This window comes from Mustela lutreola, chromosome 14 (assembly GCF_030435805.1).
Source record: "Mustela lutreola isolate mMusLut2 chromosome 14, mMusLut2.pri, whole genome shotgun sequence".
In the NCBI taxonomy this organism is placed as follows: Eukaryota; Metazoa; Chordata; class Mammalia; order Carnivora; family Mustelidae; genus Mustela; species Mustela lutreola.
This window is the reverse complement of record NC_081303.1, coordinates 15,559,635-15,847,992: the sequence shown is the minus strand read 5'-3', so window position 1 is coordinate 15,847,992 and position 288,358 is coordinate 15,559,635. Positions and strand designations below refer to the sequence as shown.

General features: G+C 39.1%; 1 protein-coding gene and 1 pseudogene across 5 annotated transcripts; one reads left to right on the top strand and one right to left on the bottom strand.

Annotated features, from left to right (window-relative positions):
* Positions 1-51,674: 51,674 nt before the first annotated feature.
* Positions 51,675-282,915, bottom strand: KCNK2 (potassium two pore domain channel subfamily K member 2). 5 transcript variants are annotated; one of them, XM_059146356.1, is made up of 8 exons: positions 204,830-204,964; positions 201,371-201,681; positions 162,155-162,272; positions 123,667-123,827; positions 121,380-121,566; positions 102,235-102,374; positions 53,562-53,913; positions 51,675-53,059 (listed from the first exon to the last, which is right to left on the bottom strand). In XM_059146356.1, the coding sequence occupies exons 1-7, from the start codon at positions 204,873-204,875 to the stop codon at positions 53,596-53,598; spliced, it is 1,281 nt and encodes a 426-aa protein (XP_059002339.1). In that variant the 5' UTR covers positions 204,876-204,964; the 3' UTR covers positions 51,675-53,059; positions 53,562-53,595. The 5 variants fall into 5 exon arrangements, with proteins under 5 accessions (XP_059002339.1, XP_059002340.1, XP_059002342.1 ...); XM_059146357.1 differs by lacking the exon at positions 204,830-204,964 and adding an exon at positions 282,239-282,915 and having other exon boundaries at positions 51,675-53,913; XM_059146359.1 differs by lacking the exon at positions 204,830-204,964 and adding an exon at positions 280,901-281,002 and having other exon boundaries at positions 51,675-53,913.
* LOC131815185 (large ribosomal subunit protein eL36-like) lies at positions 127,885-131,066 on the top strand (annotated as a pseudogene).
* Positions 282,916-288,358: the final 5,443 nt, after the last annotated feature.

Sequence of the window (288,358 nt, the reverse complement as noted above, 5' to 3'; positions counted from 1 at the left end):
GGGTTCATACCAATCACTTAGATGCTTTTCTTAGCCTCATGTGGGAAGGGAATGATAGACCTTCAGGAGCAATGCCCCTTACGCTGTCCTTTAACACTGAGCATTTCATTTTAATCTCCATTACTCTGCAGGTTAGTTTTGTTTTGCCAAACAATTTCTCAGTTTTTTTTTATTTGTTTCTTTGCCTTTTGCTGTTGTTTTGTTTTGGCAATGCAGAGCAGAGAGAATGGACCAAAGAAAATGAGCCATAGTGGAGCTTATCCTTGTTTGCTTGCTGGATCAGATCTAAAGCTTGCTTCGTTTTGTATGTATGGAAAGGTTGGAAAGAAGGACACCAGGCAAAGTTGTGGGTAGTCTAAAGAGCTGGAGAGAATTTGGGGGCATTTGTGCATGTTGAAAGGATGCAAAGTACTTCTGTGAGAAACTTGCTTGGCAGAGGGTTCAGGAATTAAGGGGAGAACAAAGTATTTTTTGAAAAGTGTCATTGTGTTTTATAAGTTGGATATTTTTAAAATTTCTTTGGGAGATGCGAGGACATTTGGGATTCCTTTTTATTTACATGAAATTGTGTCTCTTTGAAAATTACTTTACACAGTGACTGAGATACCCAATATAATAAGGGTAGTTTTCAAGACGTAACAAATAGGAAGTGACTTTAATTCTTTCTTCACAACAACTATTTTTAACCTATTTCTGCTGATTTTCATGTTACCATATTAATGACCCTTTAGGCTGATTCCGTAGATTCCTACTCACTTTAAGTTATTAAAACGTCTAGGCCAATTTTAGTCATGTTTAACATTGCCAATCTTATATCTGCTTTAGGGTTAATTTCTCCCTTTTCTTTTGACATTTAGCTCCCAAAGAAAAGGAAGATTAATGAGGAGGAAAAAAGAGTTGCATCAGATTCCAGCAGGAAACAGATACCATACACAAAGTAGGATAACTAAAAGAGAGTTTATTCAGAAGCAATATTTACAAAGGTGGATTTAGGGAAACCCAAAAGGTTAATGTAGTAGCTTAGGTCTTTGTGTTACCTAAGCCCTCACTATACCTAGAGGGACAAAGGTCGGGTTTAGGTATTATGGTATGGAAGGAAAGGGTCATATAAAGTTGGCCAGTTTAAGAGTAATGACCTGTGTAGCAATGACCTATGTGAATAAACAGCTTGTTGAGCCTTAAAGAAAGGAAGGCCTGACCTTACTTTTCTGTTTTCCTCTGATCTCCTGCTAAAGTGCCCAACTGATCAAACCCACTGGAAGTCAGGTGCAACTGATGACTACATCAACTGACTATTGATGTAGTTCATTCAGTCAAGTATCCTAGTCAGAAAAAAGAATGAAAATGGTTTTGAAAAAAGGATCTTGACAAGCAAAATACACACACACACACACACACACACACACACACACACACAGATAAATAGATAAAGATATCTATCTATCTATCACCCATCAACATCTGCTTTTATCCTTCATCTAAGTGAAAAAGTCATGTCTCCAGCACAGAAAAAGCAAAAGGTTCTCAAGCTACCCAAACTGCCATTAACAAAGTCTTAATCCCAGCTGAAAGCATCTTTCATAAAAGGAAGCATGAGGGGGGGAAAAAAAAAGAAGAGAAAGAAAACAGTCAAGTAATGCAACAGGTGTGAAGTCTATGTACCTGGTCATGAAGTCTAAGATGATAATTGTTGTTGCCAACTTCCGCCACCCATTCTATGTTCCTCTTGTCTTCTACAAGCCCTTCACCTAGTGGGTGGTTCATTCATTGTTAGTGCTTGGTCATCTTGTTTTTATTGAATTTCTGAGTTTTTTTCATTGAACAGGTAAGGGAGTAATAAGAGGAAGCCAGTTAAATTCTTTGAGTCCTAAACATAGCCGTTCTTGCCTTCATTACGGACTGGTACCCTGATTTCTCTCAGTTAATGAGATCAAACTCTAGCCATTAACCGATCATTCACCTTCATAAAGAGCCCCAGATGGCCAGATGTTCTCAGTTGTAAATATTTTTGGAATATGACTGTTTTCTGCTAATAGCCCCTTGGGTACTAGCAGCTCCAAGTCTACCAAACCTCTGTGGATTAAGACACTTTGGTTACAACTTTTTTCTTATAGTTCATTGCAGTAGTTTACCTACTTTACCTTGCCAAGCACCTTCACTAATTTTAGAGGTCATTATTCTCATCAATATCCGTGAACCTAATGCATGGTAGCATCTTTCTCTGCCACTTCTAGTCTTCAGAGGATAGCTACCACAGTGTGCTTCAAAGATATGGACGCGTCTCACAAATATGTTTCTTAATGCTTAATCTCGTTTCTGGGCTCACCTAGATGTTACGGTTGGGAGTAGCTGAACAAGTTGCACGTAGAAGGGGTCCTTTCTCACCAGTGGTCTTATAGTGGTATCAGAGACTTGACAAGGTGATGCTATAACTTTATACATTGCAATCAGACCTGACTTTGCTCTCAGTCATATCTGCGCTTTGACTGCCAGGGATGATGAACTCTTAAAGTCATCACAGAAGCCTTCTGGTTCTCCTCATATATTCTTGATTGTGTGTTAATAGTTTTTAATTTCTCCTTATACCTGCTAAACACACTCAGTGGGGCCTTAAGTGGAAGATAGGTGACCCTATAATCTGTTGCCACAGAGGGCACATGCCACAGCCATTAGTTTTTCTTATACTCTTTCATCTCTTTGCATTTAATCTCATGTTGCATTAGTAATAATTGAATAATTGGGAAGCTTCCCTGGCAATCAAGATCTTGGGTATGTTACTGTAATAATTGTTTAATCCCGCTATGTTCTGAGGTGTCAACTTGGTCAGTGACATTTTCATATATCTGGGGGGGTGGCTAAATTGCTAAAATCAGATTTCTATTTTTAAATAATTTAATAAAAAACAAAAAGTGAAAAATTGACCTGATTGCAAGATCTTTTTCTTTATTTACTCTGAGTTAGTTGATTGCAGCAAAGGGACCAAATAACTTTAGAATTAACATTATAAATTATCTGGAAATTTTGAAGAGGTTGGTCCTATAAAAATAAGTTAAATGCCAGGACAGAAGCACTCTTACATGTTAAGAGTCACTCACAGCTCACTTCCAAAGCAGACATGAATCACAAGACAATGCAGCCAATGTCTTAGATGTGACTTCCATAGACAAATATGGGGCTCCTTTTAAGGACTCTTACAATAAGGTCACCTGGAGGTGAATGTCAGGAGGAAGCTTATTGCTTTCCAGAGTAATGAAAATAGAAACTCAAATTCCAGATGTTTCTGGAAAGCCAGATAATGATCACAGATTTTTTTGCATCCCAAAGTGTTGTTCAGCCTCTGGTTTTGTGCTTTGCTTGTAAAAAAGACATCCATGTGTTCAAACATACAACTTTAGCAATTGGTCCCAGATCAAAAGGAAATGTTTCCAATAGCATGTGTTCTCATTGAAGGCAAAGATTTGGCTATCACCTTCATGCTATGAGAGTTCTCAAGGCGCCTAGAATTTCATCAGGAATATAATGGGTTTTCAATAAATAATTATAGTTGATAAGGATGGCAGGCTGAACAGAAAGATAGTTTTGGATTTGCACTTGAGGACCCCTGGATCATCTAAGCAGCTGCGCTGACTCCTTGTGTCTTCTGTATTATGTGCTCCTGGTGCTCAGGTTGCTGGGAGGATCTCAGCTGAAAAGCAACTGCTTTCAAGTCACTTTCAAGTCCTCAGCACCAATTTAGTTCATAATTATGTCTGTAATCCCATGAAAGCCTAACAATGCCCACCCATCCTTCTATCTACTTCCGTCCTATTAAATCTTATTGAATTCACATACCTCTACTGTTCCTACTGCCTATGGCTCATCCTCATAGTCAAGCATTTCCATTTTCTTGCCCACTTAGCATTTTCAGTTTCATCTTATACTTCCCGTTATAAATCCTCTAACCCATTAGATGGGCCATAGTGGAGATAGTTTACAACCTTGGCCTTTATATCCTGCTACAGCTTTTATTACCCATTTGATTTCAATTTATCAACATGTTTGTTGAATTCCTTGGTCACGTCTTGACTTCTCTTAGATTTGGGTCTGTGACTCTTCACTCCTCCTCTACTTTCTTTATCTTGACATCTCTCAGACTACCATTTACTAGCCATATATCTTGGGAAAGGAAACTGTTCTGTATAGCCTCATCAGTAAAATGGGACAATGATACCATCTATTTCATAGAGTTGTTTTGAGGATTAAATAAGTCAATATATGTAAAAATCATAGGAAGTTGCTTGTTACAGAGTGTTATATATCAACTATATGTAAAAATATTCAAAACATAAATTAACATATGCCTATATATACTAGTATGTATATATATACACACACATGTAAACATACACACACACACGTATGTATGTTTGTGTGTTTATCTGTCTATCCATCTCTTAATTAGCTCCCTCCTTGAATATGCAATTTTTTCCCATTCTTTTTCTTCTTTGTGTTTTAGTTTGAGAAGTTTCTCCTAACACATCTTCAAGCTAACTGATTCTTTTCTTGGACATAAATATTCTAGAGATGAGCCCATTAAAGGTATTTTTCATTTTAGTTACAGTGTTTTCAATTTCTAGCATTTACTTTTGGTTCTTTCTTTGATTTACCATCTCTCTACTTACTTTACCCATCTGGTCTTGCATGATGTTTAATTCTTCCATTAAAACCTTTGACATATTAATTATGGTCATCTTAAATTCCCTTCCTGTCTGATAACAACACAATTTTTATCATATCTGAGTCTGTATCTCATACTTCCTTTGTGTCTTTAAATTGTGTTTTTATTTGCCATTTATCTCTTTTGCAATTTTTTACTGGAAGTGGGACATGATTTATCAGAGAGCAGAAATTGAGGTCAATAGTTCTTTTTTTTTAATATTTTATTTATTTATTTGACAGAGATCACAAGTAGGCAGAGAGTCAGGCAGAGAGAGAGAGAGAGTGGAGAAAGCAGGCTCCCTGCTAAGCAGAGAGCCTGATGTGGGGCTCGCATGACCTGAGCTGAAGGCAGGGGCTTTAACCCACTGAGCCACCCAGGCATCTCGAGGTCAATAGTTTTTTAATGTGAGCTTTGATGTTGATCTAGCTAGATCTAGTCTGTTTAATTTTGTTGTAGCTATAGGTGTCCAAGTCTTCAAATTACTTTGGTACCCTGGTTTTTTATTTTTCCTGTTGTCTTTGGGCTTCTCTAATGACTCCTTCTTGACAGGAGGTGATGTCTTGCTGCTCTTTTAGCCATAAGTCCATTGTTATTACACTGGAGCCCCAATGATGTGGTGTAAAATATTGGAGGGTACGGAAGTACTCTGGTTTTTAATCTTGAGATTCAGTCTTAGCCTTTCAGTGGGCCTGTGTCCCTGTGCTATGACATTCAGAAGAGACAGGAAGGCTAGTGGGGGCTGAAATTGACTTACTGTACTTCCCTCAAGTGGGATAAGGCTCTGGTAGAGTTTTCCCCCCCCTGCATCATAGTTTCTGGTTATGGAGAATGCTGTGGAGCTTTTTCAAATATGGGATTACTTTTCTCCTCCTCCTGCTAGAAACATAGGGAATTTTTTTTGGCTCTTCACTATGAGACCCTGGTGGGATTCTTAGATATAAAACCCATGAAAATGTGGGGGGTCCCCTAAGACTGTGGCCTCCAAGAGTCTCTCATTCTCACACTAGCTTCTCATTCTCAGTCTCTAATTATTTGGCAAAATTACCATTAAGAGGTTCCTACCAGTTTTATGGCTCCTACAACTTTAGCTCCAGGTAAGCAGATCTTGGGGACATTATTCTATATCCTCTTGTCTCTCCAGATTTCAGGGTGGCAGTTTGCCCTGTGACCCCAATTATCTGATGGGTCCATTGATTTTTGGATTGTTAATTTCTTCTAATTGTAAGGATGGGAGTGACTACTACTTAGATTTTTATGTATCAGAGGCTGATAAGTGAGAATCCCATGTCAACAGAACTTTGAAGGCTCACTCCCTTCCCTTGACCTCAGCTTTGTGTTTCAGTACTTTGGGATCCCTCTTCAATGGTAATATCATAGTCAGTTCAACATAGGTCTACTTGTGTTTTTTTCACAGTAAATATTTACTGAATGTCTACTGCGTGCCAGGCACTGTTCTCGGCTATGGAGACAGTGTGAACAACAAGCCAGGGAAATCATCTATTTTTATCTTTAACCAGAATTAATTCCTATGTAGTTCTGTTCTTACTAGCTGCTTCAGGGTAAGATCATGCCACACTATCATGAGAATATATCATTTGTTCCTACCATCTCCCTCCACCATGAGATTTCCTTTCTTGTGTTCTGTACATCATACCCAGACTTTGTGGCTCAATTCAAAGCCTACATTCTCCAAAGAGCCATAAATTTTATATTTATAGTGACTTTTTTCTCCTTTGGATTCATACCATTTTGTATTTATTTATAGCATATCAGTGAAGGTAAGAGAGGGATGTCTGTTGAGGACTTAATAATATAAAACTTTTTATTGGGAGTTACCTCTAAATATATCTATACTGGTGTTCACATAATTTTATTTTTTTAGTTTTCATTTTTTAAAAATTTATTTATTTTTTAGAGAGAGAGAGAAAGAGAATGGGTGCAACTAGGGATAGTATAAGAGGGAGAGAGAGAGGGTGGGAGAGAGAATCCTGACCAGACTCCTTGCTGAGCATGGAGCCCAAATCAGGGCTCAGTCCCACAACCCTGAGATCAAGACCTGACCTGAAACCAAGAGTCAGATGCTCAACTGACTAGGCCACCTAGGTGACCCTGGCTTTCACATAAATCATTAGGAAGCAAAATCCTGGTTGGCTTGTTCTTGTTCATTTATCAGTTGAGGTCTTTCATTAGTGCAGAGGACACAGAGGAGTGCACTGAAGAATTCAGTCACATCCATTACTATAACCTGTAAAGACCAAAGGCAAGAGCAAGGAGTTGGTCTAGTAGGTCCTATGCTGTATGTTGATGGCCATAAAATGGGTGTGGCCAATTTCTCAGGTACATTTGATTCCTCCACAAGCATGAGACTTTCAGTTTTCTTTGAGGGCATGCACTTCTTCAGAAATTGAGAGCTGTACTTATTAAATCTTTTCATACATTCCCAGTCGTTCGCCATATATAATAAACACTTGATGGTAAAGCTATCACAGGCTATCTGAAAGTATGGATTGTGTTGCAGTCAATCATTTCATTTGTAAGACAATTTATGCATCTGCACTAAACTCTCCCTTGTTAAAAATAACTGCATGTTTCACAGGCATTTCTATAAATATATCCAATTTTATAATGCTTCCTGTAAATAACCAATGTGTTTTCTGCACTATCAACCATGGAGACACATATGTGTCCTATACCATTGGCTTGAATTTGCCAAGAAATGTTCTTCATGAATGTGTGGAATGCTTTTTCCAGAGTCAAACATCTGGTTTTGGCACCAGTTTTTAGGCCAGCCTCATGTTCAGCACAAAAATGGAATGTACTGGATTTGCTTGGGTAGAAGTTGCTCACGCAACCCACATTTCCAAATGCCAAGGCTATTGCAAAATTCATTGAAGTTGATTTTAGGTGTGACAGGGAATCAAGAATAATACTTCTTGCTTGCCCTAGATTTTTGCTAGTGTCACCATCCCCTATTCATTATATTATAAGTTTCTATGATACGAGGGAAGACCTGACTTACCAGCGCTATTAAATAAGGGGCAACCAGCAGTTTCCACATCAACAACCAGGAGAACACCTGCAGATTTCAACAATTGTAGCAGCAATAAAGCTTTTGTTATTATTAACCTATGTTCAGATACGAAAATAGAAAAGACAGCCATTTGGGGTTTAGGCTTAACTGTACTATATAATAGACAACTGTTCAGTTAAATCCTAACATTGTAAACCCTTTGGCATTTACTATATTATAGTGCTGATCTGTGAGTCTTTGGAGGAGACTCTAGCATTTCCTAGAGCTCCTGTCATGTGCATCGGTGTCACCTTTATTTTTTTCAACAAATATTTATTGAGGGTCATGTGTCAGTCACTATGGTAGATGCTAAGGATAGAGCCATGAACAGAATAAAGTCCTACAAAAATTGAGCAGGAGCAGGTAGAGACAATAAAAAATAAATGAACAGATAAATATGTAATAAGTAATGTGAATTGAAATACAGTGAGAGGATAGTGACAGATGGGGTGACATCTGAGCACACACCTGAATCAAGGGAGGGAGGGAGCCAGTTGTGTAAATGAGGAAGTGTGGTCTTCTGGAGACCTGGGAGAAGCATGGTCTGGCTGGAGAAAGGAGGAGTCCAGGGCAAATACTCTGAGGCACAAGCTTGTCCCACCTGTTCCACCAGCCTTCTCCACCTGGAGAGCAGTGTGGCTAAAGCAGAGTGGGAAGAGGCAAAGGTGGTAGTAAGTGGTGCTGAGACCCTTGTAGATCAAAGTAAGGACTTGGATTGTTCTTACATCTGATGGGACAATATTGGGGGCTACATCCCCAGAGCCTAGCAATGGTAGGCTGGTACATGTTAGTTGAATGATAATAATCAGAAAAAGATGGAAACACAATTACACCTTGTGTTTGATTCAGCAATCAATAAGGAGTTTAGCAGGACAAAGTCAATGGACCGTGCTATCTCATTTTTTGCCCTACATCCTCTGCATCTATTTTTAAATATGTTTTTGATTTTCCCTGCTTTCAGTGATGTTCACAGTATGAATAGTCACATTAAATTCTTTCATCAGCTGCAACAGTGGGACAAGGATTCATTTGCATCACTCTGGCTGACTTGCTATGGAAGGGCATGGACGGTGTTGCCATGTGTGCCTTGACGCTGGCTTGTGGATTGAGCTCATTATTCCTTGTCATTCTCTAGGGCACAGCAGAAGCTTTCCAGAGTCAAAGAGGGAACAGGTGTTGTGATTTCCCCTTGCCCAAATCAGAGTGTCTGCCTGTGCCATTCATGTAAAAAAAGTGTTCTTAAGTTTTCATTCCATCCTGGGTCTCTAAGACCGAGCAGGCAGCCAAAATATATCCTGACCTTCCTACCCAACATTGAGGGGAAACAACACTGGCTTAGAAGTTAGGCCGATGGGGCTGTATTTCTGAGTGTTGGTTCTAGTGTGTGGGGAGAGAGTAAGTGTGGGGCTCTGTAGTTAAAAAACGCCACTTACCACTTCTGTGATTTTGGGACACTGGCTTACACTTTGTGGGCTCAGTTTCCCCATTGGTGGAACAATGGAAGATAAAAGTTTTTCTTTATAGAGTTGATGTAATGATTAATGAGTTAATGCTACATATATAAAGTGCTTATAGTAAGCACAAAATAATGGTTATGGCTATAATTATATTCACTGTGTACCTATAATTCACTGTGACCCTCATTTGATAATTACAAATTATTGATCCCTACCTTACAGTATTAATAACAGAAACTAAGGAGATAAGATATGTGAAACACCTAGCATAGTACCTGACAAATAATGGTGATGGTACTACAGAAATTGTTATTATTTGATGTGGTTTCCAAGAGATTAATATAATATTCAGGACCAAGGTTCTTGTGGTTCCTTCATATACACTAGGAAAGTTTTTCTGATTTCTGATGTCTGCTTTTGAATGATTACTGAATTCTATAACCCACACCATACTCAAGTGTCTCCTTTCAATAACATTGAAATGGAAGACCCCAAAATAGTTAAAATGTATTTTTTGCAATTTAAAAATATCAGATCCAGTAAATAAGAACCGAAGGTATTACCTCCCAGAGTTGGTCATCCAGAGGGTTGGAGGGGTTCAGCATTTTTGGACTCTCCAGCTCAAGGAAGTTGTCAGGGATGCAGGATTCTTTTGCCCTTGACTCTCATATTTGCTAGATTTGCCCTCAGATTGGCTATCCCATGGTTGGAAGAGGTGTCACCTCTAAGGCCTAGCAGTGGCCAGAAGGGAGCTGGGAATATATCTCAGAAGTCTCCACAGACTTCCTTTTACAATTCATTGGCAGGAATAAGGTCATATACCCTCTTACAAACTCATAAATAGCAAGAAGAAAGAACCCATCTTGATTAATTTATACCAGCTAGGATTTACCTCTAGAGTTGGGATAGGGTCATTTTTAACTTGTCCTAGAGGGAAGTGGTAGACCCCAGAACAAAATCAGGGCTCTGCCCTCAAAGAAGAAAGAATAGAATGCAGAATAGAATGCAGTGTTGACATAGTCATCTGCTATAAATGATTAACTAACATTGTAACACTATGTGCCCTATCCTCTAAAATGAACTCATGATAAGATCTATTTTTATGAGTTCAAAACACTGACTGACTGCTTAGACAGTAGCAATACTCATGTTTCTCACCCCACACTATTACATAAGAGATGTTCCATAGCTCTGGACATTTTCAAAGCAACCCTGTCTTTTTACATACCCAGAGATAACCAGAATTTGCAAAGTCTCTCCCATGAACATTTCAAGAGTTCAGGGTCAGAGACTTTTCTATTGTCAGTTGAGTTGGATTGTGTCCTCAAACCAAGTTTCCATTTTCCAGAATGCCAATGGAATGTGGGATGGCCAATGTAGAAGGGAGAATTTGTTCTCAATCCTGTCCTTTTTGCATTTATAGTTATACTGTTAGTACTTTAAGAGGACAGGGAAATGCTAGCTTTGCTCCTTTTTTTATTGAATACAGCTTGCCATAAACTCATTTTATTTCCTTCATAGCTGTATTTGATTTTCATCTGTATTGGTGCCTCAAATAAATGTCTGGTAGGACCAGCTGGGGAGGATTCAATATCAACAGGAATCACTTTCTAAACAAGTAATTGAATGTGAAGATCAATGAGAAAAGGTTAAAAACTAAATAGGGAACTCTTTTTTGCTAAGTTCAAGTTGTACTGTCAGCACTAACCCTGTACGGGTTACAAGGACATATTTAGCAAGGGAGTGACCAGGAAAAGAGCAAGCGAGAGAGAGCACCTCTAGTTGAAATGTACACTGTAGAATCTTTTATAAATGTTCTTAAGATACTGAGGAAAGCCTTACATAAGTGGGCTTTAATACTTAACACTTAAGTGGAAGTTATTAATACCTAATACTTGCTTACGTGGACTTAATTTCTGTAAATGGAAGAACTCATTTTTCCTTATCTAATATAATCTTCCTTCTGCTATCAACATTTTAGTGCCTTTTAAATATCCATTATTCATTACCAGATGCAATTACCCTTTCTCTCTTATCTCCAATCTTACAGTTTTGGATTTATTTATTCCCTTCTTGAACTTTTCTCCCCCTCTTGGGATCTGTCCTAAGTATGTTCAAACTAAAAATGTCAGTTCTGCATTCTAAATGGGGTGCTGGAGCCATTGGCCACTGGAAGTCAGTAGAGGGTTAAAAATAAAGGGTAATTTCTGATTTACGTATGTGCATAGTAATGTCAGTCTACCATTATGTCCATGGTCCTAAGGGACAGACTTTCAGAGATGTAGGCAGGTAGACTGGGGTTTCGTTGGGCTTAGTTCAAAGAGAAACAGCTGGGTCATATCACCAGGCTAAAGACACAAGAAGGATAAAGAAGAGAGTAGATGATCCAAAGGGACTAGGGGGTAATCAGTACAGTAGAGAACTCTCCCCATGCAACACAAATCAGAGCTAGAAAAACACATGGGAGAGCTATGGTCATAGTCCAGTTGTCAAAATAATTACTTGTAAGAGCCAAAGCTAGTCTGGTGTTTGGGAGAAAGAAATTATTTTATCCTAGTCCAGGGGTGTTCTTTCTCTTTACAAAACTGGCAGCTCAGATGAGTAGGAAAGTTTTGAAGGAAAGTCCTTTGCCTGGGAAACAGAAAGGGAGAGGGAACCAGGCATAGGGACTGTGTCACTTGGCTCCCGTGAAACTGGTCTCTCTTATTTTACTCCTCCTATCTTTCTTGAGGATTATTCTTTTTCTGTCCCCTGATTTGTCTCATGTTCCCTCTCCCATGAGGAAGGCCTTCCATTATCCTTTCTCTTTATTAAGTTCATTCACTTTTCTGATTTCAAATCTATATATCTTGTCCTAGCCACACACCTAAGTTCCAGTTCTTCCTTCTAAACCACTAGTCAAATATCTTCATTTGAGCTATAATGTCACCAGCATCACCACCAAGATGAACTCTCCTTTTTCATCAAAGCCAAACTTTCTGATTCCCTATTTTGTTGTTGTTTTGTTATTGTGTTATTGTTACCATCTTCTCAGTCACCGTGTCTTGAAACCTTGCTAATCTTGGAATATACCTTTATCCTCACTCTTCATGCAAGATTCTGCTGATCCTAGACATTGTTTCTCACCTCTCTCCTATCCATTTCCTCCTCCAGTCCCATAGCTGTTACCCTTGCTCAGACCCTTACTTCTCACATAGTCTAGTTGGCTTTCCTTTCCATTTGGTCCTATATAAATCTGCCATATTAAATCTCCTGAACTATATTTTTGATCCTTTCCACTACTGCACAGAAATCTTCACGGTTTCTCCATCACTACTGTTGATACTCTAGTCCAGGCCATCATCAATTCCTCACTTGGATTACTGCAGGAGACCTTTTATAGGTTATTTCATCTCCAGTTACTCTGACTCTAGTCAAGTTGGTGACATGTGACCAGAGTGATTATTTCTAGAATCAAGTGTGAACTCATTATTTCCTCATTATGAGTCTCTCTTTCTTTAAAATAGTCTCTCAAGTCCCTATTTTTATCTCTGATCTCACCTCTTGCTATCAGTTGCGAATCCTTCCAACTGTAACTCCTCCAGCCCTCTTAGGTTACAGAACAAAGAAGTAACTAATAGCAGATGTTTCCTCTTATCAGACAGGGCAGCTCTTATAAGTAGGCACCAGTTTACTCTTTAGCAATTGGCTTGAAGCCACTGTGTAAACAAAGCCTGATGCTTTGTTTCCATGATGGCAGAAATCATGTTGGTTAAAAATGAATAATTCAGTCAATCATTTGGAGGTATCTCAAATATCCAGATGTTTGGCCTCTTGTAGACAAAAGAGCCAGATGATTTGAAGAGAAATTTTCACTTTTCCAGTTAGAATATGTTACCGTGTCTCGAAGTTATCTAAGGGGAAAACATGCCCAAGTGACTTTCTTGAGAAAAGGAGTTCCAGGTGGAATTAAAAACACCAGCATGCTAAGGAAGAGTGAGGACAGTGCTTATTGTACTTGTAAGACTCTAAGGACAATAAAACCATCTGAATTGTTATCAACTGTTGTTAACAACAATCTGCCTTCTTATTGGTTGATGCTCCTAGTCCTACCTGTGGCAATGGTTTCCATGTTGAGAGCCTCCCCAGATATTCTGGCATGTTTTAGGCATGAGCCCACATATATTGCTCTACAATGATCTGAGTGTCTTTGGGTAAAAGCAATTTAGTTACCTGGAGGGATTTGCATTACATTAGGGCTATTGTGACTGAGGCTCACATTTTTGGTTCTGTACCTCGTGGGCAAGACAACCCAAAGAGTTGAAGACTGACCCGATGGCAAAATTAATAATATTGGTTTTGAGTTACCTGAAGAAGAAAAATAAACAATGATTTAACTTACCTGTCAAATTAATAGTAAAGCAAAAAAAAAAAATTAATAGTAAAGCAGGAAGATGTGGTTCAACTACCCTGAGTGCTACAGGGAAGAGGTTTAAGAATTGTAGCAAGAGCATTCATTCAGCAAGAAACACCAAGAAGTTAAATGTGAACAACCCCAAGAAGAACCAATGAAAATAGTTTAGAATTTGGGTCTGAGTCTGTTAAAGATGACGTTTATTTAAAATTAAAATGTTCAGTCTATTAACTGAAACCCTTTCACATACTACAAATACTTGTTAATTATTTAACTTTAGGCAAATATACCCTATTTTTAAGATTTTGTTTGTTTGTTTGTTTATGAGAGAGAGAGAGCACACACACAAGCAGGGGGAGGGAGGGGACAAGCAGACTCTGTGCTGAGCAGGGATCCTAACATGGGGCTCAGTCTCATGACCCCGAGGTCATGACCTGAGCCAAAATCAAGAGTCAGAGCTTAATGAACTGAGCCACCTAGGAAAACTGGTTGAGCGAAATTATCTTGTGTCTTCCTTGCACCAGTTGCATTTGTAATAACGTAAGTCGTATGTGTTCTGGCTTTCCCCTGGCCAGTAACAGGTGTCTGACTCCAAGGACCTTCTGATATTCCTTCAGCTCCACAGTGTCTGATGATGGTGGAGAATTGGCAGATCTGTCTGATCTATGTTTAGGAAAGAGCTAGGCATCGTGGAAACAGAACCCTTGTTTTTAAAAACTTCACAGACCTAGGTCTTGAATAATTTTATAAGTTCTAAGAAACAATATGTGGCTCTGTTTCTATGAGGCAGATGAGCATCTCTTTATTATTATAGAGGGAAGGCAAAAGTTGATGACTTCCTGTGGGTATAAGTTATTCCTCAGGAATCAGGATGTAACTCCGAGCCATGTTAATTTCCATAGATATATACATCCTGTCCACTCACGCACATGCATCGGAGTAATTAAGGTTTTGAGTGGAAAACTCTTTACCACATGGGATGCAAATATGCTGAGACTAACTATATGGAATACACACTCCAACATTTGGTTGTGATTAGCCCCAACTAGTATACAATAAAAATATATTCAAAAGAACGAGGGTGCGTGCTGAGCAGAAGGCTGATAGTTCTTTAAAGTTCTGTTCTATTATTAAATTTCTTCTGCTTTCATATTAAACTTCTATTAAATAGTCTCATTGGTTCATTGGAGTAGATTTCCATTCAAAATGAACATTTGTCAACAGATGCATTTATAAACAGCTGTGGTTTTCTTTGGGTATATACAGCATCATTATCCAGACCATCTGGCCATTCTCCTGATGGTGTTTCTTATTTGAGCTTTCACTCTGACATAATAATTTATTGTCTTTAATCTGCTCAGTTTCTTCAGAGAGAACTCTTCCTTCTCTCACACCTCACATGGAACAACCACCAAAAAAGTAAACTGACAAATAAAAGGTTACAGGAGGTGAATAAACCTTTCTAAAGGTCACTGCACGACATAGCTCTTCTTTTCTTCTCTTTTTTTGTTATAAAGCAGCCTGATTAGAGAGAGAGGTCAATTTAAAAACAGAGCAATGCTACATTAATATTTTTAAGAGAAATTGTTTCCAAATATAAACATTTTCTGGGATTTCTTTGGTTGATTTATTTTTTCTTTAACTTTGGAAACTTTGGCACTTCTCAAATGATTGAGAAACAACAGCTTTATTTTTCCAGGACTTTTACTAACCCTTGCTTTTCATTTCTTTCTTTCTTCTATTTTTTTTTTTTAATTTTTAAGTTTGAGTACAGTTGAAAAATAACGGTACATTAGTTTCAGGTGTACAACACAATGATGTGAAGTTTATGTGTTAGGCTGTGCTCCCCACAAACATAGCTGCCATCTGTCAGCATAACAAACTATTACAGCATCATTGACTATATTTATTATGCCGTGTCTTTTATTCCCATGATGTATTCATTCCATTACTGGAAGCTTGTATCTCCCTCTCCCCTTCACCTGTTTTGCCCCTGCCCTGACCCATTTCCACTCTGGCAACCATCAGTTTGTCCTGTGTATTTATAGGTCTCATTCCACATTTTATTTTTCTCACCACCGTGTTTTGGTCAGACTGGTATAATGATGGAAAAAAAGGAGAAAAAAATGTGTTTGCTTTAAAAGCCCCATCCATGCACAGCACAGAAAACAAAAAGTAGGTACCTTTTACATATTCAAATATAAGAAGTAAATTTTTAAAAAACAGGAGAGTTGAAGGAAGAGGTATTTTATATTAATGTGAGTCAATATATAACAAACATACTTGGAGTCAAAGAAAAATGTGGAAAAATTTTTACATCCTTAATAATTCTCTTATTATGGACATATAAATTATTAAATTTTATTAAAGTTATAGATAAACATTTTATGCAAATTATATTGGAAAACAAGCTGTTGAATAGGAGATAAAAACTCATTCTTTTCAAAGTGAGGTCTTTGTCTATCAATGACCTAGAAAACACAAGATGTCTTGACTATTGTAAAATGCAAATAAGAACATTTGTCCTCTATGTCAGTGAAAAAGGTTTTGAATTAGAAAAAAATGACAAAAGCTTATTTAAAAGGATAAGTTAATTTTTAAATTGATAATATGGAAGAAATAGAAAAAACAGAACATATTTAAAGATAAATAAACTTTGTGTTTATGATATATGCATTCAAATAACCAAATGCTTTTTTGGTTGTTATTCCTAGGTTACTTAAATGTGTGTGTTCTTAAGTTAGTTATTAAATAAATACTTTAGGAGGCAAAGATAATGTCATCAGAAATAAATAGGGGAGTGCTGAACTTCTTGGTAGCTCTTTCAGAGCTTCCTGAGAGTAATTTAAATGTTGGTAAATTCGAGCAGTTTCTTGTGAATAATATGTTGTATAAGAGATCACCAATGGCTGCTAAAATCACAAAAAGAGAGACAACCAGACATTACATATGTCATGATGGAGCACATCACCACCTATGAAGTAGTCTTGCCTCAAAGGAAATTACACCTGAGGGGTGCCTTAAAGCCTGTGCCTTCGGCTCAGGTCATGATCCCAGGGTCCTGGGATCAAGCTCCGAATTGAGCTCCGCATTGGGCTTTCTGCTCAGCAGCGAGGCTGATTCCCTTTCTCTCTCTCTCCCTGCCTCTCTGTTTGCTTGTAAATAAAATCTTTAAAAAAAAAAAAAAAGAAATTACACCTGACACTGATGAAACCACTTCATCTTACATTTTACAGCAAGTAGAGGAAAGAGACACATGTAAAATGATACCCATGAGGATGCAATCAGCAAAATGTAGACAATGGGAAATTACAGGACAAAATTTAGCCTCTCCAACAAAAAGTTGAAAGGGAAAAAAAAAAAGATTGAAGAAGTACCCATAGATTAAATGTGACTTAGGGGAGCTCTCAGTCAATCATGATATATGGACTTTATTTGGATCCAGAAGCCAAAAGAAACTATAATAAAATGATAAGATAATTTGGGTATATAAGACTATTAGGGAATTTTAATTTTATTAAATGCAATAATGATAATTGTGATTATATTTTTTATAAGAGTCCATATCTTTTAGAGATGTATACTGAATTATTTAAATATAAAATAATATAGTGTCTAGAATATTCTTTAAAATTATTTGAGGTGGGGGCTAAGTGAATAGGGAGGAAATAAAAACAAGACTGGTCAAAAGCTGATAATTGGTGAAGGCAGAAAATGGGTTCAGTATATACCATTCTGTCTTTTTACATATGGAAGATATTTTTCTTCACAATAAAATATTTTATGCAAGAGAACAACTTGTCATATAAGTGAAATACTATTACATAAAATAATATAATAATATACAGCTATCCAAACAACATTACAGTGTGATTTGAAAGAACTTATAGGAACAGAATTGGGTCCTTCCCTTAGAAAACCTGTGCATGACTTGCTGGAATGAAACTACTTTGAATTAATGACAAATTCAAAAAATAAAATTGTTTTGTTGTTATTGATATACAAGAATCAATCGAAAGTTAACAAAAGATAAAGTGATACAGAGCCAGTAGTAATTTAATTATCAGATAGTAGATTTTGAATGGAAGAACAATTTTTTCACTCCCGAGGGATATAACTCCACACATCACTGAATTATTCTCTTCAAGTCTCGTGATATAAAAGGAAATGATGAGCTAAAAAAATGACCTGAAATCTTTTTAGGTCTCCGGAATGTTTCCATCTAGACTGTGATATTGTGGTTTCTAGTAAGAAATATATATGAGGTCTTGTTCCTGTTTCTGGCATAGGAGCTCCTCAAACCCTTGACATCATTTTCTCCGTGGTGAGTTTTGGGAAGCACCTGAGGATTGGGGCAGGTTGAGAGGAGAAACAACCAAATGATCAGATGGTTGGAACTCTTAGTCTTACCCCAACCTCCCTCCTGGGTGGAAAGAAAGGCTGGAGGGTTGAGTTGTCACCAATGGTAGATGATTGAAACAAACATGCCTATGTCATGGTGCCTCCATAAAAACCTAAAAGGACTAGGTTCAGAGAGCTTCTGGGTTAGTGAACCTGTGGAGATTTGGGAAGAGTTGGTTCGCCTGAAGGGGACATGCACTCTCCTTGCCCTTTCCCCATCCTTGCTCTGTGCATGTCTTTCATCTGGCTGTTCCTCACTTATGGCCTTTTATAATCAACCAGTAATCTAGTGAGTAATCTGGTTTCCTGAGTTCTGTCAGCCACTCTAGTGAATTAACTGAACTCAAAGAAGAACCTCTGATTTATATCCAGTCAGTCAGAGGTACAAGTGAGAGCCTGGGCTTGTGATTGGCATCTGAAGGGGAGAGCAGTCTTGTGGGACTATCTCTAAGAAGAGAGTATTAGAATTGAGTTGAACTGTAGGACACTCAGCTGGTGCTGGAGAATTTCTTGGTGGTGCAGGAAACCTCTCCCCTCCCCAGAATTGGAGCCAGAAACATTACTCCTTAAGTTTCTTTCCTAACTCCTCTGTTCTATGGGCATCACAATTCTCTTAGTACCTCACACTTGAAAGAGTGCTGTAATTTTGGATCCTTTCTTTCTTTCCGTTGCAATCAGTTCACCAGTCCTGATGAATCCTCTGTGTCATTGTGTCATGTCTTGCCCTTTCCCAGTCTTACTACCCAAACCTCACACCTGAGTTCTGCTTAATAGCTGAATTCTCCTTATGCTACTGACAATATAGTCTTCCTAAAATGTTAATTTCACCATATCGTCCTACAATCCAGAACTTCCAACAGCCCATTGTTGTTTGATGTCACGCTTTGTATTTTTGCCTGGAAGTCCACAACCTCCTAGATTTGTCCCCTAATAATGCATAGATATTGCTGCTTTCACCCTCCAGTGAAGGTTTGCTCTATTTCAGCTTTACTGTTTAACCCTCTTCACTTCATTCTTGAAGCCTACCTTATATAATCACTTGTTTGCTAACTGTTGGCTTTGGTCACTGGGGACACTGTCATGGGATTTATGGGTTAAATAAAACCTAAGGAACATTAAAAGAAATTTATCTTTAAGATAAAGCAGAAGAAATTCGAAACAAAGTTATTTTCCTTATGTACTAACCAGAATCTAGGAAAATTATATAGAATCTCATAGTCAAAAGAGAACATAAATTCTGCATACCCCAACCCTCTTTCAAAGCCAGAGTGTTCTTTAAAGGAGACTCCTGGCTTATGTTTTCTCTTTTCAAAAAAAAAAAAAAAAATTCCTTCCAGCCTTTAGCAGCTTTCACTTCTAGAAAATTCTACCTTATATCAAGCTTTCTATCTCTTCAGTTACATCCATTGATTCTATTTAAAGCTCTGGACCTTTAAAGATAAAACCAGTCTCCCTCCTTATGTTAGCACTTCAAATGTTGTATGATAGTATTACTTTGTGTACTCTTTCCTAAGTTGTAAATTTCCAATTTAAAAAACTGTGTCTGAAAGAAAATTTTTTTTAAAAAGATTTTATTTCTTTGACAGAGAGAGACACAGCGAGATAGAGGGAACACAAACAGGGGGAGTGAGAGAGGGAGAAGCAGGCTTCCTGCTGAGGCAGCAGCTTAACCCACTGAGCCACCCAGGCAGCCCTGAAAGAACATTTTTTTTAAGCCCCACAGAGGCCACTGATGAAGTCTTCCTTCTGTTGCTCACTACCTATGAGAGCTCTCTTTTGGCCGGTGCCTGTGTTACCGGGAGATGCCTGCTTCTTCTGTTACATGTGCATTCCTTAGAATCAGGGGCTGTGTCCTCTGCACCCTTGTATTGCTAGTACCTTGCCCCAGTAATTAGGACTAACATTTTGTTTATTTTTGAACCAATAAATATGTTAATGAGTTCCTTAGGGTGGGGCCTTTACGATGAGATTAATCTTATAAAAAAAGACACGAGAGAGCTTGTGTGCACACGCGCTCGCTCCCCCCACCCCGCCAACAACATGATGATTCAGCAAGAGGGTCGCTTCTACTAGCCAGGAAGAGCAGCCTCACTAGAAATCAACTATGTTGACATCTCGCTGTTGGGTTTTTAGGCTAGTGAGGAAATAAATTTCTGTTGCTTGAGCCACTAAAAGTCTGTGATATTTTACAGTGGAAGCCTGAGATGACCAAGACCTGAGATGATGTTTTAAATGAAATTTTTGGATGAATTAGGCCATTTCAGAATTGTCCTGTAAAGGAAACAGACCGAGTTTGACTTTTTAAAGACTAATTGTACTGGGTCTTTGGACATCACAAAGCCATAGCCTGATTCATAGGTTTTATTGGATATCATTGCAGGTACAGCCGGGTTAGAACATAACAAAGTGCCACTAAATGGCTTTTGATGCATTGTGTAAACTCATCAACAGGGAGAAAATAGTGGGAAAATATACAACTCTTCTCCTTTATTCTGTGAGAAAATCAATCATATTCAGAACTGTGCCCAGAATCATAACTAATTGAATTGGACACGCCATTCTTGGGAGTATATAATTTGAAATGCCACATACGCTCCTCTGAACTGTGGCTGTATCTTGATAGGACCTGATAGGAAACTAAGTTGTGTAGAAGATTCTGAGGCCTTATGAGGATCCTGATTGGCAGAGAACCAAGCAAAGCCATTCTCTGAGTCAGTCACATGTTCAGATTTCCAGTAAAGGTCCCACAAACAACGAACTCATGGGCACTGACAGATGCCAAAACAGCACCTTCTCTGTTTTCCAAAGCAGTCCTGTGTGTAGTCTATTAACAAACTGTCAAAGACTTTGTACATCTGGATGACACAGTTGCAGAGTTAATTTTGGTGAGAGAAAACCACCCACCCTCCCAGTTTTAATTTGGGTGGAATTTTGATCAGAGCAAGAATCCTGTTGTGGGAATTTCCAGTGTTTCTATGGGCCGCCAAACATGGATGATTTTTGTAGGTAAAATTCACACATTGAGCGAAGTCTAGGCGAGGGTGGAGGCTTTATCTTACGAGGTGTTCAGCTCTGTGGACCAGCAGCCTGGGACAGTCACTATCTCATCCCAGGCTTGGGATTGCAAGATTCACATTGCAGAAATAACTCTCTTCTTTAGGCTGGTACCAAGTGGATGGTGCTTGAATCGGTGAAGACCACAGAGCCATTTCTCTGCTGTATAGCACGATGCTGTTTCTCACTCTTTGAAAAGAGCAACCATCACGGTCCATGTAGTTAAAGGCCTCTAGCACCTTCACTCAGAGCATTTGAGCATTAAACCTGTCTACTTAATCCTTCTCTCGTTTCTGATGTCACTGAGGTCCATGTTAACCCAATGTCTCCAGACAGATCAGAGAACCGAAGATCTCTTCCCATCCCAGGCCTTTTTTAAGCTAAAAATACACAGACTTTAATGACAGGACTCATTGGAAAATATTTGTAAGTATGGAGAAAGAAGAAAGTGAAAAATGTTCATGATGTTGCATAAGCGAACCAGTACAAGAGTCAGATTCTTTCTACCACGCTCATAAGCTTTCCTACTTTTCCCCTGAGTAGACTCTGGTCAACTGCATAACACAGCTGCCTTCTGTTCTGTTCTTGCGCTGGACCCTTGATAATTTCCATCTGCAGTTAGGACCACCTCTGAAGCCTATTCGGTTCAGATTACCACCTGCAGAAGAGTCCAAGGAACCTTCAACACTCAGCTGTCAGGGGTCACCCCGAACACCTATCTTAGCAGTTTTCCTCACCATTCTGGCAGAGGTGGCTTTTCACTTCATGTAGATAGGCTCAGATGTTTTCATAACTTGGACTCAAGATGTTGGCTTTTTAAATTTGAGTAAAGCCAACATAGAAAATTCAAAGTTATAAATAGATGCATTTGAGAAGCTATTTCTTTTTGCAAGAGTTGAAAATTTGGCCAAAGAATTAACCACAATTAGCACAAATAATGATGGATCCTGGTATTAAATGTATATAGAACTCATTCAATAAAATTTTACCTGCAACTAGATGGAAACACGACAGTCACCCTGTATGTCAATGTTTCATACTCTTCAAGTGTATGAATTCAGATGATCTTAATAGCAATTTTATAAAACCTATAGAACAAGAGTGGTGCCAATTTTGTAGTGATAGAATCTGAGAGAAATTGAATGACCTGTATATGAGGTCTCATTGATTGGAGGATTAAAAAGAAAACCCAGATTGCAGTTTCAAGACCTATGTGCTTTTTTCTATATAGTGTCTACCTCTGAATCTTGGTTCCTAATGATTCAGCTGGGTTGACACGTGGCACCCATTGCTATTTAAAGACTAAGGATCAGGAATCCTCTGTATTAAGGATGACAGATATGAACTCATTATAATAATGGTGCATCTATGACACATTTTTTTCAGTGTCATCATAACTGTTTTTTGATCTCTGTGTGTCTTAACTATACTGTAAGCAGAAGGTCTGGCTCCATGCGCATTAGGAATATGCAGGCCTACAATATTTAGAATGAGTCAGAAGGCAAAATCTGTTCATCTCTTATTACCCGGTGACTCTTTTCTAATAAGGGGGTTGCTGAATAAGTCAAACTCATGTAACTACCCGTGTTCCGAATCTCTTTCCTCTTGTTCTAGATTCTTGTCTTCTTCAGTGTCAGGCACTTTATTTAGTTCCTTCTGTTTGTGGATATTTTCTTGTCCCGATTGGCCCTATATCTTTAAACAGGACTCATCACGCATGTCCAGGTGCTTCTACTCTGGAGGCAGCACGTCCCTGATGCCTACATTCATCTGCCTGCTGGGATCAGGAGGACTGCCTGGGGGATGTCATGGACTTTGGAGTTTGATCATGATGGGTTTGAATCGCTTTTCTTTTACCATTAGCTTCAACCTCTACATCTCCCATGAGGTATGTATTCCATTTCCATTTGATAAATCGTAAAGCCAAGGCAAGTTCCTCACTTCCTGAAGTGTCAGTTTCATAGTTGACAAAATGCAACTGTTACTGTTACTTAACGAGGTCCTCTCCGGTGTTGACCAGAGACTTAACTGCCCTCCATCACTGCTTTTCAGGCCTTAGGGATTCTCTGCAGATTCTGGAGAATATATCAAGGCTCCAGGCCTCTGTTTAAGTGGTCAGCTCTACTTTATGACAATCTGGGCTTCCAAATATCCCAGGGACAAATACAAAGTGACAAAGTAAAGTACAGCAGTTTAGATGAGCTCTTTCTAGCCATCAGACTAAAGCAGTAAGCATATGTTACATGCTGTGAAACCTAAAACAGTGATCTACTGTGGTTCAGATTTCCATATTTTATTGTCCCTCTTTACACCTGCTACAGTCACATGTTTGCTTTATCTTGCCTTATTTTCCTCGCTAGTACTTATCAGTCCTTGCTGTCTGGCATCATGGTGTAGTTCTGTTTGCTTATTGTCAGGCTCCCCCTCAGGAAAGGAGGGTTGCCTCTTTTTCCTTGGCATATAGAGGGGTGCTTGGCACACAGCGGTTCCTCAATAATATTTGTTAATGAAGAAGAAAGGAAGGAAAGAAGGAAGGAGGATGCTTGTGGGAAGGTCTGAAAAATAAGAACTGTAACAATTTTGATGATAGTGATATCTAAGATTTACTCAGTGCTTACTCTGTCTTAATCTTCTTTTAAGAAACTGATAGGTGTTCATCAACCTCATGATACAAATACATATTAAGAGATAGGTAAAATACATCTTAATACATATTAAGAGATATTCAGTTTTCTTTTTTTAAAGATTTTATTTATTTATTTGACGGAGATCACAAGCAGGCAGAGAGGCAGGCAGATGGGGGGGCAAAGCAGGCTCCCCACTGAGCAGAGAGCCTGATGTGGGGCTCGAACCTAGGACCCTGGGATCATGACCTGAGCTGAAGGCAGAGGCCCTCTGAGCCACCCAGGTGCCCCAATATTAAGTTTTCTTAACAGAGAAACCGAGGCAAAGGAGTTCAGGTCATCTGTCCAGGGTAACACAACTCATAATAAATCTTCAGACCCAGGCAGTTTACCTCCAGATTTCATGCTCTTGATCTCCTTGATCTGTTGCCTCTTTTTTGTAGTATATAATTGATTCATGGAATAAAAATAAATAGACTGATCATTTATTGTGTTAAAGCAATGACTTAAGAGACTCAAAGAAGGCTCTCAGTAATTGTTATTGAATTCTATAAACCCAAAAAATACTTCTTATTTGGATGAACTTACAATGAACACTTAAGAGGACTTGGAGAGAGACAAGGATCAGGCTGGATCACACATTTCTTGTTCCGACCCACTGTAGATTAATGCATTATAAACAATTCAAAGGACATCCTCATGCAACTCTGAGGGTATTTCAAGGAACCTTCCCATCTGGAATCTGTGCTGATTTCTTTTCATATTGTATTTCCCTAAGGATGACTCAGAGGAAATTGAGGTTTCAGAAATATGTTGTGTTTTTTTTATGGCATTTCTCTACCTTCACTGCAGACATTTTAAAGATAAGTGTTTTTGTGGTTGTGCTTTTTCCCATTAAACCAAAGGAAAGAAACTCACTTTGTCCATTATTTTCCACAGCTTTAATCCTAATAACATTTACACTTATGTCATAATGATGGTGGTGATAGTCCCGTTGACCTTGGTATAAATATTCTAGTAAATGAAGACAAAAAGAGAGTGAGGAAAAAAAGCCCAGGATAACAGCATTATAGGTGAAAACAGTTGTTGGATAACCATTTTGTGTATTGAACTATACTACATATTGTGAGGGGCATGAAGAAACATGTTGTCACCCCAGCCTCAAAGAGTACATAGTCTCTTGGGTGAGCTGGAGGTAGACCAGCTGTCTCCAGCAGGGGTTGGGGGAAGGGGTCACGGGAAGGGATAGGTAGGAAACAGACACAAAGTGCAACGATCACACATCCACTGGGAAATGATGAATTTCAACTGGAAGATCATTTAGTGCCCTATGGAAAGGTGGAATTTGAAATAGGTCTTGAAAGATGGCATAGACTTTCTTTAAAAACACCATGAAGAGCAAAGAAGAAACTTGTAAATGTGGAGATGTAGGGGGAGGACGTAGGAGAATTCAGCCATCTCAGGAGGCTTTTCCTTTTTTCCTCCTTCTCTCACTGTTTCCCTCCCTCTATTCCTTCTTTTCCTTTCTTCTCTCCCCTTTCTTCTTTCCTCCCTTGCATCTAATGTGTAATGGGCCAGAGGAGAAATCCACAAACCTCTTCCCGGTACCTACGGTCATGCCCGATGCATGCGATTCTCAGTATATGTCCCTGGAAAGTAAATGGGTGTACTGTGTGCGAATGGGAGCTCAGAGAGGCTAACAGTTCTAATTTGTAGATTAAGGAAATACTTTTGTGCTAGATCACCTCACAAAAGTCAATTAAAAAAAATTATGAGTATCTACATGTCATGTATCTACATCCCATGGTATGACTGCAAGAGAGAGAAACACATGAACAGAAATTCACAGAGTTGGGTTGGTTGTCTGACTCTCTCTCCTAATAGACTCTAAGAAGTCTAGAACAGGAACCGTGTCTTTCTCATTCAATAGGTATTTGATTTAGTACCTATGATGTGTCAACCACTGTGTTAAGTATAATGGTAGAAAAATGAAAGAGATGGTTCTTGCCAATGCTGTGCTTGAAATTGATGGGGGAAGAAAGATGATGTGAGTGTATGCTACTGCTGATTGTTAGAGAGTATCCACTGCCAGGCAGCCGTGCCAGGCAGAGCAAGCACATTATTTATTTGATGTACGCTGGGGTGAGTATTATCTCTGTTTTAGAGATGAGGATTCAAAGCTTAGGCTAAAGCAACTTGCCCAAGGCCACATAGCAGTGTTAGGGGGTAGAGCTGAGATGAAAACTTTCTGACTCCAAAGGCTCTGCTAAGAGCTTGTTCATTTTACTGCTTTAGGGGCTGAGTCTTAAGGGGTTGAGTCCTTTCTTATGTTGAGGGTTAAATAATGGATCTGGAATTTATAAGGAGGAGAAGGAATGGAGAGGACATTTGAGGCAATAGAGCAAGTGGTTTATTAAGGCTCGGTGTGTTGAGACAGAGGGATGGAAGATACGGGTAGCGAGATAGAAATGCACTTCAAAGCAGCCCCCCCCCCCCGTGCTTGGGCTCATGCTGAATGAGCCCCCCTGGCTGAATGTTAGAATCACCTGCAGGCTATTTAAAGAATATAAAAGCCTGGAGACCTGTCCAGACCAGTTCAAACGAAGCCTCTAGTGGTAGGGCCAGGCATCTGTATTTTTATTTATTTATTTGAGAGAAAGAGAGAGCATGAGAAGTGGGAGAGTCAGAGGGAGAAGCAGACTCCCTGCCGAGCAGGGAGCCCAAGGCAGGACTCGATCCCAGGACTCCAGGATCATGACCTGAGCTGAAGGCAGTCACTTAGCCAACTGAGCCACCTAGGCGTCCCTAGGCATCTATATTTTTTAATGTTCCTCTGCTGTCCCTGGCCCAGGGCTGGGGGTATCCCTGGGCTGCAGTGGTAGGAACCACTGAGGGAGGTCTAGCACAGTGGTGTGCTGACGGATTAGAGGCCTAGAGCAGAGGCAGGAAGATCCTTTAGGAGCGGGCTAGTGAGTAATGACGAAGGCCTAAATAAAGTTGGGCGAAATGGAAGGAAGCAAGGAAAGATACATGAAAGGTTATCAGGGAGCAAGCCCGACACCCAGGTTCCCGCCTCCCTCGGTGGGCTGGATGAAAGTGGGGCGTGACTCTTCAATATCTCTCTGCGGTGACTGTGCGGAAGTTAATGCCACCTGGCGAGTACAGGGGGAAGGACAGGCATGGGGGGATGTGGTGAAGCCCAAGGCTCAGGACTGGGACTGAGATGGAAGAGTTAGAGAAGTGGTAGAAGAGCCGGGGGAGGGGAAGAGAATGTTGTGAGTCTTGCCACAAGCTCCTGGAATAAGGGAACAACAGGCTTTTAGTGAATTCGTTGAAAACAGAATGTGAGATTGACACGGGTTTTTCTCCCTTTGTCTGCCTTCCAAACAGAGCCCTGCTTTGGATTTATAAGCCTAAAGAGCAGAACTAGAAGAGGCTTCTGCCAGTTATTAAGTCCTTGTCCTAGGTTCCAGACTCCCCCTCAGCTTTGTGGTCTGGGGGCTGCCAGTTGGTACCTGTGAGGCTCTGCCAGTGAGGGGCGCTAGAGGGATCCCACCAGGCTGCAGGAGGGACCAGCGGCTCTGTCTTTATTCTTCCCCAGGGTGGTAACCGGAGCATCACTTTAGAGTTGTTTCTTCCCTCTGCAGAACAGTTTCTTTGCTTCCCATAGCCACGGCTGAAACCATGGAGTTCTTCCTACACTTGCCGAACCAGCTTCCTCATGGCTCCCCGCCAGAGACTCCAGCAAGGATGGTCTGATGTCCCCTCTCCAGAGACTTGGGTCCCAAGCCCGCAGAGCCCTTTCTCTGAGCTTAGATACATGGGCACTAGCCGAGCAGTGTCTTTCCCTCAAATATATGTGTTTCGGCTCCACAGAACCCCATCTTGGTTCTATTTTAATAATTTTAACTGCTTCCCGTTGTTGCCTCAGCTGAGGGGTGGTAGCTGTTTTCCGCCGTTGATATCCTTAATACCTTCAAGTTCTTTTGTTATGCTTCCCATTACCTAGTTAGGAGCCTTATAACTAGTTAAAGTTTTTTATATTAAATTTTCACGGTTCAAATAGGTACTGTTATGTCTGTCTCCTGAATGAGCCCTTACTTACAGAGAAATTGGTTTCCAGGGGTCATTTCAGGACGCAGATCCTCAGAATTATTTGGGGATTAGTTTAGTCATGTTCTTGAGCTTAAATGCAATATTGATCTCCTTTCCAATGGGAAATGGGATTCTAAAGCCCATGGCAGGTAGCCTTGTTACAATCAATCAAGTTACTGCCTGTGATTGATTTTGATGAAGTATTTACTGAAGAAGTGCTTTGAGGACTCAAGTGGCTACTGCACTCAACAATGGTGGGAATAAAGTTGCCAATAAGGATGGTAGGGTGGCATGGATTTTGATGAGAGCACTGAGTGCTTACGGAACAGAAACAATGAACAAGTTTTTATAATTTTAGCTCAGTTCATGGAACCACGAAGCTTCCATGGTAACCCTAAATCAATCTATTTTTTTTTTTTTTAGCCACAGGGCCAGTATTTCTTTCTTTCTTTCTTTTTTTTTTTTTTTTTTACAGATTATTTATTTATTTATTTGACAGAGAGAGAAATCACAAGTAGGCAGAAGTTGGTGGGGGGTGGGGCGGGGAAGCAGGCTCTCGCTGAGCAGAGAGCCCGATGCAGGGCTTAATCCTAGGACCCTAGAATCATGAGCTGAAGGCAGAGGCTTAACCCACTCAGCCACCCAGGTGCCCCCTGATTATTTATTCTTGAGGTGCCCTCCTTACTTCCACGTCCTCCGTATACAGACATCCCATTGTGATTTTTGTAATGGGGTGGGAGTCTTCCACAGGGCCAGTATTTCAAACATCAAACTCAAAATACTATGTTTGCAGAGTTATGGTATGTATTGAATTCATAGTTTCACCAAGTCTCTCATGAGAAAGTTGGGGGCCTTGATACAAACTTGAAATGGACACATCAAGCTGCAATCAGGGTAAGCTAAGAATCTTAGACCAAAGTCACTCTGAGCTTTGTCAGTAGATGCTGACTGCCTCTGTCTGAAAAGACTAGCCTTCCCTTGCTTGAAAACCTTGCAAAGATTAGCTAGCAGTTGTGGCCTTGCAAGTGGACCTCATTTTACTCAAGATTAACCTCCATCATCTCTTGTTGCCACTAGACTTTGCCAACAGAGGGCGCCAGAAGTAGGTTATAAAATTGGATAGAAAGTCGGAAGACACTTGGTCTTCCCTGTTCCTTGTGGGCTGTCCGCTCGTCATCCCTGTGTGATTCACCCTTGCAAGGCTTCATCCCAGGGTGGAAGTTCCTTCCTAAATAGTAGCTGAATTCAGTTTATAGTTCTCTCAAGACTTTGCAGTTTTCTTCAAGATCATACCTTCCCTCAGATATACTGGCCCCCGCCAAGCAGCACCTGTTCCTTAAAGGTGAGAGTTTCAGCTACATGGGTTCCTTCTTTAAGTCTCTAAGTTTTAATAATCCCACCATCAACCCTTTTCTGTGTCCATGCCAGGAATAGTATTGACTTCTTGTGGTTGCTGTCTCTATGATCTTATAAAATTCTCTTTTTATCCTTTCATTGTTTTGAGTTATCAACTTGATTCCTAGTTAGCAATTTATGTTAAATTCTCTCTGTTCTTCTTGCTTTTTCCTTGGCTGGACCTCTACTAAGATGAAACCATAGAATGTCTATGTTGAATTCTATTAGGAAGGGCAGGGGATCCTTGAAAGGAGAAGAAAAAAATTAAGAGAAGCAGAAAAAGGGAAAGATACATATTAGGAGAAATAGGAAGAGTTGGAAGAGAGAAGGAATTGGGGAGGGGGTGGATGTCATACTCTGAAAAAAGGTATTTGTGAAAGGTACTGTGAAAAAAGTAGGTGGATATATAGTGTTGCTGCAGGGTATGACCTGAAATCCCTCAATTTATCCTTTCACATAAGGCTGCAGTAAAGACTAGACATTCCAATATGTACTTCTGAACGTAGCACTTGGCTGAGACTAAACACAGATAATAATGGTTATCATTTGGAGCTACGAGGTGGCTGTTGGACCCCAAGTGTAGTATTCTCAGCATCCCAGACACAACAATGATTCCAGAACTGAGCCAAGAGAGGACTCTCACTATTGCCCTTTGGCTCCTGGACTTGTGGTGCAGGGGAGCAGAAGTGACTCAGCTTGAAACGGGATGGTCCCCTGAATGCTAGCGGCACATTGCAAAGGCTAAATTATTGCAAGTCAGGGGGTATGTGACCTGCTAACAGTGAACAGAGAATTCAGTCTATCTAGTGCGAATTCAGTAAATTGAGCATATCTTGAAAGTCTGATGTAGATTTTCTGGTTAGTTTTCCACCCAGGTTCAACTGATTTATCAGTTTCTTGAAAAATTAATCCTCCCTGGAGGGGAAGAAAAGGTTTGTGGCCAACATGTTTCAACTAGGTATTTTCAAGATTTTTCCCTGTTCCACCATCTGAAAAGAGAGCTCCTTGATCTGTACAGGTAGACTGATTCACCGGTGGAGGATGCGTGTTCATACAATCTGCCAAATGTGGGACAAATCACAACACAGGAGGAGGTAAATAAAAGAGTGACCAGTTACATGAGGTAATTAGAAAAATGCCAGAGCTTCAGTAGAGTGTTTGGGTGTCCAATGCTAGGAATTATTTGCATCTTCAAAGCCATAAAAAAAAATAAATCTCTATTTCAGTGGTGGCTGGTCTGACCATCTTTGGAAGAGCCTATGACTGTATGGAGAGTCCTAATTACAAATCAAATAAGACAGAAATGGTGTGCATGTTTTTTTCTGGCATAAAGGAATTTTGGAGAGAGACACGTAATAGGAAGCTGGTCACTGTGGCCAGTGCTGTGGAATGTACCCAGCAGGATGAGCGATTCCAACTGGAGTTACTGACAGAGTTACATGGGATGGGAGAGGAGTATTTCTCCAAGGAAAGTTGGAATGCTAACATCAGAAGCCGAGTGGAAAATGTTGAGGACACAGAAAAGTAATGGATAGCCATTGCAAAATGTCATTAAAATAATTAACGAAGTCTCCCCGTTGTCTTGCAGCTGACTTTTTTATACAGGCAACAAGGAGAAGTATTATGTTGTAAGATTTGCCAACTTTAAAAAATTTATTTAATAATTATATTAAAGAAATTTCCAGAATGTTTAATTCAGTTAGTACTATGTATTAAGAAAATACCTTTATTGTCCTGTATTCTCAATTCTGACACTTTTGAATGAATAGTATACTCCTGGAAGTAATTTCAGATCAAACAGAACCTAGCCTAGAGTTAACTTTAAGTAGTTAGGAGTTTTAAGTGTTAACTTTGGAATAAACTAGAAGGAATATAATTATTAGAATTGTTTTTATACTTTGAATTAAAGTAGTACTTTTACTACCCAAAGCAGTCTACTGATTCAGTGCAATTCCTATCAAAATACCCACAGCATTTTCCTAAGAAATAGAACAAATAATACTAAAGTCTTTGTGGGATCATAAGAGAACCCAAATAGCCAAAGCAATGTTGAGAAAGAAGAATAAAGCTGGAGGTACCAATTTCAGATTTCAAGATATGTTACAAAGCTTTAGTAAAAAGAACAGAATGGCACTGTTACACAAATGGACACAGAGGTCAATGGAACAGAGTAGAGAACTCAGAAATGAACCTATGGCATATTGTCAGTTAGTCTAGGACAGAGGAGGCAAAGATATGCAATGCGGTGAAAGACAGACTCTTCAATAAATGGTACTAGGAAAACTGGACAGCTCAATGTAAAAGAATGGAACTAGACTAATTTCTTGTACCATACACAAAAGTAAACTCAGAATGGACCAAAGATCTACATGTGAGACCTGAAACCATAAAATCCTAGAGGAGAGCTCAGGCAGTAATTTCTTTGAAACTGGCCATAACAACATTTTTGTAGGTATTTCTCCTAAGGCAAGGAAAAAAAAGCAAAATTAAACCATTGGGACTACATCAAAATAAAAAGCCTCTGCACAGCAAAGAAAACCATCAACAAAATAGCAAGGCAAACTTCTGAACGGAGAAGATATTTGCAAATGATGTATCCAATAAGGGGTTAATATCCAAAATATGTGAAGAATGTACACAACTTCAACACCAAAAAAACCAAGCAACCCAATTAAAAAAATGGACAGAGGACCCATAGATGTTTTTCCAAAGAAGACAATACAGATGGCCAAAAGACACATGAAAAGATGCTCAGCGTCACTGATCATTAGGGAAATGCAAATCAAAAACTGCTGAGGTGGTGAGATACCACCTCACACCTGTCAGCATGGTTAAAATAAAAAAGACAAGAAATGGCAAGTGTTGGCGAGGATGTGGAGAGAAAGGAAGGATCATGCACTGTTGGCAAGGACGTAAACTGGTGCGGCCACTCTGAAAAACAGTATGGAGTTCTCCAAAAAATTAAAAATAGAAATACCATATGATTCTATAATGCCACTACTGGGTGTTTACCCAAAGAAAATGATAATGCTAATTCAAAAAGATATAAGCACCTCTATGTTTATTGTGGCATTATTTACACTAGCCAACATGGAAGCACTGATGAACAAATGGATAGTATCTGCTGATAAATGAATGGGTAAGGAAGTGTGGAGTGTTTGTGTGTGTGTGTGTGTGTGTGTGTGTGTGTGTGTGTGTTACACAGCCATTAAAAAAAAAAAAAGATGAAGTCTTGCCATTTCAGACAACATAGATGGACCCAGAAGGTATTATGCTAAGTCAGAGAAGTTAGAGAAAGACAGATGCCATATGATTTCACTTGTATATGGAATCTAAAAATCAAAACAAATGAATAAATGAACAAAATGCTGGATCAGACCTAAAAATACAGAGAACAATTTGATGGCTGCCAGAGAGGAAAGAGCCCAGGGGAGAGAGAAAATGGGTGAAGGAAAATGGGAGATACAGGCTTCCACCTATGGAATGAATAAGTCATAGAAATACAAGGAAGGAATAAAAGATACAGTATAGGAAATATAGTTAATGGTATTGTAATAGCACCGTATGGGGCCAAATGGTGGCTATACTTGTGGTGAGCACAGGATACTGTATAGAGAAGTTGAATCATTATGTCATACACCTGAAACTAATGTAACAATTCTATGTCAACTTCAAAAAATTTAAAAAAATAAGTAGAAAAATAATACCTTAAAAAATTCATATGCCTCCAGACATTACAAGAAAAACTCATCAACAGTTGTCCAAAATCTCTCAAAATCAAGCAATTTCTGTGATGAGGCACTGCAGCTAAATTACATGACACCTGGCAGGGCAGAAAATACCCAGCAGCTAGTGCCAGTCTGTAAGGATTTGGACACCTTTGGAAAGAGTAAATATGAAACAAATTAGAGAGGAAACCAAGGGAACAGTAGCTTGCTCACTTTCCAGACTCAGACCTCAAGCTAAATATAATTTGGAAAAGAGAATTTGTCCGGAAATCTGGGCTGAGAACATGCTAACCAAAGCCTGTTGAGGTCTTCCAAAATGCTGAAAATGAGTGGTTATTTATAAATACAATGAATTTACAGAAGACTGTAATACTAATATCATAGTTTCATATACTAATATCAGAGTTTCAGTCTATATTTAGTGTGTAACTTTGAATCATCTTAGATTAAGTTATAAGCATATATTCAAATAGTTGATGCAGGTAACAATTCATTTACTTTCATTTTGAAGTGATATATTATAAGAATGATGGCCAAAATACCGCTATATTTCTTTTTTTTTTTTTTAAAGATTTTTATTTATTTATTTGACAGACAGAGATCACAAGTAGGCAGAGAGGCAGGCAGAGAGAGAGGGGAAAGTAGGTTCCCTGCTGAGCAGAGAGCCTGATGCAGGGCTCAATCCCAGGTTCCTGAGATCATGACCTGAGCCGAAGGCAAAGGCTTTAACCCACTGAGCCACCCAGGCGCCCCAATACTGCTATATTTCTAACATTGTCTACTGAGTCCAAACTTTGGTCTCTACACCAGGAAGAGATCCCCTTATAGTTCTTCAGAAACCTCTTTTCTATGCAGGGATTCCAAGATGATCACCATTTATTCTTCATTCTGCTCTTTGATATAAAGAGTTTGCAGTAAATTCTTTCCTAACAGAATGCCTTATGTGTAAGGAGCAAAAAGAATTGTGAGAAATGGACATCCTTCTTCTCTATCCTTTGCATATATTCCTGTGCCCCAAACACACCACCTATAACTTATCCTACAACTGGCACTTCACCGCCGCCAGCAGTGGTCACTGAGTACAATCCCTAGGGTGACAATGATGACGGCGTCTCATCTACTCCTGCAGAAGCTGACATGCGCGCCCCCGAGGAATTCCATGTACCCAGCAGCCCCAGCATGGAGTGCTTGGGAATATCTCCAACTCTGTCTCCCCAAAAGTCACATCTAGTTCGGTTCACATGATATGCTTAGCCTCTGGGTTAGTTAATATTTGGTTATACAAAAACAGATTGGCTTCAGGGTGGTCTGAAGGGCGAGTTTGCAGTCACACACATCATTATAATGGGAGAAACTGGGGACCACATATGGCAGGATCAATTATAGAAAACTGGAAATCCTGGCATCTTACTAGAACCAGGGAAGGACCAGACCTTTAAAAAACCCATCTCATTAGGCTTCCTCTTCCATCTCTTCTTCAAGATTGTAACACTAAAAAGGTCTAAGTTTTAGATAAATCCATAGTATATGCATACAGAATTAATGAGGAATAAAAACTGAGAAATAAAATTCTTACTAGTTTATGAGTAGTTAGCCTGTACAGAGTGGATTCTTACCTGAACAGATGCTCAAATTCTGTATTTTGTTTGGAAAACACGTAGTGGTGAAAGGGGTGTATTCTATAGTTCAAAGACACTTGGGATAGAATCTCAGTTTTCTCAGTTATTATGTATATTATCTGAAGTAAACTATGTGGTATATTTAAGGGACATTTCCTTACATGTAAAACGGTGACTAATAAAACCTACTTTCTTGGATTCTTGGGATGGTTAAATGCCAATATTTGTAAAGCCCTGATGATCTGTGTGGGTTTAAAAAAAAAAATTTTTTTTTAAGTAAAGTCTACACCCAACATGAGGCTCGAACTCACAACCTTGAGATCAAGAGTTACAGGGTCCACGAACTGAGCCAGCCATGCACCGTCCTCCGCAACCCGATGATGTCTTATACATATTAAGTGCCCAATAAAATTTACTGCCTTTCTCGGGTACAGAGGGAAACAAATAAATGCAACCCAATGTCCCCAGGCAGCCGATTTACAAAGTTTTACAACTGGTCAAGGGGGTAAGATTTTATATGACTGCAATTTAGTATAAAAACTCTTTGTGTATGAATTTGAGTCTTGGTTATACTCTTTTTTTTTTTCTTAACTGCATGTGTCTTTTACTGTGAAATTTCTCAATATTTTTTGGAATAGAATTTAGATTTGGAATATAAAACCTAAGGGAAATGACAATCAGAACACATTTTCTACAAAGTTGTTAACCCACCTCAGTATACTTACTAACCTAGTCTCTGCGGAAACAGAGTTTCCAAATTCATGGACCTTTCATATAATAATCACCGTAAGCAAAGCAAACCCCTCACAGCAGTGATTAAATAACATGTACTACGTATATGAGGAAAATACTATGTTTTGTTAATTCAGAGCTAACTAGTTGTTCCACCTCCGTTCAGGAGTGGTCAGCGCCTCTCGTCTGTTTTTGTTCTTGCTCACGTTTGCGCCTTGATGGCCAGCTGATTACTTGGGTCTAGTAGTCTTTCGTGACTCTAAATTTGTAATCTGCTTCTGAGATGTTGCATTTAGAATTGCCCTGGAGACAGATAAATAATTACTCTATGGGAAATTAGAGAAACAGCCTTCCCACTTGGCAGTGTGCTAGCGTGCTTTCTGAAGCTCTTCTGTAGGGAAGTGACAACTCAACGTGTGCCAGGCATGTTTACAATTTCTACTGAATGGAATGCCACTCAAAAGAAAACAACTATCATGGCACCTTTTGTCCCAAATGTTAATGACCAGAGTGGCCTGGATTTTTCTCTCACAGCCTGAATGGAAAGATCTTGCTGCCCTGAAATGAGGTTGGAAATGAAAATAATTGAGTTCTTCTCTTTTGATACTCATTCTTTCCACTGGCGACATGAGTCCCAGCGACTGTTCATCTCTGGATGGCTGAATGGATTCGTCTGCCCTTGGGTCCTTTCTCATTTCCACTCCTTGTTCTCGGCATGGTAGATGGATTTTAATGGCTTGGGAGTTCACAAAAGAAGGCATAATAGTATCGGAATTTTTTTTCCTTATAGGGATTATTTGGATGCTGCCCTTTATTTGCAAGATAAGAAATGTGAGGTTCCTTCCTTGCCCTCCTCATAGTCAGGCAGGAGCAGGATTAGGACTGGAACCCAGACTAGGATGCCATTACCATTCCACCGTGAATTATTCTCAAGTTTAATCTAAGGATCCATTTTTTGGTGCCAATATCCAATGGGACAACATTCAGGCAATATTATGAGACAGATTTCCTAGATTAAAAGAAACAGTAATTTCCCAAAGGGCCCCTAATTAATGCAATTCAATGAACCCTGTTTAAAGGCCAGTATTTCAGTCATGATATATATTTTCTGGTTCAGGAAATGATTACCTGGATTACCTTTTCACTAGATCCACATAATAGATCATCTTCAGCCAATTACAAGGTCTGGGGGTTGGTTTATTGTGTGCAGAGGGCCCGAATATGTTTTCACTTCCATTCTGTGTCCTGAAATTGTGATGATGCGCTGTTCCATTTGAATCCCTCAAGCAGTCAAAATACTTTCTGGGGAAGAAGCCTTTTCCAACTGTTTGGTGTGCAGAAGTACTCATCAGTCAAAGGCGGTGTAAGGTGTCAGCTCACCGAGCCACTCATGAATGTGCCTCTACTTGCATGACATAAAATGTTTGGACCACACAGTAGCAAAGAAGAAACTGCTGCATAATTTAGACGTTAACTTCAATAGCCTTTTCATTTGCAGAAAATGCTCAGTCATATTTTTTCAGAAATTCAAGGATCTACCTACTCTGGCCTCCAGTATATTTGGATGGAGTCTACAAGAGATTCTGTCTCTTCCCCATGGACCATTGCCAGAGTGTGTTTCTACGGGGGGTAGGGAGGGGAGGCAGTTGGGTTAAAGGTGACAGTGATTTTGTGGGAGGAAAGAGATCACACTCAGCTGCTCCCCAAACACACATCCTACCAACTACTCTGTGTGGCTGCTCTGGTAACCCCCATGCTGGTAACCAGTGATGAGAGAGACATGGCGAAGGATGGTCTTCAAGTTAAAGGCTGAGGTTGAAAATCGGGCGCCTTCTTGACCCAGGGCAGGAAGAAGGAAGTGAAGTTACGTGTCACCATGGTCTGTGTTGAGTGGTTCTTCTGGGTTCTAGAAGGGCTAGCCTCCAACATCAGGTCTGTGAAAAGAATAGGAATCCTTCCTCAGGAAGGAGCTGATGTTTTCCTCGCTGATGGTTCTCCTAAGGCATTTCTGTAGGGAGTGTTGCTGGCACCCGCTGAGCCAGTAACTTACTATGGGAACCCTGTGACACTAGGCAGTAGGTATCTCTGGGGTGCGGATTAGCATAGCAGGAAAGATACCTGCTGTGGAATCTGAAAGATGTAACTTTGGTAACTTTGGTTCTACTAGTGCATGTGGAACATTAAAGGATCATTACTATAGGCATTTAAGGACAACTTCCCTTTGTGCAGACCTCTTCTATAACAAGATCCCTTTAACGATTTTTATTTATTTATTTGACAGAGATCACAAGTAGGCAGAGAGGCAGGCAGAGAGAGAGGGGGAGGCAGGCCCCCTGCTGAGCAGAGAGCCCGATGCCCAGGACCCTGGGATCATGACCTGAGCCAAAGGCAGAGGATTTAATCCACTGAGCCACCCAGGTGCCCCAACAAGACCCCTTTAATAAGAAAAATTAAAGACACATGTCACAACATTGACCTCCACACCATTTTTAGACTCTTCTAGATCAGCTTCTCTCTCCCTCGTCTACTTCCTTCACCTGCCTGCCTCCCTCTCCTCCCCCCTGCACAAACATACATTTCATATGTAAACAGCAGAAGTCACTGTGCATTCTGAATAGGCAAAGTAAAACAAAAGCAAAGTATCTGTCTTCAGAGAACTATGATTCAACCAAGACTGTAAGAAAAATTATATATGGGGCGCCTGGGTGGCTCAGTCAGTGAAGCGTCTGCCTTCGGCTCAGGTCATGATCTAAGGGTCCTGGGATCAAGTCCTGCATAAGGCTCCCTGCTCTGCAGGGATCCTGCTTCTCCCTCTGCCTCTCTTTTTCTGTATCTCATGAATGAATAAGCAAAGGTTTAAAAAACTTATATAGGAATTCCCAAGTAGAGAAAAATATGTTCTCTGTGAGAAGATAAGAAGATACTCCTATCTCGGGCCATCACAGCTAGGTATCAGTAGACTGATACTGTCTACGTCTTTTTCCTTCCATCTTTGTGTACAAACATCTTTTATTCCCAATGATCAATGGCTAAAATCCAATCAGCCTTGACTCTATTCTTTAGACAAGTTTTGAGGGCCACGAGTATGTATACTTTGTTCCTAAGAACCCTCCAGAACATACTGATTGGCCTCCTTTCGCTTTAAGATGGAGTCGCTAACATTTAATGACTATGCCTATTGTTAGCCTGCCAGCTTTTCCATTCAGTAGCCTTGGATCAACCTTAGGTTTTCCCCTAAGATTTCGGAAAGATTTAAGAAAGCCTCATAACTCTAGGACTCAGCAAGCAAAGATGAGTTGTTCCAATTAATCAAATGTACTGTTGGATTTACCTCTTACTCTTATTTCAACATGGATTAGAGTGTGACCTAAGCCAGACTTTCGTAGTTGCTCTAATGTCATTTATTAAATATAATTACATAATTGCAATGTGTTGTACAGCTGTAATGAACATACAGATATTGAAAGAGGAGAAGAGTTAAAGCACGGAGAAGTGCTGAGAGTTTGAATGAGTTCAGGGCAAGGACAAAAATCGATGTTATTTTAAAAGTTTGTTTTAGCCTCTGAATAAGGCCCCTGGCCATTTTGTTATGACACTCCATGAGGAAACAAATATTGAAGTCTGGGTTAGCCTAAAGCAAAATCAAAAGGCATCCGATGAACCCTTGGCACTCTCCTTCCATGATCAAATTACTGATCCCCTGTTGTTTTCCCCCGTAAGTCAAGATTCCTGCTGCTCCAGGGCCATCCCCTAGTGTGGTATCCCACCCTGGCTAAACCCCATTCTTTGGACCTGAATTACCTTCTAGGCTTTGGCAGAATTTCCACCTGCTCTCTCTTTCCCTTGGGATCTTACTGGGTTCTTTAATGAACATTTAAAATGTTAGTAGGTTACTATATATATTTCTTTCTGCTCTACCCAGTAAGGTAAAAGTATATAATTCTTCATATATATATATGTAAAATTATCTATATGTATATTTAAAGTACAGTATACAATATATGTTTACATGGTTTGTTTTTACATGCTTATTGCCCTAATCTCTGGGTATGTGAAATATGATTGCTAAATAATGTTTTCTTGTTTTTAATAACAGAAATATAGCAAAGATTTAACTTGGAGCCTCCCCTGAAATTTAGATGTATATAGGCTGATAGATCTAGTCCCGCTAACTGATGTTCTGTGCCCAACAGAAGCCTGTCTGGATGGGGACCTAGAAGGGAGGTGTAGGGTATGATGAGTTTAGTCTAGCAATAAAATGTCAAGATCAGAAAGGAATACTGATCAGGAGATCAGCATGGTGGCTGCCATCATAATCTATATACACGGTTCAGCCGAGAATACATTTCCATATATAGGAAGCAAAGGGCTATAAGTAAAAAGTAACATAAGTTTTAAAAAATTCAATTTCTCAGTAACCATTGGAAATCACTAAACCAAATTGCTTTGGGTTATAGTCCTTGTTGTCCCCAGTAATGGCATGGCTTAAGCAATGGGAAAGTCACAGATACTGGAGAATTACCTGAGAGCAGGAGTGGTGATAGTGATATCCACGGGAGATGACAGTGTCTGGTGAGAAGCATAAAGCAAGAGTGATACCCACCAGAGACTGGTCTGTGGCTACCTGGGGACACGTCTGGGGACTTCTGGAAATGCCCGGGGAAAGAGCATCTGCCAGAACCTAAGGAAATGATGCCCCAAGAATTCCAAGTTCTTAATAATGATATGAGCCTGATAGTTCTTGTGATCTAATGATGATTGGGGAATTTGGTTACATAATCAACACTTCTACAACATCTTTGTATTTACACATTTTCTTCCTCCTCTCTAAAATTATTTCCTTGGGATAGTATCCCAGAAGTAAGAAGAATTTAAAAGTACTGGGGTAATATTTATGTTTCTTTTGAAAATATCTTTTATTTCAAATGGGGTTTCAGACACTGTTCCTTTAGGAGAGCATTTGGGGGCAAATGAGACTCCTGAAACCAATAATATTCCAGGCTTTGTATCAGTATTCATATTCTGCATTCCCAAAGGGCTCACACTAATTAAAGTCTCCCCTTATTAATTTTAATTGATGAAGGAAAGAAATATGGTTTCTGAATAGATAGAATTGGATATGCTGTAGTTATACCAACTTATCTGAGATGATTATATCTAATCTAGTTTCAGAGTCAGATATATATATATATATATATTATATGTTTAAAAGGTAGAGGAAGATTCCTAGGTATAAATAATTTATGGTCAGCATCAACCTCTGGGCTATTCTAGAAACTTCCCTGCCTCTGGATTAGTCCTGTCATGTTCAGTTTTTTTCTTCTCTGATAATCTAGTCTCTTGGGATCTGAATGGTAAACAATCATTTTTTTTGTAACTGGGTAACAAGATTGAGTAGAATTATGTTTATCTACAGAAATGATTCTTGGCAGAAGAAGCAGAACTATAGAGAGTCACACAGAGATTTCCACCCAGGTGTCCTCAAAAAACAGTAAGTAATGAAAAGATGCATATTTTCTTTGATACTTAATGTTCTTTAAAAATAGGACATCGTTTCTACTCTTATTTCCACAGTGAGGTACAGGTATGATTTCTTGCCTTTGCCACAGTGATTCTGTTTCACTAAAACCATAATTACTATTCCAAGGAAATTTGTCAATAGAATGAAAGTCACTTGTGAAGAACCAATGTAACCTGTACTCCTAATAACCAGTTTCCCTTTTCTTTTTTTTTTTTTTGAGATTTACACTTTTAAAGTATGCAGAATGGATTATGAATTATCTGAGAAGTAATGATCTATCCCCAAGTTATTAGCTCACATAGTCAAAAAGCTTAAACTCCAATCTGAAACCCAGAATGATTTTTTAAAATATGCAATCCAGTTCGGTTGGTTTAATTGATGGTATCCTTATCTAACAGATATGTATAAATGTACCTTCTACTTCCATTTTGTAGGTTCCTATTCTCAAAAGTTCTCAACAGCTGTCCAGGGAAATGCCTCCAGGCCATCATTATCACTTTATCCTTCCTGCAATGGTTATCATTTTATATTGAAGCTGGGGAAATCCTTTTTATCTAGACTAAGTGTCTCCAAGCATAACAAACTGAACACAGAATGAGCATAGTGTTATGCAATGAGTAAAATTTTCTAAAGCATTTGTATAACTTATTTCAGGACTATTAGTTAATTAACTTCTCTCTAAAAGTATCCAAGATCTATTTGCCAAGTTAGAAAAGAAGAAAGCAAGGATGATACTTTGTTGACTTACCAGTGTACATACATAACCTCTGTATGTTTTCATTGTTTACATTTCCTTGAATGAAAACCAAGAGTGTACCTCAGCATTTCCCCAATTATCTTCCATTTTACAGGGTTATTAACCATAGCAATAAGCATTATGGTCAGAGACATTTCCGTGGTGAAATAAAGAAAATGACAGGCTAAACCCTACGTGGTGATTTGAAGTATGTCCACATGACGTTTGGTACTCCCTTCAAAGGGCAGAGCCTAGTGGCCCTCCCGATGTTGCCCAACTTAGTGATTCACTTCCATCAAGGAGAATAAAAGTGGAAGTGACTAGTGAGGCTTCGCAAGCTAGATTATAAGAAGTATTGCAGCTTCCTGCTTGCTTTCACCTTCTCAGATCACTCAGTGTATAGGAAGCCCCCTGCTCTGTCATAAGGACAGCTGGAAGGGCTGTGAAGGGGTATCTGTGGCAAGGCACGGAGGCCTCCCACCAACAAGCATTTGAGTGAACCATCTTTGACATAGATCCCCCTGCCCCAGTCAAGCCTTCAGATGATTGCAGCTCTGGCCAGCAGCTTGACGGTAACCTCAGGAGAGACCCTGAGCTGGGCCACCCAGCTAATCATTCCCAGATTCCCGATCTTTAGAAACTCTGCGAGAAAACAAATGTCTGTTTCAAGTTGCTAAATTTAGGGCAATTAACTAATACAGATTCTTTATGCTAAGACTGCTCAAAGCCTTTAGCTTGCTGGTGGTAGTTGTGGATCTGCAAATTTTTTGACCACAAAGCATTCTTTTTTCCCCCCAAAGAATACCAATGGGTAGTGCTTGACTAATTATTTTTGAGTAATGCTGACCTAGAGCTTTGTGTCCTTGTAGTCACATTAACAAGAGATGAGATCCACCTAGTTAAGTGGCAATTTCAGGCAGTCAACTTAAAAAAATTTAAAAAAAGCCCTGTGACACTTGGTTAAGTAGGGGGTAGAAGTCCAAACCCTTCCCAGTCTTTGATCTCCAGTGCATTTCCTATAGGGTGCGGAGGGGACTGCTATGCTTATGTGGCAGAAAATGACCAAATTCTGATGAAGTATATTTCTGCTGAGAGCCACTGCCAAAGTAATTCATGAAAATTGGAATAACTCGTTGTAATGTTGGTCACGTTCCATAGCTGATTGTAAGAAATTATCAAACTGAAAATGTTAAACAGCCTTTAAAATTCAGCCTTGTCATGGGAACAGCATTCACAAATTAATAGGAAATGTATTTTTTAATTCCTACACTGAAACACCAAGAGCCTTATTTTGGTGAAGGAAATTGGTACTTGGATTCAGATGAGATAAGACCTTTTCAAGGGAGACTGTACCACTGCAGCAGGCTTCCTCAGAGAACACACTGGGAAAAGCTTAGAGAGGATTTATATGACTCAAACGGTAAAGGGGTTTTGAGAAAGTCTTATTCCTTAGGCCACTAGCCTCCAAAATACAGACGTAATTAATGCATGGCAGATGGAACTGCTTCCTCTCTGACCACTACCTTGGTTACAATGGCTGCCCATAGATGATCAGTCTAAGAATTTTGGACCACAATGTCAAAAATGGCTTTAATTATCCAAATCTAAATTTAATCATGGGAGGTCTCTGTTTAGCACCGAATCAGGTCAAGTTAACTCAGGAGAAATTGCAGGCAATGTCCCTCTTCTCATTCATCGGTTTCATTCCTTTGATTTGAAGACAAGCTCCATCTGTTGCCATTCTCTCACAACATTCCCTAGCTTGTGAGAATTTCTCGATTGTCTATATTTAATGAAGTGTTCACCTGTTCCTTTTCTTGGAGTATGTGATTTCCTCTTGGTTGGCATTACAATGTCAACCTACAACATATACGTATACATTGTGGTACATATACAATGTGGGTAGAGGTCACTTATGCTGCCCAACATCTCACAATGTGTAGAACATGCCCCACAACAAAGAATTAGCTAGTCCAAAAATCAGGAGCACAGAGGCTGAGAAACTGATCTAGTTAGAAGCCATATTGTTATATTTTCCCAAGGGGTGTATTGTATTTGGCTGCTGATCGCTCTCCCTCAACCACAGTTCGTATGTCTTTGAACTTCCCTAATTCAGCTATTTTGTGACGGGTTTACCCAGCTCGCTTCACTTTGCAACATGTAGAAGCCAAAGAAAAAGCTTTAAATCTCTCCAGCCTGTACTGCAGCTGTATCATTTCAAGGCATACAGTATTTCTGGTGTGTCTTCTGTGGCCATTTCAAATCTTACACCATTTTCAGAATTCTACCTGAAAAAGAAATGTCCCCAGTGGAATGCAGAATAGTGATCAAATATGAAGGTGGAGCTGGCCCTAGGAAAAGTTCGTTTTTAAACAAAAACTATCAGTGAGATTGATTCCATAAACTCCTACATGGTCTGTGAATAGATTCCTTTCTTGTTCTTAACCTGCCTCTACAGAGGATCATGTCATAGCCAACCTCCTTGTGAGCCACGTCAAACTTGGCTGACCTCAGCGTGCACCCAAAATTCCAGACCTATCATCTGCATATTCAGTCTATAAAGTTGACTAATCTGTACTCAATTTACAATACACATGCCAGTAGTTTGGTCAAGTATCAGAGGATAAGACCACAAAATTTCTCTCTCCAATTCTTTTTTTTTTTTTTAATATTTTATTTATTTGACAGACAGAGATCACAAGTAGGCAGAGAGGCAGGCAGAGAGAGAGGGGAAGCAGGCTCCCTGCTGAGCAGAGAGCCTGTTGCGGGGCTTGATCCCAGGACACTGGGATCATGACCTAAGCCGAAGCCAGCGGCTTAACCCACTGAGCCACCCAGGCGCCCCATGCGCTCCAATTCTTATTGAAAACTGTGTTGCTATAAATGAAAAACTTTGAGAAATCATTTCTACCTTGTGTTCTATGTTAGTTTCTCAAAATATAAATCTTTTTAAAAAAGATTTTATTTATTTATTTGACAGATATAGATCATGACCCGAGCCGAAGGCAGAGGCTTTAAACCACTGAGCCATCCAGGCACCCCTCAAAATGTAAATCTTGAGAGAACTGGCAGATGGGGGTTCATTTTCTGGGCTTTACTCTGTACCTAGTACAGGAGCTTCTGTAGTCGTGGGACCCAGAAATTTGCCTTTTAAAATGCAATTTTCAGATACCTGGGTGGCTCAGTGGGTTAAAGTGACCCTTATGTTCAGTTCATGACCCTTCAGTTCAGGTCATGATCTCAGGGTCCTGGGATCAAGCCCTGCATCGGGCTCTCTGCTCAGCGGGAGCCTGCTTCCTCCTCTCTGTCTGCCTCTCTGCCTACTTGTGATCTCTGTCAAATAAATTAAAAAAAATCTTAAAAAAAATAAAATCCAATTTTCTAGTTATTCTTAGAGATAACTGAAGTTTGTAAAAGCATTTCTGCTCTGGAAATTTAAAACATTACTAAAGCAGATACCCAAAAGATGGGCCCATGGGTCATATTATTTTGACCTATGCTGAAGAGATGCTTCCGCTAAACTAAAATTGGGGCTCGCCCATGATCTTATATCTAGAACTGATACCAAAAACAGTCATGGAATCCACTGTAACATTTTTGTAGGGATATTGTATTCTCTCTTCTGCATCTCTCTCTGCTACCTATATGAAACCCCAAATCAAACTTTTACTTTAGAACTCAGCTTTAGAGAGGCTTTGTTTTCATGAGACGTGGATATACTTTCTCATCGTGGACAATGAGAACCAAGTCATGAATGAGGGTTTCACTTTCCACTTGGGCTTCCTAGAAACTGCGAGCCATGTAAGTGGCTCTGAGTCATCACTTCTGTATTAAGATTTCTGTGTTTTATTTATTACCCTGGATCTGACCTTCTATTCTAGGTAACTTCAATAGTTGTCATGAAAGCAGAGTCTGAGACAGGGATTCGGATGCACATGGCATTTAGGAATGTGCCCTCCGGAGAAAGGGAAGGAGGGAAGCTGGAGTGGGCAGGGGAAGGTGTTAAGCAAGAATGTGGTTTCAGCTGGTGTCTAGCCTCCGCGTGGTCCAACAGAGAGCTCTGGAGTGTAAGTCGCAGCACAGACTTGGTCCTACTTTAGGGAAGGATGGCTGCATTATGCTAGGCACATGTTAGTTATTGGCTGGGTGTTACCCACATTGGGTTAACGTTTCGAAGGGGGTCTTTTATTTAACTGGGTGCTGGCTAATCTCCCAGTGGTGGCTTCTGATGTGCAGGTTACTCTCCAGAAAAGGGGGCGGCGGTGGGCTGTTAGCATCTAAAACTCAGAGCACCCAGATATGGGGCCACCAGCCCATATACTGGGAATCTGGCCCAAGCGCCAACAGGTGCCATGTCCATTTTCGCTTGTATTTTTCTATTTTTAATCCACATCTTAGTTTTATTTCTCCTTTTCAAGATTAGAGGGTAGCCTGGGAACATAGGTTAAAATTAGCAGAACCAATGAAGTTGTGGAGGCCTGGCTAAAATAAAGTACAAACATGAATATGCTTTGCTGATGAAAACCATTTACCATAAAGAAAAAGGTAGTGTGATTACTGTAGTACCAACCTGAAAGCAATGCTTGATTCATGTTTAGGTTGGAAAGGTCCTAAGACCTTATGTAATTCATATGAGAGGGTCTTCTGACTTGCAGTGAAATACGTCTAAACAACCTATATCATTCCAGACTGGGTTAACGTTTCGAAGGGGGTCTTTTATTTAACGCTGTTGACGATGGTAAGTAACTATGAATATGCAGCACCTCTCACATGAGCGATTCCCACATTCATTTCTCTACCTGGGATGCCTGACCAGAGAGCATTTGAGTATCCTAATTGCCCACTGTGGGTTTTCACTTTGATGACCCCACGGATCCTTTAAATTCAAAACATTATTCTCCCGTCGAATCTTCTCCCACTTTCTCCTGGCCCCATGTTCCTGATCCTAGGGAAAGGGGTGGAGGCACCAGCATCTCCCAGTGCCTCTCATATGGTTTGGACCCGAATCCCTTCCCCAGGGGCCACTGCAGAGTCCTCTGCCCCCCTGCCATGAGCCCGGCTCTTTCGGCTCAGCCTCTACCTCATTACCATTGGCAGAGCCATCAGCAACCTCAAAGTAGAAATTGATTCACATCACTCCCTATCTTAAAGCCCGAAATGTCTTTCCAGTGCCAAATCCAAAATTCTCAGCTAGGTATCACCATTGCTTCTGAGGAGTCTGGCTCCAGGCTAAAATCCTGTGTGTGGTCTTTTAGGCCCAACCACGGGCAGTTTCAAGCCTTTGCCTGGCAGGCAGCGTGGGAGGGAATGGCCCTTCCCAGAGCCAGGCCACCGTGGTTTTTCAGGGAAGTAGCAGGCAAGGACTCAGAAGCTGGCACGTCCAATTGCAGGCCTCCTTCCTGAAGCCCCAGTTGAGACCTTCCTCTGCCATGTCTGTAGATTTCCACTGTTAGCCCTTCCCTCTTCCTAAGCCTCAGCCTCCCAAGGCCATACAAAGGCAAAAGCCTTTTCATCAGGGCTCCTCGGCACTGAGAAGCTTCCCTCTCTCTGTGTTGCGTGTCACTCTCTGATGCGTGGACTGCTGTCTCCCAGAAAGTGGACATTTATTTGGCTTAGTATTTCCAGTAATTGGCACAATAAAGGCTCTTGAAAAATGCTGACTTGGTAAACCATGAACAGGGTAATATTTTGTTTGTACATACAACATAATCGTTGAAGAGATTTTACACTTGGCTAGTCTACTGGTATGTATCTAGAACTGGCAATATTAAACTTTCTCAGTGCATGTGTAAACTCTGATTTTCTGCACCTGATTGAGAAAAAGGATGGGTTAATTAGATGTATTGACTGTATCTTGATTCTTTATCTTTCCAACTCTGACATACTTGGGCAATGATAAAATTTGAATCGGGACCAGACATGGCCACTGATGCTTATTTTAAAAAAGTTTTTTTTTTTTTTTTTTTTTTTTTAAGATTTTATTTATTTATCGGAGAGAAGAGAGAGAGAGAGCACAAGCAGGCAGAGAGGCAGCAGAGGCAGAGAGAGATGCAGGCTCCACGCTGAGCAGGGAGCCTGATGTGGGACTCGATCCTAGGACTCTGGGATCATGACCTGAGCCAAAGGCAGCAGCTTAACAGACTGAGCCACCCAGGCGTCCCTCATTTAAAAAATCTTAAGAAAAAAAAAAAAAAAAAAAAAGAAAAATCATGAAACGTAGAGCCTGATGTCAATAATAATTAAATGTATAAAATATTTTTAAATTGAGAAGGATAAAAATCAATATGCTTCTCCCTATGAATTGTACAGTGTAAGAAGAAATACCGACTACAAAAGTCAAGCATCAACTACATGGAAACCAATGTTTATTCTGTGAGTTAATTTCAAAATTATACCATGTAAGTGACTAATATTCTCTGTTGGATACAGTTCAAAATGTGCCCCAAAATGGATTTCTTCCCAGACTGCTTATAAATTTAAGCATGAGAAAGCTGAATTTCATTTGGCAAGGAGAAATAAATGTGTATTTAGCTCTCTACTAATAAGAGGCATCCGCTTACTAGTATCGACAAACATATTTTACAATTAATTTCTAAACAAATTTTCAAGATTATAATTGAAAAAGTTTAGATGGCATCTATTGTGAGCCAAAATTTGGAAATGAGAATAATGAAACCCTGGTTTATAAGGAGTAAGTGTATGACAAACTGATCGTCTCTCTGAAGAACTGGCTTTGATTTTTCTATAGAATGAGTAACCGGTACCAGCTTGTAAGTAAATAGAAGAAACAACTGCTCTCTGTTCCCCATTTGCTACTAACCCAGTAGATGAGGACTGATGTTTGTGGAGCAGGGAAAACTTAGGATACTTACACAGAAGTGTACATCAGACTGTTACAACTAATCCCTGTTGTTGTTGTTGTTGTTTTTTAATTTTATTTATTTATTTGACAGAGATCACAAGTAGGCAGAGAGGCAGGCAGAGAGAGAGAGGAGGAAGCAGGCTCCCCGCTTGAGCAGAGAGCCTGATGCGGGGCTCAATCCCAGGACCCCGGGATCATGACCTGAGTTGAAGGCAGAGGCTTTAACCCACTGAGCCACCCAGGTGCCCCCTAACCCATTTTTATGTGATTTGTTCACCATGAACTTTTGGAGCACCTGCTATATGTACTTGGCTAGGATCTGGAAATAAAAATAGCAAGCCAGGGTGCCTGGGTGGCTCCATGGGTTAAAGCCTCTGCTTTCAGCTCAGGTCATGGTCCCAGGGTTCTGGGATCGAGTCCCACATCAGGCGCTCTGCTCAGCAGGGAGCCTGCTTCCTCCTCTCTCTCTGCCTGCCTCTCTGCCTCTCTGTGATCTCTGTCAAATAAATAAATAAAATCTTTAAAAAATATAACAAGCCAACACAAATGTATTCTAGTGGGGAAGGAATATAAATAAGAATCATGGTGACTACTTAATCATAAATCGAGGGACAATAATGGGATTTCATACAGTATATTAGGAAGGTACCGGAACTGGTGTCAGGGAAGGCTTATCAGAGGAAGTGACACTTGAGTTGGTTTCTGAGGAAGAGTAAAAGTTTGTTGGGTGAGAAAGGAGAGCAAGCATTCCAGGCAAAAGGGACGACAGCAGCGCAACGTGATCGGAGAAATGCAGTGGGGCTGGGGTACAGAGGAATAGGGAGTGATACAAGATGAATCTGAAGATGATGGCGTAAAGTGGACCCAAAGAAAGCCTTGTAGGCCATTTGAGGGATTCTGGTCTTTTATAAAATTGAAAGACAATTAGTGGATTCAGACAGGAGAGCAACACAATCAGATATGCGTATTAAGAAAGTCCACTCTACCATCAATGACAGGAGCAGAGAATGATGCAAAAACGTCCAAGGGGAGTTACATGGCGATGGCTTGGATAAAGGTAGTGGCTGTGTACAAATCCCAGGCATTCAGGATGCAAGTGTGTAGGGCTTTGGTGAAAGGCGGGTGTGGAGTGGAAGGGGAGAAGACATCAAGGATAATGCCCAACAAGATGGAGAAGTAGTGCCAACTGTTGAAGTAGGTGGCACCAGGACGGCCGCGTCTGGGGAAGATCAGGAGAGTCTTGGATATGCTGAAATGCCTTTGAGAAGTGGAGATATCCAATGGGAACTGGCTAGATGGCTAGATGGATGGCTTGGAGAGAAACAAGCCCAAGAGTCCAAGAGAGAAAGGATACAGACAAGGCAATAAGAAATATTTTGGAAAGGAATGACTGATAAAAAGAAAAAAATAGTTGTAAATTGAGACAAGCACGACACAGTGCAAATACTTTATAGTGCTAATAATAATAGGGAAAAGCAATGATTTTATGAATATTAGAAAGAGTAACAACTGAGGATTAAAGAGCAGAGTCAAAACTCCTCGTCCTTGGAACTAATCCCTATCTTTTGGGAAGGCGTCATTGAGATCTGGGTGGGGAAGTGTCATGTATGAAACCAAAACTAGATAAACCTTTGTGGTGGGGTGGAATGAAGGAAGCACAGGAGCTTATGAAGATTTCCCCTTATTAAGAAAACCAGAGTAAGTGAGTTACCCTCAGAAGTCCCCATTAAAAGGAACCAGGTTCCATCTTGGAACTAACACATGAGCAAGGCTTGTGTTACTGGCCTGTGCAAGGCCAGTAAGTTTCCCTATAAAAGGACATTTAAGTAAACTCATGCTGGAGCAAAATCATATATTAACTTTAATGGAATTATGAGTATTCAAATAGAGACATCTTTTACTTTATACAAAAGCATATTTATACTCATACTTTAATAAGGAATGCAAACCACAAATAAGTTATGATTTTACTAGAACAACAAATTTTTTTTTTAAAAAATGGAAAACAATATAAGTTGATCTAGGTCTGTAGTTCTTAGGCATAAATAACTATCTCTAGTCTTCACAATGGCTGAATTTGTCTTTGTTTTTGGTATTTCATCTAAAGTTTCCTTTAGTCTGCTTGAAACTCTAGCCTTTAAGATTCAAAGACTTCTACACATTTTTTTAATACAAAGCGAGGTGGGGTTTAGTCTTTCTTACACATCACATGGTCCTTAGAATTTGAGAAAGAAACCAAGCTCTACATACAGACTGCTCCCACTTTATTGACCACTAAGAAATTATTCAGTTCTCTCTTGGCCTTAGAAGTTTTACTTCTTCCTGCATTACAAAAGTGAAATATTATTGAAAAGAGGGTGGATGATATTAACTAGGTAGCAAAATATATAGATTTGTATAAGAAATTCAAAGAACTGCAAAATAATCACTTTTACATTTAATAGCTATAAGGTAGAGGATTCTTGTCAAGAATCCACATCTAAGATTTCATATCAAAGGGTTCCTGATCCTTGTTCATTCTAGTATTTTTTTTTTTTTTTGGATATTCTTCAGGGCAAAACTATTCAGGCTTAAAACTGATCTGATGAAAAAATAAGTTCACTAGAAAATTCTAGACCATGTCAAAAATCTGTATCCACTTTCTCTTCACAGAAAGTAGACACATTAAAGTTTGAGGAAATAAAATGGTATATAATACATAGTTTTTCTTAGATTTTCCCCAATTTTGAGGATAAGATTGACAACCAGGTTTAGTATATATACTGAGCCATCAGGGTGCTTAGGGATGAATAAATACATTTATGCAAGATACTGATAAGGTATGTTGTTCAAACATCTGGGGTATGAGGTCTAGAAGATTAGTTGGCAACTGACTTCTCTGGGCTTTGACATTGCCAGGATTTGGGACTGTTTTTTCCCTTACAAAAAGTATTCAGATGCCTGCGTCTGGCATTCAGACTACTTCATTGTCAAGACAAGGTCTAACAATGATAAAATAAGACATTAATATGTCTTAATGTAATAGAAACAATCTTGGAATTTACATGCTATTTAAAATATCATATTGCAAAAGGGAAAGGTCCAGATATTTACTTTTGATTAACAGTCACCAAGAAGAACATTCTGCACATATTTAACAAGGGTAGTAATACTGCTTCAAAAATAGTTCTCGAATATTGTGAACGAAGGCGCCACAGAAAACTCAGCATGAAAAGTGACATCCTGGAGTTCTCCTCGGCTAGAATCCCATCTCCATTCTCAGCAGCAAGCAGGAGACTCAGAAAATGCTGACTTTAATTACAAACTTTATTTGTCAATACAATTCACAGTTTATACATGGTGCATTTCACCATATGAACTTTAACAGTTATCGAAGAAATGGGTGTTGCTTTCTTTCTAAAAGAGCCTCACTTTCTAAAATTTTGGTTAGAATTTTTTTGTTTATAAAAGTACCTTCAACAAGTTAACTGAATATTTACATTTCTAGCTTAAATTTAAATTTTGGAAAATAAGCATCTATTTAGATGATTTTTGTTTTTGTTTTAAAGATCCTCAGTTTATTTTTTAAGTCCCTAATCTGAATGCCACTTATTCAGATATTTCTACCACCCTCGCCCCCCCGGATAAAAGAAATGTTTGCAGTTCTATTTGGGGAAGTTGTCTTCTTTCTGCATTTGAAAAATTATATATACAAAGTACAGCAGATCTAAGTATGAAAATAAAAGAGAGTAGCAATCTACTAGGTGCCTTTAATGACTTTCTTCTGAATCTTGGAAACATCCAAAGAGTTACAGGATATAAAACTCAACTAAAAAGGGTTATCAGCCTTTTCTATCTAAAAAAACCAAAAAACAAAACCCAAAAAACTCTCAAGATTTAAATTGTGCTAGAATAGCTTTTTCTCTAATGTCAAAATGAATTATGCCTGCAGTCTGCGTTTTTTCCCATGTGCAATATCACAGTGATCCCAGTTTTAACTTCTGCTCTCATGCTCAGTCACAGCTCCAGGGGGACACCCACACAAGGCGAGGCTGTGCCCAACTCCAACTATAGCATCACCTCCCGTCTGGCAAAAGTCACCCAGGGAAAGGAACATCGGGTAAGTCTTCCACATCACAAAAGCAAATAGGTGCTGGCAGTATAATGTTTATTAGCAAATGGTTTAACACATTATTGTGCTATCTTCTTTTCTTCAGAATGGTAATTCACACCAGTTGTCTTAAATCACCTCCAGTAAGATCCGTGTTTAACAGCTTTTCTTCTGTCAGAGCGTGTGTGTGTGTGTATATATATATATATATATATATATATATAGCATTATATATATATGTATATATATTTTTTCCCCTTCTGCTTCTGCCTTTTAAGGTGTAGTGATGAATGAATGATAACATCCAAATACTGCCAGGAAAAAAAAAGGGACTCTTTGGAGCAGCCAATTTTACCACGTTGGAAATAATTACACTGTGTATATGGGACTGTCTGTGCACCTCATTTCTTTGCAGTGCCTTTAACGCTAGAATTTCTGAGTGTTGCTTCAATGTCCATCTAATTTGGCATCTATTCCTTCTTCGGGCATCATCATTTCAGTGTACACACTGTTCCCAGCAAGGTATGGTGTTCGAACGGGAGTTGTGGGATAAAGGGTTGCAGAGGTGAGCCTAGGGGTGGGGCTGGGAAGGAGAAACCACACATTAGCTAGAGAGGTTCTGTTTCTTCGGAAGATAAGGCACTGACAGAAAATTTCTTAGGTAAAAGGCTGCATAAGAATCTCTTGCCATTTACAAAAAGAAACGTCGTCATCCATAAATGGTCCGTATCTAGGCTCAGTTAGTTAGACCCTGAAAAGTTAAGGACTGATCCCTCGAAGCTACATGATTACCAGAAACAATTAGAATTCATTCTGAGGCCTTATGGCACGTTACGAAAAGAGGGAGGAAAACAGTCTGGGCACAAAAAGGCATCAGACATTGCTTGTTTCATTCCACTTGCCGAGGAAAGTGGACCGCTCAACAAGCATCATCGAAAAGATAGTGCTGGCTCAGAATTCCAAATTCTCTCGATGGTAGATGGCCGTGATGGGTGTTATCTATTATTTTCCCCCCCTTTGGAGCTCATGCACAATTTAAAAAATGCTACCAGCAACAGTCATAAAGAGCATATAAAAGTCCTCACCTATGGCTATGCCTAAGGTTCTTCAAAGAGAGGGTTATTTAATGTTCTCGATAACAGCAATTTCCTCGCCTGCACAGTGTGGCGTCAGTCCGTTCAAATAGATACTCTCAGTTTTCAGTAAGGGAGGCAAGACATCCCTCTCGCTGGCGAGGTGATTCACAGACAGGGTCCTCCTGCAAGGGGTCAGCTCTTGGTTGTGGTTGCCTGCAAGCTCCGCGGACAGCTTCCGCTTGATGGAGGTGGCGCGCTGGAACTTGTCATAGATCTCCACACTCAGGCGCCTCCTGGTCTCCTTGAACTCGGCCGTGACGTTGGCCGTCCACTCAGCGGCATGGGCTCTGAACTCTCCCACCTGGGGCATCACGCAGAGAAAACACAAAGAGACACCCACACAACAGTCAGCATTTTGTGTGCTTTATCGTTGGATCATTTTACTGTCGTGTTTTAAACAAGAAGGTAGTAGCCCTTTGTGATCCGGGAGGTCTGAGAATTGGAGTAATTAGGCACGCGGGCCGGGGTGACACTCCGCTTTCTGTCCACGGGGCTCTAAAAATTAACCTGTGAACTCCCCACTCTCTGACCCGGATTATATTACAGGTACTAGGTGGGCTTGTTATTTTGTACTCAGGTCGCGCCATTGAAACTTCTGCAGCTGCACAATGGCAATCTCTAACTTTTTATAATGTTCTGCGTTACCTTTTTCATCCATAATTTCAAGAACCATTTGAATGTAGAAAAGGCAGTGAGACACAGTAGGGGAGCACAAGCCTGAGTCGAAGCCTGGAGTGTGAGCCCAGGTGACCAAGCTAGTTCTGGAAGCCACGCCGCGTGCTCGGGGCGCAAACACAGGTTTGAGCGAGCGGAAGTGGTGTGTGCAAGGGCTCTGTGTCCAAGCCCACACTGGTCAGTGGGGAATTCTCTGTCTACTAAATAAGCAGTAAAATACTTTGTTTCTGCTTTCAGGGAAAGCAAAGGAATGAGAACTGGCAAGCCCACTTGGAGGCCCATTTGGAGAGTAAGTCCAAGGAATAGTTTCTCCATGAATGTTTGTGGAATCAGTGAAGTTACTCAACCTGTCGCGGCCGCCACTTCCTTGGGCGTAGCACAGGCATCTTAGGGCACACACGTCTTCTCTGTATACAAACTGTACTTTCTGCCTCCTCCGTTTTGATTATCACTAATATCTTTAAAAAAATGGTCTTCTAGTAAACATGGTTTTGCAAATGGCTTTCCCTCTTAGCCAATTTTAGTCATTTTTCCCTATTAGTATCCATTATTCTGCCTCCTAATCTATAACAGCTGATAAAAACAGAGGCATGTGGGATGACAGCCTCCAGGTCCAGCTCTCTCTCTCTCACATTCTGTGTGCCCGCTGGCAAGCAATTTTATCTTATTTTGAGCTTCCAATTCCTTATCTATAACATAAGGATAGTAGTAATCAATTTCACAGGAGAAACAAGTGGTGTGTGTGTGTGTGTGTGTGTCTGTGTGTCCTTAAAATATAAAGGACTCCACAGCGACTACTTACGACAATGAGCCTGGTGATGGTATAGCTTGCTAAGGGTGCTTTGAGAGCTTAATGGAGATTTCCAGATATAGACTAAGTGATAGAGAACTGAAAAAATGGGACATTTCCCCCTGCAATGGAATTCACAGGTTCTAAGCACCCAGTGAAACCATGGTCTGAGGTCTGTCTGCAACTCTCCCCAAAAAGGCAATGGATTCCTTAACTCCTGAGTTATACAGATCTTTAAGTCGTGAGGTGCTTTGGGTGTGTTGAAGGCATGCATAAAAGATACAGCTGAACGAGGGCGCCTGGGTTTATTGAGTTCAGTGTCTGTGTTTGGTTTGGGTCATGATCATAGGGTCCTGGGATCAAGCTCTGGGTCAGGCTCCCTGCTCAGCAGGGAGTCTGCTTCTCCATCTGCCCCTCCCCAACCTGTGTGAATATGTGTACGCTTTCTTCTCTCAAATCTTTTATTTTTTTTTTTTTCTTTTTAAAGGTACAGCTGAATAATTCTCCTGTGAGCAGCTACACTGGGAGATGTATTTCATCAGTTAAAGGAAGGCCAAGGCAAGAGAGTGTTTATGTTTACCTACTCATTATTATAGCTGGAAGAATATTTTAATATATAATGATGCATTCAGTGTAGAGCTCAGTAAACATTTACTCCTATTAGAGAGGACTCTCGTTATTACCAAGGTCTGTGTCATGGGATTGTGTACAATTCTGTCTGGGTATTCAGTGCCTCTGGTGCTAGGTGTTTAATCAACTTAATGAGGATGATTCTATTACTTCTCCCATTTCACTGAGGCTAGGAGGTTAAAAAAACTTAAGACAGAGTAAATATGTGGTGAAGCCAGAATTCAAACATGGAAGTCTAGCCTACCCTCTTCTGCCTGGCCAGTACAATCTTATGAATTCTAAGGGCTAAACATGTTTTGGAGGAGCCCAAGGCAAATTCACATCGTATGGAAATCCATCGTATAGCAGCTTACACTAGGGTGAGGACAGATTGCCATGATTTCCTAAAGATACTGGGAGAATAGATGTTTTTCCGGTATTTTCACTAGGGCTTCTTCTCTCCATCAGCAGTGATTATCTGTTCCCTCTCTCGTGCCCTGAACTTTCTATTCTTCATGATACTGGATTTAAGGAATGCAGCCACTCAAACTCAAAGCTTGAAAATAAGGGGGGAGAAACAAAAGAAAAATAAAAGTCCCTCAAAAATGAAATCAAGGCCAAAAAAAAAAAAAAAATGAAATCAAGGCCATCAAAATAAAGAATTACTTATTCCTGTTCCTTCGGAAAAATTCTGACCTTCTAGAATTGTCCAGAGCAACGTATTCATTGCTGATCAAATTTTAACAATGTCCTAAAGTACAGACCCATTTCTGTTAATGAGGATAAAATTGTATACTCAGACTCAGAAGGGGCTTTCTTATTTTCAAAGCAATTAGAACGTAACATTATATAAGTCAGACTTTCCTTGATTGAAATGTTAATGCATGTTGTGCTCTGGATAATTACAAGTTAATGCACTAAAACATTTTTATTTCATTGGATTTTTAGGAAAAAAAAAAAACAACCTTTCATTGACTTGAAGAGTATGTCATCTCCCTAAAACTAAGAAGTTTACACCACTTAGTAACAAAGCAGAGGACCAAAAATGAGCAAAAGTAGTGCCTAAAGAATCATAAGGAATGTTCCTGCAGCTCATACACTTGACTCAGAGAAGAGGTCTTCCCCAGGAGTCCAAAAATTCTGGACTTTTACTCCATGCCCTCAGGCCATGTGATCTGATTTACAAGAAGAGGAAGAAAATGGAGTGCTCCCAGCACTCGCCCTCTACCTGGAAGGGGACGGCTCTCATCCTTGTCACAAATCCAGGGGGACCATGCACTGTCCCTGTTTGGCCCTATCTTCACGGCTGCTGAGTTCCTCCCTCCCTCCCCATCAGTTAATCTCTGGCCCTAGTTACCAAATCAGCCCCCTCTCAAGGTACTGCTTTACCATTCAGGCTATTTCTCAGCTTGGGGTGCTTTCTCTTAGCCTTTCCTTGACTAGCTCTGCTCCACAGGGTTCTCTGGTTCTCAGGGCATTCCAATGGATGACTCCCAAATCCGTACTTCTAGGTCTAATCTCCCTGCTGAACTCTATGTCTGTGTAACTAACTGCTGATAAACGCCTTCACTTTGGATGACTTGCGGGCATCTCAAACTCAGCCTCTCTCCAAACAATTTAACTCCACAAACCGGTTCTTACCTAATTTCTTTACAGTGAATAGCACCATGAGCCACTGCGTCTTCCAAGCTGAACTTTAATCATCCTCTGTTCTCCCTCTCATTCAATCTTACATCACATCAGCCCAGAGTCTTGCTGATTTACACCTCCTTTTCTCTCAATTCCTTTTACTTCTCTCCATTCCTGTTGTCAAAACTGTGGTCCTGTCCTGAGCCTCCTAACCAGTCTTTCTGATTTAATCCACCTCCCTCCACATGCATTATCCATGCAGCAGCCTGCGTGTCCTTTAATAAACACACATCGATCAGGTACTTTCCCTTGCATAAAACCAGTCAATTGATTCCCTTTTAATTTGGATCAAGTCCAGACTTTCTAAAGTGGCTTAAAGTCTAGGATCTACCTGCTTTAGCCTTAATCCTAAACACAATCATTCTCAAAGTCTACTGTTGGGGGGCCATCCTGAACATTTATTTCCTCAAACATGCCACTGTATTCTTCTGCCTTTCTTCATTCATTGCTTATTATTTTCTCTGCTCAGAATACTGTTCCCCAGTCCTTCTCTAGCGCCTACTGCATTTCCTACCTGTCCTCAACTAGACCTCTTCATGAAGCCATTCCCTGCCCCAGCCCGCCCCGCCCCTGCTCCCCCAGATGACGACAGGGTCATCCCGGCAGCCTGTACTTCCCTAGCATTCCCCATCACCGTGTATTCCAACTACAAGTGTAACTGCTCTCCTGGCTTCACGGCAATAGAGAGGATAAGTCTGCCATGTCTCGTTCAGCTTTCCCAGAACTTCCAGTGTACATAGTTGGAGTTCAGTAAGTGTTTGTTGGACAAATGAGTGAATGAATGAATGTCAGAAAAATCAGTCATGTTTGGGAAACATGTTCCAATAAGAAGAGTGTGCTGTGCCTTTTGGTCGACTCTGATGGGAGAATCCTGTTCCTTTCAGGAGAGAGACGCAGCCAGGTCTATTCATAGTAAAGGTTCAAAGTACGTTTCCTTAAACTTTTTAGTCTTTGTAAAATCTCCTCACCATTTTAAAAAGTCTTGATGTTACCAATGTCTCATCTTCAGCATGAAGAAAATCATGCCCATCGTAAAGATCATTTAAGTCAAATTCCCTTCTCACTAGTCCCCTAACCTTTACCATCATTCTCACCACTTTGCCCGACAATACCTGACTCGGCCACCCCACAGCCTAGGCTTCACCGTCCTTGTGGAATGTAACCTTTAAATAATACTTTTACTTTAGAAGAATCACCGACATCTTTGTCAGCAACTGTGAATACTTTTTAAGCATCTAGAGCCGACTGAGGTAGCAAAGTCTCATGATTATAGAGGTATTTGCCTCCTTGGTAGTGGTTCCAAGCCCTACAGTTCAGGTCCTCTAAAACATCTCAAATAATAACAAAGAAGGTCCTTGGAATGGTAGCAACATAATTTAAAACCAAGCTTTTGTCACATATTTCAATGTTTTTAGAGCAAATTTTCCTAAATCACTTAAGGTTGATAGGATGGCTTAAGAAAGATGGAAGGTCACTCTTCTAGAAACTGGTAATTTATGAAGTTCATAGGAGGCGTATTTGTAACCATAAAGAATATTTATCACTCCATTTACTCCAGGCAACAATCAACAAGGCAGATTCTTTGAGGGTAAAGATCACTGGCTAACGTCGTATCAACGTTTGGGACGTTGCTTTGGATAGAGTGACTGAATAAAGTTTGGTTTCCCCAACTAGATGGTAAGCTTAATGAAAGAGAATATGCATCCTATTTTCTTTTCATAAAAGTACCCAACATAATAATCTGAACAAACTAGACTCTTGCATACTTTGGCTAGGGAGAAATCTGTGACCGTTGACTGACACAGCTCTCTTCCTGCGTACACATCCTCTCCGGGGCTCTCAAGGAAAGCTGATATTTGCAGAAGTTCTATATCAGTGTGTGTTGGTACAGTCTGAAGAGAAGGCAATTTATAAATTGATTTTACTAATCACTAAAATGTTCATAGCTGTTGATCAAAGTCGGTTAATCCAAAGAAATTTATTCCGGGCAAGAATTTTCACCAAAGGAAAAAATATGTATGAAGATATTCTTTAAACTATATATACATTTTTAAAGTTTTAAAAATTTAATCTCTCTACCCAACCTGGAATTTGAACCCATGGCCCTGAGATCAAGAGTTGCAGCTCTTCTGACAACCAGCCAGATGCCTCCAAACCATATATTTAATAGCATAATATGGAGATGAGTAAACGTCATTTAGGAAATCAGTGCTTCCGAGAATTCCTCAGCTATAGAAACTCTTTTCTCCTATTATGTGTTAAATAAAGTGATGAAATTGTCTTTATTTTTATTAAAACTATGCAAAAGAATGAATGTATATAGGCAGGGGTAGTAAAAGTAACAGTATGTAAAAACAGAAACTGTAGGTTTCAACAGTTACATATAGAATAGCTATTATGGACCAGGTCCTAGGCTTACTGATGACTTTCCTGAGTTGCAGAAATTTTTGAATAGTTTTCTTCCTTTTAAATCTCCCCTTGATGATGTTATAGTACTATCTGTGCACATTCAGGGTCTAGATACCCAGCCCTGAATCAAGCTTGTGAGGGCAGAGTTCTCTATGGAATGCTCTTTATTTGCTCAACCCATGCATCAGAATCGGATTTTAGGTGCCACTGGGAATTTTTCTTATTGAGATATCAAAGTGAAGAAAAAAGAGATTCCTTTCCGTATTCTTGAAGGAATCTTTAATGTTGCAAAGAAATAAAAAACGAGAATCCATAAGATGAATCCAACCTACAGAATGGGAGAAAATATTTGCCAATCCTATTGTCTGATAAGGGGGTCAGATCCAAAGTACATAAAAAACTCATACAAGTCAATAGCAAAAGACTACTCCAATTAAAATAATAGAGGATCAAAACTAAGGTTGTATGCCAATTATACCTCAAAAAAGAAGTTAAATTCTAAAAAAAAAGACAATGTTTGAGTCATTATTTCTGAATCTTAACTCTACCATGTTTACTAAAGTATAATTCTTTATACTTGTCTTATTTGTTAATGATTTCATTCTGAAAACTTCATTGTCTCCACTCCATGTCAATTTTCACCAGAGTGGTCATTCCTTGTAACAGAAAATGTAATGACCTAAAAGAGAATTTTCAGTATTCTCTGTGTGAAAAAATTCTTTTTTAAAATTACAGGTCTTTTAAATAGTCTTTATCACTGCGTTTCTAAGGTTATTTTCCTTCAAGCAGTTCTGTAAAATTCTAACCACACTTTCTTTTCCTCAAGAGAGTAAAGCTGATTTGTGAAGAGCAGTAATTCCTTCTACTTTCCCTTCTGATCTGTTCCTGAGCCATGCTTTTGGGACAGGAAGACATAATCCTCACCTGACCTTTGATAAGAGAATGGATTCTAGCGTGCATGTCATCTAAGTGTCCTCTCAACATGGCAAAAGTCAGTGTCTCCCCACCAGCTGAAGTTACCTGAAAAACTGCCATTGAATTTTAGCTAATATGCAAGGGCTCTACAATTTTCAACCATCCTGTTGCAGGAGTACTTTTTTTTCTTGTTGTTGTTGATCTGTAGAATTCAAGAAACAATCACCAAGAGGTTAAATATTATTTCATTTAACTCTGCTGCTTAATTTATCAAATGAACTTATGAACTTCCTCAAATTTAGGATAATTCTAACCTGAATTACTTATTTACCTTAACTCTCGGTTTCACTTTCACCAAGCAAATCTTTTGCCCTTCCATACATTTCTATTACATCAGAAAACCCAGTGTTTTCTGCTTCAGTTTTTCACCTAGAATCATAGCTACCCTACTTCCACCTACCCATGAGCTTTGAAATTCTACATTTACAGAGTTTTGGTTTTCAGATCATTTTTTTTTTCAAAGATTTTATTTATTTGACAGAGATCACAAGTAGGCAGAGAGAGAGAGAGGAGGAAGCAGGCTCCCCGCTGAGCAGAGAGCCCGATGTGGGGTTCGATCCCAGGACCCTGAGATCATGACCTGAGCTGAAGGCAGAGGCTTAACCCACTGAGCCACCCAGGCAACCCTCTAACCTTTGTTTTCTTCTAAGGTTTTTACTTAAATACCAGTTAGTTAACCTAACAGTGTAACATTAGTTTCAGGGGTACAATAGAGAGATTCAATACTAACATACAACACGTGGTACTTCTGCCAAGTGCCCTCCTTAATCCCTATTCCCTATTTTACCCATCCCCCCACCTACCTCCCCTCTGGTAATGGTGAGTTTGTACTCTATAGTTAAGAGTCTGTTTCTTGGGGTGCCTGGGTGGCTCAGTGGGTTAAAGCCTCTGCCTTTGGCTCAGGTCATGGTCCCAGGGTGCTGGGATCGAGGCCCACATCAAGCTCTCCGCTCAGCGGGGAGCCTGCTTCCTCTTCTCTCTCTCTCTCTGCCTCTCCGCCTACTTGTGATCTGTCTGTCAAATAAATAAATCAAATCTTAAAAAAAAATTGCCTGCATACTTATCAGAGCTTAAGATGGGTAATTAAAAAAAATTCCACATATGAGAATTTTTCTTAAAATTTTGTTTTGTTTTTGTTTCTTAAATTCCACATATGAATGAAATCATACGGTATTTGTCTTTCCTCTTATTTCACTTAGCACTATACTCTCTAGATCCACCCATCTTGTTGCAAATGGCAAGATTTCATTCTTTTTTATGACTGAGTAATGTTCCATTGTAGCATTTTGACGTGGCCAGAATCACTTGGATAGAGAATCTTCTCCCTAAGGGATTTTTTAAAATTAACCTATAATTTATTATTAGCCCAAGGGGTACAGTCTATGAATCGTCAGGCTAACACACTTCACAGCCCTCACCAACTCCAGAGGTTTTTTGTTTTTTAATAGTTACATCATGTTTTGTTTTTTGTTTTCTGTTTTTAAATTTTCAGCATAACACTATTCATTATTTTTGCACCAGACCAATATCTAGTAACGAGATTGAAGCAGTGATCAAAATCCTCCCAAAAAACAGGAGCCCAAGACCTGATGAATTCCCTGGGGAATTCTACCAAACTTTCAAAGAAGAAATAACACCTATTCTCCTGAAGCTGTTTCAAAAAATTGAAGCAGAAGGAAAACTTCCTGACTCTTTCTATGAAGCCAGCATTACCCTGATCCCCAAACCAGGCAAAGACCCTACCAAAAAGGAGAATTTCAGACCAATATCACTGATGAATATGGATGCTAAGATTCTCAACAAGATTCTAGCCAACAGGATCCAACAGCACATTAAAGATTATCCACCATGACCAGGTGGGATTCATCCCTGGGCTACAAGGATGGTTCAACATTCGCAAATCAATCAATGTGATAGAACAAATTAATATGAGAAGAGAGAAGAACCACATGGTCCTCTCAATTGATCAGAAAAAGCATTTGACAAAATCTAGCATCCGTTCCTAATTAAAACGCTTCAAAGTATAGGGATAGAGGGAACATTCCTGAACTTCATCAAATCTATCTATGAAAGACCCACAGAAAATATCATCCTCCATGGGAAAAATCTTGCAGCCTTCCCGTTGAGATCAGGAACACGACAAGGATGCCCACTCTCACCACTCTTGTTCAACATAGTATTAGAAGTCCTAGCGACAGCAATCAGACAACAGAGAGAAATAAAATGTATCCAAACTGGCAATGAAGAAGTCAAACTCTCTCTCTTCGCAGATGACGTGATTCTTTATATGAAAAACCCAAAAGACTCCACCCCCAAACTACTAGAACTCATACAGCAATTCAGCAACGTGGCAGGATACAAAGTCAATGTACAGAAATCAGTGGCTTTCTTATACCCTAAGAGATTTTTTTAAGAAAAGGTTTTTATTCTTTCTTTTCTTTGAGTGAGGCAAGTGCAAATTGGGGAGGAGCAGAGGGAGAGGGACAGGCAGACTCTGCACTGAGTGACGAGCCTGCGGGGCTTGATTTCGGGACCCTGAGATTGTTTTTTGTTTGTTTTTTGGTTTGTTTTAATATTTTATTTATTTATTTGATGGACAGAGATCACAAGTTGGCAGAGAGGCAGGCAGAGAGAGAGGAGGAAGCAGGCTCCCTGCTGAGCAGAGAGCCCAATGTGGGGCTCAATCCCAGGACCCTGGGATCATGACCTGAGCCGAAAGCAGAGGCCTTAACCCACTGAGCCACCCAGGCACCCCGGGACCCTGAGATCTTGATCTGAGCCAAAAATCAAGAGGCAGATGCTTAACTGTGCTGCCCAGGCACTCCAGTCCTCCCCGCAAGGGACGCTTTCAAAAGAATCTAAAGCAAAGCTGACCACTTAGGATTGAATAGCCATTAAGTAATTTTCTTCACCAGGAATAAAACTAAAGAGGTTTTTCTTGTCTTTGTCCAATGCTTTATCCTGTCCCTTTGGCAGTGGGATGTTAATTTCTTGTTCTTGGTACTCAAATACTTAACAGACCTTAATGACGTAAGGAAGGTTAAATATGAAAAGCAGGTAGCCAAGCTGAAAGCATACCTCTGGTTAAATGTGTAAAAATAATTTGAAACCTACTTTGCATTCCAACTTCAGAGGTTGCCTAGACTATAATTCCTGACAATTATTATTCATTTTCTGAAGTACTGACATTTCGTTGTTATTGTTGAACAGCACTGTTAAAAAGAACAATTCAAAGTATTCTCTTCACCGACCAGGTTAAAAAAAACAAAAAACAACCCAGCTAAAAGGATTACTAAGTGTCACGTTATCTTGACAGAATAGGACATGATGTTTTTCTCTGGTTTTCAGGAAAGTATATGTAATATTCATAAGGTCTCTTTAAACTACTTTTTTTAGTTAGTAATTTCTCCATTTCTTAATACCACACATATTAACATAATTGTGCAAAAATTAAGTACAATAGTTTTAATAAAACAATGACAAAGAAAATAACAATACTAATATTAATCCTGTGAGTTTAAATATCTTTCCCATAAAAATTTCCAAGTATTATACATAATATTAACTGCTTTAATGATAAGGTAGGGCTGTAAAATCAGACATCACTTGTATAGTAGACTTAAGTTTTATATAGGTGTGTTGTATTGTCAGTGTACCACTGAACATTCTTTTTTTTTTTTTTTAACGTTTTATGTATTTATTTGAGAGAGAGAGAACAAGAGGGGAGAGAGCCAGAGGGAGAGGGAGAAGCAGGCTCCCCCCTGAGTAGGGAGCCTGATGTGGGACATGATGTGGGACATGATGCCAGAATCTTGGGATCATGACAGTGGCCAAAAGCAGATGCCCAGCAGACTGAGCCACCAAGGTGCACCTATCGGGGAACATTCTTGAAACTCTCCCCTCAGGTCTAGTATTAGAGATACTTTAACAATCTGTATTATGGAGCTCATCCAATTTACAGAACATTTTATTGTATGTAAAGCTAAGGACACGAAAATTCACAAAAATATAAAATTATGTACTTCTATAAAATTTCACATACTCGTGATTATCATGAGTTATAGTAGTTAGATTATTTGTCTCACAGTACAAGGTGGAAACTCTGTGACGGGGTGATGGGGGGGTAATGCAGTGTTTGTTGTTTTTCTTAAAGGTATATAGCTATGTGACAAATACCAGTCAATAGTAATAACAGAATGAAGGGCTGATGAAACTTTATAAGCATTCTCCACAAAACATATCCATTATATATTCAATAAAATCAAAACAGGGGTGCCCAGGTGGCTCAGTCAAAGCCTCTGACTCGGTTTTGGCTCAGGTCATGATCTCACTGTCATGGGATTGAGCCCTGTGTCAGGTACCACGCTCAGTGTGGAGTCTGCTTTGGATTCTCTCTCTCTCCCCTGCTGCCCTGCCTCCCCCACTTGATCTCTCTCTCAAATAAAAAAATCTTTAAAAAGATAAAATCAAAACATGCGATGTTGTTTCAAAACTCTTTCAAGAAACCTGGATTTAGTAATAGCTTACTTATAACAAAAGGGCATTTAATGTTCATATGGGGCTATGAGATCTGTGCACTTAAAAAATGCTTTTCCTTCCTTTCGTCTTCTGCTCTCCTTCTGAAACAACTCAGCCCTAAAGTAATTAGATGAAGCAAAACTAGGGAGACATCAGTGTGACAGGTTTGGTGAGGGGGCTGTGGTACCAGCGTGGCACATCAGAGTTATATCAGAGCACCTCATAATGGGGTAGCAGCCCAATGTGCGGTCTCAGAGCACAAAAGGGATGAGGGGGGCAGTCCACACAAGGGAAGCCCAGCACACAGTGCTGGTGACCAAGCAGGGTGGGGAGGGCATCCCCGAAGGGTAGGGGGTGGGACAGCAATGGTGACCTACAAGGACACTGATCAAATAATATACTGAAAATAATGAGAATCGGATATTTCACTGTAGAAAAGGAATTACAAATATAAAAAAGCAGAAAATTAGGGGCACCTGGGTGGCTTAGTCAGTTAAGTGTCCAACTTTTGATTTTGGCTCAGGTCATGATCTCAGGGTTGTAAGATCGAGCCGCATGTCAGGTTCCATACTCAGTGTGGAGTCTGCTTAAGGTCTGTTCTCCTCTCCTCCCTCTGCCCCTTGCCCCTCCCTCTCTAAAAAAGGGCAGAAAATTAGAATGAACTCTTATGTCAGACTGAAACTGGGGATATCATTTTTTCCCTGTCATTAGGTATAATTGACATCATTATATTAATTTCACATTACAGTGTAATGATTTGACATTCATATATATTGCAAAATGCTCACCAAAGTCCAGTTAACATCCTCATGGTTTTTAAGATACACAGATAGATGTCAAATAGATAGAAATATGCGTATGTATGAATATAAAATATCTTCTCTAGCTTTGCTACTGAGAGTGTCCGGGAAGAGTAACAACACCATTAGCAGTGAGCATCCAAATCTCTTTCTAAATAGCATTATCTGCTAAAAGAAACCACGGCTCCTTCGAGAAATGAATGATTCTGAGGCCAGCAGAAAAATTTTAAGTTGACCTGGGAACACTTTATTGTGGCAGAAAGTAAAGAATTGCTCAGAGAATAATGGGAATACACCGAAAGGCATAGAAGACAACTTGCAGGGGCTCCCGCTGGCCAACTGTGGGACGACTCGTGGATCAAAATAAGTGATGTCTGTGGGGCGCCTGGGTGGCTCAGTGGGTTAAGCCTCTGCCTTCGGCTTGGGTCATGACCTCAGGGTCTTGGGATCGAGCCCTGCATCGGGCTTTCTGCTCAGCGGGGAGCCTGCTTCCCTCTCTCTCTCTGCCTACTTGTGATCGCTCTCTGTCAAATAAATAAAATTTTTAAAAAAATGTAAAAAAATAAGTAATGTTTGTAACAGATAATAGCTCATCGATTATAGCAGACTGACATATATACATACAAACATATATGCATACATAAATGTGTATATATTTGTATATGTGTATATGTATAAGTTTGAGGATGAAAGGGATAACCATAACATCTCAAAGAACTTCCCCACAAAACTTGTATTAATTACATAGGGAAGGGGCACCTGGATGGCTCCATTGGTTAAGCATCTGCCTTTGGCTTAGGTCATGATCTCAGGGTCCTGAAATCGAGCCCCATGTCAGGCTCTTTGTTCAGTGGGAAGTCTGCTCTCTCTCCCTCTCCCCACTCTCAACTCATGCTCTCTCTTTCTCTCAAATAAATAAGAAAAATCTTGAAAAAAAAAATACGTGGGGAAAGGAGGAACTTTATAGTGGAGAAGCCAGGCAGACCCCACTTTTCGTGGTATAGTTAACATCCAAACAATGGGACAAATTAAAGCTGTGTGCCATCTAAGAGGAGGGAAAGAGAAGAGCTTTTTCAGTGTTATTTAGACTTATATGTGGTATCAATTACTGTGATAGCTGTATTTCACTGGTAGGTACACTGAAAAAGACAAATCATAGTTGTAGTTGAGTGTCACTGTCTAAATTCACTGAAAATTATATCCTTTAAAACTATTTAACCTAAAATGAAGAATTTTAGATTTCAACATAAAATATGCATGGACAGACTTCATTTTTCAAAATGCTTTCAGGGAGTTCACACGCAAAAAAAGTGTGAAGACCCTTGTTTTGAACTGGTGTTTCATAGCTATGCTGACATAGCCATGTCACTCCCTTCACCTCCTCCAGAGACACACGCTGTAGCTCAATCCTTTATTCTCCACTTCACCTTTTCCTCTCTATCTATCCCAGACTTTGGCAAACAGAATGTACATATTTTGGTGCTCTTGAGCATTTAGGATGTGTCACCTAACCATGAGCTTCAGAGACTGTGTGGAACTCTTGCAGTTGTATATACACTATGAGGATTTGTGCATTTAAAAAAAATTATATTCAATTAGCCAACATATAGTAGGACATCATTAGTTTTTGATGGATTTGCATGGTTTTTTTGTGGGGAAGGGGATCAGAACTCTTCCCATATTCTCAAAGAGCATGTGACCCAGAAAAGGTTATGAACCCCTGCTATATGAAATAAATTCAGCATTGATGTTAATTACAGTGGAAGAAGACTCCTACGTTTCCTAAGTTTCATTTTGTGTACTGTTTTATCTCAACTGCTGAGCCCGGTAGAGGCAGGTTGTAGGCACTTAACAGAGCTTTGTCAAGTAAGTGTCCTATGAGCCACTGGAATCCGGGGATGTCATACGGAGGTTGGCAGATGACAGACAAGAGGATGGTAGAGAGTATTACAGGAGAATGCCATCAATTTCAGACATTGAGCATCACAAGGCAAAAGCCCACTGAAATATGTTAGGAGACAAGCTATTGCCCTCATAGAGCTTACTGGGGGAGACGGACAAGGAATTTCACAAGTAAATATGTAATGACAAATCATGATAAAGTGCAGTGAAGTCAAAAGGAATGGCAGGATCACCACTTCCTCATATCAGGGAGATCATATGATAGTTGTCTTTCTCTGCTTGACTTATTTCGCTAAGCATGATACGCTCTAGTTCCATCCACGTTGTTGCAACATGGAGGCTTAAATGGGTAGAAGAATAAATGAAACAAGATGGGATTGGGAGGGAGACAAACCATAAGTGACTCTTAATCTCACAAAGCAAACTGAGGGTTGCCGGGGGGAGGGGGTTGGGTCGAAGGGGGTGGGATTATGGACATTGGGGAGGGTATGTGATTTGGTGAGTGCTGTGAAGTGTGTAAACCTGGTGATTCACAGACCTGGGGATAAAAATATATGTTTATAAAAAATATATGTTTATAAAAAATAAAAAATTAAAAAAAAAAAAAAAGGAATGGCAGGAGAGCATATGAGGAGGAGGAAGAATTAAATGGGTGGGGTCAGAGGACATCTGGAGGAATATGACATTTGATCTCAGATCATAATGATCTCTGTAGTCAGCAAGGTGATGAGCCTGGGGAAGAGCAGTCAAGGCCAGGACAGAGCACAGAACCTGGGAAGGGAAAGGAAGGGACGGTAGGGGACACATGTGGAAAAGAGCTTTGTGAAAGGATTGAAAAAAACCCATATGGTTTAATTCTAATGAAGCCTCAAGATGGCAGGACCCAAGTTGTGCATGACCACAGAAGTCATGTTAATTCTAGGATCTTGAATTTATTCTCAGAGCAATGCAAGACAACTGAAGAATCGGAAGCAGAGAGTAACGACATCAGTTTGGGGTCTTCGGTTTCTGTGCCTGCACCACATATGTTGACAAAAAACTCCTGAGACTGCAGAGACAAGAATAGGACTTCAACTTTTATTTATTTTCGTTAGGCTGTTACTAATATTTAATATATGGAAAGACACTGGTACCCTTGCTTGGTCCCTGTGGACTTTGGAGGAATGACAAGGAAAGGGCTGGGTATTCATGACAGGCAGGTTGGCAGGGGCCCCCTCACTTCATTGCTGTCTGTGTATTCTGGTATATTAAAATTTACAGGCTATGGACTCTCAGCAATGTGGTTACTTTTATAAAATTGCAATCTTTACACAGAATTTCTGTAATACTAAGTAATAAGATGGGGTGTAGCCATGAAAATCTTAGGCACTGACATACAGCTGCCTCATGGTAAACCACTTAAAGATCACCTATGCACTCTTATAATTTGTCTGGGGTGACTAATGTTTTTTATTGGAGGCCACAGGGCAGATATTTTGAAATAAATCCATGTACTCTAACCCTTTAAGGGATACAAGATAAATATAAAATATAAAAATTTAAAAAATTTAAATATGTACCATGAATGGAAGAAGATTTTTTAAAAAGATTTAATATATTTTAATTTATTTAGACAAGAGGTCCTAAGGCAGCTAGGGGGAAGAGGTTCCTTATGTACAGAGGAAGGCCCATCAGAATAACATCAGAACTGTCCACAGAAACCTGGCGAGCCAGAAAGGGCTGGCAAGACATATTCAGGGCACTAAATGAAAAGAACATGCAGCTAAGAGTACATTATCCAGCAAGGTGGACATTCAAAATGGATGGAGAGATAAAGAGCTTCCAAGACCAGCAAGGTTTTAAAGAGTAGGCAACCATCAAGCCAGCACTACAAGAAATATTAAGGGCAGATATTTGAAGAAAGAAGAAAGAAGAAAGAAGAAAGAACCAAGAGTATCATAGAACAGAAATTTACAGAGACAATCTATAGAAACAAGGACATCACAGGCAACATGATGCCAATAAAAATGTATCTTTCAATAATCACTCTCAACATGAATGGCCTAAATGTTCCCATAAAATGGCACAGGATTGCAGATTGGATAAAATGACAGGACCCATCCATATGCTGTCTACAAGAGACCCATTTGAAACCTAAGGATACATCCAGACTGAACGTGAAGGGATGGAGAAGCATCTTTCATGCCAGTGGGCCTCAAAAGAAAGCTAGGGTAGCAATTCTATCAGATAAATTAGATTTTAAGTCAAAGACTGTAGTCAGAGATACAGAAGGGCACTACATCATTCTTAAAGGGTATACCCACTAAGAAGACCTAACAATTATATTTATGCCCCCAATATGGGAGCAGCCAACTACATAAGCCAACTGTCAAACAAAATAGTCATATTGATATGAATACATTAATTGTAAGGGATCTTAACAAGCCACTCTCAGTCAGATTATCCAAGCAGAAAATCAATAAAACAACAGCATTGAATGACACATTGGACCAGATGGACCTCATAGATATATACAGAACATTCCACCCTAAAACAACAGAATAATCATTCTTCTCAAGTGCACGTGGAACTTACTCCAGAATAGACCACATACTGGGTCCCAAATCAGGGCTCAACTGATACCAAAAGATTGAGATTATTCCCTGCGTATTCTCAGACCACAATGTTTTAAACTGGAACTCAACCACAAGAAAAAATTTGGAAGGAATCCTGTTTGAATTGGAAGCTAAAGACCATCCTGCTCAAGAATGTTTGGATCAACCAGGAAATCAAAGAAGAACTTAAAGAATTCATGGAAACTGATGAGAATGAAGACACATCAGTCCAAAACCTATGGGATATGGCAAAAGTGGTCCAAAGGGGGAAATACATAGCCATCCAAACCTCACTCACAAAAATCGAAAAATCCTGAATACATCAGCTCTCTTTACACCTTAAAGAACTGGAAAATCAACAACAAATTAAGACAACCCCAGGCACAAGAAGGGAAATAATCAAGATTAGAGCAAAGACCAATGAGTTAGAAACTAGAGATACAGTAGAACACATCAACAAAACTGGAAGCTGGCTCTTTGAAAGAATCAATAAGATGGATAAAACACTGGTCAAACTAATCCAAAAGAAAAGAGAGAGGGCCCAGATTAATAAAATTATGAATGAAAAGGGAGAGATCATGACTAAAACCAGAGAAATAGAAACAATCATCAGCAATTATTATTGACTATTATATGCCAATAAGTTACTCAACCTACAAGAAATGGATGCATTCCTGGAAACCTATAAACGTCCAAGACTGAAACAGGAATAAATTGAAAACCTGAATAGACGAATATCTGGTAATGAGATTGAAGAAGTGATCAAAAACCTCCCAAAAAACAGGAGTCCAGGACCTGACAGATTCCCTGGGGAATTCTACCAAACATTCAAAGAAGAAATAATACCTATTTTCCTGAAGCTGTTTCAAAGAGTAGAAACAGAAGGAAAACTTCCAGACTCCTTTTATTGAAGCCAGCAAACCAGGCAAAGAACCCACCAAAAAGGAGAATTTCAGACCAATATCCCTGATGAATATGGATGCCAAGTTTCTCAACAAGATCCAAGCTAATAGGATCCAACAGTGCATTAAAAATATTATGCACAATGACCAGGCGGGATTTATCTCTGGGATGCAAGGGCAGTTCAACATTTGCAAATCAATCAATGTGATAGAGCAAATTAATAAGAGAAGAGAGAGCAACCACATGGTTCTCTCATTTGATGCAGAAAAAGCATTAGACAAAATACAGCATCCATTCCTGATTAAAACTCTTCAAAGTATAGAGATAGAGGGAACATTCCTCAACTTCATAAAATCTATCTATGAAAAACGCACAATGAATATCAATTCTCAATCGAGAAAAGTTGACAGCCTTCCCTTTGAGATCAGGAAGATGACAAGGATGCCCACTCTCACCACTGTTATTCATAGTACTAGAAGTCCTTGCAACAGCAATCAGAAAACAAAAAGAAACAAAAGGTATTCAAATTGGCAAAGAAGTCAAACTCTCTCTTCACAGATGACATGATACTTTACATGGAAAACCAAAAAGACTCCACCCCCAAACTACTAGAACTCATACAGCAATTCAGTAATGTGGCGGGATACAAAATCAATGCATGGAAATCAATTGCTTTCTTATACATTAACAATGAAAAAACAGGAAATTAGAGAATCGATTCCATTTACTATAGCACCAAGAACCATAAGATACCTGGGAATAAACCTAATCAAAGAGGTAAAGGATCTGTACTCGAGGAACTACAGAACACTCATGAAAGTAACTGAAGAAGACACCAAAAGATGGAAGAGCATTCCATACTCATGGATCAGAAGAATAAACAGTTAAAATGTCTATACTGCCCAGACCAATCTATACTTTAAGTGACATCCTGATCAAAATTCAACCAGCATTTTTCAAAGCACTGGAACAAACAATCCTAAAATTTGTATGGAACCAGAAGAGATCCTGAATTGCTAAGGAATGTTGGGGGCTCCTGACGGGCTCAGTGGGTTAAGCCTCTGCCTTTAGCTCAGGTCATGATCTCAGGGTCCTGGGATCGAGCCCCGCATCGAGCTCTCTGTTCAGCAGGGAGCCTGCTTCCCCCTCTCTCTCTGCCTGCTGCTCCACCTACTTTTGATCTCTCTCTCTCTCTCTCTGTCAAATAAATAAATAAGTCTTAAAAAAAAAAAAAAGAAATGTTGAAAAAAAAAAAAGCCCCAAACAGGGGGCATCATGTTGCCTGATTTCAAGCTTTACTACAAAGCTGTGATCACCAAGAAAGCATGGTACTGGCACAAAACAGACATATAGACCAGTGGAATAGAGTAGAGAGCCCAGATATGGACCCACAACTCTATGGTCAAATAATCTTCGACAAAGCAGGAAAAAATATCCTGTGGAAAAGAGATGGTCTCTTCAACAGATGGTGCTAGGAAAATTGGACAGCTATGTATAGAAGAAGAATGAAACTTGACCATTGTCTTATACCATACACAAAGATAAACTCGAAATAGATAAAAGACCTCAATGTGAGGCAGGAATTTATCAAAATCCTAGAGAAGAACACAGGCAGTAACCTGTTTGACATTGGCCACAGCAACTTCTTTCTAGACATGTCTCCAAAGGCAAAGGAAACAAAAGCGAAAATGAACTTTTGGGACATTGTCAAGATCAAAAACTTCTGCACAGCAAAGGAAACAGTCAACAAAACAAAGAGGCAACCCACAGAATGGGAGAAGATATTTGCAAATGACACTACAGACAACAGGCTGATATCCAAGATCTATAAAGAACTCCTCAAATGCAGCACTCAAAAAAAAAAAAAAAAAAAAAAAAAAAAACAAAAAAAAAAAAAAAACCCACCCCAGCTAATCATGTCAAAAAATGGTCAGAAGACAAGAACAGACACTTCTCCAAAGAAGACATACAAATGGCTAACAGACACATGAAAAAATATTCATCATCATAGTCATCAGGGAAATTCAAGTCAAAACAACATTGAGATACCACTTTACACCAGTTAGAGTGGCCAAAATTAATAAGACAGTAAACAACGTGTGTTGGAGAGGATGTGGAGAAAGGGGAACCCTCTTACACTGTTGGTGGGAATGCAAGCTGGTGCCGACACTTTGGAAAACAGTGTGGAGATTCCTTAAGAGATTAAAAATAGAGCTACCCTGTGACCCTGCAATTGCACTACTGGGTATTTACCCCAAAGATACAGATGTAGTGAAAAGAAGAGCCATCTGTACCCCAATGTTCATAGCAGCAATGGCCACAATCACCAAACACTGGAAAGAGCCAAGATGCCCTTCAACAGATGAATGGATAAAGAAGATATGGTCCATCGGGATGCCTGGGTGGCTCAGTTGGTTAAGCCTCTGCCTTCGGCTCAGGTCACGATCCCAGACTCCTGGGATCGAGTCCCACATCGGGCTCCTTGCTCAGCAGGGAGCCTGCTTCTCCCTCTGCCTCTGCCTGCCATTCTATCTGCCTGTGCTCGCTCTCCCTCTCTCTGACAAATAAATAAAATCTTAAAAAAAAAAAAAAGAAGATATGGTCCATATATACGATGGAATATTACACCTCCATCAGAAAGGATGAATACCGAACTTTTCTATCAATGTGGATGGAACTGGAGGAGATTATGCTGAGTGATATAAGAGAGAGTCAATTATCATATGGTTTCACTTACTTGTGAAGCATAAGGAATAACATGGAGGACATTAGGAGAAGGAAAGGAAAAGTAAAGTGGGGGAAGTTAAAGGGGGAGATGAACCATGAGAGACTGTGGACTCTGGGAAACACACTGAGGGTTTTGGAGGGGAGTAGGGGTGGGGAGTTAGGTGAGCCTGGTGGTGGGTATTAAGGAGTGCATGTATTGTATGGAGCACTGGGTGTGGTGCATAAACAATGAATCTTGGAGCACTGAAAAAAATAAATTCTAAAAATTTATTTATTTGAGAGAGAGAGAGAAAGAGAGGGCACACAAGCAGGGAGAGGGGCAGAAGAGAAGGGAGAGGGAAAGGGAAAGAATCCCAGACAGACTCTCCACTGAGCGCGAGCCCCATATGGGCTCAGAGTTCGATCTCACAAGCCTGAGATCATGACCTGAGCAGAAACTAAGAGCTGGACATTTAACTGACTGGACCAAGTCACCTAGGTGGCCCCAGAAGAATTTTTTAAAATAGGTGTTTAGAAATGTTGTCATTGCTATATGGCATGCCACTTATCAAATCACGTGTCTTAAAACTAGTAAACTTGGAAGATTTTTACAAACTGTTGAAAAGTCTCCCAAACAAATATTCAATGTGGACTAGCTATAAAATAACCATTTGACATCAGTAAAGATGGCTATTTCCTAGCTCAAGAAAACCATCTGCACAATTTGTGAAATGATACTGAAAAATGAGCACAGTGTTCAACAGGCAAAATAAAAATATGTCCTCCTTCCATTTGGCTCTGAATTAGCTTTTCCAGACACAACAGCCATTAAATCAAGAATCAAAATAAACTGCACCATGAAGTAGAACTGGGAGTTACTATAATGTGGAACATCAAATCCAAGATCTCAAAAAGTGATGGAACATTCAAATTGTAATGTCCTTACTATTAATATTTTTAATGAAAGCAAAAATTTTTTTATTTTCAATGAACACAAAACACTTTTTTAAATGACTTCATTTTCATCTTTTAACATTTCTACCTTTGCATGTATCTTAAATATATATCTAATAAATTGGTACAGGAACATGGTAGTACATGTATGTAACTTATAAGTAAACATGCATATGGTAGAGGCACACTCTCAGTTTTTTTTTTTTTTTTTGTTGCAGATAATGACTCATAGTAAAACTTTTGGACAACACTGGAGAAAGGAAAGAGATCACTGGGAGATGGAGAGGGAAGGCAGACATCTAGATAAGATGCTGCAGTGAGGGGTCAGGCAGGCTAATATGGTAGCTTTGGAACTAGAGAGACACAGAGCAGAGGGGAGTACTGCTGTGCTTTGATGATACTAACCCTAGAACTTGTGATGTATGAGCCATGGAGATGGGGAATAATAAAGTATCCAGAGGACTGAAAAGATTTTGGCATGAGCAAAAGAATGGGTTTAAGTGAGATTTAGTGAGAACTGGAACATGAGAGAAGAAGGATATTTTGGGGTTGGGGGCTATCACAATCCCATGTGGGTCATGTTAAATTTTAGATGGTAAAATAGGTAGTTAAGTAGCTATAAAATATCCCTTGCACTGCAGCTCCTTCCACCATATTGGGGGAATTCCAACCTCCATGAATGACTCACTGAGAACAAGAGCCTCACCAACATCTACATCTATTCTCAATTCTTTAACATTTGCTGCGGGTGGGCACCCATTCACCCGTTCTCTATCCTGAACCTTATCTCTGACCATAATTCCAACCTCTCTAGATATTTACTCTCTGACCATCATTATTCTAAAGATTTTATTTATTTATTTGACAGAGATCATAAGTAGGCAGAGAGGCAAGCAGAGAGAGAGGGGTAGCAGGCTCCCTGCTGAGCAGAGAGCCTGATGTGGGGCTTGATCCCAGCACCCTGAGATCATGACCTGAGCCTGAAGGCAGAGGCTTTAAACCCACTGATAAGGAAGATGTGGTCCATATACACTATGGAGTATTATGCCTCCATCAGAAAGGATGAATATCCAACTTTTTTATCAACACGGATGGGACTGGAAGAGATTGTGCTGAGTGAAATAAGTCAAGCAGAGAGAGTCAACTATCATATGGTTTTGCTTATTTGTGGAGCATAAGGAATAACACGGAAGACGGGGAGATGGAGAGGAGAAGGGAGTTAGGGAAATTGAAGGGGGAGACAAACCATGAGAGAATATGGACTCTTAAGAAACAAACTGAGGGTTTTGGAGGGGCAGCGGGTGGGAGGTTGGGTGAGCCTTGTGGTGGGTATTATGGAGGACACGTATTACATGGAGCACTGGGTGTGGTGCATAAACAATGAATTCTGGAACACTGAAAAGAAATTTTAAAAATTAATAAAAATTAAAAAAAAGAATTGTCAAATCACTATATTGTACACCTGAAACTAATATAACACTGTATGTGAGCTATACTGGAATTATAACAAAAAACTTAAAAAAATTTAAAAAAATTAAACCCATTAATTTTGAATGTAAGAAAATTTACTCCAAGCACTGCCAGATATGATTTTTTTCCTATTATACTCAAAGGAAAATTTTATTTAGGTTTGTAGGGCTAAACCAGTCTCTAATCGGGTGTATTACCAGAATCACTGTCCATTTGAGTTATAGGTGAGTGGCTGTAGAGTTAATAGAGTGTGAAAAAGAAGATGAGACCTCAGCATCGTGAAGGCCATACATGAAAGACCCAGAGCTAACATCATCCTCAATGGGGAAAAACACTTTCCCTTTACGGTCAGGAACAAGAAAGGGATGCCCTCCATCACCACTGTTATTCAGCACAGTACTGGAAGTTCCAGCCTCAGCAATCAGCAAACAAAAAGAAATAAAAGGCATCCACACCAGTAAGGAAGAAGTCAAACTTTCCCTGTTCATAGATGACATGATATTCTATGTAGAAAACTTGCAAGACTCCACCAAAAAGCTGCTAGGATTGATACACAAGTTCAATAAAGTTGCAGGATAGAAAATCAACATACAGAAATCCGTTGAATTTCTATATACCAACAATGAACCAGCAGAAAGAGCAAACAAGGAATCGATCCCATTTTTATAACTGTATCCCAAACCATAAGATACCTAGGAATAAACCTAACTAAAGATGTAAAAGATCTGTGCTCTGAAAATTAAAGAACACTTATGAAAGAAATTGAAGATGATATAAAGAAATGGAAAAACATTCCATGCTCATGGATTGGAAGAACAAATACTATTTAAAATGTCTACACTCCCCAAAGCAATCTACACATTTAATGTAATCCCTATCAAAATACCAACAGCATTTTTCAGAAAGTTAGAACAAACAATGCTAAAATTTGTATAGAACCAAAAAATACTCTGAATAGCCAAAGCAATCTTGAAAAAGCAAAGCAAAGCTGGAGACATCGCAATTCTGAACATCAAGTTATAAGGCTGTAGTAATCAAAACAATATGGTACTGGCACAGAAACAGATACACAGATCAATGGAACAAAGAGAAGACCCAGAAATGGATGCACAGCTATATGATCAACTAAGTTTCAACAAAGCAGGAAAGAATATCTAATGGAAGAAAGACTAACTCTTCAACAAATGGTGTTGGGAAAAGTGGACAGCAACATGCAGAAGAATGAAACTAGACCACTTTCTTACACCACACACAAAAATAATTCAAAATGGATGAAAGACCTAAATGTGAAACAGGAAGCCATCAAAATCCTAGAGGAGAACACAGGCAGCAACCTCTTTGACATGGGTCATAGCAACTTCTTACTAGACATATTTCTGGAAGCATGGGAAACAAAAGCAAAACTGAACTACTGGGGCTTCATTAAGATAAACAGCAAAGGAAACAGGTAAAAAGTTAGTATCCAAAATTTATAAAGAACTTATCAAACTCAATACCCAAAACCCCCCCAAAATCCAGTTAAGATATGAGAGAAATCAGAGAGGGAGATGAGTCATCAGAGACTATGGACTCCAGGAAACAAACTAAGGGGTTGGGAGAAGGGGCTAACAGGGTGATGATGAGTATTAAGGAGGGCACCTGATGTGATGAGCACGTGATCTGATGAGCACATGATTTGATACGTAACTAATGAATCACTGAACAGTACGTCAAAAACTAATGATGTACTACTATATAGTGGCTAACTAAAAAGAATAAAAATAAATAAAAAGCAAAAAAAATTTATGAAAGAGACATGAACGTTTTTTCAAAGACACGCAGATGGCTAACAGACACATGAAAAGATGCTCAACATCACTCATCATGAGGGAAATACAAATCAAAACTATAATGAGATATTACCTCACACCTGTCAGAATGGCTGAAATTAACAACGCAGAAAACAACACTAAATGCTGGTGAGGATGTGAAGCAACAGGAATGCTCATTCAATGCTGCTGGGAATGGCAAATGGCACAGCCACACTGGAAGACCATTTGGTGGTTTCTTAAAAACCTAAATATACCCCCTATGTGATTCAGCAGCCTTGCTTCCTGGTATTTATTCAAAGACATTGAGAACTTATGCCCACACAAAAACCTGCACATGGATGTTTACAGCAGCTTTATTCATAACTGCCAGAACTGGGAAACAACCAAGATATCCTTCAGTAGGTGAATTAATACATAAACTGGTACATCCAGAAACGGAATATTATTCAGTGCTAAAAGGAAATGAGCTTTTGAGTCATGAAAAGACAAGGAAGAACCTTAAAAGCATATTATATTTTTAAATCAAACTCAACACCCCAAAATAAAAAATCAAATATCAAAAATCAAAAATCAAATAATCTTGTCAAGAAATGAGCAAAAGACATGAACAGACATTTCTCCAAAAACATACAAATGGCCAAAGGAAACAAGAAAAAATGCTTAATATCACTGATCATCATGGCAATACAATCAAAATCACAGTGAGATACCACCTCACACCAGTCAGAAGGGCTAAAATTAACAACTCAGGAAATGACAGATGTTGGTGAGGATGCAGAGAAAGGGGAACCCTCTTATACTGCTGGTGGGAATGTAAATTGGTGCAGCCATTCTAGAAAGCAGTATGGAAATTCTGCAAAAAATTAAAAATAGAACTACACTATGACCCTGCAATTGCACTTTCAGATATTTACCCAAAGGTTACAAAAATAGATTCAAAGAGGCACATGGAACTTGATGTTTATAGTAGCATTATCAGTAATAGCCAAGTTACAGAAAGAGCCCAAATGTCCATCAACTGATGAATGAAGAAGATGTCGTGTTAATATAAAAAATATATAAATATATAAAGAATATAAAAAATATAAAAATATAAGAATATAAAATATAAATATAAAATATGATTTACATAATATATTAAATTCAATTTCATAGAAAATATAAAAGAATATAAAATATAAAAGAATATAAAAAGTATTAAAAAGAATGAAATATTGCCATTTGCAATGACATGGATGAAGAGCATATTATGCTAAATGAAATAAGTCAGTAAGTCAATCAGAAATAACTCAATCAGAAAGGCAAATACCATATGATCTCACTCATATGTGGAATTTAAGAAACAAAGCAGATGAACATAGGGGAAGGGAAATAAAAGCAGAGAGGGAGACAAATCCTAAGAAACTCTTAACTAAAGAGAACAAACAGGGTTGCTGGAGGGCAGGTGGGTGGGGGGGATGGGCTGAATGGGTGTTGGGCTTTAAGGAGAGCACGTGTGATATACAATGTGTGTTGTATGTAAGTGATGAATCACTAAATGTTACTACTGAAACCAATATTACACTCTGTTAATTAAGCAGAATTTAAATAAAAACTTGAAACACATGTAAAAGAAGGTAAGAAGTCAGTAACAGGGAAGTGAGAAAAGAACAAGTCTTTATGTTGTTCTTTGTTGGTATTATTTTTAGAGGTTAATACATTTTTCTCTGAGGATATGTTCTCTCAATTAAAAATCTTTATCATATTTAAGCAATGCAATATGGAATGTAAGAGAAAATATTCAATATGGTCTAAGTGGTACCAGGAAAATTTTATTTCCAAATTGTTTTCCAAAGGAGATACTGCTTCCAGAAATTTCCCTCATAGAGTAAACTCTCTTATGGAGAATTGCATGGGTGTGGGTGGTTGATATTTATGGAAATCATCTGAAATAATTGATGATCCATGTAGAGCTTTTCACTTTGACACAACAGATGAAAGGCAGAGGTATCAAGAGAACTATAAAAATCAAAGATATTCTCCAAGAATTGCTTCAGACAAGAGAAAGAGTATGTAATTTACACATTTGTGTAATGTGTAATAAACACTGTGAATTTACATATTTACTTCATTGCCTTGCAATTTGCCTTTTACTCTTCTCCATTCTAACTCCTTGAAATGATATTAAGGACACCACATTTTTAGAAGGAAAACCACAATCTATACCATTAGCACGGAAGAAGCAGCTTTGTTTTAAAACAGATCACTGCCAGAGATTCTGAGTCTACATTCTGTAATATAGTCTATAATCCATATTCTGATCTTAATCTACAGCTGTGCCGTCCACTCCACTGACCGCCACCATTCTGACTACTGGACACTTCAAACATGGCCAATCTGATTTGAGATATGCTCTAAATGTTAAATACATATTGGATATTGAAATTTTATTGAAGAAAATGTAAATTATCTCATTTATAGATCAAAATGATACAAGTTTGATTATACTGGTCAAAGAAAATATGTTATTAAAAATCATTTCATCTTTTGCTTTTTACTTTTTTAGTGAACCTATTAGAAAATTTATAGTTGAAAGGACAAGATGGTGTGGAAGTAGGAGGAGGCGCCTTTTAAACCTGTACCCTAAAGTGAGCTGACTACCAAACAAAGAACTCCGATCACCCATGAAATCAGCCTGAGATCAGAATTATACACATCTGGATCTCTACAGGGGCAGAAGACACCAGTGAGCAGGTAAAGCAGAGTGGGAATGGCAAACTGATATCAGAAGATAAACAAAAGGGGGAGGGAGCCACCAGAGACCACCGGTTGGAAAGTAATACCCCAATCCGAGAGTGCCCTGCGTCTGGGGACCAGCATTAACTTGGACACTGGTTGAAAGCACTCCAAAAAAGCAAAGGATTGCAGGGGGGCGGGCAGGATTGTGGGAATCGGGGCGGCTAGGGACAGGGGCTTCAGTCCCCGGTCCCAGGACAGCCTCCCCTGGCGCTGAGCCAGAGAGAGTGTGGTGGAGAAACCAGGTCTTGGTCCCTAAGCCACCAGCGTGCCCAAGAACCCTTGGGGTCGGGCTCCTATGAGGGGATGGGAGCCTCATCAGAGAACAGAACGTGCGAGCCCTGCTATACAGCCTGAGATGCGTACGCCCCTCATTCTCTCCTGAAAGAGGTACACAAAGGCCTGGCCAGTGCTCTTTGACCCGTGCCACTGTTTCAGAGCCTAAGACGCGCACCCCAAACTCTCCCCTGAAAGAGGTGCGCGAAGGCCCAGCCTGGTGCTTTTGGACCTGCGCCCCGTTCTCAGAGCCTGAAACGTTTGCATGACCCACAGCCTCCCTTGAAAGATGTGTGCGCAAGCTTTTAGACCCAGAAAGATCAGGCACACCCAGCCCGAGCCAGCGGGAAAATCTCAGTGTGCGACTGCTGCTTGGAACCTCTCTGGTGGTCTGGAGGTGCCCAGACAGCCGCAACTGCTGTGGTTTTGGGTACAAGCAAAAGATCCTGCATCCCCAGGGACCGCGACTCAGAACCTGCTCTGCCAGTGTCCAAGGGGGAACTTATTTGGGCTCTGCAGCCAGACTGAGGCTTCTCTCTGAGAGGGAGGTCAGGATGCAGTTTGTTTTCCTCTAAAACTACAAAAACCATCAAGAACGGTCAAGGTGAGGAAAAAAAAAGCGAACAAACATAAAAACCACCAGAGAACAAAAGCCAGAAAAAACCAGTTTCCTCAGAGCCCACCCCCTTGAGGGGAGCAGGGGGACTTAACTCAGGGAACATCATTGACTGAAAACCCACGTGGCAAGCCCCTCCCCCAGAAAACCAACCAAGAAAGGGGAAAAAAAAAGACTACAAGAGAACAACCAGCACTACTTCATAGGACAACTTTGATTTTTAACTCATTCCCACTATTCTGGTTCATTTTTTTCATATAGATAATTTTTTAACTTATTTACCATCACAGTGAGATGTCCAGTACACCAAATTCCATGATAACCTTCTAACCTGAACTTGTTGATACATACACCTGTGTTTTTCTTTTGGATTTCTATTTTTTTGAATTTTTTTTTTTTAAATTTTAGTTTAGTTTAGTCTAGTTTATTCCTTCTTATTTTTATTTTCTAATACTCATATAGAGTTAAACTTCCTCTTTCCCCAATCAATACTACCCCTATAGGTAAACCTATTTTTAATCCCCCTTTATCTTAGGAAAGTTGAGTCATTTAACAAAGATATCAAGATACATCCAGGAAGAATCAAAACAAACTTCCTCGCCCACACTGAGAATTTATAACCACTCTCCCATCTTTTTCTTCCACCATTGTTTCTGTGTTTTTGTGTTTGTCCTGATAGTACAGAATTATTACACTTGGGGTTCTTTTTGATGAGGTTCTTTCTTTATTTGCATATATATATATTTTTTTCTCTTGTCATATACCTTTATCAGTCTTTGTGTTTGTCTGTTTTTGTTTGTATACTTCATAAATCTTACCTTGGGGCCCATTTGGGCTGAACCTTCTCTTTCAATCTTCCCTTTCTTTCCTGTCTCTCTTTCTCTCTCTTTTTTTCTTTTTCTTTTCTTTTGTCTCTCATATGGGTGGGGAATCCTGATTACTCAGAAGTATTCCAGGGTGCACCTTGACTGCACCATGGTTGATACATCCAGCTACATCTGTTCAGTCATCTCTCACCAAAATGACTAGGAGGAGAAATGCCCAACAGAAGAAAAATACAGAGGATGGACCTTCAGCAACAGAGCTAACGGCTATCAACACAGACAATATGTCAGAAAGAGAATTCAGGCTAACAATTATCCAGGCAATAGCTAGGTTAGAGAAAGCCATGGATGACCAAACGGAATTGATTAGGGATGAGCTGAAAGCGGCCAGAGATGATATTCACAATGTTAGGGTGGAGTTAAAAGCTACCAGGGCTGAGGTTCACAATGCTCTCAATGAGTTCCAATCTAATCTAAATTCTCTCAAAGCTAGGGTAACCGAGACAGAAGATAGAATTAGTGATCTGGAAGACAAACAGATAGAAAGGATCAGGAGGAAGCCTGGAACAAACAGCTTGGAAACCACGAAAACAGAATCAGGGAAATAAATGATGCCATGAAACGTTCCAATGTCAGAATTATTGGAATCCCTGAAGGGGAGGAGAAAGAAAGAAGTTTAGAAGATATAGTGGAACAAGTTCTTCATGAAAATTTTCCCAATCTCATGAATGGAACCAGCGTTCATGTACTAGAGGCTGAAAGGTCTCCACCCAAGATTATACATTCCAAAAAAACATCAAGGCACCTGATAGTCAAATTGAGGCTTCATAATTGTAGGTATAATCTCTTGAAAGCCGCTAGGACAAAGAGGCTCCTTACCTACAGAGGAAAGCCCATCAGAATAACGTCAGACCTGTCCACAGAGACCTGGCAAACCAGAAAGGGCTGGCAAGATATATTCAGGGCACTAAATGAGAAGAACATGCAGCCAAGAATACTTTATCCAGCAAGACTGACATGCAAAATGGATGGAGAGATAAAGAGTTTCCAAGACCGGCAAGGCTTAAAAGACTACACAATCACCAAGCCAACACTGCAGGAAATATTAAGGGGGGGTTCTATAAAAGAGGAAAAATACTAAGAATAGCATTACAGAAATAAAGAGACAATCTACAGAAAGAAAAGACTTCAAAAGTAACATGATGTCAATAAAACCTATCTATCAATAATCACTCTCAATGTGAATGGCATAAATGCGCCCATAAAATGGCACAGGGTTGCAGATTGGATAAAACGACAGGATCCATCCATATGTTGTCTACAAGAGACCCATTTTGAACCTAAAGATACACCCAGACTGAAAGTGAAAGGATGGAGAAGCATCTTTCATGCCAGTGGGCCTCAAAAGAAGGCTGGGGTAGTGATTCTCATATCAGATAAATTAGATTTTAAACTAAAGACTGTAGTCAGAGATACAGAAGGACACTACATTATTCTTAAAGGGACTGTCCACCAAGATGATTTAACAATTGTAAATATCTATGCCCCCAATATGGGAGCAGCCAATTACATAAGAAAACTGTTAATCAAGATAAAGAGTCATATTGGTATGAATACATTAATAGTAGGAGATCTTAACAAGCCTCTCTCAGAAATAGACAGCAGAAAATGAATAAAGAAACAAGAGCATTGAATGGCACATTGGACCAGATGGACCTCATAGATATATACAGAACATTCCACCCTAAAATAACAGAATACTCATTCTTCTCAAGTGCACATGGAACCTTCTCAAGAATAGACCACATACTGGGTCACAAATCAGGACTCAACTGATACCAAAAGACTGAGATTATTCCCTGTGTATTCTCAGATCACAACGCTTTGAAACTGGAGCTCAACCACAAGGAAAAGTTCAGAAGGAACTCACATACCTGAAACTGGAGCTCAACCACAAGGAAAAGTTCAGAAGGAACTCACATACCTAAAGACCACCTTGCTTAAGAATGCTTGGATCAACCAGGAGATCAAAGAAGAACTGAAACAGTTCATGGAAACCAATGAGAATGAAGACACTTCAGTCCAAAACCTATGGGATACAACAAAGGTGGTCCTAAGGGGGAAATACATAGCCATCCAAGCCTCTCTCAAAAATACTGAAAAATCCAGAACACAGCAGCTGTCTCTACACCTTAAAGAACTGGAGAATCAACAACAAATCAAACCAACTCCACACATAAGAAGAGAAATAATCAAGATTAGAGCTGAGATCAATGAGGTAGAAACCACAGATAGAGTAGAACATATCAGTGAAACTAGAAGCTGGTTTTTTGAAAGAATCAATAAGATCAATAAACCATTGGCCACACTAATCCAAAAGAAAAAAGAGAAAGCCCAAATTCATAAAATTATGAATGAAAAGGGAGAGATCACAACGAAAACCAAGGAAGTAGAAACAATCATCAGAAGTTATTATCAACAGTTATATGCCAATAAGCTAAGCAACCCAGATGAAATGGATGCATTCCACTTCATCTATAAACTCCCAAATTATTCAATTTTTTGAATAATTTCAATAATTCAATAATGAATTTCAATAATTCAAACTATAAACTCCCAAAATTGAACCAGGAAGAAATTGACAATCTGAATAGACTGATATCTAATAACGAGATTGAAGCAGTGATCAATAACCTCCCAAAAAACAAGAGCCCAGGACCTGACGGATTCCCTGGGGAATTCTACCAAACTTTCAAAGAAGAAATAACACCTATTCTCCTGAAGCTGTTTCAAAAAATTGAAGCAGAAGGAAAACTTCCTGACTCTTTCTATGAAGCCAGCATTACCCTGATTCCCAAACCAGGCAAAGACCCTACCAAAAAGGAGAATTTCAGACCAATATCACTGATGAATATGGATGCTAAGATTCTCAACAAGATTCTAGCCAACAGGATCCAACAGCACATTAAAGATTATCCACCATGACCTGGTGGGATTCATCCCTGGGCTACAAGGATGGTTCAACATTCGCAAATCAATCAATGTGATAGAACAAATCAATAAGAGAAGAGACAAGAACCACATGGTCCTCTCAACTGATGCAGAAAAAGCATTTGACAAAATCTAGCATCCGTTCCTGATTAAAACGCTTCAAAGTATAGGGATAGAGGGAACATTCCTGAACTTCACCAAATCTACCTATGAAAGACCCACAGCAAATATCATCCTCAATGGGAAAAAGCTTACAGCCTTCCCGTTGAGATCAGGAACACGACAAGAATGCCCACTCTCACCACTCTTGTTCAACATAGTATTAGAAGTCCTAGCAACAGCAATGAGACAACAAAGAGAAATAAAAGGTATCCAAATTGGCAATGAAGAAGTCAAACTCTCTGTATTCGCAGATGACATGATTCTTTATATGGAAAACCCAAAAGACTCCACCCCCAAACTACTAGAACTCATACAGCAATTCAGCAACGTGGCAGGATACAAAGTCAATGTACAGAAATCAGTGGCTTTCTTATACACTAACAATGAAAATACAGAAAGGGAAATTAGAGAATTGATTCCATTTACTATAGCACCAAGAACCATAAGATACCTGGGAATAAACCTAACCAAAGAGGTAAAGGATCTATATTCGAGGAACTACAGAACACTCATGAAAGAAACTGAAGAAGACACAAAAAGATGGAAGACCATTCCATGCTCTTGGATCGGAAGAATAAACATTGTTAAAATGTCTATACTGCCTAGAGCAGTATGTCTTTGGCTCAGGTCCTGGGATCGAGTCCCACATTGGGCTCCCTGCTCAGCAGGGAGCCTGCTTTCTCCCTCTGCTTCTGCCTCCCTCTCATCTCTCATGAATAAATAAAATCGTTAAAAAAAAAAAAAAAAAAGGTGCTGCTGCGGTAACCAGTATGTGGGAGAAACATTCACCTTTTTGTCACATACCATCTGAGAGCAACCAAACTCCTCTACCCCCAGCAGTCTTGATTCTCCTTGCCTTGCTGTATTTTTTCATCATATTTACCCAACTTCTTTTTTTTTAATTAATTTTTTATTTTTTATAAACATATATTTTTTATCCCCAGGGGTACAGGTCTGTGAATCACCAGGTTTACACACTTCACCGCACTCACCAAAGCACATACCCTCCCCAATGTCCATAATCCCACCCCCTTCTCCCAAACCCCCTCCCCCCAGCAACCCTCAAGAATAAATGAAACAAGATGGGATTGGGAGGGAGACAAACCATAAATGCTTACTGTTTTTGATTTGATACTGACTAAGGAAGCCTTGCTTTGTTACTGCTCACATTAAACCAATGCTCAGAGAAAAGGGGAGATGGAACTTTCTGCCTGGGTCTGAACTGAACATCTTGTGGGCTCATAACAGAGCTGTTAAAGGCTAATTATTCCCAAGTCATCCTCTCACTAGCTTCTTTATCTTCCTACCTGCAGATGTCAAGTTGGTTGCTTGTGAATTTTAAGTAATGGAAAATGGGAACTTCCAGGAAACTTCCATTTTTCTTTAGTTTAAAAATCTCTTCAAATTTCCAGATTGTCCAACAGGGGACAAGCCACACACATGATTCCCTAGTGAGACAAAATAGCAGGGTACCTGAGAGCCTAGTTAAATGTAAGATCACCACACCATGCTACTCATGGATGCCAAATGTGGACAAATGGAATGTATCTATAATAGTGACCAGGGTCAAACAAGCAATGATGTAGACAGATACATCTCAAGTTGTTTCTGGGTCAGTTGGCAGTGAATTAGGATGCATGAAAAGACCCACAAAAAGACAACAGAATAAGTAGGTTGAACACAGAACACTCATCAAATATTCAATTCTAGAAATCTGACATTTCCCAAGAACTTCTGAAACATTTTTGAGTTCTGTGCTTTCACCCTACTGGACCTACACTTTCGATCCTTGGATTTGGCAAGGTAGGGGTTCTCAAAGCAACTTCAAATTTGTATTTCTACAGCTCCTCTACTTTAAGGAACTGTTATAAGATCCAGCTTTAGCATATGACTGTTGAACAGTAAGTGACATTTACGATAATTCTGCAGCTTACACTTATAAAATGGGGGGGGCCTATTTTGTAAGGTCGAAACTGCTTATTTAAATAAGAAGGATCCTCTGACTTAACCATTTTTTTTCATTAAGCTTCCTACAAAAAACCCATTAATAACGGCAGCACCCTCCCAATGCCTGCAAAGACTGTGCGAATCATGTAAGCTTTCCCACCGGTCAAACGTGGGTAACAGAGCCTTTGTCTATCTTGGATAGAAAACTATGTAACGCATTTCTTTCTTTCTTTCTTTCTTTCTTTTTTTTTTTTTTTAAAGATTTTATTTATTTATTTGAGAGAGAGAGAGAGAGACAGAGTGAGAGAGCATGAGAGGGAAGGTCAGAGGGAGAAGCAGACTCCCCATGGAGCTGGGAGCCTGATGTGGGACTTGATTCCAGGACTCCGGGATCATGACCTGAGCCAAAGGCAGTCACTCAACCAACTGAACCACCCAGGCATCCTATGTAATGCATTTCTGAAGCCAGCTGCCATCTTGTCACTTTGGATGAAAGGATGAACACAAGAGGTCATCCAGCCCCCCGGCATGGCCGGACTGGCCACGGAACAGGTCAGAATGCAACTCCAGTAGCTTACTAGTTAGTTCACATTACCCTAAAGATAGGATGATCCAGTGTCCCTAATGAAATCGCTAACGTAAGAATAATCTTTCAGATTACAGGTCTTTCAGGATGGAAAAGACCTCTGGTGACCAGGCTAAGCGGCATGAGGACACCTGCTAGCACAACCTCATGAGCCTCCAATCAATGACGTCCACGTTCTCAGGAGACCCCTGCCTCAAATTTCGCCTTAAAACTCTCCCTTGTAAGCCACAGGCAGTTCAGGACTTTGGAGTGTTAGCTCCCTGTTCTTTCAGGCAGTGCCACACCAACGAACACCTGTCTTTCTCCAATGCCAGAGCTCGGTGACAGTTACTATGGTTTGCTGGTCGTTGGGCAGACAAACTCTGGTTTGGTTTGGTTACATTTTCATTTTTTGATAGGCTTTATATACTACAGGATGTCTCAAAGCCAGGAACACTTTTCTTCCAATCAAGCAGGCCAAATATTACCCTCTCAAATTATAAAAACTATAAATAGTTTGTTTCACATGTAGTCATTAATGACGTACAAATACAAAATATCTAGTTTAGCATGTAAGTGTCTGAAATGGTGTCAGTGGTTCTGAAGTATTTTTGTTTTTGTGTGTTTTTTTTTTTTTTTTTTGAGACAGAGAAAGCATGAGTGTGGGTGGGGGGTAGGAAGTAGAGGGGAAGGGGCAGAGGGAGAGAGAGAACCATAAGCAGGCTCCATGCTCAGCATGGAGCCTGACTCAGGGCTCAGTTTCACGACCCTGAGATTAGGACCTGAGCCCAAATCAAGAGTCAGACGCTTAACTGAGCCACCCAGGCCCCCTGTTCTGAGGACTATTTAGTGTTAAAATTGTTGAGGGGAGGAGAGGTAGTACAACTTCTTTTCTAAAACTGCTCGTTCAGAATTCCCTGGTGGGTCAAACTGAGTCTCAGATACACCATTTCCATTAGTGGGAGGAGAAAACCTGTGCTGTTTGAAATTAACAATGATTTAGAAGCCAGCGTTTTTGAGCAAACATTTTCTAATTAAAAAAACCAGACATTAGATTATTTAGCATGATGCATTAGCGGCAGCTATGTTTTCCAATTAGAGATCTTTGAAAACATACCAATTCTTCTTTTAGGACACCATATTAAATTAATTTCATGTTAAGAAAAAAGTTTCTCTAAACACTCTCTTCACCTTTAACAAATACTATTATTATGTGTATTTTTCTCTAGAAATAGGTCAGTTATGCACAAATCTCCCTGCCTGCCTGCATTTTTCTTCACTCATGCATACATTTCATTTTTCAAATAAAATAAATGGCCTTCAAATCAGCAACTGTGCAGTTTTATATAGCCTAGAAAATTTAGAAATATTAAAGTCTTCTGGAAAAAGTTCCTGGTGCTTAAAATAGTATCAACTGCCTATAAGCAATATTTCACATGGGCAGGGGTGGGAGTGGAGGGAACTCTCTAAGGTAGCCACAGGGAATAATAAGGATCAATTATTTTAAAATAAAACAAACAACAATAAAGGTATTAAAATTTCCAAGAAGCTTCCGATCATAAAACCATCACATCAGGAATAAAAATGAAATTTTCCTGACATCTGATTGCAGCTAGAGACTATCTTAAACTAGCTTCTAGCTTGATGGTGTTAAACTTTGTACTTTAGGTTGCCAGGAGGAGGGAGGTAGGGAGAAGGGGGCTGGGTGATGGACATCGGAGAGAGTATGTGCTCTGGTGAGTGCTGTGAAGTGTGTAAGCCTGACGATTCACAGACCTGTAACCCCTGGGGCTAATAATACCTTATATGTTAATTAAAAAAAAACAAAAAAATACTCTGTACTATTTCTTACAGAGTAAGGTATGTTACAGTAATTGCTTAGGTTTTTAAAACTGAAATATAAATAGTTTTAGCTCATTGAAAATTTAAGTAGCTTATATGTCAAGGTTTTAATCATGAAATTAATCATCCTTCATATCTTAATTATAACTTATTTGTATCTGTAAGCAATGATAGAATGAATAAAAGTAACCAAAATAAGTACACTTTGTTTCTACTGAAAATGTAAAAAATGAACTAAATTAAAATAGCATTTCTGACTTGCCAGAGAAGAAAGACTAGCCTGTTTCTCTTTTATCACTTAAGAAGTACAGGATATGTATTTATTGAGTATCTATTATATGCCAAGGATTGTTTTATGTGATTCTGATGAAGTAAAATTAAAAAAAAATCCTTTTTTATGAATAAGACCTTCTAAAATGAGAATCAGGCAATAAACAATGAAATCTTATTAATGGGTGTATCACATAGGATGTTAGAAGTTGGAATGAAATCTTGCCATTTGCAACAACGTGGATGGAACTAGAGTGTATCATGCTTAGCGAAATAAGTCAAGCAGAGAAAGACAACTATCATATGATCTCCCTGATATAAGGAAGTGGTGATGCAACATGGGGGTTTAAGTGGGTACGAGAAGAATCAATGAAACAAGATGGGATTGGGAGGGAGATAAACCATAAGTGACTCTTAATCTCACAAAACAAACTGAGGGCTGCTGGGGGGAGGGGGGTTGGGAGAAGGGGGTGGGGTTATGGACATTGGGGAGGGTATGTGCTTTGGTGAGTGCTGTGAAGTGTGTAAACCTGGTGATTCACAGACCTGTACCCCTGGGGATAAAAATATGTTTATAAAAAATAAAAAATTAATAAAAAAAAGAAGTTGGGTAAATATGATGAAAAAATACAGCAAGGCAAGGAGAATCAAGACTGCTGGGGGTAGAGGAGTTTGGTTGCTCTCAGATGGTATGTGACAAAAAGGTGAATGTTTCTCCCACATACTGGTTACCGCAGCAGCACCTTTTTTTTAACGATTTTATTTATTCATGAGAGATGAGAGGGAGGCAGAAGCAGAGGGAGAAAGCAGGCTCCCTGCTGAGCAGGGAGCCCAATGTGGGACTCGATCCCAGGACCTGAGCCAAAGACAGACCTAAACCATCTGAGCTACCCAGGCACCCTCGCAGTAGCACTTTTAATGCCACTAAAGCCAAAGATGAAAAAAAAATCACTGAACAAATCCTTATGTTAAATGAAACTTTCAAGCATTAATGTAATACTGTTTTCTCTTCAATATATGATGGTATAAGAAAGATCTAGAGTAGAGGGGCAGCCTTGCAAGGACTATTTTAAAGAAGTAAGAAGCTATAATATTTGCCATTTTGATTATTTTATTTTAATGGGGAAGATTTTTCTTGTTGTTTTTGAATGGCAAATTATTTTCATAGTTAAACACTGAAGTTGTTTAAAGAAAAAAAAAAAGGCTTGAGGTGCCAGGGTAGCTCAGTCACTTAAGCCTCCAACTTTGGCTCAGGTGGTGATCCCAGGGTCTGGGTTCAAGTCCTGCTTTAGGCTCCAAGCTCAGTGAGGCGTCTGCTTGAGGATTCTCTCTGCCCCTCCCCTTGCTTGTGCTCACATGCATGCTCTCTTTCTCTCTCAAATAAATAAATAGAATTTTAGAAAAGAAGAATTAAAAATACCAGTAAGTGAGCCCGATAGATAATCCTGGAAAAAAGCAAAGAGCATTCCTGATGGAGGGAATGGTCAGTACAAAGACTTTTATGTATATGTTACCAAATAACATAAAAATACCCTCACTAAAATAAATGTCCCAGGTTCTCACCAGTGGGCACCAAGATACTGAAGGGATCACCAACACATTACAAACCTTGGCATTTGTGAGAAATACCATCAAGAACATAGTGATGTTTAGGGTGCCTGTGTGGCTCAGTGGGTTAAGCCTTTGCCTTTGGCTCAGGTCATGATCTCAGGGTCCTGGGATCCAGCCCTGCATCAGGCTCTCAGCAGGGAGCCTGCTTCCCTCTCTCTCTGCCTCTCTGCTCACTTGTGATCTGTCAGTCAAATAAATAAGTAAAATCTTTTTTAAAAAAAAAGAGTATCGTCATGTTTATATACACAGCTTCCAGTTTCAAAAATACATTCCTTTGTATAGTAGGATCTCCCAATATGATTGATTTTCTACTAGGCTTTAGGGCAATATTTCATACAGTTTTCCTCAACAGATAACTAAGTGCTTGTTGGTATAGAGAAATTATGAAAGTCATTGCCATGGCAGTGATGAATAACCATGTGTAGCAGGGATACTTAGCTATAAGATTTAAGAAGCTTTTTCTTTTTCCTTTTTTTTTGAATTCTAAAGATGAAAAAAACTGACATTTCAGGGATCATAAGCACCTGATGTTCTGGAGCTAGAGTTTATCCTTGTAAGTTGCATTTACCTCATTATGAAAGTGACTACTTTGGAGAGCATGTTTGTTTCTCTGTTTGTTTAATCACAGACATGTACGTCAAGTACCTATCCCCAGTTCTTAGGACAACCTTGCCAGAGGGAGCGATCCAAATGGAGTTGCTTTAGACCAATCCAGTATGATCTGTAATAATTTAAATGGGTATCTCCATTTGGGGGAGAATATGTTTGCATATGTTGTATATTTTTTATATATTGGATGTATTATTATCACATCAATTAGTTTTCTACTGGTTTAGTCTCTGCCCTCAGGAGAGGGAACACCCGAGAGAATAAACTCATCTCGAGTGGTAAACAGAGCCTTACAATATGCCACCAAGCCAGAGGTTGAGGAGGGACACTTGGAGAAGACCAAAGGACTCTAGGAGCAATTTGCTTTGATCATTTAGTATCAAGTTGTCCACTTCTGCTCTGTAATTCCCTGAGGTATTCCTTAAGACTTCTGCAAAGGTATAGATGGTCTCAGCCTCGTATTAGCTGTATTAGGAATAAAATGAGAAATCAATATCTGTGACTGGTGTGCCATGGCCCCAGAGAAAGCTTCAGCAGTTATGACATGTCCAGGTAAGGAAAGAACAGGGAAATCCAGAACTACAGTCTGGAGGGACCCCTGACAAGTGTAATAAGGACAGATGTGTGGAACACGAAAGTACAACCATCTTCAGTTTATACATAATTATACATAATTTTTATATACTTATATATATTTATAAATGTTATATTTTTATAATTATGTATAAAAGTTATACATAAAACATCTACAGTTTATACATAATTGAATGGAATTTTGACAAGTTTTAGCCAAGTGCTAATAAAGTAGTGTCTAGTCAAATATGATTTTGCCTAATGTATACGTCATAATCCAATGTATAACTTATACTATGAAAATTATAAGATTTGTAAAAATTGGTTTGTAAATACAGTTCCTTAGAATAATAGGCTAAACCATATGGAATTGTGATTCTTAAGGTCAAAAATAGTTGAATGTCAATAATTTCATATAGTTCAATGTAATAAATTTCAAAAAAAATAAGGATATTTGCTCTTTTCTATCTGTGATTACTTTGGTGTTATGCATTGGTTTTATGAAACTCAACATCAGTTCAAGATTCTTTCTTCTAGAAAGTTTACACATAGAACAGATTCAATATCACTGTACGGAATCCTGAATGACTATATAGTCCTGAATGAGAGCAGAGATCGCTTCTTTACAGGAACAGGACTATCTGGTCTCTGTACAATTTAAAGTCCACCTATAGTCTCCTTAAAAAACAGGTTGCTTCAACGGTTACCTTGATGCTTCTGTTCTAATAGAACCACTAATGAATCTTAAATAATATAAAAACAGGTAACATAGTATCTTAAATATTATAAATTCAGGCAATATACCAAAGTCCATCAGATTTGGAGACATACAAAATTCACCAAATATGAGCACAAGACATAAAATTTTAATCCTCCAAATTATTATCCTCTTTCCTTGAATTAGAGCAATGTTTATGTTTTACAAGACTAGTCAAAATATATAGAGGAAATTATAGTATCTAGCAAACAGCCCCTTATTTTAGTGCCTTAAAGCAATGATGGTTAATCTCTCACTCAGGCCAGTTGCCCTCATGTCAGCAGTGGCCTCTGCTCACGGTGTTAGTTAGGAACCCAGGATAACACTGCACCATGGTCTCCTAGGGTCATTGTTCGGGAGGCAAGTACACTCTTGGGGGCTCACTGGTGCAATTAAATCATCTTCTTGTTTGGCTCATATCAGTTCTGGCGACAGGTCATTGGCCAGAACTCTTCCTGTGGCTCACCAACCACAAGGGGAAGAGGAAGTGTAACTCTCACATGTGTCTGGAAGGAGAGATACATATTTTATGAACAGCACTGGTGGACTAACACTTTACTGGAAGAAGAACAGGGAATCTTCCCTGTTTGGAAACAGATTTTATATCTCTGTGTGTGTGTACACACACATCATCTTTCATCGGAAGCCATTCTTTTGGTTCAAATCAAGTTTAGGGAGGAAGAACTAACAAATTCCTTTACTACAATTAGGATATCCTGCACTGAACACTAAACAAATCACCACACTTTGTTGCAAAATATGATCAAATAATCCCTGATTGAACTTCAAAGTGGGCCCCCTACTCAGCTCCCAATGACCACAACAAATATTCTTTTAGGAAGAGCCATCTATGAAGAGGAACTAAAAACAAATTTATTTTGTTGATCCATCTTTGAAAACACACTTGCTTGTGTTCTCAGCAAACACTACTTTGAAGTTTTGTAAAATCTGACTGATTTTAGCTCTGCATACAGGCAAGCACAATGCTTTGGTTTGAGGAAGAAAGTCCAAAAACAATTTTGAAAGCAAAGTTCACAGTGACCACTTTTCTTAACACAAATTCTCAGAACAGATACTGGTATCAAAACAGTCAAAAGGGATAACATTATATCTTGATGCATTAAATCCCCATAATATGCTCTCTAGCGAAAGGATATAAAATTACTTATAGTGGTTTGAGGCAAAAACTATTAACTTAAGTTATTTTCCTATTATGTACAAATGAATAGGAAAAAATTACTCTGAATTTCCATTACGAGAGGACATTCTGTGAAATACCTGGAGCAAAAAGAAGTTATAATTTAGAAATAGTGAGGATTCAATCTAAAAGAGAGCAAGAGAGAGAGAGAGAAAAGAAAGGAATCTTCCCACATATTTTTTTTTAAATTAAAATTAAGCTACTCTTTCCTGGTTTAATAAAAGGAAAAATACAAATAGATTCTGTTTCAGTCCATACATCAAGACAATAGAAATCTGTAGCTCTAATTTAAGAAAAGACTTAAAATAATAGTAGTGTGAGTAGATTTAAGGGACATTTAATGCAGGATCTAGATTTCAAGTCCATAGAACATACAATACACTTGAAATTCTTGCACTCAGTTTTTCCTAGACTTTTCACATGGTCTCTGGGTTTGTGATTAAGTTCTAGCAATATACATAACCTGAATGTTTTCTTGTTTACCTTTTCTTTTATGTTTACTTTTTATTTCAACCGGATGAGATGCTGGGGCATATAAGCATTCATAGCATTTCTGAAAAATATATGATAATACCTAGATGATAGCTTTAGAGTTTTATAGGATTCTTTGATTTGGGATGGTAATTTGATACTAATTTCTTCAGAAACCCAGGAGGAAAAAACAAGCATCTAGTAAGCACGTAGCCACATCCCATACTCTACCCACTAAATCTTTATAAAGCAGCCTCATAAAGAAGTTTAAATCTAGCTTTATTAGAACACGGAGATTCTGACACAGTAGGGATTTTGGTGAACTTTGCAAAGCGAGTAAGTAGTTAAGATAGTATTAAATCTCAGTTCTAAGGGCTCCAAAGCCCAGGCACTTTTTGGAAATCATAGAGATGATTTCCACTCGTTTAAAGGAATGTTAAAACTTTAGATTTCAAGAGATCACTGACTTGTACCATAGCACAATCAGTGACCAGAAGAAATTCACAAAACCCTTTTCTATAGCTACATAGTAAAGATGGGTTGGATTTGGGTACTTATTTGTAATGTGTTGATATTACCTACCTATAAAATTAATAAGGAAAAAAACAGCAATACAATAATATACACCTTACTTTTTTAGGCACTTGGGAAGCAGTATAGCCAAAAAAAAAAAAAAAAAAAAGGCAGTTTAGCAAAAAGGTTGGATCATGGAGTCAAGCCATCTGTGTTGACTATTCTACGACTTTAATGACTAATTCTAGCACTTTTAAGCTTTATAACCTTAAGCAATCGTTTTACCTCCCTGTGCTTCAGTTTCCTTATTAGCAATTATATTTAACAGCTGAGCTGTCTCATTTAATATTAAAAAAGAAAGAAAGCATATTCTAGGAAAAACTACTTCCATTTTCACCATTCTGAAATCCTTTTTTTTTTTTTTTTTTTTTTTTTTTTTTTGCATATATTTTGACTGGTAAGAGCCTCCTAACCCTGGTCCTGCAAAGGTTCCTGGAATGCAATATAATCCTGGGATGGTCTAGAGACATAATTTGGGGTCTTGAGTCTACATAAAATTTCATAAAATTCCATAAAATTCACTGTCCATAAAATTCACTTAGAAATTAGACACAGACTGGTTGGTGTATAAGAGTTACTCTTGCCTCAAAGCATAATTTAAGTTTTACATTGTTATTTTTTCTTTTATTTATATTTATTTTCCTTTCCAAATTCCTATTTACTAATACTATATAGGTAATAACTTGCCCAGCTGAGACTCAACCTGGAATGAGAAGGACCTTTTGCTTCAGCACAACCAAGCAGAGTCAAATAAAGACCAGCAGATGGACCTCAGAGTCAGACTGCTCTGAGTTTTTCCCCATAGCACAGTGAGGGACACCTCCTTCCCCATGGGACAGACAAGAAGGGACCATTATATCTGCCTTATTTTAAGTGACACATCATGATACCGTCGGCATTGATTTTATTGTTACTCTTTAGGCAAAGAGTTGTATGCACGGGACTATAAACCTGCCAAGTCTTATGATCACTGTATATTGTGCCCATACTCCAACTTTAGTTATTTACCACTACTTGAGCATCTCAACAGAGAACAACAAAAATACACCAAGAAAAAATCTGAACTGAACAGTAATGCCACCCCCACCCCCACCCGATGCTGGAAATCAAAGCAACAACTACAAAGTCTGATAAATGCTGTTTTAAGGTTAAAAAAAAGGAGGGAATGGAGGGAGGGTGGAAGGGGGCAAAGAGAACGGAAAAGGTAAAAGCAGGCTATTTTAGGAATCAATCAAAGACTAAGTGCCTTCTTAGTCAAAACTCCTTTTTCCATCTCTAGAAGAAAAGTAAAAGCCAACATTATAAAGATCAGTTAGGAAATGCGTCACCTGTGGAGTCTTCCCAAAAAAGACATCAGCCTCAAATTAGTACCAGTGAAGTTACTCCCAGACCTAATACAGCACTCATTATACAGTACTTAATAAGTATTTTTTAAATGAATGATTTAGGAATCAATTAGATGTTAAATAATCTCCCAGCTGGTCTCCATGCCTCCAGTCCTTTCCCTGTCCTGCCAATCTGCCGCTGCCATGCCACAGCTCACCTCCCTCCCTCCCCCTCACTGTCCATACTCACCACGCATGCATGCCCAGCAGGACCCAGCTCACTGTCCATACTCACCACGCATGCATGCCCAGCAGGACCCAGGATCGGGGCGGTCAGCACTGCTCAACCCCTTGCCCCGCCATGCACATAGCTTTCTGTCACTTGTGGTCCAAGGGCTCCTATTTCCATTAAAAATACTTGACTGTTGGCCTTGGGAATTGTGCTTGATGGGCCCAAAGGCCCATCTTAGAATATACCCACTCCATGGCACAATCCCAGAAAGCAAGATTTACACTTTTTTTTTTCCTATAGGAGTGATACTCCTGGAGTACAACCTCATGGGAATTCTTGTGACTTCTCTGTTTTATGTCCCATTCCTTTTCTTCCCCAGTGCCTTTAGCCCATCTGGTTACGATAATCATCCTTTCTTCAAAACCTCAATTCATCTGTCCCTCCAACAGACCCTACTGCGAATCAATGTATTTGAATACATTATTTGCTGAATAGTCCTTTATGGTCCCTGCATTTAACCCCAACCCCCTTAAATGAAGGTATTACACCAGGTTCCATATGTTTAACTCTACTGTTGACTTACTTGACAAATCCCAATTAGGTGAACTTATTTGCACTCACAGCTTACACGGTCATTTATGTAGGGATGAACCCCCCCCCCCCCATTATCTCTCCAGCTCCCTCCTTCTAACTTTGTTTATGCTCACATCAGCCCCCTGATACCCACCACATCCTTCCATCACAACATGTTCAAAATGACATCTTCATTCCTCCCTCAGAATCTCTCATCTTCCTGACTTTTGCAAATCCATCCAAAGCCAGAACCATGGAGGTCACCCTCCTTTTCTCTTTACTGCCCAAAGCTAATGGGTTACCAAGTCCTAGTCCTTCGATACCCCAAATAATTTTGAAACCCCTACCTTCATCTCCGTCCCACTGCCACCCCAGAGCCTTCGTTCTGTACTACCTGGACTCCTCCACTAACCTCTCCCGAGTGATTTCCCTGCATCCAGCTTTGTTCCTAATCCATCTTCCTCAATGCTGACACGATCATTCTACTTACTTCCAATCCTTCAGAGGCTCCCTCAGGTTTTCAGAATAAAGGCTAACTGATTTCAAAGGGCAGCCAAGCCTTTCCTAGTCAAAGCCCTTTTCCCATAAGGAATAACAGAAAGTGGTCTGTTCCTACCTTTCTAGGACTCAGGCTGCAAATGCTCTATACTTGCCCATCCTGGACAGGAAAAAGGGCTGCCAAGTCCCAGCTCTTTCATAAAAGCGAGGCCTCCCCATCCCGATGGAGGTCTGGAAAATACCTACTGCTGCCACCAGCTAAGCAGCAGATGAAAACCGTCTTCCTCCATATTCTCAGGGCCCTGGGGCAAACTAAGTTCCAGGCACAGTCTTGCAAGCCTTCCAGCACCATAGTTTCCCAACCTAAGACCAGAGGCCAACTCGCTAGCAGGAGCATCTCCGTTAGCACAAACCCCTCCAGAGAGTAAAACATATGACACTGGTAAAGACGTGATGCTAGCCTGTCCACTCACTGAGGCCAGCTGTCAGACAACACTGGCGTGCAAGGCAGGTGGGGGCTGGTCTGTGGGGGTGTCCGTCTCACATATAGACAGGAACACTCCAGACACGGGAACATATACACCGATCAATACAAGAACTATGCAGAAATCACAGGCTTTTCAAAGAAGGCCCATAAACAGTAGAAAATGATGCATAATAAGGAGGCACTATTCTGTGCTTGTTTCAAAATTTCCGTTCTGACTTTTGTGGTCACATTTTTCTTTTTATTACACCTGCTGCAGATAGTGGTTTTATTGTATTATCCAGAATACCTAAGTAATCTTTATTTTCTAAATGGAAACATTTCCTCAGAAGAGGGACATGGCTTAATAGGAAAAGATAATTAGTCATACAATTCTTGTTGAACATGTGCCTACTCTCCATTAAACTTTCAAAAATAATGAGACAAATAAACACTTACAGAAACTCATGTGTCTCCATGGAAAAAGGATTGAGGTCATTATTGTTTCCCTTGAGGATTGCAGATCAACTATAATTATGTGTGACATTTTGAAACAATGCTGTCTTGCTTCAACTAACCATTTCTTCTGCAAATATTTCAGATGGATCAGGTATACCAAAATATTTTATTCCCGCACGTTCATCAAAAACGATTTTTCCTTATTTCTAATCATATTTTCATTAAAATTAGTCCTTATTTCCATTATTATTGGAAACAAAATATATTTTAATATTAACAAACCCAGAAATAAGGTCATATGTGACTAGATGTAGATTTTAATACTCACCTGATCTGGTTGAAGAGTATTTTTAGAATATACAACAGACATTATTAGGCCAAATATTTCCATTCAGGAAAAGCATGTGTGTTAATATCACCTGGAAATTTAATGCTATACATTATTTTGTATATTTTATATTAGTTATATTTTTAATAGAATTTCAAGTTATCAAAAATACGTAGCATTTTTATTCATCAAGACTGAGAGCTAGACATAACCTTGTTGCTTCTGAACATGTAGGCGGTTTGTAAAGGTTACGGTGTCTGGAATGGTTTAGGGACAGAAGGTAAGGAACACACGGTGAACAGTCACCCGGCCTGCACGTCCGTCTGCATAAAGGTGACAACTAGAATGTATCTAGTTGCATTTTATTTAATTATACCCTTTCAGGAGTTATTTCAAAATAAAATGATCGAATAATCCCTCTTTCATCGCTGTAGACATTTTTGCAGTATTTCCGTTTATAAAACCTTTGGCTCTGATCATCTATATATCAGTTATAAATTGTGCCTTTCTTTCTGTTGAATCTGTAACTCCATTCTGTCGTCTCCCTAAACTGGATTATAAATAAATAACAAAACAAACATCTGCTCAAACTGGTGGCTCCATTTTAATGGGCTCGACCGACCAGAGCAGCTGCAGTCCCCGCGCCAGGAGGGCTCCCAGGAACTTTTTGCTCATGGCCTTTACTCACACAAGCTTTCTACAGATGTGGTGGCCAGAAACCACATGTGACTCCAAAGGTCAGGCAAAAGCTCAAAGACTTACAATACGAAAAAGAAACATGGAGATCAGGCCTAGGAAAGCACATGAACTTGTTTCTTATGCTAAGTAAGCCAGGTAATGCCGGAATTTCACTTTATTTCAAAGGATGGTGTTCTGGCCCAAAATGTGTCCTCTAAAGCTGCATAAGTTGAAGCCCTAAACCCCCAGCGTGATGGTCTTTGGAGATGGGGCCTTAAGCAGGTAATTAAGGTTAAGTGAGGTCATAAGATGGCATTCCTGAGTCTACAGGGCTGACTGACATCCTTATAAGAAGAGGAAGAGCCACCAGAGTGCTTTCTCCAGGCAGGTGCACAGAGAAAAGAACATGTAAAGGCCACAGGGAGAAGGTAGCATCCGTAAGCTATGGAGAGAGATCTGACCAGAAACTAACCTCGCTGGCATCTTGACTATGAACACTTAACTGATAATATTTCTGGGCCTATAAATATGAAATCCAAATGTAATTTCCAAAGTATAAAATTTCAAGAACAAGATTAAAATTTTAAACTTTCTAAAACTTCATGCGTCAAAATTCTAATGTTCATTTCTATATGTATAGCTGTAAAGATGGGTAAGACAGTATCTCTTTAACACCTGAAATCTGTACACAGGGCACTTGGCCATAACTCCTACAGTTTTGGGCACATATGTATACATAACTGTGTGTACTTGCACACATTTATAGGGATATAAGAAAGAAGGAAATAATTCAATATAGTAAAAAGATTCAATATTATATGATACATTCACTTTTCCATGCTATTGACATTTTGACATAAGTATTTTCTATTCTGTTTCTCTTTGTGGAATAACATTTACCTTTGCCCTTAAGGAAAAAAGAAAAAAAGAAATGAAACAAAAGAAAAAGGAAGAAGAAATAGCGAATATTTCAAATTACATCTTTTTTTCATTATAAATCAGCCTCAGCACCTGGTACATAGGGGTGTTTAGCAAGTATCTGTTACCTTAATTACACTTACCATACAGCAAATCCACACCAAACATAAATATTAAAAATCTTAAATAACATCTATTTTTTAAAATGTCAAAAAAAGATGAAAAATAATGTTTACGGAATTAGCTCAAGAGGAGTGTTTTTTGCACGCTCCTTCACTCTTACCTCTTCCTTTGTCTTTTTGGAGATCACTCGGAGCCAGTCTCCGATCATGCTGAGGACAGCAGCAAAGTAGGCAAGTCCTACCAGGATCCAAAACCAGACGACAGGCTTGTAGAAGTCCAGGTATTCAATATCTGATCCACCTGTGTGGGAAAACAAAGAACAAAATCACTTCATATTCTTATGAAAGTAAACAATGTGGATAACTTGTTAAAAGTATCCGCTGAATTGTGGCTATGCAACAGAAATCCTGTCGATCGGTCCACATAATTTTCTTCATACAGATTCTTTCCTGTCCTTATCTATTTTTCAAGAAATCGTCACTATTTTTAAGTTTTTATTTTAACTCCCAGTTAGTTAACATCCAAGTGTTATATTCAGTCACTAGGTTCTTAATGAAACCTTTCATTACATCTCCAGGTCCTCATGAGTTTCCTTTGTTCTGTTTTTGTTTTGTTTTGTTTTAAGATTTATTTATCTATTTGACAGACAGAGATCACAAGTAGGCAGAGAGGCCAGCAGAGAGAGAGGGGGAAGCAGCCTCCCTGCTGAGCAGAGAGTCCGATGCGGGGCTCATTCCAGGACCCTGAGATCATGACCCGAACTGAAGGCAGAGGCTTTAGCCCACTGAGCCACCCAGGTGCCCCTAAATAAACCTTTCTCAGATGCTTTCTTTCTTTCTTTTTCTTTCTTTTTTTTTTTTTTTTAAAGATTTTTATTTATTTATTTGACAGACAGAGATCACAAGTAGGCAGAGAGGCAGGCAGAGAGAGGAGGAAGCAGGCTTCCTGCTGAGCAGAGAGCCCGATGCTGGGTTGGATCCCAGGATCCTGGGATCATGACCTGAGCTGAAGACAGTGGTTTTAACCCACTGAGCAACCTAGGCGCCCCTGTTCTGTTTTTTTTTTTTTTAAACTATAATCTGCCTCAACTAGCCTCGTACTTAAGTATTCCAAGTGTACTCATTTCTCTACTATAACAAGTAAAAGACAGAGATGACACTTTTTTGGGTATGCATTTAACTTCTCATATTTACATTACTGCCAATCAATTCATGCTACCAAATCAATACATGCAAACCAATCAATTAAAAGTCAACCTGGACAGAAAGTGGTTCTTATTCTAAAGTCACCAATACAAGGGATTGATAACAAATGCCTGAGGCAATGCCTTGGTGGGCTAACCGGAACAAACAGTAATTTGCAGGTAATACCGCCATCCATTAGTTTCTGAATTTTCAGAGGAATTCCTATGTATGTCACATACTTAAATCCTTGGCTCTCAAGAAAAAAATTAGCCAAGGAGCTCTTCTGCTTTATTCTAACCTTTGTTACTTCTCCATCCATCTGATACAGAAACTACACCTGGGAGAATCTGAATACATTTCAGCACATCCCTACCTCAGCACATATTAACGGGGTAACTTAGTAAATCCCCAGCACTGCAACAGTTACTTCTCTTCAGAAGAGAGAGAACAAGTCTCTCTCTTGAGAAATTCATAATTTACCCTGAAAAAGCCTCACACAGACAGTTGTTCATCATGGGGTAGATCAAGTGACAGCAAGAAAGAATTTAAAAAAGTGCTTACGAGAGGACAAGGAAAAAATGATTTTTTTTTTTTTTTTTTTTTTTACTTCTGGAAGGGGAAAGATGAGAAGAGAGAAAGGGAGTCTTCAGTAATAAAGATCAAAACAGAAAAATCCAGTGTAAAAATATATGACATATTCAAAGGACTTTTGGCAGCTAATGTTACATATGGATGGGGACCAGGGAGTAGATGGGTAGAAGAGAGGAATCTAGAAAAAACCAGTTGTATCAGGTTGTAAAAACTTGCTCCTGATGAGATGGGCCATAGGTAGAGTTTACAGGTCGTAAGTCTTCTGTTCATGTTTGACCATATACGTGGGAAGACCCAGCAGCGGAGAAGGAAGGTTGATAAGGAAGTCCCATGAGAAACTTTCGTTCTGAACTATCCAAGAGTTTACTGTGCCTGATCTAGGGCTCGAATGGAAAAGAAAAGGCAGTAGAGGCAGCATTATCAAGGAAGGGCTCTAGGATGACCAGAGTCCCTCTGCCCCTCCTCCCAACAGAAGAGAGGATACTAGCAACTTGAACAGGAAACACAGGGGGAAGGAACAGTGCCTAAAAAAGGGGAGGGAAGGGGGCCTGGCCGGCTCAGTCAGAAAAACACTGACTCCTGATCTCGGGGTTGTAGAGTCGAGTCCCACTTTAGGTATAGAGATTAATAAAATAAGTAAACTTAAAAAAAAAGCATTTGAAACTGCTCCATGATAGGTTTAAAGTGCTTGAGGACCAGCAGGTGGAGATAGGCAGCAGGATCCTTAAATAAAGATCTAATGCCTAACGGGGCAGAGTGAGCGAGGAGGACTGTAGTGAGAACAACGCAGAGATGGGGTGCTGAGAGGGGTCAGGGATGCACTCAGTTCACAAAGATCCAATCCACACATTCAGAAGAACATTATACATTAATAGCAACTATACATTAAAATCAGACATAAAATACTGAATGTAACATGACTATAAATTAGACTTTCAGCTGCCCGCAATGACATTTTCAAATATCAAAGGGTCAGGGTAAAAAGAGAACATTTTTCTATCAGGCAAGTAATATGAACAGACCAAGGTTCAGCTTGCTTTTGGGACAAAAAATAATTTTAGAAACACACTTTCCAAAGTAGGTAATGTTACTTTCAAAATATTGTAGAAAAAAGTATCATTTCTGGGAAGGATTATGGAGGCCAGATGCATCTCGTGATGGTTAAGACTTGGCCCAGGGGGGTAAGCAGCTCTACAAATTCACAGAAGTGACTCAGGAAGTGTGTGTGGAAACCTGTTATATGATAGGCTCGCTAGCGAATTCCATTTTTCAAATGTTTCCATCTCAGTGAAACCCAAATGACATTTTCCCCCAAGTACTTTCTCTTTCAAAACCAGAAAATCTTCATCCAAATAGTTGTGACTCACTTAACACTTAAGTTCACCAACATGTTGATTTTAAAAGTTAGTTCATCCTCAAGATGACTTTTTAGGTCTTCTTTCTTGTAAACAGGATGTCACGGTTTGAAAAGAGTAAATTAGCTTAATCACCCCAAGGTTTATATTTGGGTAAAATGCTCATCCCACAAGTTTCAGTGGATTCTTAGCCTGAGCGTTCGGGCCGGGAATGTTTCCCATTGTGCACTGCCACTCTTAGGATAAAATACCGGCCATAGAAGAATTTGGGAAAAACTAGTGTACACAGGAGTGCTGTCCAACGACTCACAAGTCCTATTTGCTTTCTGATAGCCAAGATTTATGAGTTGACTTCTGCATTATTTCATCCACTTGATCTAAGAATCCACATTTAAATATCTGTAATATTACAAAAACTCACTTTAAAAGGAGCTGTTAGTCTTATTTTCAAATCAGGAAATGTCAACAAAAATTTTTCTGGCTATCATAAGCACCAATTTTAGTCTAGCAAAATTCAGGAAATCTGAACATGCGGGGGTCTCTCGCTGATTAAGAACATAGGGGAATTTCTCTGTCCTGGATTCACGGCCTGTGCCCCCCACCCCCATCTCCATTTGGCTACTCCATCATTTTCCCTTCCTTGCACAGACTCCTGAGACGGTCGCCTGCAGGACACTACGACCCACACTCCCCTCCGGGGCTCCTTACCCACTTGGTAGGTTCGGTCACTTCACGGCTGTTTGCTGCTACCGAAAATACACACACAAGTCCTCTCCATCTCCAGACCTTTCTAGCTCATCCTTATAGGAGAGCAGACAGATGGTAATAAAAATACTAAAGAGGGGTGGAGGTATAAATTTTTCAGGAATCTTACAAACTGTTCAAACAGTCGTTAAAATAAACCTCTTCTTGATGCTCATGGTACGCGATGGTGTCATTTTTCTCTGGCTTTCTCCTTAGTGCTTACGTAAACAGATTAGCCAGAATCTAATCTGATCTAGCAGATTAAACTTCTAAAAATGTAGCTCAAGAAAGGTTTATTATTATTATTATTATTATTATTATATTACTTATGGCATTATTGCAAGGAACCCATTTTGGCAATAGTGGGTTTCCTAAACATTTGCTTGGAGCAATCCCTCTATCTAGCATTAAGAAAACCATCTCCTACCTGGCCCCCAAAGAATCACTGGTTAGGGGGCAGAACAGCCCAGGAGGCTACAGCAGGCACTTGCAGGTTTTTTAGATAAAGGCCCGGCTCGTCCTATAAGCCCAGTCTATGCTGATTTCCAAAATATTCAAAACCTGATTGAGAGATAAAACTGACTTACCTCCCAAATGAAATCATTCCACCCTAAAGCCCTGGGGGTCAAGTGTTGAGAGGAGTTGTATCCCAGTCCTCACGTTTCCAGTGGTTTAGGTTCTGGCTATTAGTAAGACCACTCACTATAGATTGAAGCCACATCCCCAGCTGCCTTTGTCAGTAATCAAGCTGGTAGCCCATTGCTATCCCTCTCATAGTCTGTTCAGAACTCGGGAGTAGAAGACCATTTTTGTGTTGGCTCCTAGAAATCCCAGCAGGAAGTGGCTCCACTTACGACAGAGAAGCCATCATCCCGTAGGGAGAAGAACATGTGTCAGGCCACACAGGAAAGGAGGCGGCAGAACTAGAATTCAGACCCAGGGCTCCCTGGCTCAAAACCACAGGCTTTTTCTCATTGACCAGGTTGTGCGTGTCACCTGTGATCTCTGCAGCTGTCCTTGTCATTTAACCACCAGCCCTTTCTGTCCATACTGCAGGTAGACACTTCAGGGCTAGAGACTCTAAGACAAACAAGGGGTGCCTCTTTCCCTCCTTCCCCCAATGGCCTTACCTAGAAACAAGATGGGTCCGAAGGTAAGTACTACTGAACACGGGACAGGTGGGGCTAGGTAGCGAGAGAGAGAGAGAGAAAGGGCCAAGGGATCAGGCTCACAAAACTCAAAATGGGGAAGACGAAACCAGAGATAAGGGAGCAAACCAGACCATCCTGTCCTAGGTGTCGGAGGTGAGGTCTTGTTGTAACAGCTACTTGTGATCAAGAATTACCAGACCTGAAAAAAGAAATGCACCATTGAAGGTGTTATCACTAGTCTTACTCAATGGTGCTATCACTGGAGATGTTAAACAGATTTCAGTTCTCCGGCTAGCTTTCTATAAAAGCCCAACCCTAACAAGCCCTCAGTGGCAACCCTGTTGGGACCCCCTCAGTCCTGAGAGCTTTTTATCCTGTATCCTTGCTTAATAAGCTTCTATCGCTTTACTCACTCTGTTGTCCGTGAGAGTCATTCTTTGACTTCATGAGACCAGAATCTCACTCTCCTGCATCATTTGGGTGCCAAAACCCGGGATCACTCCCATCGAAGCATGAGTAAAAGCGGACGCTTTCTTTTCTTTACTGGGAGAAGTCTCTCCCACAGATGACCTCTTTTATAAAACAACAAAACCGGGCACCTCTTGGCCAGTCAAAGGCAAATAGCAGGCCGCTGGTCTTACAGTCTCAGGTGACAGGCTTCTGGAGAAAGGTTTGAACAATCCCCTTTTCTCATAAGAAGGGAATGTTTGCCTAAACCCACCCAGCTCTGCTTGCCGTTCATTGGCTTTTATTAAATGGCTTTCTCGACCTCAGGGACTTGGCCGCAGGTCCTTCTAATCTCTGCTGATCAGTGTGCCCTTATAGTCAGGGATTCATTTTAGGAAGAGTGTTGCTTAGGTGGATGTAAGAGTTTTTCCATTTAAAAGTGTCTTGTGAGAACTTGGTTCAGGATGGACAGGAAGAGTGCTCAAGGGATAAGGTGAGGCACGGTAATTGAAATTGGCTTATAATCAGCCAGACTCATAAGGCACCATGTGCTAGGAATGCAAGCGAATTTACATGACCAAACATTGAGGACTCATGCAGAGAGCTCCAAAGACTGAGGTCATGATGAGGATCCCCTACTTCGTTTAAGGTTCATCTGGGGACCTGGGAGTGCAGGTGAGGATGGGCGATCCAGGGCTCTGAGCCTGCCCTTTGGTTACCATGAGTGATCTCTTGGGAGCTTGGAGACGAGTAAAAGGATAGAGACCTGGCCCTGGAAGGGGTCACACCCCAGGGGAAGCCTCATCCCTAAACAGCACATGCCTCCCCACTGAAAGACTGTAGCTGTTTCACTCACAATCTTAGCCTTCTAAAAAGAATATCAAAGTTTAAACTGTTAACCTTGCCAAACCCTTATGATTAGGCCAGGTTTTTCTTGGGGTGGGGGAAATTCAGAGGAGAAGAGGAGGATCTGGTGATGGACCATGAATGGGTAAGAGTGGCTACTCGGGCTGGCCCGAGCCCTCCTCAACCAAGATGGTAGGCTACTCTTTCACCTTGGGTAGGAAACTCTGGGACGCCTCGCTTTGGTTCACAGGTGAGAGCTACAATGTAGGGATGCCTTCACCGTCACCTCTCCGTAACAGGTACGGGGTAACTGGCTCCAACTGGGATCGTGAGATGGGAAACCAACCAGCCTCCAGGGGAACTTCTCTGGATTGGGTACTGCACAACTGGTAATCTCCCCTTGTCAAGCTTTTCTAATGTTTTCCATGGGTTAAACACTGAGTGTTCTTCAAGGCAAGGTAAAATAAGGTGTGGTCTCCTCTTCAGTTCCCAAGGACTCTCCCTTGGGGTGCCTTTTAACCCCCTGGAGACAATTTGGATTGCAAATTTAGGAAAGGATGAGCCAATGTAATGCTCAGTGAATGGGCTCAGGAGGATCTAACCGATCTCTTCTTTGGGGAAACAGGGCGAATAGCAGAGGTACCCTTAGCCGACCTAAGGGCGGCTCGCAGAACATGTTTGGAGGTAACCAGACCAGTATCCTCCTTCTCACCTATTGGACAATTCACTAAATATTCCTCCTCCTAGTAACTCTGGTTTGCTGGAGGAAACACAGCCCCCCACCACCCCCCCACCCAGCAAAGGGGACCCTGACTCTCACGGCCTCTCACTGTCCCCCCTAACAGATGTGGCGGCCTCTCCCCCACTCATTTCCCAGGTTAATGGCTATGAGTGAAGCCAGCTGTGGTTAACAGTCTACCTCAGGACGGGGACTTTAAGGAATATTCCCAAGCAGCTGACGAAACTCCCTTTGTTTCGGGGAGATTCCCTGTCTTCTCTGGCCTGACACGGACTGCCTAATCCCACTTGGTGGGAAAACATGGCGTCTGCTCATCTGTCCGAGTAGATGAGCTTCAGAACTGGGAACTCTTTTTCTCTGCCTTCTGGCTGCCCTTTGCCTCTCCAGTCTCCCCCTCCCTCTCCCCCTTTTTCCTTAGCACCTTGGGTGTGGTCTGCGCACCTGCTCCTTTCAGATTTCCCCACCATGGTCTCGGTAAAATTGACAATGGGGAAAAAACAGACTTTAAAAAACGGGCCCAGGTGTGGAGCACCTGGGTGGCTCAGTGGGTTAAAGCCTCTGCCTTCAGCTCAGGTCATGATCTCAGAGTCCTGGGATTGAGCCCTGCATCCGGCTCTCTGCTCCACAGGGGGCCCGCTTCCTCCTCTCTCTCTGCCTGTCTCTGCCTACTTGTGATCTCTGTCAAATAAATAAAATCTTTAAAAAATAAAGAAAAAAAAATGGGCCCGGGGGGGAACACAACTTGGTATTAACTAATTTGTTTGTTGCTTTAATTTAAATAGATATGTCTTTAAGATTATCAGCATTAAATATGAAACATTTATTCCACCAAAATCTGTTGAAGACCAAATAAGTTCATGCTGTCTCTGCCGCAATTTGTCAGCAAAACGATGACTTAAAATGATGCATAATTGTCTGCTCTCCCAAGTTTTCATGGGTAATTGTTAAGTTCGTTTTCAATCTGAAACTTTAAAGTTTGGTCTGGACGACAAATGGCATTAAAATCATTGGAGATCTAGGTTTTTTCTAAATAGGATAAAGTGCTCAATCATTGATCACCAGACGTAGGTTTGTGCTTTGACTACTTATTGCAAAAAAAAAAAAGAAAAAACTAAGGATATTTAAGTTGGTAAACGGGCTTTGTGCTTACCTGAATCACAAATTTGCTGTCTAAAGTTTGGTGCAACAGTTCACAACTGGTTACTACTTAGTTTTCACTGGAGACTAAGATGTCTAAGAATGCAAAATTCTGCTAAATGTAATTAAAACTGATAGACATAAGGAAAACAACTCTGCATGTAGAAAAGTAGGAGATATGTAAGAAAGATAGAAGGAATGGGAATACATTTTTTTGAGGGTAAAAGAAGGTAATTTTGTCCTAAATGAGATGGGTTGTTTGAAGAGAAATGGCTTGGGACAAAATCTGAATGCAAAGGAAAGTTATAGGTTTGTGAAGGGTAATTTTTGGAGAGGAATTTTAAATGTGGTCAGGACAGACTGAGATTGAAATAAATGGATTTTGAAGTACATGTGTGTAAGATTAAAAGTCTGCTTTCTCTCAGTTCAAAAGACAGAGTTTTCTTGAATTAATTGATCTGCTATTTAAAAAAAAATAAATAGCTGTTTTCTCTCTGCCTGTCCAGAAAAAACAGTTGTTTTGCCTTTATCAGGTTTTTGAGGATTCCTAAACCTATTTAGGCATGTGCTTTAAAACTTTCTAAGGTTTTAACTTTTCCAAGATTTAAATTGTAAAGGAAGTCTCTTTAATTCATTAGGCCCTTTATTTGTTATGAAAAGTTACTCTGGAAGAATTGTTAAACAAATGATAGGCTTTAGGTTGTATTGTTCCAGTAAATGCTATAACTATTCTAGAGATGATAAGCAATTCTTAAAGTTTTAATCGGTTTTAATTTTTAACCATATCCATTTTGAATTTTTGTTATTTATAATTGTTCTTACTCTCTTGCAAGAAGAGGTCCATCTTCAAGAAGATTCATATAAAGGATTTTAAAGGACAAATATAGGGGTATTTGGTATCTTTAAAAGAAAAATAGGTAAGAATTTCTAGAACTAAGGCTGCATTCAAACTAAGTAATGTGGGACTAAATGAACTAAAAATTGATTATAGTTTTGTCACTCTTATTTGACTGCTGGTTCTCTAATGTTTGCTCTTCCATATGAAGGAAACTGTCTCTCAAGGTATCTATGACTTACAAAAGTGGGATAAAGTATTCAAGTGTAAACAAAAGCATTAAAGCATTTAACATTTATCTCTACCTAAATCCTCTGAAATTCAGAAGGTCTCAATAAACTTTCTTCCATGGCAAACATAATTATTTGCATAAGTTCAATAAGAATCTGTTCTCCTTGTAACAGGGCACCATTGGAAACATGGGTTATTTTGCCAAGGCTTTGACTGGAAGGTCATGTTTGAGAAAGATATGCATAGACTCAGATAGGACCAGACAGCTCAAAGGAGCTAAGATTGACTTTATGAAACCTGGAGCCATAAAGACCCTTGGAACTGTGGGCCTGATACCTTGCTTACAGAGTTCCCAGCAGCCTCACCAGGTGAGTAAAGAATGTCACTTCCTGGCAGGTGCAGGAACCTCACGATTCTTTGGGGACCTCCAGAAGAGGAATCTGCCCACATCTACAGGTGTGTCTGATGGCAAGTACTTGGCTTGGCTTCTAGCCTGGAGAGGCTACTCAAAGTTCAACCTAGAGATTCTTTAAAAAAGTTCCAGCAAAGCAGATTCAAAAAGATGATAACTCTGTATGATCCTTCATTATTCTTGCTGAGCTTATGTAAATCATTAGGCCAAGTTTATCAAAACTGGACTTGTTTTACAAACATATTAGTCCTGATTTGGATACCTTTGATTAAAAATGATGGTTACTGTAGAGGGAGAAATCATATTTCAATAACATACCTTTGCAAATGTTAAATTTTATCTCTGATTGTCTTTGAATGCTGTTTACCTAAGCTAGACAACTTGAGGTAAACCTCAGACAAATTGCCAAAATAGCTCATATAGACAATATCTGTGCTTTTTATTCTGGGGAGATAACAACAGGACCCCAGAGGCATATGACTATTGGAACTGAAAAAAAAAATGTAATTATTCCCCAGCATTTATGTAACTCAACTGGCCCTTTGACCAGTTCTGTGTGGCTGGAATAATGAAGTTGCTCCTTTAAAATAAGAAGGTGCCCCACTGCATGGGGTTAATTATGGACTTACAGAAATGACGACCCCACTTTCTTTATGATTTAACTGGATAATGCACTTGGGGATGCCCTTATCTCCCAAGACAAGTTTTCTTCCACTTGCCAGTGATTCCTTGTAATTAGAAGACTGCTCAGGCTAGACCTCAAAGAGAATTTCTTGACAGTTTTATTCCTTAGTCATGGTTATCCCGGAAGCCACCTCTGATGAGGTACAATTACAAACAAAGACTTTAGCCAAGCACTGAAGAGCCCTCCTGGTAAAAAGAGCCTCGAAGCTCACTATGGGATAGGACTACAACATAAAATAAGCAACACAGTATGCTTGCTTGGCCAGACTCTAAATAATACTTTCCAGGCACTAGACAAACTCAGCCAAAACTTAAGTGAAGTCGGAGAGGGGCTTCCTGAGACTGTGCCACTACTGTCTACTATTGCTACACCATTTGGGGTGTGAGGAATTTCCTCACGTGTTGTTTTCACATTACAGATAACTCCCACAAGGTGTCCCAATTAATAGGGGATATTTGTGATCAATTAAATAAGACCAAAATATCCACTGATCGTTTTGACAAAGTTAGTAAGGGATGTATTCATAATTAGGGGCATAATAACTTGTTTTATGTTTATTGTTTTGCATGGGCTGATGCATGTCCCCTTTGCTGTCCATCATGACCCACTGGAGCCATAGCATGGGCCCCTAGAGCGACCCCTGGATAGATTCTAACTGCCACACAGGCTGCCGCCCCATTTCAGCACGAAGCAGCCAGAGTGGTCATCGTGCCATCCCTAGGGTTACTGTTCCAGGGGGAGGAATAAGTAAGGGACAGCGGGGCTAGGTAGGGAGATAAATAGGGGCCAATAGGATCAGGCTCACAAAATTCAAAATGGAGGAGATGAAAAGAAGCCAGAGATAGGAAATCAATCAGACCATTCTGCGCTAGATGTCAGAGTTCCTATAACCCCTCTGACTCCTGAGAGTCTTTTCCTATATCCTTAATAAACTTCTATCACTTTACTCATGCTCCATTGTCTGCGAGATTCCTTCTTCGACAAGAAGAATGGTTCTTGAGAGAAGACCCTGCTCTCCTGCATCACTGTTTTATCAGGAGCCTTCTTATCTTGCTTCTGTCCTCATTGCAATACGTTGGCCTTATTCTGCACCGAAAAACTTGAGTATGCAATGCCCTCTCCGACTTTTAATTTTCTTTCCTTGAGATGCTTCTGAACCACAGAATATTTATAAAGAAAAAAAAAAAGAAGAAGACACATTCTAGCTTTAAAGAATCATCTCGCTGTTCTGAACTAAAATCATCAATGCCATGTCCCCATCATCCTCTGGTTTAAAATGATATTTGTTTTATAGAATATACATACAGACATAGAACTTTGTTCTAAAGAAAATGGGCATCATTTCATTATACTGCTCTTTAAGTATTTTAGTTTAGATATCAAATATTGATTTTAATTTTTTTATTTACTTTTATTAAATAAAACTATTTTGCATTAATATAAAGGGGGGGCTTATTTTCTGCTTTAGCATGCTTATCTTTTTTATAGCAAAGCAATTTAACCAAATGAAGAGTTTTTTTTCAGGGCTTCAAGACCCAAGAGGCTCTTTCAATAATGTAAATTCTGCTTTCTTTCTAACAAATGGAAGGTATGGATTCAGTATTAAACTGTAGCTCACCTACTAAACCAAACTTCTCATATGATATTGTCAGAAAAACAAAAGGCAAAAAAATGGTAACTAAACCTTTCTAGTATTTGAACCTATATTTTTTTGATTTTTAATTTCAGCATTCATCATGTTGTCCATTTCCTGCTAGGTACTTGTCTAAATTAAGAAAAAAAGCCATTAGAAGAACTGGGGTTTCATGATCACAAAGAAAAATCAAAATATTTTCACTCACTCATCCTTCATAAGGATGGAAACCTCTAGTATTTAAGATGTGCATAATTGTTATACCTAGAAACTACCGTCTAAAGTCTCGATATAGAGCAATTTGGAGCCTTTCTCATTATACTTAGTACAATTTACTGCCTGTCTCACTAAGCCATAACTATCAATCATTGAATGTTTTCCTTCTTATTTTTTTTTCTACATGTTTCCACAATGCTTCTATAAATTCATTCTGAATCTGAAAAGTTAAATAACTTCTCGGTTTGTCCCCAGGTCCTAGGACTTCTGGACCATTTGGATCAAATCCCATTTAATTAATCATGCAGACACTCTCCATTCTGTTGTGAGTTCTCTGAGAGTCCCTGGCTCGATCAGGGGGCTGCCAGGCTCTCTGCAGTAGTTTCCTGTATTACAAAATAGAATGACTACCAGGAAGAGAAGAAAAATTCCCTATTGAATTTGATTTTTTGCTCCCAGATTTGAAGCATTCTGTCCCAAAGGAAAAGGAACTAGAGCAATCATTATCACTAAGTGCTAAGCACAGTATCTAATAAGCAATATATGCTCGCTAAATATCTGAATAAACAGGAGAATGATGAATATAATACATCTCCCTGGGAGTTACATAAACCCTCCCTTTCTGATAAAAGTGATTTTTCTGAGACATTGGGTGGTGGGGTGACTGGTCCCCCATAGACCTCACTCTTCATCAGCTACTTTCCTTCTTATCTGTTGAATTTCTGGCAAATTTTTACTGTTACTGATCAGCTCAATAGCAAGTTTAAGAACTGGCCACTGACACAGTTGCAAAGCCTTCAGGCAACACCAGCAACTGTTTTCTAGAGGGTCTCTGCTAGAACTGGTTTGAACCAAAACACCTGCCATGATTTTCCAACAGAAATTTATATGTTTTCATGATAAAATTCCCCTCCATTAAGCAAGCTCTGAGCACTCCACCGAATGAGTCATGTTTTCAGTTGTAGGGAAAAGCAATAGTCTGCTTACTAAAATCTTCCTTTCCGATAATGACTTTGAAAACATAATTCCAAGAAAACTTCATTCTTAATATGAGATAGATAAATATGTTCTTCCCAAGTTAAAAAGAAGAATGTGAGGACAAGTGATTATACAACTGTGAAAATTTGAAAATTTAGTAAAAGTAAAAAAGTGCCAGAAAAATTTTACCTTGGAAAATCCTAAACTGTATTTTCTGTATAGAGGAGCACAAGATACTAAGCCTAAAGCCTATTAACTCAGTAAGCTTTGGTCAGGGAGGAAGACCTTCCCCTGCCCTATGGTCCTTCTAGCTAGACTTAGAACCAAATTGACATGAGACATATTCAACGGGGGGGGGGGGGGGGGGGGGAGGGGGATCACATTGAATAGGTATACGGGCAGGGAATCCATAGAGATAGGAAATTCCAAAGACAATGAAGCTTTTATGAACAAGGAGAGGGGTAGGGGTATGAGGACACAAAGCGGAAGAAGGCCATTACCGGGAGGGTGAGAGGAGATACTTGGAAAAACAAAGGTTGCCCTATTCTGCAGGAAAATTTCTTAGGTAAACGGGAGTCTCTGTTAAGCTTTTTTCCTGGTATAGACTGTCATTTCCAGAGAAATGTATTCAGGCAGCTGAGGGGGAGGCAGAGAGCTTTTCCTGCTTCTATTGCATTTTGATTACTTTTAATGTGAAATAATCTTTGTGCCAAAGTGGCCCATCTTGGGGGCAGCGTGCCCTTGGCCCCTACACCTTCCATAACTACCTGTGAGATATGGAAAATTTCATTATTCAATGAAAAATACTAAATTTCACTAATCCAAATTCCAAGAAGATATATTTGGATGGCTAATTAAATTTATGCTGTGATGGAAAATGTGTTTTCATAAGATTAACCATGAGGATTTCTCAGAACATCTAAATTTTTGGCTAAAATTTTTGTTTTTTATTAGAAGAATAGGTAATATGAGGACACTGCTTTTTGAAATATAAATTTTCATCTGGCTTTCACTCATTCAAATTATGTTTTATGAACAAACCTGGTTTATGAAAAGGGGTGTTTTTTGAGGCCTTCTTTAGGCAGCCTCTAAACAAAATGTAGCCATGTTTTCTCTCAGTTTGCCTGGCCCACTTTTATCCCAAGAGCATATATAAAGAGATACTGTCTTTGGAAAAGAATTTTAAATTGCATTATATTTGGTAATTAATTGACTTCTCTCCAAATTTGAAGAATCATCATTTAAAAAAAACAAAACAAAAACAAAAACCGTGGACCTGGAAGACTAGTCATAGGGGCAAGCCTGTATAAATAGAATTCAATCTGTCACACATTTCCACATAATTAATATTACTGCTTAGGTTTTAATGAAAAACTGATTTAGCTCTCAGTCTACAAGGTAAGCATGATTTAACAATTTATCACCAGACCTTTCATTACATGAAAAATGATATAGCAAAAGTTAAGAAACAGACCATAGGAAATTAACAGTTAATTCTCAAAAGTAATTTTTGTCGTTAAAGTTACTTTAACTTCCCTGTGTAATCTGACTATAAATTACAGGTGCTGCTAAAATCAAGTAAATGACACTTTTTGCTAAATAATTGAGTTTGCCTCTCTTCGCCTTTTAGGATGGGTTACTATGTGCAAGCAGTATTCTTAGTAATAGGGATCTGTTTATTCATGTATAAAGTAAGTGTGGGAGTTGCCTGTGGCCTCCTGGGTTCTTTTAGTTCTAGAACATGGAGAGCTAGTGAACGAACAAAAAAAACCATTTGGAAGGAGCACACATCAACCACTAAGGTAATCAACCAGCCACTAAAACACCTTCCTTGCATACATATGAATATAGAATTAAATTTTCCAGGTCTTTTGCTGCAGAAAAACTACCAAATGCGGAATTCCTGTTTTCAGTCACATATACAATGAAACTTGAGCCCTGTCTATCCTGTCTTTACTAGTGGTCTGTAAATGCTTTTGTTTCAATATTACCAACAGTGAAAAGGTTTTGCACACACACATTTAAATGTGTGTTTGTTTATAAATTAGAAGTCTGTTATGCTCGGGGTGCATGGGTGGCTCAGACGCTTAAGTGTCTGACTCTTGGTTGCAACTTAGGTCATGATCTCAGGGTCATGAGATCGAGCCCCACATTAGGCACTTTGCAGAGTGTGGAGCCTACTTAGGATTCTCTCTCTCCTTCTCCCTCTGCCCTCTCTCCCTGCTCCTGCTCTCTCTCTCTCTCTCAAAAAAACAAAAACAACAACAACAACAACAACAAAAACAACCTATGATGCTCTTATATATTACATCATGAACACTACGACATAGAAAGAAGAAAAAGTAAGGAATGAGGTTTAAAAATACACAGAAGCAGGAGTTGTCCTGTTTGCCTCCCATGACAGAAAATACACCTGGCATGGACTTTCTTGCTTATACCCTAGAGATGGGCTGTTTCAGAGCTGTGGTCCAAAACATCACAAGATGCTTGTAATAATCACACCAAGATGACAATGTGTATCCTAAACATTCATACATCATTTTCCAAGATGTACTTATCCTCCTTTAATAACATCAGTCTGAAGAGTATGTTCTTTAATTGATCTTCCAAGGAGTTCCATACACCAATGCGACTGAACCTTCACTGCATTCAGAGCAGGGCTGGCAGGTGTGAGAAGGGCATGGGACGGTGAGGGTGCATGGCTGGGTGCGCATCTCTGTTCTTGTGGTATTCACAGCCCAATAGAAAGGCGAGAAGATTCAAGTTAGAGCACTGCCTCCTGCTTTTCCTTGGCGAAGATACCAAGGTTAAGTGACAGTACTATCTGTAATGATGTGGAATCTCAAAGGGGAAGGTTCTACGAAGGGAACAACTGCAGCTTCCCAGATGGGATGCTTGCCTTTTGCTCAGTAGCTGACTTCTGCTGCTTAGCCACAAGCTACCCAGAAGGAAACACTGTGTGTACTCTATTGAATTAAGCAAGGCAATTCTTTTCCCAGCTCCTTAAAAAAAGAACTCAAGGTTTTTGTTTTTTCCAAAGAATCTTGCTAGGAGAACACATTTCCTACCAGCCTTTGCCACATCTCCTTCCAAAACTGCTCCCTGGGCACAGGGACCTGCTTGGTAGGTAAGGACTCTGCTCTACATTATCTTTCTCAGCACTCAGCCACTTTAATCCTTCCTTTGCTAATTTTTAGCAAAGCATATTTCTAATGCTTTCTATTGTTTCCTCTGCAAAATAAAAATAAAATCCCAGTAATGGGCTTAGCAAGGGCGTGATAGAATAAAATCTTAGTAATAATCAAGATGTTTATTAGATGACAATGTCACAAGTATCATTTTGCAACCATGTTCCCCTATAGTGCTCTGTCAGGACTCTGGATTTGGGGTCTCCACTCATACACACAAGACGTTCTTAGTGAACTGCTCTTCTATTCGAGTGGCTATGAAGAGACCCATATGATCTAGCTAGTTTCAAAGTGCTGATCTCTTGAGGTCAAGTTTAAAAAAAGAATAGGTGGGGCGTCTGGGTGGCTCAGTGGGTTCAGCCTCCAGCCCTTGATTTTGGCTCAGCTCATGATCTGAGAGGGTCATGAGGGGTTGTGAGATCAAGCCCCTCCCGGAGCTCCCTGCTCAGCGGGGTGTCTCTCTCTGCCCCTCCCCCCAGTTTGTACGTGCATCACTCTCTCCCTCTTTCTCTAAATAAATAAAAAAAATCTTTTTTTAAAAAGGGTATTATTTTTCAATCTTCTACAAAACCATAAAGTAAAAATATTTGTTCCTTTTTTCTAAGCCATTCTATAATGGGGTCACAAATACAACATTATTTTAGGATTCCACCCACTTTTTTTTTTTTTTTTAATAATCTTTGAGGGTTTCTTTGTTTTTGTTTTTACCAGCTCAGGACACATACTAGACTGATGGAGTCTGTCAATTTCTTCAAATACACGTGCACTGTATTGTATTACTGAAATCTGTTAGGAGTAGAACTTAAACATTCTTACCCCTCCCCACTCCCTCAAAAGAGAGCTAATTGAAAGGATGGATATGTTAATGTGTTAATTAATAGACAGTGGGAATCCTTTCTTAATGTATACTTATATCAAATCACCATGTGTACACTTTCAGTATTTTAAATTTTCTTTTTTTTTTAAAGATTTTATTTATTTATTTGGCAGACAGAGGTCACAAGTAGGCAGAGAGGCAGGCAGAGAAATAAAGGGGGAAGCAGGCTCCCTGCTGAGCAGAGAGTCCTGTGTGGGACTCGATCCCGGGGTCCTGAACTGAGCCAAAGGCAGAGGCTTTAACCCACTGAGCCACCTTAAATTTTATTTTCAATTATATCTCAACAAAGCTGAAAAATAAATAAAATGTTGCATTGCTATTAAAAATTAAAATAACACAGGCAGTGTAAGGCTGTTGGCCTTACACTTCTCACCAAATGCCTATATATTACAGACCTTGTTAATGATATTTATAAAGTAGTGCAAGAGGCCAAGGTTAACATATCACAAGTCTGACTCTTGTTATCATCTCACTGTGTCTTATTTTCTCCTACATGAATGCATTTTTCCACTTCGACTTAAGCTAACCATACACCCTCAGAGATAGAAAAATGGGTGTTTTAGGGCAGAAATTTGTCTTCCTGTAAGGAACTACAAATTCGCTTCCTTCATGAAAGCATGTGCATCCTCAAGGGCAGTCTAGGCTTTGCCAGATTAAACCATAATTAACAGATCAGTAGAAACAGATGAACTATCAGCCTTCTCTGAGATTTTATAGAACTGTGCAAAATATTTTTTCTCTGAAAACATTTAAGAACTTTGGCAAAGTTCTTAAACAAGAAAGAAGAGTGAACAGCCAGAAAGTATAAAACTCTCGTAAAGCTAAATTAGGCTGGTGAGTTTATCCTACGAAGTTTAAGGGCACATTCCTACTATATAGTTAGCAAGTTTTCTAATACTGGAAATTGGATTTTCTAAAAAAGAATGGTTTGGATTTTCAAGAGCTGGTCAAAATGATCCAAGATAGAATGCCATTGTGCTTACTTTTACCACTGTTATTATAATTTATTTAAAATTGGAATTAGAACAATATGATAATTGGATAATATAAATGGTAAAGAGGGAGTTAAAGTCATAGAAGTTAAGACCCAAGAGATACAACAATAGAGCAAACTGCAATTGTAATAACATGTAGAAAAGGAAATACCAAAAAACATGAATAAAAAGTGTGGATACTGGTAAATGTAAAAAATACTGTCCTGAGAACTGAAAATTAAATGAGATAAATATCTTAGAGAAAAGAAGGGTTTAAATAGCTTAGAACATCTTCTGAAGTTTGCAGGTGTAAAACTGCGACATGAAAAGGCTTAAGTAAAAAGAGCAAAGATAAACTCGAATTTGTCTAACAGTAAAAGAAAAATAAATGCATAAAAAACAAAAATTAGAGGCAGATTGTCTGGTTTCTGAAATTAGGGTGCAAATATAAGATTCTGAACAACAGCAACTCAAATTTCTTTTCTAGAATGAAAATAGATGTTCCAACTGCACCCTTCTGCCTACCTCCAATGTCCCAGAATGACTTTTCTTTTGTCTCTCTGTCCCTGTTATAGATGAAATGGTCTTCCAAAATGGTATGCTCCAATCCTAATCCCCAGTACCTCGGAACATCTAAAGATGTAATTAGTTCATCTGAACTCATACTGGAGTACAGTGGCGAATTTTTGTCCAGTATGACTGGTGTCTGTGTAAGAAAAGGGAAATCTGGACACAGTGACAGAGACACAGAGAGAAGGAATATCGCGTGATGTCAGCAGAGATGGGAGTAATGGGGCAGGACAGGCAAGGACGCATGGCCTCCTCCACAAGCTGGAAGAGGCCAGGTGGGGTTCCACTTAGAGTCTCAGAGGGACTATGTTTCAGTAGTCCTCTTGATTTTGAAATTCGGTGAGGCCATGAATTTCTTTTGTTTAAAGCCCCCCAGTTTTGGGGCACTTGTCTCATGACAACAGGCTTGGGAAACTAAGAAAGACACTGGGTTGTGTTGCAAACCTGAGTGAAAGATTTAACTAAAGGACATGGGTTAGGAGAGCAGGGTTGTTGCCAGGAAAAACACTTACCTGCCACGTAGTCACCAAATCCAATGGTGGTTAGAGTGATGACCACAAAATAAATGGCATCCAGGGCACTCCAGCCTTCTATGTGCTTGAATATGATCGCGGGCAGGGCAACAAAGAGTACGCAGCCAAACAGTATAAAGATGATCGTTGAGATGATGCGAATCTTGGTCTGACTAACATTCCACTTCTAAGGATGAGAGCAGAGAGAGCAAGAGAGAGACACTGATTGAGATGTATTGATCATGGGCGTACCTAAGACCCTGTTCTCAGCAAATTCGCAAGTGAGGTTGTTATTTTTTTCCCTCTTATAATGAATGTTCAGTTGTCTTATAAAAATTGGGCATAACACGAAGAACTCAAAACAATCAATACCAATGATGGTGCACATAGCTTTACAACAGGCAAAATGCTTTTGAAATAAATGATATTTGCTCTGAGAATACAGTTTCAGTTGTACATCATTCTTTGCTTATCTGGTTTACTTTGGAAATATTTCTATTCTGTAGGCATACTACTGACTGCGGGGCCAAACAGATTCTAGAAATATATGAAAATAGACAAAACTGACCCATGGACAAAATAGTTTGTATTGGTAATTGTGAAAAATGATTAATTTTATGAAAAATTTCCTCCTCACTCCTGTGTTTTCCTATCATTGTTCTACTGATTACAGTGAAATACTAACGGACCTAAAGTCCATAGTTAATTCCTCCGTGAACCAGATGAATTGTCTTTCTGTTCTATGGCCTTAAACTATACAATTAAATAAATCAAACCTGACAGATAGGCAAGGCTGAATCTTAAACACCTTTCAACTACAGCTGTCTTTTCAACCTTCTTCAACTATAGAAATATCTAAGAGTGAATTTGGAACTGGAAACATAACTAATGCTAAAAACTGTAATTATAAATTGAAAAACCAATACTCAGTAGTCTTATTTTATCAGGAGAACTACATGTAAAATACTTTGTTGAAATGTCTGTGAAGAGATGAAGATATTTTTGAAGAGTAAATAAAATGTATTTGTAATAGAGGTGATGGTAGTAACACCTTCTTTACAACCCCTCCTCTCATGCAACTATTTTCTTGGTCATTTTCTCCAGGAATAAAAACGTGTAATCATTGTGGCATTATTACTATTTTTCATTTACCATTCTAATAAAAGCATTTTCATTTTACTTATCCTTTTCTGTTGAGTATAATACAGCCATGAACATCTTAAGACATGTATATTACTTTTGGTTCTACTAAATTACATCCCTTGGAAAAGTTTCTATCAGTGACATCACTGAATTGAAGTATATGATCACTTTTATCATGTTTGCTAAATAAAATGTCCTTCACAAAAGGGCTATATAAATTTAGAACACCACCAGCAATAAACAAAGGTACCAAAGCAAATTTTAAATTAGAAAACACTGTCAGTTATTTACTAGCTATGTTAAGTATGTATGTATGTATGTATTTATTTAATTTAAATTTTTACTTATTTGAGAGACAGAAAGAAAGAATGTATGCAAATAAGCAGCAGTGGGGTGGGGTGGAGAGGGGAGGTGGGGAGGTAGATTGGGAAGGAGAGAATCTTTTTTTTTTTTTTTTAAGATTTATTTATTTGTCAGAGATCACAAGTAGGCAGAGAGGCAGGCAGAGAGAGAAGGGGAAGCAGGGTCCCTGCTGAGCAGAGAGCCCGATGCGGGGCTCAATCCCAGGACCCTGGGATCGTGACCTGAGCGGAAAGCAGAGGCTTTGGCCCACTGAGCCACCCAGGCACACGAGGAAGAGATTCTTTAGCGGATTCTGTCCTGGGTGAGGCGCCCGACTAGAAGCTCTGTCTCACTACCCTGAGATCGTGACCTGAGCCAAAACCAAGAGTCAGACACTTAACTGACCGAGCCACCCAGGTGCCCCAAGCTTTTATTTATTATCTCTAACTCTCAAAGTGCCTCTGCATTGCCAGTACCATTATTCATATTGTATAAACGACAAAATGGAGATTTCAGGGTAAAATAACTAGCTTAAGAGAATACAGCAAATCAAGACATCTGGCATTGGAAGCTAGGATTGTCAGATTTCTACTTTATTTCTGCATATTTTTGTTTTTTTCCCAGGCACTAATTTACTCATTCAAATTAATTACAAAAATACGGAGTGAGTTACATGCTAATAGAAGTACATAGAAAAGATTATGGAAAACCCAATAACTTGATTGTCTACCCATACCTGAGGTGTTAGAAAAATTTAAAAAAATTTAAACAACATACGTAGTTAAAAGGCTATTATACTTACAATAAATGTATCTTCCACTTTTGCAATTCCTTTTCCAAATATGGTCCCTAGTTGATCACCAACTCCAGCCAACAAAAAACCAAAAAGGGGAATTCCCAGTAAGGCATAGATGATACAGAATATTTTTCCCCCTTCTGTGCGTGGTGAGATATTTCCAAATCCTAAATACAAAAAAAAAAAAAAAAAAAAAAAAAAAAAAAAAAATAAATTGTTTTCAGTTGTTTATAAACGAGTAATAGTTTAAAACATATGATGTTGTTAAAAAGAAAACAAGAAAACTGAAAGAGGACTTGGGCTGTCTCTGTTTTGACCTCAAACTTTTCTGCTTGGGTTCTTCTTTCCAGCTTGGGCTTGGAGCAGGAGGAGACAGACGCTACTGTGTCAAGCCATAGTGTCTGCCCAGAGCCAGCAAGACCCTGCCTGTAACTGACTCCAAGACAATGATGGATTTAACCTACACATGCCCATCCACATTTGCCCCATATTTTGTTGTGTAAACCTGGAAGTATTACTGACTTTTTGGAGACAGTCTTTGAGATGTTAGTCTACTGTCTTCCTGGTGTTGGCCTCACTGAAATCAATTCCTTTCTGGTTTCACCACCACTCATTTCTCTGCCTTCGGATTTTATCAGCAGTGAGTTCCGAACACGGTCTGTTTGGGACCCTGCACCCAGGGGCTCTCACTCCCCTATGCCCCAGTTACAAAACCACAGGCCCAAAATGGTGCCACTTAGGATGAATTCCCAAACTGGTGATTAGTAGCTAATCTTACTGCATTTTCAACTTCACCCAGAAATAATAGTCTTAGTCTCAACCTGAACCAGTCACGAATTTTCCCATCAGAGACAAAGGTCTGCCGCATGGCCCCCTCTCTATCACCCCCTCCCCGAAAGGAAGATGAAGTGATCTGCCTGATACGACCCCCTATTCTTCCCTCTCAGGGAAAGTTACCTTGTCTGGAAAAACCTTTTCTTCTGTTAGTAGCTTTCTTGCCCCCACCCTTATTCTATAAAAATGTTGTGCAATTCCTCTGAGCTCCCCTCCGCTTGCTAGATGGGATGCTGCCTGGTTCATGAATCATTTAATAAAGCCAATTAGATTTTAAGATTTACTCAGTTAACTTTTGTTTTTCAGCAACCTCAAGGCTAATTCATAAAACTCCCAATATTAAAAGATATTAATCACAGACTTTTAACTAGATAAGAATCCCTTTTAAATATATATATTCTTAAAGACTTATTTATTTATTTGTCAGAGATCACTAGTAAGCAGAGAGGAAGGCAGAGACAGAGGAGGAAGCAGGCTAGCCATAGAGCAGAGAGCCCAATGCGGGGCTCGATCCCAGGACCCTGGGATCATAACCTGAGCCAAAGGCAGAGGCTTAACCGAGCCACCCAGGTACCCCCAAATATATTTTAATATACAATATTCCAATAAGTAAACATTTCAATAATCTACAAAGTACAGCTAATGTTCCAAATAAAATAGATGATGAAAACCAAGGGGATAACACATGCAATAAAACCAATATTTTCATTAAATGCCCTTCTGTCTACACTGATAATACTGTTAACTGCAGGGCTCTCATTGTCATTTATTGAGAAGAGCATACTGCCTTAGTATGTTCTGAGGATTTCAAAGGGTAGGGAAGCAAATTTTGCCACCCCAAGATATGTCTCTTTGGCATCCTGATTATTTTAAGGTGCTTATTTTTTTTTTTTAAGAAACTCTGGACACATGAGAGACTCTGAAAACCGAATACAGGTCACACTTTTGCAGGAGACATGTACAGGTAGAAGCGAAGTCTCCATTTGGAAGGGTGTCCCCCCCAGTACCAGTGAGCGGGGAGGGGACTAAATCAGTAGAAAATGTTATCGGTGGAGAACGCATGGACTGAGATCTGCCTAACAACTTTACTTTTCTCTGCTGTGCTTTCCCTAGTAACCTCCCGAACTGAAAAGCTGTGGTCACAGCTTTATTCTGGGGGCGGACTGGAAACAGCTACTGTGCAAGTTAAGATCAGTGGTTCCATAGAACTTTGATTAATTTGAAGGCTATAGCCCATGGGCTCCCTTCTGCTTCTAATTTTCTTTTTAGAATCTTATATTTTGCTTGTACCTGGGATGTGGGCTCCTTAATTCAGATTGATTGTCTTCTGGATCCATATGCTTCGTATCGTCCTCAAATCCATTCCTGTTGTGGTTTCCTCAACACCCTCCCTGTCTTCAACACACTACGGACTGCCCCCCCTTCCCATTTTCATGTTTTCTGCCATCCCAGTGCAACTTTTTGGTGAGGTGAGGTACCTGCATGATTATATCAAACAGCTTGTAAAGTAATTTCATGTTTGTATCAGATGGGAATTAGATATTTGGATTTACCAATATCTTAGCATGTTAAATCCAATAAAAAGTCCACAGATTTATAGTAAGGTATGCAAATATTATGGTTTTTGCAGGTGTTTGCAATTTTTAGATAAGCTATCTAGCTGATCTCCTGGTAGCTGAAGTAGTCTCAGCCTGCTACTTCTCCGCCATCTTGACTTCTCCCCAAACATTATGGTTTTTAAAAGCATCTACTTTAAAGTCTAAAATTAACTGATTGAAAGAAATATGAGGAAAGGGGCACCTGGGTGGCTCAGTCGGTTAAGCATCTGCCTTCAGCTCAGGTCAAGATCTCAGGGTCCCGGGATTGAGCCCCACATTGGGCTTCCTGCTCAGCAGGGAGTCTGCTTCTCCCTCTCCCTCTGTTCCTTACCCCTGCTTGTGCTCTCTCTCAAATAAGTAAATAAATAAATATAAGGAAAAATACTCTGGAAGAGTTTGGCAATATATTACAGCCATTCCTGGATTCCTTTGTAAATTATATCCTCATTTGGTAAAAGATATATTCCTATTATTATCTACCTTATCGAGTTAGGTATCACATGAAAGGGGCTCAGGAAATTTTTTCATATGGTATATGGTATATTTAGGTGGTATAATATATTTATTTAGGTGGTATAATATTTTTTTTTATTTAGGTGGTATGGTATATTTAGGTGGTATAATAATATTTAGGTGGTATAATAATATTTATATTTAGTTGGTATAACAATAATTATTATAATTACTATTAATCATACTGTTGGTAGTAAGTAAAGATGAGCAGATCAATGTATTTAGCCCAGTCAGTATGCAAACTATTTAATAGCCAGATTATTGGGGTCATGAATACACAGTGTTCTTCACTATGTTCTATCAAACCAGGGACGCCATAATTTAGAAGGAGCACTGGCAAAACAGCATGCATAGAAGAAGGCAACTTTTCACATATGGCATCTACACATTTATCTCATTTGTCTCCCATCTGTTCTTTTTTTTTTTTTTTTAAGATTTTATGTATTTATTTGACAGAGAGAAATCACAAGTAGATGGAGAGGCAGGCAGAGAGAGAGAGGGAAGCAGGCAAGCAGAGAGCCCGATGCGGGACTGAATCCCAGGACCCTGAGATCATGACCTGAGCTGAAGGCAGCGGTTTAACCCACTGAGCCACCCAGGCGCCCCTCCCATCTGTTCTTTTTGGTTCATATCTACTAATGCCTTGGAGTGCTGAACACCAGAGCGATATGTACAAAGAATACAACCAGGGCAAGTGGGAAAAGGGTCTGGAAATCTTGCATGAAGATAATTTTAATGGAAAAATTTTAGGCTGGGCTATTTGGGACAGTGCACCATTACTGAATGCTATCCAAGAAAGAAACTCGACAATCTCAACTCCGTCCTGTAGTCAACATCAATTAGCAGAGTAGCAAGAACGAGAAGGCCCTGCTAAGTCAGCGGGGTGGGCTGCTTCGACACAGGTTCTTTGATTATTCCAGACAGTCTTGCTAAGATCCAACAATGTTATTTATTGCCTCTCTCCGGATGAATGAGTACGTGGTTAGAGGTAGGGCTGAATTCTGAGTCACCCTATTCCATCCCATTTTCTCTTTTTTGATTAAGAGGGAAAAGGTCTTCAGAGTTCTAGCCATAAGAAGTAAGCTGCCTTCAGGAAGGACCGGAGATGAAAAATAAGGGATGCTGTTAGTGAGCCCTCTTGCTCAACTGTAGGCTCCAACAATTAAAACCAGAAATAGATAAGACAGCTTAACTCATGCTCCAACTAAAATCCTCTATGCTTATTTCTTACCACAAGTTTTAAACATTCCAGACACCAGACCTCAAAGCACTGATAGCAATGGAATGTCTGGAAGACTTCACCTCACAGGTCCCCTTCCCTGCCCGTGATCCTGACCATGACCTCCTGACCCTCATCTATGATCGCATGCTCTACCTGCTCTCTTCATGTACCCCCCTGCCCCTAATCTTTCTTTATAAAACTCTAGGTGTCCATCTTACTGGTGCAGAGGTCATTTGTTAAGACTTGAATCTGCCACCTCCTCCAGCAGCCAGCACCCGAAATAAATTTCTGCCTTTCTCTTTTCCAAACCCTGTCTCTTGAGTTATTGGCTTCTCTTATCATGAGTTTATCTGAGTTTGTTGGGCAGTGGTGTTGACAAATCCAGTGAGGAGCTTTGCTTCTGATTTGTCTAGGCCCCTCGGGATTCCTTGGAACAGAGCCGTTGGCCAAGGCAGCACACCAGAGCTCACCCATTCATTTCCTGAGTTAGCAGCTGTGATAGATTAATAGATAATAATAAAATTTTTTAAAAATTCTAACTGTAGCATTGCTATAAACAGGCTCTAGTGTTCAAAAAATAAAAGTCTAGCTGTCCGACAGCTCAGTTTGATCTGTTCCTTGAAAGCTAAATGGGCATAAGAAACAAAGCCTCCAAGTTTTCATCCATCATTGACTCAGAATCAGCCTGCAGGCCACTGGAACATCTTCAGAAAAGCTGACAGAAAGCCTGTTTACATCACCAATGCAAGAACCCAGATCCAAAGAAAATTTGAGATATAAGGAAAGCCAGTCTACCTTTCATTGGTCAAAAAATTGGAGACAGGGGCTTTGTAGCATCTCTGTACTTCATTTTTATTACCTCCAAGTCAAAATTAGCCTAAGAGAGACCAAGGGGAATGAAGGAATGAAGTTTCCTGAGATGTCTTCTGTTGTGCTTCCAAATATGTCTTTCATTACCATTATACTGAGCTTCATGATGAATCTGTGCCTCCTAGTGACATCCTTCACAGACTGACCACTTCCCAAGGACAGACACACACAGTGACTCGGCAGTTTTCGGACATAAAGGGAATGCCTACAACTCCCCAGACATTTCCTTGGGTGAGAGAATGAAATGGCTGATCAGAGGATGATCCCTTATGAACCTCTCTCCCCTGAGTAAAATAAGAGGAGACTTCCCTCCACAGATTTACCACATGTTTTAACCAATCAGTGGGCACTGGTTAAATAACTTATTCTATCAATGGATTTATGAAAGGTATCCATTGATTCTAAGCAGTAAGCTAAGCTTTTAAAATATTAATCATTGTGATTGTCGGAATTTCCTCTTTCCCTTGTCAGTTAGCAGCACCTTCATTGCCTCCGGGTAAAATGGATTGTTACAGCAAGAAGAACAGTGAAAAGAAATAGTATTAAGTTTTGTTCTCTTTTAACATCTAAATTAAGGTGTTCACAACAAAATGTATCCTTTGAGGAGAGCAGAAGTCAGGTTATGGCATAACGTGCAAAATAAGAGGGTAAAATGTATGCCTTCCAAAAAGCTTGAGGGAATAGACAAGACTGACCAGGGTTGGGGCATGACTTTCGAGGAGGTGCAGTTAAGCAGAAACCAAAGGACAGGACCTTGAGGTGGGGGATGGGGGGCAGGTTCCAATGGTATACTGGAGCTCACCTGACAGATCAACTATTAAATCATCAGGATTTTTTACAAGCCAGTTGACTTCACATTGGTAGCCTGGAATCAGCTATAGAAGGAATATTTATACCACAGAAATTGACAAGCAATACAATTTAGCCTCCCCCACCTAATCTTTACCAATATGCTATAGAATAAAATACAGTAAAATTTAAGAGACTGTATGTAGTCTTTGCCAGAGATCTGGAGGGAAGCCAAGTCCATGCCTGTGGGCCAACCCTTGATATTTATATTTATGTTCACCATTAGAACACCTATCACTGTTGCTGCACTTTGCTCTAAGGGAAGGGCCTTCCCTGGAAAGCCACTATAAGTCCATTGTAAGTGTACCATCTAGCAGGAGACCCAAATATGCCACTCTCATTTCAATAGTCTCAAGTGAACAGGCCATTATTCTGGGATCATGTATTAATACTACAAATAAATAATACTCCTCTTCATGCACTGTGCATACTTGGCAATTATTTAATTATCTGTAAGAGTTCATTTAATGTCTATATTCCCCACTTGACTATGAGTTCCATGAGTGGAGAGGTTGATTTATTATTTTTATAAATATTTACAAGTATAATTCCAAAATCTTCCTGACTTATTAACTAGTGCATAATTGGTAATCAGTAAGTTTTCTTCAGGGACTGACTGACACATACATCTAAAAATCTCACAATACTTTAGAAAGTGGAAAAGAAAATAAAATACAGGGAAGTAGAATATCTCTGTGTGGGAATTTATTAAAAAAAATCAAATTTCTCCTTCACTAATTAATAAATTTTCTATATTTACAATCAAAGTTCCATAGTTTTAAAAATTTTACAACTTAATGAGATGATTCTAAAATTCACCTGGAATAGAATTAATAGCAGTCAATAAATATTCTATTTTATTTTATTTGTTATTTTTAAAATAAAGTATTTATTTTTAAAGATTTTATTTATTTGACAGAGAGAACCCATGCAGAGGGAGGAGCAGGCAGAGGGACAGGGAGAAGCAGGCCTCCCACTGAGCAGGGAGCCCTATGTGGGTCTCCATCCCAGGACCCTGGGATCATGACCTGAGCTAGAGGCAGTTGCTTAACTAAGCCACCCAGGTGCCCTCAATAAATATTTTAAAAGCAGACTAATGTGAGGCAAAGTTTGCTTCCAAACTAAAAAGATGTTATCTATAATTTTAAGAATTAAAACTATGTGGCAACCTTCTGCTGCGGGAGCTGTTACGGAGCACCAGCCACGGCTCTGTGCTACCCCATGGCCATGGGTCTCAACAAGAGACACAAGGTGACTAAGAAGGTGAGCAAGCTGGGGCACTGCCACCGCCATGGGTGCCTCACCAAGCACACCAAGTTCATGCGGACATGATCTGAGAGGTGGGAGGCTTCGCTCCCTGTGAATGGTGAGCCATGGAGCTGCTCAAGTTCTCCAAGGACAAGCACGCCCTCAAGTTCATCAAGAAAAGAGTGGAGGCACACATCCATGCCAAGAGCAAGAGAGAGGAGCTGAGTAATGTCCTCACCGCCATGAAGAAAGTGACAGACAAGAAGGACTGAACCCCCACACCCCCCATGTAATAAAGCCTTTTTGGAACTTGAAAAAAGAAAACCCCAACAAACAAACAAAAAAATGGATGTGGCAAAGTAATGAATGAAAACAACAGAAAGCACAGAAAGAGACCTCAGCATATAAATGAAAATTTGGTAATTTATTTCAAATCAATATAGAAGTAGATTATTTAGTAAGTAGTGATGGGATAAAGACTAAGTCACTTGGAAATAAATGGTGTCCTTGCCTCACTTTATATACTAATATTTTTTGAATGGATTAAATCATCAATTATAAAGAGAATATGACCATAAAATACTACAAAAAAGGGGCAGGAGAATAACTCTTTAAGCACAACTTCTAGGACACAATCATAAAGAATTTAAAGATAAACATGGCTATCCAAAAAAATATAATGATGCTGTAGGTCAGAGGAAGGGCATAAACTCTATGCAAAGACCAAATGCTTTTCCAAGGGGCAGTGAAGAAAGAGCCAAACGCCTTTCTTGTGGGTCTTCCTAGGGTTCCCCTTGGTCAAAGAGGCAAGCTTTCACTTAATTTGCAGGCCTGAAGTTGGATTGAATCTATAGTGTTTGCACTTGTGATTTGAGACGTTCTAATTCAGACTTCTACCAAGATCATATAAAACTTCGATTATTAAAGATATATCTGTTATAGGGAAATACATATATTCATAATGATAAGTTGATAAACCCCAAGAGCATTATTGGCTTTGTGTACCTGAGACTTACTGAAAGCCTGTCAACTGGCTGACTTTAACAAACAAGTTCACTTCCATTGAAAAATGTCAGGTTAAGCAAAAGAAATGAAATCTTGCCATTTGCGATGACATGGATGGAACTAGAGGGTATTATGCTTAGTGAAATAAATCAATCGGAGAAAGACAATTATCATATGATCTCCCTGATATGAGGAAGTTGAGAGGCAACATGGGGGGTTTCGGGGGTAGGAAAGGAATAATGAAACAAGATGGGATTGGGAGGGAGACAAACCATAAGTGACTCTTAATCTCACAAAACAAACTGAGGGTTGCTGGGAGAGGGGGGTAGAGAGAGGGTGGCTGTGGATATTGGGGAGGGTATGTGCTATGGTGAGTGCTGTGAAGTGTGTAAACCTGGTGATTTCAAAATACCCCTGGGGCTAATAATACATTATATGTTAAAAAAATGTAAAAAATAATCAGCCTAAACATGTAATAAGCAATACCTTTGGATAATAGTAGTCTTTCTACCCTCTGAGTGAGACTTACAGGTAGTAAGTAACAGAGTTAAACTATTTGGACTTACTGGCTGCAGTGTATATATTCCAGATTTAAGAGTTTTATTTAACTAATAGTAGTTCGTGAAAATCTTTGCTCTCGTAGCCAGAATTCAATGTGGAGACTATAGTTTATGATTACGTTTATTGACAACAGCAATGATAAAAGCAACAATAATTTGAAATTGCACTTATGTGGACCCTTCTAGAGGTAAACACAATAAAAAAAATCTAAGTAATTCTGACCCAAAATTTAGGAGGTGGAACTCTAGTACTCCACTCCCATGGAGAGAAAATCCAGGTAAGAAAAATACTGCATACTATTACTTTACTCTGATCAATTCTATATCATAAAACACTAAGTTGTATGCAAAAAAAGAAGAAATCAAATATCACAGCAATCAGTATGATTTAATTCTGTTCAGTGACAAATTATTCAATAATAACTACATGCCATTCACTGTGCTAGATACTCAAGATAGAAAGATGAAGAAAACACTAGATTTAAAAATTCCAAATTGTTAATAAAATCAAATAAATATGCCATCTGCCAAGTTTTTTAAAAATAAGATTTTACTTTTAAGAATCTCTACACCCAACATGGGGCTTGAACTCACAAACCTGAGATCAAGAGTTGCACGCTCCATCCACTGAGCCAGCCAGCCACCCCTACCAACCTTTCTTTAAAGGTGCATAAATGGACAAAGACTTGCTACACAGAAAACAAGGATGGCAATATGTATGTGAGAAAAATCCCTGTTAACACACTGCACTTAAAAAGCTGTGTAGCAGAAGTTTGGTTCCATGTTGACTTTGATCTCTGAAAGGGAGTTAGGTCTATTCAAACGTTGAATCTATGCAGAGGCCATAAGCTCTCAGTACACGGTATTTAAGTACAGACAGTAGAATAGACCCAAGGAGAGCCTGGAGTAACTCCCTACTGGGGCAATAAATGTTAATGTGCTATATCAGGAAATTCAGCAAGGACCCAAGGACAAATGAAGAGTGAGGAGTAAAAAGAGAATGAAAAAGAGAAGGGAATAAAAAACCATCCTACTCAACATGAGTGTCTAAATAATAAGTCCATAAATAAATCAAGTGTCAAGAAATCTGAACACAATCAACACCTGCAGGCAGGAATTTCTCTTAAGTGAAAATAATTTTAGGGGACAGTCCGAACTAAATTTTGAAAGAAGCCGATTAGAATATCCAGAGATTTAAAAAAAAAATGTTTTTATTGAAAGTATGCAATAAATAGGTACAAAATATAAACAGGTAGATAAGAAAAGGAATAAATAAGAAATCTTGGAAATGAATTATATTAGCTATTTTTTAGGGAAATAAAATAGAGGAAATGGACTGATATAGGTGAAGGAAGGACTGTGATACTGAATAATGCATATGTAACTTGACACAGAAAGGAAAAGGGATTTAAAACAAAAACACGGTGGGGGGCACCTGGGTGGCTCAGCTCAGGTCATGATCTCAGGGTCCTGGGATCGAGCCCTACACCAGGCTCTCTGCTCAGCAGGGAGGCTGCCTGACTCTGCCTGCCTCTCTGATAACTCCCTCTCTGTCAAATAAATAAAATCTTTAAAAACAAACAAAACCAAAAACAAGGGGATGCCTGGGTGGCTCAGTTGTTAAGCGTCTGCCTTCAACTCAGGTCATGATCCCAGTGTCCCAGGATCGAACCCTGCATCGGGGTCCCTGCTCAGTGGGAAGCCTGCTTCTTTCTCACCTAACCGCCCCCTTGCTTCTGTTTCCTCTCTTGCTATGTCTCTCTCTGTCAAAAAAATAAATAATATTAAAATAAAATAAAATTAAATTAAATTAAAACATAAAGAAGTATTAAGAGAAAGATGGGGAGGACTAAGAGACCTTAGCAATCATATATGAGTTCCAGGAGGGGAAATAGAAAGACTAGCAAGGATACAATATTTAAATACGGTTATGTTGGGACAAAAAAAAAAAAAAAATGGGCAGAGGACATGAACAGACATTTCTGCAAAGAAGACATCCAGATGGCCAACAGACACATGAAAAAGTGTTCAACATCACTCACCATCAGGGAAATGCAAATCAAAACCACAATGAGATATCACCTCACACCAGTCAGAATGGCTAAAATTAACAAGTCAGGAAATGACAGATGCTGGCGAGGATGTGGAGAAAGGGGAACCTCCTACATTGTTGGTGGGAATGCAAGCTGGTGCAACCACTCTGGAAAACAGCAGGGAGGTTCCTCCAAAAGTGGAAAATAGAGCTTCCCTATGACCCAGAAATTGCACTACTGGGTATTTACCCTAAAGATACAAACATAGTGATCCGAAGGAGCATGTGCACCTGAGTGTTTATAGCAGCAATGTTCACAATAGCCAAACTAAGGAAAAAACCTACATGTTCATCAACAGATGAATGGATAAAGAAGATGTGGTGTGTATATATATATAAAATGGAATACTATGCAGCCATCAAAAGAAATGAAATCCTGCCATTTGAGACAGCGTGGATGGAACTAGAGGATATTATGCTTAGCGAAATAAGTAAATCGGAGAAAGACAACTATCATATGATCTCCCTGATATGAGGAAGTGGAGATGCAACATGGGGGCTTTTTGGGGTAGGAAAAGAATAAATGAAACCATATGGGATCAGGAGGGAAACAAATCACAAGAGACTCTTAATCTCATAAAACAAACTGAGGGATGCTGGGGGGGGGTGGAGAGTATAGGGAGGGGGTAGTGGGGTTATGGACATTGGGGAGGGTATGTGCTATGCTGAGTGCTGTGAAGTGTGTAAACCTGGCAATTCACAGACCTGTACTCTGGGGCTAATAATACATTATATGTTTATAAAAAAATAAAAAACAATTGAAAAGAAAAAAATTGTTAGCTGAGAACTCAAGAATTGAAGACCTGTGGACTCATATTAAAAGTGCACTCTTAGTGTTAAATATGATAACTAAATATATACCCATGCCTAGACACATCATAGAGAAACAAAGAATATACAAATAAAAATAAAATCTAAAAAGCTATCAGGGAAAAGATTATTTACAAAGGAACAACACATGAGTAATAGCAGTCATTGGAAAATAATGGAGTCCTGATATCTTCAAATTGCTAATAATCATTACCCTGAAATTTTATATTTAGCTAAACTATCAAAGAAGAATGAAAGGCCCTATCTTAGCATTTCCCAGCAAAGTCCTTACCTCCCCCAGAAAACCCTCACTAAAATCACTATCTAGGTATGCTTGAGAAATCATGTACACCAGAAAAGGAACCCAGAAGGAAAACAGCGTAAGAGAAACGGAAGTGGGCATGAAAGTGGAAAAAATGTCAGAAAATATGGTCAACTAGTAACTGCAAAATATGTGCACATACATGAACATACGCACAAATACAACGGACAACAGTAACAAGATGGATGGCAGAATGGAGAGGTTCAAAAGTAAGCAATTTGGCTAAAATGCTTAGAAATATAAAGCAATAGCCAAAAAAAATGTGTTTGAGAATGACGGTAACCACAATCATTCCAACAGAAGAGTAGAAAAATAGTGGGAAAAGGAACAAAGAAAGAGAATGACATCAATAAGAAAAAGGTCCAAATACATAAATAATCACAGATTATGTAAATAGATTAAACACAGGGATTATTAGCATTCCTAAAAATATCACAGATCAGATGAAAATAAAGGGATGAAAAAGGACCTGTCAGCAAATCCTGATCGAAAGAAAGTCAATGTAACAATGTTAATACCAATCAAACAGAATTTAAGTCGAAACGTACTCTTAAGCATAATGAGATTAAAAAATTATAGGACTGAGGAGGCCTGAGTATAACCTGGAAAGCCTTATAGATATAAGGATGCAGAGAAAGCATTTGACAAAATTGAATAGAAATGGAGTTTTATTAACATGGTTTTAAATTAAAAAAACCAATAGCTGACTTATTCTTAAGATGAAGCTTGAAAGCATTGACTTCAAGATAAGGATCATGACAAATACATCATCCTCATGACTTTTCTATTATGTTCTATTGTAAGTCAATGCTATAGGCTTCTTTAAAAAAAAAAAAAATGAGAAAACAAAACCTGAAGCTAAAACTGTTTTTTAGAGAATATACTTGTATACATAATAAAACCATGAAATAAAATAAAGCCAAGAAGTTTTCTAAATTCAAAGTCAAGAAAGACAACAATAATACAATATATTTATATGTGCTTATGTGCTATACACTCTTAAAAGCAATTAAATATTGATTTAGTTAATCCTCACAATAATCACTGAGGGGGTAGGTTTCAATATCCTCATTTTGTGAATGAGGAAACTGAAGCATGGAAAGGTTGGATCATTTTCCCCAAGGATACAGAGCTAGTGAAGTGGGGGAGCTGGGATTCAAACCCAGGTATGTTAGATCTGGTGTCTCGGTTCTAATCACACATGCCACAACACTCCTATACTCCCGGAAAGAACCAAATCAGCCAATGTAGTGTAAAGGCAGAAAGAGTCAATGATCATATGGTTTCACTTATCTGTGGAGCATAACAAATAACATGGAGGACATATGGAGATGGAGAGGAGAAGGGAGTTAAGGGAAACTAGAAGGGGGAATGAACCATGAGAGACTGTGGACTCTGAAAAATAATCTGAGGGTTCTGAAGGGGCAGGGGTGGGAGGTTGGAAGAGCCAGGTGGTGGGTATTATGGAGGGCACATATGGCATGGAGCCCTGGGTGTGGTGCATAAATAATGAATTCTGTTATGCTAAATGAAATTAATAAAAAAAAGCTAAGGATCTCAACAACATTAGCAATAAAGATAGCTAAGAATAAATACAGATAACATGTGAGTATTTTATGGATACAATTACCCCCAAATTTGCAAAATAAATGACATAAAAAGAAACCTGAAGATACAAAGATATATGTGTTATTTTTGCTTAATTTACGCTAAATACAACTGCAATAGATATTTTGAAAGCATTTTCAGCGGGATTTTATGAACTTTTATAAAAGTCTGTGAGAAAGTAAAGGCCCACCAATAGCTAAGAAATATTCGAATACTTGGGGAGAAAAATGAGGTGGGAAGGTATGTCCTATATGATATGGAAACCTGCTATGGCTATTAAGAGACAGTATGAGTAAGACATTGGGTTACTGGACAGGGAGAGGGAGACCAATCAGAACAGAACAGAGAGCTCAGAAACAGACCCAAACATATCTGGAAGCATGAGTATCTGCCAAAGGGGGAGAGAAGATAAACTCATCAACGAATGTTGATGAATGGGAGTGCAGAGGTGGCTTCCTGGTGAGACCGGAAAGGACAATAAAGGGTCTTCAACTTCTTGTATTGTTTCACTTAAAAACAGTAACACACTGAAAAAATAAAATTAAACAAACAAACAAACAAAAACCCCAGTAACACCAGAAACAGCATGAAGCAATGGATAGATATGGTGAAAGTGGGTGATAGATGGTCATGTGCATATGACTCTTTGTAGACATTACTACTATTTGAAATACTGCACAATAGTAAAAGCAGAATAGCTATAAATACATTTGTAGGTCAAGAAGACATTGGACAATATTCTGCACCATTTCTCATAGTTCTCTGAGAGCTAGAAATAGAAAGTTATCTTATCATGACACAGAATTCTATCTCAAAACACTCAATATCATACTTAATATTAAAGTACAAGAGGAATCCTCCTAAATATCCAGAGGGGTGGAGTGCCTGGGTGCCTCAGTCATTAAGCATCTGCCTTGGGCTCAGATCATGATCCCACGGTGCTGGGATCGAGCCCCGCACTGGGCTCTCCGCTCAGCAGGAAGCCTGCCTCTCCCTCTCCCACTCCCTCCGCTGTATTCCTTCTCTCTCTCTCTTTGTCAAATAAAAAAAAAAACAAAACAGAGGGAAAAGGATATCCATTTTACAACTCTTAAATAGTATTATTCTTCAAGTTCTAGCATGAGCAATAGCAGTAAACATAGAAAAGGAATAATTATTATAAAAAGAAAGATAAGTCTTAGTTATGGGTGGAATTAAATATCTAGTAAATACAAGAGAATACTGAATATTGTATAGAGAAAAGCTCAGCAAAATAGCTGAAGGCATGATAAATATGCAAAAACCAATGGCATTATAATATTTGAGCACTACTTTCAAAGTACTAAATGGGATGGAATATGACTTATTTATAGTATTAAGGGAAATACGAGATACCTGTAAGTTCTCTGATCAAGACATACACAAGAACTTTAGAGAATAGCTTGAGCTACTGTAGAATGGGATGGAATAACAGAAAAAAAATAGAATAAGGGCAGGGATAGCACATACTGTTGTTGTTGTTGTTGTTTTTAAATATCACGAGTAGGTTGGAAATGGAATGATTACTCAACTGGAGTGCTGAGCAAACAGATTACTCTTCTGGAGGGACAAATATTTCACCCTGTGTGAAAAGCAAGTACCACACAGATGAAAATACAAATAAGTTCACCAAACTTAACTACTTCCTTACTGGGCCCTGCTATGTTTCTTCCTCTGCCTCAAACGCACACCCTACCCCACCCACTCTTCACCTGGCTCACCCCTAAGAATCCCTCATTATTTAGGTAAGCTATTAATTTCTCCAGGAAGCCTCCCTGGAGCCCTGGCTACACACCACCAAGACTGACTTTGACCTCCCTCCTGCGTACACATGTGCCTATCCTAAGACTTCTCTCACCAGATTGTAATCCTCAGTTCTGTAATCAGAAGTTCTGTAAGGTTAGGCACCATGTCTTAGTCATCACTACTGTCCTGGTGCATTTCCACTCAAGGTCTAAACAAATTGCCAAAAGTTCCCTTCCTACTGTCTCCCATTCCTGGCAGCGATCTGCATTCTCTTCTGGCAGCTCCTCATTCTAAAAGGGCTGAGGTTTTCAAGAGAACCTGAAGAAGTTTCAGAGCTTGCATCTAGAATGTTCTCAAACAGCTGTTTGCTTGTGGATCTCACCGAAATGGTGGCGTTATGAAAAGAAGCGGCATGAAGCCATCCCTCTTTTCTCTTTAGCCCTTAAAATCTCTTCTGCACACAGTGTGTCTTCATGGGTTTTATTTATTGCTTTGACTTCTGAATAGTACTTTTCCTTTCAAGATAATCAGACTGGCAAGTGTCATCTCCCTCCCAACAGTAGCTCAGAGTTTTGTCTTAGTGGTGACCAGCAGATGACTCCAGTGGCAGCTCACTTTGTCTTGCCACTGTCTCATCCGCACAATTCCAGGACCCAACACGAACAGCCTCGCCACTACCATCGAGGCTTAAATCAATCACTGCACAGCCAGAGTTCTCAAATCTCCTTCATGCCCGGGTCCTAAAGCCTCGTGGTTTTGTAGGTAGCAAGGCGGATCCCTTCAACACCACCCTTTGGTTCCCTTCCCCTCTTAAGAGTTCCATTGCCACTACCTCAAGGCCTCAAGACAGCCTGAGGGTGGCCTTTTCTCATCCAAATCTGCCTCAAAATAGTTCATCCTCCCCACGGCACAGTACCTGCCGTCTTGAGACTCCTTTTCAGTGCTAGATGTTCCAAGGTCTTTCTGTACAAATTACCTCTGCTTATTTCCCCATATTCCTTGTTATACAATCGTTCTACCTTCCAGTAACACCAAATCATAATGACTTGTTGAGGAAAGTGAGCCCACGTTTCTGATTCTTTACATGTTTCATGTTGTTTGTTCCAATGGTTGTACCAATTTGGCCCGTCAGTTACCATGCTGAAATCCTGTCTGTCTTCCTCTTCCCCCTTCCAACACCCAGCATCCTCTCCTCTTCCAACCAGGTGGGATCTTGCTTTCTTTCAACAAATAGTACTTCCCATTGCCTTTGGAGGAATTATGCATTACTCTAACATGAATTCTTGTCCTTTAATCATATGCTTTTCCCTCACTTCTTGGTGACAAACTTCTTGGGATTCTGTTTTAGAATTTTCTTCTTTCCTTTACATGTCTGGTGTCGTGCTTTGCTTATAGCAGATGTTCAAGAAAACTGGTTGAATTGAGAATATCTATGGGCTTTCATTAATATCTCATTTTAAAATTAAATAGACTTACTCATATCTAAATTAATCTACAGTAGGATTCTCTTTTTTACTGCTTTTAATTTTATTCAGGACTGACAAGGAAAAGATAAGTTCTTGATCTGGGCAAACTGTATTTTAAAAATTACCTCTGAAAATAATAATTAAAATATTACCTTAATACAAAACAACTTAAACTATTTTAGATGCAGAAAAACATTAATATCATAGGGCATAAGAGTAAGATGTTGGAAGTAGGTGAGAAAAGGAACAATATAAATTCAACATGTGCTCGCTTAGCAACCTAAAAAAGAGCAAGCCTTTCAGAAATTGAAGTGAAATGATAATCATCATATCTGGTCTTTTTAAAAAAGCTAGTCAAAGTCACAGCTTTGCTATATAGCAAAGAACCCAACCAAACACTGGAGAAGAAAATATGTCTCCAGAAAAATGTGATCCTAATTAAAAGACAATTAAATCATGTCTTGATAAAAAGATGTATTCATTTCAGAACTTTAACAAAGTTGTACATTGTTCTTCCAGATCACTGGTTTTAAAACAAGGGTACACATCAGAATCACATATGAAACTTAAAAAAAAAAAAAATCCACCCCAGAACAAGTAAATTATTGTCTTCCACTGGAAGGGGACGGGAATGTGTACATGTATTTTTAAATATCTACAGAAGTGATTCGGATTTATACACCTGTAATAGGGGCAGGGTTTATGGGTCTAAAGCCATAGGGAGAAGGGGCTCTTTAGGAAAAAGAATACAAAATTAGAAAGTAAACCCATGTAAGTGGGAACAGGGGTTCTGAAACTTAACTCTCGTCAGTCTCAAGTAAGTCTGCCTCTGTCTCTCTGTATTTAGGATGACCTTGATCACAGCACCCCTTTAGACTGGCTATGGCATTAGTCTATTACTATGTTGTTATTACCAATAATAAAAAATAATGAAATAATTTTCATTGCAAAAGAAAATAAGGGCCAACACTATTATTTACTAAATATTGCTCTCTCACTATGTGCTAGATATAGTGCTCATCCCTTCTTGTGGACACCTAACTAAACGTCCACAACCCGATGAGATTAAGCACAACTAATTATCCCTGTGCTCTGAATGTGGGAACTGCGGCTTATTGAAGTGAAATACTGTGTTCAACCTTAAACAGTTAGCTAAGCGTCAAGACGGTGACTTAAAATATTAACTCAATTGCTTTGAGATAAGTATTTGGGATCGAGACTATAGATATTGTTTCTCAAAGTTAGTTCTTCTCGGTTCTATAGCCACTGAGTATGGATTCACACCTGGACATGGCCACTATTTGACATTCCGACATACAGTGACATTTTGCCACCATTTGCTGTTTTACCTAGTTAGACGGGAAAAGAAAGGCTAGAGGCATCAAAACAAAGGTGTCAGTTAAAGTCACTAAATCAAAGGACTGTTTGACATTTTAACTTCAACATCATCACACTTGGACTTGGCCCGGAAGCCACGGGCCTGCAGTTCAAACAGTCTTTCACAAGATGGCTCCCTTGCTATCCTCAGTTGCTACTTATATAATCAAAATCCTACAACGCAATTGTAAAGTTACAAAGCTTTAGGAAGGTATGTATTTCTTGTTGGTTTTTGAGCCTTTCTAAAATCAGGACTATCTGATTAAATTGCTACCAGGCACTTTTGTGAACAAGATTCTCTTATATTACCTATATTGAAAGCTAAAAGTTGAGAGGAAATTCCCTTGGCAAAGGAATTTTGCCCAAAAATGATAATAATCTACCTGTGCATGGTTGCCTAACTCCCCCAGCTTCTTCTTTAGTACATTGGAAGTACATCCCACCCTTTTTTCACCCAGGCAAGGATGTGCTTGGTGAGGGCGTGGGAGGAGGGAGAGGGAGGTCTTGCCAGGGGAGAAGGAAGGGCACATTTAGTCCTAAAGTGCTGCTCTCCATTCCCGGGTGAGAAGACCCCAAGTGAAGACAACCCAGGAGGAGGGAAACAGCTTATCTCAAGTTTTTCTCAGTTTCTGCAAGCCTCTCACCGAGAGCACATTGAACTGGTTTTAGATTTAATTCTGAGTTATTTTACAGATATGCATTTAAAAAAATATTTATTTTATTGTATTTATTAATTGACAGAGACAGCAAGAGAGGGGACACAAGAAGGGGCAGTGGGAGAGGGAGAAGCAGGCTTCCCGCTGAGCAGGAAGCCCAATGAGGGGCTCGAACCCAAGACCCTGGGATCATGACCTGAGCCGAGGGCAGATGCTTAATGATGAGCCCCCAGGAGCCCCTCAAAAGATCTATTTATTTCAGAGAGAGAGAGTGTGTGGGAGCATGAGTCAGGGAAGGGGCAAGAGGGAGAAAGAGAGAATCTTAGGCAGACTCCCTGCTGAGCGAGGAGCCCAACCCAGGGCTGGACGGATCTGACAGCCCTGAGACCATGACCTGAGCCGAAACCACGAGTAGGTTGCTCAACCAAATGACCCACCCAGGAGCCTCATAAAGATATGCATTTTTTTTTTTAAAGATTTTATTTATTTATTTGTCAGAGAGAGGAGCGAGTGTGAGCACAAGCAGACAAAGTGGTAGGCAGCGGCAGAGGGAGAAGCAGGCTCACGGCTGAGCAAGGAGCCTGATGCGGGACCCGATCCCAGGACGCTAGGACCATGACCTGAGCCGAAGGCAGCCGCCCAACAAGCTGAGCCACCCAGGCGTCCCAAGATATGCATTTTTGATAAAGCATGACCACTAAATGTTGGCTGACTCTCTTGTCTGATGCTCAAGCCAATAAACAGAGATCTAGTCAAGGTGTAATGAAGTATTTCTATAAATGGCTGCAAATTCATGTGCTATTTAACTAGCTATTATCCAATTCTCCCTTTATCCCAAGAAAAGAGAAAAAAGACCCAGTAGCACTAAAGAAATGGGGAACTACTTCTAGTAAAAAATATGAAAGATGAGTTGTTCCACTTTTTTTTTTTTTTTTTTTCCAAAGAGAGAAAGAGAGCTTAAGCACACATGGGAAAGGGAGCAGGCATGGACAGAGGGAGAGGGAGACAGAATCTTAAGTAGGCTCTATGACCAGTGCAGAGCACCATGTGGGCTCCATGTGGGCTCTCAAGACCCTGAGATCATGACCTGAGCCAAAATCAAGAGTTGAATGCTTAACCCACTGAGCCACTCAGGTGCCCCAAATTTTTCCATGTTTTGAGAGAGCTTATAAATCAGGAATCTGAGCTTCTATAACACATTTGCTGGAAATCATACTTTTAATGGTTACTGCTAAAACAATTTTCCAGTAGGACCTTCAGTACAATTTGATGTCATATTCCTGACCGTACATGGTATCAAACAATAAACTACAAAAGCAATAAATAAGGAGGCCTGGCATGCAATTCTTGATCTTGGGCCATGAGTTCTAGCCCCATGCTGGCTGTAGAGTTTACTTAAAAAACAAAAGACAAAAACAAAAGAAACCAAGCCACAAATAAAACTATACCATCCATTAGCAAAGATTGACCAGAGTTTGGTCAGGCTCTTTTGAGCTCTCTTTTTTGATTAAATCTTGGGCTCCTGTGTCCTTAAGTCCAGTTCTAGCACGAAGCCTGCTCAGTCCATTTAGACAGACTCCCCCATCCTAAAGATCTTATCACTCTCCACAGCCCATCAGGTTCCTCCTCCTTTACCACTGCCAAGGTAATCTCTGAATATCCAACAGCCTCTAGCAATCATCTTGATGGTTGTTTTAGCCCCAATTCTCCCTTACCCCTAATGTCTTCTCCTAGTAATTTTCTATTCACTGACCTCTTCCCTGCTCCTTGGCTATGAATTCCCACTTTGCCTTGTTGTATTCAGAGTTGAACCCAATCTCTCTCCCCTACTACAAACGTCCACATCACAGTCCTTATACTTATCACAATGGTCCTAAAGAAGATTTGTCTTACCTTCTTTAACGAGTGTCATTAAATAATTTTTTCTTTGACACTATAAGTGGTAAAAGGATAAAACTATATATTAATCGATCATCAAACCACCCCAAAAGTAATACAATAGAAACAACAGATGCAAAAAATTAAATTTTTCTGCATTTTAGAAAGTTGGACCTTAATAGACATGAATAACCTGAATGGTAAAAAAAGCTATACTATCTTTGATTTGCAATCATTTTCCTAAAATAAGTCAAATACACTCATTCGAATTTATTTTCAAGTATATTGAGGTCAGTATTGCATGATGGTTAAGACTGTGGGTTCTGGTGTCCAAATGTCTGGGTTTGAATGTTAGCTTTGCCCCCTCTAATTCCTGAGAAAATGACTAAAAAACCTCTGTGCCTTAGCTTCCCATTTTTAAAAGAGGAATGAGGATTATGTGATCTAATAGACATAAGGGTCTTAGTATGGCAACTGGCCCACAGTGGCAGTTTAAGTCTCTTTCCTGGTCATACAGACTCACTTCCTTAGCTCAGGTACTGCCACCCATGCTCAAATTTAGTGCCAGGTATTGATAAAAATAAAGGTGACACTGAGGATGATTTTGCTTTTTCACTTGAAACATGTTTCAAGTTAGGAGTTGAGCCTGCATTTTCTTTTCAGGCTCCCCCTTTGCAGATTATGCGATGGGACAAAAACAGCTATTGAACCAATGAAGTAATCCTGGAAATGAAGTGCCAGAAGTTACTGCAGTTCACCACTCACTGACAGGGCCAAGCAGGTGTTGGCAGCTCTCAGAGTATCTCTGCCTTCAAGAGCAAGTGGTCAACCTCCGAACGATCACAGCAGAGGCTGCTGTTGTAGAAGAACTACTTGACATCTCTCAGAGGATTGCTAGACAGGCTCTTGTCTGAGATGGCCTATTAGTTTTCCATATTCATGATACAAAGTGCCATGAATTGAGGGAAAAAAAGGCATCTGCATTTTAAAATTATTGTTTTTTATTTTTAAAATGATTTTATTTATTTATTTGACCGAGAGAGAGACACAACAAGAGAGGGAACACAAGCCAGGGGAGTGGGAGAGGGAGAAGCTGACTCCCCGCTGAGCAGGGAGCCCGAATCGGGCCCGATCCCAGGACCCTGAGATAATGACCTAAGCCAAAGGCAGATGCTTAATGACTAAGCCGCCCAGGCATCTGCAGTTCTTTTTAAAACAAATCTGTTGAAATGACCAATGGAATTCTCACTGCATCGTTCATTAAACAAACATGGAAAACTGAGGCCAAGAAGACAAGTGTTGGGTGATCACAGCAGAGCATAGGTTGAAGACATAAAATGCAAAGTTGTCAAGTGCTGAATGTCTATATTTAATATGATTTAACGCGAAATTAAGGAACTATGCTTGCTTTGTCTATTGCCTTGAGGCAGTAATGCAAAACTCATCAACTACGGCCTGTGTCAGACAGAAGGGAGAGTGTCACAGCCAACCTATCTGGAAGATGCATAATTATCCAGATAGCGACCCTGAGTGTTGACAGCTGAAGTCAGGTCATTTTGATGAAAGAACATCACCAAAACCATTAAAGGGCATTGATTAAATTCACTTTAAATGCAACAGCCACTGGCATCTTAAAGATTCATCTCCGCTAGGAGATCAGATTCTCATGTATTCTTTGATTTTGACAAATTAAATTTCCTCCAACTAATTTATCTGTGCCTCTCATTTTTTGTAAAGATATACAGTGGAAGAAAACCAAGGATGTACATTTACATGTTTAAAAACTATACCATCAACAACAAAACGGTAAGGCCGTTTTAGCTCAAACATCATACAAGGTCTCCTCACACACGTGGTAATGGAAGATGGCTATACTGTGCTTGATTCAGAATTTATATGTCAAAAGAGTGCTGAAGAGCACATCGTCCAGTGCATTTTAAGCCTATTTTCTGCCAATTACTTGTAAATTTTCCAAAGGTAACAATGGCAGAGCCCCTTTACCTAGAAAGGTGGAGTCTAGAACTAAGTTCTTAACCATTAGGAGAGAGATAGTAGATAGTTATCTATCTAGACAGTTATCATCAGCTCACTCACAATTCATGATAAAACATAACGATTCTACTTTTTTTCAGCATAGGATGCAACACAGAGATCAGAGGTTACAAGTGCCAACACCATACCCAAGTTCTGTGGGTTTAAAACCTCACTAAAGCCGTGTACCTGCTGCATGATTTAGGCATATTATTTAACCTTTCAGTGCCTTGGTTGGCTAATCCAAGAATGGGTATTTTCTCAGTTGATTCCCAAAGTAACACTCATTTAATAAAACGTATTGAAAGTAAGTTTTAAGACTTATTTACACCAAGGCTCAGAAATGTTAAGTAAAATACGTAAGGGCTATCAGAAGTCACAGCCAGTGCTACACACTGATGTGTCTGACCTCCAAGTCCCGCCTTGCTGCCGAGACAAGCTGTCGGACCTCGGACGCAGCCCACCATCCCTTGCCCCACCACAGACAGACACTCACGCACAAACAGGTCTACTTCTCTGTTTCATATCTGTCTGAAATTCAGAAAGTCTAATTTAAAGGGGATTCCCGGAGATGGAGGGTGTGGAGGGAGTATGAAAACCACTGATTCGCACCAGAAAGCATCCTTACGTCTTAGTATCTTGCATACCCTCATTGGACCTTCAAATGAAGCATGAACACATGTTAAAAAAAAGAAAAGGACCTTCAAGTGAAGCATGAACACACGTAATGAGGAGAAGGACTGACCTTGTCCTAAATGTGGACTCCTTTGCCCTGAATTCAGTCTATTAGGAAAGCCCAACCCTGGAAGGTAACAGAATTGTCTCAAAGATAGCTCATAACAATAACTACAAAATAATACTATTTCCTTGTTTCTATAGCAATTCAGAGCCTGTACATGGAGAATATGGGAGGATTTTCCACTCAGGAGAGGGGAGTAGACTGAAATGCACACACCAGTAGCTAAGGCTACTTCTGTTATCTATTTTTTCCCCACAGCTCTATAATTAACATCTAACATGCCATATAATTTAGTTCCTTGTTAAATCTCTCACTAGTTTTTTTTTTGTCTGTTTGTTTGATGTATTCCAACCATCTAGACACTACTTAATAGTTGCTCAATAAATATTTGCCAAGTGAATGAATGAGTAAGAGGAAGAGAACATCTCTGAAAGTGGTATACTGCAGAGCCCAGAATATGTCTGGAAGGCATGATAGGAGAGAATAAAACATTAGGTCTATAAATCTGGAGTCTAAAGCCACCAAAAAATGAATTCACTGAGATCTAAAGACAAAATTAAATAAAGAAAAAAAGATGGATAGGATAATATAATATTGAAAGAAAACTGTACAACTGCAAAAATTAAATCTGTATTTAAGATAATAAGGAGAACTGAAATAGCAAAAATTCTAACCATTGCTGCAGCTTACAGAACACAAAAGAATTTCCAGAATTATAGAAAAAAATAAAGGTAGAAGGAATTTCAAAATGTCAATAATATATAGAGAAAACTGAGAGCAAAGAACAATGCAAAAATTGTCAGTGTCCCTGGAGGTAGAAAAACAATCATCAGAAAAGAACAATCAAAAACATAATTAAAGAAAGGTTAAAAAACCAAAATAAATGAAACCACTGCAAGATTAATAGAAGATCTTCAAACAAAAAAAAAGAGACAGGGAGAAGAGGTTACCAATAAAGGAAGAAAAATCAGGCCAGTATCAAACTTCTCCTAAGAGCGAATGCCAAAAGACAATGCAGAACTATCTCCAGGGTGTGATGGGGAAAAGTTGTGATTCTAGAATCTTATATCCGACAAAATTACCTTTCATGCAAGAAAGCCATTTGCAGACATGCAAATATTTATTTCACTCATGTAGCTTCAGTGAAAAAACAGTCTGACAACTTACATAAGCTAATAATTGTGAGATAAATCCTCATAATAACAAGGTATTTTTATGGCATGCTGAATTCTTTCTCTCACAGTTTGAGTGACATATGTTGGATCTTATGGTGGATTATACAACAGTTTAGATGACTGGATCTTGTTGCCTAGGGAATAATGAAAAAAATAGTTTTTTTTTTTTTTTTCTGTTTTACAGTGGTAAAGCAGCACAGTATATAACAAGTAGCCATCACAAATGACAAGTAGATTAAGGAATGACTTTCTGGATCTTTGAAGTTCATATTGAAAGACCCGAGCCATTGTTTTTAGTTTTTAATTTGGAAGATTAATAACCTATCCAATGGCAAGTATCTTAGGCCAACCAGCTCAAATTTATAGTGTCTTTAAGGATGATGTTAAGTATTTCTAAAAAATCAGTGATTTTGATAGGATATCAACTATGTCAACTATATCAAGGAAGCACACACAGGTACATGGCTACAAGGAAATGTAGTCATAGACAGTTACTTCCCTTTTTTATAGTTTTCTGCATTTTTCTTTCTATCAATCATATTGATCTTTTTTCAATTGAAAAAAAGATCAATCTATATCTGATTGATATAACAAAATAATCTTGATTAACAAAATAATCACAATCATGATTTTTTAAAAAGACAAGCATAACAGAAGGACTGTTAAAAAGTGATATTGGATCAAAGAAATGTGAAATCATATATATATATGTGTGTGTGTGTGTGTGTGTGACATAACATTTAAACAGCAGTGTTGCATTGTTCCTAGTGACAAAAACTAATGACCATCAAAGTGGCAGAGATACAATGTATCATTAAAATGGAATACTATGCAGCTGATAAAATAAAGCAGATCTTTAGGAAGTAATAAGAAAAAATTTTTCAAGACCATTATTATGCAGAAATAGCAAAGCAGAGAACAGCTTTCACTTGTAACATAAAGGACACTGCATATGTTAATTACACCCCGACACACCCCCACACACCCAAATGATGTTCAGAATAATACGTAACAGTGGTTGACTGTAGAGGACGAGATTGGGGGTCAGCTGCAGGCAGGACACTTCGCTGTCACTCTATAATTTTTAGATTGCTTATTTGTTTCTCATGCATTTGTTTAATCATGTACATGTACTTCTTATTAAATTTTTAAGTAAAGGTATATAGCGTTTGATTTTAAGTGAGCATACCATGAATTCCTCACTATTTTCATGCCCAGTGTTGTCACACAAAAGAGTATTATTTTTTTTCTATACTGACATAAACAAAAATCTTGAGTTGCCTTGATTTATACCTTTCCTAGAGTTTCTATGAAGTTTGAAAGGCAATTAGCATGGTACATCCTTAGACTCTGAGCAAACATTTATAAAAGTGAGCAGGAAACATTGCAGAAAGACATAGAATTTTATGAAACATAATTTATAATCAGGTTTATGCTGTTTTTTTCTTTTGAATATTATCCATATTAAGGGTATCTTTATTATAACAACCTGCTTTCTTTTTTTTTTTTTTAATTTTTTTATTTTTTATAAACATATATTTTTATCCCCAGGGGTACAGGTCTGTGAATCACCAGGTTTACACACTTCACAGCACTCACTAAATCACATACCCTCCCCAATGTCCATAATCCCAACAACCTGCTTTCTATTATCATAGGCCTGCAATTTCTACCCCCTACTATCTCTCCCAAGGAAAATACATGGGCTCCTTTTCCCGACACTTAAATTTCATTTTCTTAAATTATTTCGCCAATTTCTTAAATTCTTTCTGAATTTTTGAAATGCAGAATGTCATGGGTTGGGATCGGTGGCACTCTAGTGTTCTAGAATAGAACATTTCTTACCATGTTTACAGAAAATAACTCAGAATATGCCAGAGTTTGGGAGAACCGAAACTACCTGCCATTATAATATCACTTAGAACTCAGCAATAGGATAAGATTTCCTCTTTTGAGAACTGTAATTTCTCATGGTTTCCTTCTGAGCACAAGCCTCAGTTCTCCAAGCAATTATTTAGTATGATCATACTGCTGTTATGTCTTCTAATATGGTTTTCCCTCAATTTTTGAAGTACCCCCCAAATTACATTTTATAGCCTGAAAATTATCTAAGCCAATGGTTTTAAACCTTTTTTAAGGATTATGGACCCCTCTGAGAATCTGATACACACTGTGGACCCTCTCTCCAGGAAGCATGATTATAAACCTTAAAGCTCATCCACACACCTTCCAGAGTTCACAGAACTTGAGTCACAAGGCTATGTCAACCTTCATTGGACAATGAGGGGACAAAGCCAGCATATTCTTGAAAAAGGATCAATATTTTGTACATAGTTGTACAGCATTATTAAATATACTATTCTTTGAGTGTTCATAAAGTGCTGTGAGGTAGCAAGTACATTTATTATTATTCACTTATTAGGAAACCACTTAGAACATTCACATGAGGACACAACTCAGAAAATCTCAATGATGTAGCCAAACTCACATGATAAATAAATATTAGAACCAAGTCTCAAATCTAGGGCTTCTCTTTATCAACTCTATCCTTTTTTCCTTGCTTTACACTCTTTCCTTTAGTTCACTGTTTTTTTTTCTGTAAAGGGCCAGATAGTAAATACTTTCAGCTTTGCGGGCCTGGGGACCTCTGTTATAGCACAAAGCCAGCCAAAGACAATACTAAAATGAAGGGTGTGGTTGTGCTCTAATAGTTACATAACAGGTGGCAGGTCAGATTTTGCCCACAGGTCATAGTTTGCTGACCCCTGCATTATTTTGCCTCTACATCGAAAACAACTTAGTCTTTTAATTTATTTTCCCAGTTTTAATGTTTTTATCATCATGATTTTGATCAGGTTACAAGATCATTACTAAAATGCTCTACATGCTAATGGAATCCCTAAATAATATCATCAATAACAGCAAAATTTCTGCCTAAAAGCTAAAGTGAGAATTTTACATATCAATTTTTAACTTTGAGATAGTTTCACTGACGAAACCATTATATAGGGAGGTGGTTTGGGAACACAATAATCATACAATAGGAGCCAATATTACATGGGGGAAAAAGTCCTATTCTAGTGATGGTGTTAAGAGAGACAAAGTTTGGGAAAGCAAATTAAAATATAAAATATATTTTCTTATAATGTTTAATTTGAATATCAAGTAACCTTTAAAAGAGGGGTATTTAATGAGTATATTTGTTTATGGTATTAATTAGGGCTATCACCAAATATCTGGGTTCTTCTGGGGTCAGGGTAGGACTGCATTTCCCCACTCAGCCTCTTAAAAGTTAGGTTGGCCAATGTCACCTGAGTGAAAATAATGTGTGCACTGACATGAAACTTGATCAGCCAGTGTGTAGCTTCCCATGCTCTGCTCCCTAGGCCAAAGGAAAGGACACTGACCAAGGAAGGGCCATTCCCCTGTCTCTGAGCACGAACATGGGGTGGGGTCCTCCTGTCAATCCACACTGAATATACAGTATGAATAAAAAATCACCTTTTATTTTGCAAAGCCACCAAGATATGGGAATTGTTTGTTACAGAAAATAACTTAACACACCCTAACTAATATAAAAGCATACATGTTTAAAAATCCTATAGAAAACAGATTTATACAAATATTAATTTTTATGATACTCAGATAATAGGAACACCTCAAGGGTACATTATATATTATTTTGATGATCACACTTTGGGCTATCTATGGATCACTTAAATAACCAATCAAATCACTTCTTTAAATTAAATACATGAAGTTAACTTACAATTACATTCACTCCATGAAGTACCTGGTCAAATCTGGTACTTAGCATTGTGAGAATAATGGGTTTGAGCAAATCTTACTAAGTTATGTGAAGGCAAACATTTATGTATTATTATAAGAATGAAAATGTATGCATTCAAGGTTTAAACAAAAATGTATTTCTTTTTCTGTTAACATTACTAATACAAATAAATGTGCAAAAATAATATTGGCTTATTTTAATAATTAATAAAAATTACTCTAATAAAATCAGCTTACTTTAAAATAATATACTGTCATTCAGGATGCAAAGTATTTTCACATACATAATCTTATTTAACTCTCCAACAACTCTGGGAAAAATACGAGCCCAACTGACACATGAGAAAATTAAGGCTCAAGAATACCACCTTAGCTAGTGGCAGAAACAAAAACCTGAACTGGATATCACCTTACACCAGTTAGAATGGCCAAAATTAACAAAACAGGAAACAACATGTGTTGGAGACGATGTGGAGAAAGAGGAACCCTCTTACACTGTTGGTGGGAATGCAAGTTGGTGCAGCCTCTTTGGAGAACAGTGTGGAGATTCCTCAAGAAATTAAAAATAGAACTTCCCTATGACCCTGCCATTGCAATCCTGGGTATTTACCCCAAAGATACAGATGTAGTGAAAAGAAGGGCCATCTGTACCCCAATGTTTATAGCAGCAATGGCCACGGTCGCCAAACTGTGGAAAGAACCAAGATGCCCTTCAACGGACGAATGGATAAGGAAGATGTGCTCCATATACACTATGGAGTATTATGCCTCCATCAGAAAGGGCGAATACCCAACTTTTGTAGCAACATGGACGGGACTGGAAGAGACTATGCTGAGTGAAATAAGTCAAGCAGAGAGAGTCAATTATCATATGGTTTCACTTATTTGTGGAGCATAACAAATAGCATGGAGGACAAGGGGAGTTAGAGAGGAGAAGGGAGTTGGGGGAAATTGGAAGGGGAGGTGAATCATGAGAGACTATGGACTCTGAAAAACAATCTGAGGGGTTTGAAGTGGCGGGGGGGGTGGTGGGAGGCTGGGGTACCAGGTGGTGGGTATTATAGAGGGCACGGATTGCATGGAGCACTGGGTGTGGTGAAAAAATAATGAATATTGTTTTTCTGAAAATAAATTAATTAATAAAAAAATGCAAAAAAAAAAAACAAAACAAAACAAACAAACCTGAACTAGATTTTCTGCAGTGACAACTTATATTCCTTCTACTGTATCGTTTCTTTAAAAAACAAGGAGAAATACTTTCATCCTAAACTGTACTGCAGGAATAAAGCTGCGTAACGTAGCTACCTAAAAAAAGTTCGGCACATTATTTAATTGTAGTACAATGTATATTAGGAGTTTATGCCCACATCTCTTTTTTTATTTAAAGCATAACTTCCATGATCTACAGATGCCACTGAAATTAACTAAGCTACTTGGGCAGATTAGTACTTATTAGTACTTATTTCATATCCCCTCTTTCCTTTTTTCTTCTCTTGCTACTTACCCTTGGAAATTTCACTTTGTTAGCATCGCCAAAGAGGGGAACCTAAGCTTAGAAGGAAGAGGTCCAGCACGCCAACTAAATTTGCCCCCATAGTTGTTGTTTTCATTTTAATAATAAAGTTGAAAGGGGGACAGTTTAAGATTAGTAATTAGTGTTACTATTTAGTACGAGAAATGAGTTATAAATTAGTTACTAATCAGTAATTAGTGTGCATTTTTGGATGAACCATGACTTTTTGATTGTTCATATAATCAATACTTCCCCCAATGGTATGTTAGAACTAAGAGTTGGCTGCATGAAATTCCAATTTGAGGTTAGAGTAGTATCTGTAATGTGGTTCACGTGCACTGCCGCCACCATACTCACACATGAACATCGTCTGGGCCAGGTACTTCTTTTGTAAATATCATGTTACATTTATAGTACCACATAAATAACAAAGCCGATTGTCCAAGAGTAAGCTTGCACAGGTCTAACAAATTTCATATACATACAGGAAGGACTGGGAAGACAACAACTATGTAGCATAATTACTAGCTGCAAGCAGACATGTCCAGATAAATACTATAATGTTCCTTCTTTATCAAATGAAATATTTGAGACAGTTACAAAAAGTATTTTTCCGATAATCATCTCACTTAGTTTTAGTCTCATTCAGAGCAATACCTGCATACATGGTGGTCGGTCAAATGCTCTGTAGAATCTATAATCCATGACCAACAGTGCTACATGTCAATGGTAGCATGGAAAAAAATGGAAAATGGAAAGAAATAGATTCTGAATTTATTCAGGGCATGAACTTCATGGCCACTGCTTGCTTCTAATTTGGGGGTAATTTCTTGATCACATTTGATAGTGATGACTTTCCAGAAGATTAAAAATACATTATTGCAAACTTCCCAAAAGTATGAAGAAATATATAAAAGTTTTGTTGGTTTGGTTTTTTAGAACACAAGCAATTCCTGACTTGAACATAGCCAACAAATGAATGGCCCCAATGCTGATACCATAGCCAGCAACCCCCTTCTCTGGGCCCTCCAGTTTCTGTCAGATCTGTACTACCTTGCTATGAGTTTTCCTACTACCGAAAACAAACAAAAATGCTTCCTCACTCCTGGGAAGATTATATCCCTCATGCTGCCTAATCCCCATACAGTCAGCACAGGATTCTGAGAACAAGGGGCTCTGAATTGAACTTGTGACTGATGTAACATACATGTGCCAATGAGAAAGGATAACTATTTCATTATTGCTTTGGAGTCTACAATGTATTTATGCAATAATCCTGCTTTATTTCCTGTCAAATGTAATTTTGTACTCTGCCAACTTAACTACCATGCATGAGGCATTTTCTCTGAGAAAAACATGTTAACTTAGGAAATAAATGAACCTAGGTGAAGATTTCAAATGGCAGGAAAATATGTTAATATCCTGAGATAGGGTTTATTTTCATTAATTTAGGTGGATGGGAAGAGAAACAGAATCAAAGACCCAAAACAACTTCTTAATTCCAACGCCTGTATTTGAAATGAACAACACCAGAATTACATATTTTGGAAAAATGAACATCCACTTCAACAAACTGCCATAAAGAAAAATGCAAGGATATTGCAGGGTCAGTGCTAGAAGTTACCTCCCAAGACTATTTGCCTTTTAAGCTGCCTGAAAGAGTTTAACTTTCCTTTAAAATGGGTTTTTCTAGGGGCACCTGGGTGACTCAGTCAATTAAGCATCTGACTCTTGATTTGGGCACACTTTATGATCTCAGAATCATGAGATCGAGCCCGGTGTGGGGTTTTGGACTCAGCTACCCCCTCTAAAAACAAATAAATAAAAATAACAGTTTCCAGAATCTAATCTGCAGTTCTCTGAGAACAGCCAAAAGACTAGTGAAATGCCACAGAATTATGAGTGTACTAAATTAATAAGGTAACACCCAACACCCAAACCTGCAATAACACCACCCCCTGGGAGAAAGCTCTCTGTCAAATTCTACACGCCTGCTTCAAGTCTATTCATTTCCAAGTTCAGATAGTGGTTTCATGAAATCACAACACTGAACAGAAAATACTCTTACAAGTTTCCCCTCACTCTTGAAGGTATAGTTTCCTACCATGTCCAACAGAAATGGTAAATTTCCTGCTGAAGAAACACAGAGGACTTCAGTTTTCAATATACCCTCCGCCTTTCCAGTATCGATCTGTTTGGAACTTCTTGCAACAAGTTCCCCTAAACCTTAATTTTTTTCTTCCTTTTTTGGGTTGTGGTTTATTGTTGTTCTTTTTCTAATCAATTAAGCATTGTGTTATCAACAAGCCAAACGGGTTTGCCGTTAAGTCTGTGACCATTCCCATAACAGCTTTAGTCCCGCATCGGGCTCTCTGCTCTGCAGGGAGCCTGCTTCCTTCTCTCCCTCTCTCTGCCTGCCTGTCTGCCTGCCTGTGATCTCTGTCTGTCAAATAAATAAATAAAATCTTAAAAAAAAAAAAACAATTCAATAGAGGGTTAAAAGCAAACTGAAAGTTCTAGTGGCTGGTTCGAAATACAGGAAAAATAAACACAGACGCTACATAACTGATTTCAATCTCTAGACTCAAGGAATAGGAAACAAGAGTCCTTTGTAAATAGGAGAACTGCGACTCCAAAAATGTCTTTCAAAAGTCTCAGCGTGATGCTCTGGGATCTCACAGTTGCTAGGGACCATAGTGGGGCCCTTGTTATCTGCATTCTGATGCTCAGAGACCATGATTGAGTGATAAACTTGGGCAAATCCTGGCTCAGGCATTCCAATTTACTTTCCGCTGGGGATAATTTCATTATATTTTAATGCCTCCAGGTAATCAAATCATCTGACATTTTATTCCAATACTTAAACTGAACTCAAAATAGAATCCAGTTGTCCATTACATCATTTTTGCCAACAGATTGTCCTAGAGTTTAGGGGATTTCTTATTAGCTTTAAAATAACTTAAAACAGAAGACACAAAGAGTCCCCCTTCGGCACAATGCTCAAGGATTAGTATATTTCCATGTAAGCTTTCTTTTTTTAATCCTGTGTCTGTTAAGTTGGCAGTGAGGAGGGTAAGATGGGGACAGATACATGCTTTACCCTCCTTCCGGCCACCTCCTTAGTTCAAGGCAACGTCTTCGCTCAGAGGGATTAATGGAATTACCTTCTTCACTTTTTAAAAGATTATTTTGGTGGGGGGGGGGGCAAAGGGAGAGGGAGAGAGAGAAGCTTAAGCAGGCTCCCCATTGTGTGTGAAGCCCTATGCGGGCCTTGATCTCAAGACCCCAAGATTACGGTCTGAGCTGAAATCAAGAGTCAGATGCTCAATGGACTGAGCCACCCTGACACCTCGATGGGATCACAGTCTCACTGGTCTTCTTGCTTCCCTCATGCCCTCCAAATGTCAGCTGAGTCACATCTTCCCCGTCTTGTGCTTAAATCTTTCAGTGGCTTCCCACTGCATTCAGACTGTTGCTATGATGTGCCGAGTCCCACATGCCCTGGCTCCTCTTAATCTTGCTAACCTTGCTTCTTCCTCCAGGTCCTGCCACAGGGCCTCACCTGAAATTCTTGAATATGCTCACATCTGTCCCACTCAGGATCTTCGCTATTGCTGGCCCTCTGCGTGAACACATCATTGCACTCTGCGCTACCTTGCTGATCTCTTCTCCCGCTTCCGGTTTTAGCTTCCATGTCGCCTGCTCAGAGAGCTCCTAAATCAGTCTTCTTTAGATCATGTCCCGCTCCCTGCTTTGGCTCGTTGATCTACTGTCTAACACCACACATGAACTTCCTGGGTAGCATTTATTGTCATCCGCAATGGTCTTGCTTTTTTTCATGTACTGATTGACCATTGGTCTCGTCAGCCCTAATGAGAGCTTCAGGAGGGAGCCCATCTACCTTGTATTCCTAGTCTGTCTGAACTAAAGAATAAACAAGCCAATGTTGGGGGGAGGGTTATGAAAACGAAGCTACCACATAGAACACAACGTAGGAAATCTTGGCCATTTTTAAACTCTCTTCTCTTCACCGGATAGACTAGCGCTGCGGAAGAGTTGCAAGCCTGCTTCTTAAATATTCATTTCAATGTTCAACTTGTATTAGTCACCAAGGCCTGTTGATTCTTGCATCTAATTACTTCAGCATCATGTCTTCCTCCTCTCTTCTTGCAACACCAACTCCAACCATCCTGGTCCAGCCTCCCATGCCCCTTCCGGGGGTCACTGGGATGGGTTCCTAATTGCTGTCTCCACCATCTGTCTCCGCACATCCTCTTCTTGACAGATGCATCTTCTAATGTCACTTTTAACCTGTCACTTCGCTTTCCAACAACAGCAACAACAACAAAACCCCAAACCAACCCATGTTCTATCTTATTATAGTAGGTCTCAGGAATCACATTATATTCAACCGTATTCTTCCCAGCTAAATCGGTCAATAGTATTTCCTGCTACTCTTTAAACAATTCCTATAGCCCATTTAAATACTTACTTTTCTATCCCCAAAATAAACCAAGCTCAGGTCACTCTCTGTATTCTTGTTCAGTCAGCTCTGTCATGACTTGGAAGCCCTTTTCCCCTCCATTGATCTAAACCAAAACGTTTCCTTCAAAGCTATAGCTGAAATCCAACTTCTCTCATTAGACCTCTCCTCCTAGCTCCAGCCCACATATACTTTCCTTTTTCTCAATTCCTAAACCATTGTTTGAACCACTGTTCCATACAACATTTGATTATACAAGACTTAGCTCTGTTATCCTTCAGTTACTTCATAAGTGTACATTTTCTATCCCAAATTGGGTTGCAAGCAGTGGCTGCGTCCCTTCTATCCTGGCAGTGGCAGAAGTAGCACTGATCCAACAGGAGACACTCATGCTGACTTACTGATTTACATGGTCCTGATGAGGCGTCCCTTTGACCACAGACAACAATTTTAGATAACTTGCAATCCCCAAACAGAACATAATTTTTTTTAAGATTTTATTTATTTATTTGAGAGAGAGACCGTGAGAGAGAGCATGAGCGAGGAGAAGGTCAGAGGGAGAAGCAGACTCCCCATGGAGCTGGGAGCCCGATGCGGGACTCGATCCCGGGACTCCAGGATCATCCTGAGCCGAAGGCAGTCGTCCAACCAACTGAGCCACCCAGGCGCCCCAGAACATAATGTTCTTGGCCCTAATCTGTCCACACAAACTCCCAATACCTAGAATATTCCCTTTCCACCTTCATTCACCTGAGAAACTCCTAATTCTCTTCCAGGTCTCAACTGGGACACATTTCCTAAGAAAAGGAAAGTACTGTCCCTTCCTTACCCATCATCCTATCCTGGTATCTACCTAAAGTGTAGTTCCTATAGATTCCCATTAAATACTCTTAACCCATAGCATGTAGTACTCTATATTATAAATGACTATTCGTATGTGTGCAGCTTAGGGTCAAGTAATTTATCTTTTATCTTGATAGTAGCAGAGTGATGGTGCTGTATTATTTGTTGAATAAATAAATGAACAAACCAGCAAAACAGCTGGCACTAAAATCTGTTGAAAGAGCTAAGAATGTAGTATAATAGGTGTCAATTTAGTGTTACATAATTTACAACAGGCCACAGTTCATACCATTGAATGTTTATTTGTTATTAGTTCCGATTGTTAAGCATCCACTATGGGTCAAGCATGGGGATACAGAAAAGACTCAAACACATAAAATCCCAAACCTCAGAGAACGTGCATCTCACTAGGTGAGGTGGGCAGGAGTACAGTGTTTGCTCCGAGGTAGAGAGCACAGAGACAGAAGGCTTCTTTCTGCAAGGATGTTGACACTGAGACAATGCCGCCTTGGACCAAAATGGTGGCAGTTTGAATGGTTGTGTGGTGGTTACATTATGGATGTACTTTAAAGTCAGAGCCAACAGAACTGATTGATAGACTGTAAATCAGGTCTGAGGGAATGAGAACAGTCAAGGTTGGATTATAGTCTGTGCAACTGTGGAATGGAACTTGTGCAGGGTTTGGAAGTGTATGATTTTGGAAAGAGTTTGCAGATATATAAAGAAAGTTTCTAAAATTAGGCCTTAAATTTTAATAATCTGTTTCATATAGTTGAACTTCTTTTGGACATATTTCCCATGAACAGCAAGAGTCTCTGTGGCTTCTTAGACAAATTGATAATGCCAAATAGATGAATCTTGGACAGCAGCAGCTTATGCAGCCCTGGGAAGCCTCACCTATATCACGCTCTCCATAAAAGCCACTGCAATTTTTCCTCCAAAACTGTCTCAAATTCTTTCTTTAAATGACTAATACAATGCAGCTAGCGCTAGAGGTTACAATTTCTGAGATTGCTAAAAACCACGTCAAAGCTCACACGATTATGATCACGATGAAGATTAATAATTATACTTTGAATTCTACTGAATGGTGATTTGGATGTCAAATGGACACATATGCAAGAAGGCAAAATTTTTGCCCTGTCCTAGACCATGATCTAGTCTAAGATCAGAGGATATGACCTTGACCTGGGAATAAAAGAACGTGGAGGAAATGTGGGTGACCTGGAATGACTTAATCCACCTAAAACTAAAGTCTGAGATAGAACAGGAGGCGATTTGGGCTGTCGGAAGCTACCTACACAACTGGAATAATCAGCTCCTATGCTTAATGGCTATAATTTGGGGTAAGGCTGGTAATAATGGTTTATTTTTTCATGTGTGGAAGTATATGTCTGCAAAACTTACTGAATTTGGGATTCAAAAAATGAGACTGTTTACAAACACATGATGCAACCGTAAGTCAGTATAATGACTAAGTCTCTTGCAGAATAATTCAGCGGTGGTCATGAGGAGTTAGAACCTGAACTTTTGAGTTTTCATGGGGCAGAAGCAAACCATTCTCACTCGGTCTGTGAGGTTCCCCCCCCTTCTAGACTCTAAGTAGTTTATACAATAAACAGTTATTTCCATAGTAGAAATGGGCCAAGACGTCTAAGCTCCAAAGTTAACCTGTTATTATGGTTAGAAATCAAGGTTGCCATTCCTCCAGGTTTTCACGGCCACACCAATTTTGACCTAGCTGGTGGAAATGTAAGAGTAAATATAGTTCCTTGACCTCTTCACAGAGGCAAAAATCAACATGTTCAGGTATTGTTTTCACTGGCACGTGACCAAGTACAAAGAGGCATTACAGTGGATTCGGGTAATTCCAGGACTCTACAAATGTTTCTCAAAGGAAAAATCTTTTTTATTAACATATAATGTATGATTAGCCCCAGGGGTACCAGTCTGTGAATCATCAGGTTTACACACTTCACAGCACTCACCATAGCACATACTTTTCCCAATGTCCATAACCCAACGACCCTCTCCCTCCCCAGGCAATCCTCAGTTTGTTCTGTGAGATTAAGAGTCTCTTATGGTTTGTCTCCCTTCAAAGGAAAACTTTAAGCAAGAGTTCATCCATATACTGTCTGTGTCCTCTTATTTCGGAGTTGATATAAAGCACTGATTTGAAAACATTATCTACTTCATAATTTATCAATGGCATCACATACTAAAATGAAAACTTTAAGAATCATAATTCACACCCCAAAATCAGACACCAGGCCCATAAGAGGAAATCTCATCAAAAGCATATGTAGAAGGGAAGAATTCTTCTTCCACTTAAAATTCCTTCATAACTGAGATGAGTCATTTCCTTCCCTATCTTGAAAATTATGCTTTAAACCCACCGCCTTCCATGAAAAAAGACAGCTGTAACTCTTCCCAGTCCCCACAGTGTGGCAAAGTGATTTTCACTATGGGGTCTGTATTTATAGCCTGTGGATATTTCTTAGGCACTGAAAGACTAACTACCAGAAGCAAAGTCATGTATATATACCCATTCTGTTTCCAAGAAGGTGCTGAGTGTATGCATCGTCAATCCAAAAAGAGACTGTGCTCCAGTATGTGGTCCTTTTTACATGACAACAAACATGAATAGAAGGCAAACAGCAAGGGCTTAAATTTAAATTATTCTTGTAATCCTCATATTTCAGTGTTGATTTTTTTATACATTTACGCTATTGCAAAAACAATGTATTTTCTTTAAAACCCCTGAATTCATTATAATAGACAAGCATATAAGAACAGGAACAATCCTTTGAAATGTGAGTTAAAATTTGCAAATTGAAAAAAGTGATCTCAAATAAGAACTTCACGAAAAGAATGTCAAAACCGTACTTAAATTGTTTCTTTCTACACTAAAAAAATCAAAGATGCAGGAAAATCTGAAACTACTTGCCCCCCGACCCCAAACCATCATTTCAAGCCATTTCTTGACATTACTATCCATTAGTCAAATGACTCAAATGCTTTGCTCTGGGCTCACATGCATTTTAAACTTAACTTAGTATTCTGGTACAATAATTCATTCCCATCATTCCTTTGTTCAACATTTAAACCCTCTCTTCAAAATCAATTTACTATAATCTAGCTTTCTACCTTCCATATACCAATTTGACCAACTGTAAAAGCAAAATTCAAACATGAAGTTTAGCTCACAAGCTGCACCAAAATTAAAAAACAAAATAAGTTGTCTCCTACCTATAGTTGTTATAACAGTGCCAGCAAAGAAGAAGGAACTTCCCAAATCCCAGTGACTGATTTGATTGGAGGTGTTTCCTAAAGGTATAATCCCTGCATTTATTGCTGCCACTATTTGCTGCAAGTTTAAAAAGAAATTCATCAGTACACATGAATCACATGGAGGCATCAAACAGTGTATATTTCATCCCAGTTGACGAATTAGACAAAGAGAATCAAGTTTAAGGTTTGGTTTTCCAATTGAAGTATACAATATAGATTAAGGCTTTATACTAAAGAATGTAATAAGATAAATAAGAAAATGGTATAGATATCAAGTGAATGGATCTGTATGGAACATATCATTTTGTATCATATTATATCATATTGTATGTATCAATATGCGTTTGTAGCTCATCCATTAACCTCTTCAGTGACTTATTTAAATTAACTACTAAATACAGCCATGATTTTTAGTCAGCACCCCAGAGTTAAAAAATCTGATTGCAAACTTACAAGTCAAATAATATATAATAGCTTCATCACAGAGTAAGTGTTTCCAAAGTGCTCATCATTTTGAATGTTAAACATATGCAGCCAAGCCTGGGTTGTGTATAAGTGTACAGTGTATTTATCAATAAGGTCCAACAAAACAGGCTAAGATAAGAAGCAAAGGCAAAAACAATTCACTATCATACTTCAGTTAGTCCATGTGTATCTAGAGTTTCAGAATCTCTGCAGACTTTTTATAAGTTCTATGACAATAGAATTGTCACAGCATCACCAAATTACCACCAAAGATCCACAGATAACAATCACTCAGCAACATTCATATAGGGACACTCAGATCTGGATGCCGTCTTGAATAGTTCAGAAAGACAAAAAGACGACATTATAATCCCTTCCGTCATCAGATGTTGAGCAGAAGAGGGGAATATCCAGAAGCACAAAACATAGAAGAGAATATGTTAGGAGAAAATTGGGTAGTAAAAGAGAGACATACAGATTGTAGGAAAAGATGTTTCTGCATATAGTTTCAGAAATCTTTATCATTTAATTTCCAGATTTTAAAATTGGAAGGAGCATCATCTGATAGGCAAGGAAAGTGAAGACCAAGAAAGATAAAGTGACTTGTTTAAGGTTAGACTACTGGTAAATGGACAAAAACCACACTGTGAAGGTGGGGGCACTACCCCCAGGAAATTACTACCAGATGGAAAAGAGCATGTAATCCAGAATGGAAACGCAATATAAAATTTCATTTGTCTGATCTGTTAACCCTATAAATTAAAACTTCAATAGTTCTGTATAAAGTTAATTGAATGGTAATGCTATTTAAAAAACTTTAACAGTAATATATTTACTGTAAAAAATTAGGAAAATACAGAAAGGCATATTCTCTATTTTTATTTAATATTTTTCTACGTATAGTTTTTTTGTCATTACCATATTAACTTAATCCCTGCCAGATACGTAGATGTATATGCTGTTCTAAAATTTCTTATTATGAAAAGTGCTGCTGCAAACATATTTAAGTATAAATGTTTTTTCATTTCTGAATATTTCATTGAGACTGCGCAAAATAAATTTGTCACATTAAATATTGTGAATATTTTAATACACATAATTTATAATATCAAGTAGCTATCCAGGAAGATTGTTACAATTTACAGTTGCCCCTGCAATGATTTACAAATGCTTAGCAATGCTATTAGCCCTAATATTAATATTTTATCTTTAGTGAAATGATAAGAATTGTTTACATTTATAAATCCTCTATTGTGAGTGAAGTTAAACAAAAAAGCTTTATTGATTATACATTAAATGCATATAAATATAGATATATGCACATATATGCACAATACACAATGAAGCTATGAGATATCTGATTTTTTTTCACCTGACTCTCTATTGTAACTTTAATAATGATAAGGCAGGCCTCTCTATTTTTTTTAAATGTTTTGTGTAGCTACTAATCTATTTTTTTAAACATTTTATTTAGTTATTTGAGAGAGAGAGCATAAGAGGGGAGAAGGTCAGAGGGAGAAGCAGACTCCCCATGGAGCTGGGAGCCCGATGCGGGACTCGATCCTGCAACTCCAGGATCATGACCTGAGCCGAAGGCAGTTGCTTAACCAACTGAGCCACCCAGGCGCCCTACTAATCTATTATTCTTGTGTAGACTTTAGAATTGCTTAATTAAATTTTACAGAAACTTTCGTTCCCACATGTTTGCATTATTTGGAAATATATGAAACTCATAAGTTAATTTAACGAAACTGAACATTATTGTAATAGTGAAACTTCCTATCACAGAACATGGTATGCATCTCCATTTATCAAGTCCCCTTTAATATCCTGAAACAGAGTACTTTTATATGCTTCCTGTAGGTCTGTAAGGTTATTCTTAGGCATTCTGCTTTCTCACCTTTTGAATTATAACTGGTTATTGCTGCTGTATACACAAATACACATTGCCCATTCTCTGTACTAGCAGTGCTCAAATTCTTTTTATCTCAAAACCACTTTGCAGTGTCAAAAATTACTGATGACATCAGGGGTCTTTTGTATATGTGAGTTATAACTATTGACATTTACTATATTTACTAAAATTTCTAATTTTCAAAATTTTAATTTGTATAAAAATAGCAAGAAGGCCATTATATGTTAATATAAATAACCAAATTTGGGGGCACCTGGGTGGCTCAGTAGGTTAAGCCGCTGCCTTTGGCTTGGGTCATGATCTCGGAGTCCTGGGATCAAGCCCCACATTGGGATTTCTGCTCAGCAGGGAGCCTGCTTCCTCCTCTCTCTCTGCCTGCCTCTCTGCCTGCTTGTGATCTCTGTCAAATAAATAAATAAAATCTTAAAAAAAAAAACAAATTTTATGAAGACAATTGTTTTCCAAAATCAAAAAATATTTAGTGAGAAGAGAGGAATTGTTTTATAAATCTCTTCAGTTTCCAGGGATGCCTAGGTGGCTCAGTTGGTTAGCTGCCTTCAGCTCAGGTCATGATCCCGGGGTCCTGGGACTGAGCCCCATGTTGGGCTCTCTGCTCAATAGGGAGCCTGCTTTTCCTTCTCCCTCTGCCTGCCACTCTGCCTATTTGTGATCTCTCTGTCAAATAAATAATATCTTAAAAAGAGAAAAGGGGGACAACTGGGTGGCTCAGTCAGTTAGATGTCTGTCTTTGGCTTACATCATATCTTGGGGTTCTGGGATGGAGCCCCACTCCCATACCCAGCTCCCTGCTCAGTGGGGAGTCCACTTCTCCCTCTCCCTTTGCCTACCCCCCACCCCGCCCACCCCATGCTCTCTGGCTCTCTGACAAGTAAATAAATAAAACCTTTAAAAAAAATTCTTAAATTTCTGGATTAGTAGAAAACAGATTCAATTATATGCTTCTGCATTCAGCTTACTAGAAAGCACATCACATAGCTTCTGAAAAATGAGACAAGGGGAGTGGAAAGGAAAATCATCTTAGTATTTTCAAGAAAATATCTTTGACCTCATCAGACTTCTGAGAATGTCTTGGAATAACATCTTGAGAACCACTGCTGTATACTGAAATTTTTTGATTTGATTTTGTTTTGTATCTGGAGAACCAAAGTAAGCAAGCTTATAGCTCTACAAATAATGGTATTTTACCTCTTCATCTTCCAAAAGTTATGTTATATTACCTTTCATCCCTTATTATGTTGGTCAGTATTTCCAGAGCAATGTTAAATTAAAAAAAAAAAAAAGCAGTCTTCTTTGTTTTTATGTAGCATTTAAATTCCTCAATGTTTTAATGATACAACTATTAAATATATTGACTATTGGCAAGAAAATGGTATTTAATTAAATAATTACAAGAGCAAGCAAGTAAAAAGGACTGATAAGTGAAACTGGAATATCTAAAAATATCTTTGGAAATATTTTCAGGTAACAATAAACACAAGGGAGGTGTATATAAACATTGTAGGTGCAGACTGGTAATTGCTAGCTTTGCAACTCACAAGAAAACTAATGCTGTCAGTAAAAATACCAAGGAGAAGGAGGGTGGATTTAGATACATTTAAATACACTGTAATTACATTACCAAAAAGGTATATTTTTATACATTTTAGACATTTCTTCAACATATTCATTTATTCCAAAATATTTATCAGTTGTTTATAATGCTAAGCAATGGGGAAACAACAGAGAAGTAAAAAAAAAAAAAAAAAAAGGTGACTTATTTTTAAAAGATTTTATTTATTTATTTTTCAGAGAGAGAGAGAGCGCACAAGCAGGAAGAGTAGCAGGCTCCACACCGAGCAAGTAGCCTGATGTGGGATCATAACCTGAGCCGAAAGCAGATGCTTAACCAACTGAGTGACCCAGGCATCCCAGGTGACATAGTTATAAATGAGAAAGGACAAGGCATGTCTTTAGAATCCACCCCATTAGATACAATTATTTTATTGATTAGAAGCAAGCGAATTTCTCCAGCAATTGACTTAAAACAGCCTACATGGCCAGCACCATTATTTTAGCCAGTTATTTTGTTGTCAATAACGAGGTACAACATTACCCAGACACTTGGATAAAAACCATAAATTAATTAAGTGCAAAAGAAGCAAATGTAGACTTAGAAAAAGTCAAGTCTGGTAATGTGTGGGTTGTAAATAGTTATCACAGAGCTATGATGATTGCAACAGAGGCTTGAGAAGGAACTGGGAATATATCAAGTCACTATGAGAATGAGTCTACCACGAGGCTCTTTATTTGGGAATATTTTTGTGAATTTATTTCATATTTTTGTACAAGATCTCTGGGTCAACATCCGCAGGAAACTGGTTGCCCTTGGCAAGTGTACTCATAGATCTAAGAGTCTTGAATTTCAACATCGGTTCAGGCTGTCAAAGCACTTAACAAATACCTTCGTTAGAACTGTTCCTGTATGTGCCATATTAGGTGACTAAAGTAACAATCATTTCATCAATAATAAAAATAATAAAATAATAAATAATAAAAATAATAAATAATAAAATAATAAAAATTCATTTTTCCATGAAAGGTAACTTCTGTAAACCATCAAGTCATGTTGACAACTTACAAATAAGTCAAATTGGTTAGAGTAAAGGAAATTTGGATCCTATGCATCGAATCCTAACAAAGGATTCCTTGAAGTGTTGATTAAAAAGGGCTTCCCAACTTAAAATCTACAGTAGAAAGAAGATAAGATAATCTTGGCTGGATTCACATTTAATTTTGATCTTTAGTATATAGATAATCACGGAATGTGCATCAAGAAAACGAAGTTGAGGGGCGCCTGGGTGGCTCAGTGAGTTAAGCCTCTGCCTTCGGCTCAGGTCATGAACTCAGGGTCCTGGGATCGAGCCCCACATCGGGCTCTTTACTTGGCGGTGAGCCTGCTTCCTCCTCTCTCTCTGTCTGCCTCTCTGCCTACTTGTGATCTCTCTCGCTGTGTCAAATAAATAAATAAAATCTTTAAAAAAAAAAAAAGAAAGAAAACGAAGTTGAATCATGGTCCTAGTCAGGGTATGAGTTGAAATTTCATAAATAGACCTCTAAGAACTCTGTACTCACTGAGATGATAAAGGTAATTACTCAGAAAAGTAATGATGAAAAATGTGAGTTTCCATGACAGTGATGTCTTTAGAACAGAAGTTCACAGAGTTCTACTGTGATTTTGTGCATTCCTGAATTGTAAGAAGTTGTCTCTGTGTCATTTAGCATTTTGGAACTATATTCAGCTTTGACACCAAACACTAATAAGACACACTTATTTGCAATTGTACGAGACTAGCCTTGGAGCACAAGGCAATCACTGGCAATCATGAAAATGTTTCCGTGAGTCCAACGCCTAGGAGCAACTTTTTCATATGTTATAAAGTACTTGACCAGCTACTGTGTCATTGAAGGAAAATGTGATGAATAATCCCAGGGAAGACCTGAAGAATATATTGTTTTAAAAATAAGTTATATCCTGGATTTTAAAATATAGGTGATACCATAAGTTCTAATCTCGCTTTTTCTCCCATTTACTCTGAGGCTCAGATGTTCACATTCAACAAAACAATACAGAATGTTCCGAATGCCTTCCACAAATTCCTCCTCTGCTCATACCATAATCTTGATTTGACTAAAATATATTTTCATACCTATAATCCTAAAAGCAAATTCACATTAATAATTTGGAAGTTTTAAGTAAAAATTCTAAACTACAGGTATTACTCTCTGAGTTACACCAGTGATGTAGGCAAAACTGGTCCAATGACAACTTTTTAAAAAAAATTTTTATTTATTTATTAAGTAATCTCCACACCCAACATGGGGTTGGAACTCACAACCGTGAGATTAAAGTCACAGGCTTTTCTGTCTGAGCCAGCCAGGTGCCCTGGCAACTTCTTTTAACTTGGTATTTAAGATTGATCTCATTTTTTTTCTCATCTGGAATGAATGCTATTTTCAATAAATTGATATAATGGCCAAGTCCAGTTACAATTACACTGACACCTATATTATTACACAGTTGCTTAAAGAAGAATATAAATATTATCTTGCCAAATTTTTGTAAGAAATGATTGTACATCTTTTTTTGCCATTATTTCCTTCTCGGGGAACCATGCTCATCCTGAAAGGAACCTAGTCTTTAGGAGAAGAATCAAATCACACATTCACAATAACACATCTGAACACTTGAAGTTTGTAAGCAAGATTATTTTTAAGATGCATAATGAGAAAAGCAAAACAATAAATGATGTTCTCATTGCCAAAGAACTTTGTGAGAAGATATACTGGTAGGCATTATTACTATATATTATTACGCCAGAAAAATAATCACCCATCAATTAAATGCAGTAATATAGGAGTACTATTGCCAAACACTATCATTATTCATCTGATTCTTAACCTTCTGGTTATATATGTCAACACCATGATCACCTAATGTCAGATGATCTGAACTGCTTTGAAAGGCCCTGCTCATAAAACCAGAGATGATCTCAAAATGGCCTTTACTCTTAGAGGCTCATAATTCAGGAACTGCATGGTGAAGCCTACGGCACCTTAACTGGCGTATTTGAATCAATGAAGAGTCACATTTGTTTATCCATTTCCTGAGAGGTTTTTTTTTTTTTAAATTTTTTTATTTTATTGACCTCATCTGTCTGAAATGTTATTTACAGACATCATTTGCTCAAGAAACTTCTCCTCTAATGTCAGTCACATGTAGTAGTCTTAATTACTGGGGCTGTTTCTTTTCTTCGACATATCAAATTTGGTTCAACAGAGAAGCAGCATTATAGAGCTGTATTCTAAACTTCCATACGAAGGTGGTCCATGGTACATCTTCGTAGCAATGGGCCAAATGCCCAGAGACCCAACTGATCTTCTTCACTGTTTGGTCCTTTCACGGAATTCTGGAAACTAAAGTAATGACCTTGGCTTTCTTGTACGATAATATTTTGATCAGAGTACCACTTGGGACCATAGACAATCCAACAAGGGAAGAAACAACTTCTTGAAAACCACACTGTATTAGCATAATGTTCCACAGGACTATTCCAAGGACAGCTCTCTGCTAATGATAGTACTAGGGTGAACCACGTAAAATTGTCAATATCTAAATCCTTTTTGTCCTACAAAATGACAACTTCATATTAGCACACAAAAGAATGGCACTTCTTTTTTCATCAGTAGTATGAAATAACATGCTAACTCTCATTTAAGTGTGACATCTATTACTTTCAGCACTAAGGCTAAATTCCCATTAGCAGGAAACTGTTAATATCAGTTATGGTCTTGCTTACAGTTCCATATGAAGAATATATACTTCTCAGATTAAATAAAACCCTATATGGCTGAGAATTCCCTTTTGAGAAAACATGGACTATTGAATTCCTATTGGAAATTCAAGTCATGTCCAACTTTTGCACATATCTGAAAAGTCAGAGCATATTATCTAATAGTTAAGATGTTTGTATTTTGTAGAAGCAAATTTATATATTCATCTCTTGATATCAAATGTCCATACTAATACACATTCTAGCCTCCAAGTTGGTAAGTGAACCTGAGATACACTCTATGTAACTTAGTTTTTCAGAAATTCTATAGTTATATGGAGATGACACATGTTTTGTTTTGCCTATGCAAAATAGGGGAATCTATATAAATTCTAAAAAGAAAAAGAAAACCCAAAATTATATTCAACAATTAAACTGTTTTAAGAACTGACAAAGTTTAGATTTTTAAAAATCTAACATTGATAATCTTTTCCCCTTTAAAAATAGATTTCTGATTTCTGTGGAGAAAAAAAAATGGAGTAGTATATTTGCATATTTTATACAGAACACAGGTGATTAAATCATTCTATATTTAGAGTCTGGTAAAGAAGCAAGTTTTCACAATTTCTCCAGGGCCTATCTTTTAAGTGAGAAAAGTAATATGCAGTGATGTTTTTAATCTATTGTTCTTGTTGAAAACAATTTGACTCAAAATACATTTCATGTTTTCTTTAAAAGCCTTTCAAAATCCTTGAACCTGTTTCCCAGTAATCTATTACCTACATTTAACCACACACTAATTAGAAACCTTCTATAAAGAAGCATCCTTTTTACAAATAAAAAGCTTAATTCTTCTTTTTTTTTTTTTTTTAAGTAAGCTCTGCACCCAACACAGGGCTTGAACTCATGACCCCAAGATCGACAGCCAATGCTCAACCAGGTCAGGAAGACACCCCCCCAAAATGTAATTCTTATAATCTAGAAAAGATAGTATTTCCTAAGGGAAGCCGTTTCTACACAACAGGCTTTAGAAAGCACCTCAAAAGTAAATGTCCTGCTTACCCTCCCATGTCTTTCTTTCTATTTAGAGATTACCCCATTGCCTGCTAAAGCTATTTTTATATACACTAATGAAATGTACAGCTTTTTTTCTTTTGCTCTTTTGAAAGTGTAAATTTATTTCCTATTAGTAGAAACAAAAGCTTAAAATTCAGAGTAGGAAAGAACAGAGAATCAGAGATGGATGTCACCCACAGAGCCCAGTGAAAGAGGCAAACTGATGGGTATTAGAATTGTCTTCCCCGGTTATAACCATTTTGGAAAATATTTTTAATCCTAACATGAATTTACAGGTTACTGGACATTTGGAAAAATAAAAATAAAAAAGCTCACTCTATAGGTCCTAAAACCATTTTTGTAACATGCATACATTCCATTTTTGGTTCTGTTCATGCTTAAAATCATTAAGTGTGCTTTCAACGATTTCCCTATAACATAAATATGCTCCAAGGCATTTTGAAGCCATTAATACCTCACTTCATAGTCATCGATACATCACTGAGTAGCAACATGTAAAATACTTTAAATAACCAACCCTCTACTAATAAATAAGTTTGTATCACTGTGTCCAAGGTCAAATGACCATTTGCAAAGTTGTTATAGAGATGACTTATACATCAGACAAGGACTGAATGTGAAACACTAAAATTCTGTTCTTCTTTGAGCCCAGTGTGAAATGCCACTGTGTTGTAAAAAGGATAAAATGTACTCAAGACCCTTGGGCCCTTGCCGCTCTGGAGATCCAGGAAAATGCATCTGAAGCAAGCATACTGAAACCTGCCTTTCCCTAGCTATGCATTTTTCCATGTTTTTCTGGATTCCATATAATTCTGTGGCATATTAATAATCTATCAGAGCATTAGTCTCTATCTTTTTGGTGCCTTCCACCTTATCTCAGCCTTGGTGGTGGAAAAGAGTTTAAAGAATAGGAAAATATGGGAAAAAAGAAGGTAGAACAAGAAGTCAACAAGAAACAAAAGAGCAAGTAGAGGGGAAAAGATAAATGTTAGTTAGATAACAAAGAAGAGACAGTTCTAGAAGAATCAGATAGGAACTTAATTCAAGTCATAGTCACTCTATCTAGGAAGCTCTTTTAAAAAGAGGTTGTCCTTAAAATAGGATTTGAGTAGGCAGAAACCTGAGATCAAGAAGACACAGCATCTAAGACAATATTTTTATACCATTTTGCCTGGGGCGTACAACACTAACCAGCATTTATTCATGCACTGTTTTAAAGGCCTGAAGTTCTAAACTGATGAGAAAAAAACAGCCCAAAATGAGCAAAGGGAGTTTTCCTCTGTCAATTACATGCATCCACAGAATTCCCAAATTTAGAGATTTTTATGGCTTTTTCAGTAAAATGCCTCTGATCCCTATTAATTTGATTTTCCAGTACTCTTAAGCCTGTATTTCCATCACAGATACAAATCTAAACTAAAAAGTGCTTCATACCTATATAAAAGTAATCACCGGGGAAATAGGGGAATTATTCAAGTTTCCACAGAAAGGCAACTTTTTTTTTATTATGCATTTTAAAAACAAATGATTTTTTTCCCTGCCCTTTCTGAGTTTGTAACTAAAAGATCAAAGCAAGGATTGAAAATCTCAGGCTCTGTACACACACACACACACACACACACACACACACACCAACAAAGTAGCCAGCTAATCAAATTTGTGTTTGAATAAATCAGACTTCTATAACCCAAATCAGCCATCAGTAAAGGCAAAATATCATAATACTAAAACATTTCAGTAACATTCTGGTTGGCATATCCTCTGTTAAAGTTCCCACCCAACTCCCTTCCCCCTCAAAATTTATGTATTCCTTATTTCAACTGAGTTGACTCATTGCCATTAGTAAGTCTAAAAGAAATTGTTATGCTTTCAGGTTCCAGGCAAAATTTCTTAATACACCGCAGAGTAAGTGTACAAATGACTCGCTAACATTACACAGAGAAAAGGAAGTCTGGCAAAAGTGCTTAATATGTTTATATTTCTTGGCTCAATGTCACAAAATCAAGATGGCAAAAATAGTATATGAATAACTTCCCAAAACGTAGTGATTCATACCCATCCTTAGCTTTTCTCCAAGTCTTCCCCGTACTTCTCAATTACACACCCATCCACTCACCAGTCATACAAATATTGAATTGGTTAAAACCCATTTTCTTGAGAAACAGGAACCTGCTAGAATTTCTTTGATTTTTCCAAGCCCACTGGAATGACAGAGCTACCCTTTGACACCTGTCCAGTAGTTATTGCACAAAAATGCAATTAAACCCTTCCCTCGGGCAGCTCTCAAACTGATTTAATAGTGTCACACCACAACCATCAGTCCCGAAAATGAGCCTGGCATCTTTCCTCATGTTTTCTTCATTAGTCACTCACACATGCTGTATTGTTCATCTTCATTCACACAAGGACTTCATTCTCGAGAGCATTTCAGAGCACAGTTACCAATGAAACAGAAGATGTTCCCAAATCCACATATAGGCACGAGACTGGAGGGTCTTCTCTGCTCAGAGGCTGAGCGTATGAAGATGCATTTGTCCCCATTCAGTGGGAGGTCAAATGCCTGGAGAGGTATCAAGTTGGCCCAACATCCTTAGTGATCTTTATTTCTCCTGTCTCCAAACTCTTTCCAACCAAGCACGTGTTTATGCTGGTGGAATGAGCACAATAGGTTTAAACTGGGCAGGGAGAGAAAGAAATGCATGATCACAGCCAAGCAACACGTAGTTTCTGGAGAATCCAGAGTGTTGGCATTGGGGAGAGGACTGAATACACCTGAATGTCACTCACTGTGTTTATTCTTAGTCACCTGCTATGCATCTACTGGATGTCCAGGAGGTAGCTTTGTCTCCTTAAGCAACTATTTGAAACCAACAGTGCAAGGCCTGAAGTGCTTCACCATCTCATGAAATTAACACTGTGAACATTATCAATATGGTGTCCCTTAACAGGAATCACATATGTATTATTTACCTTCCATAAAAGCTGAGGCATAGAGAGACTAAATGGATCACTAGTTCAAAACAAACAAGCCCAGTAATGAACCTGGTAAACCAGTCTCTTGTCTTGGTGGTACAGTTGAGCTGTATTATAGCTTTGGTTTCCTAGTGCTGGATGTAGTTGTCATTTATAATATTATTTTTATGTGAAAACACACGGGAAGTCCCAAGCCAGAAATACATTTATAAATAAATTTTTTCAAAAGAATCCATTCATAAGTTCAAAGCTGGGTGAACGTTTATTTATTTTATCCATATGTGTATATATATATCCCAATGGTCATCAGACCTTGTCTTCAATGTGTATGTCACACACGGCCTATGTGTCTAGTGTAATGCCTGCTGCTCAAGAATTATTCGTGGCATACTTCATGCTCACTGATTTCTAAGTACACAAATGATCAATATTGTGCACTGACAGGGTAGAGCACTAACTGCAGACTACAGGTCGTGACCAGCTCTGATGTGGACACAACTAATTGCTTCCACCATGCAGCATGTCTTCACTTGGCCTACAGAACACCACACTCTCTAGCTTTCCTCCAGGTTCCCTGAATGATGTTTTGTCTCCCTCACCTTTGAGCCTATGGCTCTTTCCTCCATCCCTCCACACTACTAAGTGATTTCATTTGAACTCAAGACTCTAGATATCAATATGTGATAACTCCCAAGTGTATTATTCATTCAGGACTACTTCCCCACCTGGATGTCTGAAAGGCAATTCAGACCAATCAGATGCCAAGTTGAACTCCTGAGCTCCTCCCTGAAACCTGATTCAGCTGAATTTTATTCTTGTCATTAACTGGCAACTTTAGTTTTATAGTTCTTAAGGCCCCAAACCTATGAATCATTCTCCACTTCTTTCTCTCACAACTCGTATCAAATCCCATTAGCTGTACCTTCAAAATATCCCTCTGACCCTGTGTCATCACAACTTCCTTCTGTCCTCACCTAGACTACCAGCTTCCACCAGGGTTCCAACTTTGCCCCCCTACAGCTCTCCCTCACAGGATAACATAAGTCAGATTATGTACTTGCTCTCCTCTCTACCTGGAATGCCTTCCCCTAAGTATTCATACATCAGTGCAAAGGGTGACTATCTTTCAGATTGTGCTAAAATACCTGAATTCCTTCATTTGCCAATTTAATTAGCCGAGGCAGCAATTCTCTATCATGTAACCTACATTACTTTTTCAGAACACTTAGAATGGTTTGAAACTTCCTTATGTGTTATTGGTTTACTTATTTTTTCTTTCTGTAATTATAAGAACCTTACTTGAGTTGCTCATGGCTCTAAAACCCATAACCTCAAGGAGTGATATTAGTGAGATGGTGAAAGAGGAAGCCCCAGATGCTCCTCCTCTAACTGAGAAACTGGTTCAACAATGCACAGACCAATTCCCTTAATGAGAAATCCAGACATCAGTTAAGAGTGTCCTGACTTCCAAAAGAACACAAAACCAGTCACATCAAAGCTGGTAGAAAAATTCATGACCTTATACACAATAATCCTTCCCCAGTTCAGCATGGTGCCATAGGGAGAAAACTCCCTGCCCCCAGATCCTCCCGAGGGAGGCAAAGAGTTGGAATATGCATCAAATGTTGAGGGGGCACTGCCCAAGGGATTGTTTTCTGCCTTGCCCATGTCAGAGCACTGATAGGGCCTGTCACACTCTAGATGCCTGGGGGACAATGAGAACACAATTGAGCTGGGCAGCTTGCATCTGCTCCAGAGGTCCCATGGTGTAGCAGGTAGAGGTCAACAGAGCTTGGCAACCTTTCCCTCAGGGGAAAAGGGAAGAGTGGAACATATGTTAAACACTCTGAGTTTTGGAGGGGTTACCCAAAAGACTGTTTGTTTTTTTTCTCACCCAACTCAAAGTACAGACTGATGGGGAAGCACCCTACTTTAAAAACTTCAGGACCACTGAGAATAACAAAAACCTGGGAGGCTTTCCACAGCTCTGGAAAAACTGCAGCACTGCAGACAGGCACTGGAGGTAGCAAGAGATTACAAACTCCTGGGGAAAAAAAAAATCCTGGCAAATCTAGGTAATTGGGAATTTACATGCACAAGTCCAAGAAAGGCATCTACAGAAAAGGTCGGAGAGGCCTGCAGAATCTCAAGCTGGACTGACTGAAGATTTTCCCTGTACAAAGTCAGTGTGCAAAGACTGAGAGAGGTGGCTATTTTGTCAAAAGGGTAGATCACAACATAAATCTATAAGGCATATGAAGAAACAGAGAAGCTTGGTTCAATCAAAGGGAAAATATAAATGTCCAGAAACAAAGGTATATGAATTACCTCAAAGAATTAAAAAGAACCATCATAAAGATGTTCAGTGGGTTCAGAAAACAATGCATGAACAAAATGAGAATATAAACAAAGAGATGGAAAACATAGAAAAGAACCAAACAGAAACTTAGGAGCCGGAGAATACAATAACCCAATTCGAAAATTTCTAGAGGAATTCAACTGCAGACACGATTGAGCAGAAGAACCAGGGTACTCCAAGGCAAGACATTTGAAATTATCAAGAGGAACAAACAAACAAACAAAAAACAAAACAAAACAAAAAAAGCAAAAAGAGAGAGAGAATGAAAAAAAGTGAAGAAAGTTTAAGGGATTCATAGACTATCATCAAGCACAACAATATACACCCAAAGTCCCAGATGTAGAAGAGGGAAAAGCTAATTTGAAGAAATAATGGCTGAAAACTTCCTAAATCTGTGGAAGAAAATGGACATCGAGATTCAAGAAGACCAAAAGACTAAATAGAACGAATTACAGAAGTTCACACCAAGACACACATGATCAAACAGCTGAAAGTCAAAGACAAAGAGGGAACTTTAAAAGCAGCAAGAGAAAACTGACACATCACATGCAAGTGTGTCCCCATAAGCCTATTAGCATATTTCTCAGCGGAAGATGTGCAGGGCAGAAAAGAATGGGATAATTAATTCAAAGTGCTGAAAGAAAAAACTACCACCTAAGCTTACTATGCCTGGTAAAACTCTCCTTCAAAAATGAAATGTAAATACTTTCCCAAATAAACAAGAGCTAAAGGAGTTCATCACCTTTTGACCTGCCTTATGAGAGATGTTAAAAGGAGTCCTTCACGTAGAAGTAAAAGGATGTTAAAGAACAACAAGAGAGCACATGAAAGCATAAATTTAACTATTAAATGCAGATATGTTGACAAATAGAGAATACTGTTGAACTCGAACAGTGACATATAAATCATTTTTAATTCTGATAGAGAAGTTAAAACATAAGAGTATAAAAATAACTAGAACTAAAAAATATGTTCATGGATACAAAATTAAAAGTGTGATTTGTGATCTCAATAACACAAAATGGTTGAGGAGGGAGAAAAAGAAGAGTTTGATGTGTAATTGAAATTAAGTTGTTATCAGCTTCAAATAGTGTTGTAATGACAAGGTATTAAAGAAAATACCTACAGAAGATGGTCAAAAGGAAAGGGGAAAGAAATAAAAAAACACAGGATTACCAAAAATATCAGCAAAAACTAAGACGACAGCAAAGGATGAAAAGAGTGACCAAAAAGTTACAAGACAAACAGGATACAATTAACAAAATATTAATAGGAAGTGCTTTCCTATCAATAACTATTTTTTTTAAAGAATTTATTTATTTATTTGACAGAGAGAGATCACAAGTAGGCAGAGAGGCAGGCAGAGAGAGAGGAGGAAGCAGGCTCCCCTCTGAGCAGAGAGCCCAACGTGGGGCTTGATCCCAGGACCCTGAGATCATGACCTGAGCCGAAGGCAGTGGCTTAACACACTGAGCCACCCAGGCGCCCCCTATCAATAACTCTCTTAAATGTAGATGGATTCAAAGACATAGCCAAAAGATACAGAGTGGCTGAATGGGATTTTAAAAAAAGATTCAACAAGATTCTGTCAATAAGACACCACTTCAGATTAAGGTGGTACCTAGAGTGAAAATGAAAAAGTAGAAAATGGACTTTCCAAGCAAATGGTAACCAAAAGACAACATGTGTGGTCATACTTTTATCAGATAATATAGATTTTAATTAAAAAACTTTCACAAACAACAAAGAAGGGCATTATATAATGGTAAAAATTCCTTGGGAAGATATAACAATTATAAATATATATGAACCCAACATTAATGCGCCCAAATATATCAAACAACCACTGACAGAACTGAAAAAGGAAACAGCAGCAACAATTACAACAGGAGTTTTCAATGTTTCCATTTCAATAATGGATTGAATACCCAGACAAAAGATCAATAAGGGGGCACCTGGGTGGCTCAGTGGGTTAAAGCCTCTGTCTTCAGCTCAGGTCATGATCCCAGGGTCCTGGGATCAAGCCTTGTATCCGAGTCTCTGGTCAGCGGGAGGCCTGCTTCTTCCTCTCTCTCTGCCTGCCTCTCTGCCTACTTGTGATCTCTGTCTGTCAAATAAATAAATAAAATCTTAAAAAAAAAGAAAAAGATCAATAAGGAGACAGAGAACATGAAAAATACTGTAACCCAAGTGGGCTTAACAGACATACATGGAACATACCACTCAACAAAAAGTACAAATATATATATATGTGTGTATGTATGTATATGTGTGTGTGTGTGTGTGTGTGTGTGTGTGTGTGTGTGTTTGTGTGTGTATAATTTTGCCAAGCCCACATGGAACCTTCTCCAGAACAGATCACATGTTAGGTTACAAAAAAGTCATTTAACAAATTCAAGAAGACTGAAACCATACCCAGTATCTTTTCTGACCAAAAGGGAACAAAAATAGAAATCAACAGCAAAAGGAAAACTGGAAAATTCAGTTATGTGGAAATTAAACAACACATTCCAAGATAACCAATGGGTCAAAGAAGAATCAAAAGGGCAATCAGAAAATGTCCAGGGACAAATGGAAATGAAAACATAACAGAATAAGACATATGGGTTGCAGCAAAAGCAGTACTAAGAGAAGTCTACAGTGGTAAACTATATTAAAAAAGAAATATCTCATGCAGCCAAGAATACTATATCCAGCTAGGCTATCATTGAAAATAGAAGGAGAGATTAAAAGCTTCCAGAACAAACAACAACTGAAAGAATTTGCAAATACCAAACCAGCTCTACAGGAAATATTGAAAGGGGTCCTCTAAGCAAAGAGAGAGCCTACAAGTGGTAGATCAGAAAGGAACAGAGACCATATACAGTAACAGTCACCTTACAGGCAATACAATGGCACTAAATTCATATCTCTCAATAGTTACCCTGAATGTGAATGGGCTAAATGCCCCTGTCAAAAGACACAGGGTATCAGAATGGATAAAAAAACAAAACCCATCTATATGTTGCCTCCAAGAAACACATTTTAAGCCCGAAGACACCTCCAGATTTAAAGTGAGGGGATGGAAAAGAATTTACCATGCTAATGGACATCAGAAGAAAGCAGGAGTGGCAATCCTTATATCAGATCAATTAGATTTTAAGCCAAAGACTATAATAAGAGATGAGGAAGGACACTATATCATACTCAAAGGGTCTGTCCAACAAGAAGATTTAACAATTTTAAATATCTATGCCCCCAATGTGGGAGCAGCCAACTATATAAACCAATTAATAACAAAATCAAAGAAACACATCAACAATAATACAATAATAGTAGGGGACTTTAACACTCCCCTCACTGAAATGGACAGGTCATCCAAGCAAAAGATCAACAAGGAAATAAAGGCCTTAAACGACACACTGGACCAGATGGACATCACAGATATATTCAGAATATTTCATCCCAAAGCAACAGAATACACATTCTTCTCTAGTGCACATGGAACATTCTCCAGAATAGATCACATCCTCGGTCCTAAATCAGGACTCAACCAGTATCAAAAGATTGGGATCATTCCCTGCATATTTTCAGACCACAATGCTCTAAAGCTAGAACTCAACCACAAAAGGAAGTTTGGAAAGAACCCAAATACATGGAGACTAAACAGTATCCTTCTAAAGAATGAATGGGTCAACCGGGAAATTAAAGAAGAATTGAAAAAAATCATGGAAACAAATGATAATGAAAATACAACGGTTCAAAATCTGTGGGACACAACAAAGGCAGTCCTGAGAGGAAAATATATAGCGGTACAAGCCTTTCTCAAGAAACAAGAAAGGTCTCAGGTACACAACCTAACCCTACACCTAAAGGAGCTGGAGAAAGAACAAGAAAGAAACCCTAAGCCTAGCAGGAGAAGAGAAATCATAAAGATCAGAGCAGAAATCAATGAAATAGAAACCAAAAAAAAACAATAGAACAAATCAACGAAACTAGGAGCTGGTTCTTTGAAAGAATTAATAAAATTGATAAACCCCTGGCCCGACTTATCAAAAAGAAAAGAGAAAGGACCCAAATAAATAAAATCATGAATGAAAGAGGAGAGATCACAACTAACACCAAAGAAATACAAACTATTATAAGAACATACTATGAGCAACTCTACGGCAATAAATTTGACAATCTGGAAGAAATGGATGCATTCCTAGAAACATATAAACTACCACAACTGAGCCAGGAAGAAATAGAAAGCCTGAACAGACCCATAACCAGTAAGGAGATTGAAACAGTCATTAAAAATCTCCAAACAAACAAAAGCCCAGGGCCAGACGGCTTCCCGGGGGAATTCTACCAAACATTTAAAGAAGAACTAATTCCTATTCTCCTGAAACTGTTCCAAAAAATAGAAATGGAAGGAAAACTTCCAAACTCATTTTATGAGGCCAGCATCACCTTGATCCCAAAACCAGACAAGGATCCCACCAAAAAAGAGAGCTATAGACCGATATCCTTGATGAACACAGATGCGAAAATACTCAACAAAATACTAGCCAATAGGATTCAACAGTACATTAAAAGGATTATTCACCACGACCAAGTGGGATTTATTCCAGGGCTGCAAGGTTGGTTCAACATCCGCAAATCAGTCAATGTGATACAACACATCAATAAAAGAAAGAACAAGAACCATATGATACTCTCAATAGATGCTGAAAAAGCATTTGACAAAGTACAACATCCCTTCCTGATCAAAACTCTTCAAAGTGTAGGGATAGAGGGCACATACCTCAATATCATCAAAGCCATCTATGAAAAACCCACTGCAAATATCATTCTCAATGGAGAAAAACTGAAAGCTTTTCCGCTAAGGTCAGGAACACGGCAGGGATGTCCATTATCACCACTGCTTTTCAACATCGTACTAGAGGTCCTAGCCTCAGCAATCAGACAACAAAAGGAAATTAAAGGCATCCAAATCGGCAAAGAAGAAGTCAAATTATCACTCTTCGCAGATGATATGATACTATATGTGGAAAACCCAAAAGACTCCACTCCAAAACTGCTAGAACTTATACAGGAATTCAGTAAAGTGTCAGGATATAAAATCAATGCACAGAAATCAGTTGCATTTCTCTACACCAACAGCAAGACAGAAGAAAGAGATATTAAGGAGTCAATCCCATTTACAATTGCATCCAAAACCATAAGATACCTAGGAATAAACCTAACCAAAGAGACACAGAATCTATACTCAGAAAACTATAAAGTACTCAGGAAAGAAATTGAGGAAGACACCAAGAAATGGAAAAATGTTCCATGCTCCTGGATTGGAAGAATAAATATTGTGAAAATGTCTATGCTACCTAAAGCAATCTACACATTTAATGCAATTCCTATCAAAGTACCATCCATCTTTTTCAAAGAAATGGAACAAATAATGCTAAAATTTATATGGAACCAGAAAAGACCTCGAATAGCCAAAGGGATATTGAAAAAGAAAGCCAACGTTGGTGGCATCACAATTCCGGACTTCAGGCTCTATTACAAAGCTGTCATCATCAAGACAGCATGGTACTGGCACAAAAACAGACACATAGATCAATGGAACAGAATAGAGAGCCCAGAAATAGACCCTCAACTCTATGGTCAACTAATCTTCGACAAAGCAGGAAAGAATGTCCAATGGAAAAAAGACAGCCTTTTCAATAAATGGTGCTGGGAAAATTGGACAGCCACATGCAGAAAAATGAAATTGGACCATTCCCTTACACCACACACAAAAATAGACTCAAAATGGATGAAGGACCTCAATGTACGAAAGGAATCCATCAAAATCCTTGAGGAGAACACGGGCAGCAACCTCTTCGACCTCAGCCGCAACAACATCTTCCTAGGAACAACGCAAAAGGCAAGGGAAGCAACGGCAAAAATGAACTACTGGGATTTCATCAAGATCAAAAGCTTTTGCACAGCAAAGGAAACAGTTAACAAAATCAAAAGACAAATGACAGAATGGGAGAAGATATTTGCAAACGACATATCAGATAAAGGACTAGTGTCCAGAATCTATAAAGAACTTAGCAAACTCAACACCCAAAGAACAAATAATCCAATCAAGAAATGGGCAGAGGACATGAACAGACATTTCTGCAAAGAAGACATCCAGATGGCCAACAGACACATGAAAAAGTGCTCCATATCACTCGGCATCAGGGAAATACAAATCAAAACCACAATGAGATATCACCTCACACCAGTCAGAATGGCTAAAATCAACAAGTCAGGAAATGACAGATGCTGGCGAGGATGCGGAGAAAGGGGAACCCTCCTCCACTGTTGGTGGGAATGCAAGCTGGTGCAGCCACTCTGGAAAACAGCATGGAGGTTCCTCAAAATGTTGAAAATAGAACTGCCCTATGACCCAGCAATTGCACTATTGGGTATTTACCCTAAAGATACAAATGTAGTGATCCAAAGGGGCACATGCACCCGAATGTTTATAGCAGCAATGTCCACAATAGCCAAACTATGGAAAGAACCTAGATGCCCATCAACAGATGAATGGATCAAGAAGATGTGGTATATATACACAATGGAATACTATGCAGCCATCAAAAGAAATGAAATCTTGCCATTTGCAACAACATGGATGGAACTAGAGCGTATCATGCTTAGCGAAATAAGTCAAGCAGAGAAAGACAACTATCATATGATCTCCCTGATATGAGGAAGTGGTGATACAACATGGAGGCTTAAGTGGGTAGAAGAAGAATCAATGAAACAAGATGGGATTGGGAGGGAGACAAACCATAAGTGACTCTTAATCTCACAAAACAAACTGAGGGTTGCCGGGGGGAGGGGGTTTGGGAGAAGGGGGTGGGATTATGGACATTGGGGAGGGTATGTGATTTGGTGAGTGCTGTGAAGTGTGTAAACCTGGTGATTCACAGACCTGTACCCCTGGGGATAAAAATATATGTTTATAAAAAATAAAAAATTAAAAAAAAAAAAAAAAGAAATATCTCAGATAAAGAACTTAACTTTACACTTCAAGGAACCAGAAAGAGAACAAACTAAACTCAAAGTTAGCAGAAAGTAGGAAATAATAAAGATGAGAGCAGAAATAAGTGAACGAGAGAATGAAAAATCATAGCAAAAATAAACAAATGGAAATACAGATAAATGGAAACAGATGAAGTGCTAAAGAGGGGCAGATCACAAAAGTACAATAAGCCTTATAAATTCAAAATATACCAAAGAGTAAAGATGAAGACACAACTCAACTATAGTATGATAGATTTCAAATTACTTCCTTCGTAGAGAAGTTCTGTTCATGTTTTTGTTTTTTCTTCCATTGTGTTTAATTTTATTGATTAAAAGACATAGTAAACTGAGGATGAGAAGTATTTTCCTTTCACTTTTATTATAAATACCTCCCAGTTTATTATTTGTGTTTTGTATCAATGTTTTTAGTAAATTCTCCTGTAAAAAACAAAAAACAAACAAAAGAATTTTTTTTTAAATAAATGGACAAACCTTGTTAGACTAGGAAAAAAATAAGAAATCTCAAATTAAATAAAATCAGAAATAAAAGAGTAAACATCACAACCAATGCCATAGACATATGAAGGATTAAGAGATTACTATGAAAAATTATTCTCAACTTAAAAGAAATAGATAAATTCCTAGAAACAATCTACCAACACTAAAAGTCAAGAGAAAACAAAATATGTACATACTTAAACTAGTACGAAGATTGAATGAGTAATCAAAACCTCCCAACAAAGAAAAGTTCAGGGCCGGAGGATTCACTGATGAATCCTACCACACATTTAAAGAACTAACACAAATCCTTCTTAGACTCCTTAAAAAAACTGAAAAAGAAGGAACATTTCCAAACTCATTCTACAGAAGCAGCATTAACTCTGATACCAAAGCCAGAAAAAGAAAAGTACAAGTAAAAACTACAGGCCAATATCCCTAAAGAACACAGATACAAACACCCTCAACAAAACACTTGCGAATTAAATTCAACAGCACATTAAAAGGATCATCCACCATGGCCAAGTGGGATCTATTGCTGTGATGCAAAGATGTTTCAGTACATGAAAATTCATTGTACGATACACTGCCTTGATAGAACAAAGGGTAAAAATCAAATGAACATCCCTAGAGAAAAAGCATTTGACCAAATTCAATACCCTTTATGATAAAAATTCTCATCAAACTAGAAGTAGAAGATTACCTCAACATAATACAAGCCACATATGAAAAGTCCACTCCTAACATTATATTCAACAATGAAAAACTGAATGTTTTTCTTCTAAGATCAGCAACAAAGCATAAAGCTCACTCTGATTACTTCTATTCAACATACTACTGGAAGTCCTTGCTAGAGTAATTCAGCAAGAAAAAGGAATACAAGGAATTCAAATTGGAAAGGAAGAAGGAAAAGTAACTGTTCAAATTATGTGATTTTATATGTTAAGAAATTAATTCAGCAAAGTTACAGAATACAAAACCAACAGAAGAATCAGTGTGTTTCTATACTTAGAGTGAAAAATCCAAAAGGAAATAAAGAAAACATTTCCATTTACAATAGCATCAAAAAGAATAAAACACTTAAGAGTAAATATAACAAAGAAGTGAATGATTTGTATAATAAAAACTAATACATTTGCTTAAATAAATTAAAGAAGACAATTAAAGAGAAAGAAATCCTATGTTCATTGATTACAAGACCTTATATTTTTAAAACGTCCATATTGCCCCCAAATGATCTACAGATTCAATGAAATCCCCATCAAAATGTGAATGGCATTTTTTTTTTTTCAGGAAAAATATCCTAAAAATCATGTGGAACTACAAAGGACCCCATGTAACCAAAACAATCTTGACAAAGAACAAAGCTGAAGGCCTCACACTTCCTGTTTTTAAAACATATTACAAAGCTACATTAATCAAAATAATACGGTACTAGCATAAAGACACATATAGACCAACATTACAGAACAGAGCCCAGAAATAAATCCATACATATATGGTCAAATATGGTCAGACGATCTTCAACAAGACTATCAAGATTATAAATGGGGAAAGGATAGTTTCTCTAGCAAATAGTGTTGAGAAACTGGACATCCATAAACAAGAGAATAAAACTGGACCTTTACCTTACATCATATATGAACATCAACTCAAAATTAAAGATTGAGTGTAAGACCTAAAACTTAGAAGACTTAAGTGTAAGACCTAAAACTATAAAACTCCTGGAAGAAAACATAGGAGACACACTTCATAATACTGGTCTTGGCAATGTTTCTTGGAAATGTTGCCAAAAGTGCAGGCAACAAAGAAAAAATAGGCGGTGGGGTGCCTGGGTGGCTCAGTGGGTTAAAGCCTCTGCCTTTAGCTCAGGTCATGATCCCAGGGTCCTGGGATCGAGCCCCACAACAGACTCCCTGCTCGGCAGGGAGCCTGCTTCCCTCTCTCTCTCTGCCTGCCTCTCTGCCCACTTGTGATCTGTCAAATAAATAAATAAAATCTTAAAAAAAAATAGGCAGGACTTCATTAAATTAAAATCTTCTTCTCAGCAAAGGAAACAATTCATGGAGTAAAAAGGCAACCTATAGAATGGGAGAAAATATTTGCAAACCATGTATTTGAAAAAAGGCTAATAATATCCAAAATATAAAAGGAATTCTGACAACTAGATAGCCCCAAATCCTCAAATAACATGAATAAAAAGAAATAAACAAAGGACTTGATTGATTAGACACTTATTGGAAAATAATATAAAAGTGGTCAACAGGTATATGAAAAAAAGGCTCAGCTTCACTCATCATCAGGGAAATGCAAATCAAAATCACAGTAAGATATCACCTCACATCTTGTAAGATGGCCATTATTATAACAAACGAAAAACAAACAAAACGAGTGTTAGCAAAGACTTGGAGAAACTGGAACACTTGAACACCATTGGTAGGAATCTAAATGGAGCCACTGCTATAGAAAATAGTGAAGATGCTCCTCAAAATTAAAAATGGAACTAGCTTCTGGTACAAGCATCCCACTTCCAAATATTCATCCAAAAGAACTGAAAACAGGATCTCAAAGAAATATTTGCATGTTCATTTTGGCATCATTCACAATAGTCAAGAGGTAAAAACAATTGAAATATCTATCAGTGGACCAATGGATAAAGAAAGCGTGGAATATACATAAAATGGAATGTTACTCAGCCTAAAAAAGTTACACTCTACAACATGAATGAAGCTCTGAGGACATTAGGCTAAGTGAAATACGCCAGTCAAAACAGGACAAACAATGATTTCATTTACATGAGGTATGTGAAGTAGTCAAAGTCATAGAAGCAGAAGGTAGAACGATATCTGCCAGGGGCTGGGGAGAGAGGGAGGCGTGGATGCTGTTTGATGTATACAGAGTTTTAGTGAAGGAAGATGAAAATCTGCTGTACAATACTGTGCTTACGGTTAACAATACTTTGCTATGCACTTAAAAATTTGTTAACAGAGTAGATCTGGTGTTATGTGTTATTTACCACAATAAAAGAATGAAATAAAAGTTAAAATCTCTGACATCGAAGAATAGTTTTAAAGGACTATGGTACCTCCATAAAATAGCTTACTACAAAGCCTCTGAAAAGGGTTCCATAAATCTACCATTAGAGAGATAGATATACAACACATGACAAAGTGAGACAAAAAGGATATAAAATATGTATTATAAAATATAACTCTGAGAGGGAAAAAATCCCATAGTCTAATACAGGGTCAGGTATACAATAGTAAGAATTCAATAAATATTAAGAATTCAAAAAATATTCACTTAACAGGTAGAATTCATGGAATTTCCATTCATTTATCAGACAAAATTTTAAAAAATTCTAAGTTCTTTTGCTTCTCTCTTCCTAATGCATTTTGGTTTATCTCCCTTTAATTTAAAGACTTAATCTTGGAAAAAATCCATGTATAACTTCATCTGGCAACTTTGGTGGCAAGCAGCTTCATGGGGACACTGCTCACTTTTTTTCCTCCAGATTCAGGATTCCCCTAATCCTAAAATTCTTAGATTTTCAGTCATGCCTCCAGCATATGAGTGTTAGCAAAGACTTGGAGAAACTGGAACACTTGAACACCATTGGTAGGAATCTAAATGGAGCCACTGCTATAGAAAATAGTGAAGATGCTCCTCAAAATTAAAGCAATGGTAGCAGGAAACCTGAGATAATAAATACAGAATCTAGTCATATCTCTGTGGGTCCACAGACTGTATACAAGACTGCAGCTCTGGAGGGCAGAAAATAAAATATCTTGATTGATTACTTCAAGAAAATAAAAATGTTGGTAGAGCATGCTGATATTTACAAGAGCAAGGGAAAAAAAGAGAAAATGGTGGAAGGGAAAAGTCTGATGAGCTCGAAGTCATGGACCCAGTGGTCCATGTCACTAACTGGTAGTATGCTCTTAGGAAAATAATTGAGTAATTTATTTTCTCCGTTCTGAAATGACAGTTTTTGAGGAGACAGTAGGTACCTGTAGATTCCACGTTCTAAATTCAATGAGTGTATTCCTTAAAATGTTATATGCAAATAATTCAAAATGCATTATAGTAAAATTTTACTGATACTTTCTGTAACTCCCTACCTTTTAGATATAGTTACCCCAGGTGCTTCTTCTTCACACTTTCTTTTAGACTCTAAGACACACATTCTAGTTTGGTTTATAGATGACAGTGACTTATTTTTTTCTTCTTCCTCAAGAAGGGAATCTCACTTAGGTCCCTATCAGGATGGCTACCTGAAGCAATGTAATCCTGCAACAGGAAAGACTCACACGAAGGACACATACATGCAAACACCCAAAAATACACATAAGCTCTCTGAAGGTCAAGAAACAATAAGGCTGTGAGGTGCTGAGTAATAGAAAACAAGGCAAGAGCTCCTATCCTATCAAAAAAATACTTTTTGCATAACAGCATAGTACAGCATCTAAGAAAAATATGCCTCAAGAATGATATCATTATAATAAAGTAAGATTATTGACAATTTTAATTAAACCAAATCATTTAAAAACTAGCCTCATGAAATAGATTTTTAGGCCAGCTCAAAGCAAGAGCCAAATGTCATCATCAGATAAAACATCCTCCAGAAATGAAAACACTGTGAAGCTTTGGAACTTGTTAACCAGAGAAAGAAAAGGGAAAATTTTACTTATTAAGGAAAAAGGAATTGCCCAATCATTTGTAGTAGCCTGTAAACTGTAACATGCCCCAAAATATCAATAGGGTTGTGGAAGGGTTTAAATAAAAAAATAAACTTGAAAAAGATAGTCAAATAAAAAATCTTTTATCCTCAAAGAGAGGCTTAGAATTTCTTTTGAGAAAATTAAAATAAAATAAAGCACTTCTGCAACTGAGAGCCCATGAAAAAGATTCATCTAGCAATTATCTATGCTCATTAAAATTATCTCCACAAGGAATCCTAAACACATCGAATATCTAGTATCAGCTTCAGAACCCTCAACAGGCCACCTCCGGTCTCTCTTTATCTTCCCCCAAAGGACACATATTACCTGGGTCATCACCCTTGAGCGCCTCTTTCTGAAAGTTGAGAAGAGTGGACAGTCTTTTCTACTAGCCCAAACCCTGTCTGCCCCCTCATAGCCTACTTTTTAAAAATACTTTCCAAAAATCAACTTTCATTGAAATGTCTTCAACTAATCTCTATTTGATCTCAGCCCCTTACCAAGCCGGCAGAGTGTTTACCTAGTTACTCCTCGCTAGCATAGCAGCTTCAATGATAGCACGACTCTTGTCAGTCTGCTGTGTTGTGATCTATGGGTATTATGCCTCTGCTTGGAACAATTCCTTTCAAGACATATTACATACAGGATCAATAAATGAATGAATGTGCATTTTAATTACTCCTTCCTTTAGAGGAAGACACCTTCCCACCAACTGTCTTATCTCAGGTGTCTACAAGCGCTAATATGTTACCTGAACATGACAGGTGAAGACAAAAATAGTTCTGAGTTTGGATTCAGAAAAAGAACTCGGAATGTTTGGTGTGCGGCCAAATGAACAAACAAACAAAGAAAAAAAGTAAGATTCAGAAAACTATGTCATTGATCGATTTTTTTTTCCTTGCATGAATGATAAGCTATTTTGTCCCATGATTAAATGTAACTTTGCCATACATGGATATCGTACATACACACAAAGTTTTATTCTGGGACAGCTGGGAATAATGGTCTCTATTTTTGTCCTGCATTCAATGAGTTAAAGGGACTGGGACAAATGGAAAACAACAGCAACTGAGCTCACCTTCCGGGAGGCAAGAGTAAACCAAGTGTGCTCAGAAACCGTCACCAACCCCTAATGCAGCAAGAATGTCAGAACCACACCTGGGAATATTTAAATTCTCTTATGGACTGTTATGCAATTAACACTGTAAATTTTATTTTACCTAAAAGAAGCACGATCTCCAAAGCAAGCTTTAACGTCAAGGGTGAGAAGACATCTGCCATATTATTGGCTTCTTTGCTCAAGAAACACCTAGGTCCTGATCACCTCAGATGCTGCTGTGCAGAGCTATGCTACCCATTAAACATCCTACTTTGTAAGCATTTCCATGGCCATCCATTTGAAGGAAAATGAGACCTTCCCTTTACTCGCCATGCAAAATAAAATAGAAGCACTCTAAATCCATGAAGAAGAAACTGTGCTTCTCCTTTCTAGTCTGTACAGGCTTGCCCTGCTTGGAAATCTGTTTGTGAATCCTGACCACGTTGTCACCGGATGGGAACCACCCATGACCACAGATCCACAGTGTGGTGCTCTTGGGTTAACACAAAACCTCCCTGAGAACTCCCCTTCCAGTCTGGAGGAGCAGTGAGGTATCTCTGTTCTTGGGGTTAACAGCAAAATACCTCAGTGGACACAAACCAGGGCCTTTTTTTTTTTTTTTTAAGATTTTATTTATTTATTTGACAGACAGAGATCACAAGTAGGCAGAGAGGCAGGCAGAAAGAGAGGGAGGAGGAAGCAGGCTCCCTGCTGAGCAGAGAGCCCGAAGCAGGGCTCGATCCCAGGACCCTAGGGTCATGACCTGAGCTGAAGGCAGAGGCTTTAACCCACTGAGCCACCCAGGTGCCCTAAACCAGCGCCTTTTCACCTATAAATTTCAGAATCTACTTCCCCGGGACCACTAATATCACCCTGATGCTGAAAGCATTTCCTATCCAAGGAAAGAGGGGTTCATTCCATTGTATCTGTCACTTAGATCAGATATTTTCTAACCAACCTCTATAGTAGATGAATAATAGTGACGGGAAGGGAGACTTTTTCATTTGCCCAAAAAGAACGCATCCTGTTTTAGCAATTACGAGTTTCTGATGAATCCCCATATTCCTCTAAGTGAGTTTTAGCAAAATAAGAACAGATGCATAACTGTAAAAAAAGGAACTTTACAATAGTCAAGAAACTGTGCTGGGATCCTAAAAATAGAAAATTTAAGAATTAAAGGCTCTTTTCCCTGCAATGTGCATCAATGCAAGCCATGTGATCACGTGACGGTGTCTATGGAGATTTTTTCCCTTTTCCACTGTCCTGACAGCCATTGCCTTGCATATTTCTCAAAGCTCCCTTCTCTGCTTCATCACCAGAGAACACATTATACTTCATGAGTGTCTGGGAAATTCCTTAGGTACCCCTAAAAAGGAATATATCCTTTTTAACTTAACAGTCTTCGAATATTGGCATTTTCACTCAACATCATTACAGACCAAAGACACGCTAATTAGAGCTCTCTCACATATAACAATAAATTCTAAATAAACTGGAATCTTCTGAGAAAAACCAAAGGCAATATGAAATGAAAGCAATAAAGGATACTTCTGAATACATATGCAAGCTAACTGATCATAGGGGGGAAATAGAGCCATTCTGTGTAGAGAAAGTATGTTTCGATAGTCAAATAGGTATTGTATGGGGGTATATAAGAACATAAGAAAAATGAATTCACAAAATGTTAAGGAGTCATAAAAATTATCTTCTGAACACTGATAAAAAATTATCCATTATATAAAAATGTTTGGTTACAGGGGCGCCTGGATGGCTCTGTCAATTGAGTGTCTGACTCTTGCTTTCAGCTCAGGTCATGATCTCAGGGTTGCAGGATCGAGCCCTGCGTCAGGCTCCAGGCTTAGTGTGGAGTCTGCTGGAAATTCTTCCTCTCCCTCTTGCCCTGCCCCTCCCCACTGTTGGCACACACACTCTTTGTCTAAATAAATAAGACCTTAAAAAAAAAAAAAAAGGTTTGGTTACAGATCTAAAAAAAAAAAAAAGGTTTTTGCATAAACAATGAATTATGGAACACTGAAGAAAATAAAATTAAAAAAAGGTTTTAACAGTTTTCAAAAATATAGATTAAATAAATATATATTTAAAGGGATCAATGTAAATGTAGATAGCTATTATGTAATGTTTTAATTTAACGCTAAAAAGGAGAATATCAAAGTGTGGGAACAGCATCATGATTCTGAAGATTGTGAAATGCCTAATGTTCAATTAAATTTTTAAAACCTTGCAAGCCTGGGTGAAAAGGCAGACAGAGTATGGATGAGGGTAGACACTCATTCTCGTTAAGTGAAAACTAATAGATTTGGGAGAAAATAAACCCACCACCCCTTTTCAAATACTGTTTTCATTAACCTAGAAGAAGCCTCTAGAGTCCCTGGGACTCCGCCGGAGGACATTACCCAACAACGCCCACACAGGAAAACACCAGGCATCACCAGAGAGGTAACAGGAATAAACCAGGGTGGGGGGGGGGAGGGCGGGGGGGTGCGGGGGGGAGCGGAGAAAAGGAAAAAGAATTAAAACAGAAAGCTCTTCTTGTGCTAAGGTATGATCCCTCCTCTTCTGGATACCGCCCACAGCTCAAAGCGACACTTATCAAAGTTTTAACTGAGCAGAAAGCAGTTCCAAAAAAAGATAAGTAAAATAATCAAGGGGCCAGTCTAAGCACTAAGGAAGCAATGACAAAACAAGACTATTAGAAAGCAGAGACCCAAGACACACATCACCGCAGAGCGTCAAGGCGCAGGGAGCTGAGGATGAAATCTCCACGGGGTAGGGGATACAGATAAGAAGGGTGATGTCGCTATCTTTAGATGGGAATTACATGACTTCGTTCACAAAATTCACCAGGCAATGGTCTAAAACTTTATAAAGGACATAATTTTACGAAAGATGAAACGAAAAGGGAAACTTTATTGAGAAGCATGTGCGACACCTATTAGAGAAGGTTTTACATGCTGGATTTTTCATACTGTCATGATGCCCAGGGTATAGTCACCCCTTCAAAAGATGGTTTTAGAAAGGGAATTCTGATACTGTGTTCACATGTCCATCAGTAGCGTAGTTAAGGGCCGAACTACTGGTCTAGATGGACTACTGTTTACTGTTCTTGATCCAGCCAAGATGTCAAATGTTTGTAAAAATAAAGGGCAGAGAAACAGCAGAAAGAGATTACAAAATATCATCTCATTCTCTTACTGATAAAGATATTAACTAAACTATGTGGCTATTTAAATAGTAGCTAAATTCAAGACTTGAAATATTCCCCAAGTATCCCCAACATAATAGTGAGCAAAAAATAGAGGTGGTGAGAAGGCATGTGTACGTGATCCCGCACGGGTTTAATTGTGTGTGGAAGTGCTTGTGTGTGTGTGTGTGTGTGGTGCACACACAGACATAACACACATGAGAGGTGTTGGCCAACTCTAGGTGGAGGGATTTCAGATCTCTGCTTTTTTCTTTGTACCTTCTCCTATTACTTGGATCTTGTACAGGCCACTTTTGTTACTTTGTGAATGCCACAAAGTAAAAGGGGTTAAAAAAAAAAAAAAAAGTCTTGTAATCCCATAAGCAGAACATTAACTTGTGTCCCTGAAACTATTTCCACTTCTTCCTTCTCTTTCCATCCTGATCTGTCTCTTCCTGGTAAGATGTTCTCCAGTTTGAAACTGCCTTCCCTGACTTACGTCACCTGTTCATGCCTCAGCATGACTAGCGCCTGCCATGCAAGTTAAAGCATAATGTTTTAGCTGCTTATTTGTGGCCTCATTATTGGGCTCCAGTTTTCCAGGACTATATACTTTGCACTCACAACTACAGACCTGCTGCGCCTTCCACTGCTGACCTTTGCTAGTAGGAGCCCAGAGTAAAGACATGCACCGGCAACTCAAAAGGCAGAGCGTGCATCCCAGGTGCACGGGCTGGAAATCTGATTTGCTTGATAGGAATAGGAGGGGAGCCCAGGATGAGAAAACAACAAAATATAGTTTCTAGAGAAGTCTTCTGGTACAGGAGACACGAGCTCTAGAGTCACCTGAACAGCAGCTCTGTCCTAATGCTTGCTGTGCCACTTGGAGCATCTCGAGCTAAAATGGTTAAGAGGGACTTGGGTTAAACGTTCTATGCCTCAGGTGACTTACCTGCAAAAGGGAGAGGATGAAGCCTAACCTGCTTCCTGACCAGACGAGAACGAGAGAGAGTATATGTCAGGGCTTCTAGAAAGACCCAGACTTGGATTACGATCGTATTGGCCAGCTATTATCACTAGACATTGTGTTGCACCCATTCTTATCTATGAGGAAGGAACTGGAGATGGAGTCAAAAGAAAGAATCTGATCAAGGTGCCATTTTTTTCTCTTGCTGAACATTTTACAAATGTGAATTAAAAAATTATGTTCTAAGAGATGTGGAAATTAAATAATATATCTTAAAGTGTAAGTGTACAAATCTATGATTAAATACAAACATGTTCTAAGAATTTTAAAGCCATCATCTAAATCGCTCCAAACAGATCTATACTGATCAAATTTCACTCTAATATTATTGGACTGAGCTTTACATTTGAGTCCTGTTTTTAGCTTAGACCAAATAAATCTTCAGCCAAAAAACACTCTTTAATGTCTTCCAATGTATATGGAGAGTACTTTCTCTCATTCTCAACCATGAACCATGCAGCCATCAATTAATGTTCTAGCCTTTGTTTTTAAGTAATATTCCTTTTTCATCAGATCAGTTTGAGCAGTATTTTATTAATATACAATACTCACGTAACACTTTTCTTTTTTTAAAACCAATATTAACTAGTTAATCTTCATAGAGCTTTTGGAGGTAAAATCATTTCCTGACAAGCTACATAGATGCTCTATTACAAAAACTTAAGTATAATTAAGAAACAGTGTATAAAAATATTTCAGTTGTTATTTGTTGTACTTACATACAACATTCTGCAAGTCAAGATAGCATGAACATATGGACAGGAAGGGGAAGCAAAAATAAGTTTGTTCACTAAGACAGTAGTATGTGGGAGAGTCCTTGGGAAACTGGAAATGGACAAAGCTTTCTTAAGACTTCTGTAGCTCCCATGATTTTAAGTCCCTCTTGTAATGCTCAAGACAGCATTCCTGAATAATTAGAGCCCAGTCTTTTAAAATGGCTCCCAAATAATCTGCTAAAATAATCCAACCTACTACGTTATCACACATCCGAGATTACACACTCAATTATCTGCAGTGCTTTTTCTAGAGATTAATCCAAAGAAGAGTGAAGGCACTGATAAGAAAAGAAAGCCCTTTTAAAGGTTTTCTGGAAAACAAGCTCTTGGCATCTCAAATTTAACATGGCTGTGCTGGCCAGAATTTGCGAGACAGTTTTCACTGAAGTCCCTGCATGGAATTGTCCCCTGGTAAAAGAGTGAGACATGTTGACCCAGAGTGTTGTTTTATAACCATGTCGGTAGAGTGTCTGCAAGATTAGGACCAACTTGTCCCATTATTTATCCATAACAGCATGATGGACGACTTGCACTTAGTCTTAATGAGACTCTCAGAAAGCTCTGCCACTGAGGCTAGCTACTTGGTAAGAACAGGGCTTTGTGACCAGCGGGGTAGCAGAAATCTCAGCCAAGAGGTTATCTTGGGCTCCCTGGTCCCAAGGTATCCCATGTACACATGGGGAGCTTTGGATCTAAGAGAGAAGAATGTCATGGCATGGCCTGGTGGAGGGAGGCCTCTGATGCAACCTTTGCCTGTGGTACCCATCTTTATTCGGTGCTATTGGTACGTTCTACCATTTTCTGGAACTCCTTTTCTGGAACTCCTCTTATTTTGGGTCCTGAAAATCCATAATTGAACTCTTGTCTAACTGCCACTCTGCATGTAATGTCCAACAACACTAAGGGCCTGAAATCTTCCCATCACCAGTGCCTCTTCTGCTCTCCCTCATGTCAGGAGAGTGGGAACTGTATTCTTTCCTCACCCTTGCACTGCAATCTTGTCCACTGGTAAATCTCACTGGCTCTCCTTCTGGAATGTGCTCAGAATCTGACCATGTCTCACAACTCCCACTGCCACCATCTTGGTTCAAGCCCCCATTATCTATCACCAGGATAATCCCAACAACCAAATAATGGTTCCCTCTGTTTCTGTCTGCGGCCACCTGTACTCACTTCTCAACCCAGCAGCCAGAGTGATCCTGGGGAAACAAGCCAGCCCAGGACATTCACCATTCATCTGTACCAGAAAGTCAACTCCATATTAGAACTTCCAAGGCCCTACAGGACTTGGCCTGCAGTACCTTCCTGATGTCATCTTCTAATGCTCCCTCCTAGCATCTTTGCTGTTCTCCTCCCTGCCAGGGGCACTCCCTCTTCAGGGAGGGCCTCTCTACTATGGATCCCTCTGCCTGAGTGTGGTTTCCCGGACAGTCACATTGCTACTTTCCTCGGTCCCTTTACTCAAAAATTGCCTTATCGGTGAAGCTTCCCCAGTGACCTTATGTAAAACTAATCACCAAGACCACCCAACATTTCCTACCCCTTTTCACTGCTTTATTTTTTCTACTGGGACTTATTATTATCTAACATACTATCTTCCCTCAGCAGGATGGAACCTCCCCAAGGGCAAGAATGTTCATCTGTTTTATTCTCCACCGTATTTCTGTCCCTGGGATAATGCACATAGCAGGAATTCAATACATAGTTTTGGATGGATGAATGACTATATAATTAATATAAAACAATGTTTTTGGTTTTGCTTTGAAGTTCACTGGTGTTCTAGGAAGGCATGCAGCTCCAGGTATTCCCTGGAAAACAACCAAGAGCCCCAGTGGCCCATCTACCCCAGGTAGGGAGCAGGTTCAGGAGAAAGCCCACCTCCCTGGCGGGGGTAAAGGAGGCCCTCCTTGGTTAGACTTGCTGATGCCCTTGCTCCTCAGACTAGATCATTTGGTTACTGGAGCACATCATGCTGCTTCTGCCTAGAACATCTGCTGATCCCCTGGCCTCCCTCCCTACCCCCGCTGACTACTCTGAGTTCCCATTTAACATCCAGTTTCCCTTCACCTCTTCTCTGTGTCTTCTTAGCTCTCATTGAGTGGTTCATTTCTTCCTCAGTAGTCCAGCTCCAATCTCTAAGAACTTCTAGTAGCTATGATTTTTTTTTTTTAAGATTTTATTTGAGAGAGAACATGAGCAGGGGGAAGGGGCAGAGGAAGAAGCAGGCTTCCCGCTGAGCAGGGAGCCCAGTGGGGGACTCCATCCCAGGACCCTGAGATCATGACCCAGGTGCCTCTGTGGCTCTGTGTATGGTGGTCTCCTCCACTTGACTTTGAAGGAGGGAGTGCCTAAAGATGTTTTTTCTGATAGTTTCACTTGCCCCAGTACCCAACAGGAAGGTCAACCCACTGGACGTACCCAGCAAATGCCACTGATTGAAGAAGTAAGAACCAAACTGAGAAGAAGGAACAGCACAAAGAGAATTTAATCCCCTCAGGAGGAGGATTCCAAGACTCTAGACCTGAGACCACATGACCTCATGCAAATGCATCCATTTTTCTACCCCCAAACAGATAGCATTCCTTCCCTCCCTACCTCACAGGGGTTGTGTGGCTTAAATGATAAAATGATTTTTATCGATGTACAGATCATAAATCTTGCTCTACCTTTCTTTTTTCTTTTTTTTTTTTTTTAAAGATTTTATTTATTTATTTGACAGAGAGAAATCACAAGTAGGCAGAGAGGCAGGCAGAGAGAGAGAGAGAAGGAAGCAGGCTCCCTGCTGAGCAGAGAGCCCGATGCGGGACTCGATCCCAGGACCCTGAGATCATGACAAGAGCCGAAGGCAGCGGCTTAACCCACTGAGCCACCCAGGCGCCCCCTTGCTCTACCTTTCAATCGCTGAACCGATTCAGCAAATACGGAAGTGACTAGATTGACAGCTGGCGATATCTAAAGGAACTATGCCTCTACTGGTTACTGCATTCAAACAGGAGAAAACCAGGAAGTGTTCTCCAAAAAGAATATTAAAACCCAGGTTATAGGGGTGCCTGGTGGCTCGTCGGTTAAGCATCCAACTCATAACCTCAAGGTTATGACATTGAGCCCAACATGGGTCTCGGAGTGTGGAGCCTGCCTGGGCTTCTCTCTCCCTCTCCTGCTCCCGTCGCTCCCCACCCCCCCACCCCTTGCCTGTACACACATATGCTCTCTCTCTCAAAAAAACAAAATGAAACAAAAACTCCCAAAACTCAGGTTATATACTCCACATTCGCATATTGAGGAAGAGATATATTATATAATGCATATCACTATGTATAGAGGACTGTAATTTGCTGTTCATTCTACTCTAATACAAGGAATAACAGGAAGCTTTCCAGCAAAATTAATGTTTATTAATTTTTTTAGAGGCTGTAATACAGGAGCTGAGAGCATAAGCTTTGGAGTCTGTCCACTTAGGTTTAAATAACACTGCAGTTTTCACATTGTTCTCTTGGAAAATTAAGCTCCTTCTGCCTCAGGATGCACCTAAGTTAGAGGCAGTTAATAAGGCACTTATCTCATGTGGTTGCTTGAGAATTAAATGAGACAACACATGTGAAAGGTTAGAATGGTGCCTTGTACATAGTCAGTGCTCATTACATTTTGGCTATTTTTTTTTTTCCATTTTGGCTATTGTTAATGGCATTCGTGACTCTCAAAATTTCAGTGTGTCCGTGTTTTTCCGTACTGACGTCATACTAACTTAAATGTAATGGATGGTGAAAATCAAAATGTTCAAAATACTTTAGCGCTTTGGATTCCTTTGTCTCAACAGCTCTGCCCCCTCCTCAACCCTCCATCTTGCCTTGGACAGCTGATGTCAAGACAGCACTCAGAGGGAAAGCGTAGCTGGGATCATGCAGCTGAAGAAGCAACTGTTCTCAGGAAGCCCACAGTTGGGTTCTCGCCCCTCCTCTCCCTCACCTCCCCTACCCTGGGATGCAAGCACGGCTTGTTAGGAGGTCACCGTAACCTGTCCAAAGGTGTGATTAATAACCTGGGGCTAAATTAGATCCACTGTACCTGACCTCACAGTCTGACGACCCATTTCCTCCTTCTTCATAAAAGGAATCAAAAAGTCCTTCTCCACCAACACTAGGACTAAACTTCTAACTTCTCCAACTGGTTCCCCGTCTCAGCATGGAAAAACGCTAAACCCAGCCAAGACTCCTGGGAATAACAGCGGATCAAGGTTCTGAACGCCTGATCTCTCATGCTCATAATGCTGTCTGGCGTAAGTCCCTGACACTGCTGTGTGTTAGCTCCCTAATCCTTAATGCTGTGATATAAACTACTCAGGAAGTTTTAAGGGACGATTAGACGGGCAAATGAATGTGGGGAAAACCATGTGGAAATTTACGAGAATCATATGAATGAAATGTAATTCTAATATAAGATGACTGGCTCATTTGCCTTCCTCCCTATTTTAGTATACTGATCTGGATCCCTGAAGCCATGCCATTATAAACATTTCTCCTATCAGAAAAAACTTTATTTGAAGAGAATATAATAATTTATTCAAGTCATGGGGTTCTAAAGATGAGTGATATGAAAATAAATAACGGACTTTGGAATAAGCACAAAAATACTTGAGATTTTTAAAAAGTGAGGATTCTCATCAGCAGTGAATATTAATAAAGCTAAAAGAGATTCCTCTGTGGGGTGGAAAGAAAAAGATTAGGTCCTTGTTGAGCTCTGTCTGTCTCCATTCCAAAAACAATAGAGCAAAAATAATCAGTCTCCACCTCCAGATTGTCTCCACCTGCTACGACCTTCAAGTTATTTTCACAGTGATGAATAAGTCTAGGTAGAACAGAACAGCGAGACCATTTTGAATTTCACACAGGGTTTCCTCCAGCATTGTCCTGAAATTCCAGGCATTTTCCCCCCTGCCCTAAACGCACCACACTTCTTAGCTTCAGATGCTAGAATGGAACTGAATTCTTAGTTCTAAATTCATTCTGAATTGCCTGAATCAGATACTTCAACCCAATAAAGCGGTCGAGTAGGGGTCGGGGGAAGGGAGCAAATAGGAACAGCAGCAAAGGAACCTAACACGTTGTGACGTCCTAGATGCTTTATAGGGATTATCTCTTTACTCTTCACAGCAACCTTGCTTGGTAGATATGCCTTCCTCATTCCAGACAGATCACTGAAGGCTCAGAGAGCAAAGGTACTTGTTCAGAGTGACGCCTCCAGAAAGTGCTCAGCTGGAGTGTAAAACACATCCTATCTGATGCTACTTCCAAGACAACCTAGAGCTCCTCCTTTAAAACCCTAGGAAAATGGGAATTCTTTAAGATTTTTTAGTACCTCAATGATATCTATTGGAGGGTTCACTGTCAATACTGAAAATACTGCCGTATATAAGTGTCTGAGGAGTCTTTTCAAAATCTAAGTCAAGTGGTTGAGACGCAGAAGTGTCTGAATATAGAAGGAACTAAAAGGGGGTAAGCGAATACTATCTTTGATAGCTTTTAGTAAAACTTGAGTGCGAACTTGAATGTGTAGTCTACAAATAGAGAGAGGCGTGAAGGGCAGAGGTAGCCTTTGGGGTATCCATGGCGAAAGGGAAATAAGAGAGAAAAGGTCTTTGAATACGAAACTGGATTAAAAACAGGAAGAATTTCCTCCCTCAATCTACTATTCATTCGAATGATTTGAAACCAAACAGAAGATGAGGAAGAACATGTTCAGATGACTTGGATAATTTTCAACCCAAACTGACTTAGACCAGTTAAGAGAAGTAGGTTCTACAGGAAAATGAGTTTCTGTACAATTAAAATGTCTCCCACAATTAGTCAGCTAGATCTCTCCTTGAAAGAACATTCTAGGGCTTTCTTCTGACCAGACCCTCGGTTTGACCACTGAATTGTTTTATGTAAAAGAAATCCACAACAAAAAGACAGCCATCTCCAAGTAGTCCAATTGAAATGTTCAAATCATTTTGTGATTAACTTTTATAACAAAGTATTTTCCTTAAGAACACTGTTCCATCCGTGATAGAGTACATGAAAACGAAGTTATCTTTTTATTATTCAAAAACTCCATTTTTCTGTGTAAGAGTAAATTGCTTTTAATTAGGGTTTAGAGAAACAAGGATGCGTCATCTCACTAGGCGCCTAAAAAAGGCAGTTTTTAGAGTTATACTTTGGCTGGGTTAAAGAGCTGAGCTGTAGCTTGCTAACCAGGAGGGTCACCCATCTCAAGAGAGTCACACCACAAACCCCTCTCTTCTTTCTTATGATGGCTCCCAGCATGATTAAAGCACTTTTCTGCCTTAGGTTTTCCTCTCACTTGCCACGGCAATGTTTCTCAGTTGGGAATGCTAATCTGACCACAAGAGCCTCCAGCAAGCCAACCCCATGTCCACAGGCATCCATTAGCCATTCTAAGAGCAGGCAAAGAAAGACAAATCAGGGAGATGGTGGGACAGGAGGAGCAGAAGAGGGTAAGAAGGAAGAGGAGGGAGAAATAAGGGAGAAGAAGAAAAGAGAAGAAGTAAGATAGGAGGGAAGAAGTGCAGAAAGAAGTCGATCTTAAGAGGAAGTGGAATTGGGCCCCCTCTAGGCACGCCACTGAGCTACTAGGGTAGCCTCCTCCTGCCATGACTTTCTTTCCCCAGAGAGGAAGCCGGGTTACAACTCCTCTGTGCCATGATTACCTGGATGAGTTCGTCCAGCTCAGTCGAATTGACACAGGAGTGTTGGGAAATGAATGTTTGCTTCTGGATCACAATGGTGGTCCTCTGTGAAATCTCATGAGGCTGCTCCAAGGTTTTGAACACGGTGGCTCCGATGATCAGATAGAGGACAACCACCAGGAAAATCGTGGAGACCGTCTTCCATTTCATAACATTAATGGTCGTGTCACTCTCCACCCGGGAAGCAAGCACTGTGGGTTTCGTGGAAAACGAGAGCCTCGGTTTGGAGTTCTGAGCGGCAGATTTAGGGTCCAGCAAGTCAGGTGCCGCCACTGACAACAACAGAGAAGGAAGGTTAGGTCGGAGAAGAGTAGTAGAGGGGCTTCTTTAAGGGCTGAGCGAAGGCGGACTGAACTCCACTGCCCTCCTGGTGGAAGGTCTGGAACCAACCAGAGCGCTCCCACTAGCTCACATCCAGGACTTTATCAAGGAAAAGGGGCTGGGTCTCAGCTCTCTGCTGCTATTGGGGTTCCAGATGGGAGGAAGAAAACAGGAGGTGGACCAAGAAAGTCTAATAAATAAATAAATAAAACAACACCCGAGGTCTTTCTAATTAATTTTTAAATTTACATCTGTTTGCCGTGCTACTCAATAAAGACTGAACTCCTAAGAATTGATAGTACTGAACTATCTCATGAATACTCATGAAGAAGGTTCATGGATGTTTCCTGTTCTCAAGAACTTAACCCTCTACACTGCAAGCAACTGACACAAGGAATATTCTTTATTTTTATGGAAACATTCATTGTAATAGAGGGATTGTATTATAAGCGAATTTGGGATCCAAACATTGTTGCTCAAAGTAAAACATTAGTCATTTTCTGGTAAAACACGGTGGTAAGTAAACCACTCAATTGCCCAATCATTTCTTTTTTGCCTACCCTCTAAAGTGGTTCATGATTAAACAGTCTCTGTATCTTGTTATATAATCTCTGACATCTTGAAAAAAAAAAAAAAAAGTCTTGCTACCTCTTCTGGCACAATCCTAGGTGCAACCAAGACAGGACTAGTTCCTTCCATTTCAACAGTGAACGTTATCCAGAAAAAAAGAAAAAGTAAAACCTTATCTTACACCTTAGACCCTCCGTGCTCTGTACAAAGCTAATTGCTCCATGAGAGCGGATTTATGTGTTCCCTTACAAAATCCCATATACTCTGAGGTGACAGTAAATCCATTTATTATTTATCTTAGCTCTTCAAAAACATCATTAATGGATTTCTTTTCAGAAAATACAAAGACACTAGACTTCTGCTTGGTAAGGGGGAAACAAGCCATCTGCTACAGAATGACTGGAAAGGCAACACTGAACCAAAAAGGTTAACAGAGTAGCCAGAAAAGAAAAAACAAACAAACAAACAAACAACCAAAAAATCAAATACAGGGGGACTTTTAAAAACCACCAACTCAACCAGAACAATGAATTTAGAGTCCAAAATTGTTACAGATATAAGTAAAATTACTCTGGTATATATAATACAGGTCTGATATAATAACAACCTAACCTAAAAGACACTTTTAGGTAAGCATCTGAGAAATCCCTGTGGAATTACACCCAAATATCCTACAGGAACCTGAAATCACTCGAGGATAAGAAGAGAATGGAAAGTGTTAGCTTTCACAGGGTTAGATACCCTACACTCCTGACCACCACTGTGTGTTAAACGTAGGTCTATCACAATCTGAGTTCAGAAAATAAATCATCAGTTGCCCATCACAAAGAAGCTTCGCAAACAAAGCTATTTGAAGCCCCAGACCTAAGCAGTGTTGTACAGTGGTGGCCGATAGCAGAGGGCTCCTCAAACCAGCAGAAACCCTGAGTGGCTCTGACTCTGTAGACAGGAAGTCAGAGCTCCAAGAAGTGACTGTACAGACTGAACTGCTCATTTCAGCAAGGTACGGTGGTTCAACCCTGGATCCAGGTATGGACACATTTCCCTCCTGATACAGTCACCTGTTCAGATTAAAGCCACGAACCAGTAGACACCTTTGGTAATAGTTATAAGGGCAACTTTGCTCAAAATCAGTACTGGGTATGTCTTTTAGTGTTTTAATTGGGAAAACTTTTTTTAACAGACATGCTGGTATCCGCTGATCTCACTCTCACCTGCTGGCTAGCTACGCCACCCTGCCGCCGAGCTACATAGTGTGTCTTGAGTGAAAAATAAAGGTCATCATCTAAAATTAACCCATCTTTGGAATAAAGATAACAGGAAACCCACATTATTTCTCTGAAGGAAGCTTTCCAAACCTTTCCTTTCCAATTATCCGTGCTCTCATATTTCTGGTTTTTCACACCAGAGGTTTCTACTCTGTAGAAGTGGAAAACACCAGGACTGTTTACCTTGATGCATCCAAATCCCAATCCTAAATCCCAATGCCACACTAACACATTACAATGATATGCTTTTAGGGGAAAGGACAGATAGGTTTTTTAAAAGATTTTGTGTGTGTGTGTGTGTGTGTGTGTGTATAAAGCTAATACATTTCCTGATGAAGTTTAGTTCTTTTTTTTCCTCCCATTCTTTGAAAATTTTTTTATTAATTATTTTTATTAACATATAATGTCTTGCTTGCCCCAGGGGTACGGGTCTGCAAATCATCCGTCTTACAAATTTCACAGCACTCACCATTATCACATATCCTCCCCAATGTCCACAGAAGTTTAATTCTTTTAAGCTACTCTCGTATTTTTTTAATTAGCAGAAATATATATAGATGCACATTTGGCAGACAGAATGGACAGCAATTGGTAAAACACCAAAATAAAAAAGAACAGCGTTTTCTCTCAGTCTAACATGGGGAACCTCTGTGTTTCCATCTCCACATCCTTTGATGTATGATCAGGCAGAAACGCGCCTCAGAACAAGGAATCAAAGAGTCGTCCCTTGCACACACTGTCATCACCACCACTACCTCCCTCCTCTGCCTCCAGCACATCACAGTCTCCTCTTAATCCCGGGCTCCCATCCTCACGCAGGTATGCCTTCCACGCTTGGGGCCGCAGTAGACGACTCAATGGCAAGAGAAACGAGCTTTTTTTCAGCACCACTGCCTGTCCCACCACGCAATGGGCAACAAGTGTGACCAGGGTCACCATGCGTCCTGCCTGTCTGCTGCTCCCAAGGGCTGACCCTCCTCCTCCTTCGGAAACTCCTCCAAGGTGTCCCAAACCCACACCCGAGGCAGATGCAGAAGCCCCAGGCACCAGCGGGAGAGGGGGGAGCAGCAGGCAGCCGAGGAGCCCGGCTTCGGTGTGCCTCCGAGCCGAGATTATGACCCAACACCTGGGACGGGCAACGAAGGCGGAGGACGTCCACTTGCTGCCAGCCGGGCTTCTGCAACCCTCCCGGTCCCGGCAGGGGCGGGAGAGCGCCGGGCGGGAGGCTTGGGGGCGGGGGTGGGCACCCGGGGGGTCTCACCTCCTGCTCTATAGCCGGGTCTCTCCCGCGAGGCGCTGGGAAGCATGAGGCATGCAGCATTCAAAATGTTTTTTGAAAAAGACGGACTTGAAGCTTTTACAAACACGCCATTGTACTCACTTCTTATTCAGAGTCGGGCTGCGCGCTCCGAGCTGCACGGGCAGGCATTTTCCCCGGCTTTGTTTTACAAGGTGGGGAGAGCGGGGCTGGACGCGGGAGGGGGTGTGGGGGGGAGCGTGAGAAGAAACGAAATCGCGGGAAGGAGGGGACACCGGCGGGCTGGGCAGAGGGCGAGGCCGAGGCCAAGTTGGGCGCTGGCGCCGCCGCCCCCGCACGCGCCTGCGGCCGGGCCCGGGTCACCCGGAGAGCGCGGGCGACCCGGGTCCCGCGCCGGCCGGCAGCAGCCGCCGCAGCCGCGCGCTCCGCCCCGGGTTCCGCGCTGGCCCGTCCCCGGCGCGGCGCGGCGCGGCGCGGGGGCGGTCGGTGCAGCCCGAGCGGCCGTGCGCCCCGGCGTCTTTGTGCGCGAGCCTCGCTCTGCCCCTCTTCGCATGTCTTTGTGTGTCTCCCCCGGCAAAGCCCTCGGGCCCCGGGGGGCGGGGGGTGTGGCACCGGCTCGGCGCGCCGGGCGCCCTCCTGCCCGCAGCTCGGCCGCCCTCCGCCGCTCTCCCTGCCAGGCTCGCTGCTCTCGTCCCTCGCCCGCTCCTTTCCCTCCTTTCGGAACTCCCTCCCCCTCGCCTCCCCCCACCCTCCGTCTCCCCGCCTGGGCTCGCCTCTCCGCAACCCCTCCTAGCCTAACCCGCGCCGGCGTCTCCCCTGCCTCCTCGCCTGGGGGCACTGCCCTGGGGCTCACCTGCTGCCTCTGCCCTCAGCCCCTTCCACTGGCGCTGCCCCCTCCCCACATGCCCATTCCCACTATCAGGCGCACAGACCGAGCTCCAACCTATCTCCTTCCAGGGCGGGGCGCGGGTCCCAGGACCCCTGCACGTAAGCATCTTCCGCTCCCCTTGCACCCCCCCCCCCACAACCAGGGTTGTACAGAGAACTGCCCCCACGGGCGCCCTGAGACCCCCGGAGTGGGGTCGGTAATGGGGTTACTGGCTCCTTCCAGTCTACGCCTGAGGAAGTGTTGTCGAGTCACCAGCAACCCCCACCACACCCCACCTCCTCCTCGGGTGCTTAACCTGGGCAGCGAGCTCTGACAACAGAAGGTTCCAAACCAGAAAGGATGGGGAACGCACCGGGAGCTAGGGTGAAGACATCTAAGGATGCAGAGGGAATGGAAGAAAAATCAGAAGCTCTCAGGACAAGACCCCTTTTCAGGGGACAGGGGTTGCGGCTCTTCTCGGCGGAGCTGCGGAGTGGGAGACCTGGGACCTCAGTCTGAGCTCGGCGCTCCTGCACACCTCGGCATGGAGTTCCCAGTTTGGCGGCTACCAGACCCCGCCCAGACTCGTAGACGGCCGCGCGGGGGCAGCTGAACGCGTGGCTGCAGGGGTGCGGGCACCGAACCCGCAGAGGAGGGGAAGAGAGCGCGCAGCTGAAATAGGTTAGTCCCCCTCGTCACACACGTGATGTAACAGAACTTGAGCCCGAGTGTAAACTCGCTCTTCCTTCTTCCTTTGGCTGCGGGAATAGCCCGCTGACCTGCACCCTCCCACCTCCGCCCTGTGCTCCTTTATCTCCCAGAAAGGCTGCTGGGCCAACTTGAAGTACTTTGCCAGCTACCGGGAGAACTTCCTCGTGAAAACTGTAGATGGGAGAAGCTAGTGAAAGCTATAGACCCAGAGGAGGTCAGGCAGAGCAGAAACACCCTCGATGGCCAAAAGAGCGTTATAAACCTTCGGCAGGACTGTGGCCATCCATGCTCGAAAATGCCAAATTATTTTTTAAATTCCAGAATGGACTCAGCACCTCTTCCTCCTATTAAAAAACGTCTTCCTTATTAGGAATTCCTTCCTGCTGGAACAGAAACATGTTTTTCTCCACTTCTGCTCTCAATATAATCGGATATCCTTTCTGAAATGTGAATCTGATCCTCTCACTTAAAACCGTTTCAAACTCTCTAGGTGACATATAATTTGCTTCCTGATCTGGCTTATTTTTTTCATTCCAGGCCTCTCTGGGTCCTTCATCTTCCCTCACACACCCTCCCCCAGTTTTACATGACTAAGACATTGTATTAGTCCGGTTCTCCAGAGAAACAGAACTGATAGGGCATGTGTGTACGTGTGTACAAAAGATTTATTTTAGGAATTGGCTCGCACTGTCGTGGGCTTTGGCAAGTCCATTTGAAATTCCTAGGGCCGTTCTGGCAGGCTGGAAACTCGGGCAAGAGTTGATGCTTCTGTCCTGAATTTCTTATTTTCTGGGAAACGTCAGTTTTTGCTCATCAGACCTTTGACTGATTATATGAGACCTACACACATCATTAAAGGTAATCTTTCCTTCAAGTCTGATGATTATATATTGCAACCACATGTACAAAATACCTTCACAGCAACACCTAGATAAGTGTTTAACCAAATAACTAGGTACGGTAGCCAAGCCACCTAAAACTAATCATCACAGGTGATGTCCTTCAGATCTGCCAGCAGTCTGGAAGTTTCTCCCGAATCCTAGCTCATTAGGTGTCTGGCTGTTTGCTTCCCGGGCAACCTGGCCTTCTGTCTTTACACTTGCCACAGTGTGTTATGCTTCTTCAGACTACACTGTAAGCTCAGTGAGGGCAGAAGCCATATCTCTCTGATCCCCATAATATCCACAATAACCAGTGCCTGGTTTGAAACAGGTATTCGAGGGGAGCCTGGGTGGCTCAGAAGGCCTCTGCCTTCGGCTCAGGTCATGATCCCAGGGTGCTGGGATCAAGCCCCTCATCGGGCTCTCTGCTCAGCGGGGAGCCTGCTTCCTCCTCTCTCTGTCTGCCTACTTGTGATCTCTGTCTGTCAAATAAATAAAATAAAATCTTTAAAAAAAAAAAGAAACAAAGAAAAACAAATAGGTATTCGAGAAACATCTGAATGACAGTGTGGATGAAGACATCGTTCACCTGGCCTCTCTTCAAGTATTTGGAACCAGCGTATATAGGACACGAGATGAATTCACCACCTTCAGAATTACTTCTATCCTATCACAGGCTTTTTGTTCCCCAGATGAAATGATCCCAAACACTTTGAGATTTGCTTGTTTGTTAACTTCTCTCCTTTCGTTTAACAGCTTGGTGATTCTTTCTTGCTCTTTCTCAGTCTTTTGCAAGTTTAACCACACCTTGCCAGGCTCCCGTCCTCTGTCAAACTGGCTCATGCTTACTACAGGGAGTGATTAACTCAGAGTTTATGTACCTCTGCATAGTGCTCCCCTTTCCTAGACTCATGGAATGGAGGACTCCCCTCCAATCCCAAACGCTGAATCCTCTTTTCCCTCCTTTTCTCCAGCGGTGTATCGGTAGTAGCTGTCTTCCGTCATCCCCCTCGCATTATTCTCTCGTTAGACCCATACGTATGGGGGGGGAGGGGGGAAGCACAGATTTTCTCTATAGAGACGTTAAAACCAGATCAAAAGAAAAATTCCAAACTGAAACATCAGCAGGAATTGCTCCAACAAGCCAGCCTCAGCCTCACAAATAACTTGAAAGAACCAAGAAAGCAGTTTCCACACTGACTCGAGCCCTGCTTTCCACTGTAGCCCCCAGGGCCCCCTCAGTTAAATACTCCTACCACTTTAAGGGCCTTCTTGTACCAAACACATACTAACTCACTGTGTTTGAAGTAAGAGGGAGAAAAGGAAGTAGACTAGTTTGTGTATCATTGAACCTGGAGAAACAAGGAAAGGGGGAGGTATATCTTGTTTAATTTTATGCCTTCATTTCTTAACACATAAAAATACCATTAAAAGTAAAATAGGAAGACTAGGTAGACTTGATGTCTTTCATGCCACAGGACTATTCAACATTGCTTAATTTTACTTCAGTGGAAGGAAAACCTGAAATACGTAATAAAAAGAGTGAGCCCCCTCAAATTCTATACTCCCGTCATTCCGGTGCTTTCAACGTTGCTGTTCTGCTTTCCAAATAGCAGTATGAAATCTACAGGACTTCATTTCTATGTTATTGTGCTTTTTGACCTTGGCCTACTTGTAGTTACCAAAAAAAAAAAAAAAAAAAAAAAAAAAAAAAAAAAAAAAAAAAAGAAAGAAAGAAAGAAGAAAAAAGCATGCCACTGTCCCTCCCATAATTCCAATCAGACTTGTAATTTTGGAGTCCCAAGTGACCTCCGTGGGTGTCCTGTCTCTACCATTTGTGAACCATGTGAGTTTGAGGGAGTCGCTTTATCTCTCTGACCATCAGTCCATCAGTTTCCTCCTCTACCAAACAGGGAGAATACACTGAACTCAGAAGAGATTGTCCTAAGTATCGAAGTGAGACCACATATATGACTTTACCATTGTTAAGTCTTCAAGAGAATTTTATTCTCTCCTGTGATTGGCTTAACCTCATGAGCCAGCCCAAGGTAGACCACCACTTTTTAACTCTATGGTAACTCCTGCCATTTATTTAATCTTATGGATAACATCCTTGCATAGATCTGAGAGAAGGAAGAATGAAGCACATCCATCAAATATTTACTGAATGTCTACCAGCTGCCATACAGGAGCTCGGTGGATATCACAAGGTTGCTGCCCTCGTTAAGCTTCTGGTCTGGAGAGGGAAGGTGCTAAACAAGCAAAAATTAAAATTCTAGTTAAGTGCAATAAAGAGAAGGTACAGGGTGCTATGAGAGTATCAAATCCTAGAAGGTCAGAGTGGGTCTGTCCAAAGGAGTCTATGGGTAAGCCCTGAAGAAGGAGGAGGGTAGAGAGTAGGGTTGAAGAGGGAGAGCCACAGTGCAAGGGAAGAGCTTCCTCAAGAGAAGGAGGAGCATGTAGAGAGACTGGGGTGGGCAGAAACATCGTAATTAGAATTTGGGGAGCTCAGAGAGAGAGGACTTATAGTAGACAGTGACCAAGTGATCAAGCAGAGGCCAGGTCACATGGCACTTGGATTTTCATTAGTGGGATTAGTGGGACTTTGACAAATTTTCAACAGAGCACTAGACTCATCAGAGGGCATTAAAACAAAAACAAAACAGAGAACAACCACTCTGGTAGCTAGAGAACAGATAGAAGGCAGGTAACAATGTAGACAACGAATTCAGATGTTATTGCTTTAGCCCAGGTGAGAGATTCATGGGATGGGAGGGGGGAGGGGAAGGGGGGACCTGAGAGGTGGCAGTAGATCAAGAGGGCTCTATGATCCATTGGTGTGGGACGTGAATGATGAGGAAGAGGGTAAGCATTTTCCAAGAGGTTCTAGTTCACTACAAACTTGGAGGAGACAACTATGTAGACAGTACATGAGTGCAATGCTTGAGTGATGTGGTCCTTCCTGAGGGCACTTACCTCCCTCTCTCCTACCTGCTGTGTTTTCTGTGGGACTCATCCTACTTGTGGGTACAGTGTCTGTCCTGGGTCCCAGCCAATACAGTCATGATTCCTCAGCCTTTCAGCTGATTCAGGCATGAACCTGCGACCCACTCAGCCAATGAAATTTATGTCATAGCTTCTGAGAGAAGAGATTTTCACACTATACCACTGACCTTGAACCCATAAACCTCACAGTTTATTAATCCAATAAGAGAGGAGGAGGTACCAGAAAATAGAGCCAATATGGAGCAAACAAAACAAGATGATCAGGTCATGTTTGATGGATCCTCTATACCAAACCTCACCATAAGGCACACACTTTTTCTTTTTGTATAAGCCAGCTTGTGTTGAGACTTCAGACACTAAAAATCGAGAGTTCTAACTGAAACACGGCAGTGTAGAAATTGGGAAATAATTGGAGAAATTGGGAAATAATCTACCTATATGGAAGTCTCTAAGTTGACCCCCAGTGATTCCTGCCTCTTGGTATTCATGTCCCATGTTTTACCCTCTCCTTGCCTGGGGGCTGTCAATGAACAGAATATAGTGTAAGTGATGGGATGTTCCTTCCAAGATAAGGTTATAAAAAGACCATGTACTCCCTCTTATTCTCTCTCGGGATCTCTCCTTCTGGTGGAAGCCAGCTGCCATGTGATAAAGCAGCCTTGAGGAGAGACCCATGTGAGCCTGGAAATGCATCTCCTGAGGTCTTCCAACAGCCAAGCAAATGAGCTTGGAAGAGGGTCCTTCCCCAGTCAAGCCATGAGATGACTGTAGTCCTACACTGTACCCGGGTACAGCCTCTTAAGAGACCCTGAGCCAGAACCATTCATGTTAAGTTCCTCTGAGATTCTTGACCCCTTGAAAGCTGGGGGAGCATAAATCTTTCTTATTTCTCAGCTGCAAAATTTTGGGGTGACTTGCTATGTGGCAACAGATAATACTATAACTTCTAAGAGTTAAATTCGAAGTAAGCTTATGAAGTGTCAGTCAGACTTAAGCTATACAAATTACACTAAGAAGGCAAGTCCTCCAAGGCCTAAACGTATTCATCTGAAGTACTAGAATGTGTTCATTAGAAGGAAAGTTGGACATCATTGGAAGAAGAGCAAAGGCTTTCTAGAACAGTGGATGTTGAACCCGAACATGCATCAGAATCTGGAGTGCTTAGAGACCACAGGCTGCTGAGTCTGTCCTCACAGTGTCTGATGCATCACATCTGGGCTGAGGCCTGAGAACTGGCACAAAGAACAAGTTGCAGGTGGTGTTGAAGCTGCTAGTCCATGGAGCACACATTGAGCATCCCAGGAGAAGAGCAGGATTTGGGTTCACTGTGCTCTGAGAGCTCACAGTCACAGAGGCCATCTCTGCAGGGGTGAGAAACTGGGACAGATGGCAGCTCCTGATTTGGTTGAAAAATGGTGACAGGCATCGGCCCAGACCACCGTTCATCCTCATTCTCAAAGGTGTTCAGTCTAAAAGTTCTTTCTATCTGCAATACCACCAAAATGTTTTATGCCATTTCTGGTACAGGAAACGGTACAAGAAATGCACTTATTCACTCATTCAATGATGCATGTATTTATTTAGTACTATCTGTGTGTCAAAGGGCATTGTTGCAGTGTTTGGGGATATATGGGCGCAAAGAAGATATGCCAGATCTTTATAATTGTGGAGTTAAAATAAGGAAAGAATGACACTCATGGAACCAAGTCTGTGTCTATTCAGCAAAACATCACTGAGTTGCTGGGAGGATTTCAGATTAATGGGCCTCACTCTGAAAAGTGAAAAAAAAAAAGTCATTTTCCCCTAGAAGTCTGCAAAATTCATCAAAATCAGGACATTCATTTTGCAAAAATAAGTCACTCTAAAATATATAACACTCAGCAATATTTTTAGGGGGTTTGTATACGTGCTTACTTAAAAATGAACGCATGTGCACAAAAAATAGGAAGAAAGGTAAGATTTTCTCAAGTAAACAACAATCTCTTTTATAATGGTAATTCTTAGTTCTGTGTGATTTCTGTTTCATATTGAAAATTCATGTAAGTCGATACACCCATCTTTTGAATATAAACATCAGTGCTTGAATCATGTGTCCCTGCCAGTGTTAATTATTAAATATAAGCTAATATTGAGATATAATTTTGCTCAACCAGGAATAAGGTAGTGAACAAGAGCATTGCTAAGTAAAGAAAGCCTTACAAATGCCACTCTGTTATAGAATAAATTCAGAACACGTTAGAATTTACTGAGTTTACAAAGAGGAAATCTTGCTCTAGATTTTCTTTCCCCTTGCAAGGCTGAGTATCATATATCAGTAGGAAATGAACATTTTTGATATGTATTTAGACTCTCCACCCAGGGCATCACAGGTAAATCCTCCACCAACAATGAATTCATTAGGTAATTTTTTTTTTAAGCCTGCCAATATTAGGCAAACTAATTACATCAAATGTGATGTTTTTTATTAAAATCAGCCATAAATCTAGAGAGATCTAGAGCATTTTCAATTTTTTATGGCTTTCATTACCTAATGAATTTTTAGTACATCCAGTGCTTTATTTAAAACTTATATTTGTTGAGAACATTTGCCAGCCCAGCATTTTGCCTTTGCCTGAGATCACAGATTCTGACAGCAATGAAGAACAAATCAATTTTTTGTGTGTGAAGAACAAATCAATTTGATTTCTCTTCTAAAATGAAGTCAAAGACATGAAGGCAAGAAAAAAAACAAATAGGGAATATATTTGGAATCTCCTAAAGACATCTTTTAATGTGTTCAGTAACTAAAGATGTTAATGTCACCTTATGGAGATTTTAAGAATCTAGCTTTCCTTTATATCTTTTTGTATCTGTGATTAAATGAGCACATATAAGGCTTGCTCATGGCCGTCTACTAAGTTTATGGCTGACTTGAGATTAATAACCCGTGCATCAGCCAGGATGTGTTTATTCTATAAGAAAGCTATAAAGCAAAGAAGAAAGTAGCTTTTGGTAGAATTGGTAGGGTGGTTGTATCTGTCTCTCCATATCCACAAAGTGATCATAGCAAGCCTGCTGCCACACCACACTGATCCCTAGGACTTTTCGCCCATGGCCTCGCCTTCTCATCTCTCATCCATTCTTCACACACTGTATCCAAGTAGATCCCCTTCAAAATAAAATCTGGTTAATGTGGATTAAAAGCATACACTAGCTTCCCATTGCTTTCAGGATAGAGACCAATATGCAAAGGGTATACCTTATCCTGTCAATAATAATGGTAACAAGAACAGCAGGAATGGTAACAATAAGTAACATCAATCAAGGCAATGTGCCAGCCATTGCTGGCATTGTTTTAAGACCCTTTGGTTTATTATCTCATTTAATCCTCATAGTGACTGCAGGAAGTAGCTACTCTTATTAACCCTGGAGACACTAAAATAACCTCTGCAAAGTAACATAGTGTGTCAATCCTACTATATAAGGCCCATGGCCAGGCTCTGCAATTTCCTCTTCCTGGTTCAGCCACCAGCTGGGTTTCCAGTTTCTTGAATATCCCCCACCTCCCCTTTCCTTAGAGCCCTCACACACCTCAATCCTTCCAGCCCAGACTGTACCTGTTTCCCTCACTCCTAGAAAACAATTTCTACTTGTCTTTCAGACTTCAGCTAATACACACCTTCTTCAGAAGAGGCCCGGTGAGGTCCTAACAAGATCAGCCCACACCTACGTGTACAGTCTCTTCGTGATCCTGGTCACTATCATTATTAAGCCACTTTTTTAAGTCATTGCTTCGTTACTGCCTATATTACGGTCCTTGGCTGCCATAACCAAGTACCACCACGTGGGTGGCTAGAAACCTCAGAAATCTTGGTCTCAGAGGCTAGAAGTCAGAAATCAAGGTATCAGCAGAGCCATGCTCTCTCTCTGACGGCTATAGGGGAGAATTTCCTTTGCTGCTTCTGGCTTCTGGAATTTGCTGGCAATCCTCGGTGTTACTTGGCTTCTACGTATAGGCATCATTCCAGTCCCATGGGTATCTCCTTGTGTGTCGTCCCTCTATGTCCCAATTTCCCCCTTCTGAAAGGACACCTGTCCTACCGGGTTAGGGCCCACCCTACTGACCTCATTATAACATGATTACCTCTTGAAAGACCCTCTTTCCCCATAAAGTCACATTCTGAAGTACTGGGGTTAGGACTTTAATATACCTTTCGGGGAGGCTACGATTCAACCCATAACATTGCCAGGGAGACTAGAACAAGTTCCAAGAGGGAAAGGACATGGTCATCTTGTTCTCAGTACAATATCTTACACACAGTAGGCACAAAAATTAATACTTATTAAATGAATGAAAGCTCATTTTAAGAGGTATCATTGACAGAGTCTTGCAATTAATCAGGGCCCAGAACCTCCATGCCTACAATACCAGGCAGTAACATACACGTATCAAGTGAGCTGGAAGAGAGACTCGAGTTGGCTTTAGTTGATTACTGCCATGAAAAAACGTAGATCCAGTCTTAATTTCTAATTTTTAAAGAAAAGTTAGATATCTGTGTTGTTTTGGATGAAATCTTTCAATATTAAAATGGGGACAACTAGCTCAATATCCAAAATTAACAGTGCAAAATTAGGGTCGTCTGGGTAGTTGAGTCAGTAAAGCATCTGCCTTTGGCTCAGGTCATGACCTGGGGGTCCCAGGATTGAGGGACTGAGTCCCACATAGGGCTCCCTGCTCAGTGGAGAAGCTGCCTTTCGCCCTGGCTCCCATTTGCTCATGCACGTGCTCTCTCTCCCATTCTCTCTCTGGCCTGTACACATTCTCAAATGAACAAGTAAAATCTTTAAAAAAAAAAAAAAAAGTGCAAAATTAACAATAACCACATCTGTAGGCTGCACATGGTCCTGAGGTCCTCTGATTTAGCCTCTGGGTTGAGGTAGCATCAGATGTTCTGTGAGGTCACATTTATAATAAAACGCGGTGACTGTTTTCTAGGCTACAGTAAGTGTTGAAACATCTTACTTCAGCTGCAGTCAGTCAGGGCTGGCAGGGTGAGACCAGTGAGGCCCTCCCCCTGGGTATAGCATTTAAAGGACTGTCAGAAACAGTAATCAAGGGCACTTGGGTGGTTCAGTGGGTTAAGTGTCTGCCTTCGGCTCATGTCATGATCTCGGGGTCTTGGGATTGAGCCCCGCTCTGGGCTCCCTGCTTCTCCCTCTCCCTCTGTACCTCCCCCCCCCTCTCATGCTCTCTCTCAATCTGGTCTCTCAAATGAATAAATGAAATCTTAAAAAAACCCAGTGATCAAGATAAGTAATATTTTAATCTAATCATTAAAAATTGATAGTAGCATAAAAAATCCATGATGATCCAAATTTCAAAATTTAAGTAAAGAGCAGATCCAAGCCCACCCCAGAATGAGTTGGCCTCCCTCACCTCACCCTACTCCTAGCCCCATGCTCCCTTTCACCAATACTCACCCCTCCCTGCCAGATCAGTAGAACTCTCTTCTACTGCCTAAGGTCCCCTGTCCTGGAGCTCCAGCTACTGTGCTGTGCTACAGAAGAAGCAACCCTTCATCTGCCCCAGACGCTGCGCCCCAACATGCATTGCCCTGCAAATGTGATGAAGTAACTTAGCCTTCCCTTGGATGTTCCCGTCCATCCTCCTCCTTTGAAAGAATGACTCTCAGATGCTGTCATTTCTTCTCGGGGAGAGTAGTACTTGCTTCTAATGGAAACACCCTAATTATATGTTTCTCCCAACCTTCAGCTTAATGCCTGCTTACTTCTCTGGCACCGCTAGATGCTTCAGCTGGGGATCTGACTCTAGCCCTACAACAGGGGTTGCAGCTGGAGTCCGAAGATGCAAGTTAGTTACCATGGAATGCTCTTATGTTGGTTCAGCTTTCTGCTTGGAAATCACATCTGAAGTGTTTTAAGGCTGGATATTCCAGAAAGCACTTTTGACCTTCCCCAAACAGCCACTAAAATACAGACCTTCTCAGCCACCATCGCCACAAACCCTTCCATGAGATAATTAATGGGAACGATTAGGTAATAACTGAGGGCAAATGTTCATTCAGAGTTGTCACTGTCTCTACAAGCTTCTCTCAGATCCTGAGGGTCACAAGACATGTCAGCATCACACCAGGACAAACGTAGCCAATTATGTAAATATGTTTATGAACTGCCAAAGCACCCATTGAGAAAACAATTGGAACCAGGATAGAAACTTCAATACTGCATAATTCCTGTAACTATACTTCGAATGAAAACAAAATATAATGAGGAAAGTTGAACCTGGACCCAAGTTCCCATGAAATCTCCTTCTTCATACATTAGAAGATAAAAAATATAATCATATAATTAATTTAATTTGTGCAGGACAGTTGCTAGATCATATATCCGACTATTTTCTTCTGAGAAATCACCCCTGTGATTTCTTTACTTGTGGTAAATTTGATCACAATTGTCCATGTGTCCTGATATACATTCATAGCACCTTTTACATTCATGTGTACTTACCTTTATGTCTGACTTCCCCTAATAGACAAAAAGCTCTCTGACGTCAGGTATCTAAGCTGAATTCTTTTCACTATCTTAGAAACACATAGTAGGTATTCAAAAGTTTGCTGAATTGGTGTGACCAGAACACCATCCCTATCCCAACACACACAAAATCATCAGCTCTTATGACCTTCAAACAAGGATTTCATGGTAACTGTGACATTTATGATCAAAAAGTATTTAACTCACATCAAGGTATCTTTGGTACATTGAAAGTCATTATATATCTTCCATTCCTTTTCCTATTTCATGTAATTCTATTATCATACAGATTCTTATGAAAGTCAGCATAGACCACTGGTGCAGATTATGAGCTGCCTGGATTCCAGTCCAGCTCCAGCCAAGTACAAACTGTGCTTTGTTTTCTCATCTGTGAAAGGGGATGAAAAGTATATTAACCTCAACTTTTTAATGAGATCTAAATGAGCTGATACTTGGCAAGTGTTTAGAACGGTGCCTGAAATACAGTAAGAACTCAATAAACTTAAGTCACTATTAATACTGTTACTTCCATTGATAGCACTGAACCATGGAGAGAGGAAAAAATATATGGATCTGAAGTTAGAAGTGAAACCAAAAAGAAGAGGTCAATTATCTGCTGGGGTTTCACCCAGCAAACCCCTGGAAGCTGGCTTTCAGGAACCAAATGAGCAATTGGAATTCAGGAAGGAATCAGGTAATCTAGACTGCAAAAGACAATCAGATTCCAGACCTTCTGTTCCAGGTCAAATTCCAGCGGCTCCTTCCTAGGGCAGGGACCCTTTCCCGTGCACCTCATGGGAGTGGAGTCCCTACCAGGATGCGCCAACAAAGGACAAGGCTGTGGGATCCAGTTAAGTGAGGAAGGGAGACCCCAGATGAGTTCACAAGGTGATTTTGGGAGCCCAGAAACAGACCTGAAAGTCTATTCTAACCATTATAGATCGGGTGGTGCTGCTTTCTTCACCATGTACATTCTACGATCTCCCTCTGGCTTTGGCCCCAACATTTTGGATGCTTGCTCTCTGAAACTGTCCCTTTAATTGTATTTACTTTACTTGATATCTCCTTAGCAACCATGATTACCTTCAACGCTTCTGGGTTTGCTTGCTTTCCCCTCCCCCTTTCATTATTATCGATGTTGTTTTCTGGATTCAGATAAAACTCTTCTTTTCCACAAACAGGCTTGTGGTTAAAGTAAAACTTTTATATCCCCAAGTTGTTGGTTGCCAAGGGGACCAATGTATGCAAACAGCCCGCAAACACAACAAAGAGGAACTGGGTGTGCTATTGGGCCAACAGGTGTCATGTGTGTTTACTACTGCGACTCAGATATTGTATCTGTTCCCTCTTTGCTGATTGATTAGGGATTTCTATTATTGCTCTCACATTATATTCACATATTAATATACATATATACGTATTAATGTATCACATCGGGCTCACTTTAATTAAAACTTAGATGTGAGTATTTACTGTTCTATTTTAAACAATTATTGATGAAAATCTGTTGGCCATCAAGTACAGCTGTGAACAAAATAAACTGCCTTTTTTTTTCCACTTTGATATCTACCCCAACAGTGGAATGCTAAGTTTTGTGGCATTTTTTCTTTGGAAGAAAGTTGGGTGGAAAAAAACTTCAGTGCTTTCCATTAATATTTTCTCAAGAAGAGGAGCCAATAGTGCATTGTTCAGATTCCAAAATGCCTTGCCAATCTTCTTGGTAATTAGCTGTAGTGTTTCCTTTGCCTAAAGAGATGGATGTCTATTTTTATATGTGGCATTATATTCTTCATATGTTGTATCTGCATATTTGGGGCAGTATAGATTTTAACTTCAGGTGTCTTCCCTGCTGCACTTGACCCTGTGTTCTGAGTCTGAGGTTAAGTACCCCTTAATTAATTAATTACCCTGTAATCCTATAACAAAGTATGTGATCAATAAAAATCAAACCAACATTATTGTATATAAAGGACTATCTATACTAAGAACTCCAAAGACTGGGTGATAAGAATATGAAAACTAGAAAGCCCTCTATGTAAAGATTTCAAGCTGGGAAGACAACATTTCCATGAAAAAAAAAAAAAAAAAGCCAAAAACGAATTATAAAGACACACTTGGAATGGACCACAAAGGAAACATCTGCTAAGGTACATAATAAATATTTATTTAAATAAATTATGATGGGAGCAATTCTAGTCATATTTTGAGGAACTCTCTTTGAGAATACTTTGTTTGCAATTTGTTTGAAATATTAAATATGAAAGTAGGTTATTTTTTAATTCAATTCATGATGATTTTGGGGTCATTAATCTGGGCTAGGTTTCCTCAACATTATCCTAGTATGGTCATCACAGAGTGAAACATTCTATTAGAAACCATGATGCATAACCCGGTTGTCATCAGTGCATTTGATTGTTTTTATACATTTCGCTTCCCCTCTTCCCCTCTAAAGGTTTGTTGAAATGAACTCAAGTATTTCAGCAACCTCAGAGACTTTTATTTATATAAATTTTATAAATTTGTTATTATTAAATATTCTAAAAGAAAAGAAAATAGCGGGCGCCTGGGTGGCTCAGTGGGTTAAGCCTCTGCCTTCGGCTCAGGTCATGATCTCAGGGTCCTGGGATCGAGTCCCGCATCAGGCTCTCTGCTCAGCAGGGGGCCTGCTTCCCTCTCTCTCTCTCTCTCTGCCTGCCTCTCCATCTACTTGTGATTTCTCTCTGTCAAATAAATAAATAAAATCTTTAAAAAAAAAATCTTAAAAAAAAAAGAAACAAAAAAGAAAAGAAAATAGCATAAACCTGGATTTTAAAGGTAATAACATTTTGCCATATTTACTTCAGGTATTCTTTTTTTCTTTTTTGAGGAAAAATAGATTACAGTCGGAGTCTCAGTGGACTCAGCTGTCCGTCTTCCACCCCTGCGTTCCTTTCTTCTTTTTCCCTCCCCCAAATAGCCACTCTTCTGGAGTTGGTGTTCATCTTTCCTGGGATTGTAATTATGTCTTTCCAATGTATGTATGTAGCCATAAAAATATAAAGTATTTTAATTTTTCCACCATGGTATCATGTTATATGAATTCTTTTCAGTTGACTTTTTTAAAAAATTCAGAATGTATGTTGTCAAGATTTATCCATATTGAGATATTCAAAGTCTTTCAGAATGATCTATTTTCCCTGATCAAATTTAGAATAAAAATCTCTATTATCTAAAATCTAATAGTTGGCCTTAATTTATTTTTTTTTTTAAGATTTTATTTATTTGACACAGAGAGAGATCTCAAGTAGGCAGAGCAGCTGGCGGTGGGAGGGGGGTGCGGAAGCAGGCTCCCTGCTGAGCAGAGAGCCTAATGTGGGGCTCGATCCCAGGACGCTGAGACCGAGACCTGAGCCGAAGGCAGAGGCTTAACCCACTGAGTCACTCAGGCGCCCCGGCCTTAACTTATATAATAATGAAAGAAGGTCCTATGAATATGAGGCAAAGAGAAAGGCCCATTCCTTTTCCATACCATCACCATCAGACTACCTTGGCCAGCCCCCTGGACTGACTACTGTAACAAAGCAAAAACCCCTGAATGAAGAGCCTTGGATAAGAAAGGACAGGCGAGGCATGAACTGCGCACCAGGGCCCATAGATCCGCATCAGAAACAGTCCAGCAGTCACCAAATCCATACCCAGTTTAGAGCACTGGCAGGGGAAAAAAGGTCAGAATTTCTCTTTTGAAATTTCAGAAGAGACATCTTCCTTTCCGTTCATCTCAACTTTTCCTCCAAAGACATGTGACTTGTTAGTGGCCAGACTCACTACGTGGGTTGCTAATGCAAGTTATCCAAACTTTCCCATGAAATAAGAATGTATATAGTGTTTGTGAAAACAAAGCAGTTGCTTAGAAAAAGAGGCTTGCTAGTGAATTACATGCACAATTTCCTAAAAGCATTTGCTAGACAAAGTCCCTTTTATGATGTGGCTCCTGGGTAACTAATTCTCATTTAATGGGGATCTGAAAGATTAAGAAATCATAATTTACCTCTAGTCCGTTGCCAGATGACGGCTGCTATGGCCTTTGTTTCTGGGACCTTAAATGTTCCAGTACATGTACTTAATCTATATCAACTCATGAATTCGATGCTGAAGTTCATCTCTTGTCTTTTATTCTTTTTTTTCTTCCCTGAAAATCCGGCTAAAACTAGGGATCAATTAAAAACTCTTTTGAGAAAAATTTAAAGAACTTGTCAGTTTCTCTGCAGCTTCTGGTTCACAGGTATGTGTACCTGAGGATACCCGCAAACAAAATCCAAACTTCGAAAACAGATAAAATAGATAGCAGGTTCTGGCTTTGTACAATTTGTCTTAGGGCTTCATGGTCTCTGGGGCACCTGGGTGGCTCCGTTGGTTAAATGTCTCTTACTTTTGGCTCAGGTCATGATCCTAGCCTTGTGAGAGTGAGCCCCATGTGGGGCTCTGTGCTCAGTGGGGAGTCTGCTTGGGATTCTTTCTCTCCCTCTACCCCTCCCACCCCATGGGTGCTCTCTCTCTCTCTTTCTCTCTAATAAATAAATATTTTTTAAAAAAATCTTGTTCCCTTTCCAAGATTTTAAGTAACATTTTACAAAGATTTGCTTAAAGTATATAGATGCAACTCTATGTATAAGAAAGCAAAGCCAAAAAAAGAAAGAAAGAAAGAAAAGAAAAAAAGAAAGCAAAGCCTTGATGATATCTAATTTCTCCAATTACAATTACTTTAACTAAGTGGTATGCAGTATGTGCAATTTTTTTTAAGATTTTATTTATTTACTTGACAGACAGAGATCACAAGTAGGCAGAGCGGCAGCAGAGAGAGAGAGAAGAGGAAGCAGGCTCCCTGCTGAGCAGAGAGCCTGATGTGGGGCTCGATTCCAGGACCCTGGGATCATGACCTGAGCCAAAGGCAGAGGCTTTAACCCACTGAGCCACCCAGATGCCCCAATATGTGCAAATTCATAATCCCTTATCACTTTTCGTTTTCAGAGTTTCCCCAAATCAAATAATAACCTAATCTTATAAAACACAGTTAATATATAAACACTGCTCCACTATCCTGCACAAACCACAAACACGAGAAGGAAAGAAGGTATATGTGGGGAAAGCATTCATAGGAGAGGAAGATTAGACCTATTCGAAACTGCAAAGGAATGTAAGTATAAGTAAAACAATTACCAGAGAAGGACTTCAGCCTGCACACTGAAATCTTAAACCTCTCTGCCCTTAATGAAGCTTGGCCTTGATGTTTAAGAAAATCAGAGGGGCCCCTGTTTCCTGGCTCCTGGAAAACCAGACTTAGGAGTCATTTTGTCCTCTTCTTGCCTGACCCAGGCTCTAGCTGTACCTATAACAAGCCAAGGCTTTCCCAGTTACCTGCATCCTTTAATAGAGTCACTCAGGGTCAGAGCAGTGAGCTCCTGAGAAAATACTGAGCAAGCCCAAGCCTGCTGTAGTCACCCAAGGAAATGAACACTGTTCTAGGCTTTGGATTCTGCAGCCTAAGGCAACGTGGCCCAACGTCTTGTGTCTAGCATTGGGGCAGTTTCTACATTTTCTAAACTCAGCGCAATCCAGTTATTTCTTTTCTTTGATTGGATCCATATTGCGTACATGCGCACGCACACACACACACAATTATCCATAGCAAAAAAGGCAATTATCCATAGCATAAAAACTTTTATAAATGCAACATTGATACACTTTTGTCTCAATTATCAGGATATTTCAGATATTTCAGATAAAGGTGGTATTTTAGCTTAAATGATTCCTGTAGGATCTCATTTCTCTATTTACATGAGCACATGTGAACCAGCATAGCTTACTTAGATTACAATAAAAATGCTAATAATCAGTTAGATAACAATATAGGTTTTCTCTGTCATGTCATTCCCCCACATCATGTTCCTTTTCACACTTTGGAACTACTCAAGTGGATTCATGCACGAGACCTTCCTAGACACATTCTATAGGCTACTTGCTACTCTGTTTACCTTTAGGCTCTCACCTTTACAGATCTGACCAGCTGTTAATTTGGGTTTTTTTTGAAAGTATTGTGAAGGGAGAATTTTTCTAGTGGCTCTGTTTCTTTGTGTTATTTCCCCCCCCCTCCCCATTTCCACTTGGTGTCCTATCTGCCAGGTTCCTAACGCATCCCAGGACACTCTGTTTTGATACTCCATTAGGGAAATGAAGGCTAGTCTATCATATATTATCTGATTCTTCTATTCCCCTCTCAATCATCAATAACCTGTTCTGCATACCGTTTTTGTAGAGGAACCTGAGGAAGAGCTGACTAGCTAACATGGCTTGTTAGTGGATGATGGACACTTATTTAAGGCAGTATAGTTCCATTTAAAGAAAGCCTTCTTTATAGAATTTAATGGTAAAAACTTCTGTCATCATAACAAGTTAATAAAATAGTTTATCTGCAAAGATGATTTTTAGTCTTAACAATCTTAAACCATATGGTGACAATCATAGTTTATAAGACTCATTCAAATACCTAAAAATTGTGAAGAAAAGTATCACGAATTCCAACAAATTGGGAGAAGATACTGATCAAATTAAAGAAAAGTCAGTCCTATTTGTATAGTTTAGAGAAATACTCCCTTCCCTTTCTTGGCTTTCAGAATGCTGACAGCAGGCTTAAATCACTTCCCTAGGCCAAGTCTTAGGTAATTTATGGAGAAGCTGACAGGCTCAAGAAGGCAGGTCTATTGTTCACTGTCTGCCAGATCCCTATGGCAAGTCTGCCACTGAGAAACTTAGCACTCCGCAATATATCCCTACCTTACCTACTCACTGTTATTCTCATAAATATAAATGGACCACCAGGGATCATCAAATTTAAGAGGAAATTTTTTAACACAGAAAAGATCAAAACAATAGAAAAGCAAAAATCTCAGAGAAACAGAGATAATCCAGAGACCCAAAGAAAATTTCAGAGGAAACATAGCTATTATTTTGAGAGCTAAGAGAAGTAACTAGATGAGATGATGGACATATCCATTAGCTTGATTGTGGTAATTATTTCACAATGTATACTTTAGGAAATCATCACGTCGTATACCTTAAATATACACACTGTTGTCATTTATATTTCAATAAAGCCAGAATAAAGAAGTAAATTTACCTTTTAAGAGAAAATACAACAAAATTAGTTAATAATTAAAAAAAGAGGGAAGATCTTGCATCCACAAAATTAAAACAGGAGAGAAAAAAAAGGAACAATTCAGAGAACAAAAAAGATCCTCTTGGAAATAAAAAACTTTGGTAGCAGAAATTAAATAATTGCAAAAAAATTTAAGCACATAAATTTAAGGATATTGCCCCCCAAATATAACACAAAACATGAAGAATAGAAAATAGGAAATAAAAATAAGAGGATCAGTTCAAGAGCTCTCCTGTTAAAATAATCATGGTTTCACAAAAAGAGAATAGATAAAATTTTATCAAAGAAAATTATCAAAGAAATGTTACAAGAAAAATTTCCAGAACAAAACACCAAAGTCACCAAAACTAAAACAGCTTACAGAGTGTAGAGCTCAATAAATGTAAAGGTAGAACCTGGTAGAACATTGGAGATTAAAAAAAAAAAAAAACCCTCACATGGGGGCTTAAGTGGGTAGGAGAAGAATAAATGAAACAAGATGGGATTGGGAGGGAGACAAACCATAAGTGACTCTTAATCTCACAAAACAAACTGAGGGTTGCTGGGGGGAGGGGTTTGGGAGAAGGGGGTGGGATTATGGACATTGGGGAGGGTATGTGCTTTGGTGAGTGCTGTGAAGTGTGTAAACCTGGTGATTCACAGACCTGTACCCCTGGGGATAAAAATATATGTTTATAAAAAATAAAAAATTAATTTAAAAAAATCCTCCTAACCTGATACCCTAAAAAAAAAAAAAAGTAGAAAACCTCATAAAGAGAAAAAAAAAACACATACCATAAATCAGGATTCATAGTGATACTGGACTATGAATACTAATACCAAAATTTGAAGACAATTTATCAATAACTTCAAATTTCTGCATGAAAACTTTTCAAATGAAAATTCTATACCTAGCCAAACTAATCATATGCCAGTAAATAGTTATTTTTGGACATGAACATTCTCAAAATATTTATCTCCTATACTGAGAAGACATTCAAAACTTAAAAGCCAGCAAGACATGTTTCTTCCAATTAAGTCAGAAGACCTACATTAGGATGTATGTCCATCGTTAATATGTGGGGCATGATGTGGACTCTGCCCAGTTTCCATGAACTTTCTTGGCAGTTGGGGGATGATACACTCCAACAAAGCTAAGAAACAGAATAAGAAGTTGGAAGACATGGAGTACAGGGTATAGAAATGGGGCAAAAGCAATTCATAGAAATATGGGGAGGGAAGCCCTACGGCTTCAGACAACAGATAGGCTTACAGAGCAAATCTGTGTTGGGCCAAGTTAAGGAAGGCTGGAGAAATGTCTGCAAGTGAAAAAATGAACTCGACAGATTTCCTTATGGGTGATGCGCTGAGAAAATGTTTATACTTCTCTCAAAGAATTAATATATAGTGATAGGTACCTAGGAAACTAACCAAATAAAAAATAAAGAATATTACTAATTCCAGAGAAAAGACCCATAGTACTAGAAAGGAAATATGCTCACATTTTCCTGTATGGGTCCCAGTGAAAAATACTTTAAAATCATAATAATATAATCATTGAATATTGATTTAACCAATGATTGTGGTATAATATCCTTGTGCCTGTTGTCTCCATAACCCAAGATATGCATTTAGTCAACAAATCCCACAAATTCTAAGTTACAAGTGGTTTTAAAAGTACCACTTTTGGGCACTTGGATGGCTCAGTTGGTTAAATGTCCAACTCTTGATTTTGGCTCAGGTCATGATCTTAGGGTTGTGAGATAGAGCCTCTGGTCAGGCTTCAGGTTAGATGTGGAGACTGCTGAGGATTTTCTCTCTCCCTCTCCCTCTGAACCTCCTCTCTCTCGTCTTCTCTATCCCACTCCTTAGGCTGTCAAATCTTAACTGGAGACAGGTACCTCCAGCTGGGGGCTCAACCCAATACCAGGGTCCTGATAGGGTCAAGTCCAGGGACAGAAAGTGGAACACTGAAATCTCATTGAACTAAAACAAAATCAAAATAAAGTTGGGGAGAATAGTCAGGATGGAGGAGAGTAATTAACCAAGGAATTATGATATCAAAGACAGTGATGAAAGCAAAGAAACATATGGCAAAATGGTAAAAAACAGACTGAATCAAGTTTCTGTTACTTATTTGCTTTGTGATGCCTTTGTTCTTTTCTTTTTCTTCCCCAAAATAATACTAATATAATAATATATATTATATAATAATATTAATATGTTAATATTAATACAATAATAAGGCTTTCCTCACAGGGTTATATATGAAAATTACATAATTTGTGATATGTAAAGGCTTAGAATTGTGTCTGGCATATGGTAAAAGCTCAATAGATATTAGTTATTGTTGGCACAATTACTCTCCAAAGAGGCAGGAAAAGTAGCTTTCAAGCGCTTATGAAATGTGAACAGAGAATCCAAAAATGCAAGCACACGTAGAGATGTGGATGTGGATTGGTTAAGCAAGATGGACATGTTTCCTTGTCATTTTTGCTGGGATTACAGCCATAACCCCTGAGTTGGCGTCCTGGCACCAGCCCTCTTTCTAATCTTTTTTCCCTGCTGTGGTCAGAATAAAACACTGCTGAAAGCTTTCAAGTGGCTTCCCATGGCTCTCTGGATAAAAATTCAAGCTACTGGCAAGAAATAGAAGGCTGTACAATCACATATTTCTTCAGTTTCATTTTCTACCTTGCTACCACATGTTATCACCCTATTTTCCAGCTTTAGTACTGCTATATACCTCCTGATCCCCCCCACCCCCACCCCCCAAAAAATAAAGCCAAGCTCTCCAATGCTTGGACTCATTTGCCTAAAATCTCAGTCCTTGACCCAAATCCATCTGGCTAACTTTCACTCATCTTTCAGGACTCCTTTTTAGGATTTAGCATGACTTTCTCTCTCTTTTCTTCTCTCATAGAACCTTGTGGGACTTCCCCTTCTAGCACCAAGTTCATCTCTTTGATTGTTGGGAGGTTTTTGATTACTAATTCAGTCTCATTCCTAGTCATCAGTCCATTCAGATGTTTTATTTCTTCATGACTCAGCCTTGGTACATTGTATGTTTCTGGGAATTTATCCATTTCTTCTAGATTGTCCAATTTGTTGGCATATCTTTTATAGTTCTTCTCTCACTGTGCTGTATTCATTGTTGTTGTTGTTGTTTGATATGTTCATCCTTCTTTTAAAGCAGGGCCTATATCTTTTACCTCTTGTATCCCCAAATTTTTGGACAATACCCAACACATAGTAAATGCTGTAATACATGTTTGAAGAACAAATAAAGAGCTTGAGATCGGTAATACTTACTTGAAAAATACAAAAAGATTTTACAAGCAGGCCTTTGGTTTAAACAAGTCTTCTGTGGTCTTATCTGCACACATGCCTAACTCATTATTACTTGAGAGTTCTGAATTAAACTTCAGCCCATCCCATGACTAACTGTGAATATTAGCTTAAAGATTTTGTTATGTATTTCTAGGTTAGGGTTCTTGCAGATTCTATATATATTTTACCTTCCTTCTTAGAATTACCCTTTTTGAAGCTTGACACCATATTCATTTCCCTGTGTGTCCCACCTATGTGGGAATATCCAATACTGTAGAATCGCAAAGGTATCGGCCACATGATTCAACAAGTTGACTCATGAACTGGTCATATGTCTTGTTTATATCTCAAGGGATTTAAACTAATTTGAACTGGTACTTAAAAAAAAAAAAAAGATGGTAGATATTCTAAACAATACTGACTGCCCTTGTTTATTGCCCGGGACTCACCTCTTCTCTTTAATTTAAAGTCCACACTCTTATCTGTATCTTTGGTTTCCAGCATAATGTTTTGATTCCCTGAGAGCAATTTCTGGCCTTTTGAACAGGCTTACACAATTAACTCTGTCAGACACCTGTGTGGTATTTAATGAAAGCCATGTATTGGCTAGAGCATTTGGTAAGAAAGGGAGAATGTTACCATGAGAATTATAATATTGTGTTGAAGATTGTTAACCTCTATTATTACACTGTAAAATTACTTCAAACAGTCTTGTAATTTATCAATAAATTTTAGAGCTTAAAGTTCATGTTTAATGGAATCTTCTAACACTTCAAGGTTATTTTCTTTTAAAAATAAAATAAATACTAATAATTCCTTCTGAGCCAATCTATCCCTCAGCTATTTCCTAAATAATCTGTTCCCAAGGAAACAGCCTGAGCCACAGTGTCTCTGGTTTAACCTCAGTAGGTAAAACTAATTATAAGGACAATCATTTTTTTGTTAGAGAAAAATAGTACTTCCGGACTATTTTTAAAGAAATTCACTTCTCATTCAGTCATCCAAACTAACTCTTAGAATAGTTTTAGAGAAGGCTCCAAGAAAAGTTAACACTAGTGAATTGATTAACTCTTAATCTACAAGACTCCTTGCATATTTGACAGACTATCATAAGTTGTTTTGTTGTTTTTTTTAAGCAGCATGAATAATTTTTGAATCACAAAAATCCCACATCAACAAAACAATGAAAAAACTCATTCTTTGGCATTTTAACTTTAAAACATAGAAACATATAATGTCTTATTTCTGAAAAAAAAATTTAACAAGGACATTGATGCTTAATTTGAAACATAGATTATAAAAATAATAGACACATTTATAACTAATTTTGAAATTTAAAGTGCGTTAAATCTTATTCCTTTTATGTGGAAGCTTAAAGCAGATGCTTCAAAACATTTTGGGAATAAGCGAAGGCTGTATTGTTTGAAGGTGACCATAGGTCGTTAACAGATGAATCCATTAGCACTAAACTTTGAGTCTCATGTAAGTTAGTTAACACGTTACCATATTTTGACTGGGTAATACACACAAAATCTTAGGTATAAACAGAAGATTTCCAAGAGAAGAAAATGTTCTAAGTTAATTGTCCATCATTAGAGTATGGTTAAATAAATCATAATACATATGCATTGTTGAATATTACATATACCTCAAAGTTGTTTTTGAAGATGTTTCAGTGGCATGAAAAAATGTTCTCAATATGATTAAATATGATTAAATTGGTTAAGCATCCAACTCTTGGTTTCGGCTCCAGTAAAGATCTCATGGGTCATGAGATCAAGCCCCACAACAACCCTATGATGGACTCCACGTTCAGCCTGGAATCTGCTTGAAGATTCTCTCCCTCTGTCCCTCCTCCACCCCCACTCTGTCTCTGTCTCTCTCTCTAAAATAAATAAATAAATCTTAAAAACAAAAAGTTTGGGAAATTGAGCATAGTACATAGCATACTATATAAATTTTCTACTGTAATGTCAAAGTTTAAAAAGAGATAAAAAGCAGAATACACAACAGGCTAACAATTTTGTACTAGATCTATTTCTACTAACACATGATTGTATGATCCAAATTTTTTCCAATTTTTTTAAGATAGATTATTTCTGTAAACAGAAAACATATTTAGAAATACACACACACACACATATAGTCTTCTAGTTTCATAATCCTATATTCTTAAACTGGTTAGCTGAAATACCTAAATATCTCCCTAAATTTATCATTTTATATTGTTTTATCCACACAAATAGTGGCAAATTTAAGAAATCAAAGATTTCGAGCCAATATTATTGGTCGTATTTTCTGGAAAAGGGAAATTATATTCAGTGAACACACAAAGGATGAACATTCTACAGTTCAACCTTGTAGAATGGTTAATAAAAGTCATTTACACTATTCTAAGGTATGCAGAGAAAATATAGATTCATAATTTTGCCTAAAACTACTCTGATTTTCCCCAAACCTGTCCCCTGCTATGTGGCAAAGGAAAAAGAAAGAGAGAGGGCAGGAGGGTGGGAGGAACAATCAAAGGAAGGAGAGAGTTTGAGGGAAGAAGGGGCTGAGAAATTGCATCCAAGCCAGGTTAGAAGTCATTCTGAGCCACTAATTTATAGCAGGCATCTAGGTGTTACGCAGCCTTTTGAGAATACTTGGCTCGGTCCTTCCGTTTCTTCTCATTTCCTTACTCCTTTTAGGGCTGGTGCCTACAGCACAGGTGAATGTCTACATCATCTGGTGTTGGAACTAAAGGGGTCCCTAAGGACATGCTACTCCTTCGCTGTGGAGTCACGGACCCTCCAGAAGCATCGCCAGGCTGGTCTGTCCCAGAGCGTTCTGCTGGTATCACCTCCTACCTGTCTGGTCACTACACCTCGAGTATTTTTACCTCTCTTTAGTTGGAGCTCAGGCCTTGCTTCTTACTCTATCTTTCTGCCTGGCATGGCTGACTCTCTGGACCCCCTAGAGCCCACTCTAGTCTCCGGACCCCCAGGCAGGCCTGTCTGTCCTCACCTCAGAACCAGTGGCCCAGGGAAGCTGAAGCCAGGCTGTACAGAGTGACGTAGGAATCCCTGTATGTGCCTAGACTGCACTGTGCTTACTGCCCTGACCATCGTGGTAGAGGCCCCAAGCTCACCTGTCCTGTTACCTCCAAGCCTCTCTGGGCGAGGATCTCATCACCAAAAGGGGGCAGAACCTGAGGTTTGCCATGTTTGCCGTGTGTGTTCCCCAATGTTCTGTAACCCCGGGATTGAGACCCAAAGGGCGAGAAAAGGATGCATGTCTTTGTACCGCACACATCTTTCTTTCTTCCTCTTCTCCACACTAGATTAGATGGACCTCTCCTTTACTACCCCCTTCTGTCTAGCACAGATCGCCCATCTCCAACATTCTGGGATCTAGTTGGCTGGGTCCGGCATTTTGAAGCATTAAATGGGAGCTATAGTTATTTAGAAAAACCCTTTTTCTTTCAACAGTGTCTGTCTTTTAAAGCCACTGACATGCTGGGAGATTTTGTTTTGAAAGTCCTAACATGCCATTTTTCTCTTTCCCTAACATCCTAATCCCCACTTCAGCACAAGGCAGGTGGATGCCTTGAGCTGTTTGTATGTTGGGAATTTTTAAAAATAAAATCATATTAATTTTTTTTCTAAAGAGCTTTTCATGTCATTTTTTATCACTGCTGACTTAGCAAGTTTTACTCATTACCAAATTAGGAGAGGAATGGGAAGGCTTTCTAAATGAATGGCTTGGATGGAATGCTGATTACCTATGAGGAATTTGGAATACCGGCAAGGTATCTATATTCACAGGTTGAATCATTAATTTAACAGATTATTTATTAAGTTCCTATTACAAATTGGACACAATTCTTGGTACTGTCGAAAGATTTGTGAACAAGACAAGTAAGGTCTCTGCTCTCTTGGAGCTTAAATTCTGGGGACAAGGAGGCAGATACACACACACACACACACACACACACACACAAATACACACAAGGAGATAGATATAGATACATAGCTATAATACATATATATACATATATGTATATATGTACATATAATACATAAGTATTCTATCTATATATCTATATCTCTTCCCACATACACATACCGGAAAGACAAAGGTGAGAATGCACCTGCATGAAGAAATAAAATAAGGTAATGCTATCCATGAGATTGGTTGAATGGTAATCTGAAGCTGCTCAGAGGGAGTTTTAAGCTGAAATCAGAATGACAAGAAGTCTTGTATATAAAGATAAGAAAGAAAAGAAATAACCATTCAAAAGGCCCTAGAGGGGAACAAACAAAACTTGGCAAGCTCAAGAATCAGGGAGGAAAACATCTTCAGTGTGGCTTGAGGGAAAATGGCAAAGAGAAAAGTAGAATGAAATTGGAAAGGTCAGGGGCCAATTATGCAGGGCTTTGTAAACATGGAGAAAGAGTTCAGATTTTCTACATAGTGCAAAGGGAAGCTACTGGGTTTTAAAGGGGAGACTGATGGTTATCTTCGGAGAGACACCGAAGGAGGCAAAAGCAAGGGTTGTGATAGACTCTTGGTGATGGCCAATGGTGGCATGAGGTAATGAGGTAGTAGCATAAAAAGGGTGGATTTTCATGCATGTTTGGGAGTAACAGTAACAGGACTTATTGCTGGGTGAAAGAAAGCGATCAAGGATGATTCCTTTGCGTTTGGCATTTTCTAAAAAGATACAGAGGGTTGCAATGAGCTTATGTCCATTCCCAACCATGCACAACCAATGATCCTGGATTCTGTCCTGAGGTCTTGGTACTGAGAGGCACAATGTAAGGTGCAGTCTTGTCCCTCCTGGAAGGGAAAGAAGGCAGCAAACATCACAACTGTCAGGGCGTGCCTCTGCCAGCCCCTGAGTGAGTGCATGAGAAGTATTTCTGCGATCGAGGCTCACGACTGTGGGTAAGCAAGAGAGGCGGTATTCCTTGAAGAGGGCTGGGGGCAACGCTTCAGTTGGGTCCTCCTGGCATTTGAAAACATCAATCCCTTTCATGTTCATCTTTCCCCTTTTCATTCCTCATATTCTACTTTCCCATTCCTCAGGCTTCTTCTCCATCTCTTTATTTTTCTTCTTAAACTTTGTTAATTTTGCCCTTCCTCCTCCTCCTCCTCACCATCATGGCTATCATTATTTGTTGAGTTTTAAAAAATAAATGCATACATTTATGGTGTGAATTCCTTCTTTCATCTTCCCTGGGGGAGATATGATTAACCTTCTTGAAAGGTACCCTTGGGCTTGGTGAGATAAAGAAGCCTGCCCAAGGTGACCTGGCCAGGAGGTGGAAAAGCCAAGTGTGAAAACAGGTTTGTCTGACTCTGAAGCTTGAGGTCCTCAGCCTGTGCTCTGTTCGGTGGCTTCTCTCTCTTACCTTCATCTTACTGCCCTTTCTTTCTCCCCATTCCTCCTCCTCTCTGTCTCTCTCTCCCCTCCCCTGGCCGTTTCCTTTCTTCCTTTTCTCCTCCTTTTTCCTTCTTCTGCTTTAGTCCAGCTGTCCTGCTTGGTCCATCACCTCTTGTCTTGCTATTATGAATCTGAAATTTGGTGTTATTTCAGGTAGAAAATACAAGTCCTAGACTACCAGGGCTGAAATAAGGGCAGGAACAAGACTTCAAGGTAGGTTGACGGAGCTTCTGCTCCACAAAATCGTTGCTGCTAACATATAAATACAGACAGAGGCAGGCGCTATCTTTTGTCATGGTCACCTACGTGGCTCCTGCTTGACCTCTCCCACTCAGAGTTGCACTGTTTGTGGAGACTATGCTCTGTCCTGGCCTCCCATCCAGTCCCCCTGTAGTTGTGGGACATTTGTCACCTGCCCAGCCAGGATGATAAGTACTTACAAGATCATTTTCCTTCTCCCCATATTATCCACCATGTATAATTCAAAATAAAAATATACTGAGCCAAAAAGAACAAAAATGTTTTAAAAAATCACAATTATTCTATGATATTTCTATGCTTAAATATGCAAAGCTCAACTTCATCCCCCCAAAAAGTATTTGTACCTCTGGTTTGTTACTGTTCCAAGCACAGTCTTCTGACTACACAGAAATCCGACAACATAATGCAGGTAGCAGCAGGATGGCTAAGGACAGGTTAGGAAATGAGCAGAAGACTATAAGCCTAAATGGGGTGATATAGATAATAAATCTATATATCACTTGTTTTGAACTAGGTAAGTGATAAACTATTTACATTTTATTCTTACAATAAACATTTTTGATAATTGCTAGTATTATACCGATTCTACTGATGAGTCTCCAGAATAGTAACAAAGTTTCCAGGCGTTGGATCTGGTTCTGTTGTCTCTACTTTTATTTATTCATTCATTCATTCATTCATTCATTCATTATTTTTTTATTTTTAAAATTTTTATTATTTTTAAAAAGATTTTATTTGTTTGTCAGAGAGAGAGAGAGAGGAAGAGAACACACAAGCAGGGGGAACAGCAGGCAGAGGAAGAGGGAGAAGCAGACTCTCTGGTGAGCAGGGAGCCTAATGTGGGGCTCTATCCCAAGACCCTGTGATCATGACCTGAGCTGAAAGGCAGACGTTTAAACGACTAAGCCACCCAAGTGGCCCCAGGAAGTTTTTAAAGCACATTCTGTCTTACAAACATAGACTGGATATTACTTTTTTTTTTTTTTTTTTGAAATACTTCCATTCGTTTTATTTATTTTATTTTTTTTAAAATTTTTTTTTCTTTTAATTTTTTATTTCTTATAAACATATATTTTTATCCCCAGGGGTACAGGTCTGTGAATCACCAGGTTTACACACTTCACAGCACTCACCAAAGCACATACCCTCCCCAATGTCCATAATCCCACCCCCTTCTCCCAAACCCCCTCCCCCCAGCAACCCTCAGTTTGTTTTGTGAGATTAAGAGTCACTTATGGTTTGTCTCCCTCCCAATCCCATCTTGTTTCATTGATTCTTCTCGTACCGTTGGTGGGAATGCAAGCTGGTGCAGCCACTCTGGAAAACAGCATGGAGGTTCCTCAAAATGTTGAAAATAGAACTGCCTTATGACCCAGCAATTGCACTATTGGGTATTTACCCTAAAGATACAAACGTAGTGATCCAAAGGGGCACGTGCACCCGAATGTTTATAGCAGCAATGTCCACAATAGCCAAACTATGGAAAGAACCTAGATGTCCATCAACAGATGAATGGATCAAGAAGAAGTGGTATATATACACAATGGAATACTATGCAGCCATCAAAAGAAATGAAATCTTGCCATTTGCGACAACATGGATGGAACTAGAGCGTATCATGCTTAGCGAAATAAGTCAAGCAGAGAAAGACAACTATCATATGATCTCCCTGATATGAGGAAGTGGTGATGCAACATGGGGGCTTAAGTGGGTACGAGAAGAATCAATGGATATTACTTTTTAAAATAGATGTTTTATGCTTTAAAACATTTAGATAACTATGGTATTGTTGCCTTAACCTGTTTCTTTTTCTAAACAAACTTTCAGAAAGTCATTATGTCAGAACCTCATCAGTTACAGCTTTTGATAAACACTAGTAACAGATACCGTTGCTGTGAAACAAGCTATTCTAGAGATCTTTCCGCTCCTAGCTGTCCATGTTTTTTAGTATATTTATAAGCCATGCCCTCAGGAATTCTGACACATTTTAAGAAATTAAACACAGAGTAATTTATATTTGAGATGGCCTTAGACTTTATGTAGCCTTTGGGATTTGTAACCTGTAAGCCGTGATATAGAAAAGAGAAATTTCCATCAATTTGCTATGTCACTAGACAAGAATCCCTCCAGGACAGTGCCATCTATTGTCACTGAATGTAGATTTCCACATGCATTGGTTGTAGCCATTTCTCAGGTATATCAGAAGATCCATAGCGGGTGCCAAGAATTTCCACTGTACATTCCTACTAGATACAGAAATTCAGCCAGAAGTTAAAGGGTTTAAACTGCAGTGAATGAAGGAACAGAAGGAAGTTTGCAAAGAAGAAAGACTAGAAATATTGTCTTTCTTTATTCAAGTAGGGAAATACGAAACACAGAAGAAGGTAGGAAACCACCAAGGGCATTCGGAAGCCTATTTTACTTCCTCATAATAAAATAAAACTTCTTCCAATCATAGCTGGAAGAGCACGTCCCTATCCTCTTCTGAACCACCCAGGCTCCCGAGAATATGCCTGTAACTACAAAGGCAGCCCTTCAGGGATGTCTTCTTGCAGCTGGTCTGGAACGAACGAGCAGTGCAGTACTCATCTGTTCGTCTTTGTTAATAGCTTGAGGGCCTTATTCTCTCTGAAACCTAAAAATGTTCTGAGCATGTAGCGAGGATTTCTAATCACAAACAGCGCGGAATAGAAAACACTTGTCTGAAGGTGATATGAAAACACCCAGACACTGATACATCGTAAGCGTTGCTCTGCTGTTTGCTCAGGAATAATGGTAATATACTCTAAGAGACAAAGTGCCATTGACCTTTCTTAGCATAATATTAACTAATTTTTCAAGGTCACACATTCAGAGATCTGTTGTATTTTAGATTTGATGATAAATGATGATAGCCATGTAAGATGACTAAATAGTTCATCTAATCTAATCACTGCAGAATTTTAATTCTATGTTCCAACTTTAAACAAATAAATGATAATAACAAAGAACAATGTAATTGTTATATAAATAATTTATTATATAAACAATAACAAATAATAAATAAATAAATAAGTAAAATATACAAATACACACATATATATTTGTATATGTCTGTATAAATCTAAGCAAAATATAGAAATATATAATATATAATACAAATAAACAAAATATATAAAAATAAAAAATATGCAAAATAAAAAAACAAAACTTTATTTTGTTACAGTGATCTGTGATTGGTGATCTTTGATGTTACTATTGTAATTGTTTTGGGATGCCACAAAGCATGTTCATATAACTTAATTAATATTATGTGTGTCCTGACTGGCCGTTTCCACGTCTCTCTCTCCCTCTCCTCAGAGCTCCCTATTCTTTGAGATACCACAAGATTTTAATTAGACCAGTAAATGACCTTACAATGGCCCCTAAGTATTCAAGTGAAAAGAAGAGTCACACGTCTCACTTTAAACCAGAAGTTAGAAATGATAATAAGCGTTGTGAGGAAGGCATGTTGAAAGCCAAGATAGGCCAGAAACAAGGCTTCTTGCACCAAAGAGTTAGACAAATTGTGAATGCAAAGGGAAAGTTCTCGAAGGAGGTTAAAAGTGCTATGCTAGTGAATGCACGAATGATAAGAAAGTGAAACAGCCTTATTGCTGATACGGAAAAAGTTTGAGTGGTCTGGATGGAAGATGAAATCAACAACAATATGCCCTAAGCCAATACGCAATCCAGAGCAAGGCTGTAACTCTTCAATTCTATGCAGGCTGAGAGAGGTGAGAAAATTGCAGAAGAGCTTGATGCTAGCAGAGGCTGGCTCATGTGGTTTAAGGAAAGAAGACGTCTCCATAACAGTAAAGGTAAAGCAGCAAGTGCTGATCCAGAAGCTGCAGCAAACTTTCCAGAAGATCTAGAGTTCATGAAGGTAGCTACATTAAATAACTGATTTTCAATGAGGACTAAACAACTGTCCTTTTTCCACTGCATATTCTTGGTTCCTTTGTAAGTATAATAACTGGCCCTATATATGTGTGGATTTATTTCTGGGCTTTCTATTCTGTTCCATTGATCTACGTGTCTGTGTTTATGCCAGTGTCATGCAGTTTTGACTACTATACCTCTGTAATATAGAAAGAAATCAGGGAGCACGATGCCTTCAACTTTGTTCTTCTGTCTCAAGATTGCTTTGGCTATTTGGGGTCTGTTGTGGTTGCATACAAATTTTAGGATTCTTCTAGTTCTGTGAAAAAATGTCATTGGAAGTTTGGTTGCGTTTGCACGGAATCTGTAGATTGCTTTGGGTAGTATGAACAATATTTTAACAATATTACTTCCTCCACTCTATGAGCATGGAATATCTTTCCATTTATTCATGTCTTCTGAATCTTCTTTCATCAATATCTTATAGTTTTTAGTGTACAGGTCTTTCACTTGATCAAATTAATTCCTAGGTATTTTATTCTTTTTGATGTAATTGTAAGTAGGATTGTTTTCTTAATTTCTCCTTATGCTAGTTTGTTATTAGTATATAGAAATGCAACAGATTTCTGGATATTGATTTTGTATCCTGCAACTTTATTGAATTCATTCACTAATTCTAACAGATTTTTGGTGGAATCTTTAGGGTTTCCTGTATACAGTATGTAATCTGCAAATAGTGACAGTTTTACTTCTTTCTTTCTGATTTGGATCACTTTTATTTCTTTTCCTTGCCTAATTGCTCTGGCTAGGACTTCCCCAACACTAGGTTGAATAATAGTGGCAAGAGTGAGAATCCTTTTCTTGTTCCTGATCTTCTAGGGAAAGCTTTCGGCTTTTCACCATTGAGTATGATATTAGCTGTGGGTCTGACATATATGACTTTTATTGTGTTGAGGTAAGTTCTCTCTATACCCATTTTGTTGAGAGTTTTATCATAAATAAATGTTGAATTTTGTCAAATGCTGTTTCTGCATCTATTGAGATGATTATATGATTTTTATCTTTCATTTTTTTGATGTGGTATATCATGTTGATTGATTGTGGATGTCAAACATCAAGTGGAACACCACTTGATCATGGTGTATGGTCCTTTTAATGTAATGTTGCATTTGTTTGTTTGCTAATATTTTGCCGAGGATTTTTGCATTCATGTTCATCAAAGGTATTGGCTTATAATTTTCTTTACTTGTGGTATCCTTGTCTGGTTTTTAGTATTGGGGTAATTCTGTCTTTATGAAATGAGTTTGGAAGGGTTACTTCTCTTCTATTTTTTAGAAGAGTTTGAGAAGGATTAGTATTAATTCTTTGAATGTTTGGTCAAATTAGTGATTTAAAGATATGGTCTCATAAACATTCCTAGTATTTGTTAAAGACAAGTGAAATCATACCTACTGGAAAGAGCATACTAGAAATATTGAAAAATGGTCTAAAGTACACATGCACTGAGAATAGTCTTTCTAAACAAGCCTTGATTGGTTTGTATGGAAAAGGCCCAAAACCCCTCTCTTGTAACTCAAAAAACATCCCTAGTCAGGTAATAGTTTCCTTGTCTCCCTGCATTTCTTGTGGTTTGCTTTATCACTTGCTATTTATAGAAAGACACACCAACTACTGTGACATAGAACTTGCAGACTTATTCTACTTATTCTCTTGCACACTAACTCACGGTTGGTGCATTCCTGCTCCCAGCAAATCTCAGCCCTGGAGGGTGTGCAGTGCAACCTAGAGGAGAATCAAATGTTGCAAACATGCATTTGGTACATGTCCGGGAAGCTAAGTTACACTGAACAGAATACAGTACCATTTATACTCATGTGAAGAATTATGTGTCCGGATTATGTGGTGGAAGCACGGTGCTGAAAACAAAGCAACCTTTGAGACCTCTGAAAAGTTTTTTCAAATTGGCCTAAGGGCTTCAGCCATCAGAGCTAACATTTCAAAGGAGCCTTTCTGATTTGGAGGAGAAAGACTCCTAAGTCCTTTTCACAGTCTTTTACTATCCAGTTCCTTTCCACCAAGGAATGTGACGTTGACAACTCTGAATAAAGGGAAATCTCAGCAGCCATAGATTTGTTTAATCATGGAATTAATACTGACAGAAATAACAAAGCTCAAAAAATACAGCTGTAGCTCAAAGATTACAGACTCTGTGGTGTTTATGCTATCATTTATTTCAGGTAGAGGGCTATTTTGATTTACTAAGGCAGCTTTGAAAAGTCTCGATAAAAAATACTCACAATACATGAAAACAGAACACAATAGCCAGGGCTGTACGTAGCTTACAAAGCTCTCTCTAGCTCTTGGTACTTTTGTAAGCTAGAAACACAGTGCAGAAAAGAGAAAGTATTCACTTATTTTTCCATTTTCCATTTTCTAGTATTTCCTGGTTAAAATTGTGGTTTGAGGTCAAGCATGGAAACAACTTTTTCAGGTGAATTTTTTATTTAAAAAACCCCCAATGGCATACATTTAGTATCTTCCACAAGCTGTTACAATCTGCCTTGTCTATTTCATCTGTCCCCACCTACTTGTTTTTTTATCCATTCATTCACCGCTCATTCAACACATTTTCCGATGTCTAACCGCATGTCCTCATACATACATACATACTAGGACTTCAGACATTTGTCAGTCAATTAATTGTTTTCCGATACTTGCCTAACCATCACCCAGAATATCTAGGAAAGATGCTAAGTCACTGTCACTACTATCCCGGGAGAACTTCCAGGAGAGAGGTAGCATCCCCCTGCCTGAGAGGAGTTTAGTTTTCCATGTGTCTCCATTGATTTGTTCACTTGTTTCCATTTTATGATGAGATCCTCGAGCTCATCATTAAATGGCTGAACCCAGAAATACAAACACCAAAAAATCCTGCAAGTGAAGACATGGGAAGCTCACATCCCTTTGGGTTTGGGGAAAGCAAATAACCTATTGCTTATCTCCTGCATCTAGCCAGATGACTTTAACATAGCTATCATTTGCAGAAAGGAAAAGAGAAGAATCTAGCACGTTGGCAAAACTTAGAGAACCACCTATAATTATCTTCATCTATAGTATGCTGCTTAATTCCGTGTGATAGTCATGTTGGAAAATTGTTCCTCCTTCCTTCTTTTTCATTACAAAACACCATTCATCGCTGATATCTAAAACCTAGGGCACTATTTGTTATCACGGATTCCTCTTCCACAACATCTAATCCAGGGAATCTCAGGCTTGGCACCACTGACATTTTCAGTTGGATAATTTCTGTTGTGGGGTTTGAGGGCTGCCCTGTTCACTCTAGGATGAATAGCAGCATGGCTGGTCTCTAGATACTAGTAGCCCTTTCCTGTGATGGTAACTGAAAATGTCTCCAGATATTTTCAAATACCGTTTGGAAGGTTGAAAACCATTCCCAATGGAAAAAACACTGAATCTAACAGCGAGCCCTGAGAGCTGACATCCCAAAATTTATCCTGAATCTAATGTCTCTCACAAAGTTCACAACTGGACCAGGTCTCATCTTCAGCACTCGCTTGGGCCACAGCAATGACTTTTCAAATGCTTTCCCTTGAGTCCATTTTCTGCTCCACAGCCAGTGTGATCTTTGTAAAACCCCAATCGGATTCCATTATATCTCTTTTTAAAATCTTCCAGTGGCTTCTCACTACACTGGAACTATTCTCCGTATCATCTCCTAGCATCCTCCCCTCCTTCACAGATCTCTGGTTTCCCTGGCTTTATACCGTTTTTCGAACATTGCCAGGTTTCCTCTCTCAGGACATTTACACATGCTCTCCTTGGAAAGCTGATTCTTTTGTCTTACTCAAGGGTTTGTCCCCATATCTTTTCTTAAAAGATTTTATGTATTTATTTGAGAAAGAGAGATTGAAAGAACACAAGCAGGGACAGAGCAAGTAGGAGAAGCAGACTCCCCTGCTGAGCAGGGAGCCTGACTCGGGGCTCCATCCTAGAAGCCCAGGATCATGACCTGAGCTAAAGGCAGATGCTTAACTGACTGAGCCACCCAGGTGCTCGCCCAGATCATTTTTTAGTGAGTTCTTCCCAGATCATCCTAAATAACTCCCCTCTTTCCCAAATACTGTATGCAATTACCTTGAATTAATTTTCACTATGTTACATCTGTCATCTCTATTTGAAATTACGTAACTTTTCATCTTCCACTTGTCTTATCCACCATACTGTAAGTTCCATAACAGGAGGTATCTTGTCCCTCCTATTTAGAGATATATAGCCCATAACCTAGAGCAGTCACCTGGAATGTAATCGATACTTAAGAAATATTTGTTGAATGAATAAATAACTGAATGTCATAAGTAATAAGTGTTTTCTGTTTAAAGGAGAACATATTCTTCATTTTAAAATAATATGTAATATTTATATGATTAAGTCTACTCAAAGCAATCCAAAGTTTTGTTATCTCACCCAGAGTTAAAGCAAAAGCCTTTCCAATGACCTGTAAGACCGCACAGGCTCTGCACCACCATCTTCCCAACATGATTTCCTAACGCATCGCAACACGTAAGCCATATGCTGATATTCCTTCTGTTGCTTAAACACACCAAGTACATGCCCATTTCAGAACCTTTGCACCCACTGCTTCCCCAGCCTGCATGCCAGATGGCCTAGGACTCACCATCTCCCATCCTTCAGGTTTTTCACCATCTCACATCCTTTATTGTTAGAAGGGATGGTTCTGACTGCCTTATAGAGAAGAAGAAGAAAGAAAACACAGTCTTGACTACCATCAGCTTGGGGCTGTCCTAACTCTAGCAAAAGCATTCTCTTTTGAATATGAACAATTTTATAGAACACCAACATTAGACATGGCTGCTCTGGGTTATGATAGATCAAGATATAAACAAGACTGCCCAGTAACTGTGTGTGAACAGAGAGAGAAGAAACATTGTCAAACATTCTCCTTTTTCCTGGTAATCATGAATGATGACTCTCTATTTATTCAAACTTTGCCCTATTTTATTCCCTCTATATTTAAAATTAAGATTACTAAGGCAGTCATAGAATTTTAAAATTAAGATTATATTTAAAATTAAGATTACTAAGGCAGTCATAGAATTGCTTCAACTTTTTGACAGTAGTCAATCAAAAAGAAAACCACATTTCTTTGAAACACCCCCAAAACCACCTAACACAGTCTGAAATCGTATAATAAGCCTCTCAAAATTAACAACCTTTTATTGAGACATTCCACAGTTCTCTGTGGTGTGATCTCCCTCACTGCAAAGAGTTAATAAACCCAACTTTGCTCAACTACAAGTGTTTTTATGGTGGATTTTACCTGGAGGGCAGCAACAATAGCTACCTCCAACCTCAAAGAGTGTTCTGTAAGACTTTAAGTAAAATGACCATATAAGCCAGTTTGCTGGGAGAATCCAAGTTTATAAAACCTCTTGCTTAATGTGTGCCATTAAGTCCGTGCCATGTTTCATTCTCAAAAGTCTTCCAATTTAGGAGGTAAATTATATAGTCACCATGCCTTTAATCTGCAATTTTTCACAATAGTGTGTATCATCATCCAGAACATTACACCTTTATTTTTCATGTTCCTTCTCTCTTCCTAGCCCCCTATTAAAATATAAGTTCCATAATATAAGAACTTTACCTATTTTTTTATTGTTCTATCCCCATCACCTAGAATAGTTCTTGGCACACAGCTACTCCCAGTAAATATCTGTTGAATGAATTAACTAATGAAAAGTTATAATACTACAAGAGTTCTTTGAGTTATGAACAACATTTAAAAAATCATCCCAGCACACAAAACACTGTATTTAGTTCTAAATACTAATATGTAGAAACTGAAATTAAAATATAGTACCATTTATGCTTACTCCGAAGACAATGAAAGCTTAGATTTACACTTAACAATATACATATAGGATCTGCATGTCGAAAATTACAAAATGCTGATGAAAGAAATCAAAGAAGACCTAAAAGCTGGGAGTTCATAAATTGGAAGTCTCAGTGTCATAAAGATGCCAATTCTCCCCCGATTGAGCTATAGGCTTAATTAAAATTTCTATCAAAATCTCAGCAAGGCTTTTATAGACATAAACAAGCTTATTCTAAAATTTATGTAGAAAGGTACCGGCATTGGAAAAGCAAAAACAATCTTGACACGTAAGAAGCTATAGTAATAAAAACAGTGAAGGTCCATTGAACAGAATAGAGAATCAAGAAACAAACTCATGTACATATGCACAACTGATTTTACACAGAGGTTTAAAAGCAATTTAATGGAAGAAGGACAGTTTTTCCATCAAATGGGGCTAGACCAATTAGACTTCTAAGTGGGGGGAGAAAAAGAACTTAAATTTAACCTCACACCTTATTCCAGAATTAACTCAAAATTAAACCTGGGTTTTCAAGTAAAATCTAAAACTGCACAACTTCTAGAAAAGAAATAAAAGAAAATCTTTGGGATCTTGGACCATGCAAAAACAGTTCTTAGACTTGACATCATGAAGCACAGCCCATAAATGGAAAAATTAATAACTCAGATGCTCAGAAATGTTTGTTCTATGAAAGATCCTGTTAAGGGATGAAAAGACAAGCTACAAAGTGGGGAAAAAATATCTGTAAACCACATATCCAACAATGGACTGTTATTCGATATATAAAGTTCTCTCAAATCATAGATCAAAACAATCCAATGCGAAAATGGTCAAGGGGATGACTGGGTGGCTCAGTAATCAACCAACTCTTGATTTTGGCTGGGTCATGATCTCAGGGTTCTGAGATCAAACCCTGCATCAGGCTATGCACTGAATGAGGAGCCTGGGTAAGATTCTCTCTCCTTTATCCTTTGCCCCTCCCCCTTCTCTTTCACTCTCTCTCCTTCTCTCGAAAGAAAGAATGGTCAAAAGACATGAAGAGACATTTCGCTGAAGAGGGTATACCCATGGCAAATAAGTACATGTAAATATGATTAACCTTGTTAAAGGTTATGTGGGAAATCCATGAGGGAAAGGCAAATTAAAAACACAATATTACAATGAGATATCACTATCTACCTGTCAGAGCAGCTAAAATAAAACTTAGTGACAACATCAAATGTTGGCAAGGATGCAGAGAAAGGCTAAATAGAGAGCAATGTTACATTCGCTCTGGAAAACAGTTTGGCAGTTTCTTATGAAATAAAACATATAATTATCATGTGACTCAGCCATTATTCTCTTCAGCATCAGAGAAATAATAACTAGGTGCACACAAAAATCTGTAATAATGTTCATAGCAGTCCTACCCATAATAGCCAAACAGTGGAAACCACCCAGATTCCCTAAATGGATGCGTGGTGCAAACCATCATACCTCGTGTGTAAGAATACTACTCAGAAAAGAAAGGTAATCTCTTCCAGTCCCATCCATGTTGCTACAAAAGTTGGGTATTCATTCTTTCTGATGGAGGCATAATACTCCATAGTGTATATGGACTACATCTTCCTTATCCATTCGTCCATTGAAAGGCATCTTGGTTCTTTCCACAGTTTGGCAACCATGGCCATTGCTGCTATGAACATTGGGGTACAGATGGCCCTTCTTTTCACCACATCTGTATCTTTGGGGTAAATACCCAGGAGTGCAATTGCAGGGTCATAGGGAAGCTCTATTTTTAATTTCTTGAGGAATCTCCACACTGTTCTCCAAAGTGACTGCACCAACTTGCATTCCCACCAACAGTGTAAGAGGGTTCCCCTTTCTCCACATCCTCTCCAACACATCTTGTTTCCTGTCTTGCTAATTTTGGCCATTCTAACTGGTGTAAGGTGGTATCTCAATGTGGTTTTAATTTGAATCTCCCTGATGACTAGTGATGATGAACATTTTTTCATGTGTCTCATAGCGAAATAAGTCAAGCAGAGAGAGTCAATTATCATATGGTTTCACTTATTTGTGGAGCATAACAAATAACATGGAGGACATAGGGAGATGGAGAGGAGAAGGGAATAGAGGGAAATTGGAAGGGGAGGTGAACCATGAGTGACTAAGGACTCTGAAAAACAATCTGAGGGATTTGAAGGGGCGGGGGGTGGGAGGTTGGGGGAACCAGGTGATGGGTATTAGGGAGGGCACATATTGCATGGAGCCCTGGGTGTGGTGCAAAAACAATGAATACTGTTATGCTGAAAAGAAATAAAAAATAAAAATTAAAAAAAAAAAAGAAAAAGAAAGGTAAAAACTATTGATAAACGCAAAACTTGAATGCATTTCCAGGCCTGAAGGAATTCTACCTGGTTGGCACAGCTTGACCAAGGCACATGGGGTTTGGTGGGCCACAAGGTGGATTTCAGTCTCCCCAGTCCCCTTAGTTGAGTGCTCTGTGGAAGTCACAGCCCTAGCAAAGAAGGGAATACAACATACTCTGGGTAAAACACAAGTGGCCCATTTGAGTTGACTAGAATTTGAATCCAAAATCATGCAAGCCTTTTTAAAAGCCAAGATGCATGGAACTTTTTGTTTTATTTGTTGTCATTGTTTGTTTTGTTGCAAAGCAGGATTCTCTGCTGCATGGAAGATCAGCCAGTGTTAGAAATATATTCAGGAAACCACAAAGGCTATGGAAATTTCATGTGAAACTCCTCTTTGAATCACTGAGCATGTCAAACAGCAACAACAAAACCTCTTACTACCAGAGACTCTCATGAAGGCTGTGGTGTGAAGGTTACCCACACTGAGATTGCAAATGAAACACAAGAGACTTTTCAGAATATCTCTCCTTCATTTCTAGGTTAAGTGCTAAACTGATGACTGAGAGTAGATACCAAACTCATGACTTAGAAGGAAAAAATCACCCCAATTTGCAACTAGTAGTGGTGCCTCTGTTGAAGAATAATTGTGCTTAGTTCTGTGTTCATTCTCGATCTGGAGAGTAACTAATATTTTCGCAATCCATGGAGATCCCTAGAAAAGCCCAGCAGTATGTTTGAAGGTTTGTCAAAATTACTTAAGAGTGAACAAACTGAATTGGAAAAGATATCATTAGAATGTTCACTGACATTACTCCCAAAATTCTGGGCTTGTGATAAAAATTTGTGATAAAATTAAATGAAGAAAACGTAAAGTTTGGGGGACTTCTCTGCATTTTCATCTTGCAAACACTGGCTTCCAAGCCACAGTGTTTATTTGCCTTCCTTGATACAGATCTGACCACTGTTCACAAAATTCTTCTGTTAGTATAGACAAAAAATATGTCTGTTGTGATATTTAATTCTGTAGCATGATCGTTACAGGGAAATATGTTTGATCAGATCTGTGACAAAAATCTTCATTGTTTCTGCATTCTTCAAGCAAGGAGAAAAGTTTAAGTAAGTCAAAACATAAAAAGTAATTTTTGAAAGAGCTTGGCAATTTTTCCAGAGATACTTGAAGTTTTAATGTATTAATAGAGAGCACAAACACCATATCATTGCTTATTGTGTTGATCATGTGTACTATGAAGTTATGATCAAGATCAGGGACTCAGGATTCAAAAGCTGTAGGACCAAATCTGGATTCCGTCATTTGCTAGATGGGTGATTTGGGGCAAATTCGTTAATCTCTCAAAGTCTCAGTTCCTATACCTTGCTAAACCTCATTTCTAAAATAAAGATTATAGTCCTAACTGCTTCATTCAGTTGTTTTGAAAATTAAGTCAGAAAATCCAAAGAAGCCAAGGTTCTCTTTTGAAATTAAAGCAAAATGCTTAGCATAATGGCCACATGGTAGGTATTCAATGAATTAATTTTATTGCTATAGTGCAAACCAACTATTACAATAAGAATTAGTGCTAATATATCTGCCTATATTCTGTGAAAAAAAAACTTCTCAAGGAGAACACTAAATTATATTTAATTTTTCTATACATTGAACCCAGGCAGTATTTTCCTATCATGATGCTGAAATGGATGAATTTTATAAGGAGCCATATTTTTTAGTCATTTTCAATCTTTTCCAGGCTCTATCTAAAAAATTTTGAAATCAAGTTTGACTTGTTCATTTTAGATAATTGCTAGGAAACCACCATGAAGAGAGATTTTAGTTTCTCTTTTGCCACAAAACATTGAAATTGACCTATACTCTGCTCAAATTTTATATTCCTTGGATAGAAAAGATTGTGACAACCAAGCAAGGTCAGGACTTAAATTTATATCACATGGTATGGTCAACAAGAATAGATCTTTTGATGTAAAATTTATTTTACCATTACCTTAATTTTTGAGTCATGTTATTTATATATTTTTAGATTTCATAGAAGAGGAAGAAATAAAATTTTATTTATATAAAAGGCTGAGAAAACTGATCTGAGTCTATGAATATGGTAATAATTCAACAAAACCTGTATTTGTTTATTCTAAGGTCAGCTTTCTTCTAACTATGCTATACATAGCTATTTGCTTATGATCAAAGTTGAAAGATATAGAATCCATATTCTGTATCAGAAAATGCAGTCTCCTTAAATTCCATATTCTTGTATAAGAAGATCAAATTTGACGTTAGTCAAATATAGTTCACCTGGAAACCATTAAATGGAGATAACACTGAGAAAATTAAAATGCATGAGTATTTATATATTTAATCTCTTAAAGATTTTTCTTAGATACATATATATACATACATATATATGCGTGTGCGTGTGTGTGTGTATATATATATATATATATATATTTTTTTTTTACGCCAAGGGCCATCTCTATAAAATGTAGAGCTGTTGTATTTCTCAAACAGTATTTTCCAAATCAAAACCATTTGTTAGCAGAGATTTCTATTCACCCCAGGGGACAATTCCATTAGGCTCTATTTTCCTGGCTATGACCTAGAATTCACAGTGTGAGTATAACTTGAGATCTAAATATTTGCGAATCATTCCTGTATTGTAACTAATTCTTGTTATACTAAATTTTTCCATGATTACTTGAACTATTAATATATGTAATCAATCACACAGAAAGCTGTAGAATCCACTTGTTACATTCTGGAGCTGTTTTTACGACATAATGGATGTGTGTGTTTTGCCAATAGTGAGTCCTTCAACAGGGCAATTACTACAAATTGTACCAATATTAGCATCAAGGGACATATTCATAGAACACACACCAACACTGTTACAGAAGTCATACATTTGCTAGCATGGCAAAATGAGGAACAACAGAATGGAAAATTTTATTTATAGGTGAGTGCCCAGGAAAACCTATTGAAAATGCATAGACCTCCTTGGAAAACTATTCAAGGGCATTTCTTATTTTAAAAAATTATTCAAGGCCAAACTATACATAGATGGAAGAACGGGACTTTCAGATAATAATTCAAGGACAGATTTTCAGATGCTATCTATCAAATTAAGCCAAGGTTATATGCATATTTTGAGTTATTTCATATGCAATTTAGGAAAAAAACCCAAGATATGCATAATCCTTAAACATTTTTATCTCAAGTATTACTCACAAGGTCATCCTTTGATGAAGAGCAACAAGCAAGATTAGAGTTCTCTTTGAATTTTAGTTTGCAAAGGAAAATTGTCACATTCAGAAAAGAGATTATATCCCTCTAGCAGCTTATACAGGGACATAATTAATGATACAAAGGCACAGACAAATTACCCCACCCAGCCAGTACTGAGTTTCTTGAGACCACTAAAGTTTATTTTATTGTTAGGAGTAGTTACTACCTCATAGTTTAGCTAATCCCAAATTTGTGCTGCTGCTGCTGCTGCTGCTTTTTCTTTTCTTTTCTTTCTTTCTTTCTTTTTTTTTTCTTCTTCAATTTAGGAGGCTCCACACTGGGCATGGAGCCCAGCACAGGGCTCAAACTCACAACCCCGAGATCAAGACCTAAGCTGAGATCAAGAGTTGGACACTTAACCGACAGAGTCACCCAGGTGCCCCATATGCTTCATCTTATAAGAATTCTTGCCCACTCACTATCAACACGCACACACACCCTAACTCCCAGGTATCGGGTCCCCCAGTTATGGCCCAATTGTCATATCTCCCATCAAATTGTGTCCTTTTGTCATCCTTTTTCAGCATACTACTTTTTACTGTGTGGGTATGAAAATAGGTGGTAGTTGGCTATCAACGAAGTAAGTTGACTATAGGTTATTTTGCCAAGCGACCATAACTTTAAGTATTCTACCCAAAGAAACAGATAATATTATGCTCACTTTTCTAACTGAGAAAATTGGAACTCAGAAAACTGGCCTTCAAACTCTCGTCTCCCAGGTTAAAAAAAAAAAAAAAATCCCATCCACTTTCAACTATACTGTCCTTTCCAAAGTGTGTTTTAGGATATTAACAGGTGTTTTGTTCAAATAAACCTGGGAAATGCTGGGGTTTTATAAAAATTGACAGTTTCTTCACCAACAGAATTCCCAGAACTAAAGAGGTTTACAAATCACTAAGAGGAGGATAATATTTATACTAATTCTAAATTTACTAATATATAGTCAACTGTTTTCCCCATTCAGACTACATTTTCCTGAATGTACTTTGAGAAAAACAGCACTGAAATATGTGTTTTTCTGTATTCATTGATTTATTGTACTCAAAGAACCTGTACAATTTTCAAACTTGTGTTCTTCCTCAATTTAACAAAAGCTTCTTCTGTTATTTCTTATTCATTATCTTGACTTTGCTGTTCTGTAGCATTAAGTATGTGTATATATATATATGTGTGTATACATATACATATATGTATATGTATACACACATATATATATATACTGCCTTCATTCTTATTGCCTTCATTTCGGCTATTGTGGATAATGCCACAATGAACATCGGTGTACAAGTATCTGTTTGATTCCCTGCCTTCAATTCTTTGGGGTATATATACCCAGAAGTGGAATTAAAGGATCATGTGGTAATTCTTTGTTTAATTTTTGAGGAACTTCCATGCTATTTTTCAGAGCAGCTACAATATTGACCTTTCTACCAACAAAGCACAAAGCTTACAATTTTTCCACATCCTCTCTGACACTTGTTATTTTCTTTTTGTTGGTTTGTTTTTAAGCGTCACCTTAGTGGGTATGAAGTGACATGTGTTTTAAGGACCAATTCAAATACTGATTGTGTTAGCCCCCGAAGACATGCACTTATTTACCGAGTGATCACAGGTACCTACCAGAAGGTATGATACATCTTGGATGCTTAGTAAACGTTTATTATATAGTTAGAGATAAGATTAGATTCAAGGAGAAAGCCTCCAATGGAGAGATGAGTGGGAACCACTGTGAATTTAGAAAAAGTAAATGAGATAAAAATGGGTATTTGTCTTGAGAAAATTTTTCTGGAGATGAGTCCAAGTAGGAAATGACAAGACCAGTCATGAATTCACGAGAGAATGAAGTAGAGTAAAATCAACACAAGGGGGTTTATAAAGTAAGAGCCAGAATCTGATAAAAGAGAAGAAGTAAAAGATGACTCTAAGTTTAACATCTTGGGTGATGGCTGCTGACAGAAAATTTTAAACTAAGTGTAAAGACAATGTGTTTGTACTTTCTACCATTCTGCTATTATTCTTGGGCAAATCAGCTCAGGACTCTCTTGGTCCGTCCATTCTGCTTCTGCTGATGCCCTTTCTCAGGGTTCTATTTTGGACAAGAATGTGTTCTTCTTCCTGTTCACAAACCATTGGCCCTTTTGTGTCCATCACTGACCCATCTTACAAAACTCCAGCTTCTATAGGGGTTTTCCCAAGTTTCTTTTCCTAACCTTTGTTTCCTAAAGCAGTGTCTGCAATAAAACAGCCTCTTTGGACAAGCCTTGCCCACAAATGCAATGAAATGATTTCTTCAGTATTTGTTCCTTTGTCCTTAGGGCCTCTCCATGACTTTATTCATAAATACTGTTTGTGAAACTGTGAACTCCCACAGAAAAAAAACAAAACAAAACATTTTTTTCAGTATGCTTCTGAAAAGCCCCAAACCCGATACTCTAGACAAAACCACATTTAACAGGTTATGCCCCTTCCTGATTAAATTACATGTCTCCGAATACGCTTGTAAAATCCTTGATTCGTCTGAAATTCATCAGTGGTGGGAATGATGTTTTAATTCTCTCCATCTCCCCAGGGACCTCTAAACTAACTAGAGCATAGTTTTGAAAACAAATAATGGAGTTTAAAACCCAACATTTTCAGCAAAATAACACATTACAATTTGACTTTATATGATTATCTTAAGTGTCCATATTAATGATAGATAGGGACAGCATGAACCACAGAAAATTTCCAAATTCCATTTTAGGACCAAAAAAATAAAAGTTGTTCTTTCCTCCCACCTTGAATGAGAGCTGCTCACAAGAAACAAAATTTGTCTCTAAATTTCACCTCATTTCATGTTCTCTGAACTCCTCTCCCCAGCTAACGGCCAGTTAACACGCACTGCAGCCCAGGCATTCTGGTAAGCACTGTGTACGTACTATCATATTTAATTCTACTATCGCATTTAACTTTTGGAAGTGGCTTTTATTACCCTCCGTTTACAGATAAGAAAAATTAGGTTTCATGAGGAAAATAATTTACTCAAAGTGAATCCCTAAGAAGTGGCAGGGCTACTTACTCAAGCTCCCAAAATATAACAAAACAGAAAAATGGAATGAGGCATAATCTTCTCGCTGAGCCTTTGGTTCCTGAAGCATTGACTACTGATGCCGAACATCGAGTGGTTTTTCTTAATCCAGCTAGAAATGAGATGGTGGGGAGGGGAGAGTGAAACATAAGCTATAAACGTTGAAAAGGGAGGCAAGCCCTGGGTCAAAGGTCCCAGATTTGCGAAGGCCTGTTCTGCTTCGCTGGCTCTGCTCCAGGGAAGGATGGCCGAGCGGTCCACAGAGAACACAGCCCTCTCTTGTCTGCGGAGCACAGATGCTGTGGCATCCGCAATTTCGTGTCAAGTGTTTTATTTGCTCCTTCAACAGCCGTTAGAGCTGACATGGCTGGTGGATATTATTTTCACCTGGTGTAGTGCTGGCGGGCACTGAAATTTGATAGCCAGCAGGATCCCAGTTGGACATGAACAAACTGGTTTGCCTAAGACCTCCCAGCTAGCAAGTAGCCCCACCGCCTAAAATCCCACACAGCCTCCTGCTACATGGTTCCACTTTGCTTTCGAGGATGGGGGCTTCCTTACTTCGTAAGCAGTAGACTTCCACGCAGTGGGTCAGCCCCAGGATCCCCAGGAGTCGATCAGTTTTGCAAATGGAGACTCTGAAGGGTTAACTGCCTTTCCCAACATCACATAGTTACTTGGAAGCAGAGCCACATCACCTATTTTCAGAAAGGATAAGGTCTTTAAAGTGAATCAGGTCTAAGCTCAGATTCTGATCTGGTAATGCACAAGGAGGGTTGTGAACTTGAGCGAGCCATGTAACCTCTCTAACCATCTGCTTTGTCACCAGTAAAATGGAAGGGAAAATAGTACTGTCTTATTAGGTTTATTTTTTAAGGATTAAAGGTGATTGCAGATATTACATAACACCTTTTTTGTGCCTTGCAACGAGCTTTACGGTGGGTAGAGTACTATTTTCTCAACAGATAGAAGCAAAAGGCAGACATAGGTTAGATAACTTGCCCAACATTCTGTGACAGTAAGGGTGGGGAGTTCAGATTCAACCCCAGATTATCTGGCTCGAAAGCCTGTGACTCCTACGTTACTGTAATATGATGTTTGATACCTAGCACAGGGACCGGAATATATCAAACACTCAACCCAAAGAATGACATTCCATAATATTCTGTAAATATCAGGTTGCTCAGTCTCTGGTTTATGTGACAATGTAGCAGATCTGCTGAGAGACAATAAACAATAATAGGAAAGAACCTTCATTTATTCCCTCTCTGTCAAAACACTCTGATCACCAGAGGCCCAGAGTAGATGAGATCACCGGAGGATAAATAAAAAATTATTAGAAAGCAAATTGTATGTGATGGCAATAATCCAAGTACTGAACTATCCATAGTGTCTAAAAGGAGAAAAACACACATAGAAAGAAGAGTTGTAGAGAAAAACTCCAAAATATTCCATTAAACAAAATTGTGCTTGGTTGCTGACAACCATTTAAAAAATACCTTCAAGTCGTGAGTTTTCCCTACTCTAAATCAACACCGGGTTAAATGGTGTGACTTTCCTTCCCATTTAAATCGAGCCCCTCTATCAATTAATAAAATATCTTACCTTCAGTTACTTCTTTTCAATATCCAATTCTACATGATCTGACAAGTATTCCTTTCTAGTTTAGAAGGTCATAGAATAAACAATCACAGAAGGTTTTACTGGAAAACTGGGGGGGAAAGTTCTCCCACATGGAGACTTTAAGGAAAATACTGTATAACTCGCTGGCTTCTGCAGTAAATGGCTGATTAAGCTACCCTTTATCTTTCAAGGTTAAACCTGTTTTTAAGTGAGAAGTTTCGTAAACAGGGAACAGACCTGTCTCTGCTTTACTGGAAGAATCCCAATGTAAGTTACGGGTTAGCTTGTTAAAACAGGAGTATATTCAGGTGAGAGTAATTTTTGTGCATGACTCAGTGCAGTTGACAATGATTAAAGACCAATCAAGGCACATAATGATACTCTTTTTGGCTTTACTGTATGAGCAAAACCCCCACAATTGGCTCCAAATTTGATTTTACATTCTTACAGATCGTCTTCAAACAAAATGATGGATTCCTATCTAAATTATCTCTTGTTTTTTCTTCGGGTACAAATAGTAGGCACCTTTTCATTTCTTTAACATTATCTGTCCAACCTAATTTCTACCCTAACTGAAATCTTAATTCTCTTCTTTTGATAGCATAATTGTTTCCATGGCAACAACAAAAGACATGAGCGTATTCTGGGCTGCAGGTGAAAAGAATCATAACATATTGATAAACCATCTTAAGATGCCATTTTCATGTAAATGACCTTATAACAGGAGAGAGGGAAGAGAAACAGAAGCAAACAAAGTGGCATTCAGGAAGCAGAAGTGCTTGGAATAAAACATTTTTTGGTGGTTTCAGTGATGTTAAAGAAGGACCATATTGAGGGACAATGTCAGATAAATATATCTCTTGATTAGATCTTGTAAATAAGGAATATTTCTTTAAAATTTACTGAGAAACAAAGGAAGAGAGCTTCCTGCTCCAGGAGTATAATCCATTGACTTAGTGTGATGTTTTCTTGCAGATTGTTTGGGGACAAAATGAGATATATGGAGATAAAAATAAGTGATTCTGGAGCTTGTCTACAGTACTAGAAATGCCGAGTGTATCTTTAGATAGACCTTTCTAGACAATGCTCACAAACTTAAAGATACAGTTTGGACTCTGAAATGGAAGGGGGTTATCACCTTGACAGGTAGGTACTCTTAAGCAATCATTTGTCTACTGAGGTACCAGCAACTCTTGGTACCACGAAGCAAAATACGTCTGGAGGGCATGAATCAAGGAGTTGTGAATATGGTCCACTGGGGCGTGGTTTAAGCTCAGAGGAAAACATTACTCTAGCACAAGGAATTGAAGGAGGTAGACGCTGGAGAAGGTTTGCCTTCGAGAGATCCTTAGAACTCTGGAAAGGATGGGGAGGGTCTGTGATGTCCCTAGTGAGACGCACGGTCTTTCTAACCTTTAAGATTTGAGGAAGAGATAAACAGGTGGGTTGCAATTTTTCCTATCCCCAAAATGAGAACGCGAGAAGAATGGGTGGCTAGCATGGCTTGGGCACCTTCTCGTGTCTTAGAAGAGGATTAACAATCTACCTGTCACTGTATCACTGAACACACATAGCAAGTTTCTACCACTTTGGGTACCTCTCAAGAAAAGAGAGAGAAAATACAAAATGACCAATATTAGAAATGAAAGCAAACACTATAGATTCTACAGACCTTAAGAAGACTTTAAAGGCAGGGGCGCCTGGGTGGCTCAGTGGGTTAAAGCCTCTGCCTTCGGCTCAGGTCATGATCCCAGTGTCCTGGGAGAACCTCGCATCGGGCTCTCTGCTCAGCAGGGAGCCTGCTTCCTCCCTCTCTGCCTGCCTCTCTGTCTACTTGTGATCTCTGTCTGTCAAATAAATAAATAAATAAAATCTTTAAAAAAATTTTTAGAAAAAGAAGAAGACTTTTAAGGCATATTAAAAACTATGATGCCAATAAATTTAAGGACACAGATGAAACTGACAGATACTCTGATAATTTGACACAAATCATCAAACTTGACTTAGGAAAAAAGCAGAATATCTTAGTAACAACATCTATATATTAAATGCTAACTGTTGAATAATTGAACGAGTAATTAAAAACCTTCCCACAAAGAAAATTCTAGGCATGGGTAATTTCCCTGGTGAATTCTATCAAACATGTGAAGAAGAAATAGTACAGTATTATACAATTCTTCAAAAAAAAATAATGGAGAGAGGGGAATATGTTTAACACATTTTACAAGGTCAGTATAAACTCTTATCAAAACCTGGCAATGACATTACAGAAAAGTGAGAGCTACAATATCTCTCATGAAGTGATACGAAATTCCTAACAAAACCAGTAAGTTAAACCTAACAGTATGTAAATAGTCAATCCATCACAAGCAATTGGAGTTTACCTTAGGAAAAGGCGATTGGCTTAAGTTTGAAAATTTATCAGCATATTCACCAAATTAAAATAACAAAAGATAAAATAAAAATCATAGTCATCACGGTAGATATCAAAAAATCATGTAACATAATTCTTCCCCATTCATAATAAAAGGAAAAAGCTGTTGGCAACTTGGGAATAAAAAGTAACTTTCTCAACCTGATAAATTGGCTATGAAACAAACAAACAAATAAACAAAAAGACCTTACAGCTAATCGCATTTTTAATGATGAAACAACAAATGTTCTGCCCTCCCAAGATCCGGAACAAAGTAAGGATATCCATTTCTACCATTTCATTTGCTATTGAACTGGAGTCCTACCAAGTGTAATAAGGCAAAAAGAAGAATAAACGGCATAAGGAATTGAAGAAGTAAAATAATCTCTATTCACAGATGATGTCATTACCAGCTTAGTAAATCTTAAGGCCTCTACAAAGCAAACATTAGAACAAGTAAGTGAATTCATCAAGCAGAATAAGCCAATGCACATAATCAGTTGCACTCTTTTATATATTAGCAACAAAAAATTGGAAAGTAAAATTAAGGAAACCATATATAATAACATGCAAAGAGCTCTGGCATAATAAGGGATAAATTTAATGAAAGATTTGCAGGGTCTATACACTAAATACTATAAAATATTGTTGACAGAAATTAAAGACAAGAAAATTGAGATTTAAAGCATGTTCAAGGATTAGAAAATTTAATTTTGCTGACATGCAAATTCTCCACCGAATCAAAGACAAAATGATTTGTCTGAAAATATTAACTCAAACTGGCAAATTTGTTTCTCACAAGGGTTCAGGTTAGCAATTCTGAAACTAAATGTATACTAGAAGTTGGAAAAATAAGTAAATAAATTATGATAACAGGTACCAGGTTTCTATCTGTCAGAGAAAGGAATGACAAATAAACAGGAGGTTGGGGAGGATTAGAATAAACTCCATGATGTTGAATTATAATTATCAATATCAGTGTGAATTCATGTATATATAAAGTATATGTGTATATAAAGTATATATATACATTAAAATATACATAAAACATACTTTATGTAATATGTACATGTGTATAGATGTGTGTGTATATATATTTGTAGTCCTTTCTCATGTCATATACAAAAAAGTAGATAGTGTTAAATATTAAAATAATTTTAATATTTAATAAATAAATATATATTTTAATAGAAAATAATTTTACTTTTAAATAAATAAATATTAAAATAATTTTAATATTTTATTAGGATTTCTGGGGAACACTTAGAAGCTAATAAAGAAGTATTGTGTGGCCGAAGATACTATAAATAAAGACAATAAACAAATTCAGAAAACATGTTTGCAATGCAGATGCCAGATAAGGGTTTAAAAGCTATGATTATATGAAAAGAGCTTTAAAAATTGACAATAAACAGGCAACAATCTAAGAAAATGAGAACAGATATAAATAGGCAATTCGCAGATGAGCACATCCAAATGGCCAGCAAATACATGTAATTAAAAAGGAATTCGCTAATAGGGAAATGGAAAGTGAGCTAACAATAAACCACCACTTTAGACTTATCGGTCTGACAAAAATTTTAAATAGTGGTAACTATTGTCAGTGGGGATATGTGGAAAAAGGATTTTCTGCACTTCTGGTGGAAATGTAAATAAATGCGTACAGATCCATTAGAAAGTAATCTGGAAAGAAAAAGAAACTAATCTGGGAACATTTATTAAAATTAAAAATGCATAAATCTTTTGACCCAGCAATCTCTCTCCTGGGTATATATATCCATAGAAAGTAAACCTCCAAAACCCCCCAAAAGTAAAGATATGTGAACCCAGATGTTTATTGTAGTACTCTTTGGAATGGCAAAAATGTATATACAAAGGGGAAAATTATGGTAATCCATAAAACACAATTTATTGTTCATATCCGCTACCCTACAGGGATTTCCAAAAGCAATTACTCCATGAGAAAAGAGGTTGAAAAAAAGAACAAAAAACAACCCTGTATGATATGATTTCATTTTTGTAAGGTAAACCACGACAAAAGCATACACACACAGTTGTATACATGTACACACATGTATATTGTAGGTACACATGGATATATATGAGATCAGGTTTGACAGTCATTAATAGCATTACGGAAGACTACGTATAAGACTGCACTAGTTAAGGGTAGGGTTTTTTTTTGTTTTTTTTTTAAAAGATTTTATTTATCCATTTGACAGAGAGAGATCATAAGCAGACAGAGAGGCAGGCAGAGAGGGAGATAGAGGGAAGCAGGCTCTCTGCCGAGCAAAGCCCGATGCGGGACCCCGAGATCATGACCTGAGCCGAAGGCAGCGGCTTAACCCACTGAGCCACCCAGGCGCCCAAGGGTAGGTTTGTACTGAGTAATGTGTATATTAATTCAAGTGGCTGTAGATAGGAGAGGCAAATATGAGAAGAAGGAGAAAGAGAAGTAGGGACCAGAAGAAGAAACAGAAAAGGAAATATTTTACTGAAATGCATTATGATAATGTTTTACATAAAATTATGTTTGTGTGTATATGCATATTTTCTGACCTATGTGGGCCATGTATTGTGTGTGTTGTTCTGAGCACTTTATATGTACTAACTTATTTTAACCTTCAGAACAACTCCATAAGGTTCAATTTATTATTATCCTCATTTAACAAATAAGGAAACTAAGAGATTAAATAATTTCCCCCAAGGAACGTAATTATTATTTATAATAATATAAATTATTTTATATTTATATATATATAATTTAGCTTCCGGTCTTGGACTTGAACCCAGGCAATGTGACCCTGACCCTGAAGCCTTGGCTCTTAACCACTAGACATACCGCCTTGTATGTCCAGGATTTATCATTAAGCTAAATATACAATCACAATGTAATATGTTTAATATGACTTCACTTTGGTAAAAGAATAAACTTCTATAGATACCTGTTTGAGCAAGAAGAAAGCTGAAGGGGTCTAAGCTGTAACTGTTAGTGTATTAGCTCTGGGGGGTGGCGGGGATGAATGCAAAGACAATGGTGGGGCAATTAACTTCGTTTTTATATTATCACTGAAATGCATATGATAAGCAGTCAGTCTCTTAGTGGAAAAAATTAGTGAATCATTGAGGTTTGTTTTTTTCCTCATTTAAGGCTTTTTGATATTTAAGTAACATTTGTTCAGTGGGAGTTTTCAGACACGAAAAGCTTTATGAAGGAGGTGCTGTTTAGCACATAGGTAAGATTTTTGAGAGGTCAGAGGAATAATATGAGAAAAAGCTTAGGGCAGCAAACCACAAGTCATCTTTAAAACATATCTTGCTTCAGGAACCTGAGCTAGCACAAGCATTTTTTTTTTTTTTAAAGATTTTATTTAATTATTTGACACAGAGAGATCACAAGCAGGCAGAGAGGCAGGCAGAGAGAGATGAAGGGAAGCAGGCCCCCTGCTGAGCAGAGAGCCCCATGCGGGACTTGATCCCAGGACCCCGGGATCATGACCTGAGCCGAAGGCAGTGGCTTAACCCACTGAGCCACCCAGGTGCCCCTAGCACAAGAATTTTTGTATGAAATCGGTGTTAATAAACCTGGAAGACTGCATAGGTTTATAGAGCCTTGAATGCCAGGAGTGGGGAACCAAGTGTTGCAGGTGCCCAGTCCACTTGCTCAGTGGACTCACCTGCAACACTGGTTATGAACAGAGGCTGTGAGAAACTGACGTGACTGCCATGTGGATGCCTGACACAGCCTCAGCCTTGGCTCCAGCCCCCAGGAGTCCTTGACCAAATACTGGCCCCACCCAGGCTTGTTTTAGTGCAGGTGACCCGTCCCCTCTGGTCCAGAGTCCACTGGCTATCCAAATGGGGGGCACTCACCCCATCCGCTCCCTATACCTTCCTTGGGTACCTCCTGTCACTGCTACTTTGCCAAAAGTCAAACAAATACATGTCTCCAGCCCCAAAGGAGATACCTTTCCTTTCTCCGGCTTGCTTCCCAGCAACAACTTCACTTCTGCCCTCGGGTGGATTTTGCTGGCTAGGAAAATCCCCAGGCCCTGGGGACGTAGATTTGATGCTTCTCCTTGTGTCTTAAGGGCAGGAAGGTGTAGTGGAGGGGAGACAAAGCAAAACAAAATAGAGAGAAAGGTACAGTTTAAGGTGAGCTCTCCGGGATCCAGCGTAACTCCCTCAACGGATCAACGGAGCTTTGAGCAACTTCTTCCATCTAAGTTTTATCCCCAGGATCAAAGACGCAGACCAAAAATGGTTTTTAGAAATTCTTAATGGTTTTTCTGCCTCTCCCATTGTTAGTGAAAATAGATGTCATCACAAGTCTAGGAGTTTGGTGCCCATTAAAAGACGTTTGCTGACTGATGGCTGTTAGCTGTAATACATACACTTAGCACCAAATCTGGTTACAACGTGCCTGGCCTCACTAACTAGGGTGCTCAGCTACTGAGTACAATCGCCGTACAGTCATTTAAAGTAAAATACTGTCATGTCTTTCCATTCTCAAAATGCTTCAATGTAAAAAAAAAAAAAAAAAAAAAAAAAAAAAGCTTCAGTGTATCTCAATTCAAACTATAAAATAATATTGAAGTGACACATTTATGGCCAGGGGGTAGATATTAAAAGGTGATTCATTAAGGGTCACCGAACTGACACATTCATTTATGTACAGCTGGGTAATATAGCAGGAATTCTCTTTGTTAAACAGGGGTGCACAGAAATAGAGGGCTGGCTAGAGCCCAGACTCCATGCATTTCTAAGAATAAATTTTTAATCTAACTGTACGGGGGCGGGGGCGGGAGGGAGGAAATACAACAACAAAAACAAACTGAGCCTTAGAGAAAGCTCCCGGAATGGAAGATCGGTAATGGGAAAGGCACTGACACGGTTCTTTCACAGTAGCCAGATCTCCATTAAAATCTACTCATACTTTAGGGTCGCATTCTTCAGTTTCAAAATCTGTAGGCTGTGGAAAGCCATGTGTACACAACCATACTGTTCATGTTCTATTATATAACTGGGCTTTTTTCCTTCATTCTTAGTCATTCTTTTATACTCATGTGACTTTACCCCATTGATGAACCCACTTCTAGACTTACAGCCTCTAGGAAGGAAGGAACAAAGAAGTCAATCACTGACATTTGAGTTTCAAAAGTCGAAGTCCTTGTGTAAACAGTAAAGTTGGAAAACTAGTGATGTATGAAATGCAAGTGTTTTTGTTTTGTTTTTCTGTTTCAGAAAACCTAAAGATGATCTGGGCTGAAAAAAGGAAAATCAGAGAGAAGATGAGGAATTAAAATACCCCTGAATCCTTGGGAAGGGGCCGCATACGTTCCCTTGATCTTAGGCCAAGTCAGGCGGGAGGTGGGGGGGTGGGGAGGAAGCACATCCCCAGACAGGTTTGGGGGTCCAAGAGGAGCCTGGGAACTGGCACCTGCTTCTGCAGACCTCAGGCAGGTTGTAGGTTTTGTTAAAATGCACTTTGCTCTGCTCGTCATGGTAGCCTTTGAGTAGCAATGGCTGCATAAGGTGTCTGGCCAAAAAGGGACTGAGACAGCATCAGAGTCCCCCCTATGGAGAGGGGCTCAGAGATCCACCCAACAAACCCAATGAGGCCTGATGGTTAGAACAATGCAGACACACCTTGTAAGGATTCGGTAACCACACTCGGCATAGCAAATGCTACCAACGCAGATGTCAAATCATCCACGTCAAGGACTTGGACCTTCCAAAGCACCAGAGCCTGGAAGCAAACATGGGATTTGGGAAGGTCCTGAATTGACTGAGAAGATGAGAATTGACTGAAACCATGGAAGTAATCCCAAACTCATCCAAGATTAAGTTTTTACTAAGTAAAATGGAGAACTTAGAACAAAAGTTAAATTCACTTTATAGGAAAAATAAATCATCTCTCTTAAACATTCAGGTTGAGAATAAACTGAGAATTGTACACACTTCATATGACTCTCTCAAGCATAATTTTTCCACTGTTCAGAGACAGATGGCCATTACTGTAAAGTTAAAAAATATGTTCTTAATATCCAATATCCAGCTATCATCTATCAATGAAAATATATATTCTGTGATTTAAAAACACTTGGACCATTTAACACTATTAAAATGGTTCTGTCTTTTCATCACTATTGAAATGTGTTTGTTTATACTGGAAAGTTAGAGTTTAGCAGACCAGGAGAATTATAAAAGGAAATTAAGAGGTAATATCCTATATATGACATTTTAATTGGAGATTCTTTTCTTTCTTTTTTTTTTCTTTAGGTAAGCCCTATACCCAATGTGGGTCTCAAATTCAGAACCCCAAGATCAAGAGTCACATGCTCTACCAACTGAGGCAGCCAGACACCCTTAATTGGAAATTTCATTAATCCCAATAATTTGTCTGACTATATGTGGTGGGATCAAAGAATAAAGTATAAAGCAATTTTTTTTTTTTTAGAATTCACACATCTAAATGAGTACCATCCTGAAATAATCACACTGGAAAACCACTGAGATCTAAAGGTATTGATGCTGAAAATAGTTTTGGAAGCCCTCTTCTGAAGTTGGCTTCTGAGATAGTGTATGAAAAGATAATAAGTGTTATTACTAGGTTTTAACCAATTTGCAAGCTGAATGGCAGCCTTTGAGAGACACTGTAAGTCATACTTTAACTTTGATTATTAATATTTCAAGTTTGATATATTTATTCAATAAATTGGCTCCCAAACATTATTAACAGAGTTCATAGCACAAAGCCATCCTTAAAGAATATCCACATTGAAAAGATGCCAAACATCACACTTCTGAAGAGCATCAAATGAACTACCAAAGGCAGAAATGGTAGAAAATGCATATTCATTCCACAGGGAAGAAAGAAAAAGACAGTTAACAACTTTGACCAATAGATCCATGATGACTTGTGTTGAACAAAATTCTGGATTTTTTTTTTTTTTCTTAAGCAAATGTGGTAAGACATCGTGGTCTTCTTTTTAAAGCAAAACAATAATGTGGTTTCAAAAAAAGAAAAGCAAAAGAGAGGCAACTAGCTGGAGTGTTCTGAATGCATAGTATCCAAGCATACCGAGAAATAGAGAACACGAGAAGAGACGACCTGGGACATCTCTAAAATCAATCTCTTGAATGGGCTTACTTCACCACTCCTCAAAGGGATTGATTATATGTGGCATGTCTTAATGGTACCTATCCTCACCCTCTGATCCCAGAAGATGAATTTAAATGTTCCAAATGATAATTGGAAATATTATTTTACTATCCATGAGCAGAGTGAGTTTTTAATATTTAACAAAAATGAATCTGTCAGCACTGACCAATCAGAACCAAGGTAGTAAGAAATGAGCCCTGGCCATTAACAACTGACATTGTCATTCTGGGCATCTCAACCAAGTATGAGCCCTGCTCGTGTTTCTCAAGGGGAAACACAGTTCCTTTTTACATAGAAATATCTTTTGTTTGTTTGTCTTTATATGAACTCAGGAAGAAACACTCTCTAATTGCAACCCATCTTTTGGAAGGTCTATCCTTTGCTTCAAAAAAGGTAAAAACAACATGAAAATAAACGATTTTATTGATTTGGAAGGCTTTAAAAGCAAAGCGATATCACTTGACTAGACAGAACTGGGCCTCCTAATTTTCTGTTATAAATATAAACCTTACATGGTTTACATGGAGTCCAGGTTCTGTAGGAGAAATGTATGCTGTATCCTGTTACTGATAAAGAGGAATGGGGATAAAAGGGCTGGTTTTATCATATCCTGAGCACACAGAAGATTTTCAAGTTACTCCAAAGGGCAACAGGTCCCTCTTAGACTGCTTTTCTCATGTTGATGAAGAATTGTGGCTCCAGAGGGCTTCCCAGAGCTAGCCAGCTTCATCTCTTGCTTGCAGTGGCCCCTAACTCTCCCTCTCTCTCCCACTTTGCTCTGGACTCCTCCAATCCATGGGCCCCATAGCAGCAAAGTCAATTTCCTTTCCTGCATAGAACTTTTAAATAACTTTCTATCACATTTCTGAGGAAAGAGCAAAGATCAAAGATCAAAGAAAGATCAAAGGTCAAAGAACATGTAGCATGACTACATGTTCCTTAGTGATTAGCCCCGACTATTTCTCCAACATCATGTTGAACCTCTCAATCTTTCACCCACTGCCTTCCAGCCCCATAGGACTGAGTTCTTTCCACCCACTGGCTGTTCACCTGTACGTTTCCTTGTTGTCTTCATCAACTGTTTCCCACTTAACCCTCAATTTCAGCTTCCCTCACACTTTTAAAGAGGCCTTCCCTGAATCTCCAGTTAGTTACTTCCTTATCATCATGACCTCAAGGATTTAAACATTGGATGGATTTCAGTTTGTTGCAATTATTATCCTGCTCCCATTTTTAGCTAATAGCAGCTTTTTAAGATTGGGTCTGTGTCATGAACCAGTGACATAGCCTTGTGAGTCCTGAGAACTTCTTCATTATATGATACGACAAGATGTTCCATGTTAATCTCCTACATTTCTTGACTCACACTTGGAGTCACACATTTCTCAAAAATGTCTTGACTTCTTTTAGTAGGAAAATGGTATAGGAAGACCACAGTTTTGGGGTTAAAGATTCTCATTGCTACTGGGTACTTGGTAATTTTTTCTGTTTTTTTCCAATGGACATGGTTGGGAAATACACGTATATATCTATATCTTACATCATACATAATGTATTACATGCCTACCCTGTTACATATGTTCTTAATCACATATACACAGTTTATACACTACATGTGTGTATTTATATATGTATATATTTTAAACACCTTATGAGTTAATAATGATATTCCCAGTTCAAATTCAAAAAATTTTTACCTAACTTATATATTTCCTCTATACCCCCTTTTTTTCCCATATCAAGAACCCTGGTTCTCAAGGTCACAGGGGATGATACAGTTAGAATATAGTATAATTACTCATTTGATTTATTCATGTTGCATGCAGAATAATCTCAAAATAGCAATACTAATATTACCAATAATATGATTACTGAATACATTGAAAATTTTTGTTTAGTATATGCCATCCCCAACATCCACCTATCTTTTTAAAGATTTATGTATTTATTTGACAGAGAGAGAGAGAGAAAAAGAGAACAAGCAGGAGGGGCAGAAGGAGAGGGAGAGAGAATCTCAAGCAGACCCTGTGCTAAGCCTCCAGCCTGGCTTGATCTCATGACCCTGAGATCATGACCAAGAGTAGACACTCAACTGACTCTGGCACACAGGTTCCCCCCCCACCTATTTTTTTTTTTTTATTTCTTTTCAGTATAACAGAATTCATTGTTTATGCACCACACCCAGTGCTCCATGCAATACATGCCCTCTATAATACCCACCACCTGGCTCCCCCGACTTCCCAACCCCCGCCCCTTCAAAACCCTAAGATTGTTTTTCATAGTCCATTGTCTCTCATGATTCATCTCCCCTTCCAATTTCCCTCAACTCCCTTCTCCTCTCCATCTCCCCATGTCCTCCATACTATTTGTTATGCTCCACAAAAAAGTGAAACCATATGATAATTGACTCTCTCTGCCTGACTTATTTCACTCAGCATAATCTCTTCCAGCCCCGCGCATGTTGCTACAAAAGTTGGGTATTCATCCTTTCTGATGGAGGCATAATACTCCATAGTGTATATGGACCATATCTTCCTTATCCATTCGTCCGTTGAAGGGCATCTTGGTTCTTTCCACAGTTTGGCGACCGTGACCATTGCTGCTATAAACATACCCCCACCTATTTTTAATAATTATACTATACAGATATTATCAGAGCATATACTCATTACATATTATATTCTCTCCTTTTCAATTCTTATTTAACTGCAATTCTGTAAGTAGCAATACATTTGAGGCTTTCCATGGGTATTCATTGAACAAATAGATAAAGTGCTTTATTTTTTAAAAGAAGTGTTTCAAAGTGTGAAACACTCTGTATGGTTGTGGGAAAAAAAATAAAGCACTATAATATACATTCATGTAGAATGTCTCAACAAGACCATAATGTAAATTTCTCATTATAATATAGACTTATAAGTCTTCAGTTATAAGTCAATCTTATTGACTTACAAGTCAATCAATTCTGTAAGGGAGCCCTGATTTATTGATTTTGAGAGTTCACCCCTGGGTCTAGACCTCTGCTGTACACACTTTAGATCTTATCATGAGCTTCTTTTTTTTTTTTTTTTTTTATATAATTTTTTATTTTTTATAAACATGTATTTTTATCCCCAGTGGTACAGGTCTGTGAATCACCAGGTTTACACACTTCACAGCACTCACCAAAGCACATACCCTCCCCAATGTCCATAATACCACCCCCTTCTCCCAAACCCCCTCCCCCCAGCAACCCTCAGTTTGTTTTGTGAGATTAAGAGTCACTTACGGTTTGTCTCCCTCCCAATCCCATCTTCTTTCATTTATTCTTCTCGTACCCACTTGAGTCCCCATGTTGCAACACCACTTCCTCATATCAGGGAGATCATATGATAGTTGGCTTTCTCCGCCTGACTTATTTCGCTAAGCATGATACTCTCTAGTTCCATCCATGTTGTCGCAAATGGCAAGATTTCATTTCTTTTGATGGCTGCATAGTATTCCATTGTGTATATATACCACTTCTTCTTGATCCATTCATCTGTTGATGGACATCTAGGTTCTTTCCATAGTTTGGCTATTGTGGACATTGCTGCTATAAACATTCGAGTACACGTGCCCCTTTGGATCACTACGTTTGTATCTTTAGGGTAAATACCCAATAGTGCAATTGCTGGGTCATAGGGCAGTTCTATTTTCAACATTTTGAGGAACCTCCATGCTGTTTTCCAGAGAGGTTGCACCAGCTTGCATTCCCACCAACAGTGTAGGAGGGTGCCCCTTTCTCCGCATCTTCACCAGCATCTGTCATTTCCTGACTTGTTGATTTTAGCCATTCTGACTGGTGTGAGGTGATATCGCATTGTGGTTTTGATTTGTATTTCCCTGATGCCGAGTGATATGGAGCACTTTTCATGTGTCTGTTGGCCATCTGGATGTTTTCTTTGCAGAAATGTCTGTTCATGTCCTCTGCCCATTTCTTGATTGGATTATTTGTTCTTTGGCTGTTGAGTTTCCTAAGCTCTTTATAGATTCTGGACACTAGTCCTTTATCTGATATGTCTCTTGCAAATATCTTCTCCCATTCTGTCAGTTGTCTTTTGATTTTGTGAACTGTTTCCTTTGCTGTGCAAAAGCTTTTGATCTTGATGAAATCCCAATAGTTCATTTTTGCCCTTGCTTCCCTTGCCTTTTGCGTTGTTCCTAGGAAGATGTTGCTGCGGCTGAGGTCGAAGAGGTTGCTGCCTGTGTTCTCCTCAAGGATTTTGATGGATTCCTTTCGCACATTGAGGTCCTTCATCCATTTTGAGTCTATTTTCGTGTGTGGTGTAAGGAAATGGTCCAATTTCATTTTTCTGCATGTGGCTGTCCAATTTTCCCAACACCATTTATTGAAAAGGCTGTCTTTTTTCCATTGGACATTCTTTCCTGCTTTGTCGAAGATTAGTTGACCATAGAGTTGAGAGTCTATTTCTGGGCTCTCTATTCTGTTCCATTGATCTATGGGTCTGTTTTTGTGCCAGTACCATGCTGTCTTGATGATGACAGCTTTGTAATAGAGCTTGAAGTCCGGGATTGTGATGCCACCAACGTTGGCTTTCTTTTTCAATATCCCTTTAGCTATTCGAGGTCTTTTCTGGTTCCATATAAATTTTAGAATTATTTGTTCCATTTCTTTGAAAAAGATGGATGATACTTTGATAGGAATTGCATTAAATGTGTAGATTGCTTTAGGTAGCATAGACATTTTCACAATATTTATTCTTCCAATCCATGAGCATGGAACATTTTTCCATTTCTTTGTGTCTTCCTCAATTTCTTTCATGAGTACTTTATAGTTTTCTGAGTATAGATTCTGTGTCTCTTTGGTTAGGTTTATTCCTAGGTATCTTATGGTTTTGGGTGCAATTGTAAATGGGATTGACTCCTCAATTTCCATTTCTTCTGTCTTGCTGTTGGTGTAGAGAAATGCAACTGATTTCTGTGCATTGATTTTATATCCTGACACTTTACTGAATTCCTGTATAAGTTCTAGCAGTTTTGGAGTGGAGTCTTTTGGGTTTTCCACATATAGTATCATATCATCTGCGAAGAGTGATAATTTGACTTCTTCTTTGCCGATTTGGATGACTTTAATTTCCTTTTGTTGTCTGATTGCTGAGGCTAGGACCTCTAGTACGATGTTGAATAGCAGTGGTGATAATGGACATCCCTGCCGTGTTCCTGACCTTAGCGGAAAAGCTTTCAGTTTTTCTCCATTGAGAATGATATTTGCGGTGGGTTTTTCATAGATGGCTTTGATGATATTGAGGTATGTGCCCTCTATCCCTACACTTTGAAGAGTTTTGATCAGGAAGGGATGTTGTACTTTGTCAAATGCTTTTTCAGCATCTATTGAGAGTATCATATGGTTCTTGTTCTTACTTTTATTGATGTGTTGTATCACATTGACTGATTTGCGGATGTTGAACCAACCTTGCAGCCCCGGAATAAATCCCACTTGGTCGTGGTGAATAATCTTTTTAATGTACTGTTGAATCCTATTGGCTAGTATTTTGTTGAGTATTTTCGCATCTGTGTTCATCAAGGATATTGGTCTATAGCTCTCTTTTTTGGTGGGATCCTTGTCTGGTTTTGGGATCAAGGTGATGCTGGACTCATAAAATGAGTTTGGAAGTTTTCCTTCCATTTCTATTTTTTGGAACAGTTTTAGGAGAATAGGAATTAGTTCTTCTTTAAATGTTTGGTAGAATTCCCCTGGGAAGCCGTCTGGCCCTGGGCTTTTGTTTGTTTGGAGATTTTTAATGACTGTTTCAATCTCCTTACTGGTTATGGGTCTGTTCAGGCTTTCTATTTCTTCCTGGTTCAGTTGTGGTAGTTTATATGTTTCTAGGAATGCATCCATTTCTTCCAGATTGTCAAATTTATTGCCGTAGAGTTGCTCATAGTATGTTCTTATAATACTTTGTATTTCTTTGGTGTTAGTTGTGATCTCTCCTCTTTCATTCATGATTTTATTTATTTGGGCCCTTTCTCTTTTCTTTTTGATAAGTCGGGCCAGGGGTTTATCAATTTTATTAATTCTTTCTAAGAACCAGCTCCTACTTTCGTTGATTTGTTCTATTGTTTTTTTGGTTTCTATTTCATTGATTTCTGCTCTGATCTTTATGATTTCTCTTCTCCTGCTAGGCTTAGGGTTTTTTTCTTGTTCTTTCTCCAGCTCCTTTAGGTGTAGGGTTAGATTGTGTACCTGAGACCTTTCTTGTTTCTTGAGAAAGGCTTGTACCGCTATATATTTTCCTCTCAGGACTGCCTTTGTTGTGTCCCACAGATTTTGAACCGTTGTATTTTCATTATCATTTGTTTCCATGATTTTTTTCAATTCTTCTTTAATTTCCCGGTTGACCCATTCATTCTTTAGAAGGATGCTGTTTAGTCTCCATGTATTTGGGTTCTTTTCAAACTTCTTTTTGTGGTTGAGTTCTAGCTTTAGAGCATTGTGGTCTGAAAATATGCAGGGAATGATCCCAATCTTTTGATACCGGTTGAGTCCTGATTTAGGACCGAGGATGTGATCTATTCTGGAGAATGTTCCATGTGCACTAGAGAAGAATGTATATTCTGTTGCTTTGGGATGAAATGTTCTGAATATATCTGTGATGTCCATCTGGTCCAGTGTGTCGTTTAAGGCCTTTATTTCCTTGCTGATCTTTTGCTTGGATGATCTGTCCATTTCAGTGAGGGGAGTGTTAAAGTCCCCTACTATTATTGTATTATTGTTGATGTGTTTCTTTGATTTTGTTATTAATTGGTTTATATAGTTGGCTGCTCCCATGTTGGGGGCATAGATATTTAAAATTGTTAAATCTTCTTGTTGGACAGACCCTTTGAGTATGATATAGTGTCCTTCCTCATCTCTTATTATAGTCTTTGGCTTAAAATCTAATTGATCTGATATAAGGATTGCCACTCCTGCTTTCTTCTGATGTCCATTAGCATGGTAAATTCTTTTCCACCCCCTCACTTTAAATCTGGAGGTGTCTTCGGGCTTAAAATGAGTTTCTTGGAGGCAACATATAGATGGATTTTGTTTTTTTATCCATTCTGATACCCTGTGTCTTTTGACAGGGGCATTTAGCCCATTAACATTCAAGGTAACTATTGAGAGATATGAATTTAGTGCCATTGTTTTGCCTGTAAGGTGACTGTTACTGTATATGGTCTCTGTTCCTTTCTGATCTACCACTTGTAGGCTCTCTCTTTGCTTAGAGGACCCCTTTCAAGATTTCCTGTAGAGCTGGTTTGGTATTTGCAAATTCTTTCAGTTGTTGTTTGTTCTGGAAGCTTTTAATCTCTCCTTCTATTTTCAATGATAGCCTAGCTGGATATAGTATTCTTGGCTGCATGTTTTTCTCATTTAGTGCTCTGAAAATATCATGCCAGCTCTTTCTGGCCTGCCAGGTCTCTGTGGATAAGTCAGCTGCCAATCTAATATTTTTACCATTATATGTTACAGACTTCTTTTCCCGGGCTGCTTTCAGGATTTTCTCTTTGTCACTGAGACTTGTAAATTTTACTATTAGGTGACGGGGTGTGGGCCTATTCTTATTGATTTTGAGGGGCGTTCTCTGAACCTCCTGAATTTTGATGCTCGTTCCCTTTGCCATATTGGGGAAATTCTCCCCAATAATTCTCTCTAGTATACCTTCTGCTCCCCTCTCTCTTTCTTCTTCTTCTGGAATCCCAATTATTCTAATGTTGTTTCGTCTTATGGTGTCACTTATCTCTCGAATTCTCCCCTCGTGGTCCAGTAGCTGTTTGTCCCTCTTTTGCTCAGCTTCTTTATTCTCTGTCATTTGGTCTTCTATATCACTAATTCTTTCTTCTGCCTCATTTATCCTAGCAGTGAGAGCCTCCATTTTTGATTGCACCTCATTAATAGCTTTTTTGATTTCAACTTGGTTAGATTTTAGTTCTTTTATTTCTCCAGAAAGGGCTTTTATATCTCTCGAGAGGGTTTCTCTAATATCTTCCATGCCTTTTTCGAGCCCGGCTAGAACCTTGAGAATTGTCATTCTGAACTCTAGATCTGACATATTACCAATGTCTGTATTGATTAGGTCCCTAGCCTTCGGTACTGCCTCTTGTTCTTTTTTTTGAGTTGAATTTTTCTGTCTTGTCATTTTGTCCTGAGAAGAGTATATGAAGGGGCAAGTAAAATACTAAAAGGGTGGCAACAACCCCAGGAAAATATGCTTTAACCAAATTAGAAGAGATCCCAAATCATGAGGGGGGAGAAAGGGGATAAAAAGAGGTTCAAAAAGGAAGAAAGAAAAAAAAAGAAAAAAGAAAAAAAAAAGAAAAGAATTTAAAAGAAAAGAAAACACCTAAGAAAAATATAAAAAAAGAAAAAATATATATATTAGATAAACTAGTTAAAAATCGTTAAAAAAGAAAAAGGTAACAGTTAAAAAAAAATTTACCCGAAGGCGAGAAAAAAAAAAAACAAAAAATCAAAAAGAAAAAAATTAAATTAACTGCAAGACTAAAAAAAAATCACAGGGAAAAAGCCATGAGTTCCGTGCTTTGCTTTCTCCTCCTCTAGAATTCTGCTGCTCTCCTTGGTATTGAAACCGCACTCTTTGGTAGGTGAACTTGGTCTCGGCTGGATTTCTTGTTGATCTTCTGGGGGAGGGGCTTGTTGTAGTGATTCTCAAGTGTCTTTGCCCCAGGCGGAATTGCACCGCCCTTACCCGGGGCCGGGGTGAGTAATCTGCTTGGGTTTGCTTTCAGGAGCTTTTGTTCCCTGAGTGCTTTCCGTAGAGTTCCGGAGGACAGGAATACAAATGGCGGCCTCCTGGTCTCCGGCCCTGGAGGAGCCGAGAGCCCAGGGCCGCACTCCTCAGTGCGCGCTCAGAGAACCGCGCCCAGTTACTCCCGTCTGCCTGACCTCCGGCCGCGCTCCGAGCTCACCAAGCCTGCGACCGGTTCAAGGTCACCCCGAGCTGCGAGCTTACTGTCGGCTCTGTCTCTGTAGCCGGCTTTCCCGTTCCAATACCCACAAGCTCTGCGACACTCAGACACCCCCGATCCTTCCGTGACCCTGCGGGATCTGAGGTCACGCTGACCCCGCGTGGGCTTCGCCCCGGGTAGCCTCTGGAGCGATGTCCCTCAGCGGAACAGACTTTTAAAAGTCCTGATTTTGTGTGCAGTTGCTCCGCCGCTTGCCGGGAGCCGGCCCCTCCCCCCGGGGTCTATCTTCCCGTCGCTTTGGATTCACTTCTCCGCAGGTCCTACCTTTCAGAAAGTGGTTGTTTTTCTGTTTCCAGAATTGCTGTTCTTCTTCTCTCCGATCTCCGATGGATTTTCAGGTGTTTGCAATCTTTAGATAAGCTATCTAGCTGATCTCCGGCTAGCTGAAGTAGTCTCAGCCAGCTACTTCCCCGCCATCTTGACTCCTCTTATCATGAGCTTCTTGGATGTAACTGCTACTGGCTTGGGAAAAATCCCTCCCAGTTTCAGTGGATCTTCTCAAGTTGGCCTGCCTTGCTTTTCAGTAATTATTGTTGACTGCTTTGAGTTTCTCCTGTTAGCAGAACCATCAGATGACTTATTGCTCTTTTCTGTGTTTTCCCATGCAGACCTCTTTTTTTTTTATGATTTTACTTATTTATTTATGTGGGAGGGAAAGAGAAAGTGCAGTGGGCAGAAGAAGTGCAGAGGGAGAGGGACAAACAGACTCCACACTGAGCAGGGAGCCTGATGTGGGGCTCAATCCCACATCCCTGAGATATGACCTGAGCCCAAATCAAGAGTAGGATGATTAACCAACTGAGCCATCAAGGCACCCCCACAGACCTCTTTTTAAAAATCCCCTAGGTACCCATTACCCAACAGAAACATTAAATGAAGAATAATCCAACAAATGAACTTACATAATTATCATGTGTATTATAAAGAAAAAGTACATTATGCTGTGAAACAAATACTTTCGATATTTTGCTTCTTGTGCACTTTTTTTCCTGTTGGGAATGTCTTTCTCTCTTGTCCCACCTACTCCAAAGATTAGAGTTCTATAGCAATAACCAGCACATTTCCTCCTCCTTCTGGGATTCTAGGCACATTTTTACCTAAGAAATCGGGCTCTACTTGTTCTCTCAAGAACCAGGAGGACTAACTAGCCTCAATGGACATTCCTAAAAAGACTGTGGAAGACAAAAATCAAATTTCTATTATAACTATGTCCCATGAGTCCTAAGTGTACAATTTATCTTTTATATACATCATGCCTAGACTTGGAACACCACTCCCCATACACATAAAAATCTGCCACCATGGGTAAACAGCTTTATTTCCACTACTCACTGTTGGCCAACACGTTCATCAAACCATTTATCTCAGAAAGTTAGACTATACTGTCTCTGCGCATCCAGAACCTCAACCCATCCATCATTTTATTAGGCGGATCTCTCCCTCTTTCTGGCTCCCTACTATGAACATAAAAATTGAGCTAAATTTTCTGGCAACTAAGACAAACTTTCCTATTAGATACTTTGCCTCTCTCTTTCTCCTTCCTTTCTGCTATGGCTGAACATCTAAAACACTGGTATAACTTTTAGTGTTTCGCTTTCCTCTTACTTTACTGCCTTAATATCCATACCACTTCTCACTTCCTAGGTTCCTCAAGCTTTTACAGTTTCCAACTGTCAGCTCGCCATTGCAGTTACTCTCTTGACCACCAACTCCAAAGAACACACTTCAGCCTTTTTTGGGGTCTTTATCTTTACATTAGTTATGGCATTTGATACAGTTGCCCATTCTCTTATAAGTCCCCCTTTTGTCTCCACATACCATTTTCCCCTAGATTCTCACTGCTGGTGTGGCCCAGTATCAGTTTCCTCTCTGGCTCTTCTTTCTCCATTGGCCTATTTTATATACATATATACACACATATATATATATGTATATATATGTATGTATAATATATAAATATAAAATATTAATTATATATTTATGTAAAAATACAATTATATTTATTTAAAATTTAATTTAAAATATTATTTATTTCTATAAATATTATTTTATATTTATTAATTGTATATATAATTATATTATATATACAACTAATTATATATTATATAAAAATATAATATAAATATATAAAACTATATATGAATATATTTATATTTATTAATTATATATAAATATAATTATATAATATAATATAGAATATAATATATTATATAATTATATATATATATAAAAGGTTTTATTTATTTATTTGACACAGAGAGAGAGATAGATCACAAGTAGGCAGAGAGGCAGGCAGAGAGACGGGGAAGCAGGCTCCCTGCTGAGCACAGAGCCCGATGCAAGGCCCTGAGACCATGACCTGAGCTGAAGGTGGAAGCTTAACCCACTGAGCCACCCAGGCGCACCCCTGCCCATTATATATTGATGCCACCTATTAGGAAATGCCCAGCCCCTTCTCAATACACTTACCTCTCCACATTGTTCACTGCTTCATCTATGGATTTAACTAACAATTCTGAATTTTTACCTCCAACTCAAGAATCCTATTTCCAACAACCTAATGGGCATCTTCCACCTCCTAGATTTTGACACCTCAAACTCAAAATATCATGCATCTTGCTTTCTTCTTCTTAATAAATTCACTTAATTCATTTAATAAGTATTTACTGAGCCTACTACGTACCGAGATTATTCTAGGTACAACAGTGAATTAAAGGGCAAAAAAAAAAAAATCTGCACTGTGGAGCATTCAGTTTAGTTATGAGGGCTATATTCTAATGAGAAATTTACATTATGGTCTTGTTGAGACATTCTCCATGAGTGTATATTATATTGCTTTATTCTTTTTCCCACAGTCATACAACAATATGCACATACAATAATTTATTTCACCACATTCACAATAATGGACATTTACATTATTTCTAATGTTCTGGTATTAAGAAATGTCGCAGTAAATACCATTAGACATCTGATGTCTTCTGTCTGTGTATCCATAGAATGAACTAGAAGCAGAATTTTTAGCACTGGGATTATGTACATTATTAAGTACATAATGTACTTTTGAAAGTACACTTTCAATGTACTTTTGAAGATACATTCAAAAGTATCTTCCATAAAGTTTACATCAATTCTGTCACTGGTAATTTACAAAAGCATCTGTTCTCCCACACCTTTGATAACATAGATATCAAAATATTTCCCATTTGATTTCCCAAATATTTTCCCCTTCTCTTCCTGCATATGAAATTGAATTTCATTCTATATTTAAAAAAATCACTTGTATTTACTTTATATTTTCTTTTCCATGTGTGTGTGTTTGGCCTCTTTCTACTTGGTTGTTAGGTATATTCATGTTGGTTTGTAGACTTTCTCTACACATATCTGCATATACATATAATAGCTCTTTCTCCATGAAATAACATAGATCTACATATTAACACTGAAAAGTAGAAACAGAAATTTTTGAAAGTATCATTTACAAGACCTCCAAAAATGTGAAATACCCACATATAAATTAACAAAAAATGGGCAGAGACTATATGAGGAAAACTATAAAAGTGAGGCTAGAAATAAAGCAGAACAAAAGAAATGGATTAGACGGCTCAAATATTAGTAAGAAGTCAAATCTCCCCAAATTTATCTGAGAGTTAACACTATCCTAATCAAAATGCCAGCAGGATTTTTGTAGATGTCATCCAGCTGATTTTAAATTTTATATGGAAAAACAAAGAATGTAGAAAAAACAACTTCGAGGAAGAACAAATTTAGAGGAACTCACACTACATGATTTCATGACCTACTGTGAAGCCATGCTAATCAAAACTCTATGTTATTAGTGAAAGTATACACACATAAATTAATTGGACAAAATAGAGAGTCCAGAAATAAACTTACAAAACTATAGTGAACTGACTTTTAATACAAGTACCAACGCAATTCTATGGTTTAAAGATAGTCTTTTCAGGGCACCTGGGTGGCTCAGCTGATTAAGCCACTGCCTTCAGCTCAGGTCATGATGCTAGAGTCCTGGGATTGAGTCCCGCATCGGGCTCCCAGCTCTGCAGGGAGTCTGCTTCTCCCTCTGACCTTCTCCCCTCTCATGCTCTCTCTCATTCTCTCTCTCAAATAAATAAATAAAATCTTTAATTAAAAAAAAAAAAAAGATAGTCTTTTCCAGGAATGGTGCTGAAACAATTAGACATTCACATGCAAAAGATATATCCCTTCACTGACACCTCTTACTTTATAAAATATATTAACTCAAAGTGAGTCATGGGCCTAAATGTAAAACATAAAATCACAGTCTTCTGAAAAAAGAAAATACAAGAGAAAATGGTTGTGAGTTGGGTTAGTAAAAACATCATTAGCTACAGTATGAAAAATTTGGTCCATGATAACTAAAATCTTTTTCTTTGTAAGATATGGTTAAGAAAATGAAGAGCGGAGAGTAGAAAATGCCTTCAAATCACAAATTCAACAAAGAGTTTATACCCCTAATTTTAAAAGGACTCTCAAAACCAACAATAAGAAAACAAAGATCCAGTTTAAAAAAAAAATAGACAAAAGATTTGAACACATTTCACTAAACAGGATGTTCAAATAAGAAACAGGCAGATGAAAAGATGCCTGGGCCACCTGGGTGGCTCAGTCAGTTAAGCATCTGCCTTTGGCTCAGGTCATGATCCCAGGGTTCTGGGATCGAGCCCCACATCACATCAGGCTTCCTGCTCAGCAGTGAGTCAGCTTCTCCTTCTCCCTTTGCCCCTCCTCCGACCCTTGCATGCTTTTTCTCTCTCTCTGTCTCTCTCTCTCTCTTAACTAAGTAAATAAAATATTTTTTAAAAAAAGAAAAGATAGGGGCGCCGGGGTGGTCAGTCGGTTTGATGTCTGCCTCCAGCTCAGGTCATGATTCCAAGGTCATGGTATCAGATCGGGCTCCCTGCTCTGTGGAGAGCCTGTTTCTCCTTCTTCCGCTCTGCCTGCTTGTGATCCCTCTCTCACGGTCTGTCTCTCTAGTCAAATAAATAAATAAATAAATGAAATCTTTAAAAAGAAAAGAAAAGATGCTCGATGTCTTACAACACAATGCAGTGCCATTGTATCTTACTAGATCCACTTATTAGAACGGTTAAGAAAGAAAAACAAATGAACAAATAAAATGACAAAATCAAGGGCAGGCAGGAAGGCTGAGTAACTACAAATCTCTGGTAGGAAGGCAAAATGGTAAAGTCGTTCTGGAAATTTCCATTTACTATACAACCTGCAAGCCCACACCTAGGTATTCATCTACCCTAGAGACATGAAAACTCAGATTTACACAGAAACCCATGTTTGAAGCAAATTATATGTAGAGCAACATTGTTCAGAATCACCAAAAACTGCCCGAGTGTTCTTCATGGGTTGAATAAATCAACACACTCTGGTACAATAAAATACTGCTCAGCAATAAAGGGAAACAAAGGATCGATAGACATGACGACAGGGAGGAACCACAGATGCATTCCGCTAAGTGAAAGAAACCAGACGGAAAAGGTTGCAAGCTCTCTGATTTCAATTCTATGACATTCTGGAAGAGGCAAAACCATAGAAACAAAAAACAGATAAGTGGTCCCAGGACCTACATATGAGGGAGCTTCCATAGGAAAGTGGCATCATGAGAGAATATTTTGGGGGTGAAAAAACTGTTCTTTACCTTGATTATGGTGCTGGTTACAAGACTACACATTTGTCAAAACTCGCAGAACTAGGCACACAAACATTAGTGGATTTTTACTTCATGTGGATTTTTTAAAATTATATATATATATATATATATATATATATATATATATATAAACAAAAAGCTGTGTTCAGTGAGCAGATTATCTCACCCTGAAGGAGTGAGAATTCTACACCTTTCTCAAAATAAATCAAATCTTAAAAACATGAAGGCAAAGAAGCAAGAACTTTTTCAGGACTGCACTACTGAGAACTCTAAACTCTCAAGGTTTGAAAAGAAATTAGTGCCTTTTGCAAGGGACTGTTCTATCCACCTTGACCCTGCACCTTGGGTTTCAAAAGGGGAAAACAGCATGAGGGAAACCAAAGCCTTTGGCATCATGCTATGTGATGATGTGTCATCACATCGCCACTAGCTCTGCTGCGCTTAGTCTAACTTAGGGGCCGTTTCTCTCACAGGAGGAAGGAACAATCATGGAATACTCTCGGAGCAGTGCCCATGCAGAACCAGGGAAGGGCTTCTCTAAGCTTCATTCGATTCCATTCAAAGGCATTAAAGTCCTCTCTAATTGACAATTTCTTCTTCAAGCCTACATTTTCATGAAATAGCACCAACCAAAACGATTGCACCGAACATGTAGCAATGTTAGCCTTTTAAATGAAAAGAGAACGAGGAGCTGGGTAAAAAGAGTCTTGCACACACAAAGCTACTAATATGAAAAAAATCAACACGTTGCATTTCCAAATCACCTTGTGGTTGACTGTGGGATAGTCGGATTCTACTGCTATATGGTTTTTCTGTTTTTCTCTTGTACCTGTAAATTGTGTTCCTGCTGGCTAAAATCTTCAGTCATACCAAGGAAGACTTCTGATTACTAGACTTGAGTCGACAGATAGACCTACGCCCTGAGTCTCAGAATCTATGCCTGCAAGAGGTAGTAGCTGACCAGCATCTGAGAAACTGGAGCAGAGTTTTACCTGATGTTGTCACCTCATTAACTGGTATACATATAATTATTATATAACATTATAATAATTATATCTATAATATAAATAAAATAATATAAATTATATAAAATCCAATTGTCCAGATCCAACCAAGCAAGGTTGTCAAGATCACAACTTGTGGCCCTGATTCTTTTGTAAAATAAAAAGTTTAAATAAGTAGATATGAACACCTTTACTCTCTTGAAGTGTCTGGGATATATTGGTAGTGGAGAAGACAGGGAATTGCAGACACTCAGGTTTTTCTGCACACTTGACTGAGGTTGACCTAATTGCACTAGGTCTGCTCCGTTTGTGTGCCTGGTTGGTTGGGTCTCTGTGGAAGACATAATGCAACCTAAGTGTTAATTACTGCTTTAGTTTAAGGCTCCCATTAAAGCACGAATGAAGCAGATGAATTATATATTTCTGGATAAAAATCAGTGATTGTCATAAAACCATTAGACAAAGTATGCTAGATGCAAAGTCTCTTTTCTCTATACTCAACATTCTCCCTAGACTACTCTGCTTCGTTCTGCTTTATTATTCATACTATGCAGCAAATGAAGAAATGTAGCACCCCTCTCTGCTTTAAGGATGAGAACAAATGAAATAATATATGTGGAAATCCTTTGAAAAGAAAATGGCACTATATAGATGCAAGATAATATTTTCTTTAATAGCCACTGCTGACACTCTCCCAAATACATGGTAGCTTTCCACATAGGAAATCTGACAGCTAGATTGTTACTTCATAGCTGTGATGTGGAAACATTGCTTAAGCCAGTTTCAGCCATAGTATAAGAATGATGGTTCTGCCAAGAGCTTTGCACTTGTAACAAATGAACACAATAAATCAAATCATCAAAATACACTGTCCACATAAAACTCTGGTTTCTGTAGGCACTATAGAAAGATGTCATAGGAAATATCTTGAAGATGAACATTTTCAGTCCTTAAACTCTCAAAAACACCATTTCTGCTGAGAATGATTTTGCTGATTACAGTGGGTTCCCTAAGATGATTAGACACAGGATGGAAGGGAAACTTAATTAATGATGGCCAATCCAGTGTTTCCACTGTCTGAATCATTGAGGACTGTAGACAGTCAATCAAATTGATTTTACATCCTCACGTGTTTAAATCATCTTTAAAAAACTTGGTTATTTTTGATTTGTATATTCTGAGCACCTTACTCATTCTCTCATTGCACTTATAGGGGCTTTGCTTACCAATTTTCTTATGTTAAGAGCTCACTAAGTGAAGAATAGATAGTTCCATCGAGCCTCATCTTTGGGTAGCATTTAGCACAAGCAAGGAATTTAGGAATTATTTTAAACTGCTAGAATGACCAGAACCGCTTCTTCAGAATGGCCCCAAGATCTCATATAGGTTAGCCATCCTACTGCACTCTTACTATAGGCCAAGCATGGCACAAACTGTCTCATTTAATCTTTACAGTAGTAATTCCAAGGAGGAAGAATTGTTAACTCCATATTATATATGAAAAATCAGAAACTTAGAGTTTGAGTAATTTTCTCCAGGTCACATAGCCTATAAGTAACTGGAATTATGGGGTCTGAAATTCCAAGAAACATTTGTCTGACTCCAAATCTCCAAGTACTTTTCTTTCCCCTCCATTTTGAATCTCCTTGTCTAGATCATATTACCAATGGCAGGGAACTCTTTTCTCTTGGTATGGCAAATCTTGAATAGTTCTGGGTATAGATCTTTCTGATATCAAACAACTAACTAGAAAAAAATATATCACGCCATAAAAATTCAAGTTATCATTTGTCCTCAGCAACTATATCCCGATCCTTCTGGAGGGTGGAGGGGTTCTAAGCTGACATTTTCCTTTTGAAGATAATCCTCAAAATTGTAATCATTCTACCATATATTACTGACTTGGCTTTCATTAAATAGTCATATGCCTCAGGACTTCTCTAATGTTACATCATTTCTTGATTGAGGTTCCAGAATTCTACATAATAAATCCAGATGATGTTACCCTGAAAATAGTGTGGATGATAACAAATCTTCTAATTCTTAAGAGAGCTTCCAAATGATTCCTATAGAATGGCTTATTCTAATGAGAACTATATTCTGACAGATTTATCTGTATAAATCATATGTAAAATATACTTCTAAGTAGGAGACAGAACTGAACTGTTAATGGGATAATTTAAGCTTATCCAAATGCTGTATATGATTACCCCAAAGTATTTTACCTTGATGATAATTGCTGCTTAGTTACAGTTCCTGTCAGTTTCTACCCAAAGGATTCTACCACCACTTCTAACAAGATGGGGTAGAATCACCTGTATAGCATTCTTGTTACTTGTAATAGCAGAAGGACATGTATTCAGTTTAACAATTATCTCTGGCATTATTATCTGGCATGGTAGAAGATAGAGACAGCAGCTCTAATAAAACTACCTTACCTCTCTAGCTCTCTCCCATTCAGTGCCTTTCTCTGTGTTTTCTGCTTCTCTCCTGTCACTCCAGGAACACTTGGTTTGACTCCCAGAGTCTCTTCATCCACTTGCCTCTCAGTTTATTTTCATGCTCCTTACACCTAAAAAATGATCTCCCCCATTTGAGGGTTTGGCCAATGTCTTGGCTTACCCACCAATCTTCAGCAGAGGGGGCTCCAAATTAGCTAATTACAATTCCAGGGCTACAAATTAGCACCTGGAAATTGCATCCTAATTGGAAATCAGCTGATATTTTATATACTGAATTGCTCCAAAAACTTTATATCCCTTCAAATAAACAATGAGTTGAACAAACCCTTGTATTTGAAGAGAAAAACAACCAAGAATAGAAATTGATTAGAAATTTCATTTTTAAAGAAATTCCTTATTGGAAACAGTAATGCAATGTAACCTCATTATTATGCAGTTTCTGTTAAACAAAATTCAATCACATTCATGGATAAGTTAATAAAATAGAATCCTAATATGAAATGATTACTGTACAATCAAGACATTTGTCCTATGACCCAACACCAACATATACACATTCAAAAACTTTCTAATAAGTATGTACTCTGCCAGGCACTAAAGATGGACTTAGCTATGTTGAATATTTACATAGGATTATGCTACTGATGAACTTGATTTCCATTTCCAAGATCATAATTTTATTCCAATGGAGTGAAAAATCTTACATAGAGACATCTAATCAATTTTTTCAAACAGTACTACTCACCAAACAAATATGGAAATGTAAAAAGAAAAAAAGTCTTCATTCCCAGGTTTTAGTGTAAACTATCAGAGTTTTTCTTCCCCATTTCTAAGATTCTGAGCTATCTCTTCCCTAGTAAACAAATAAGAGTCACTGAGAAAATAACTAATATTCTAAGTAAATTGCAAATAACATGTGTCAATCTATATGTGGAAAATTGATTACAAGATTAACTGTAACATGAAACCAAAGCAAAGACAGTTTAAATGACCAGAGTCCAAATGTAATGGAATGTGTAGATACTCATGTTCATTAACTTTGCATTGCCAGAATTAAGACATCACACAATAAAAGCCTGATATAACATGCCTATTATATAAAACATGCCCACATGAACGTGCAATTTATTTCAGTGTTGCAAGGTCATGGAAAAAATTCCAGTAACTAACCCTCTGTTGGAACCACCCAATGAGTTTAATTATAGACTTGTCTAGGAAGACTCCCTACATCAAATACTCGCTTGGAAATCTACTCCATGTACTCCAGAAAATTTGAAAACAAATGAGATACGTGATTCTTGCTGAGATACTTACAGTAGAAGTTCCTTTTTGCTTGTGGGTTCATCATTTGGGGATGTTTTCATCAGGAGTCATCATGCTTGTGATCTTGAATGCCGTTCTTCCACCAAGGTTTCTTGTCCGTAATATCCAAAACAGAGTCACTTGTACTAACAAGCCATCGTCCCATACTGTTTCCTTTCTTGTGTGAAAGTTACCCTGTAGATCGATTTCCTGTCCAAAAACACTCCAAAATGAACCAACGCTGCTGTACGCCAGTAAAATGTGCTACTCCAATAACTCTGTCTTAGCAGTTTGGTTCAGAAAGAGATTTCCTGATTGAAATGAGGAACTAGATCCCGGTTGTTCCAGGGAGCTTAAAAGACAGACGTTTCTTCCTCGTGAAGGAGCATATTAAGATTTGCCAGCGTCATTTACTCTCACTAGTCTGTGGCTTGAGCACTATTGCCCACGAAGCCTCCACGGACTGCCTGAAGACCCTCCCAATTGCCACGGTAACAATATCCCAACTAGATTTTAAAATCAGGCTTAGTATGCTTTGAAGTACATAATGTTTTCCATTCCTGAAAGGACAAAGAGAACTACATTGTCAAAGTTTATTTTTAAGCTCATGTGCTTGCTAAGTGCAGTGGCGAACAGGCTTTCCGTGCCTGTAGTGCCATTGCTGGAACCTATTAATGCAAACAGATGAATCGCTGGCTTGCTTCCACGGGGGCTTTTCTTTCTTTCTTTCTTTCTCCTTAACCTTATCTAAATTGCCTGGATTATAATTTTTTTAAATCGAGAATGTTATCAGTTTTCTGAGTTGCTTGTTTTAATTTTATCAGTACAGCAGCCATGTGAGAAAAGCAAATTAAGAGGAAGGTTTCAAATAGCTTTGGCCGAGATCAAGTAATTGTAGGTAGATTCTGTTTCTGGAAGAAGTTTGAGGGACATGTGGAGACAGTAAAAATGATGATTAAAAAAAAAATAAAGGATCTAATGGTAAGGTAAAGAATGAAAGAAAATGATAAATAAGGAAAGGGTGAGAGAGAGAAGAAAGGAGGTAAGGAGGGTGGGGAAGAGAGAGAGAGAGAGAGAGAGAGAGATGTCTTGACCATTAGCAACAATTCTTCATGTATTTTCTTATTGTTGGGAAAGCAAATTGCTCTGGTTTGTATAACCCCCTACCAGTCTGCTCAACCCACCAAAATTAGCCCACATGTTATCTAATACCAGACTAAGACTTGTGGAAACACATTATTGCTCTATTAAAGCCATAACAAAATACAGCTGAGCAGTGAACATTAGGTGGTAGGGTGACCCTGAGGTAATACAATCCATATTATGGAATTTCTAGCCCAAATTTTAAACATCTGGTTTTGATATGATAACAAATGTGATAATATACATTAAATACCAGTATTCAAGTAACATAATCCTTCCATCTGACTCAAACAATGAATGCTTTTCAAATCATTTGAGAGAGAGAGATTAGGTAGACAGACACTTACATTTGTGCACAAGCTAACAGTGACCCTCCCATGCACAAGCACACATGTACACACACGCAAGAACATATAAACTGTCAGCTTACTTTCCAGAAATAAGAGTGTTTTTTTGTTTTTGTTTTTTTGGTTTTTTTGTCCCTCCTGTCCTCTCTTTTCAGGAACCCCTTTGCACAATTGCTCTAAATTGCAGGAGACTTGGCTGAGATTGAGAGGAAGGGAAGGGAAATGTGCAAAACAATAATGCTAATTGGACTAGACAGGGATGCGAACCCTGACCTTTGCTTCATTAGTACCATGTCATGCTCTTATCTGATCAAGTCCCCAGCCAGCCACTGGCAACTCGAAAAATAAACTACATCAGATTATCCTTATCCTGTTTTACCTTCACGGGAGAGAGTTTCCATATTATAAATCCAAATATTGCCATATTATTAGATGTCCAATATTCAGTGCTTTAAATGTTGCTGGAGTATGGAAGTTAAGATCCCTTTAAATGAGCACCTTAGAATTAGATCAGTTGCACTTGCTGACCTTTTGTGTTTTCATATGAGGCGGACAGAGCGACCTGGAAGACGGAGAGGGTGTGCGGAACCTGCAGGGAAGTTAAGTTGGGAACGAAGAGTGAGTGAGTAGCATGGGGTTAAGACATAAGGAAGAGGCTAATGCTGATGGAAGGCTTGTATAGTGTTGTACAGTGTTGTATCGTGCAATCCATTTCCCTTTACGAAACATCTACTGTGCCCCCAGGCACTGTGTTGAGAACACAGTCTTGTATGTTAAACACACCAATATAAATTTGTACACTCTGTAGAGGGATAGCAAAGATGAGGGAGTGGCTAATTAGGTTGGGTGAGATAAAGGTTGATGTCTGAGCAGCATGGAGGAGATGATTGGCATCTGTTAGGCAGACAACAGGTGGTAGGACATTCCAGAGAGTAGAATCAGCACATGCGACACTGAAATGGCAAAATAATTCTCAAAAACACAAATGAGGGACATTGCTGGGTTTTAAAATTCCAGTGAAATTTCAGAACAAGCCAGAAAATTGGGTCCAGCTTCTTCCCCCTTCCTTGACCATGTGGGCTGTCTAAGGGGAGGAGTGAATTCTGGTGGTATCACCTACATTTGTGGCACATAATGAGTTGACTGATTCACAAATCGCATTGCCACCTCCACCCCTCTGTGAAGACTACAGTGCAAGTCCATCTTGGTCCAGTGGTATTCCTGTTTCTTCTCCCAGTAAGAGGAAGCCTCATTCAAAGAATTTCTGAACATGAGGAATATTGGAAATTTACGCACTCCCTTGTTTCCTCCTGATGTTCAAAGCATCATGAGTCAGGTGAATGGTATTTGAAGGAGCTGGCAGAAAATAAAAACCCCAAGTGCTCTTTCTTGGATTGAGCCAAACCCGAACCTTTTCAAAGGCGTGAAAACATGCAACCACATTGGTTTGGTTTTCCCTTCCTGGGCCGCTCTTCTTCCTGGTGCTGGCCAACACCACACAGAAGTCTTGTGACATGAGCCATTTCCACGGAATTTAAAATTCTGCCAAAAACAAGAGGGATTGGAAATTTCGTGAGAATGGTTATTCTTAGGAGCTTTCCATCCCAGATTCCTAACTCGTGTGGCTCAGATAAGCATCTAAAAAGCACTGCCAAGCCTTCTGAGGTCCCTAATGCACTTATTTCTACTCACATTTCTGCACCGAGACCTCAAAGTTACAGTGAAGGCAATGGTTTGTTGGGAAATTTCTTCTGTATGTCAGTCCAAGGTCCCCTACCTACGTGGAAATGGGTTTGGAATGCCACTTACAACACAAACATTGGGTTTGAATGTCTCCAGAACATGTTTGATTTTTAGATGAGACATATTTACATTCTTCCAAATCAAAACAACCTAACCCAAAGCAACCCTTCAACGATTTTCTATTTTTTTTGTTTCTGAGCAATTTCAAAATATAGTAAGAATATATTTTTCTTAGCGTATTGTTAAGTGTGTAGCTCTTCTCATACATCTACTCATTTTTCATGAGAAGACTACATTCTAAATTCAACCAAAATCTCACTCCCTGGGACACCATATCAGTTAGTCATTACTGTGTAACAACCCTACTCCAAAGCTTAAGTGGCTTCAAACAATATACATTTATTATTTCAATTTTTGTACAAGTCAGTATGACAATTCTGGGTTCTCATATGGGCTCATTTTGTGCATCAGCAGCGAGTCAAGGAAGTGACCTGATCTTGACTGTGTTCTTCAATGTGTTTGAAGGTCAGCTGACTACAGGCTTTGATAGGGAGAAGCCCCAGCTGGGACCACTGAGCTCTTCTGGTGTTTTCACTTGCACATATCTTGCATGTCCTTCTAAGAGACTAGCCTAAGTGTGTTCTCAGGCTAGCTTGAGTATGATCTCAAGGCAATCAGAGGTCAGAGTGGAGGTGGAAATGTGCAAGTGCATTTTAAAGCCTCTGTTCGGGTCAAATTTTTAGGGTCAAGCAAGGTGCCAGAGAGGCCTGGACTCAGTCTTGGGGGGCTTATACTACCAAAGAATGTGGATATGGGGAAACATAGAAAATTGGGGACATTTATGCAAACTATCTATCACAGGTGCAGTGGAAGTAGAGTAGTTATACTCAACCAATTGGATGGATATCAGGGTGACTCAACCATAAGAGTTGTAGAGTTCACTTTTAGTACCGTGGAAGAAGAGGGAACCAAACTCCAACCAGAGTAGGTGGAAAGTGTCCCAAGAAAGAAAAGGCAACACATCAACATGGCACCTGTGGCAGAGGCAGAGTTGGAGATATGGCCAGAGACAGCAATGAGGAGCACATAAGGACCAAACAAAACCACCAAGCATGGTGAAACCAAAGTTAGCAAACACTAATAACAAGTTAAAAGATGAACACTTGGGTGACATCTCTCTGGAGTAATTTTCTTGAAGATGGTTGTTTGAGTAGGAGAGCAGTTATAATTGCCTACAGAAGACAAGAATGATTGGCTTGGACATGATGGGAGTGAGGAAAGGGGAGAGCACCAGCATCAAGGGTACACTTAAATTAAAGTGAGGACCCTTCCAGCCAACAGACACCTCCAGCCAACACTTTCAGCCTCAGAAGGCTGAACACCTGGTATGGTCATTCATTAAAATGTTATGCAATATTTCCTGATTTTTAAAAACCTTTGAGAATTATCTGTAGGCATGATTTACCCCCACAGCTACTAGTCTGCAATTCCAGATGTAAACGTGTCATTTCCATGGAGCAATCTCTATCTATCTTAAACAAATTCTCCACATTCATGTATTTAGGGCCTATATTAACCAATTAGAACAAATGACTGGCAATTAGAATATAAATATCTAATGCAGAAATGCTTGAATCGTTCTAGAGTACCAAACACACAGTTACAGGGTTCCAAAAATATTTTTATCTCCTGAAACCTTGTATTTCAAGAGTTTGTATTCTTCCATTCTCTATATGGAAGTCTAATGGATACTTCCAGAATCTCACTCCAAAGTTAATTGCCTTTTATTTTTAAAATCAACTTACCTGGGGCGCCTGGGTGGCTCAGTGGGTTAAAACCTCTGCCTTCGGCTCAGGTCATTGGGCTCTCTGCTCAGCAGGGATTCTGCTTCCTCCTCTCTCTCTGCCTGCCTCTCTGCTACTTGTGATCTCTGTCTGTCAAATAAATAAATAAGATCTTTTAAAAAATCAACTTACCAGGGGCTCCTGGATGGCTCAGCGGGTTAAAAAATCAACTTACCTGTGATACTTTATTTCATAGTAACTTCCTGTTATAAGTATACTTTATTTTGATCCCTCACATTGTTGATTTCTAGAACGTACTTTTTCATACACAGATCTCTTCCTAGAGCATCTAGAAAATAAATCTAAAATTTAGCACTCGTAACTCTCAGTCTTATTGACATGAAAGATTATTATCCACACTGCAGGTTTCTGAATTTAAAGTTTATTGATTTAGCTTCTTCACTTCCATTGTTCAGGCTTCTTAACTCTTTTTTGTTTACTTCTATAAGCAGGGGAGGGAAGATATTTGAAACCCAAAGACCTAACTATTTCTTTTGCTCTGGAAAGACATCTCTACCTAAGTATCTGATTCTTGGCATTTTTTGGAGGACTATCTTGTCTATTTCCAGAAAAACACGATTTTACTGCAAGTGAAATCCCAAGGGCAAGAGAGAGAGGTGAGCAGGTAAAGGTGATTTTCTCAGCTTCCTAAGCCAAATCCCCCAAATACATCTTCATTACTCTGTTTTCAGACCTTGTCTTAAATCTCAGCAAATACAAACACCCCTTCCAAAGCTCAGCGTATTTTTAAATTCTATTCCGTAGAAGCTCATATATACCTCTTTCTCCTCCTTCAATGCAGAAATCTGAGAATGCATTATACTGTATATTAGGTTGATACTATTGCTACATCTAGATATGTATATTTGAGTTGAATCATACACATCTTATGCTCCTATCTATATTCTCTTGGCTCTACCAATTTCCTAGACCCTCAGCAACTTCCTCCATCTCAGCTATGGATAGATCTTGGAGTCTGAAGCATGATTTTATATCTGAGGCCAAACAAACAGCATTTCTACAGTCCTGGTTCCTCCCACTATTTCCAGACTTAG

What these genes read in the sequence shown, in the direction of transcription:
- KCNK2 (XM_059146355.1), bottom strand. Translation starts at nt 204,875, where the DNA reads ATGCTTCCCAGCGCCTCGCGGGAGAGACCCGGCTATAGAGCAGGAG. An exon ending in ACCCGGCTATAGAGCAGGAG is followed by an intron (nt 201,682 to 204,829) that starts GTGAGACCCCCC and finishes TGTTGTTGTCAG; the next exon opens with TGGCGGCACCTGACTTGCTG. An exon ending in AAGTGGAAGATACATTTATT is followed by an intron (nt 121,567 to 123,666) that starts GTAAGTATAATA and finishes TCTCATCCTTAG; the next exon opens with AAGTGGAATGTTAGTCAGAC.